Below are 247,211 nucleotides of genomic sequence, written 5' to 3'. Positions count from 1 at the left end.
GGGCCCACTGCACATGCGCCCGTGGCACCCCCGCAAAAATTCCGTCCGGATCGTGATTTGCAATCCAACCTGAATTAGCCCCTATAGCATTATATGTCCCATGTATTTCTGCTGTGCATCTCATTATAAAACTTTGTTCAAAATTAATAATTTGATGCAAGTGGGAGGTATCAAATTATTAGGTACCCACAGACACAGACAGACATAATTATTATTTGAATGTAATTGGTGTCTTGTTGCCATACTTATCTATATTTTGTCTGTGCTCTCTGAGAAAGTTTACGGAGGGGAGACAGGTTACCGCTGGAGGATTGGATACAGGATTAATATATCAAAAGCGGCATCCCAGCGCTTAAGATCCTGACAGCTACTATTAAGTAAGGTAACCCTGATTCCTTAACCCCCTTACCCACCTTTCCTGCAACCTAACCTCCCCATCCCGCAACCTAAACCTAAGTCTCACTCCCCCGCAACATAATCCTAACCCTCCACAGAGGTGCCTATCCCTAACCCCCCTCCCCGTAGCTTAACCCTAGTCTTTCCCACCCACAGTCTAAACCTACCCCCCCCCCCCCTTGTGCGGCTTGCCAGTGCGGTGTCTCAGCAGTCCTCGATCGGGATTCTGGTGGTCGGGATCCCGGCGCCGGCATTTAAAATAATGTCACGTTACCGGCGTCGGCATTCTGAGCTGTGTCGGGATTCCAGCATCAATATTTTGACTGCCGCGATCCCGACCACCGTCGAATCACAGTATTATGGTCTTACCACTCATGGCAATGCTGCAGAATATGACATCACACAGCGTGGGGAGGCCATGATGATGCAGTAAATTGAGTTATCATGCCCTATTATGCCTCACTTCCAGAGGCAGAACTCTGGGAGGCAACGGAGTCAGCTGCCGCCGGGCTCCTGCTGTGAAGGGGGGCACCTCTCCTCCTGTTACATGTGTTCAGTGACATTAATCAATTAAGTTAAATGACAGCAGCCGGTATCTCTTCCCCACTAGTCACTACACCTTACAAATCACACCTTCTTTATTATAGATACACTGGAAGCAGACACCTTACTGATGAAGCTATTTGCCCCTATAAAGGAAATATGTATAGGGGGGCACCAATATTTTTCTCGCCTCCGGGCAACTGGGACAAACTTACGCCACTGCTCACCTCTGTGTCCCACCAATTACACAAGGAACTGGGCAGGATGTGGTAAGGTTGCCTGGTCTCCCCAGAGTACAGATGGCTACCAATAATTGTTGACTCTACAAAAGTTCCAGGACAGTTCCAAGTTTTCCAGCACATGTAAGCATAACTCCCAATGTTTGACCCTACTGACCCGGGACCTGCCGCGCCGGAACGTGGCCACGGGAGGAGTGGGCGGGGCATTGAGTGCAGCGCTGCAACCCCCATTTTCGTCATTGTGGCGGGGGGGGGGGGGGGGGGGGGGAGTGCCCAGCACTCCCTGAGCGGCTGGACAGCCCCCGGGCTCCACTCACTGCAGAGCAGCGGTGATCTCTGGCTCTCCCAAACTGACCCCCCCCCCCGGCTGCCGGACACTGCGACACGCAGCAGGGACAGCGGAGCAGTGCCCAATTAGTGGGACTGTCCCGCTGTATTCAGGACAGTGGTGAGGTATGATGTAAGTAGTGTATGGGCTACTACTGTAAATACACTGCACCTGCCACTATTTTAGTTTTCTCTAACGTCCTAGTGGATGCTGGGGACTCCGTCAGGACCATGGGGATTAGCGGCTCCGCAGGAGACAGGGCACAAAAATAAAGCTTTAGGATCAGGTGGTGTGCACTGGCTCCTCCCCCTATGACCCTCCTCCAAGCCTCAGTTAGGTTTTTGTGCCCGTCCGAGCAGGGTGCAATCTAGGTGGCTCTCCTAAAGAGCTGCTTAGAAAAAGTTTTTAGGTTTTTTATTTTCAGTGAGTCCTGCTGGCAACAGGCTCACTGCATCGAGGGACTTAGGGGAGAGAAGTCAACTCACCTGCGTGCAGGATGGATTGGCTTCTTAGGCTACTGGACACCATTAGCTCCAGAGGGATCGAACACAGGCCCAGCCATGGAGTCCGGTCCCGGAGCCGCGCCGCCGACCCCCCTTGCAGATGCCGAAGATGGAAGAGGTCCAGAAGCAGGCGGCAGAAGACTTTTCAGTCTTCCTGAGGTAGCGCACAGCACTGCAGCTGTGCGCCATTGTTGTCAGCACACTTCACACAGCGGTCACGGAGGGTGCAGGGCGCTGGGGGGGCGCCCTGGGCAGCAATGTATAATACCTTTTTATGGCTAAAAATACATCACATATAGCCCTTGAGGCTATATGGATGTATTTAACCCCTGCCAGATCTCACAAACTCCGGAGAAGAGCCCGCCGAAATAGGGGGCGGGGCTTATTCTCCTCAGCACACAGCGCCATTTTCCTGCTCAGCTCCGCTGTGAGGAAGGCTCCCAGGACTCTCCCCTGCACTGCACTACAGAAACAGGGTAAAACAGAGAGGGGGGGGCACTTTTTTTGGCGATATTACTATATTTAAGCTGCTATAAGGATACAACACTTATATAGGGTTGTTCCCATATATATTATAGCGCTTGGGTGTGTGCTGGCAAACTCTCCCTCTGTCTCCCCAAAGGGCTAGTGGGGTCCTGTCTTCAATAGAGCATTCCCTGTGTGTCTGCTGTGTGTCGGTACGTGTGTGTCGACATGTATGAGGACGATGTTGGTGTGGAGGCAGAGCAATTGCCGGTAATGGTGATGTCACCCCCCAGGGAGTCGACACCGGAATGGATGGCTTTGTTTATGGAATTACGTGATAATGTCAGCACATTACAAAAATCAGTTGACGACATGAGACGGCCGGCAAACCAGTTAGTACCTGCCCAGGCGTCTCAGACACCGTCAGGGGCTGTAAAACGCCCTTTACCTCAGTCGGTCGACACAGACCCAGACACGGACACTGAATCTAGTGTCGACGGTGAAGAAACAAACGTATTTTCCAGTAGGGCCACACGTTATATGATCACGGCAATGAAGGAGGCTTTGCATATCTCTGATACTACAAGTACCACAAAAAGGGGTATTATGTGGGGGGTGAAAAAACTACCTGTAGTTTTTCCTGAATCAGAGGAATTGAATGATGTATGTGATGAAGCGTGGGTTAACCCAGATAGAAAAGTGCTAATTTCAAAAAAGTTATTGGCATTATACCCTTTCCCGCCAGAGGTTAGGGCGCGCTGGGAAACACCCCCTAAGGTGGATAAGGCGCTCACACGCTTATCAAAACAAGTGGCGTTACCGTCTCCTGATACGGCCGCCCTCAAGGATCCAGCTGATAGGAGGCTGGAAACTACCCTAAAAAGTATATACACACATACTGGTGTTATACTGCGACCAGCCATCGCCTCAGCCTGGATGTGCAGTGCTGGGGTGGTCTGGTCGGATTCCCTGACTGAAAATATTGATACCCTGGATAGGGACAGTATTTTACAGACTTTAGAGCAATTAAAGGATGCTTTTCTTTATATGCGAGATGCTCAGAGGGATATTTGCACTCTGGCATCGAGAGTAAGTGCGATGTCCATATCTGCCAGAAGAAGTTTATGGACACGACAGTGGTCAGGTGATGCGGATTCCAAACGGCATATGGAAGTATTGCCGTATAAAGGGGAGGAATTATTTGGCGTCGGTCTATCGGATTTGGTGGCCACGGCAACTGCCGGGAAATCCACCTTTTTACCTCAGACCCCCTCCCAACAGAAAAAGACACCGTCTTTTCAGCCGCAGTCCTTTCGGTCCTATAAGAACAAGCGGGCAAAAGGACAGTCATATCTGCCCCGAGGCAGAGGAAAGGGTAAGAGAGGGCAGCAAGCAGCTCCTTCCCAGGAGCAGAAGCCCTCCGCGGGTTCTACAAAGCCCTCAGCATGACGCTGGGGCTTTACAAGCGGACTCAGGAACGGTGGGGGGTCGACTCAAGAATTTCAGCGCGCAGTGGGCTTGCTCACAGGTGGACCCCTGGATCCTGCAGGTAGTATCTCAGGGTTACAGTTTGGAATTCGAGAAGTCTCCCCCTCGCCGGTTCCTAAAGTCTGCTTTGCCAACGTCTCCCTCAGACAGGGCGACGGTATTGGAAGCCATTCACAAGCTGTTTTCTCAGCAGGTGATAGTCAAGGTACCCCTCCTACAACAGGGAAAGGGGTATTACTCCACGCTATTTGTGGTACCGAAGCCGGACGGCTCGGTAAGACCTATTCTAAATCTGAAATCTTTGAACCTGTACATACAAAAATGCAAGTTCAAGATGGAATCACTCAGAGCAGTGATAGCGAATCTGGAAGAAGGGGACTTTATGGTGTCCCTGGACATAAAAGATGCTTACCTGCATGTCCCAATTTGTCCTTCACATCAAGGGTACCTCAGGTTCGTGGTGCAAAACTGTCATTATCAGTTTCAGACGCTGCCGTTTGGATTGTCCACGGCACCTCGGGTCTTTACCAAGGTAATGGCCGAAATGATGATTCTTCTGCGAAGAAGAGGCGTATTAATTATCCCTTACTTGGACGATCTCCTGATAAGGGCAAGGTCCAGAGAACAGCTGGAGGACGGAGTAGCACTAACCCAAGTAGTGCTGCAACAACACGGGTGGATTCTGAATTTTCCAAAATCTCAGTTGACCCCGACAACACGTCTGCTGTTCCTGGGAATGATTCTGGACACGGTTCAGAAAAAGGTGTTTCTTCCGGAGGAGAAAGCCAAGGAGTTATCCGAACTTGTCAGGAACCTCCTAAAACCAGGAAAAGTGTCTGTGCATCAATGCACAAGAGTCCTGGGAAAGATGGTGGCTTCTTACGAAGCAATCCCATTCGGCAGATTCCACGCACGAACTTTTCAGTGGGATCTGCTGGACAAATGGTCCGGATCGCATCTGCAGATGCATCAGCGGATAACCTTATCGCCACGGACAAGGGTGTCTCTTCTGTGGTGGTTGCAGAGTGCTCATCTGTTAGAAGGCCGCAGATTCGGCATACAGGACTGGGTCCTGGTGACCACGGATGCCAGTCTGAGAGGCTGGGGAGCGGTCACACAGGGAAGAAACTTCCAGGGAGTATGGTCAAGCCTGGAGATGTCTCTTCACATAAATATACTGGAGCTAAGAGCGATTTACAATGCTCTAAGCCTGGCAAAACCCCTGCTTCAGGGTCAGCCGGTGTTGATCCAGTCGGACAACATCACGGCAGTCGCCCACGTAAACAGACAGGGCGGCACAAGAAGCAGGAGAGCAATGGCAGAAGCTGCAAGGATTCTTCGCTGGGCGGAAGATCATGTGATAGCACTGTCAGCAGTGTTCATTCCGGGAGTGGACAACTGGGAAGCAGACTTCCTCAGCAGACACGATCTACACCCGGGAGAGTGGGGACTTCATCCAGAAGTCTTCCACATGATTGTGAACCGTTGGGAAAAACCAAAGGTGGATATGATGGCGTCTCGCCTCAACAAAAAACTGGACAGGTATTGCGCCAGGTCAAGAGACCCTCAGGCAATAGCTGTGGACGCTCTGGTAACACCGTGGGTGTTCCAGTCAGTGTATGTGTTTCCTCCTCTGCCTCTCATACCCAAAGTACTGAGAATTATACGGCAAAGGGGAGTAAGAACGATACTCGTGGCTCCGGATTGGCCAAGAAGAACTTGGTACCCGGAACTTCAGGAGATGCTCACGGAAAATCCGTGGCCTCTACCTCTAAGACGGGACCTGATTCAGCAGGGACCGTGTCTATTCCAAGACTTACCGCGGCTGCGTTTGACGGCATGGCGGTTGAACGCCGAATTCTAAGGGAAAAAGGCATTCCAGAAGAGGTCATTCCTACACTGGTTAAAGCCAGGAAGGAGGTGACTGCACAACATTATCACCGCATTTGGAGAAAATATGTTGCGTGGTGTGAGGCCAGGAAGGCCCCCACGGAGGAATTTCAATTGGGTCGATTCCTACATTTCCTGCAAACAGGATTGTCTATGGGCCTCAAGTTGGGGTCCATTAAGGTTCAAATTTCGGCCCTGTCGATTTTCTTCCAGAAAGAATTGGCTTCAGTTCCTGAAGTCCAGACTTTTGTAAAAGGAGTACTACATATACAGCCCCCGGTTGTGCCCCCAGTGGCTCCGTGGGACCTTAATGTAGTTTTGGATTTTCTCAAATCCCATTGGTTTGAGCCACTCAAATCGGCGGATTTGAAATATCTTACATGGAAAGTAACCATGCTACTGGCCCTGGCTTCAGCCAGGAGAGTGTCAGAATTGGCGGCTTTATCGTATAAAAGCCCATATCTGATTTTCCATTCGGACAGGGCAGAACTGCGGACGCGTCCTCATTTTCTGCCTAAGGTGGTGTCAGCGTTTCACCTGAACCAGCCTATTGTGGTGCCTGCGGCTACTAGCGATTTGGAGGATTCCAAGTTGCTGGACGTTGTCAGGGCATTGAAAATATATATTTCAAGGACGGCTGGAGTCAGAAAATCTGACTCGCTGTTTATACTGTATGCACCCAACAAGCTGGGTGCTCCTGCTTCTAAGCAGACGATTGCTCGTTGGATTTGTAGCACAATTCAACTTGCACATTCTGTGGCAGGCCTGCCACAGCCTAAATCTGTCAAGGCCCATTCCACAAGGAAGGTGGGCTCATCCTGGGCGGCTGCCCGAGGGGTCTCGGCATTACAACTCTGCCGAGCAGCTACGTGGTCGGGGGAGAACACGTTTGTAAAATTCTACAAATTTAATACCCTGGCTAAAGAGGACCTGGAGTTCTCTCATTCGGTGCTGCAGAGTCATCCGCACTCTCCCGCCCGTTTGGGAGCTTTGGTATAATCCCCATGGTCCTGACGGAGTCCCCAGCATCCACTAGGACGTTAGAGAAAATAAGATTTTACTTACCGATAAATCTATTTCTCGTAGTCCGTAGTGGATGCTGGGCGCCCATCCCAAGTGCGGATTGTCTGCATTACTTGTACATAGTTATTGTTACAAAAAAATCGGGTTGTTCTTGTTGTGAGCCGTCTGTTCAGAGGCTCCTACGTTATCATACTGTTAACTGGGTTCAGATCACAAGTTGTACGGTGTGATTGGTGTGGCTGGTATGAGTCTTACCCGGGATTCAAAATCCTTCCTTATTGTGTACGCTCGTCCGGGCACAGTATCCTAACTGAGGCTTGGAGGAGGGTCATAGGGGGAGGAGCCAGTGCACACCACCTGATCCTAAAGCTTTATTTTTGTGCCCTGTCTCCTGCGGAGCCGCTAATCCCCATGGTCCTGACGGAGTCCCCAGCATCCACTACGGACTACGAGAAATAGATTTATCGGTAAGTAAAATCTTATTATCTTATACACGTTTCAGTGATAGAATAATATTTACAGAGTAGGGGCGACAGTTCTGCTCTCATTGGTGCAGTGAAGGACCATATTTCCATAGCGTGCTTAGTAAAGGTGAATATATGTTTTTACTCTTCTAAAATTGCTAACCACATTTTATTTGTAGTGAGAAGACAGAAGCAGCTGCAGTACAATAAATGTACTTGTAATAGGAAACTTTTGTTATTCTCTGAAGTATCTTGTTTCTGTGCCTCAGTAGTATTAAACATATGAAATCATACTGCTATTGTGTTTACAGTATGTATATATATATAAATGATACACACAAACACAGCTAGATTAACAATGGTACAGCTCTCCAGGCCCTCCATTTAATTTAGATTCATAAAATTTCATTGGTTATGTTTGGTGGTATGGGCTAGTACGCCGTATCACACTACCTACTGGCCTGACCGTACATGACCAGTACCTGCCACCCGAATGACAAGTGCCGTCAGGGTAAGCCGTTACTTTTCCTCCCAAAGTCCCCAAGAAGTGCGGCCTGGCGGCTGGTCAACCCCGTCGCTGCCCCGGAAATGTCATCAGAGTGTCAATCAATGACACTCTGAGAACTGGGCCCACACGAACTTTGCAATCCGAGTCCGGATCCCAGTATGGCTCGGGACTTCGCTCCTTACTCAGGTCCCAAATCAAGGCTGAACGTCATCTTCCCGCTGACGGATTCTCATGGGTTTTGGATTCTATAAAGGTCCCCGGTGATTGGCGTCATCTTCACTCCGGCTGTGGAGAGTGTACTGGACGGACGTGTCCGTCTCAGTACTGTGTTGTCTGGTGTGGGGCGGGTGCTCTGTCTGCTGTATCTGAAAGGGGTGCTCTGTCGGGATCAGTAAGATCTCCTGATGGACGGGATGCCGGTCGTCAAAATACTGACAGCCACATCCCGACCATCAGAATCCCTGTAAAGTACCCTAACTCTCCCCTGCCCCCTACCCTAACCCTAACCTTTCCTTGTGGGTGCCTAACCATAACCTTCCTGGGTGGTTCCTAAACCTAACCCTCCCTCCCCAGTACCTAACCCTAACCTTCCCGTCCCTGCACCCTAACCCCCCTTCTCCTGCCTAAACCTAAGCCCCACCCCCCCGCGGCAAGACGCCAGCGTACCACTGGAAGAATGATCGGGATTCCGGCTGTCGGTATTTTGATGCCGGAATCCCAAGCAGCATCGGTATTCCAATGCTGGGCTTGCGGTGTCACTCGGGATTCCAGTGTCGGTATATCGACCGACGGGATCCAGTCCTTCGGAATTCTAATTGCATCTTGCCCTGTCTGCTGTATCAGTCCAGGGGTGTTCTGTCTGCTGTATCTGAATGGGGTGCTCTGCTGTATCAGTCCAGACGGGGTACTCTTTCTGCTGTATCTGAAAGGGGTGTTCTGTCTCTGTATCTGAAAGGGGTGCTCTGCTGTATGAGTTCAGGTGGGGTGCTCTGTCTGCTGTATCTGAAAGGGGTGATCTGAGCGTCCATCCCGGGGCTCGGCTGCATATAAAATTAAAATAATAAAAGCTAAAAACAAAAAGCCTAAAAATATAATTATAAAAGAAAACATTTTTTGTTTGTGCTGGTCAGACAGCAGTATACCTGTATCATCATTTCGTACTCATACACATATTGTGCAACACTGTTGGTGAAATTAAACCGTAGTGTTAGATTATCTCTATTGTGAGACACTGTTGGTAAAGGTCAACCGCAGTGTTCGATTGCTATTTCTGACTCATACACGTATTGTGTGACGATGTGGGTGAAGGTGATACCACAATAATATATTTTATTTCCTACTTTTACACAGGGGCAGATTGGGTCAGTGGGAACCCAGGCGAGTTCCTGCTAGGCCAGCAGTAAGCTTCCCTCTGTGGCTTGCCACTGGGCTGACTCGCACTGCTATGAGGCCGGCTGCTGCAATTGGAGTTCCAATTGGGCGGCGTTCGCCAGTGGGTCTTCAGGGGGAGGGGTGTAGCTGAACTCAGTATCTCCCTGTCTGTTTACTTGCAGCAGGTAGACAGACAGCGCTGATAGCCAATCACATATTAGTGTTGCTTTTCTGGTTGCCAAGGGGGAAAACCAGTCACAAAACTGTCAGTCACCAGACCACCCATAAGCGCCAGAATCACTAATTAAATATAATTAGCATCCGCCGTTGCCGCCCAACCAGGCAGAAGCAGGAGGGCACTAGCTGCTCAGGCTCCTGTCCCGAGTTCCGCCTCCCCCTGTTGGCAGCTTAAATCAACTGGATTTCCTCTGGTTACACACCACGTACACTCTCATGTGAGCTGTAAAGACAAGCCTAGTAGGAGCTACACTGCAGTACGCAATCACAAAAGTAGGAGGCATCTAATCATTTGACTAAAGGTGCCAATACACCTAAAGATTTATCTTCCAATTTGGCTGGTTGGAACGTAAATCTGGTAATGGATGGGAGCAAATGACATGGATGGGAGCAAATGACAGTTGACCATTTCAAATGGTCAACTGTCATTTGCTCCCATCCATTACCAGATTTTCGTTCCAACCAGCCAGATTGGAAGATAAATCTTTAGGTGTATGGGCACCTTCAGCATTACACAGCCTCAGCCACAGAAAGAGAGACCCACGTGTGAGAGCTACCTGTCCCAGAAGAAGACTGAGGTGACTGTGATGAAGGCTCTCTTTATAGCATATATAATGGTATACAGATGAAACAGAATTGTCAGGAAATCCACCCTTACATTTAGAACATTAGTTTATTCTAATAAAGTTTTTTTTTAAATATTACACAAACACACATACATATGATAAAGTCCTCACAATAGGACCAAACGCGTTGGGACAGGGACTTGCTGCTCACCCAGAACTTCCCATAGTGGACAGATAAGCCGTTTTTATATTTTTATCTTGTACGTTTGTTACCTGCATTTGCTACTGGATTGTGTATATTAAAACTGTTTACTTTTTTATCTAAGCTTGTCTTTCACTAGGTTATTGGGACCAGCAGTGTTCCTAATTAAGAGCACACATGCAAACAGTTTGAAAACAGTACACACTATGTTCATTTCTCTTTAATTTACATGCTCCAAAGAGTCATCAGACTGAAGGCATGTTAAAGAAGCTAAGTTGTTGCTTTTTATTTTTACTGTGTCCACATGATCCACGGGGTGAATGGTCACACTAAAACTGTATATGTCAGACACTAGTAGGCGCTCTCTTCATTTGTTCTATAATATACCTATTCACTGGCCACCCATTGATGGAAGGGGAGTGTCGTATGTTTGTAAATAAGGAAACAGATTATTTCTAAACTCACCAATTATGTGTGTCTAAGAAAGGATATTCCTAGGCGCTACTCTCTATTTCTTGTGAGATATATATATATATATATATATATATATATATATATATATATATACACTGCTCAAAAAAATAAAGGGAACACTTAAACAACACAATGTAACTCCAAGTCAATCATACTTCTGTGAAATCAAACTGTCCACTTAGGAAGCAACACTGATTGACAATCAATTTCACATGCTGTTGTGCAAATGGAATAGACAACAGGTGGATATTATAGGCAATTAGCAAGACACCCCCAATAAAGGAGTTGTTCTGCAGGTGGTGACCACAGACCACTTCTCAGCTCCTATGCTTTCTGGCTGATGTTTTGGTCACTTTTGAAAGCTGGCGGTGCTTTCACTCTAGTGGTAGCATGAGACGGAGTCTACAACCCACACAAGTGGCTCAGATAGTGCAGCTCATCCAGGATGGAACATCAATGCGAGCTGTGGCAAGACGGTTTGCTGTGTCTGTCAGCGTAGTGTCCAGAGCATGGAGGCGCTACCAGGAGACAGGCCAGTACATCAGGAGATGTGGAGGAGGCCGTAGGAGGGCAACAACCCAGCAGCAGGACCGCTACCTCCGCCTTTGTGCAAGGAGGAACAGGAGGAGCACTGCCAGAGCCCTGCAAAATAACCTCCAGAAAGCCACAAATGTGCATGTGTCTACTCAAACGATCAGAAACAGACTCCATGAGGGTGATATGAGGGCCCCGACGTCCACAGGTGGGGGTTGTGCTTACAGCCCAACACCGTGCAGGACGTTTGGCATTTGCCAGAGAACACCAAGATTGGCAAATTCACCACTGGCGCCCTGTGCTCTTCACAGATGAAAGCAGGTTCTCACTGAGCACATGTGACAGACGTGACAGAGTCTGGAGGCACCATGGAGAACGTTCTGCTGCCTGCAACATCCTCCAGCATGACCGGTTTGGCAGTGGGTTAGTAATGGTGTGGGGTGGCATTTCTTTGGGGGGCCGCACAGCCCTCCATGTGCTCGCCAGAGGTAGCCTGACTGCCATTAGGTACCGAGATGAGATCCTCAGACCCCTTGTGAGACCATATGCTGGTGGGGTTGGCCCTGGGTTCCTCCTAATGCAAGACAATGCTAGACCTCATGTGGCTGGAGTGTGTCAGCAGTTCCTGCAAGACGAAGGCATTGATGCTATGGACTGGCCCGCCCGTTCCCCAGACCTGAATCCAATTTAGCACATCTGGGACATCATGTCTCGCTCCATCCACCAACGCCACGTTGCACCACAGACTGTCCAGGAGTTGGCGGATGCTTTAGTCTAGGTCTGGGAGGAGATCCCTTAGGAGACCATCCGCCACCTCATCAGGAGCATGCCCAGGCATTGTAGGGAGGTCATACAGGCACGTGGAGGCCACACACACTACTGAGCCTCATTTTGACTTGTTTTAAGGACATTACATCAAAGTTGGATGAGCCTGTAGTGTGTTTTTCCACTTTAATTTTGAGTGTGACTCCAAATCCAGACCTCCATGGGTTAATAAATTTGATTTCCATTGATCATTTTTGTGTGATTTTGTTGTCAGCACATTCAACTATGTAAAGAACAAAGTATTTAATAAGAATATTTCATTCATTCAGATCTAGGATGTGTTATTTTAGTGTTCCCTTTATTTTTTTGAGCAGTGTGTATATATATATATATATATATATATATATATATACAGGGCTGGATCCAACTAGGGGTGACAGGGGAGGTCGTCCTGGGGCCCCCACACTCTCCCTCTTCATTGTGCCGCCGCCGCTCCCCCTGCATTGCGCTCACCGCCGCTCCTCCTGTATAGCACTAGCCGCCGCATGATTCAGCTGTGTCTCCGATTTCCCATGTTGTACACGGCCGCGGCTGACAGCCGGCTCTGCCCGCCGAGCTGCTTCTGCGACATCACATCAGAGTGACTCTCGTGTAATTTGGCTGGCGGCGCTGGGATGTCTATGACATGTCCAGGAGCTGAGAGTAAGGCTGCACCATTTTACTCTCAGCTCCTTCCTCAGCGGCGCCGGGTATCTGATTAGGTGTCTGGTTCTGGAGCTGTTTTGTTTGTTTTGTGTGGCACCAGCCCCCCCTTCCCCCCACACCGCTACCCCTGTGGTGTTGCACTGCAGCAATAAGGTGCTTGTGCTGCACTTGTGTATTATTCACTTGACTTCCACATTATTAAATATTATATATACTATATAGTATACAAAATGTGTGTGTGTATATATATATGTATATATATATATATATATATAAAAATAGACACTGTAGTACAATCAGCGGCACTCAGAGACTGACACAGCTGGAAACAGGTAAATAAAGTGCTGGTGCTTTTAATCCATAATAATGGCTATATATAAGGAAAAAACAGAGAAAGCACTGAGCTTGGGATATAGGCCCTCATTCCGAGTTGTTCGCTCGGAGTTTTTCATCGCATCGCAGTGAGAATTCTCTTAGTGCGCATGCGCAATGTTCGCACTGCGACTGCGCCAAGTAACTTTACTATGAAGAAAGTAAGTTTACTCACGGCATTTTCATCGCTCCGACGTTCGCATTGTGATTGACAGGAAATGGGTGTTACTGGGCGGAAGCACGGCGTTTTAGGGGCGTGTGGCTGGAAACGCTACCGTTTCCGGAAAAAACGCAGGAGTGGCCGGAGAAACGGTGGGAGTGCCTGGGCGAACGCTGGGTGTGTTTATGACGTCAGCCAGGAACGAAAAGCACTGAACTGATCGCACAGGCAGAGTAAGTCTGAAGCTACTCAGAAACTGCTAACTCGTTTGTAATCGCAATATTGCGCGTACGTCGGTCGCAATTTTAAGAAGCTAAGATTCACTCCCAGTAGGCGGCGGCTTAGCGTGTGTAACTCTGATACATTCGCCTTGCGAGCGATCAACTCGGAATGAGGGCCATAGTTACGTAGTTAAAATACGGGTGTAGTAGGGTATGCCAGTGGCCGGGCTCCCGGCAACCAGCATACCGGCACCGGCAGCCCAACCGCCGGCATGCCGACAGCGTGGCGGGCGCAAATGAGCCCCTTGCGGGCACGGTGGCGAGCTACGCGCGCCACGCTATTTGTTCTCCCTCCAGGGGGGTCGTGGACCCCCATGAGGGAGAATACCTGTCGGTATGCTGGCTGTCGGGATTCCAGCGCCGGTATACTGTGTGCCGGGATCCCGACAGTCGGCAACCTGAAGACCACCCCATTGGGCGGTAAAAGATTCCTCTGGGTACAGTTCGTAACCTCCCCATTTGTAGCGTATTATCCTCCTCACTCCAAATACCGCTTACACTGGCGTCTCACCCGCTAGTAGCGGCGGTGATGAGTGGGCACTCCTTAATTACCCCTTGCTCCTCCGGTGGTGAGGACGTCACCGCTCCGGGTCGGGATGGCACACCTGTTAGAGGGGATGGTGGTGATAATTGATGCTGCTGCTGCAAATCTAATTTCACGGTCACCGTAGCAATACCAGGTAGCAATATAAAGTATGTAGCTCACGGCACACTTATTCAGGTGATACAGGTAACAGGCTGTCAACGCGTTTCGTCCCACAATGCACCGGGACTTCCTCAATATATATAGGTGTGTGTGTGCATATATATATATATATATATATATATAGATATATATAGATATATATATAGATATGTGTGTGTGTCTGTGTGGTTTTAAAAAACAATAGTTTATCTTCTTATTTAAGGAATTGAACACAATCACAATGCTGATTAATAAATTATACTTTATTTGTATAACATCGCTGTGAGGATACTGGGTTCCAAATCACTCAGTCATGATGGTAGATGAAAAACCAACAGTGGTTTATTGAACAGAATGGGTTATAAACAGCTCAGCACACTTCTGTGATCCAATTCTACACGACAATTCCTCCTGGAACTCCTGACAGAACATTACTTCTTAGCCAGTCTCCTGTCATTCTCTGACCTTCTCTCTCAGATCTCTCCCCCCCAGCAGAGCTCACTATTCTTGTTATACCCTCCCCTGTCTATTCATCACACAAGCTGGTCAGTCAGGAGTGGAGACGAGGTGTCTGGACTCTTGTACACAATGGAGTGCACAGGATCAGATTACCTGCATCTCCATACAGAACCTGTTTACTACATAACCTACTCATCCTAATCACATCAGCTAGGGGACTTACATTACAATGACCTGATTTAACTATGTTACTAACACTCTGGCCTAGACTTATTCAGTTAACAATTACATTGAATATATAATAACCAAATAAACTACATATACCAAATATAACAGATAAAATATAACTGTACAATATAATAACCACACAATACAATACAATATTGCCTAACATATAACTAATAACATATTGGCAATTGGTGAAGTCCATGTGTAGGACCAGGGCTAGGAAAGTAACCACGTGTATTTTACCACTGTGCGACACGACGCGCCGGCTGTGTCATCATGTGTCGTCACATTACCTCCCCCTACTTTCTAGGCCTGTGTCCTAAGTAGCTGAAGCTTGCTGAGCGCAGTGATGCTCTCCTACATCAGACAGTCTGTGCCCCGTCATAACAATGACTGGCTGGTTTCTCTAGTGGGTCTGGTGGTTTAATGAATAGCATTGTACAGCTTGTAGGGAGCCCACCAGCGTCCCATGTCCAAAGTCTGTGGTAATTGTCATGAGGCTTGTGTGGGAATTTCTTTCCCCGGTCTGGTGGGTGTGTGGCCCACAGCACATGAATCAATACAGTCTTACCAGGGTCCGGTGGAAACGTGATCAGCAGCCCATAGTTCTTGTATTTCCCCCCGGTGTCCCATCCAAATACATTAATCAAAGTCCCCTTTGTAGACAGCCGCTGGGTTGGGGTAACAGCATGTGCAACAGTGTAATTCAGTAAGTCTAATAACTGCCAACTGGGTAACCTCAAATTTCAGATAGTCACAGTTTTCCTCCATAAACAAAATCTGATATCTGGGGCCCTCACTCTCCCTCCCCAACAATGTATTCCCTGGGAACCCCACTTCCATAAACTCTGGTGCATCAGGACAGTGGCTTTCCTCCCTCAAACATGAATCACGGGTATGGTTATTGTCAGGGCACAATGGTGATTCCTCCATGCCAGAAGTTTCTTCTGTGCTATCCTGGGTAAATGCCTCCTCCAGCCTGGCTGGCTGGGTAACTTGTGGGATCCTACTCTGAGTCTTGTATGCTTTGGCCTGGAGTACAATCTGCTCAGCTTCCTTGTGTGTACCTACCAACTTGACCATGGTTGTACTGGAACATGGATGTAGGTTCACAGGGACAGTGGCATTACCTTCTCCATTCACTGCTACATGTCCTGGCTGAACACCATTGTCCTGGTTAGAGTCAGTCATTTCACCTTGCACACAATGCCAGCCCAAAACACATTCAGGTGCCCTAGGGTAGAGCAACATGTTCCCTTCCAGTTCCTGAGCTGATGCTATTTTCACCATGTCTGATACCTGGATTTTCTCTGAGTCACAGGGAAGATTCTGGCATTCAGACTGCAGCTCCTTACCATCAAGTTCACTGAATGGGAACAGACCTCCAGAATCTTCTGGGAGACATACAGTAGCTAGGGATACACTGGGCCCTTCCTGACCATCATTTTCTGATAAAATAACTGGGGCAGCCATGAACATAGCTTCATAATAGGCCTCCCTCAGCCGAATATGCTGATCAGCCTGAAGTGAGACACTGTCTGCACTAGCCATGCTTATAGTTGGGACATTACCACCTACTGCTGCCCTCGTAGAGATCTCCTCTTCCACCTCTGCAAATGGGAAGGCATAGTGCATCTTCTCCTGGGGTGTTTGAATGACAGACCCCAATTCTTCTCACTTTCAGTAGCCTCCCCCAAACACAACACTGTAAATGGCTCAGTAGCCAGGACTGGTTGGTGCTCACCTGAAGGATTCCCTTGGAGGCTCTGTTGCTCAAGTGGTGGTCGGGTGATAGTGGCAACTTCTTCCTCAATATCTTGCTGGCACTCTGGGATGGTTTCTATATCCTCCAAGCCTGCAAATGGCCAGTTGTAACACAGCTCAGGCCGGTCACTGAGTGTTTCACTGTGACATTCCCCCAGAGAGAAGAGAATGGGTTGCAGACAGTGCTTCCTTGCATCCACCTGGTCAAGGTCGTTCTTTTCTAGTGTAACATACTGGGCAGACAGTTCTTGACTCTCTCTCACTAAGTCCTCATCCTCCATCTCAGCAAAAGGGAAGTTGTAGTGCAGTTCCTCCTGGGGTGCCTGGATTGTGCTCACTGCTGTCTTCACTTTGTGTGCTTCCTTCCATATAGACCACTGGGCAACTTCTTCCCATGGGTATGAGAGAAGCTGTTGCAGGTGGTGCCTTTCTGCATCCACCCTGTATCACTGGTCTCACCAGCAGGGCCGGATTAAGCCTTCGGGGGGCCCGGGGCACCTAAGAGAGGGGGCCCTCATATCAGCACCGCCCCCCTGGTGTTGCGACACCCGCTGTATGTGTGCCTCCTCTTCCTGCACCTCCATGAATGGCAGCAGTGTAGGTTGGATAGATAGATAGATAGATAGATAGATAGATAGATAGATAGATATCTGTGTGTATAGATATCTATCTATATGGATGGATCTATCTAGGCATATCAATATACCACTCTATTATATGTAGTAAAAGATTCTGTCCCAACTCCTTCCCTCTTTCCCCTCTCTCAGCAGCAACTCATCACCTCTGCTTCTTATATATTTGAAGATCCCCTTCACCCATTATGTATTTTAATGATCTTTCCCCCCTTAAATATGAAATATATCAAGCGATACAGACTCCTGCTGATTGGAGTTGGCTGCGTTCTGTTTAGTCCTCTAGATCCCAGCATAGTCAGTCAGTCCAGCCTCCCTCTCCCTGTCACCGACCTTCAGAAGCACAGCACCGGTGTCTGCTTGTCATCGGTGCCGCTGGAGTAGGGGAGTGAGAGCAGGTACAGGCAGGTGCAGGTGTCTGGGACGATATTACTTCTCTCATGGGCTCCTCCGCCGCTGCAGCTCCCTGCGCTGCTGTGGACAACTGCTGCACTGCTGCTGTGGGTTGCTGATTGCAGCAGAGCTTGGAGAAGCGGAGCTCGTTCCCGTTCAGCAGCTCCAATGGGGGGGCCCCATGACACAGAGGACCCGGGATGACTGACCCCCTAGGCCCCCCACTTCCGGCTCAATGTGTGAAGGAAATTAAGGGCAGGGGAGAGACAGCGGAGAGGCAGAGGGTGAGATATTGAAAGAATAAACATTGAAATGAAACTGCTAAGGAAAACTGAAGGGCTAAATTTAACGCTAGATGTGAGTTGCATAGATAAAGAATTAGTTGTTCATTAAACAGATGGTGAAGAGCACCCTAGCATCCTATAAGTGTATTCTCAAATGAATCATCAGCTTCACTAGGATATTAATATGTAAATAATAGGTGTGTATATATAAGATTTCCCGAAACCTCCACTACCCCCCGGGTCGGCTCCTCCCTTCAAGACGCGCGGCCAGTCAGAGAGCCGGTGGAAGCACAGCAGCACATAACAGGTGCGGCGCTGTTGCGGCACTGCAGATCGTATTTAAGGTCTGATCTGTGGTGTGTGGCAGGGGGCCCTCTTAGATTGGGCGGCCCCGGGGTACTTACCCCCTGTGACCCCCCTTAATCCGGCTCTGCTCACCATGCTGGGGTATCCAGGGGCCCCCGATCCAATGCCACTTCCTCTGGCTCTGTTCGGGAAGACAATTTACTCTGCACTTGCCCTTCCGTCTCTGTATATTGTATCCTTTGTGTCATTTGGGCCACTGTGGCGATCACTTCCTCCCTGAATTCCTCAAACTCTGGCTCCCCTAGCAGATTCCATGTGGCTGCTTCACTTCTGCAGTGCATGAACGCATTCCCCAGATGACACAACTTGTCCTGTATGCTGGAAACTCTGAACCTGCTGATTACCCGCTGAGCTTCATTCCAGTACTCCCAAATGTACTGCATTTTGGTAACTATAAATAACAGATCCGGCTTCCCAGCCTGCCGATATGCTGATGAACTTCCAACCACAAGCTCCACTGCCCTGGTTCCATTACTGGTCTCCTCCGCTGAAGCCTGGACCGTATCCTCCTCTTCCTCCTTATCACAAGGGTGCTCAAAGTCCCATTGAGCCAGTTTTCCAATTAGGGATTCCTTGGTATCCACTGTATTGATTACAATTTTGTTTCCATGACACAGTCCTTGCAGGACTCCCTTCTTGATGTCTTTGTAATATTGTGCTGCTGCCTCCAATCTGCTGTAATATCTTGCATCCATGCTTGTAACCTGAGTGATCCCTCTGCTTGCCACCAAATGTGAGGATACTGGGTTCCAAATCACTCAGTCATGATGGTAGATGAAAAACCAACAGTGGTTTATTGAACAGAATGGGTTATAAACAGATCAGCACACTTCTGTGATCCAATTCTACACGACAATCCCTCCTGGAACTCCTGACAGAACATTACTTCTTAGCCAGTCTCCTGTCACTCTCTGACCTTCTCTCTCAGATCTCTCCCCCCCAGCAGAGCTCACTATTCTTGTTATACCCTCCCCTGTCTATTCATCACACAAGCTGGTCAGTCAGGAGTGGAGACGAAGTGTCTGGACTCTTGTACACAATGGAGTGCACAGGATCAGATTACCTGCATCTCCATACAGAACCTGTTTACTACATAACCTACTCATCCTAATCACATCTGAGTGTACAGCTAGGGGACTTACATTACAATGACCTGATTTAACTATGTTACTAACACTCTGGCCTAGACTTATTTAGTTAACAATTACATTGAATATATAATAACCAAATAAACTACATATACCAAATATAACAGATAAAATATAACTGTACAATATAATAACCACACAATACAATACAATATTGCCTAACATATAACTAATAACATATTGGCAATTGGTGAAGTCCATGTGTAGGACCAGGGCTAGGAAAGTAACCACGTGTATTTTACCACTGTGCGACACGACGCGCCGGCTGTGTCATCATGTGTCGTCACAATCGCCATTATCTAAATTTTATTGATAAGGGCCCCCACAAGTTTGTTGTCCAGGGCCCCCATAGACCTTAATCCGGCCCTGTATATATATATATATATATATATATATATATATGTATATATGTATATATATATATATATATATATATATACATACACGTATATAAGACAAAAAGTAAGGGGCGCACAAAGTGAGTAATTAGCATCAATTATTTAATAAAAAGTAAAAGCTCACATACATCTTAAATAGTACTGATCAGCCTCACGCTAGTCCTGCAATTGCCTCCAGATGGCTCGAAATTGCCAAGCTGCCACAGTTGTTATACGTGGCTCCTGCTCCGGCTCATTGTCTCCTGCTGATTAGGATTCACAAGCGTCTATAGCCAGTATAAGCGGTCGCGGCTTTCACATCTCCAGCCCTCCAGGGGACACAGATTGTGATGTGTATATGTCTCTGACGCCCAATGCGTTTCATCGTTAGACATCGTCAGGGGGTGTGGCCTAATCATAAGTCTCTAAACATCAAATTATTAATTAATCAATTTATTCCAGAGGTTCCCAAAAGGTAGATCGCAATCTACCGGTAGCTCACTGCGCATTTACCTGTAGATTGCGACAGACTTAACAAAATAACTGTAAGTAGCCTGCCACCGCTGCTTCTCTTCACAGTTCCCAGGGATGCAGTGTGCGAGTGCGCGGGTGACATAATGATGTCAGCCGCGATGTGAGGAGCCTGGGTGCTAGTTGGATCCAGTTTGATCCAGCCAGCAGTGGCAACGAAAGGAGAAGCAGCCAGCGGGAGGCCATGCAGCGTGAAAACTGTAGCCGTGACTTCAGGGAGAGGGAGGACTGAAGCTAGGCAGCGTGACAACTTGTCAGGTAAGTTATGCAAAGGGGAGTTTTTTCACAAGGGGAGGGACGATCTGCAAGGTGGGGAGCTGCACAGAGTGTGGTATCTTCACAAAGGTTTTTTTTTACACATGGGGGATCTGCAATGGGTGGAGGATCTGCACAGAGGGTATTATTGTACAGGGGGCTATTATGCAGGGGAGTGGAAGGGGGTATCTGCACAATGGGGGGGGGATCTGCAATGGGGGGGATTTGGACAGAGGGGGGTTATTTTATGGTGTCATTTCTAAAAATATTCTTAAATGTGAGCGTTATTATTGGTATTATTTGATGTCAGTAGATTACCAGTAAGTAAGTATACAAAAAGTAGATCCCAGGTCCCAAAAGTCCGGCCACCCCTGATCTATACCTTTTCAGACCTTAGCACTGTTAGACATACAAACACTGTTGAAAATACACACAAACATTTTTCAATTACCAACAGGAGCGGTATCACATGTCACAGTCCTCAATGTGGTTTTTAACAACAATCCGTTTTTAAGTAACATTGTACGATTCAGCAGGTACGTAGATGATATTCTACTAATATGAAGAGGTACTGTAGTAAAGCTGAATTTGATGAATGTATGGTTTATTTACATAATAACGAATATAGTTTACGATTTACATCTAACTATCAGAAAAAACAAATCGAATTTCTAGATTTGGTTATAGACACCGGTATGTGGAGTTTTGGTAATAATAATATCAACACATATACATATTTAAAAGGTAGATAGCAATATTCCATATTCTCAATTTATACGGTTAAAAAGAATTGTGGTAATATATCTATGTATGAGAGGCAAGTCGATCTATATAGAGAGCATTTTTATGACAAGAAATACCACAAAGAACAGATAGATAGATAGATAGATAGATAGATAGATAGATAGATAGATAGATCGATAATATTGAGTCTGTATCCTGTTCTAAAAGGATTTTTATCAGAAACACAGCAGGTAGATCTTTTAAAAAAATGCCCTTGCCCCTAGTAATCTACCTCTTGTTAATGAAGTAAAATGGTTGAGTAATATCAGAATCAGAATCAGAATCAGCTTTATTGGCCAGGTATACTTACGTATACTAGGAATTTGTCTTCGGTTTGCTATACAACAGCCAAGTAGGTAACAGGTAAGCAGGTGTGTGTGTGTGTGTGGGGGGGGGGGGGGGGGGCAAGTAAAGTTACACAGATAGGTATACCGTAGGGACACAAGTGAGTCACATGTACGTCTAGTCAGTCAATGTTCAGGAGTTCAGCAGGCGGACAGCTTGGGGAAAGAAACTTTTGAGGCTTCTGGTGGATCTGGCGGGGACAGCCCTGTAGCGCCTGCCTGAAGGAAGCAAGTTAAACATGCTGTGGCCGGGGTGTAGCTGGTCTTTTACTATCTTCATTGCCCGCTTTTTAGCTCTGGACAAGTACAGGTCCTGGACTGAGGGAAGGTCGGCCCCGATGATCTTCTCTGCGGTTCTGACCACCTTTTGGGAGCCTGCATATGTCCCTCGCACTGGCGGAGCTGTACCATACGAGTATCGAGGAGCACAGTACCGACTCCACAATCGCGGAGTAGAAGAGGAGCAGGAGCTTCTGTGGGATGTTGAACTTCCTTAGTTGCCTGAGGAAGAACAACCTCTGCTGCGCTTTCCCAATAGTGGCGTCAGTGTTGGACCCCCATTTAAGGTCCCTGGAGATTGTGGTCCCTAGAAACTTGAAGGAGTCCACTAGCGATACCACACTGTCAGCAATCGTTAGCGGAGGTGCACTAGATGACTTCTTCCTGAAGTCCACTATCATCTCGACAGTTTTGAGGGGGTTGAGGTCAAGGTTGTTGTGGATGCACAACTGGGCCAGCCGGTCTACTTCCCGTCTATAGGCCGATTCGTCCCCATCCTTGATGAGACCGATGACGGTGGTGTCATCAGCGAATTTGATTATCCTTACTGATTGCGCCTCTGAGGTACAGTCATTTGTGTACAGGGAGAAGAGCAGGGGTGAGAGGACACAGCCCTGAGGGGCCCCTGTACTGATGGACCGCGCTTGAGAGGTGAATTCCCCCACTTTCACCACCTGTGTCCTATCTGTCAGGAAGTCTATTATCCAGGAACAGGTAGCTTCTGGGACCCCTAGGCGAAGTAATTTGGGGTGGAGGATGCTGGGGACGATTGTATTGAAGGCCGAGCCCATTGCGCAACCACGGAGTTGTAAAAAGTACTGGCTATCATGTAGAAAATAATTATTCAACAATGTCAGCTCAAGAAGGCGCAAAAACAAATCATGGTTGAACACAGAGACATCTAGATAATTAGCCAAAAATTGCTTCATAGACGCCAACCCCCCATTGTGGGGAATTGACGTGTATAAGCTAGTCACATCAAGGCAACACATCAACGTCCCGTCAGGTACTGTATCAATCCCCATCAATAACTTGATAAAACCAGTAGTATCCTTAAGGAAGGATTTTTTTAGGGGTAACAGCGGTTGTAATATAGAGTCCAATAGTTGGGCAGTAGTTTGAAAAAGTGAATCACGAGCAGAAATTATTGGTCGACCCGGCGGATCGACATTGTTCTTATGTAACTTCGGCAGCGTGTACAGAACCGGTACCTTAGGAAACTCTTTACATAAGACTTTCTGAAGAGCTGGAGAAATAAGTCCACTTTGGACTGCCTCGTTCAGTAGTGACCGCAGTTGTAGCTGAAATTCTTTAGTAGGATCACCAGAGAGTTTTTTGTATACCTCTGTGTCTGCCAGTTGTCTCTCAATTTCATGTCGATATTCTTTAATTCCTTGAATAACTATGGCTCCGCCTTTATCGGCGGGCCGAATAGTTATATCTTCATATTTGGCAAGATTTTGTAATGCCGTAGTTTCTGCTCTTGAAAGATTCTTCTGGACTTTACCTGCTGCTGATGTGTTTCTGGTCACAGAATCGTCCAGGAGTCTGTTAAATGTCTTTAACGAGGGATTAGCTGAAGGTGGGTCATATGTAGATCTTGCAGCCGATTGGATGAATTTCTCCACCGGTGTTCCCTCTGTAATAGAGGATTTATGCTGGAAATGTTCTTTTAAGCGTAGTTTCCGTGCGAATTTATGGTGTTCTCCCCTCCATTCAAAGTCATCGTGAAGATTAGTCGGCACAAATGAAAGGCCTTTTTGTAATACCCCGATTTCTATTTCTGTCAGCACCCTCGATGAAAGATTCACTATGGCTGTTTGTTCTTTGCTGCTTTCCTGCTGGTGGCCCCTTTTGTTTTGTCCACCCCTGCGGGTGGTCGTTCTTTTACAGCTTTTGAAGATTCTGGTGGATTCCCCAAAGGGACACCAGCTGATGTACTGGGATCATCCGATTCTGATATACCAAAATCACTATCACTATGGCTCGCAGAGGTATCAGTTTGGTTCCGGGTTCGTGATGGATCTTTTTGCCATGGTCTGCGTCTGCGTCCTTTATCATTACCGCGAATCACAGTTTCACCTCCAGACAACCAGCGGTAGACTTTATTATCCTCGTAATCGTTGTCTACTGCATATTTCTTATTCCTCTTGAACTTGAGTAGATCACGTTTATACTGTTCACATTTTTGATCTAACTTAGTGATCCAACTTGCATTTATTGGATCCTCAAGTAATATTTTGGCATCTTGTTGAAGTTTGACAATCTTTAATCGGGTCAGGTCTAGTTCACGACGTGACTCCTCAATTACTAGGACCATCAAGTCCAATGCGCATCTATTTAAGATGCCAACCCATTTGCGGACAAATTCAGGATTGTTACGGCCAATAGTAGGAATATTTCTGGAACGGAAACCTCACGGAATTTTTCTCTCCCTATAGTACTCCGTGAGAGAAGAAGCGTGTAATAGGTAGTCTGTTTCGCGTCGTCTAAGCTTAAAGAGTTGAAAATAAATGTCCTACATAATTAATGTGGTTTCTTTACCACCTGTGGTTTCCTGCAGCAGGATTCCTTCAATTTGCTCTGGAGTAAATCCAAATGTCTCACAAGGTGGAAAAATAAAATTAAGACATCCCGTTGCCTCCTGAGAGGCCAGCGTTCCCCTGGGTGCCTCCATGTTAAAAGATTTCTGGTATGCAATACTGTCCTGACTTATAGACAGCATAAAGCAATTGGGCACAGAAACGCACTCTGGGATGTCCAAAGAAGTTAAGAGACTGGTAATGATTTAAAAAGTCTTAGGTGCCATACCACAAGCTGCTTGCATAAATATCTGAAACTGTCTGGTGTCTGGAGGTGAAACTGTGATTCGCGGTAATGATAAAGGACGCAGACGCAGACCATGGCAAAAAGATCCATCACGAACCCGGAACCAAACTGATACCTCTGCGAGCCATAGTGATAGTGATTTTGGTATATCAGAATCGGATGATCCCAGTACATCAGCTGGTGTCCTTTTGGGGAATCCACCAGAATCTTCAAAAGCTGTAAAAGAACGACCACCCGCAGGGGTGGACAAAACAAAAGGGGCCACCAGCAGGAAAGCAGCAAAGAACAAACAGCCATAGTGAATCTTTCATCGAGGGTGCTGACAGAAATAGAAATCGGGGTATTACAAAAAGGCCTTTAATTTGTGCCGACTAATCTTCACGATGACTTTGAATGGAGGAGAGAACACCATAAATTTGCACGGAAACTACGCTTAAAAGAACATTTCCAGCATAAATCCTCTATTACAGAGGAAACACGAGTGGAGAAATTCATCCAATCGGCTGCAAGATCTACATATGACCCACCTTCAGCTAATCCCTCGTTAAAGACATTTAACAGACTCCTGGACGATTCTGTGACCAGATACACATCAGCAGCAGGTAAAGTCCAGAAGAATCTTTCAAGAGCAGAAACTACGGCATTACAAAATCTTGCCAAATATGAAGATATAACTATTTGGCCCGCCGATAAAGGCGGAGCCATAGTTATTCAAGGAATTAAAGAATATCGACATGAAATTGAGAGACAACTGGCAGACACAGAGGTATACAAAAAACTCTCTGGTGATCCTACTAAAGAATTTCAGCTACAACTGCGGTCACTACTGAACGAGGCAGTCCAAAGTGGACTTATTTCTCCAGCTCTTCAGAAAGTCTTATGTAAAGAGTTTCCTAAGGTACCGGTTCTGTACACGCTGCCGAAGTTACATAAGAACAATGTCGATCCGCCGGGTCGACCAATAATTTCTGCTCGTGATTCACTTTTTCAAACTACTGCCCAACTATTGGACTCTATATTACAACCGCTGTTACCCCTAAAAAAATCCTTCCTTAAGGATACTACTGGTTTTATCAAGTTATTGATGGGGATTGATACAGTACCTGACGGGACATTGATGTGTTGCCTTGATGTGACTAGCTTATACACGTCAATTCCCCACAATGGGGGTTGGCGTCTATGAAGCAATTTTTGGCTAATTATCTAGATGTCTCTGTGTTCAACCATGATTTGTTTTTGCGCCTTCTTGAGCTGACATTGTTGAATAATTATTTTCTACATGATAGCCAGTACTTCTTACAACTCCGTGGTTGCGCAATGGGGTCAGCAGTGGCCCCAGCGTATGCAAACATTTATATGTTTGATATAGAAGAACAAATGTTCCTTAACAGACCTGAAGTCAATTGTAACATACTTACATATACCCGCTATATAGATGATATTTTTATGTTGTGGACCGGGGGTGTCAATGCTTTTGAACAGTTAATGCTGGAGGTAAACCAGATGGACACTACGATCAAATTCACCCATTCATCGAGTGAAAATGAGATTCATTTTCTGGATGTGAACATTCGTGTCAGTGAGGGCAGGATTGTGACCAATGTCCATTTCAAGGATGTTGAGCGCAATTCATTCCTCCTGGCCAGAAATCATCATCCATCTTCATTAAAACAGGGACTACCATTGTCCCAGATGATGAGGGTGGCTAGGGTTACGAGTGATAGATCCACGACTCCACAGCAGTTGGATTTGCTAATTGACAAGTTCAAAGCTCGGGGGTATGATCAGGAATTACTCCAGCATCAAAAAAGACAGGTATTAGCGATGCCGAGGGCTCAACTGCTTGAACCATCAAATCGCAGAGCTAAAAAGGTAATCCCGTGGGTCAGTACCTTTACGGTAGCAAGCCCAGTAATTAATCAAGCCACTAAAGCGCTTTGGCCAATTGTAAAAACGGATGAAGACCTGGGCTGCTTTAAAGAATACAGACCCATGGCCGCATTCAAACGGGGCCGTAACCTCAGGGACAGACTAGTGAAAACAGACATCTCTGGTAGAGGGATCCCTAGACCCCCTAATGTATCCTTTAAGAAACCTGGCTGCTACAGCTGTTATAGTTGTGTTACCTGTAAATACATGTTCCCCTGTAAAAGCTTTAAGCATCCTCACAATGATAAGATATTTGATATTCGTCACGTGTTGACATGTAAAAGCACACATGTGGTGTATGTAATATATTGCCCTTGTGGCTTATATTACGTGGGGCAAACAACCCGTAGCTTTAGAGAACGCATGGCCCTGCATAGGTCCAACATCGATCTATCATTGGCGGGGAGAAGTGTTGATCAACCTGTAGCCAGGCACTTCAAGAATAAGGGACATTCATTATCTCAGTTGCGCTATTTTATCATTGATCATGTTCCGGAATCACCACGTGGGGGGGACCGGAATAGAACACTATTGTTGTCTGAAGCCAGGTGGATGTTCAGGTTAAACACCATGACTCCACTTGGCTTAAATGAGAAGATCAACTGGAATAGTATCATGTAATCTACCACTGTGTTAATGTATTTTTTCCTCTATTTGAGTAATTAACTATGCATTAATGCCGGTTATACTTCAATAATCCTGGAGTATTTATTCATTATGTCTATTTAGGTATTTATAGTTCTTGTGTTTCAGATATTTATGTCTGTTTATTAAATTTTTCTATTTTTTGTTATCTCAGCGCCGCCTGCCTGCATGAACAGGGAGCCTGTGGTCGTGTCTCCATGGTGACCACCGAGGCTGGAGCGCAAGCCGGCTGTTGCCATAGCAGCGGCCGGAAGCCGCGGCCAGGAAGTATGTCATCGTCAGGAACCGATCTGCAAGTGAGCCCAGGTGCAGGTGAGCGGCGGTGATTCGGGTGAGTTAAGAGGGGGTAAGTGCTGTCTTTGTGTTTATTCTGTCTGGTGTCTGGAAGAAGGAGCAGCAGCTCCGAAACGTTACATCAATAAATGTACCAGCTTTTTTCATACATTTAACCCCGTGAGTGCCGTTTATGCCGCGTTTGGAGAATTATATATATATATATATATATATATATATTGCATATGGAACTCGGCACTCTGTGCTTTAGAAGTCAACTCGCCCGGTGCCCTCTTAAACAGCTCTGCGACTGTAAAATAGCCAAACAATCATAAGCGGCACTCACGGGACTCCTCAAATGAACGGGTCCGACACCCCGATATTCAGCAACGTTTCGGTTTTATTTCAAACCTTCGTCAGGCATATATAACTATTAAAACATATCTTAACTTTATAACTTCTACATCACCATGTGCAAACACAATCCCTGAGAACCCGGCCTGTCCGATTTCCACTGACATCACCAGGGTCAGACTGATTACCAATCACCCTTCACCATACAAAGAAAACAGCACTGAAGCACAGATCAAAGCTATACATAGCATACTGCACATTAAATAGCAAATGTCATAATGCAACTGCTGTTCATATATTATAAATCATATCACCTAGGAGGGAATCAAAAATACTAAATAACTGTATCAGAGTAAACTAAATCAGTATATTTCAGGCCAATTTGCCATAGAATCATATGAAGCTATTAAAAGAAAGTGCCTCATTCAGACCCCTTGGAGCAATAGTGTTGAGCCTATTGATCCAGCGTGCTTCACACTGTAACAATCAAGTGGACCTATCTCCTCTCCTCCTGCTCTCTGGTATCATGTCAATCATTTTATATCTTAATGATGATAATGTGTGGGAACAGAGTTTGAAGTGTTTAGCTACTGGCTGTTCTGTCTGCTTGCCCTCAAGTGCTGATTTTATAGCACTTCTATGCTGGGCCATCCGAACCCTAAATGTACAAGTTGTCTTCCCGATGTAATAGAGTCCGCATGGACATATGATACAATAAACTACAAAACGAGATGTACAAGTGAAGCAATGCCGTAACTGTATTCTTTTGCCTGAATGTGGATGCAATAATGTATCACCGGTCTCAAGGTACATACATGTAGTGCACTCAAGACATTTATAATTGCCAGGTTTTTTACTCAAAAAGTGCTCCGATGCTGGCTTGGTATAATCAGAAATATCACTGTGTACCAGCATATCTTTAATATTGGGGCCTCTCTTATAACAGGGCATTAGCCGCTTTTCAGACAGTGACCCTAAATCCGGGTCAGATTGGACCATAGGCCAAATCCCTTTTGCTTTGTTCATTAACCCCTTGCTAGCCGTGCTGTACTGACTCACATATATCATAGCATCATCCAATTTACTACTGCTGCCTGTGTTGCAGATTTTAACTTTTGGTTCCGACATGGCTTTCATTCTGGCCTTGGTAAGGTCCTGATTAGAGTACCCCCTCTCCAGAAACTTTTTGGTCATTTTATCCATCTGTACTAACTCATCCCTCTCATTGCTACAAATGCGGTGTACCCTTAAGTACTGTGAATACGGTAAACCCCTTTTCAGAGGTGTCGGGTGGTGACTAGATGCTAATAGGATATTATTGCAGTCCGTAGGTTTAGAATAAAGTGTTGTCCCAAACCCCAATTCATCGTGACTGACACAAACGTCTATGAAATTGATAGCTTTCTCCTGGACATCAAATGTAAATTTAATATTATCATCCTGACCATTAACTACTGTCATCATATCCACAAACTCCTGTTTGGTACCGCCCCACAACATGAACACATCATCTATGTAACGTGTGAAGAAGATGATGTTCTTGCTAAACTCCTTGTTACTGAAAAACAACTTCTGTTCAACTATAAACATGAACGCATTGGCGTACGCCGGTGCCACCGGCGACCCCATAGCACACCCGAGGGTCTGTAAATAATATTCTTTGTTAAACATAAAGTAATTGTGAGAAAGAACAAGCCTTAATAGATCCAAAAACACAGAGATAGGAGGACCAGTGTATATTGAATGTTTCAAAATCAAGTCATGTACCGCCTGGATGCCCCTGTCGTGTGGTATATTCGTGTACAGACTGGTAACATCAGCCATGCACAACAATACACCAGCAGACAAGGGGCACATTGCACGTAACTTAGACAAAAAAGAAGATGTATCTTTCAAATATGTGCTTTCATGCTGAACAAGAGGCTGCAAATAATGGTCTAAATAACGGGCCACCTAGTAAAACAATGAGTCCCTAGCCGAGACGATAGGACGTCCCGGCGGTTTATACCTGTCCTTGTGCAACTTCGGTATAGTGTACAGAACAGGAATCAAAGGCTCAGATACAATTAATGCTTCCATAGTAGATTTACTTATATGCCCAGCCTGCACAGCTAACTTCAAACAACCTGTCAGTTCTAACGTATACCCATCTGTAGGATCAGAGGATAATTTCAGATAAACCAACAATATCAGATAATTGATTATAAACTTCATCCAGATAGTCCTGAAAGTCCTGTATCACTATACCGCCGCCCTTGTCCGCAGGGCGGATAGTGATATCAGTTCTCTTAGATAACGACTTAAGGGCTTGTCGTTCTGCTATCGTCATATTATATACATGCTTGTTCTGATTAGGACCCAAAGCTTCTATTTCTCAGGATAAAGTCCGTGAAAAAGATCGTATTGTTGCATTCGTTGACACTGGATCAAACTTTGATTTGAATTTAACTGGGCAGTCAGAGGTAGTAGGAGCTGTCAGATCAGATGTTGATTCTTTTTTGCTGAAACATTCTTTGAGGCAAAAAAAATCAACATCTGATCTGACAGCTCCTACTACCTCTGACTGCCCAGTTAAATTCAAATCAAAGTTTGATCCAGTGTCAACGAATGCAACAATACGATCTTTTTCTTTGATTCCTTTGATTCCTGTTCTGTACACTATACCGAAGTTGCACAAGGACAAATATAAACCGCCGGGACGTCCTATCGTCTCGGCTAGGGACTCATTGTTTTACCAGGTGGCCCGTTATTTAGACCATTATTTGCAGCCTCTTGTTCAGCATGAAAGCACATATTTGAAAGATACATCTTCTTTTTTGTCTAAGTTATGTACAATGTGCCCCTTGTCTGCTGGTGTATTGTTGTGCACGGCTGATGTTACCAGTCTGTACACGAATATACCACACGACAGGGGCATCCAGGCGGTACAGGACTTGGTTTTGAAACATTCAATATACACTGGTCCTCCTATCTCTGTGTTTTTGGATCTATTAAGGCTTGTTCTTTCTCACAATTACTTTATGTTTAACAAAGAATATTATTTACAAACCCTCGGGTGTGCTATGGGGTCGCCGGTGGCACCGGCGTACGCCAATGCGTTCATTTTTATAGTTGAACAGAAGTTATTTTTCAGTAACAAGGACTTTAGCAAGAACATCATCTTCTTCACACGTTACATAGATGATGTGTTTATGTTGTGGGGCGGTACCAAACAGGAGTTTGTGGATATGATGACAGTAGTTAATGGTCAGGATGATAATATTAAATTTACATTTGTTGTCCAGGAGAAAGCTATCAATTTCTTAGACGTTTGTGTCAGTCACGATGAATTGGGGTTTCGGACAAGACTTTATTCTAAACCTACGGACTGCAATAATATCCTATTAGCATCTAGTCACCACCCGACACCTCTGAAAGGGTGGTCTTCAGTATGCCGGCAGTCGGGCTCCCGGCGATCAGCATACCGGCGCCGGGAGCCCAACACCCGGCATACCGACACTTATTCTCCCTCGTGGGGGTCCACGACCCCCCTGGAGGGAGAATAAAATAGTGTGGCGCACGTAGCGTGGCGAGCGCAGCAAGCCCGCAAGGGGCTCATTTGCGCTCGCCACACTGTCGGTAAGCCGGCGGCCGGCCTCCCGGCGCCGGTATGCTGGTCGCCGGGAGGCCGGCCGCCGGCAGATCGTAGTGAACCCCTCTGAAAAGGGGTTTACCGTATTCACAGTACTTAAGGGTACACCGCATTTGTAGCAATGAGAGGGATGAGTTAGTACAGATGGATAAAATGACCAAAAAGTTTCTGGAGAGGGGGTACTCTAATCGGGACCTTACCAAGGCCAGAATGAAAGCCATGTCGGAACCAAAAGTTAAAATCTGCAACACAGGCAGCAGTAGTAAATTGGATGATGCTATGATATATGTGAGTCAGTACAGCACGGCTAGCAAGGGGTTAATGAACAAAGCAAAAGGGATTTGGCCTATGGTCCAATCTGACCCGGATTTAGGGTCACTGTCTGAAAAGCGGCTAATGCCCTGTTATAAGAGAGGCCCCAATATTAAAGATATGCTGGTACACAGTGATATTTCTGATTATACCAAGCCAGCATCGGAGCACTTTTTGAGTAAAAAACCTGGCAATTATAAATGTCTTGGGTGCACTACATGTATGTACCTTGAGACCGGTGACACATTATTGCATCCACATTCAGGCAAAAGAATACAGTTACGGCATTGCTTCACTTGTACATCTCGTTTTGTAGTTTATTGTATCATATGTCCATGCGGACTCTATTACATCGGGAAGACAACTTGTACATTTAGGGTTCGGATGGCCCAGCATAGAAGTGCTATAAAATCAGTACTTGAGGGCAAGCAGACAGAACAGCCAGTAGCTAAACACTTCAAACTCTGTTCCCACACATTATCATCATTAAGATATAAAATGATTGACATGATACCAGAGAGCAGGAGGAGAGGAGATAGGTCCACTCGATTGTTACAGTGTGAAGCACGCTGGATCAATAGGCTCAACACTATTGCTCCAAAGGGTCTGAATGAGGCACTTTCTTTTAATAGCTTCATATGATTCTATGGCAAATTGGCCTGAAATATACTGATTTAGTTTACTCTGATACAGTTATTTAGTATTTTTGATTCCCTCCTAGGTGATATGATTTATAATATATGAACAGCAGTTGCATTATGACATTTGCTATTTAATGTGCAGTATGCTATGTATAGCTTGGATCTGTGCATCAGTGCTGTTTTCTTTGAATGGTGAAGGGTTAATGCACACCTGATTGGTAATCAGTCTGACCCTGGTGATGTCAGTGGAAATCGGACAGGCCGGGCTCTCAGGGATTGTATTTGCACATGGTGATGTAGAAGTTATAAAGGTAAGATATGTTTTAATGTTTATATATGCCTGATGAAGGTTTGAAATAAAACCGAAACGTTGCTGAATATCGGGGTGTCGGACCCGTTCATTTGAGGAATCCCGTGAGTGCCGCTTATGATTGTTTGGCTATATATATATTAGATCTACTTAATATTCTATAGAATCTAGGGATAGCTTTATTGATACTTTCTCTTCCCTAGTAAAAAAGGATTTAAAGCAATTATGTAGGTCTGAAAATAGGACCAGAGACAACTTGTCTCAGGGGGAAAGAGCAGCTTTAAAGTCTCTGGAAGAGAACCCTGAACTAGTCATTAAGATGGCTGACAAAGGGGGTGGTGTTGTATTATTAAATAAGAAAGATTACCTGGAGGAATGCTATAGACTCCTTGATGATAGTGTTACTTATAAAAAGCTTAAAGAAGACCCGACGGATAGAATAGTTGAAGAAATCAGATTGTTGTTATTAAAAGGCATTAATGATTCCAGTATAACTCAAGAGGAATATACCTTTTTATTTAACTCACAACCACGAATTCCTATTTTTTATAGTTTACCCAAGGTGCATAAAAAGTTACAAAACCCCCCAGGCCGCCCCATTATTTCGGGGATAGGCTCAGTGAGTTCAAAGATCTCTGAATTTGTGGATGCACATATTAAAGAATATGTCACCTCATTGAAATCCTATACAAAGGATTCTACACATATTCTAAATGAATTGGATGGCTTTCAATGGGATAGTACATTCTCGTGGGTTACTATTGATATAGAAGCACTTTATACAAGTATACCTCATGTGGAGGGTCTTGAAGCGGTGAAATCATTTTTAGATTCGGATGAAAATATTACTAGTAATAGAAAATCATTTATTCTGGATTGCATTAAATATATCTTAGAGAATAATTATTTCAAATTTCAGGAAACATTCTTTAATCAGGAGTGCGGGGTAGCAATGGGTACGCCGAATGCACCAAGTCTGGCTAATCTTTATTTGGGCAAATGGGAGGAACAAGTACTAGAGAACAATAATCCTTTCATATCATCTATATGTCTATATAAAAGATTTATAGATGATATTCTGATGGTATGGTCTGGCAGTGAGATGATGTTTGACAAATTTATGGCTTATCTGAATGAAAATACATTTAATTTACGATTCACCTCCAATTTTCAAAAAACTAAGATAGAATTTTTAGATCTGGTATTGGATAGTACGGATTGTATGGATGGTGGAAGGGTTAATACGTACACACACATTAAGAAGAGAGATCGTAATAGTTACATACATTATCATAGCTGTCACTATAAGAAATGGGTAGACAATATACCCTATTCACAATTTATCAGACTCCGACGGAACTGTTCAGAATTATCTAAGTTTGAAGAACAGGCCGATATATACAAGCAACGGTTCAAAAATAAAAAATATCCTGAACAAGTCATTGAGGAATCTTTTAATAGAGCCAAAGAAAGAAATAGATCTGAACTAGTGGTGTACAGACAAAAAGAACAAGACCTTGATAGATTTTCCATTCCCTTTGTGACTAAGTATAATACTAAAGGGGGTGCTATCAAAAAGATCCTACAGAAGCATTGGGATATTTTGCATCTAGATCCGGTGTTACAGAAAGTAATTACAACATATCCACAGGTAGTTTTTAGAAGATCCCGTTCTTTGAAGAGTAAACTTGCTCCTAGTAATCTGTAGAGTGTTATTATACCACGAGTAGATAGATTGGAGGGATTTTATGCATGTACAAAATGTAAGGTGTGTCAGTATGTGAATAAGGATCATAAACATTTTTTTAATTCCAATAATGCTAAATCATGGAAAATCAAGGGGAAATTAAGTAGTCTCAGTTCACATGTTATTTACCTTTTGGAGTGCAAGTGTGGGAAACGCTATGTAGGTAAAACTAAGCGAGTGCTTAAATTAAGGATTTTGGAGCATACACGAAACATCATCCACGGAGTTGAGAATCATAGTGTGCCACGACATTTTGCAAGCTGCTGTGACTCACAACTTCGTGGTTTTTCCTTTAAAGCTATTGAGCGAGTAGGACTTGATGCAAGGAAAGGTGACATTCTCAATTTGCTTTCAAAGCGAGGAACCTTCTGGATCTACACATTAAATACACTTGCTCCAGATGGTTTAAATGAAGGTTGTGATATTGTGCCGTTCTTGGAAGGCTGATTCTGTATGCATGTATTTCAGAGTACACCAGCGGCAGTGGCTACGTCCCGGCTGGTAATCTCGGAATGCATATGCACGGCGGAAGGCTGGAGGAATAGGCACAATAGTTCTAAGAGATCTGAATTGTCCCCAATCCATTGTGTTGAGGTCTTTTATTAAGTACACAGTGTCTAAAATGGTTGAATACGGGGACTGAGTAATACTAATGCTTGAGTGGATTGTATAAATTAACCTGGAATCATGTTTGTGGGAGACGTGTTTCAGCTGACACATCTATTAAGGAGATTATTAACTAAAGGTGTTTTTTAGGTTTATTTTTAAAATTCCCTGTTAATTGTGAAATGAAATGTGGATAATCTGAGCTTATTTTTTATATATATGATTGTGAGATGTCAATGATGTATAAGTTATATGAATTGTTTATATTTTTATGTGAAATTACTTTTTAATTGATAAATTGAGAACAACACCCAGAATGGGTATATAGAGAGATCGAGTAGTTGGCTAACCACACTCCCTGACGAAGTACCTGACGTACGAAACGCGTTGGGCGTGGATGAGTGATGTAGGCGATGTGACGTCATCCTCCGGAATCAGAGCCGGTGGTGGGACAAGCCGTGGATCAGAAGACGTTATCGGCTAAGTCGCGGTGGAAACACCTTGCTGTTGAATTTTAACCTTAATGTATGTAATCAAATGCTACAAGTAAAAGTTGTTACTTTCCATATAATCAAGAGTGCGCTCTCCATTTTTGACAGTCTTTACCATTACTCCAGTGGCTTGGAGGGGATTTGAAGCTGCACTCAATTTGGAATTAAAACTCTGAATAATAACAGATCTTGTTGCGCTATACTGAACATTCTGGAGGATCGATTTGCCATTCAGGTGCTGCATTTGGACTGTTGTTAGCTAATCAAGAGACTTTTCTTTTATTAATTTTGTTTATTGTATGTGGATTTATACGTCATATCAGCTTGTGGTTTTACCAACTAATTATTATGGCTTATATGAGACCAGAAAGATGGTGTAGAAAGAATGAGGAGTGCCATAAGATTTTCAATGATCATTTAGACATTTCACTAAAACGGAAAACAGGTGATGTTGAAGGGAGAGATATAGATTCCCTTTGTGAAAAATTAGAGAAATTACTCACTAAAGAAATGAAATTAAATTGGGAAATTACTACTTTAGAGAAATATGTGGATGCCAAGTTGATACCGCGAGGGTTGAGGTTAAACAAAAAACCAACCTTTGGTAATGATAGATCTTCATTTATAATGGAATGGGATAGGATTTTAGAAAATAGCTCATTTGAATTAATGCGATTACTTATACAAGAAAGGAAAAAAGAGCTCAGTGATGTGGAAAGGGAACTGACCGAACTTGAGAAAGAGATAGAACCTATTAAAGATTTGGAGGAAGTATTAGAATTGAGAACAGCCGGTGATAAGAGAATTAAAAAATTGGAAGGTGACATCATTAATACTAAAGTTACCAAATTCAAACGGGATACTTTGGATTATAGGAATGGGAATATTAAGAGCTGGCCGAGGCAGAAACAGGAATGGAGACAGAGAGATCAGTCCAGAGATACTAAATGGCAAAAGGTAGAAAATAAGAGACCATTTAGAGCCAATGAAAAAATAAATAATAATATTCCCCTAAGAAATCGTTATGAAACATTAGCATCTCCTCGGTATAATGGACAAACGAGACATTTTTTTCCCAGGAACCAGACTTGGGGGAAAAGAAAGAGTTGGGAGAAACAGAAGTAGAATTCAGTCCGGGGACCAGTGTCAAAAGAAAGAAAGAAGATTTAAAAGAGGGAAGAGAGGAGGAAAAAGGAATAAAAATGAGACGACAGAATCCCCGGTAGGATTAGATATATTCAATCTATCGGATCATGTTTTAAGTGAAATGGAATTAAGATTGCTATCTAGAGGTTTATCTTTTGCCCCAAATATGGCACCAAATGGGTTTGAATTATTTATTGATATAAATAAGTTTATAAGAACACTAACATTGAAGCGCCATTTTGCCAAAAATAAGAAGCCAGATATAGAAGCTAACAATGTAAAAGAAAAGGTTTTCAAGAAACGATCTACTTATTATCCTATAGAATCCAGGGGGAGTTTTATTGATACTTTCTCTTCCCTAGTAAAAAAGGATTTAGAGCAATTATGCAGGTCTGAAAATAGGACCAGAGACAACTTGTCTCAGGGGGAAAGAGCAGCTTTAAAGTCTCTGGAAGAGAACCCTGAACTAGTCATTAAGATGGCTGACAAAGGGGGTGGTGTTGTATTATTAAATAAGAAAGATTACCTGGAGGAATGCTATAGACTCCTTGATGATAGTGTTACTTATAAAAAGCTTAAAGAAGACCCGACGGATAGAATAGTTGAAGAAATCAGATTGTTGTTATTAAAAGGCATTAATGATTCCAGTATAACTCAAGAGGAATATACCTTTTTATTTAACTCACAACCACGAATTCCTATTTTTTTTTTTTTTTAAATCTGTTTATTGGTAAAGAGAAAAATACAAGTGTAACACACATATTGCACACGACAGCTGTATAGCGACAATATCAAATCTCAGGTTGTATAGGAATGTATAACATTATTTCCACACAAGAGCAATCACGTACACTAGTAGAGGAAGTGATAATAAAAGTAGGTTACGGATATTGCTAAATACATTGCAAGGATCTGTCATCTCCCGGTGCCATGCCATTACCGTGTGTATATTCTAGTCTAAAACAGTGTTCCTGGAAACAGTAAAGTTGGGGTTAGAAGGGTGGTGATCCCCTCGTAAGCATTTCTATATTGTACCATGTAGTATATTTAACTACTTTTCGCATGCTATCACGAATTGGTTGTGGCAAGGTTATCACGTAGGGTAGCCATATTGTAAAAAACTTGGAAGAGTTGGATTCCGCTCTATGAGAGCATTCAATCCAGTCCATTTGGTATAGATGCATCAGTCTAGGGAATAAAAGGGTTATGGGTATAGGGGTTCCGTGTATCCATTGGGATAGTATGGTCTTTTTCGAAGCTGCCGCTATCCTAGCTAATAACAGTTTATTGCCTGTAGGTAATGAGCAACTATCAGAGTCATATTGGTTCCAGAAAGCCCAGAGTAAAGTTGGTTTGATAGGGATGTTTAGAGTCGTTGTAATGTAATTACAGACGTCTTTCCAAAATAGCTGTATTATAGGACATGACCAAAGGCAGTGGATGATGTCAGCATCATGTGTGGAGCACTTGAAGCAATTGGAGTTATCAGAGATGCCCGTGAGGTATCTGAGACGGGGAGTATAATACGCCCTGTGCAATATTTTTAAATGCATTTCTGCATAGGAGGAGGATACTAAATATTTATTAAGTAACAAGTGCCAATGTATTGTGGTCTGTAGAGGGATGTCTGGTAGAGTGGTCGACCATTTAGCTAGGCCTGTGGTTTGACAATCTAGGTCAAGTTGGCGTCTGGTGTGTGCGTAAATAAAGGATGTTGGATAGGAAGACTGGGGGTTTAAACGCAGTTGGGTGTCCAGGGGAAAGTTATAGTCTGCTGGCCGTAAGCGTGTTATCAATTGTGTTGTAAAGCTGCGTACTTGAAAATATGCGAATAGTGGTATATGTAAGTTCGGGAATTTAATCTTTAATTGTGACAAGGTAAGTACTTCGGTGCAGGTGACATTTAAGAATTGATACACTAAACGTAAGCCTTGGGAGTACCAAGTCTTGATAATAGCATCTGTGTCTCCGCCTTGAAAGTCTGGGTTATGCAGGAGCGGTTGGAATAGGGAGCAGGTAGTTGTCAGCCCTTTGCGTTTTCGAAGATGTTGCCACGCTTTGTATGGAGCGAGTAGCAGCGGGTTCGAGCGGATGGACGTCAGTGTGAAGGGGTCTGGAAAATGTAATATGGTAGACAAAGTACCATGGGATAGCATACTCTGTTCCAAAGATATATTAGTGTAGTTAGAGGAACCTCTCACCCAGTCAAGGGCATATCTGTAATTAGCAGCTAAAGAATAGTCTTCTGGGCATGGTATATTCATGCCACCCAGCGTTGTCTGTTGTTTCAGTTTAAAAAGGGCTATACGTGGACGTTTGTTTGTCCATATGAAAGTATTAAGGGCCTTGTTAATTGTTTGTATATCTCGTTTGGTCAGAAGATATGGGAGCATTTGGATCGGGTATAGTAGACGGGGGAAGGAGATCATTTTATATAAGTGGCATCTACCTATATATGAGATTGGTAAGGTTTGCCAGCGTGTAAAATCTTCAATCATTTTGTTAATGGCACGGGAAAAGTTCAGAGGGTACAGTTCGGCTAGGGTAGGTGAGAAGCGTAAGCCCAGGTAGGTTATGAAACCAGACGCCCATTTAAAGGGAAATCTGGAGCCCCAATTTCGTGCGGCCTTGGGTCCAAGAGCCAAAGCTTCTGTTTTCTCGAAATTGATTAAGAAGCCCGAGATCAAGTGGAAATCATGTAGCGTGGTCAGTAATGAAGGGAACGCCTTTATGGGATCACTAAAATATAATAAAAGGTCATCCGCAAAGGCCGAGACCTTCACTGGTTGCGTGCCAATTTTTATTCCTTCCCAGGCATCATTTTGCACGCAGGTGCGTATCAGTGGGTCTAGAGCTAGGTTAAAAAGTAAGGGAGATAGGGGGCATCCCTGGCGCGTACCTCTATGTAAAGAAAAGGCCGGTGTGTTCAATCCATTAATGGTTAGGTGATCTTGTGGATTAGAGTAAAGCATACTGAAGACTTTAGTGAATCCCTCTCCGAATTGTTGAGTGTGGAAAATTCGAAGTAGATGTACCCATGATACACGGTCAAACGCTTTGTCAGCATCACAGCTGACCACAAGTGCCTTGGATGTTGTGGAGTCTTTGACACTATGTATTGCTGCTATCAGGGTTCGTACATTATGTACTGATGTTCTAGTTTTAACAAACCCCGTTTGGGCAGGATGTAAAATACGCATTAGTATCGGTTGGAGACGAGTGGCCAATAGTTTGGTGAATAGTTTTAGATCTTGGTTAAGAAGAGATATGGGTCGGTAGGACTGGACATATGATGGGCCTTTACCCGGTTTAGGGAATACTACTATTCTAGCTTCTGTGAATCTCGGGGGTGGTGGGGACCCTTTCAGCAGTGAATTAAACAACGTCAATAAATATGGTGTTATGTGGGGAGCTAGCATTTTGTAATATACTGCTCCAAACCCATCCGGGCCTGGTGATTTTCCATTGTGAAGTGACTTAATCAAGAACAACAGCTCTGTGTCTGTTATAGGGCACGTTAGTGATTCTCGTTCTTCCTCTGTCAATGTAGGTAAGTTAGCTTCGTCCAAAAACTTCATACCCTCTGTGGGGCTATCTAAAGGTGCCGCGTATAAGTTTGAATAGTATTGTAGGAAGGTGTTTGACATAATTTGTGTGTCCATAGTTGAGGAAGTCGGGTCGGTATGTAAGCTAGTTATACGGGAGGGGGCAGTAGATGATCTCACTAAGTTGGCCAATAATTTACCCGACTTATTACCCCCTCGGAAGAATTTATTCCTCTGTACGTCATAGGAGAAACTGGCTCTCGGTGCAAAGTGCATCATAGAGATGTTTTCGCATCGATATAATTTTGTCTGTTGACTGGAGAATCATTTAATGTCAGAGTATTATACGCTGCGGTCAAAGCCTTGCTCAGGTCACTCAACTGGGTATTCAGATGTTTACGTTTCCTGGAAACGTATTCTAATAATTGTCCTCGGACAACTGGTTTGGAAGCCGACCAGAACAAATTAATGTAGTTCTCATGAACCTTATTATCCTCAGTGTAGTTAAGGAAGGCTCTGGTGAGAAATTGTTTAAAGTCCTCAGAAGTTTCTAGATAAGCGGGGAAGCGCCAATTATAGGACCTAGGTAAGGGAGTATCTAGGTTGATTGATTACCAAATCGGAGCATGGTCCGAGAGTGAGATTGGTTCAATTTTAGTATCCACTACATGATGTAAAAGAGAATCAGTGATTAACCAATAGTCTAATCTGGAGGAGGAATGATGTGGGTGGGAGTAGAAGGTATATTCGCGAGCGTCAGGGTTACGAATTCTCCAGGGGTCGGACAGTCGTAGAGAAGTGGTGAGTAAGGTGAGTGAGGGTGGAGTGGTGATCGTATGAGTACCGGATATAGCTGTTTTGTCAATACCAGCTGACTGTACACAATTAAAGTCTCCTCCCATGATAATTTCTCCCTCTGCCCAATCTTGCAAATTTTTGTAGATATCAGAAAAGAATGATGCGTTAGGGCCATTAGGGGCATATATGTTGGCTATCGTATAGAGCGTATTTAGTATTTTTATTTTCAAAAACAGGAATCTACCCTCTTGGTCGACCAAGCTATCTAAGATAGTGGCAGGGAGTGATCTATTGAGAATAGTTAGTACGCCTCTACGTTTGGATGTGAAGGAAGCTGTTCTATACTCTCCAACCCACGTATCCCGTAATACATTCGGATCTGACATCCGCCAATGAGTTTCCTGCAATAATACTATATCTGGTTTCAGTCGTTTCAAACAGGCCAGGACCTTTTTCCGTTTAATGGGAGTATTAAGCCCATCTACGTTCCTGGACACTAATCGAAATCGTGACTGCATTATTGTGGAAGGATCATGAGTCGACGGCATTCAGCCGATACCAACCCTAGGCCATCCACGGGGAATAATATATCATAACTGTCGATCCCAGTCCGTCCCAGCGAGCGGACCGATGTGGATCGTTGATGATAAATAATAAGTGTAAAACATCAGGTACATTCCTATCATTATACGTAAACCATGTGTGTGCACAGTGTCAATATTATGAACTAAGTTATAAAACCATTTTAACTTTTTGCGAACCCAAATGGGCGCCCTGTTAAACAATAGCGATCTCCAAATGGAGAGCAGTAAAAAATGTGGGGAGGATATTCTCCAACCTGGTAACCATGGGCACCATATTCTAAAACAATATGACAAAAGATGAGAAAAGAGGGTGGGGGGAAAGGGAGGAAACAAACAGAACAATGTCAGAGACAATTGTATGGGGGAAAAGTTATACAGAGAGAAAAGTAGTAGAACACAACCAATATGGTACTGTCGCACCGTAGCCTTCTTCAAGCTCCGGTCGCTACAGTAAGCCTTCTTCACAGTGTAGAAATACCTTCTATTCAGCTTATCAAACAAAAAGGCGTTATTTGACTGAAACATAAATGAGTCAAGTAATGGTGGCGATTAACCCACTTGAGAAGGATATATTAAGTCAGTCAGCATCATCTGTACCCGATAGAAGAGCTGCATCCAAGGAGTTCACAAAATTTCTAGCCTCTTGCGCTGTTTCAAAAAAGTGGATTTTTCCACCATAGGTGATTCTCAGCTTGGCTGGATACAACAACGCAAACCTGTGGCCCATCTCGAAGAGGCGTTTGCAAATAGGTGAGAATTCTCGTCGTCTTGCAGCAACCAGATATGAGAAGTCTTGGAATAATAGAATTCTGGAGTCTTGGTATCGGAGATCTGTGTGTCTTCTATAGGCCTCCAGCAACCGAACCTTATCGGCGTAGTTGAGGATTCTCATGATGACCGGCCTGGGTCTATCTCTGCCGGACTGACGATCAGGACCAATTCGATGGACACGTTCCACTAGGATGGAACCTGTGGCAGATACGCATCCTAGCTCTCTGGGTAACCACTGGGAGACCAGAGCCATGAGTTCGGAGAATTTCACAGATTCTGGTAAGCCCACCAGACGTACATTATTTCTTCTATTCCGATTTTCCAAATCTTCTAATTTGTCTTGCAGAGATGCCATCAGCTTATCGTGTTCCACCTGGGTTGTTTTAGCTGCTGATAGATCATCCTCTAAATCCGAGATTCGTTGCTCTGCCTCCGAGATACGTTGATCATGGGCTGTAAGTTGTGCGAGCGCTGAATCCAGAGAGGTTTTCAAAGGTGCCAGTTTTTGATCTAGCAGGGATGATAGTATGTTTGTGATTTCATTCGTGGTGAAAGATTTAGATGGATCCATAATTGGTGCGGGTTGTCCCCGGGGGCTAGAGCCCTGACTATACGTCGGGGAAACAGGGGCACTACTGGCGGGATTTTCACGATTTTTGCCTTTACCCGACTGAGCACCCCGTGGGTTACGTAATGATTTAGACATGAATTTGTCCATAGCAATTATAGACTCACTCTAATGTGCACTTCTAGCCTGCAATCTGCAGGGGGCGTCAGGCTTATGTTTCTTCTATGTGTTTCCACGTTACTCCTCTCCTTTTCTCCCTTTCCCTCTCCTTCCCTCTCCTTATTGAAGTTTGAAGGTATGAAAATTTATAATATCAGGGGGGGAGGGGGTGTCAGGTGAGGGAGGTTTTATTCAGTTGCTGGTGCTTCAGTATCTGGCTAACCGGCATAAAAATAGATAATGTCTCAATATGAGTATGAAAAATGCAAGGCCCTCCGGTGGATGAACTGCAGGTCGTAATTGAGGGTCCATTCACCACTGTCCAGTACACCCCTTTGCAAAATCACTGCACTACTACCTCCTTGCTCCGCTGGGGTCCCTCAGATAAGTGTAGTGAAGTGTAAATGTACTTACAGGGCCCAGCAGGAGTGGAGTAGCAGAGATGTGGCAGCTGGGAGCCGTGAGCGTGTAGCTGGGGCCGTCTCCGGTCGTCCTGCGGCCTCGTCCCTCGTTGGGATGTTCAGCGGCTCTTGTGCAGTGAGGGTGTGCGGCGGGTGGCGAGGAAGGTCCCTCAGCCACGGCTAGCGGCAGTGCGGGTGTCCGGCGTCCGGGAGCTGTTCACGGCCGGATCTGAGGGTCTCCGTAGCCACCTCCGGTGTGAGGTGATAATCGAGGCCCCGGCTTGTGGGCTTCTCCTAGGCCGCAATCCGCGGGAGTAGTAAAAACTACTCCCCGATTCCGCGGCTCGTTCAGGGGTGCTGCAGGGGGAATAAGGGGGACAGGAGGGGCACTAAGTGTCAGTATGAAGCCCTGGAGTGGGCTATTTGATGAGTTAGGAGCCCCGTTTTGCAGGAGCTCCTGTGATGCACCTCTGTCTCCTTCTGCAGCCAGGCCACGCCTCCGAATTCCTATTTTTTATAGTTTTCCCAAGGTGCATAAAAAGTTACAAAAACCCCCAGGCCGCCCCATTATTTCGGGGATAGGCTCAGTGAGTTCAAAGATCTCTGAATTTGTGGATGCACATATTAAAGAATATGTCACCTCATTGAAATCCTATACAAAGGATTCTACACATATTCTAAATGAATTAGATGGCTTTCAATAGGATAGTACATTCTCGTGGGTTACTATTGATATAGAAGCACTTTATACAAGTATACCTCATGTGGGGGGTCTTGAAGCGGTGAAATCATTTTTAGATTCGGATGAAAATATTACTAGTAATAGAAAATCATTTATACTGGATTGCATTAAATATATCTTAGAGAATAATTATTTCAAATTTCAGGAAACATTCTTTAATCAGGAGTGCGGGGTAGCAATGGGTACGCCGTACGCACCGAGTCTGGCTAATCTTTATTTGGGCAAATGGGAGGAACAAGTACTAGAGAACAATAATCCTTTCATATCATCTATATGTCTATATAAAAGATTTATAGATGATATTCTGATGGTATGGTCTGGCAGTGAGATGATGTTTGACAAATTTATGGCTTATCTGAATGAAAATACATTTAATTTACGATTCACCTCCAATTTTCAAAAAACTAAGATAGAATTTTTAGATCTGGTATTGGATAGTACGGATTGTATGGATGGTGGAAGGGTTAATACGTACACACACATTAAGAAGACAGATCGTAATAGTTACATACATTATCATAGCTGTCACTATAAGAAATGGGTAGATAACATACTCTATTCACAATTTATCAGACTCCGATGGAACTGTTCAGAATTATCTAAGTTTGAAGAACAGGCCGATATATACAAGCAACGGTTCAAAAATAAAAAATATCCTGAACAAGTCATTGAGGAATCTTTTAATAGAGCCAAAGAAAGAAATAGATCTGAACTAGTGGTGTACAGACAAAAAGAACAAGACCTTGATAGATTTTCCATTCCCTTTGTGACTAAGTGTAATACTAAAGGGGGTGCTATCAAAAAGATCCTACAGAAACATTGGGATATTTTGCATCTAGATCCGGTGTTACAGAAAGTAATTCCAACATATCCACAGGTAGTTTTTAGAAGATCCCGTTCTTTGAAGAGTAAACTTGCTTCTAGTAATCTGAAGAGTGTTATTATACCACGAGTAGATAGATTGGAGGGATTTTAAGCGTGTACAAAATGTAAGGTGTGTCAGTATGTGAATAAGGATCATAAACATTTTTTTAATTCCAATAATGCTAAATCATGGAAAATCAAGGGGAAATTAAGTTGTCTCAGTTCACATGTTATTTACCTTTTGGAGTGCAAGTGTGGGAAACGCTATGTAGGTAAAACTAAGCGAGTGCTTAAATTAAGGATTTTGGAGCATACACGAAACATCATCCACGGAGTTGAGAATCATAGTGTGCCACGACATTTTGCAAGCTGCTGTGACTCACAACTTCGTGGTTTTTCCTTTAAAGCTATTGAGCGAGTAGAACTTGATGAAAGGAAAGGTGACATTCTCAATTTGCTTTCAAAGCGAGGAACCTTCTGGATCTACACATTAAATACACTTGCTCCAGATGGTTTAAATGAAGGTTGTGATATTGTGCCGTTCTTTGAAGGCTGATTCCGTATGCATGTATTTCAGAGTACACCAGCGGCAGTGGCTACGTCCCGGCTGGTAATCTCGGAATGCATATGCACGGCGGAAGGCTGGAGGAATAGGTACAATAGTTCTAAGAGATCTGAATTGTCCCCAATCCATTGTGTTGAGGTCTTTTATTAAGTACACAGTGTCTAAAATGGTTGAATACGGGGACTGAGTAATACTAATGCTTGAGTGGATTGTATAAGTTAACCTGGAATCATGTTTGTGGGAGACGTGTTCCAGGTGACACGTCTATTAAGGAGATTATTAACTAAAGGTGTTTTTTAGGTTTATTTTTAAAATTCCCTGTTAATCGTGAAATGAAATGTGGATAATCTGAGCTTATTTTTTATATATATGATTGTGAGATGTCAATGATGTATAAGTTATATGAATTGTTTATATTTTTATGTGAAATTACTTTTTAATTGATAAATTGAGAACAACACCCAGAATGGGTATATAGAGAGAAAGAGTAGTTGGCTAACCACACCCCCTGACGAAGTACCTGACGTACGAAACGCGTTGGGCGTGGCTGAGTGACGTAGACGCTGTGACGTCATACTCCGGAATCAGAGCCGGTGGTGGGACAAGCCGTGGATCAGAAGACGTAATCGGCTAAGTCGCTGTGGAAACACCTTGCTGTTGAATTTTAACCTTAATGTATGTAATCAAATGCTACAAGTAAAAGTTGTTAATTTCCATATAATCAAGAGTGCGCTCTCCATTTTTTGACAGTCTTTACCATTACTCCAGTGGCTTGGAGGGGATTTGAAGCTGCACTCAATTTGGAATTAAAACTCTGAATAATAACAGATCCTGTTGCGCTATACTGAACATTCTGGAGGATCGATTTGCCATTCAGGTGCTGCATTTGGACTGTTGTTAGCTAATCAAGAGACTTTTCTTTTATTAATTTTGTTTATTGTATGTGGATTTATACGTCATATCAGCTTGTGTTTTTACCAACTAATTATTATGGCTTATATGAGACCAGAAAGATGGTGTAGAAAGAATGAGGAGTGCCATAAGATTTTTAATGATCATTTAGACATTTCACTAAAATAGAAAACAGGTGATGTTGAAGGGAGAGATATAGATTCCCTTTGTGAAAAATTAGAGAAATTACTCACTAAAGAAATGAAATTAAATTGGGAAATTACTACTTTATAGAAATATGTGGATGCCAAGTTGATACCGCGAGGGTTGAGGTTAAACAAAAAACCAACCTTTGGTAATGATAGATCTTCATTTATAATGGAATGGGATAGGATTTTAGAAAATAGCTCATTTGAATTAATGCGATTACTTATACAAGAAAGGAAAATAGAGCTCAGTGATGTGGATAGGGAACTGACCGAACTTGAGAAAGAGATAGAACCTATTAAAGATTTGGAGGAAGTATTAGAATTGAGAACAGCCGGTGATAGAGAATTAAAAAATTGGAAGGTGACATCATTAATACTAAAGTTACCAAATTCAAACGGGATACTTTGGATTATAGGAATGGGAATATTAAGAGCTGGCCGAGGCAGAAACAGGAATGGAGACAGAGAGATCAGTCCAGAGATACTAAATGGCAAAAGGTAGAAAATAAGAGACCATTTAGAGCCAATGAAAAAAGAAATAATAATATTCCCCTAAGAAATCGTTATGAAACATTAGCTTCTCCTCGGTATAATGGACAAACTAGACATTTTTTTCCCAGGAACCAGACTTGGGGGAAAAGAAAGAGTTGGGAGAAACAGAAGTAGAATTCAGTCCGGGGACCAGTGTCAAAAGAAAGAAAGAAGATTTAAAAGAGGGAAGAGAGGAGGAAAAAGGAATAAAAATGAGACGACAGAATCCCCGGTAGGATTAGATATATTCAATCTATCAGATCATGTTTTAAGTGAAATGGAATTAAGATTGCTATCTAGAGGTTTATCTTTTGCCCCAAATATGGCACCGAATGGGTTTGAATTATTTATTGATATAAATAAGTTTATAAGAACACTAACATTGAAGCGCCATTTTGCCAAAAATAAGAAGCCAGATATAGAAGCTAACAATGTAAAAGAAAAGGTTTTCAAGAAAAGATCTACTTATTATCCTATAGAATCCAGGGGTAGCTTTATTGATACTTTCTCTTCCCTAGTAAAAAAAGGATTTAGAGCAATTATGCAGGTCTGAAAATAGGACCAGAGACAACTTGTCTCAGGGGGAAAGAGCAGCTTTAAAGTCTCTGGAAGAGAACCCTGAACTAGTCATTAAGATGGCTGACAAAGGGGGTGGTGTTGTATTATTAAATAAGAAAGATTACCTGGAGGAATGCTATAGACTCCTTGATGATAGTGTTACTTATAAAAAGCTTAAAGAAGACCCGACGGATAGAATAGTTGAAGAAATCAGATTGTTGTTATTAAAAGGCATCAATGATTCCAGTATAACTCGAGCAATATACCTTTTTATTTAACTCACAACCACGAATTCCTATTTTTTATAGTTTACCCAAGGTGCATAAAAAGTTACAAAAACCCCCAGGCCGCCCCATTATTTCGGGGATAGGCTCAGTGAGTTCAAAGATCTCTGAATTTGTGGATGCACATATTAAAGAATATGTCACCTCATTGAAATCCTATACAAAGGATTCTACACATATTCTAAATGAATTGGATGGCTTTCAATGGGATAGTACATTCTCGTGGGTTACTATTGATATAGAAGCACTTTATACAAGTATACCTCATGTGGGGGGTCTTGAAGCGGTGAAATCATTTTTAGATTTGGATGAAAATATTACTAGTAATAGAAAATCGTTTATTCTGGATTGCATTAAATATATCTTAGAGAATAATTATTTCAAATTTCAGAAAACATTCTTTAATCAGGAGTGCGGGGTAGCAATAGGTACGCCGTACGCACCGAGTCTGGCTAATCTTTATTTGGGCAAATGGGAGGAACAAGTACTAGAGAACAATAATCCTTTCATATCATCTATATGTCTATATAAAAGATTTATAGATGGTATTCTGATGGTATGGTCTGGCAGTGAGATGATGTTTGACAAATTTATGGCTTATCTGAATGAAAATACATTTAATTTACGATTCACCTCCAATTTTCAAAAAACTAAGATAGAATTTTTAGATCTGGTATTGGATAGTACGGATTGTATGGATGGTGGAAGGGTTAATACGTACACACACATTAAGAAGACAGATCGTAATAGTTACATACATTATCATTGTCACAACTGAGGGTTTAGGCTGACGGGAGGAAGCCTCAGTTGTAGGGGCTGAGATGAAATTAAACCTGGGAGGTTTAATCAGACCCCTGGACATGTAAGGTGTGACCATGACAACCAGTTTAAAATTCAAAATAAAAGTTTATTAACAGACTCCGTGTGATAACAAGCAGTATTCAAGGTTTAGCAAAGACAGTGGCAAATAACACAGTTCCTGGAACACATAACCATAGAAGGTTTCTCAGAGCACTGGTAGGTTTAGAACAGATGTAAAAGTCCTTTGATGGAATCACCTTACCAGGCCTGGTTGTAGTAGTAGAAATAGCCGAGGAACATGCCAGTAGTTGTAGCAGGTGAATCTGTAACTTGAGTATGCTGCTGTATCAGCTGAATGGAACCAGCCAGGTGGTAAGACACGGAGTGGATGCTGAGTGGAATCAGCCAGGTGATAAAACACAGGGTGGATGCTGAATGGAATCAGCCAGGTACTAAAGTCACGGAATGGATGCTGGATGGAACCAGCCAGGTGATGAACACAGAGTGAATGATGTGAGATGCTAGTGAGCATAGAAACAGAATAGCTGATAGATGATTACCGGTGGTAGTGGATACTGCTGGTAAGATAGGATCCGCTGGATCAGCACCGGTGTTTGGTAGAAGCTGGAATCAGTTGAAAGCTGGCTGCTTGGAAGCAGATAGTAGATAGCTGGAAACTGGACAGCCACGGAAGGCTGTAGAGTCAAGCTGCACCTGCAGGATGGAAAGCAGGTGCGGGTCTCTTTGTGGATGCTGGAGACAGGAACTGAGAGAGAGACTGGAACAGACAGGAGAGAGAGACTGGAACAAGGTATGACATTCAAAGCACTGACCTCTATCTGGCCCAGACACAGGATACTTATACCTGCTGCTATGCAGGCATTGGCTGGGCAATTATGCAGATTCCAGAGACGGTGGATTGGAGGAATTGGAGTATGTGATCAAATCCAACATGGCTGCGCCCATGCTGGAACCTGGAGGGAAAACTGGTTTGAAATGAAATGTGCAAACATAATGATAATGGCGGCGCTGGCCGCGGAGGACAGGAGACGCCAGATGACAGTTATATGCTGAGACACTTGGAGGGCAGCAGAGGCCGCGGCAGGCATGATACACGATTCTGAGAACCTGCAACAATAACACAGTAACGGCGGCGGAGGCCGCGGAGGACGGGAGACGCCATGTTGGATTCAAACATGGCGCCGCTGTGGTAGTGTCTCAGAATGACAGGAGGGATGTGCAGAGTGTTGACACAGATGAGATCCGGACTTGGAACGCTGGGCCAGTCTCAGAAGACACCTAAACGGCAGATAATGGCGTCCAGATACCCGGATCGTGACAATCATAGCTGTCACTATAAGAAATTGGTAGACAATATACCCTATTCACAATTTATCAGACTCCGACGGAACTGTTCAGAATTATCTAAGTTTGAAGAACAGGCCGATATATACAAGCAACGGTTCAAAAATAAAAAATATCCTGAACAAGTCATTGAGGAATCTTTTAATAGAGCCAAAGAAAGAAATAGATCTGAACTAGTGGTGTACAGACAGAAAGAACAAGACCTTGATAGATTTTCCATTCCCTTTGTGACTAAGTATAATACTAAAGGGGGTGCTATCAAAAAGATCCTACAGAAACATTGGGATATTTTGCATCTAGATCCAGTGTTACAGAAAGTAATTCCAACATATCCACAGGTAGTTTTTAGAAGATCCCGTTCTTTGAAGAGTAAATTTGCTCCTAGTAATCTGTAGAGTGTTATTATACCACAAGTAGATAGATTGGAGGGATTTTATGCATGTACAAAATGTAAGGTGTGTCAGTATGTGAATAAGGATCATAAACATTTTTTTAATTCCAATAATGCTAAATCATGGAAAATCAAGGGGAAATTAAGTAGTCTCAGTTCACATGCTATTTACCTTTTGGAGTGCAAGTGTGGGAAACGCTATGTAGGTAAAACTAAGCGAGTGCTTAAATTAAGGATTTTGGAGCATACACGAAACATCATCCACGGAGTTGAGAATCATAGTGTGCCACGACATTTTGCAAGCTGCTGTGACTCACAACTTCGTGGTTTTTTCTTTAAAGCTATTGAGCGAGTAGAACTTGATGAAAGGAAAGGTGACATTCTCAATTTGCTTTCAAAGCGAGGAACCTTCTGGATCTACACATTAAATACACTTGCTCCAGATGGTTTAAATGAAGGTTGTGATATTGTGCCGTTCTTGGAAGGCTGATTCCGTATGCATGTATTTCAGAGTACACCAGCGTCAGTGGCTACGTCCCGGCTGGTAATCTCGGAATGCATATGCACGGCGGAAGGCTGGAGGAATAGGCACAATAGTTCTAAGAGATCTGAATTGTCCCCAATCCATTGTGTTGAGGTCTTTTATTAAGTACACAGTGTCTAAAATGGTTGAATACGGGGACTGAGTAATACTAATGCTTGAGTGGATTGTATAAGTTAACCTGGAATCATGTTTGTGGGAGACGTGTTCCAGCTGACACATCTATTAAGGAGATTATTAACTAAAGGTGTTTTTTAGGTTTATTTTTAAAATTCCCTGTTAACCGTGAAATGAAATGTGGATAATCTGAGCTTATTTTTTATATATATGATTGTGAGATGTCAATGATGTATAAGTTATATGAATTGTTTATATTTTTATGTGAAATTACTTTTTAATTGATAAATTGAGAACAACACCCAGAATGGGTATACAGAGAGATCGAGTAGTTGGCTAACCACACCCCCTGACGAAGTACCTGACGTACGAAACGCGTTGGGCGTGGCTGAGTGACGTAGACGCTGTGACGTCATACTCCGGAATCAGAGCCGGTGGTGGGACAAGCCGTGGATCAGAAGACGTTATCGGCTAAGTCGCGGTGGAAACACCTTGCTGTTGAATTTTAACCTTGATGTATGTAATCAAATGCTACAAGTAAAAGTTGTTAATTTCCATATAATCAAGAGTGCGCTCTCCATTTTTTGACAGTCTTTACCATTACTCCAGTGGCTTGGAGGGGATTTGAAGCTGCACTCAATTTGGAATTAAAACTCTGAATAATAACAGATCCTGTTGCGCTATACTGAACATTCTGGAGGATATATATATATATATATATATAGCAATATACCCGGCACTCCACAGATATGTAAAGCTTGGTTTGGTGCCCTCGCAAGATAGTATCTATATATACAAACATAATTTTAAATACAAATCTATGGAAAGCATATGTCTGGAGAAGTATGTCTGATACACACATGCACTCACTCCCCCTCCGCGTCTCTGCCCACACCTACCCTGTGATTCCCCCTCAGCGTCCTTCCCGCACCCTCCCTGTGAGCCCTGTCAGCGTCCCTGCCCACACCCTCCCTGTGACTCCCTGTCAGCGTCCCTGCCCACACCCTCCCTGTGACTCCCTGTCAGCGTCCCTGCCCACACCCTCCCTGTGACTCCCTGTCAGCGTCCCTGCCCACACCCTCCCTGTGACTCCCTGTCAGCGTCCCTGCCCACACCCTCCCTGTGACTCCCTGTCAGCGTCCCTGCCCACACCCTCCCTGTGATTCCCTGTCAGCGTCCCTGCCCACACCCTCCCTGTGACTCCCTGTCAGCGTCCCTGCCCGCTCCCTTGCTGTGACTCCCCGTCAGCGTCCCATCCCTTAGCCTTCCTGTAGCTCCCTGTCAGCGTCCCATCCTGTATCTCCCCGTCAGCATCCCTGCCTGTAACTGCCCATCAGAGTACCTGCCCTTACCCCTTTTTCACTACAAATTGTTGGACTTTGATGACCATTGGATATTCCATGTGAAAGGTGTATTTTTTTCTACTTCTGATTTTATTGACACTTTTCATTCTACAAGTGATCATTTTATTCAAACCTTATTTTTTCAACCCTAAATGTTTTCTTTGAACCTTATATGTTTGCTTTGTCACAGCAAGTGTTTCTTATTGGGGCCAATGTGTTTTTTTTTGTTTTGTTTTACTGTTAAGGGCCATTTTGTTTTGTTTTCTACTTGAGGCCAATGTATTTTTGTTTTCTTCATGTGGGGGCTGATCTGATTTATTGTTTTCTGTAGAGCCAATGTGTTTGTTTGTTTGTTTGTTTGTTTTCCTGTAAGAGAAGAAGTGTTTTTTTTTTCTTGTGCAATGTTTTTAGTCTGCACATGCATCAAAGTTGTACTGTGCATGCGTCCCCTTTGTGTTCGTACAGAATTGCAGTACACCTTCAGACGGCTGCACCAAGAAGTGTATTAGAAATATGTTAGGTATTCCTAGGTGGTTACAGGAGGTTGGCTAATCAGATGCAAATGTAACGTAGTAGTGTTGCTGAAAGTGGTCGTGTACTTAGGTGCTGAATTACTCACATTGGAGGCCATACTCATTCAGATGATCTGCACCTAGCATAAGGATCCTGAAAGTTTCAATGATGTGACCATTGGTTACGTATATACACGCAGAAAACATGATTGCAGCGCCTGTAGACGCTGAAAGCTGGCATCTCAGTCCCTGCGTATTCGGACGCATGGATGTACACCAGAGAAGGGCATTGTAGCGACATTAGCATACTGTTACAGATGAAACTACAGCACAAGATGCAAAGAAGGCTGCACCTTCATCAAACTAAGAATCCGGACCTCTGAGTGATACCACCCTCTTGAGAGACCCAACCTCCCCCTCGACAGACCCCTCCCCCATTAGGGCTGCTTCTATAAATTTCCCGGGCTGGCTTTCGATCCCAATCTGCCCCTGAGTGTGTTCAAACTGAATTCTAAATAACAGTGTAAAAATAAAGCAGCCAGTAATTACCTTGCACAGAAACAATATAACCCACCCAAATCTAAAGGACTAGCTTGCTTAGAATTTAAGCACGGATCTCTCCGTGTGTATGCCCATAGCGATAGCGATGCGCGGCCCTGCGCTTCGCTATCTCTGACTCTAGATTTGGCAAATCTAGTTAGATCGCTCATTTAACTGCTGTGTGAAATAAGCGGCGCCCCGTCCCTCCTCCTCGCTCAGCACACATTGCGCTGTGTGCTGAGCGGGGGGAGAGATGTGTGCTGAACGGTCTGTGCTAGATCGCTCAACACACATCTCCCCCGTGTATATGGGGCTTTACTCTCTCTACACATGTAATATCTGCACCCCCCCCCCTCCCTGCAGTGCACATGGTTTTGCCCATTAGAGAAAGATTTTGCGTTTGAGATCAACCCTGAATTAGGCCCAATATCACTTTGCAAATAGCTGCTCTGTGCTTCAAATGTGTTCATTGCAAACATCTCTTATGATATTACTGTGTGATTTTCCATTTCTCTGAGTATAACTATTTATTCTAAGCTACTTTACAAATCTTTGAACAACGGGGCTTTAGCCTTTTTCCGTGACTCTCTTTGAAGCTTATTTATAGCACTGACTAATCGATAAGCCAAATATATAAGTATATCAATTAGTGAAAGTACATATATTTGCAATTGCACTAATCTGACAAATGTACACAGTAGATAAAGGCTCCCAAACATTGGACCAGATGCACTGTAAGCAGATCCCAAGGGAACATACAGGTGTCTGGAGAAGAGCCATGTCAACGAACAGACTGCTGGCTCTGTGCTGATAAGGTTTCTATAAAGAGCCCTACAACTGACCATGTGTCTTTCAGGACTTCCAAAGAGATTGGAAAAGCAGAGGTAACATCAGCTCAATATGCTCCAACTCTGGGTATGGATGTTCCTGGGGGTTGCAGGTAACTTTTGTAAACATGAATTTCGGGGTAAATGTAATAGGGTGCAAGAAGTTTGTGCGAGAAGGCCTGTATATTTAAAGAGGCAATTATTTGCAATGCAAAACCAGGTTGGTTTTACCTTGTAAAATGATAGCCACTTTAAAAATATGGGACTTCCCAAACAAACTCCAGCACCTCCGGCTTCTTACACCCTATTACATTTACCCCGAATACTCACATTACTGCTTTATCTTTATGCTCATAAAAATGTGTCTGGACTATTAAGCTCAGATTATAAAATATTTATGACAAAGCTGTAGACATCTTTAAATGCTCAGTAGACTTTCTGTCTGCCACAGTGCTCAAGTTGGCGGTCATCAAACGCCGGGTGAATCACTTAACCTCAACTGAACAGAAGCACAAACCAAGCAGTTTGAAGATTACAGTATACCAGTGACGTGCAGACAGAGTAGGCAGGGGAGGTAGAGCCATACTCCCTGTCAGACGCCAGAGGTTTGACTATAAAAATTATTACAATAATCCAAAAATGAGATTTAGAATTTATAAATATCTTTTTTTGTATAATTAATTTAATCTTTGTTTTATTTTAGTAATTTTTATGGGTGTGGATCATTAGTGTCTAGGTCTACAATGTTTAGGTCGGCCACTATAGGTCGACAGTCACTAGGTCGACAGGGTTTGAAGGTCGACAGGGTTTCTAGGTCGACATGTTCTAGGTCGACAGGTCAAAAGGTCGACATGAGTTTTTCCTTTTTTTGGTGTTGTTTTCTCCGTACAGCTTGCTTCACTTGCCATGCTTCGGGCAAAGTGCCTCGCTGCGCTCGGCGCAGATTACCGTTCCAATCGTAGTCCATGTCGATCGTTAACTATAAAAAAGTTCAAAAAAAGAAAAAAGTGAAAAACACATGTCGACCTAGAAACCATGTCGACCATGAAAACATGACGACCTAGTGACTGTCGACCTATAGTGGTCGACCTAAACATTGTCGACCTAGACACTGTCGATCTTCAGACCTGATCCCCAATTTTATAGTCAAAACTCATCACCAAATCATATATGCGTGTGTGTAAATGTGGCTCTCATACTAGCCAGAGTCTCCCCAACCATTGACCTCACTGCACCTCACTGGGGTATATCCAACTAAAATAAAGCTTATTAAATCTGAAACAGTGGCAGGAAGCAACAGGGCCAAACATAGGGATGTGTGAGCTGTGAGGAACCACCGTCACGGACCCTTGATTCTTGCATCTGGCTAACAAGGTGCCTGGAACAGTACCCTGCAGTCTATACAGCTGCTTGGAGCATCCTTAGGAAGCTGCAGTCAGTGCCTCGCAGCTCTGGTCATGGCCTACTCACCCCCTGGGGCTCAGCTTTATGATGGCATGTACTCAGGGGGAGGGGATGGAATTGGCACAGGGCACACTGACGCCCTGTTACGTTGCTACTAGTGATCTGGGCAGTAATAATACTATGACTGCTCTGGAAGGAGTGAGTGTGGTCTGCAATATTTAGATAAATAGGGGGAGATGTATCAAAACGTCTAAAGAGAAGTTGCCCATAGCATATAATCAGCTTCTAGATATTATATAACGCACTTGATAAATACTAGCTTGAAGTTGATTGGTGTACTATATATGGGCAAATTCTAAGCTTTTCACTTCTCTCTTTAGAAGGTTTACAACATATCCCCCTCTAAAGAGAAGGGCTCACCATTCGGCCTCACCCTGCCTGGGATCAGCATCTTGGTGCATTCATGTCCTATTCCATGGTTCAATAGGTTAGCTATGGATATTTGTCTACTGGTTACTATATGATTGCCATTTATAATGGAGGTTGATTCATTTGCAGCTGCCGCTCCTCTGGGTGATGATGATGATAAGATTATTGGGGGCTATGAGTGTCCCCGCAACTCACAGCCCTGGCAGGTCTACTTCACCTACAATGGACAACGTTGGTGTGGAGGGTCCCTAGTTACTGCAAGGTGGATCATCTCAGCGGCTCACTGCTACAAGCAGTAAGTATGGTACATGATACCTCAGCACAATAATACTCTTCTGTGATGTTCTATACATTGAAAAATAGACCAGAATAGTAGATCAAAGCATTCGGAATTATTGTCTAAAATCGTTATTGTTTCAGTCTTTTTAAAAAACAAAACAAAAAAAAACTAATGTACAGGTAGGGCCTCCCATGGAACAAATTATATGTTCTGAGGTCTGGTGTAGCCTCCAGTTGAGTTTCTCCTTCCTTTCTAATTTATTTTGTAACACAGTGTTAGTCATCGATAATAAGTACAACCATCAGGATGATTTATTATGCTTTGCAAAATCAGCAGTTACGTTTTCCTGCAGTTTTTTTTTTATTTCTATAATGTGGGTTATATATTGTCTCTGCCTATACCCACATTTTGCTAATTAAAAATGGATTCAGTATCAAGCCGTTTTACTCTTTCAGGCCTTTATCTCTCGATCTGACCGAGCTTCCTTTGAAACAAATTATAACATCCTCACTTCGTCTTTCACATATCATTCAGCAACCCAACCATGGTAGATTGTAATCATTGTACGCAGTGACTGCACCTGTTTCTATGTTTGCTTAAGGCAAGAGTAAAACACATAAAAGTCGATTTATTACAGCATTATATTTAGCATTTTATATTTATTAAAAAACACTGAAAACAGATTTGAAAAAAAAAAAGTAACTCAAAAACAGACAAAAACAGTCCCAGGGACACTAAAGATATGTAGGGGCAGAGGTATAGCTAGTTGCTATGGTGCCCGGAGCAAGTGTATGTTTTGGCGCCCCCCTCCCCTGTACTGAATCGGGGGCCTAGCCAACATGTGGTGGCTTGTTACATTTGAAAAGAAACAATATTTAAAAATCCTAAATTGGTGACAGTGCCGGTTCTAAACCGTGTGGAGCTCAGGGCGAAAGTTTCCTTTGGGTGCCCCCCATGTTTAAAATAGGGTCAATGCGTGCCGAAGGCTTGCAACAACAATATGGAATGGCAGTACGGATGATGTAATGGATAGCATTACTGCCTCACAGCACTAAGATCATGGGTTCAATTCCCACCATGGCTCTAACTGTGTGGAGTTTGTATAGTCTCCCCGTGCTTGCTTGGGTTTGCTCCGGGTACTCCGGTTTCCTCCCACAATACAAAAATTTACTAATAGGTTAATTGGCTACCAACAAAAATTAACCCTAGCATGTGTTGATGTGTGGTAAGGAATATAGATTGTAAGCTCCCATAGGCCGGGAATGATGTGAATGGAAAAATATTCTCTGTAAAGCGCTGCAGAATATGTGTGCGCTATATAAATAACTGGTAATAATAAATAAATAATGGCTTATTTGGGAAGGTGAGTGGTCACAGAATAGTACCAATTCACATTACACCGCACAGTAGCGCCTGTTATTCACATTATATCACACAGTAGTACCCCTTATACACATTATGCCATACAGTAGCGCCCCTTATACACGTTACGCCACACAGAAAAGCCCCTTATACATGTTACACTATGGTTGAGTCCCTTATACACATTACACCATGGTAGAACCACTATGTAAGTGGCTGTATTTAACTATTTACTTGTTTAATTCAAATAAATTAAAAAGGGAAGGTAGGGGGGTGGTGGGCGGCATTGCACCCTCTAACTTTTTTGGTGCCCTGAGCTTGCACTCCACTGGAGCTACCCTCGCTACACCCCTTTAATTAGCAAAGATGGCGATAAGGTGCCTGTGACCTAACCACTTTTCGCAACCAGCAATGTCGCCGATGTTTCTTCACACTCAATAAAGGTGCACAAGTAAATGTATGAAGGGCCTTATTCAGAATTGGACGCAGCAGCTGTGTTTGCATGCAGCCGCGCATCCATAGGGTGTGCTCACGTGCACTGGCCATAGTGCATGTGTGCAACCCTTCACCATGCGCATCCCGGATGGATGCGTCCACATGGTGATTAACAGGCAACTGTTAGGAAACGGGTATCTGGAACTCTGGAGACTGGATGGCTACTAGGGAGTTCCAGAACTAACGTATGGAGCTGCAGCTGGGAATGAGTAGTCGCAGCTACACCTACTCTACCCCTGACTATGTTACTCCTCCCAGTGGTCGGATGGTGCCTGCAGAGCTAGTCTTCAGCCATTAGCAGCCGCGTTTGAATGGGCGAATTAGGTCCGCCCAGACTCTGATGCCCCCAGGTCTTATTAGGTAACAAGGCACCAACCGAGACTGCGAGTGAATAAGGGGAATATCTAGCTAAGGCTATCGTGACGAGTAACAGGGGAGAATACAGAGAAAACAATAAACAGATTATGTGCGGCTCAGCCGCCAAAACCCCAACACAGGAACGAAGGCAAGCGGTCGAACCGCAGATGGCGACACCGTCGCTACTCAGAGAAAACAACAAAAGTATTGCGACCTAGCCGCATAATGCTACACCTTTACAAATAAACAACTAAGGCTGTGTGGAAGCCACCACAGAAATACACAACTGTGATAGAAACGGAAGATACAACCTCTGTCGCCAAATACGGCAGAGCCGCTGGACTCACGAGAAGTGTATGAAGAAACCACCGGAGTTCCAAGGTGCTCTAGAACCATACTAAATCCACTGGAAGAAGAACAGGAGACGAGCTGAAAACAACCCATTAGACTGGATTCTGGGAACAGGACACCTGGAACCATAAACTGGAACTAGAGCCTTAGTCAGAGTCAGGCTGATTCACAGGAAGCTGGAACTCACGTGATGGGTATGCACTCAGGACTCTGTCAGGACAGCATACACGGATACCACAAGGAACACAATAGCACCAATACAAGATTTCACCATCGGACAGGGCCTGGACAAAGGTACAAACTGGACATGAAGCTAGAATCTTCTATCACTGGCTCCAGGTGCAGGGCAGGCTGGGTAATAAAGGAAACACACCCAAATCAGGATGGCTGGAAGCCAGGCACAAGGTAATGGCTTAATTAACTGACAGGTGAGACAGCACAGGCCAAATACAATAGACAGACTGCAGTTACACAGACTCACCACATAATGACCTAATAATCTGACAGGTGAGGCTGCACAGGCCACACACATAGGAAACAGGCTGCAATTACACAGACTCACCACATAATGACCTACAACAGCACTCTCAACAAGTACATGAGAAAATCTGGTATGCAACAGAAATATAACATAAAATACATCAACAGGATGCAAACAGGAATGAGCCACTGCTGTGGCTCATGACAACAACAGATATCCTGGGGTGATGACATGGCATTGGGGGGAGGAGATCGGGAAATGCAGGCATGTCATGGCCATTTTCAGGGCTGGCCTACGGCATCTCATGCGTTTCCTGTGTACAGAAACATGGCGGTGGTACCCCTGGTATGCAGCCAGTCTGCGCAGCAGGGGGTCAACCTCTATTCTATGAATTCGCAATTAAATTGCGAATGCATCACAGGGCTGTGACACACATGCTGGGCAGGCCTCAGCATGTGAGTATATGGATGCAGATTTTGCTGTGGGACCAAAATCTGCATCCATCTCTGAATAAGCCCTGATGATGCTTTACCATAATTATTGCTCCTCACCTATAATTGAATACTCCCCATGTAATGTATGTAAAAATGCAGTTTGGTTACATAATCTAGCTACAGTAGCTCCAATCACCGGACAGCTGCCAAATTAATTATATGGATGGCCACTGTTAATTAAAAAGTGATTTCGATTATGCTGAACTGCTCAATATTAAAGCCATATGCTATGCTAGTTTGATTTTTGTAAATTATAACCCTTGTCTTGTTTGTATAGACCCAAGACCCTTATTGCTCACTTAGGAGAACATGATACCACCAAAGAAGAGGGGACAGAGCAGCACATCCAGGTGGAGAATGCTTATCAGTACTTCTACTACAGTCAGTATTATCTAGACCATGATTTCATGATGGTTAAACTAGCTGAGCCTGCCCAGTTTAATCAGTATGTCCAGCCTATCCATATTGCCGGGAGTTGTCCGATGGATGGGAACCAGTGCCTAGTGTCAGGCTGGGGAAATTTGAAGACATCTGGTGGTAAGTCCTAGTCATTCTTATACAAAGGTTGGGCTTATAATAATTAAATTTTTTTTTTATGCCAGTGTAATTATACTGTACATTTTTAAAAAAAAAATAGAGATGTGCTGTGCCAATTTTGCCTGGTTTGGTTCTGGATTTGCTTTTGTATTTTGGCGGAGACTGGTTTGGGATTTGGATTTTTTTTTTTAAATTCAAAAAAGCTAAAATAGGATAATTTGGGTCTTTTTTGATCCTAGAGCATTATTAACCTCAATATCCTTCATTTCCCTTTATTTCCATTCTATTGTGACCACCTCACAGTTGACAATATTGTTTTAATCCAATTTAGGCCAAAGAATGCAGTGAGTTGGCTGGTTACTAAGCAACAGAGAAGCAGCACAAACACATGGCAGTTTACAGCACATCTAAGAAACATTGATACACAGCAGTGGCAGAAATGAAAAGTGGTGCAAGATGAAATTGTCCTTGAACAAAGTCACATTGGGGTAAAGCGTACCAAACAGTACAAACATTAGAACTTAAATATATATATATATATATATATATATATATATAAATAATTTTTAAAGTTGCAGTTTAATTCAAACTATGTGAAGTCACAGGGCTTATAGATGCACATTAACAGAGAGCACTAGGGTAAAGCACACCAAACAGAACAAACAATAGAACTTAACTATATATTTGTTTTCCTTTTCTAAAGTCGCAGCCTGATTCAAACTGCATGGGGTTACAGGGCTTAAAGATGCACATAGACAAAGTACACTAGGGTAAAGCACACCAAATAGTGCAAACAATAGAACGTAACTACATATATTTTTTTCTTTTATAACATTGCAGCTCAAGTCAAACTGCATGGAGTCACAGATCTTATACATGCATGTGAACAAAGCGCACTAGGGTAAAGCACACCAAACAGTCAAAAACAATAGAAGAATATCTATTTTTTCACTTTGCAGCTTAACTCTCACAGTGGCAATTCAAAGTGGTTCTATTCTATTATGTACGGTAATAATAACCACACAGCTGTAGTGCACACACAGATTGTGCAAACTCAAAATAATAACTTATATTTTTACTTTTATTACATTTTTATTACTTTTTTTTTCCACACCAGACAATGATAATACACAATGTAGTGCTGCTTGTGAACAACCACTTTAGACGGACACAGCACAGCATTCAGCAATATGCCCCTAAATGCAGACTATAAAGCACAGCTTGTAAGTCTGAACACAGCACAGCCAATACAGCAGAGTACAGCACAGCCAATACAGCAATGTGCCCCAATACACACTGACTATAGAGTACAGCTTGTGAGTCTGGACACAGTATAGCTAATACAGCAAGGTACAGTACAGCATACAGCAGCGTGACCCTTTACACACTGATTATAGAGCACATCTTGTGACTCTGGACACAGCACAGCTAATACAGCAGAGTACAGTGCAGCAAACAGCAGCATGCCTGAGAGTGAAATGTTGTTGAATTCCAGCCATGGCACGCTGATTTAGAATCCAAAGCCTGCGAGAATCAGTCGCCGGGAGGATGACATTCATCCTTGATTTCAAATTCAAGCCTGGCTCATCTCTATAAAAATGTGACCATGGCAAAATTATTACAAAAACAACATGTGTGTGTGTGTATGTATGTATGTATGTATATATATATATATATATATATATACATATACCTCATAATGTTTTTCTCTTTACATTAAAGACAACTAGGTATATATATAATAATATTATCTAGATTATGGTTGAAATGTGCTCCTCATTTGGTTTGTGGGAAAAAAAAGTCACTAAACACTTATTCATTTAATCAGTCTCCGCCCCATCCCACCTTCTTTTCTGTCAGGCTCCAGTCCCTCTTTTTCTTTCCTGAACCTTGCTCCATCCTGCCCCTTAACTCAGTCCCACCCAAAGCCGTTTCTTCCCTTAGCGGCTCCATCCCAGTTCCACCCCTGGTTTTCACACTTACCACATTCTTGGTGGCCGGTTTCCTTTTTTAGTTCTGTCTCGTGTCCCTTGCAGTGGGAGCCATCAGGGCGCACCCACAATGGAAGCATTGAGGAGATGGGACAGACATTGTATCACTATATTATATAGATTAATATTAGCAATTAGTTCCCCAGTATCAATGTCGTGTACATATTTAAAAATAAATAAAAATAATCTCATTACGTATTTAGTTGAATTAGAAAAATGAAGACTGGAATCCTCCCTATCTGAGTCTCCAGTCTCAGCACTTGTCACACACAGTATTCAACTATTTGGTTTCTAATAAATAAAATACTTTGACACAGGAAGTACAGATAGAGATCTGATTTCTTATGCTTCACGTACAAGTCAAAAGGTTTGTGACATTAGATAGGTTTTATTAGGCACAGACCAGGTGGAAAACCACAAGGTATTTCCCATATTTACCATGTCATCTTTGGTCTACCGTTTATACTGTTTGACACACTTGTATAAATATCAAATGCGTTTCATGTCTGCGAAACTGGACCCCCATGACAAACAAAGGAGTTAAAAGATAAATATACATTAATGAATTATAATTATAGTAAATTGGTTTATTTTGCAGTGCAGTATCCTGATTCTCTGCAATGTCTGAATGTTCCTATTCTGCCAGAAGCCAGATGTAAGACTTCTTATCCAAACAAGATCACTTCAAGTATGTTCTGTGCTGGTTACTTAGAGGGAGGAAAGGACTCTTGTCAGGCAAGTATAGACAATGGCAAAAATAGAAATTGGAAATGCTTAATGGACTGACAGACATAACGAACTGAGTATCTGGTGAAGATTTTTATGTGTTATGTTGAGAAGATCAAAATTAGAAGAGCTGAAATGTTAGAATACAGAATATATTACATAGCAAATGTGATCTAAGGTTACCTATAGAACACATTTATTATATAAGGCAGAGGTTCCCAAACGCGACCCTCAAGACACCCCAACAGTCCAGGTTTTAGGTGTGTCCATGGCTCAGCACAGATGGTTAAATCAATTTGACTAAGATGCTAATTAATTTGGGAACCTCTGATATAAGGGCAGATGTACTAAGCCTTGGAGAGAGATAAAGTGCAGTGAGACAGTGCAGAGAGAGACCAGCTCCTATCCAACCTGTAACATGGCAGTTAGGAGCTGATTGTCTGGTGCTTTATCACTCTTCACTTTATCAGTCTCTAAGGCTTAGTACATGTGAAGATATGGGTTTCCAGATCACTCAGGCATGGTGGTAGATTGAACAGAAGGGGTAATAAACAGCTCAACACTCTTCAGTACTACAATCCAAAACAATAGTTCCCACAATAAATCCCTGGCAGGCCATCATCTCTTAGCCTAGGGACTGTGACTCAACTCTACAGCAATACAGGGACCCAGATAAATATCCTGGTTTGGGTACAGCTCTACCACTTAGCCTAGGGTTAAAGAATCTTGTGAATGTGCCACCAGAGCACCACAGAGTGATGTCACACAAGACCTAGGCTGTAAGAGGCAGTGTGGTTAGACAATCAGAGCACACCAATTGGATGTATTATTACCCTCACTTCTGGAACACTTGGGCAGTGGGTACCTTCCACCTCTCCCCCTCATTCAACTAACAGGTGCCCAAGGGTATGTAAATGTTGGGGATCTGTACACAGGACTTCCGCAGCTGTGTCCATTACCTCCTCCCCCAAATACCAACTAGGGCCTGACAAATTTCAGTGCAACATAAAGTGTCAACAGTGCCTGGGACCGAGAATGAACGCTCTATCAGGAACAATGCAGTTGGTTGCTGCAAGAGAGTCAACAGGACAGGCTGGTTCTGTCCCCGGCCTCCCCCCTTAAAAGCCAGTATCTCACTTGGAGCTCCTTCTATGCTGTACTCCTCCTTGATAACCCCCTCCACTACCCCCGTTGGCTGGATAACTGGTGGGGTACCACTCAGGGTTTTAACCGCTGAAACTTTCAGGATTATCTCTACAAATGCGGGCGGCAGTGAGCTGGGTTGCACTGTGCCTTCCTTCTTTCTGGAAAGGGAGAAGGGGTTGCTTGGATTCAGCTAGGGCCGTCAAAGCCCCTGGCACATAGTTACAGTTCACAACACTTTCAGGGTTATTACAGTGTAGTAACATATCCCTTTCTAGTTTATGCTCTGATATTATGAGTCAAAGTCCATAGGCTAAGAGGTGATGGTCTGCCAGGGATTTATTGTGAGGGGTGTAGTAGTGTATGCCGGCGGCCGGGCTCCCGGCGACCAGCATACCGGCGCCGGAATCCCGACCGCCGGCATACCGACAGCTGGGCGAGCGCAAATGAGCCCCTTGCGGGCTCGCTGCGCTTGCAACGCTGCGGGCACGGTGGCGCACTTCGCGCGCCATGCTATTTATTCTCCCTCCAGGGGGGTCGTGGACCCCCAAGAACGAGAATAAATGTCGGTATGCCGACGGTCGGGATTCCGGCGCCGGGATGCTGGACGTCGGGAGGCCGGCCGCCGGCATAAAGAAGACAACCCATTGTGAGAACTGTTGTTTGGACTGTATTACTAAAGAGTGCTGAGCTGTTTATCACCATTCTGTTCATTAAACCACTTTTGGTTTTTCACCACTGCCATGCCTGAGTGTTCTGGAACCCCGTATTCTTCACAGTACATATCCCCCATAATCTCCTATGGTGTCAGTCTAGCACATGCTTGGTAGAAAGCCTCCCCTCCCCATAAAACTCTAATTGGCTGCCTCACTCCCACACAGGCCCTCCTCTCCTCACAACTAAATTTGGATTTTAGAAATGTCCTCACTCCACCACACCCCTTAACCTTCCGTATACCCCCCCACCCATAAACTCTTCACCCCCCTACCCATAAACTCTTCACCTTCAATGTGAAAGGACAGAGATTATAAATAAGGAAAGGGGAGGACAAACATGACTGAGAGAGAGGGACATGGCAGGGGGTCATGGGTGACAGAGATCAGAGAGAGGGACACGGGGTGAGGGAAGAGATGAGAAAGTCGAAGGGGGAAGAAAAATATGAAACGTGTGTGTGTGTGTGTGTGGGGGGGGGGGGGGGGGGGGGGGGGTAAGCAAAGAGAAACCCTGCAATGGCACAATAGTTAGCGGCCCAGCATATGACAGTTCTGAAATAGCTGTATTAGAATGTACTATCAGTAACTGTTAGATATGCTTATAAGTAAATTGCTTAGTTATTCTCAATAATAATAAAACATACCAGGTCTTAGGATATAGAGAAAATAGGAAAAACCTATAACAAGTAATGGTAAGCCTTATTATCATGTTCAAATGTAAGCTAGTAATCAGGGCCCTATCAATGTGTGTGAGATGTAGCAGTGTGGAAAGACATGCATGTGTACTGGGGGTTTGGAGGGGATATCTTGTCATAATGTAAACTCCTGCCTCCTGCTTCCCTCATTGTGTCGCTGGGCTTGCCAATGTTCAGTGAAGTGGAGCTACCTTAATTTGTAATATGCAGAGCCATACAGTACCTGGTGCCATGGGCACAGCAATATAATGATCCAAAACTAATGTGTAGAGCCATATCTATCGCCATGGCTAATACGCAGAGCCCTGTCTGGTGCCAAGGTTAATATGCAGAGCTATACCTGGTGCTAATAATGGGGGTTTATTCATGAAGCAGGGGAAAGAGTATAGAAGTGAGCCAATGGAGAAGTTGCCCATGGCAACCATTCAGCTGCTACATATAATTTTATAGAATGCACTTGATAAATGTTACTTAAATGCTGATTGGTTGCCATGCGCAACTCCACTCTTTTCACTGCTTCATGAATAGACCCCAATGTCTGGCTTTTTTCCCCCAATTAATGAAAACTTTATTTACATTTTTTTTCCATTGCATTCAATCCCTTCAATATGTAAGTGGGGGTGTATGTTCCCATATTCCTAACCTTGTTGGTAGAACCTACTGCTGATCTATGGGCTTTGTGTGGCAGGATCATTCTTGTCACCACCTACTGTAGCACCTGCAGTTTAATGCACTATAAGGCCCTTTGCTGAAAAAGAGCTGGACTAAGCACTCATGAGGCCCTAGGCAAGATAACATTATAAGGACTCCCCCCACCCACCCCACCCACAATAAAAATAATATTCCAACTCCATATAACGTTAATACCACACACACAAAAGCACCTTCACCAGGGGCATTACTAGTTATTTGTGAGCAATGCACACAGCAATAAATTGCAATATGTAATAAAATAATATTGTTTTCTTGGTAGATATTACACTCCAGGGGTGGTCTTCAGGATGCCGGCTGTCGGGATCCCGGCGCACAGTATACGGGTGCCGGAATCCCGACAGCCGGCATACTAACACTTTTTCTCCCTCGTGGGGGTCCACGACCCCCCTGGAGGGAGAATAAATAGCGTGGTGCGTGTAGCGCGCCACTGTGCCCGCAGCGTGGCGAACGCAGTGAGCCCGCAAGGGGCTCATTTGCGCTCACCACGCTGTCGTTATGCCGGCGATTGGGCTTCCGGCGCTGTTATGCTGGTCGCCAGGAGCCCGGCCGCCGGCATACCATACTACACCCCACTCCAGACCTGCAAAACTTCAAAGTCTAAATTTTACTAATGTATTAAATATTTCTTTCTTTTAAATCTCCTTTCCAAATTGCCACCTTACTAATTGTATCTAATTCACTTGAAAGCCATAACATCACTGAAGGAGCAAATTGTGCATTTAAGGGCTTAGGGTAGCGTGTCTTTTTGTGCCTTATTGGGAAACAAGTAGTTGTGATAACTATACAATACTGTAGCACCTTGAACTGTAGCGAGACAATGAAGTTAATCACAGTGGGAAACATTTTGTGTGCCAGACATATGTAACGTAGTATCAGACAGCACTCATATCAGCGTATGGGAAGGTGTATGTGTATACAGTACATGTGAGACTGTGACAAGTGGCTTTTTCACATTGAATCATATTTCATTTGAAATAATGTGGGAAAGTTGTTTTGCAATACAGAGCTCTTGACAATGCAAATTGATAATGAAACCCCACGTTTATATATGCAGCGTACAATGATTTATCTATATTTGTGCAGGGTGACTCCGGCGGACCACTGGTGTGCAATGGAGAACTATATGGAGTGGTGTCATGGGGTCAAGGGTGTGCCGAAACTGGATACCCCGGTGTCTACACCAAAGTCTGCATCTATAGTGACTGGATACAGCACGTTATTGATAATTATTAACGATGAACATGAAGCGTACAAACACATTTGCATTAAAGCATCATATATAAATAGTTGACAGTGTTTATGAGTGTGTGTTATCGTCAACTGCCTGTGGTTGCTGAGACTGTAATAATAATAATGAAACACCTGAAGGTATCAACCACATGTCTTTAAAAAAACGTGTTTTCTTAGATTGTTTTTCTTACCACAGACCAGGAACAATTCGGTAGTGATAGAGCATAAAACTGAGATGTGGAGACACCTGTTCAGAGAAATCTAACTATTCAACAACATTCTATGGCAGTTGAAACATTTTTTTCTTTTGTTTTGTTTTTAGTATTATCATTTGACTTTATGTTTATAGCATCATTTTATTAGACGTTTTTAGAAACATAAAACTGCATTTATATATCAGGACATGTAATATAATAGATCCAGGAATGTCCCTCAAGAAATGACAGATAAGTGACAGATGACTGTTTAGTTCTGCATGTCACTTATACCCAGTGGGTGGAACTAGATGGGCTTTTAGGTGCTGCAACGAGCTCTTCTAAATATTATCATCTTTGTATCGTTAACTCATTTCATTAATCTTTGCTTCGTGAGCAAAATAAACGTTGTACAGAGCAGCCCCTCTCCGTCTCACACCTCCCAGTAGCTGAAGTACACTTCTGCTCAGGGCCAGACTAAGGTTTGTTGGGGCCCAAGAGCAGGTAACTAGTGGTGGTCCTACACATATAATTGTTTAAAAGATTTACTGGCGATGTTATTAAAAAGTTAAATGTGTAAATACTAGAGATGTGCACTTGAAATTTTTCGGGTTTTGTGTTTTGGTTTTGGGTTCGGTTCCGCGGCCGTGTTTTGGGTTCGACCGCGTTTTGGCAAAACCTCACCGAATTTTTTTTGTCGGATTCGGGTGTGTTTTGGATTCGGGTGTTTTTTTCAAAAAACACTAAAAAACAGCTTAAATCATAGAATTTGGAGGTCATTTTGATCCCAAAGTATTATTAACCTCAAAAACCATAATTTCCACTCATTTTCAGTCTATTCTGAACACCTCACACCTCACAATATTATTTTTAGTCCTAAAATTTGCACCGAGGTCGCTGGATGACTAAGCTAAGCGACCCTAGTGGCCGACACAAACACCTGGCCCATCTAGGAGTGGCACTGCCAAAAAACACTCCCCAAACAGCACATGACGCAAAGAAAAAAAGAGGCGCAATGAGGTAGCTGTGTGAGTAAGCTAAGCGACCCTAGTGGCCGACACAAACACCTGGCCCATCTAGGAGTGTCACTGCAGTGTCACGCAGGAAGGCCCTTCCAAAAAACACTCCCCAAACAGCACATGACGCAAAGAAAAAAAGAGGCGCAATGAGGTAGCTGTGTGAGTAAGATAAGCGACCCTAGTGGCCGACACAAACACCTGGCCCATCTAGGAGTGGCACTGCAGTGTCACGCAGGATGGCCCTTCCAAAAAACACTCCCCAAACAGCACATGACGCAAAGAAAAAAAGAGGCGCAATGAGGTAGCTGTGTGAGTAAGATAAGCGACCCTAGTGGCCGACACAAACACCTGGCCCATCTAGGAGTGGCACTGCAGTGTCACGCAGGATGGCCCTTCAAAAAAATACTCCCCAAACAGCACATGAAGCAAAGAAAAATGAAAGAAAAAAGAGGTGCAAGATGGAATTGTCCTTGGGCCCTCCCACCCACCCTTATGTTGTATAAACAGGACATGCACACTTTAACCAACCCATCATTTCAGTGACAGGGTCTGCCACACGACTGTGACTGAAATGACGGGTTGGTTTGGACCCCCACCAAAAAAGAAGCAATTAATCTCTCCTTGCACAAACTGGCTCTACAGAGGCAAGATGTCCACCTCATCATCATCCTCCGATATATCACCGTGTACATCCCCCTCCTCACAGATTATCAATTCGTCCCCACTGGAATCCACCATCTCAGCTCCCTGTGTACTTTGTGGAGGCAATTGCTGCTGGTCAATGTCTCCACGGAGGAATTGATTATAATTCATTTTAATGAACATCATCTTCTCCACATTTTCTGGAAGTAACCTCGTACGCCGATTGCTGACAAGGTGAGCGGCGGCACTAAACACTCTTCCGGAGTACACACTTGTGGGAGGGCAACTTAGGTAGAATAAAGCCAGTTTGTGCAAGGGCCTCCAAATTGCCTCTTTTTCCTGCCAGTATAAGTACGGACTGTCTGACGTGCCTACTTGGATGCGGTCACTCATATAATCCTCCACCATTCTTTCAATGGGGAGAGAATCATATGCAGTGCCAGTAGACGACATGTCCGTAATCGTTGGCAGGTCCTTCAGTCCGGACCAGATGTCAGCATCAGCAGTCGCTCCAGACTGCCCTGCATCACCGCCAGCGAGGGGGCTCGGAATTCTGAGCCTTTTCCTCGCACCCCCAGTTGCGGGAGAATGTGAAGGAGGAGATGTTGACAGGTCGCGTTCCGCTTGACTTGACAATTTTCTCACCAGCAGGTCTTTGAACCCCAGCAGACTTGTGTGTGCCGGAAAGAGAGATCCAAGGTAGGTTTTAAATCTAGGATCGAGCACGGTGGCCAAAATGTAGTGCTCTGATTTAAACAGATTGACCACCCGTGAATCCTTGTTAAGCGAATTAAGGGCTCCATCCACAAGTCCCACATGCCTAGCGGAATCGCTCTGTGTTAGCTCCTCCTTCAATGTCTCTAGCTTCTTCTGCAAAAGCCTGATGAGGGGAATGACCTGACTCAGGCTGGCAGTGTCTGAACTGACTTCACGTGTGGCAAGTTCAGAGGGCAGCAGAACCTTGCACAACGTTGAAATCATTCTCCACTGCGCTTGAGACAGGTGCATTCCACCTCCTATATCATGCTCAATTGTATAGGCTTGAATGGCCTTTTGCTGCTCCTCCAACCTCTGAAGCATATATAGGGTTGAATTTCACCTCGTTACCACTTCTTGCTTCAGATGATGGCAGGGCAGGTTCAGGCGTTTTTGGTGGTGCTCCAGTCTTCTGTACGTGGTGCCTGTACGCCGAAAGTGTCCCGCAATTCTTCTGGCCACTGACAGCATCTCTTGCACGCCCCTCTCGTTTTTTAAATAATTCTGCACCACCAAATTCAAGGTATGTGCAAAACATGGGACGTGCTAGAATTTGCCCATATTTAATGCACACACAATATTGCTGGCGTTGTCCGATGACACAAATCCACAGGAGAGTCCAATTGGGGTAAGCCATTCCGCGATGATCTTCCTCAGTTGCCGTAAGAGGTTTTCAGCTGTGTGCGTATTCTGGAAACCGGTGATACAAAGCGTAGCCTGCCTAGGAAAGAGTTGGCGTTTGCGAGATGCTGCTAGTGGTGCCGCCGCTGCTGTTCTTGCGGCGGGAGTCCATACATCTACCCAGTGGGCTGTCACAGTCATATAGTCCTGACCCTGCCCTGCTCCACTTGTCCACATGTCCGTGGTTAAGTGGACATTGGGTACAACTGCATTTTTTAGGACACTGGTGAGTCTTTTTCTGACGTCCGTGTACATTCTCGGTATCGCCTGCCTAGAGAAGTGGAACCTAGATGGTATTTGGTAACGGGGGCACACTACCTCAAGAAATTGTCTAGTTCCCTGTGAACTAACGGCGGATACCGGACGCACGTCTAACACTAACATAGTTGTCAAGGCCTCAGTTATCCGCTTTGCAACAGGATGACTGCTGTGATATTTCATCTTCCTCGCAAAGGACTGTTGGACAGTCAATTGCTTGGTGGAAGTAGTAAAAGTGGTCTTACGACTTCCCCCTCTGGGATGACCATCGACTCCCAGCAGCAACAACAGCAGCGCCAGCAGCAGTAGGCGTTACACGCAAGGATGCATCGGAGGAATCCCAGGCAGGAGAGGACTCGTCAGAATTGCCAGTGACATGGCCTGCAGGACTATTGGCATTCCTGGGGAAGGAGGAAATTGACACTGAGGGAGTTGGTGGGGTGGTTTGCGTGAGCTTGGTTACAAGAGGAAGGGATTTACTGGTCAGTGGACTGCTTCCGCTGTCGCCCAAAGTTTTTGAACTTGTCACTGACTTATTATGAATGCACTGCAGGTGACGTATAAGGGAGGATGTTCCGAGGTGGTTAACGTCCTTACCCCTACTTATTACAGCTTGACAAAGGCAACACACGGCTTGACAAATGTTGTCCGCATTTCTGTTGAAATACTTCCACACCGAAGAGCTGATTTTTTTGGTATTTTCACCAGGCATGTCAATGGCCATATTCCTCCCATGGACAACAGGTGTCTCCCCGGGTGCCTGACTTAAACAAACCACCTCACCATCAGAATCCTCCTTGTCAATTTCCTCCCCAGCGCCAGCAACACCCATATCCTCCTCATCCTGGTGTACTTCAACACTGACATCTTCAATCTGACTATCAGGAACTGTACTGCGGGTGCTCCTTCCAGCACTTGCAGGGGGCGTGCAAATGGTGGAAGGCGCATGCTCTTCACGTCCAGTGTTGGGAAGGTCAGGCATCGCAACCGACACAATTGGACTCTCCTTGTGGATTTGGGATTTTGAAGAACGCACAGTTCTTTGCTGTGCTTTTGCCAGCTTGAGTCTTTTCATTTTTCTAGCGAGAGGCTGAGTGCTTCCATCCTCATGTGAAGCTGAACCACTAGCCATGAACATAGGCCAGGGCCTCAGCCGTTCCTTGCCACTCCGTGTGGTAAATGGCATATTGGCAAGTTTACGCTTCTCCTCCGACAATTTTATTTTAGATTTTTGAGTCCTTTTTTTACTGATATTTGGTGTTTTGGATTTTACATGCTCTGTACTATGACATTGGGCATCGGCCTTGGCAGACGACGTTGCTGGCATTTCATCGTCTCGGCCATGACTAGTGGCAGCAGCTTCAGCACGAGGTGGAAGTCGATCTTGATCTTTCCCTATTTTTGGAACCTCAACATTTTTGTTCTCCATATTTTAATAGGCACAACTAAAAGGCACCTCAGGTAAACAATGGAGATGGATGGATACTAGTATACTTATGGATGACGAGCGACTGCCGACACAGAGGTAGCTACAGCCGTGGACTACCGTACTGTGTCTGCTGCTAATATAGACTGGATGATAATGAGATAAAACTAAAATATATATATATATCACACTAGTACTGCAGCCGGACAGGTATATATTATGTAATGACGGACCTGCTGGACACTGTCTGTCAGACTCAGCACTGCAGACTCCTAAAGTAAGCTACTAGTATCAAGAAGATAGAAAAAAAAAAAAAACACGGGTAGGTGGTATACAATTATGGATGGACGAGCGACTGCCGACACAGAGGTAGCTACAGCCGTGGACTACCGTACTGTGTCTGCTGCTAATATAGACTGGATGATAATGAGATAAAATTAAAATATATATATATATCACACTAGTACTGCAGCCGGACAGGTATATATTATGTAATGACGGACCTGCTGGACACTGTCTGTCAGCACTGCAGACTCCTAAAGTAAGCTACTAGTATCAAGAAGATAGAAAAAAAAAACCATGGGTAGGTGGTATACAATTATGGATGGACGAGCGACTGCCGACACAGAGGTAGCTACAGCCGTGGACTACCGTACTGTGTCTGCTGCTAATATAGACTGGATGATAATGAGATAAAATTAAAAAATATATATATCACACTAGTACTGCAGCCGGACAGGTATATATTATGTAATGACGGACCTGCTGGACACTGTCTGTCAGCACTGCAGACTCCTAAAGTAAGCTACTAGTATCAAGAAGATAGAAAAAAAAAAAAAACCACGGGTAGGTGGTATACAATTATGGATGGACGAGCGACTGCCGACACAGAGGTAGCTACAGCCGTGGACTACCGTACTGTGTCTGCTGCTAATATAGACTGGATGATAATGAGATAAAATTAAAAAATATATATATATATATATCACACTAGTACTGCAGCCGGACAGGTATATATTATGTAATGACGGACCTGCTGGACACTGTCTGTCAGACTCAGCACTGCAGACTCCTAAAGTAAGCTACTAGTATCAAGAAGATAGAAAAAAAAAAAACCACGGGTAGGTGGTATACAATTATGGATGGACGAGCGACTGCCGACACAGAGGTAGCTACAGCTGTGGACTACCGTACTGTGTCTGCTGCTAATATAGACTGGATGATAATGAGATAAAATTAAAATATATATATATCACACTAGTACTGCAGCCGGACAGGTATATATTATGTAATGACGGACCTGCTGGACACTGTCTGCAGAATGCGTTTATAAAAACACCACACGACGAGTGTTTAACTTTTTCAGGCAGACAATCACAATATACTGGTGGTCAGCAGACAATCACAATACTGGTGGTCAGTGGTCACTGGTCAGTCACACTGGCAGTGGCACTCTGGCAGAAAAAGTGTGCACTGTACTTAAAATATGTACTCCTGCTATAACTGCTCCCCAGTCTCCCCCACAATTAAGCTGTGTGAGCAGTGAGCACTCAGCACAGTCAGATAATGATATACAGTATTACATATGATGCAGCACACTGGGCTGAGCACAGATATGGTATGTGACTGTGTCACACTGTGTATCGTTTTTTATCAGGCAGAGAACGGATTAATTAAACTGGTGGTCACTGGTCACACTATCAGCAGCAAGTAGTACTCCTCCTAATAATATGCTCCCCAAAATTTGTGTCTCTCTCTAGTACTCTAGTCTAAACGGAGAGGACGCCAGCCACGTCCTCTCCCTATCAATCTCAATGCACGTGTGAAAATGGCGGCGACGCGCGGCTCCTTATATAGAATCCGAGTCTCGCGATAGAATACGAGCCTCGCGAGAATCCGACAGCGGGATGATGACGTTCGGGCGCGCTCGGGTTAACCGAGCAAGGCGGGAAGATCCGAGTCGCTCGGCCCCGTGTAAAAAAACCTGAAGTTCGGGCGGGTTCGGATTCCGAGGAACCGAACCCGCTCATCTCTAGTAAATACTGTACTCCTAGCATCACATATGTATTGATTACACTGTAGTGCCCCCAGTTCACATTATACCACAGGGCCCACATGTCGGTAATATAGCTAAGAGTGGGGGTCCCTGGACAACCACCCTAGTTAATTTGGCACTGCTTCTGCTCCTTTGTAAACACCACCATCCTAGGGGCTTCGGTGGAAATCTGAGTCACTAGTCATGTTACTAGTTGACTAATGACCCGTAACATCTGGGAGACTCACAAATTGTGTTGAGCTTTCTTGACTCCCGGGAAAACAAGTCCCCCTCCCTCATTCAGCCCCACTCCTAGTCAAAAGCACAGTTAAAGTGTAATGACACAATTCTCAGTGAATCATATCAAATCATGCCCCAGCTCTCTCTGTGTTATGCCAAGATTCATGGCATTGTACCCAAGTCGGCGGGACAATGATGACACAATCTGGGGAGTCATTATTGGGGGCAATATTTGCTCTGCTTTCTATGATTTCATAGGTTTGTTTTACATCCTGCACTAGAAGACTGACTTTCAGTTATAATATAAACAGATCCTACATCACACTTTAGATCACCGGTAGTGCTCTCCTGTTTCAATTGCAGCCAGTCATTGTTTAACCTTTCTGTGCCATCCTGGCAACTTCCTCATTCACTTTCAGTTTTACACATATTGAACTTTTCACCTCATATAATATAGAATATGATGACTATCACCTCTCTTACCTACAATGTTTTGTATATAAATAGTAAACATGTTTCTCATGCAGTTGTTGATATAATGTTTACTTTCATTTCGGAGGTCATTGGAGGTCACCTTACCTGGCTTCCACAAATTGTTTCTTGCAGTAAATGCAGCTGTATAGATCAAGCATCATTAAGGGAAACCTGAAAAGGGTCTGATAATGCGCCTGAGTAATGTTGCAAGATGTACTAAACGATTAGGATCAGTGTTTATAACTCATAAAACAAAACAAAAAACTTTACTGTCGATAAAAGCTGATGACATGTGAAATACATTCAAAACATATACACATTCAGGGGAAAGGATAGAATATAGGGTATGTTGGTTATATAATGCACTTCAAGGAAGTACACACTGATTATATTGAATATTGTCCACTACAGAGTGTGGCGTCCCACCACTCTGTATTGTGATGTCAGTCTTAACTGGGTACACTGGAGTCCAGAGCTTAAACAAATGAGTATCTCATGAGAATACGGATATGGTCTTTATAGACAGGCTGACTGTTGCCTGACAGGCTGCCTGTCTCACTGTTGGTAAAAGGGGTACCCCTGGTAGGCTGGCGGGGGGAACAGGCAGTGATGACAAGTGTACGAACTCCGGACCGACTTTCCTCACAGTCACAGGCCCAGATTTATTAAGCCTTGGAGAGTGATAAATGGCATTACAAAAGAATAACATATAGTTTATGCAAAGTCAGAGATAAGTTGAACAGGTTTTGAAAATGTCTTAGTTTGTACTGTAAAACTATCCTTTATAAATCTTTACGTTGCTGCTGTTGCTTCAAGTACTGTCAGTGACCACCTGTCTTAAGCAGGATTATAAACTTATTTTCCTCTAAAATGATTCTTATTTAGGGAATCACTCAGTTGTAATTAGTAGAAACTTTATAAATGCCCTATTGTTTGACGTTAGCCTACTCATGTGTGCAAGTAACGAACATAACAATAACCCTAAACTTATAAAATAACGATGCTTTGACGTATTTTTGTGCCAGCTTTATCTATAATTAAATACGGGAAGAGGGAACTGAAGATAAAGTATGGTGGCAAAGAAAGAATGGCCCACTAGCCCCAATAGTGCTCACCAACTCCACTTAGGCCTAGATGGAGGCCAAGTACCACGCCACATGCTCAAGGTATCCATTTCCCATCCCACTGGCACAACAGGACCACCTGGCCTGGCAGTGCCACTGACCCCAGTAGGTAAGAATCAATCTAACCCCTGTATTGGAGCTGAGAGCACGTTAAGATCTAAAAATCCTTGGCAGGAAGAGACTCCCATACTAAATCACACCTCCATCACCCTTACAACTCAGACTAGGGTTTTAATTTCCATAAATGCAAATAAATTGCATTCTGTCTCCCAATTATGCTTTTATTTTTTATTTTTTTGGTTTGAATATTTGCACCCGTCAATGCTGCCGAGTGATCTACATACAGATGTGTCCTCATACATCATTACTTCAGTCGTGTCAAAGAGCCCTTATTGGTGCACTAGTTCCCATGAGAATCTGCCAGCATCAGGCGTCTTTTTTTGCAAAATGCATTTTAATTGCATCAGAAGACTGTGCTGATTAATTTGATATGCGACACTTGTATGCGACTGAGTTTCTGAATCTGTATTTGAAGAGATGTGCTCCACACCATTTTTGCTGGATTTGGATTTGGCTCTGATTCGTCGTCTGGTTTTGAATTTGGATTAGGATTTGCCAAACTACAGTGACTGGTTTTGTATTTGAATTTTTTTCAAAAATTGTCAAATAAAAGCTAATTTGGGCCTTTTTTTTTGTTCCTAGAGTATTATTGACCTCAATAACATTAATTTCCAATAATTTCCACTTAATTTTGACCACCTCAAAGCTCACAACATTGTTTTCACCAATATTAGGCAAAAGCTGCAGTGAGCTGGGTGGTTACTAAGCGACAGAGCAACGGCACAAACACATGGCAGCTTATAGCACATCTATGAAACATTGCCACAGCGTAGTAGGGTACAGTGTATTCTGTTTTTTTTTTTAAACTCACAGATTGGCTCTAACTGTGTGTAGTCAAAGGGCTTTAAACATAGGGCACTAGGGTAAAGCGCACAAAACAGTACAAACACTACATATATATTTTGTTTTATATCAGTTTTTTTTTTACTTGCACCTCGGTTCAAACTGCGTAGATCACAGGGCTTATAGATTCATAGATTCACGTGAACAAAGCACACTAGGATAAAGTGCACCAAACAGTACAAACTATATATATTTTATTTTTCAATTGTTTAGCTTGCAGGTCAGTTCAAACTGCGAGAATCACAGGGCTTATAAATACACATGAACAAAGCACACCAAACCCGGTGTCTAACCCATGTTAACCTGCTAAACAGGTTGGATACCTGGGACCTGGGTCACTCAACGCAGGTTTTTTGTCCGGGACCCTTTCACACCAAGCCACGACAGGTTAACCCAACAATAACCAATAGTGGCGATGTGAAAGGAGTATCATTCAAACAGCTGTGTAGTATTTAGTGCACCGCCTTCTTCATAATGAGGGACATTAATATCCACTGCCTGTTTGAAAGAAATCCAGCTAAGGGGGAGATTTATCAACCCGTGGAGAGAGATAACGTGGAGAAAGATAAAGTGCAAACAAATCAGCTTCTACTGTAACTGTTATTTTAAAGGCTATGTTTGAATAATGGCAGCTAGGAGCTGATTGGTTTGGGTGGTGTAATCCTGTATCACTGGTGTCACATAGCGGTTTAACAGCATCATATCTTTTAGCTTTAAAACAAGTTTTTCTGACTGCACGGTTGTGAATATTAACACACAGGGGGGAATTCAATTGGGCCAGAGGTTTAGTGAGGAAAAAAAACATGCGTACCTTGCAACCAATTCTGGATTACTGTGGGTATGCGCACTCCTGCTACCCGCAGTATCCAATTTAAAAAACGTGTGCTGGGTTTTCAGCGCTGAAAACCCTGCAATGGGAGTAAAAAATAATGTAATACCTGTCCGGTGGTCTCCGTGGCTCCTGGTGGTCTCCCCTCCATATTTCCATTAGGGAGGGTGATGCGAGGAGTGTTATGGGCTGCTGGGACGCTCAAGGGCCATCAGCCAGCTCTGGTGGGATGACATTACACAGGGGGGAGGGGGTCACACACACAACAGGGGTCTCACAAACACACACACTCACACTAGGCACACATCGGGGGGGACTGTGGGGACTGGTGTCCCGGGCCCTTACAGAGAAGAGGGTCCACCCCTGGCTCCTACCACCAATACCTGTATAGCTGCTCCAGTCTGTGAATCAACAGCAGGCTGATACGCAGGGAGGATTTCTTAAAACAAGCTGTGCATTAGATCTCTGTTAACCTTTCCTGTAGGTCCGCAACACTCATGTAACATCACAATGTATGACATCACATATGGGTGGAGCAGTGCGTGAGAATTTTTTTTGGGGGAAGGGAGTGGCCCTGTCTATTTTGTCAGTCCCGGGCCCCACAATTTCTGATGGCAGCCCTGCACTCACCCACACCTCACTTACTTACCGCCGCTGCAGAGGACCGGATCCCGTCTCCAATGGAAAAGACACCGCTTCAGAAGGTGAGTAATTACAGACTAATTAAGCTAACTGGAAATTTCCAATTGCTTAATTAATCCCCAGTACTGCTGGGGTGCCAGGGCAAGTCCCAGTGATTTTTTTCCTAAAATTAATGATTTTTAGAAAAATCAGAATTGCTCTGGGGGTGCATAAATTGCTACCATAAAAACGTAATAGCATTATTTAAAATTACATTTATATTTAAATTTAAAATACCCGTGATTGATGCAGAATGAGAACCATATAAGAGAGGACACACCACTCACAACACAATTCAATAACATAGTGAAAAAGCATGATACATGAAATTTTATAATATACAGTACTTACATGCACTATGACAGCTGTAAATGAACTGTGCAGTAATATAGGTCTTGCTATTGTTGATAGATAAGGACAATTAGCATACAAATATATCACTTACTGCTGTGATAATCAGATTACACGATCTTGGAATAGGAATTATCAGACCCAGTGAAGAGGTTCCCTTTCCTTGTGACACTTATGCTAGAATTAAGAGCATGATTAGAAAATCTCTTGAAAACTTTGTAAATTTCTTTCCTGAACTTAACTCCAACAAAAGCATATATAATTGGGTTTATGCACACGTGCGACAGACCAAGTGCTAGAGTGGCAGTGATTCCAATGTCTAATTTCTTCTCTAGGTTGCAGTTTCGCCCAATGTAATCCAACCTTTGAAGGCTGTCGATGAGTTGCAGGGATTTGTATGGTGCCCAGCAGAAGACAAACACAAGAAGAAGGACAACAATTACCATCTGAGATCTTCGTGAATGATTCAGCCTGGACCTTTGAAGCGTGCACAGTATCTGAGAGTAGAAGAACAACATGAAAATCAGTGGAAAGATGAAGGCAAATGTAAGATCTATGAGCTGTAGCGCAATCCTCCACGAGTCAGGTTGATCCGGGTGGAAATTGTAAAAGCAAACTGGCTTCTCGGTCACTGGGTTAACTCCGGTCTCTCGAAAGTAAAACTCATGCCAGGAGAGAATGAAGGAGATTCCCCAGATGAAAATACAGATCAGTATCGTGTGGATGGGTCTTTGCTTTTTATGAACCTCTACCGCATGGACAATTGAGAAGTAGCGATTTACACTGATGGAAACCAAGAAGAAAATACTGCTGTACATATTTATAGTAAACAAGGCTCCCAACAGCTTACAAGAGACATAGCCAAACATCCAACCATAAACATACTGGACGGCCCAGAAGGGAAGAGTGAGTCCAAGCAGAAGGTCAGATAAAGCCAGCTGGAACAGATAGTGATCTGCCAAATGCCAGGGAGAGCGCCGGCTTATGAGTACCTTCAGCACCAGTCCATTTCCCACTAGATCCAACATGAACACCACTGTAATTGCCGCTGGGATGACGTATTTTATAAACGCACTGGTTGACACAACATCACAAGGCGAGGTGTCCACGAAAGGTGAATATTCATAGGTTGCTTCCTGGAGACATAATTACATAAGTTATTAGCAGGGTCGAAGCCAGAACTTTGTGGACCCCATAGCAATATTTTGAAGGGGCCCCCATCCCAATGCTTCTATAGAGACACTTCTCTGCAGCACTTGTTGATTTTATGCCCTATAATAATAGTGCCCTAGTTCATTTTCTGAGCCATAGTAGAGCCTTATATAATGTTAAGCCCCATAGTAGTGCCCTAGTTTCTTTTATGAATCGCAGTAGTGCTCAAGTTCACCCTGTGTCAAATTGCAGAGCTGCCAGTACACATTATGCAGCACAGTACCCCCAATTCACATTATGATATCTAGTGCTCCCCATTCATATTGTGCCTCAATACAGTGCCCCGGTTCATATTATATAACAATAAAATGCCCTCCAGTTCATTTTATACCACACTACAATGAGCAGGTGTGGGGCATACCTAGATATATTGAAGGCCCCAAGAAAAAAAGTTTGAAAGGACCCCAATGTACCACCCAATGGCGAAAAATGTATATAACACATATAACTGTGATAGGGAAGGTGGGCCCCTCTCAGCTCTGGGCCCCATAGCAGATGCACTCACTGCACCTATGGTAGCTACGCCCTTGGTTATTAGTATTCAGAGAGTTGGCTGCATAATTGAACTGTTGCTGAGCAAATGAAATGTAACAGGTTTGGCGAAGAGATCATTTCATCATACAAATTAGTTGAACATCTTAAGCTGGATACACACTGGCAGATATATCTTAAGTTCAATCAATCTACAGATATATCTGCCGATGGTGGTTGTTAATACAGACAGAGAGATGCACCAATATATCTGCAGATATATTGGCCATCTGCTGTGCTGTACAGCAGATCGCCAATATATCTATAGCTAGGTTCACACTGGCCAGTGTGTACCAACGATATGTCTGTGAAGCCGTCGTTCACAGACATATTGCATCGCCCCTACAGCACACATGATGACCAATATATCTACACATATGTTGGCGAATCGTGCAGTGTGTACTGGCATTCAGCCAACCGCCCGTACACTTCCTGCAACAGCCGGCAGTGATTGACAGCCCAACTGGGCGGTTACATGTAACTGCCTGCCCAGTTCGTGATGACAGTCAAGACGGATCGGGCAACATGTATGCACAGCACACTGCCTGATCCGTCTGTAGATATAGCTGCAGATCAATTGAGTACCCAGTTTAAAGGTGCATACACACGGATAGATTTAACAAATGATATGGGCATTCCCGATTAATGGGAACCACCAATTGTTCAAATCGTTCCGTGTGTATGAACAATGCCAATGCGCGCACCCGAGGGTTGCTAGCGACAGTCTCAGATCTTGTGTACATGCAAAAAGATCTGAGGCTATCGCTAGCAATGCCATGCTGCGTGGCCCCTTCTCCACCCCCGGCGCCCTTCGTCACTGTGTGTATGCACTTGCCGATGCTGCCCCCCGACTGCCGGGCACGATGTGCGTTCAGTGACCCACCTTAAGAAAGACATCGTTCACAGACATATTGCTTGTACCTACTGGCTGATCAGCAAAAGATATATTGGCCGATCATTTGATTGGCCAATATATCTGCCAGTGTTGCTGAATACTACATCATGAACTGTAATGGCCCCATACACTAGAGCGATATCAACGCCTCGGGCTGACGTATTGTGAGAAAGTGAACCACATTGTGTGTGATGCACTTGCGATTATGATCTGAGGCGCGCTCCTGGGGGTCATAAGAAGGGCTTTCATATCTAGCCTGCACTAGGTAAGATCTGGCCCTGTCGCTTGCGATGAGAGTGCTTAACGTTAGCACATCATGAGTGAAGGTGCCCTGTACTCACTATCGTGAGTCCAGGAGCTGCCGGCAGCTGGCGGGGAGTTGAAGGGGTGTCGCATTGTGCCGGGTTAGTGCAGCAGCGGGCAGCGCAGCCATGCGGGAGCTGCCGGTGGTTCTGCGCCCACACTGCATATGCAATACATATGCGCTGTATGCCAGGCACCACTGGCACACTGCTAGTTACGGCTATGCATCACAGTACACACATGGCAGCAGGGAGCACATGCTACATACAAAAACAGTAAACATGACAGAAGGGAGCACACATGGCATACAACACAGTACACAGATGGCAGCAGGAAGCACACCACATACAGAACAGTACACACATGACTGGAGTTAGCACACACTACATACAACACAGTACACACATCGCAACAGGAAGCACACACTACATACAGCACAGTACACAAATGGCAGGAGCAAGCACACACTACATACAAAACAGTTCACACATGGCAGCAGTGAGCACAAATTACATAGAGCACAGTACATACATGACAACACGGAGCACACACTACATGCAGCACAGTACACACATGGCAGCAGGAAGCACACACTACATACAGCACAGTACATACATGGCAGCAGTGAGCACAAATTACATAGAGCACAGTACACACATGACAACAGGGAGCACACACTACATGCAGCACAGTACACACTTGGCAGCAGGGAGCATACACTACACACAGGACAGTACACACATGGCAGCAAGGAGCATACATACAACATACAACACAGTACACACATGGCAGCAGCAAGCACAAACCACATACAATACAGTTTGGCAGCAATAAGCACACACTACATACAGCACAGTACATACATGGCAGCAGTGAGCACAAATTACATAGAGCACAGTACACACATGACAACAGGGAGCACACACTACATGCAGCACAGTGCACACTTGGCAGCAGGGAGCATACACTACACACAGGACAGTACACACATGGCAGCAAGGAGCATACATACAACATACAACACAGTACACACATGGCAGCAGCAAGCACAAACCACATACAATACAGTTTGGCAGCAATAAGCACACACTACATACAGCACAGTACATACATGGCAGCAGGAAGCACACATACAACATTTGCACGGTACACACATAGCAGCAGGGAGCACAAATACAACATACAGCACAGGATACACATGGCATAAGGGAGCACACACTACATACAACACAGTACACACAGGCTCACACATACAACACAGTACATACATGGCAGCAGTAATCACAAACATCATACAACACAGTGCACACATCGCAGCAGTAAGCACACTCTACGTATAGCACAGTACACACATGGCAGCAGTAAGCACAAATCACATACAGCACAGTACACACATGGCAGCAGTAAGCACAAATCACATACAGCACAGTACACACATGGCAGCAGTAAGCACAAATCACATACAGCACAGTACACACATGGCAGCAGTAAGCACACACTACATAAAGCACAGTCAGGGCCATATACCAGAAGGGCCAATGGACCGGGCCGGTCCCACAGATACCTGGAAAGGCCGTGTATGGCGCAGCCTCTGGCTCTCTAGTTTGTGCAATTGTGTTCAGAAGCGCTGCTCAAATAACTTCTACTACTTCTCAATTTTAATTTCTTTTTAATGGCCTTTCATAAAAAACACACAAATAATGAATAAATAATTCATTAAAAAATCACAAATAATCAGACTTAGGGAGGTAGTTATTAAAGCTCGGAGAGAGATAAAATTGTGAGAGATAAAGTACCAGCCAGTCAGCTACTGCCTTACATTTAATAGGATCTGTTTGAAAAATGACAGTTAGGATCTCATTGGTAGGTATATCTCTCACAATTTTATCTCTCTCCAAGCTTTGATAACTACCCCCCCCCCAATCTCTTAGCTCCAACCAGTAATTTAAAAACCAGTCCAAATTTATTAGCTGTAATTCAGTAAGAATAAAAATACTTGATCTAGCCTTAGTTTAACATAAACCAGTCCAGTCCACACATTTGGTCTGAGTCAACCGCAAAAATTACTAAAATTATGCGGGCACAATCAGGCAAAGGCATTTGAGGGGCGGGGGGGGTGTGTGTGTGTGTGGCAATGCTCCGTTTCCTAGGTGTGACGGAGCATTGCAGGGCGGAGGCAGGGAAACGGGCATCACACGCAGCCACCGCGATCAAGCACCGGCAGGAGGTAACCCTGCTGCTTTCTGTGATCAAGCAGAAAATTAGGTGCAATCGCAATTTTAGCTGGGTCAAGGGGGGAAGGGGGGTGAGGCGGTCAGCATGCTGGGTGGCCTTGCCTTGCGAAGGGCGGCCCCCAACTTAGCAGAATTTGCAATCCTTTCTGTATCGGGCCCAATGTGAGCGTAATTATAGTAGCCAATTGCTCCTTTGAGGTGCTTTACTGTAGTTAGCACATTTATAAAGATGCACACAATGTTGTTTTTATATGTCCTCCAGCTTAAATGAAGTGGTTACCTTTGGACACTACCTCCCTCTTTGTTGCTAGGATACCCACAATGTGGTCCCGCTTGGAGGTATGCTTAGATGGAGTCTCTATTTCTAAGGTCCACAATTTCAAAGACAGTGCCACGGAGCTCACTGATAATATAGTGGTCCTCCGGTCTCTGCTATGTCTATGGTGGTATTCACGGAGCATGCAGCTGAATGGTGGACATCTGATTTCTAGTGCTTGTTGTGACGCGTTTAGCAGATATTGGCAGCTTCCTCAGAGCATGTGCCGCCGATTTTCTCTGGTTTAGCCGCCCCCCCCCCCCCCCCCCGCCGGTCTCCATCTCCATGGAAATGGGGGCGTGCCGTACATACCGTGACTCCCATTATAATATACACATAAGCAGACACCTTTGACCCCATATAATATACATTAAAGCAGTTGTCTTTGACCCCAATATAACATCCATGTAAGTAGACACCTGTGACCCACATATAACATACATATAATTAGACACATGTGACTGGTGTATTTGATGTATACAACAATGCTTTGTTTAAGAGCTGATTGAGAGCTACCTGTGGGGAGGACAGGAGGTATCCGTATTGGACCTTCAGTAAATTATATATTAGCCTGTTTGTGCAACTGAAAAGCATTTGACATCTTAAGGATGCTGCAGTACTGACTATGGAGATGATGTTAATAATAATATTGTGGATTTTATGAAATAAGTACAGGTTGAGTATCCCTTATCCAAAATGCTTGGGACCAGAGGTATTTTGGATATCGGATTTTTCCGTATTTTGGAATAATTGCATTCCATAATGAGATATCATGGTGATGGGACCTAAGTCTAAGCACAGAATACATTTATGTTTCATATACACCTTATACACACAGCCTGAAGGTCATTTTAGCCAATATTTTTTATAACTTTGTGCATTAAACAAAGTGTGTGTATATTCACACAATTCATTTATATTTCATATACACCTTATACACACAGCCTGAAGGTCATTTAATACAATATTTTAATAACTTTGTGTATTAAACAAAGTTTGTGTACATTGAACCATCAAAAAACAAAGGTTTCACTATCTCACTCTCACTCAAAAAAGTCAGTTTTTCGGAATATTCCGTATTTCGGAATATTTGGATATGGGATACTCAACCTGTATTTCTATTAACAACCCTAGGCTTTATATATACTGTATGCATCTACACTGCAGTCTTTTTATACGTTTCCCTCACTTACTTCTTCTAAACTACTGGCACATCGTACGCCTTCTACTATTTAAAAAATATATATTAATACAATGTAGCTTAGATATACTTACTTCATAGTCAGCAGTGCTGTCTATAGTGCTGAACTTCATCCTTCTGTAATGATATGTGGCACTGTCCTGGCAGCAGACAGGAGCTGCTTATACAGAGGGAGGATTCCTGTTCCCCTGCAGACAGAGCAGAAGACTGAGAGATGTGATGACGGAGGGGGAGCCTACAAGAGGGAAGTGGCTTCTGCCAGACATAGATGTGGAACCAAAACAACTGTTACTCTGCTGGGGTGATAGACACACGTGTGTCCCTTTAAATTGGACACCCATGGATTACACAGGTTCTGTGACTGTTTAAAATCAAGTGAAATGCAGGCTTGAAGTCAGCCGACCACAGAACCTGTGTAAATCATTAGTGCCCTGGTTTATAGGTATGGTAAGTTGTTCACACATCAAAAATGCTGTCCAACAACTATACTATAATGAACTGATGTTTACTGCTCTTGTACTTCTGCACTTTGATTAAATGATATGAAAGCTTAAGAGGTGGTGTGCTGGCTCCTGCAGGGCCTGCAACAGAAATTATAGGGCCCTGTACACTGATATCTCTGGAGCCCCACCCCTTGACCCCCACTTAGGGGAGCACAGTCATATGAGGAGGCAGTCCACTGTCATTTAAAAGGTGCACTGTCCTATATGGGGGAAGCAGCAATACAGTGAATGCCCTGCTCCCCACACATATTTGGTAAGAGTATACATTATGCCGAACACTCACTGGGTATAATCAGGGTAATTGGGTCGCAGAACCCCCTGATCCCAGCATAGACATATCTCCAGGAATAGCCCCCTATATGCCCCCTATATTAGTTATCCGGGCCAGTCAGAAATCTCCTTGCAATACAACCAGTCCCAGTGATACCTATAGTGCGCACAGCCTACATATGCCCCCGCAGTGCTGCCATCGTGTAATAATCACTGTAATGGGCATTAGGAGGAACATGAGGGAATCAAGGACCAGTAGGACAAGGAATGCCCCTGATCCACCCAGGGCTGTCATCGTAGAGCCTGGACACACACATAGAGGACATTTGTTGCTGTGATCAGTGTTGCCATGGTATATGACCTGTGACATGAAAATGTGTTCCACAACCTCACCTTTGTAGCAGAGTTTGGCTGTTCCTCACCCAGTTTTAAGCTGTTTCTGTTTCAGTTAATGACTGTTTTACAACCTACATATGAAAATGATGATCATTATCACCTGTTTGGTGTGACTGGTTAATCAAACACCTGACTATAATCCTACAAAATTCTTGGCTTTGCGGAATTGATGCTGTTTTGAAGGCAAGGTGTGGTCACACCAAATATTCTCTTCTGTTTATTCACTTTGCATTTTGTTAATTGATAAAAAAAAGAGCGATAGACTGTATAGGATAGAGAGAATATAAGCACCCTGTTTGTTTTGAAGCTAAACTGGCTGGAACTGGTTTGTGTGTTGAAAATAGATAATAGGGGGTTAAGGTTGTCAATCAATCAGTTAGCCAATGAGAGGTTGTCTGGTAGGCGGCCAATGCGAGGTTGTCTGGTAGGCGGGTTATGTTAGGTTATATAGGTTAGGGCTGAGGAATTCAAATTCTGTGCCATTTTGTGATCCCTGGACTGGTAAAGTATTTGGTATCACTCTGCAAGTGTTTAAATTTGTCCTATATTTTTCTATTTTATTCCTTTCTAATACATTTCATATTCTGCATTATTCATTTAGATATCATATTCCTTAGTTTGTTTCATTGGTTATTATTAATTAATTTACCATTGATATGTTCATTTCAGTTGTGCTGGGTTTAAATTTACCTCAGCCTGTCAGCATGCCCCGTCCCTGTCGTAGTGCCCCCATCCTCGCCGCTAGGTGGAGGCTGCTAGGCCACTTTCGGCCACTCTTGCCTCTCTGGCGGTGAGGGAAGCCCGGAGCTGGTCAGTGCGTGGAGCCAGTCATACGATCCCCGGTGCGGTCTCTGCTTCAGCCACGGCTGCGGCGAAAAGACCTACGCCTCCTTCTCCCTCAGTGCTGTGGGCCTGGCTTACAAGCGCAGCCGCCAGCCCTGCAAGCACCCCCCGCTGGCCATCCTCAGCACAAGGCAGTGATTCGGGGTCTGTGCTCCCGCTGCGCTAAGCCTTGCCCCGAATGCCATTTTAGACGGGGTGATGATTGTGAGTGGCAGGGACATGCAGTCTCCAGCTGGGATACAAGGGAGAGGCAGCTTGTTAGCCTCTCCCACCCCAGGGGGTGGGCTGCAGCGATAAGCAACAGATAGTGGTGTTGCCTAGGGGTTTTAATCCACCAAGGTCGGTGGTACCAGGGGTGGATTCGCCACGGGCATTATACAGAATGCCTGCTCCGGTTCAAACTCAATCATTAGGCAACGCGCAGCCCCCACAGGTGGCTTGGTTGCCGTATTTTAACCAAGGAGCTCAGCAGCATTTAATTCACTTGCCTTTAGCTGGACAGCAGCAGTTTTTTAACCCTCAGTTTCCTCAGCATTTAGGGCAGTATTATCAGCCACATATTTTCCCGCAATTTGCCCTGTTTACGTCAGCTCCACAAGTATACAATCAATATGGGCAATTATTGCAGCCGGTGCCGAATCAAATTATAAGCTCGCGGCAGGTGGGGCTGCCACCTTTGCCACAGGCTTCTCTCCCGGTCAGGCCTCCGTCTCTGCTGCAGTCGACAGCGGTTCTTCCTCCCATTTCCTCTCAAGTGCAGACGCCATTGGTTGCACCTGGGGTGCTGGATTTTTCTGGTCAGGCAGGGATTAATGCAGTTTTGTTAAACCCGCAGGTTGTATCTTCTCATACAGTTTCTGTGGACATGTTGGTGGCAGGTGCGATTCCAGTTGATCCGCAAGCAACGAGTCAAGATGCGGCGTGCGTGCTGTGCAATGAGGGACAAGCGGTTGCAGGAGATTTGGACGCGGGTCCTTCCACATAAGGAACTGGTGAGAGAAATTTAGATGTTCAGCTTAGCGCAAATTTATCTCATTTTGAAGATTCATCGGATTCGTCTAGTTCGTTAGAGAATCCGCGCAAATTTATGCAGACATTCATTCAGCATCTAAGAAGGAAGCGTAAGGGTTCAAGGGAGTGCGTAGTGTAGCGGGCAGCTCGGTTCCTGATGCAATGGGAGAAAGTGTCCATTGCACTAATACGGCGTTATTGAGAGGAGTTAGGTCTAAGGTGAGGGAGATAATCAAGAAGGGCCATTTTGTAGACATGTTTGTGATTACGCATGATGCTAAGAAAGCTTTAGATACGGCAAAGGCTGGGGTCTGAGCCGCTGAGGAAGCGAGGAGGAGTTATTGTAACTGGCTTTCAGGAATGTATATATTTGCGGCCTGCTATATAGAGTCTCGTCCACCAGAATTATTGAATGTTCTTAAATACTTGCATTTGGTACATAAAATGTATCTGACAGCTAGGCATAACGTTTGGCGTCAGTATGATGAGTTATTTAGAAAGAAACAAGATGGTCAGATAATTTTGAGTTTAGATTTCAAAGACGTTGAAGTCTGGTTAGAGGTCACTCAAAGCAACAGGCCTTCCGCGGAATTGGCGGGATGTAGGCAGCCCTTTCAGGCCAGAACGTGGTTAAACACAGTAGGAAGAGGGAAATGTTATGCATTTAATAACGCACAATTGTCGTTATAGGCACGTCTGTATGTTGTGTGGAGGAGGCCACACAGCAAAGGACTGCAATAGGCCCACAGATCAGTCAGCTGGTAGAGGGGAACAGAGAGACGTTCCTAGGTAAGGTGGCGTCACCCGTAAATATAGAAGTTTTAGAGTGGTGGTTGGGTCGCTATCCTCTTAGGGAGGAGGCGGCATTCTTATTGCAAGGTTCTAAGGTTGGTTTTAGTTTGCCAGTGGTTAAGCCGGTTTTAGTTTCAGCCAGGAGAAATCTTAAATCAGCCAGAGATTACCCACAGATTGTGAGAGCTAAGATTGCTGCTGAGGTTGGGTTAGGGCGTATGTGTGGTCCTTTCAGGAGTCCGCTGCTGGCTGATTTTTGTGTTTCACCTTTGGGTGTAGTTCCAAAGAAAGAGCCGGGAAAATTTCGGATTATTCAGCACCTTTCCTACCCTGAAGGTGGCTCAATAAATGAAGCACTGGACCCTTCTTTTTGTAGTGTGCAGTACTAGTCGTTTGAAGATGCTATTACTCTGGTGCAAATTTTTGGTTTGGGAGCTTTATTGGCGAAGGTAGATAAAGAATCGGCTTTTAGATTGTTGCCGCTGCATCCTCACTCATTTAAGTATATGGGTTTCAGACTGGACGGTCAGTTTTTTTTTGTGGATAGGTGTTTGCCTATGGGTTGTTCAGTTTCATGTTCTTATTTTGAGTGTATTAGTTCATTTCTGCAGTGGAGCATACAAGTTGGCACTAAGCAATCGGGAGTCGCTCATTACTTGGATGACTTCTTATTGGTTGGTCCTGCAGATAGTTCATTGTGTCAAGAGTTGCTTTTTTTGGTGCAAGCACTTTTTTCAGTTATGGGCGTACCTATAGCGATGGATAAAACGGAAGGGCCTGTGACACACATGCCTTACCTGGGTATACAAACTGATACTGAAGCAGGACTTTGTAGATTGCCAGCGGAAAAAGTGAATCGTTTAAAGAGTTTGTTAGAGAATTTTATTTCAGCAAAAAAGCGGACCGTGAAGCAGGTGCAGTCACTATTGGGGTTATTGACTTATTCTTGTAGGGTCATGCCGATTGGAAGGGTTTTCAGTCGTAGGTTAGAGAGAACTACTGTAGGGGTTAAGAACTCACACCATTTGATTCGTATCTCATTGGAATTGAAGGAGGATTGTAAGGTCTGGCTTCTTTTCTTGCAAGATTTTAACTGGGTTCGCATTTGGTTGCATGAGGAGGTGAATAACCATGAGCTGCAATTTCTTACAGATGCTTCTGGGTCATTAGGTTTTGGGGCCTACTTTGAAGGTGAGTGGTGTGCTGAGGCTTGCCAGAGGAGTGGCGTGCAAAGGGACTTACTTACTAGTAGTATGCTTTTGCTTGAGCTTGTTCCAATTATTGTCGCAGTGGAGATCTGGGGCTGTAGGCTTAGTAATCAAAGAATTGTGTTCTGGTGCACAAATTTGGGCGTAGTTCAAGCAATTAATAACCAAAAGACTTCGTGTTCGCTGAGGTTGCTGTGGCCTTTAACTTTAAGGTGTCTGCAGCAAAATATTGATTTGAATGCTAAGCATGTGCCTGGGGTTGAGAACGAGATAGCAGATGCTTTGTCTCATTTTCAATGGGACAGATTTAGAAGATTAGCTCCAGCACCTAAGGTAGATGGTTTGTCATGTCCTGATTTTGTATGGCAGATCATCAAGCTGGCATGAAAGCCTTATCATTGAAAGCATTGGCCCCTGGAACTTTGAGAACATATTCTGTGGCTTGGGATGATCGTCAGGCGTACATGGCTTCCAGTGGTAGGGGTAAGAGTTTGTTGGATGCTATTTTGGAGTTTGTTTGGTTATGGCACGAGAGAGGTTGTTCTAATGTGGCTATGTCAGGTGCGTTAGCAGAAATATCTTACTTTTCGCACTTAGGTGGTCATTCCGAGTTGATCGCAGCCAGCAACTTTTTGCTGCTGCTGCGATCAACTAGCCCACACCTATGGGGGAGTGTATTTTAGCGTAGCAGGGCTGCGATCGCTTGTGCAGCCCTGCTAAGCTAAAAAAATTTCACACAAAACAAGACTAGGCCAGGACATACTTACCCTGTGCGATGGATCCAGCGATGATGGGCCCGGCTTTGACGTCACTCTTCCGCCCTCTGTTCTCCTGGGCATGCCTGCGTTTCACTCACCACTCCCCAAAAACGACTCCAAATGGTCCGGATCCGCCCTGCACTGCTCTCTTCCTGTCAATCTTCTTTGCAGTCCGTCCTGCGATCGCTTTCTTCTTAAGCCGCGACATAACCCGGTGACAGGTTCGTGCACGTGCACTGCGGCCACCGCGCATGCGCATTCTGCACCCGTTCGCACCGCAGCGATAAACCGATGCATGCGAACGGGTCGGAATGACCCCCTTAGAGGGGTTAGTCGATCCCACTTAATTCTTAATTCTATCAAAGGCATTGAGAGGATGGCCTAGGGGGCAGGTAAATTTTGGTGATGATCGTAGGCCAATTGATATTGGGCTGTTGGAGGATTTAATAACGGCTGTTTCGGGTATTGCGTTAGGAAATTATGAAATTAGCCTTTTTAGCTTGGCATTTGCAATAGCTTTCGTCTGAGCTTTAAGGGTGGGAGAATTAGTTGTAAGGAATAAAAGATCAGTTGAGACGGGTATTATGGTAAGTAATGTAGTGGTTAAGAGTGATAAGCTGCTTATTAAAATACAACGTTCTAAAATGGATCAGCTTGGGAAAGGTAAATTGATTTCTGTTCCTGCACATTCGGTGCCGAGCATTTGCCCAGTAAGATTAGCGGAGATTTATTGCCAGAATCGTCCAAGTGGGGGGAAGCAATGGTTGGTGCATAGGGATCTTATTCCTTTATCTAGATTTCAGTCTACCAGCGTGTTTAATAAGTGTCTGATAGCGTTGGATCTTCCATTGGAGCAGTATGGGACACATTCTTTTAGGATAGGAGCAGCGACTTGTGCGGCATCGGCAGGTTCTTCCAGCGAAGAGATTAAGCCAGAGGTTCCCAAACTGTGTGCCGTGGCTCCCTGGGGTGCCCCGGGACACTTGCAGGGGTGCCCTGGGTTGGTGGTCCAGGACCAATTCAAATTATTCATGGTCAATATAATAGGTAAAACCAGTCCAAGAAATTTTTGGCCTAGGGGTGCCGTGAAAAAAATTCTGATATTCTAGGGCGCCGTGATTCAAAAAAGTTTGGAAACCACTGGATTAAGCAGTTAGGTCGATGGAAGTCAGATGCTTAGAAGGGTTATATTAGGGGCGATAAGTTGCATACATAGAGGTTTCCAGCGAGTTTGTTGTTTGTGAATCCCAAGGCCTTAAGCTACCCGCCGTTAAAGGGGGATTGGAGTTCTTTTCACTTTTTTCCTCGTAAAATGTTGAGGTTTGGCGTTGTTCACCTCCATCTGGGTCGCCTAAACAATTAAGTTTTTTCCTTTCCCTGCAAGCATTTAATTGTATTTGTAATACTATGAAATAAATTATTTTTGTTTTTTGCTGTTTTTCTACAGGTTTTTTGACATTATCAAGCAGGGTGTGGATTGTGGGTCACTCTTATGTCTATTATGCCGGTAGGCATCCGGCGGCTAAGTCGTTCCCCTTTGATGTTAGGTGGATAGGAGTAAGCGGTATGAGATGGCGTAATTTATTGAGCTTGCTCTTGGACATGGAAGAGAAGTGGGGTGCTCCAGATTGTTTAATTGTTCATTTAGGGGGTAAAGATTTAGGTACTTGTAAGGGTATTGAACTTATTAATGACATAAAGAGGGATTTTCAGTTAATTATGGAGCACTGGCAGTTGGTTAAGGTTTTGTTGTCGGAGGTTGTACCGCATAGATTTTGGAGGGGCACTCAAGGGGGCGCAGCTTTGGATAGAGTGAGGAGAAAGCTTAATGCTACGACATACAGGTATGTCCTTAGTTTGGGAGAGCAGGATGTAAAGCACCCACATTTGCGTTATGAGAAGGTGAATTTGTATAGGCTAGACGGTGTGCATTTGTCTGAGATTGGTATGGAGTTATTCGTCAGTTATTGAATGTTTAAAGTAGTGATGTGCACCGGACATTTTTCGGGTTTTGTGTTTTGGTTTTGGATTCGGTTCCGCTGCCGTGTTTTGGATTCGGACGCGTTTTGGCAAAACCTCCCTGAAAATTTTTTGTCGGATTCGGGTGTGTTTTGGATTTGGGTGTTTTTTTTTACAAAAACCCCTCAAAAACAGCTTAAATCATAGAATTTGGGGGTCATTTTGATCCCATAGTATTATTAACCTCAATAACCATAAGTTACACTCATTTCCAGTCTATTCTGAACACCTCACACCTCACAATATTATTTTTAGTCCTAAAATTTGCACCGAGGTCGCTGGATGACTAAGCTAAGTGACCCAAGTGGCCGACACAAACACCTGGCCCATCTAGGAGTGGCACTGCAGTGTCAGACAGGATGGCAGATTTAAAAAATAGTCCCAAAACAGCACATGATGAAAAGAAAAAAAGAGGTGCACCAAGGTCGCTGGATGGCTAAGCTAAGCGACCCAAGTGGCCGACACAAACACCTGGCCCATCTAGGAGTGGCACTGCAGTGTCAGACAGGATGGCAGATTTAAAAAATAGTCCCCAAACAGCACATGATGCAAAGAAACAAAGAGGTGCACCAAGGTCGCTGGATGGCTAAGCTAAGCATCACAAGTGGCCGATACAAACACCTGGCCCATCTAGGAGTGGCACTGCAGTGTCAGGCAGGATGGCACTTCAAAAAAAAAGTCCCCAAACAGCACATGATGCAAAGAAAAATGAAAGAAAAAAGAGGTGCAAGATGGAATTGTCCTTGGGCCCTCCCACCCACCCTTATGTTGGATAAACAGGACATGCACACTTTAACGAACCCATCATTTCAGCGACAGGGTCTGCCACACGACTGTGACTGAAATGACTGGTTGGTTTGGGCCCCCACCAAAAAGAAGCAATCAATCTCTCCTTGCACAAACTGGCTCTTCAGAGGCAAGATGTCCACCTCCTCCTCATCATCCGATTCCTCACCCCTTTCACTGTGTACATCCCCCTCCTCACAGATTATTAATTCGTCCCCACTGGAATCCACCATCTCATGTCCCTGTGTACTTTCTGGAGGCAATTGCTGCTGGTGAATGTCTCCACGGAGGAATTGATTATAATTTATTTTGATGAACATCATCTTCTCCACATTTTCTGGAAGTAACCTCGTACGCCGATTGCTGACAAGGTGAGCGGCTGCACTAAACACTCTTTCGGAGTACACACTGGAGGGGGGGCAACTTAGGTAAAATAAAACCAGTTTATGCAAGGGCCTCCAAATTGCCTCTTTTTCCTGCCAGTATACGTACGGACTGTCTGACATGCCTACTTGGATGCGGTCACTCATATAATCCTCCACCATTCTTTCAATGGTGACAGAATCATATGCAGTGACAGTAGACGACATGTCAGTAATCGTTGGCAGGTCCTTCAGTCCGGACCAGATGCCAGACTGCCCTGCATCACCGCCAGCGGGTGGGCTCGGAATTCTTAGCCTTTTCCTCGCAGCCCCAGTTGCGGGAGAATGTGAAGGAGGAGCTGTTGACGGGTCACGTTCCGCTTGACTTGACAATTTTCTCACCAGCAGGTCTTTGAACCTCTGCAGACTTGTGTCTGCCGGAAAGAGAGATACAACGTAGGTTTTAAATCTAGGATCGAGCACGGTGGCCAAAATGTAGTGCTCTGATTTCAACAGATTGACCATCCGTGAATCCTGGTTAAGCGCATTAAGGGCTCCATCCACAAGTCCCACATGCCTAGCGGAATCGCTCTGTTTTAGCTCCTCCTTCAATGTCTCCAGCTTCTTCTGCAAAAGCCTGATGAGGGGAATGACCTGACTCAGGCTGGCAGTGTCTGAACTGACTTCACGTGTGGCAAGTTCAAAGGGTTGCAGAACCTTGCACAATGTTGAAATCATTCTCCACTGCGCTTGAGTCAGGTGCATTCCCCCTCCTTTGCCTATATCGTAGGCAGATGTATAGGCTTGAATGGCCTTTTGCTGCTTCTCCATCCTCTGAAGCATATAGATGGTTGAATTCCACCTCGTTACCACCTCTTGCTTCAGATGATGGCAGGGCAGGTTCAGGACTGTTTGCTGGTGCTCCAGCCTTCGGCACGCGGTGGCTGAATGCCGAAAGTGGCCCGCAATTCTTCGGGCCACCGACAGCATCTCTTGCACGCCCCTGTCGTTTTTTAAATAATTCTGCACCACCAAATTCAATGTATGTGCAAAACATGGGACGTGCTGGAATTTGCCCAGATGTAATGCATGCACAATATTGGTGGCATTGTCCGATGTCACAAATCTCCAGGAGAGTCCAATTGGGGTAAGCCATTCTGCGATGATGTTCCTCAGTTTCCGTAAGAGGTTGTCAGCTGTGTGCCTCTTATGGAAAGCGGTGATACAAAGCGTAGCCTGCCTAGGAACGAGTTGGCGTTTGCGAGATGCTGCTACTGGTGCCGCCGCTGCTGTTCTTGCTGCGGGAGGCAATACATCTACCCAGTGGGCTGTCACAGTCATATAATCCTGAGTCTGCCCTGCTCCACTTGTCCACATGTCCGTGGTTAAGTGGACATTGGGTACAACTGAATTTTTTAGGACACTGGTGACTCTTTTTCTGACGTCTGTGTACATTCTCGGTATCGCCTGCCTAGAGAAATGGAACCTAGATGGTATTTGGTACCGGGGACACAGTACCTCAATCAAGTCTCTAGTTGCCTGTGAATTAACGGTGGATACCGGAAACACGTTTTTCACCACCCAGGCTGCCAAGGCCTGAGTTATCCACTTTGCAGCAGGATGACTGCTGTGATATTTCATCTTCCTCGCAAAGGACTGTTGGACAGTCAATTGCTTACTGGAAGTAGTACAAGTGGTCTTCCGACTTCCCCTCTGGGATGACGATCGACTCCCAGCAGCAGTAGGCGTTACATTCAAGGATGCATCGGAGGAATCCCAGGCAGGAGAGGACTCGTCAGACTTGACAGTGACATGGCCTGCAGGACTATTGGCTTTCCTGTGTAAGGAGGAAATTGACACTGAGGGAGTTGGTGGTGTGGTTTGCAGGAGCTTGGTTACAAGAAGAAGGGATTTAGTGGTCAGTGGACTGCTTCCGCTGTCATCCAAAGTTTTTGAACTTGTCACTGACTTCTGATGAATGCGGTCCAGGTGACGTATAAGGGACGCTGTTCCTAGGTGGTTAACGTCCTTACCCCTACTTATTACAGCTTGACAAAGGCAACACACGGCTTGACACCAGTTGTCCGCATTTCTGTTGAAATAATTCCACACCGAAGAGGTGATTTTTTTTGTATTTTGACCAGGCATGTCAATGGCCATTGTCAAAGTCAGAAAAATATCACGCTGCACGTTGCCATATATTCACCTCATGCGCGTACCTGCTGCACGTGCACATTCTCTCCCGTGCGTGCGGATACTCGCAGCCGCGTGATGGCGCCTCGGCCATGCACTCGAGCGTGTGGTATGTGCATTTACGGTAGAGTTTGTGTGCGTCTAGCGGGCGACTCAATCGTTAGATAATAAATCCATATAGCATGTTTTATAGATAATGTTCCCCTTAGTAATAACTGTAAGTTTGTTTAATGTGACTTGTTCACGGACTTGGGAATCCCTCTTTGTATGGTACGAAGGGTCAGACAGGGTTTGAACAGCTGTGTCTGGTACCTAACTGAAGAGTATTTTAATAGCAACAATCCAGTGCTGGTTAGGTAAAGATTAATCGCTCCTGCGTATAGTTATGGCCATTAGTAGATTCTGGACATTTCATATATTTGCGATTCATTATCCATGCGGCGGGAATCCGGAGATTCCCACCCACCTGAGCTGTTTGAAATAGTCACAGCCCACCTGTTCAAACTAACCTATGACCTTTTGATATGATGCGAGGAGACATTCCTGTGTCCAATGAACAATGAGATTGTAGGTCCCTTTGTAGTATACTGTACTCAGTGTATATAAGATCAGCCAGCCTGAACAGCTCCCCCACTCTCCACAAATGGTTTTCATATTGATTAACTCGGAGCTGGTACCAGGCTGCGCTGCGATCGTTCCCAGTGTGTGTAAGTAATTCTCTGTGATTATCTCGCTCTTTGTTTGTATTGGCCACATTCTCTCTCTCTCTCTGTTTAGTTTAAGATTGTAACGTTATTGTATATTTCTGTCTAGATATTCTGTTAGAATTATATGTTAGTATGCAGTGTATGACTTGTAACTGTTTTACCCCTTTTCAATATAACTAAAAGCTTGTTAGTAAAGGTGTTGGATCCTTAGCACGGTATTGTGTGTTCATTACATTGCAGAGGGTAATAGGAGCATCTCGATCGCTCAAACAGCTTTAGTGTTAACAAGGTTAAGCAGCGTTATATCGCTACAGTGTTTCAGTACAAGGTTTACAGTATAAGAATATCCTTTCTGTGTGTTACATTCAAGGTTTACTGATTGTCATCTTGTGAGCGTCTGCGCCGCTCGTGATCTCCTCGTGGTCTCGAGCGTCCGCTACGCTGATAGCGTAGCATTACGGTAGTCACTCGCCTATAGCGTGCTCGACTCCACGCATTAAGCTGTGAGCGAGCGTGCCGCATGTGCGTCTCGATCACGGCCTAGCGTATGCTACGCTAAATACGTACCCTTACGGTACCCCATACGCCAATTGCGTACTGTGTCTCTTACCCATTATTGTGAAGTTATAAGGTAATCTAAATCAGCATTATCAATTGGCTGCTCGTCCGTCCTCCACATATCCGCACTAGCAAAAACAAACGTTATCCGTCAGCAAGGGCGGGAAGGCAGTATCGCTTCGTATCGGGATACAAGAGTGCTGACTAGATAAGCGTCTGTTTCGCTAGATTGAAGGAGTGCTGGTGGGATCCGGAACCAGAGGTAAGAACAATACGCTATTGTTTTTTTTAAAACTGCTTATTTCTGTTTTGCGTACACACGCACGCACACACAACTTTATCTCTTTTCATTTGTGTATTTTCACATATCACCTTCCTGTTTGCCATTTCACAATTGATAACGTGCTGAGAAAGATTTGTTGCTATTGGTAGTTAAAAGTTAATATTAATACGTAAGGAAGTAATTTGTAAAACACGCACACGGCTTGCCTAAAAATACAAGGAAGTTCTGTGTGGTGTTCAGTAGATGATTACAATTAAAGGTCATTTACATTGATAAACGTGTTAGTTGTGTTACTGTGGACATACCTGGCTTGCGTACACGTGTCTCTAACAAGGGGCAGAACGAGTGTACGCGACGCAAGGGTCGACGCACGGAGCGTATGGGTATGCCCACATAATGCAAATCACACGATAGTATTATTTTAAATAGGCGAAAAGGAGGTAACGCGATAATAGCGCAAGTCAATTTCAGTGTCCAAAATTTTAAGCTAATAGATCCTTCTCTAATTTGCAACTCATCTGGACTGAACTGTGTTACTGAATGAAAGGGATTTCTGCGCAGAAACGAAAGTAAAGTGTATATGAGGTGAAAGAGTGTGTATACATATATATATATAAGTTTCTAAAAAATTTTGGGGTTGAACCAAAGGAAATCGAGTTCTCGTGAAGGTACATACGTGTAAGTGACTGCATGGTGGCTTGGGAGGCATCCCTTGTTAAACATTAAAAAAGAGCATTAGAGTATAGCAGACCAGGAGGTCTACTGTAGCACAGACCAGGAGGTCCAGACAGACCAGGAGGTCCAGGTACAGCAGACTAAGAAGTCCGCTATAGATAAAGAGTAGCACAACACCAGAAAGGGTTGGTGCGATACCCATATAGGCCATTAAGCTCAGGCTGAAGGAATTCACAGCCACAATTTTCGATTCCACTGGTCGCTCCGCACATAAGATTAGTTGCTTATGTGCAGAACGATTGTACCGCACGTAATTGTGTGCATTAGTTAGTAACTTGACCCAGTACCATTTGCGTATGCTAGAGGGGTCATAAACGCTATTTGTACATTCTAACGTGATTTGTGTAATATTTTTTTTATTTTAAGGGAAGTTCGCTAGTCACTTGGGAACTATCCAACAACCAATAGTTACTGGGAAGGGTTAAGTGCTCTTCGGATCACACATGTTCCAGTAAATAGAGGTTCAGGTCGCAGGGGCCCTAGGTTGAGTACGCCAGCGCTATGGCAGTGTGTGGGCGTATTGGTCGACGTGGGCGAGTGAGTGGAGTACTCGGTAAACTTCGCCGCCGGCCTGCCCAGGACATCTTGGTTTTGTAAGGGTTCGCTGAAGACCCTGATTTGAAGGTCAGAGGTAGTGAAAGCAACACCTGCAAGGATGGGGGCCAGTTGTTCAGGTAGGGGGCGATCAACCTCGGTTCGGGTTGACTTAGTAAACCGACCAATCGGGTCGGCAAGGTATGTAATGTGTGAGAAATACGGATCACACACAGAGGTTTTGTGCGATGAATGGGAAAGAATGACTGTGCACGATGGGGAAAAGTTCCCACGGGTAGGCAGTTTTAGCCCAGATGTGTTGCAAAATCTAAGGAGAAGGATATGTCTCATTAAATCTGCAAAGAGACGAATCAAACACTATGACTATTTACAGTTATGGCAGCAGGAGGGTGAAATACAGAGAGGATTGGCTCAGGCGGCTGGATCTAACCCTATCAAGAAACTGATAGCCACGGCGCCACCGCCACCATACATAACGGGAGAGCAGGTGGTCACAGAGAATGGCACACTGGTGAATGATAAACATGCACTTAGTAACTGTATAAATGTTAAGAATAATGTGACTAAGATTATTGATGCAAATACTAACCCGTGCAAGCTGTACCCTGTTTTAAACTTTCCCCAGGAGTGTGATCAAGAGGATGAGCCAACAACAATATCGGCACTCTCTCTAGCAGCCACCATAGCAGAAACAACAGTGGGCACGGCCCAGCCCGTAAGATTAGCGTCAAAGCCCCCTAGCGGAGGGACAGGTGAGGTCGTATCATCTGGTAAGTACGGCACCATACACTATGCTGAAACCATTTCACCACATATTGTAGAATCTACTCAGAAGGATGTTATTGGACTTAATCCCGTTAGGATAATAGCAGTGCCAAATGGGAAAACTGACACTTCAGGAATCACTCCTGTCAGAAACATCGCCATGCACTGCCCCTTTTCCCGAATGGAATTAAGAACAATGGTGTCTGAATTCCCTGATCCTAGGAAAGATCTAGCTGCTAGCCAGAAATACATTAGAGATCTAGGAAATACTGTGGAGCCCAATAACAAAGACTGGCAGATATTGCTGAGGGCATGTTTACCCTCCAATGTCGACTCAGCAAGATTTTTAGCTGACTGTAAATTAGATGAAGATGTACCCCTTACGGATGTGTACAACCAAGATAATGTAAAGAGAATAAATTTACAGTTAAAAGAGTATTTTCCAGCTGTTGCCAAATGGAATAAATTTTTTTCCATCAAACAAAAAGAGGGAGAAACAGCTGCTGATTATTTTCATCGGGCACTACAGGAAATGGCTAAGTATACAGGCATAGAAGACATTTCGACAAATGTAAATCATAGAGCAGTAGCAGTATCTGTGTTAATGGAAGGTTTAAAAGAAGTATTAAGGACAAGGGTACAGACCACCCAACCATGTTGGCGAGGTCTGTCGGTGGCTACTTTGAGAGAAGCCGCTATTGATCATGAACGGAATATCACCAGACACAGGGAGTCACAAAGTGATAAGTTAATGGCCGTAAGTATACAGGCCCTGACCACAAGGCCATCTCTGTATAAATCTCCGACCCCTGTGGGTAAGTCAAATGTGGTAACTTGTTATTACTGTCATAAAGAGGGACATTTTGCATGAGACTGTAAATCAAAGAATGCACAAAGATCATACCAACCCCCTAGACAACGACATGACACACGAAATTGGGAGCAAGGACCGCAGAGACGGAGTTATGAGCCACACGCAGGGGAAACAAAAAGGTATCCCCCAAAAAGAGACTGGCAAGTCACTGATAGATCCCATTTACCCCCTTCACAGGTAATAGCTGCCAGCGCAATACAGGGAGGCCACCACGCACCATAGGGGCGAGGCCACACCTGTAATCTGCAGCCAGTGAAATTAATTGCGAACCTTGGAAGTGAACCCGAGGTCACAATTGATGTAGCTGGTAAATCTCTAAATTTCCTTGTAGATACGGGGGCGGCCAAGTCAGTGATAAATTCGACCGTGGGCATGAGAACCACTGGTAAAACAATTCCAGCCATGGGAGTAACAGGAGTAGTACAGCACTACCCTTTAAGCAAACCCGCAGAGATTACGATAGGGCCTTTGCATACCAAGCATTCTTTCCTGCTGGCTGCATCGGCTCTGACTAATCTCTTAGGGAGAGATTTACTGTGCAAAATAAGATGCGTCATATACTGTACTCCTGAAGGTGTGTTCTTGGACATACCCGAAAACCACGCTCAGGAAGCGCAAGATATGCTAGACTCCCCAACAAGATTAATGTCACACACCGTTACTATAAATAGGTGTCCGTCCAAGGTAGAAGAAATGATTTCCCAGATACCGGAGTCACTTTGGACCAAAGATGGACAAGACACTGGATTGATGGCAAATGTAGCCCCAGTAGTTGTGCAAGTAAAAGATGGTAGGATAGCTCCAAAAATCCCACAATATCCTCTGAAGCCAGAGGTGGAGTTAGGAGTTTACCCTGTAATAGAGCACTTGCTACAACAGGGCATTCTGGTAAGGACGTCCAGCACTGCAAATAGTCCCATCTTCCCTGTTAAAAAGAGTGGGGGGAGGGGTTACCGATTAGTGCAGGATCTAAGAGGGATCAACAAAATAGTTGAGAGTCAATTCCCCGTAGTGCCAAATCCAGCTGTCATCCTAATGCAAATCCCTCCCACTGCCAAATTTTTTCACTGTGATTGACCTCTGCTCCGCTTTCTTCTCGATACCTCTGCACCCTGACAGCCAATACTTATTTGCATTTACATACAGAGGAGTTCAATATACATGGACTCGCTTACCCCAAGGTTTCATAGACAGTCCAAGTATTTTCTCACAAGCTCTGCATGATTGTTTACAGTCTTTCCAACCAGTGAGTGGATCAGTATTGATACAGTACGTGGACGATTTACTACTGTGTTCAGATTCATTGGAAGCGTCCCTGAGAGATACGAAACAGCTCCTGTCTCATCTTTCAGACACAGGACACAAGGTTTCCAAAGACAAGTTACAATTATGCCAGACTCGTGTGAAGTATTTGGGACACTGTCTAACACAAGGACTGAGACACCTTACCGCTGATAGAATTCAAGCAATTCGTGACATGACCCTGCCACAAACCCAGCAACAGATTAGAACGTTTTTAGGAATGTGTGGGTATTGCCGTAACTGGATCCCAGGTTTTCCATACTAGCCCTACCTTTGCAGGAGATGGTCTCATCAAGTAAACCTGATCGGATCTCGCACACAGACGAATCTGAGATGGCATTTAAAAGACTAAAACAGTGCCTAACACAGGCACCGGCATTAGGTATGCCTGACTATGGGAAACCCTTTGAGCTGTACGGAACAGAGAGTGCTGGTTGCGCAGCAGGTCTCCTAACCCAGAAGCATGGTGATGCCAGCAGGCCGGTAGCTTACTACAGCGCCCAGCTTGACACGGTAGCGCGATCCCTCCCCACATGCTTGCGAAGCGTTGCAGCAATAGCATTGCTAGTTACAAAAAGCGAAGATGTAGTGCTAGGATACAACCTCACAATTCATACACCACATGCAGTGTCAGCCTTACTAAATTCTGCCCAAACCAGACACGTCTCATCAGCGCGGTTTACAAGATGGGAATTGGCATTGATGGCCCCCGTAAACATTACCATAAGGAGATGCAGCGCATTAAATCCTGCAACGTATCTCCCAGGTGTGCCTGGACAGGCACAAAGGGTGGAGGATGAGAGTAATGGTGAAGGAGGATTTAATACAGAGGATGACACACATGATTGTATGGAATATTTGACCCAAAATTTCACGGCAAGGCCTGACATCAGTGACAACCCACTGAAAGATGTAGATTTTACTTTCTACACTGACGGTAGTTGTCACAGACAGACGGACTCGGGAGACTTGTGTACTGGATACGCAGTCGTAGATGACCAAGGTACCATAGAAGCAGAACCGCTAGGCCCACCTCACTCAGCACAAGTTGCTGAACTGGTTGCCCTAACCAGAGCATGTGAATTGGCTAAGGGCAAGTCAGCCAATATCTACACAGATTCTAGGTACGCATTCGGAGTAGTCCATGATTTCGGAGCCCTATGGCGCCTCAGAAATTTCATGACGGCAGCTGGCACACCCGTAGCGCATGCAGCCCACATCAAAAGACTTCTAACAGCGATACAGGAACCCAACAGAGTGGCTGTTATCAAGTGTAAAGCTCACACTTATAGCCAAGACCCGGTATCACTTGGTAACAGCCGAGCAGACGAAGCTGCTAAATTAGCAGCTGGTACCCCCAGACAGACAGGCATCACACAACTGATGGTATTTAATACTGTAAACACACAGAAATTGTGTGAAATGCAAAATTTGTGTTCCCCACAGGAAAAGGCAGTTTGGAAGTCAAAAGGATATGACCAGGAGTCCTCAGGACTCTGGACAGATGGACATAGTAAACCAGTGGCACCCAGAGCATACCTTCCAAGTCTAGTGGAAGCAGCACACGGGCTGACTCATCTGGGCAAAGAAGGGATGTGTAAGCTAGTAAGAGCTTATTGGTGCGCCCCAGGATTTTCTTCCCATGCGGGTAAAAGAGCGATGACATGCCTTACCTGCTTGAGGAAGAATATCGGAAAGGCAATACCGACAGAGCCATCTCATATCCCTCCAACAGATGGCCCTTTCCAGGTGATACAAATTGATTTCATACAATTGCCACCTTGTAGAAATTTAAAGTATGTTTTGGTCTGTATTGATGTATTCTCAAATTGGGTTGAAGCATTTCCTGCGGCCACAAATACCGCTGTATTCACTGCAAAGAAAATTGTGCAGGAATTTGTGTGTAGGTACGGTATCCCTAGAATAATTGAAAGTGATAGGGGTACCCATTTCACAGGTGAAGTCTTTCAAACAATGTGTAAGTTGATGGGAATTAATAGTAAGCTGCATACTCCGTACCACCCCCAGGCGAGCGCGAAGGTGGAAAGAGTAAACAGCACTATTAAAAATAAATTGAGCAAGGTAATGACTGAAACAGGACTGTTATGGCCTGAAGCTTTGCCAATCGTATTATACAGCATCAGAACCACTCCCAGGTCCCCTCTTAATCTGTCTCCTTTTGAAATTCTGTTTGGTCGACAACCCCATGTTATGATTAACCCCCAGGATGATTTGAAATGTAACAATAAAGTAACCGTAAAGTACTTGGTTAAGATGAGTAAGCAATTGAGGAATCAGAATGATAATCTAAAGTTGGTGATTCCTGATTTGCCAGACAGTAATTGTCATGACATTGAACCTGGGGATTATGTAATGATACAGAATTTTCTACGCTCAGGTTGCCTTATTGACAGATGGGAAGGACCATATCAAGTCTTATTAACCAGCACAACTGCTTTGAAGGTTGCCGAGAGAGAGACTTGGGTCCATTCGTCTCATTGTAAAAAGGTCACTGACCCAGAGAGGTCCCGCGATAAAGAACAGACGGTAGAGGTTGTATCACTAGAGTGTCTGTTCAGGGAGGATTGAGACGACACCTGAGCGCTGAGAATAACAAGACCGGAAGCTTGTCGAGCCAGATTTCTTTTTCCCATTTGTTATTTTCTCCTGTTCCCACTTCCCTCCTATTTCCTTTCCCCCTTCTTATTTTTCTCCTCTACTCCTCAAAGATGGACTTGCCCCAAGAGACTGTGATCCGGATTTTCCTGTTGACCATGATGTTGACCAGAGCAGTCTGTTTCGGTGAGAGTACCATGGAGGTCGAGAAAGGATCAGGAATGGGTTCTGATGACCAGGATGCAGGCGTAGATTTCCAAGAACAACATAATCTCAGAGTGAAGGCGAGTATCAGAAAACGATCTGGTAGCATTGACAATAGAAGGAATTGTGAAGGATTGTTAGCTGAAGAGAACTGCATCTGTAGGCATTGTGACAATATAGTTGAGGATGGGTGCATAAAGAAATGTCAGTCCAGTTTTAATGTCCACATGGACCGGCATCCATTGAGTGACTATCACTCCTTAGTGGGTAAAGTGTTAAATCAGACAGACTGTTGGGTATGCTCTCAAGTACCTCAAGGCCATAGCAAATCAGGACTAGTACCATTCCCTTTAACGGTAGGAGAGGTACTTGAGCTAAGTGGTGGGAGGCCGGTGGACAAGAGGTTTAATATCTCTAGTCCTCCTAGTTTGAAGCTCCACCAATATCATGTGGACAGGTCCTTAGTGTGCTTTAACATTTCCAATCCCCGAAAGCCGGGAAATTGGGAAGTGTCATGGAGTAATCAAACCATGACATTCTCACATAGAGCTGACAGATTGCCCATAGACACAGAACTTATACGCCAGATAGCCGACCATAGGAAATTCTTTCGGTATAGGTACACCTTAGGAAGTAGGATCATGCGAGTTGGAGAAGTATCACCAGGATACTGTGCACAGATCGTACAAACTGATACGTGTACTAAACAGATGGAAGAATTAGGGTTAGGAGAGTTCACATGGAAAATCTGTAATATGGTTATGTCACACTCCGTCCCATATGTTCTCCCCGATGATGCATATTTCATATGCGGGAGGAAGGCGTATAAGTGGCTTGCCCCAAACTCAGAAGGGTTATGTTATATTGGAAAAGTACTGCCTGAGGTAATGACTGTATCCCACACTAAAATGAAAGATATTCACCGCAGTGCCCAAGCTCCTTATACTCACACTCATTACGAGCACATCGTTAAACGGCACCTGATAGAAAGAACAGAGCATTCAGCCTCTGACCTGATCCATGAATCCACCGGGATTCAATTCCTACTCGCGTTAGATATCACTCGTACCGCTAGAGGAGTGATAAATTATAAATATATATCTGCGCTTGCAAATTTATTAGACAATATCACCGAAATGTATGACGACACCTTCAGGTACACTGGGAAAGAGTTACAAGCCTACAAAACGGAACTGGTTCAGCATAGGATGATTCTCAATTACCTCACAGCTGTGACAGGCGGGTATTGTGTAACCCTGGCAACTCAATATGGAATCAAGTGCTGCACGTACATTACAAACAGCACGGAGGACCCAGCCGAGGTCATAGACCAAAAGATGGATGACATTTTACAATTAAAATGGGAGTTCCGAAGGAAACACAATCTCACCCTTGCTGCTGTGGGTAATGAGCTGACCAGTTGGGTGTCATGGTTGAACCCACGAAATTGGTTCTCTGGTTTAGGAGAATGGGCCCAAGGTATTATCATGGATGTAGGGAAATTTCTTTTGTGTATTCTGGGAGTCGCCATATTGGTTGGTCTGATATTTAGATGCGTTCGGGTTTTAACGAAGTGTAAACGTAGTGCCCGAGTGATGAGTTTAAGAAGCGAGGACACTGTATTAACAACGACTAATTTGATGTATGACCCAACAATAGAGACAATGTTGTGATGAAAATGTGATTCCACGGTCCGTTTCTTTCACCCGTTTCTCCTTTGTTTTCCTCCAAGGTACAAAGACATCCGCTTGGAAGAAGAATTTGACAACCTTTTACACAGACCATTGATGGACAATGCCATAGACCCCCATTTTCCCTAGTGACTCTAAAATTTTACGATAGCCCAACACTTCAAAGATTGTAAGTCTATGGACATTGAGAAAGCTTTTTGCTCAAGCAATTATAGCAAAAGCATCGGGAGACTACAGTCAACATGTACATCGAGACAAGACACAAGACAAGACCTCAAGCAACAAATGTATATTAAACTCACATAGTTTATGACTGCATTTACCATAATTGCTTCTTATCTTCATCTCTACAACCTTCAGGTAATGACACACATAGTCGATAGGGAATAGAGGCACAGATATCAGCACTCACATATCCTCCCCATTCATGTATCATCAACTAAAATGTGCTCCCCCATTTTGTTGCAACCAAAAGCCGAAAAGAGCTCGGTAAAGTTTGACAGCCCATCCACAGACCCGTACTACGGGATAAGAAGGAATTCAAATGTATACTTCGCAATACCTCGAAGCTTGATTTAAAACACGTACGGCACGATGATACATGACCCCTCAAACATGGACTCATACATACATGCTTCTACTATCTCACTAGGTCATACCTTTTTCCCACCTTCTTCTCTTCCCCCTTACCCAATCATAGAAATGTATTTTTATATGACATATATTTTTCTCTTTTTGAACTGTTTTTAGGAAGTGGCAGTTATTGATGACTGCCAAAGGGTGGACTGTCAAAGTCAGAAAAATATCACGCTGCACGTTGCCATATATTCACCTCATGCGCGTGCCTGCTGCACGTGCACATTCTCTCCCGTGCGTGCGGATACTAGCAGCCGCGTGATGGCGCCTCGGCCATGCGCTCGAGCGCGTGGTATGTGCATTTACGGTAGAGTTTGTGTGCGTCTAGCGGGCGACTCAATCGTTAGATAATAAATCCATATAGCATGTTTTATAGATAATGTTCCCCTTAGTAATAACTGTAAGTTTGTTTAATGTGACTTGTTCACGGACTTGGGAATCCCTCTTTGTATGGTACGAAGGGTCAGACAGGGTTTGAACAGCTGTGTCTGGTACCTAACTGAAGAGTATTTTAATAGCAACAATCCGGTGCTGGTTAGGTAAAGATTAATCGCTCCTGCGTATAGTTATGGCCATTAGTAGATTCTGGACATTTCATATATTTGCGATTCATTATCCATGCGGCGGGAATCCGGAGATTCCCACCCACCTGAGCTGTTTGAAATAGTCACAGCCCACCTGTTCAAACTAACCTATGACCTTTTGATATGATGCGAGGAGACATTCCTGTGTCCAATGAACAATGAGATTGTAGGTCCCTTTGTAGTATATTGTACTCAGTGTATATAAGATCAGCCAGCCTGAACAGCTCCCCCACTCTCCACAAACGGTTTTCATATTGATTAACTCGGAGCTGGTACCAGGCTGCGCTGCGATCGTTCCCAGTGTGTGTAAGTAATTCTCTGTGATTATCTCGCTCTTTGTTTGTATTGGCCACATTCTCTCTCTCTCTCTGTTTAGTTTAAGATTGTAACGTTATTGTATATTTCTGTCTAGATATTCTGTTAGAATTATATGTTAGTATGTAGTGTATGACTTGTAACTGTTTTACCCCTTTTCAATATAACTAAAAGCTTGCTAGTAAAGGTGTTGGATCCTTAGCACGGTATTGTGTGTTCATTACATTGCAGAGGGTAATAGGAGCATCTCGATCGCTCAAACAGCTTTAGTGTTAACAATGTTAAGCAGCGTTATATCGCTACAGTGTTTCAGTACAAGGTTTACAGTATAAGAATATCCTTTCTGTGTGTTACATTCAAGGTTTACTGATTGTCATCTTGTGAGCGTCTGCGCCGCTCGTGATCTCATCGTGGTCTCGAGCGTCCGCTACGCTGATAGCGTAGCATTACGGTAGTCGCTCGCCTATAGCGTGCTCGACTCCACGCATTAAGCTGTGAGCGAGCGTGCCGCATGTGCGTCTCGATCACGGCCTAGCGTATGCTACGCTAAATACGTACCCTTACGGTACCCCATACGCCAATTGCGTACTGTGTCTCTTACCCATTATTGTGAAGTTCTAAGGTAATCTAAATCAGCATTATCACCATATTCATCCCACGGACAACAGGTGTCTCCCCGGGTGCCTGACTTAAACAAACCACCTCTCCAGCAGAATCCTCCTTGTCAATTTCCTCACCAGCGCCAGCAACACCCATATCCTCATCCTGGTGTACTTCAACAGTGACATCTTCAATTTGACTATCAGGAACTGGACTGCGAGTGCTCCTTCCAGCACTTGCAGGGGGCGTGCAAATGGTGGAAGGCGTAACCTCTTTCCGTCCAGTGTTGGGAAGGTCAGGCATCGAAACCGACACAATTGGACTCTCCTTGGGGATTTGTGATTTAGAAGAACGCATAGTTCTTTGCTGTGCTTTTGCCATCTTAACTCTTTTAAGTTTTCTACCAGGAGGATGAGTGCTTCCATCCTCAGGTGAAGCTGAACCACTAGCCTTGAACATAGGCCAGGGCCTCAGCTGTTCCTTGCCACTCCGTGTCGTAAATGGCACATTGGCAAGTTTACGCTTCTCCTCAGACGATTTTGATTTAGATTTTTGGGTCATTTTACTGAGCTTTATTTTTTTGGATTTTACATGCTCTCTACTATGACATTGGGCATCAGCCTTGGCAGACGACGTTGATGGCATTTCATCGTCTCGGCCATGACTAGTGGCAGCAGCTTCAGCACGAGGTGGAAGAGGATCTTGATCTTTCCCTATTTTACCCTCCACATTTTTGTTCTCCATTTTTTAATGTGTGGAATTATATGCCAGTATCAATAGCAATGGCCTACTACTATATATACTGCGCACAACTGAAATGCACCACAGGTATGGATGGATAGTATACTTGACAACACAGAGGTAGGTAGAGTAGTGGCCTTCTGTACCGTACTGCTATATATTATATACTGGTGGTCAGTAAACTGTGCAAAACTGAAATGCACCACAGGTATGGATGGATAGTATACTTGACGACACAGAGGTAGGTAGAGCAGTGGCCTACTGTACCGTACTGCTATATATTATATACTGGTGGTCAGCAAACTGTGCAAAACTGAAATGCACCACAGGTATGGATGGATAGTATACTTGACGACACAGAGGTAGGTAGAGCAGTGGCCTACTGTACCGTACTGCTATATATTATATACTGGTGGTCAGCAAACTGTGCAAAACTGAAATGCACCACAGGTATGGATGGATAGTATACTTGACGACACAGAGGTAGGTAGAGCAGTGGCCTTCTGTACCGCACTGCTATATATTATATACTGGTGGTCAGCAAACTGTGCAAAACTGAAATGCACCACAGGTATGGGTGGATAGTATACTTGACGACACAGAGGTAGGTAGAGCAGTGGCCTACTGTACCGTACTGCTATATATTATATACTGGTGGTCAGCAAACTGTGCAAAACTGAAATGCACCACAGGTATGGATGGATAGTATACTTGACGACACAGAGGTAGGTAGAGCAGTGGCCTACTGTACCGTACTGCTATATATTATATACTGGTGGTCAGCAAACTGTGCAAAACTGAAATGCACCACAGGTATGGATGGATAGTATAATTGACGACACAGAGGTAGGTAGAGCAGTGGCCTTCTGTACCGCACTGCTATATATTATATACTGGTGGTCAGCAAAATTATGCACTGTACTCCTACTATATAATACAATGCAGCACAGATATGGAGCGTTTTTAAGGCAGAGAACGTATAATACTGGTGGTCACTGGTCAGCAAAACTCTGCACTGTACTCCTCCTATATAATACTGGTGGTCCCCAGTCCCCACAATAAAGCAGTGTGAGCACAGATATATGCAGCACACTGAGCACAGATATGGAGCATTTTTCAGGCAGAGAACGTATAATACTGGTGGTCACTGGTCAGCAAAACTCTGCACTGTACTCCTCCTATATAATACTGGTGGTCCCCAGTCCCCACAATAAAGCAGTGTGAGCACAGATATATGCAGCACACTGAGCACAGATATGGAGCGTTTTTCAGGCAGAGAACGTATAATACTGGTGGTCACTGGTCAGCAAAACTCTGCACTGTACTCCTCCTATATAATACTGGTGGTCCCCAGTCCACACAATAAAGCAGTGTGAGCACAGATATATGCAGCACACTGAGCACAGATATGGAGTGTTTTTCAGGCAGAGAACGTATAATACTGGTGGTCACTGGTCAGCAAAACTCTGCACTGTACTCCTCCTATATAATACGGGTGGTCTCCAGTCCCCACAATAAAGCAGTGTGAGCACAGATATATGCAGCACACTGAGCACAGATATGGAGCGTTTTTCAGGCAGAGAACGTATAATACTGGTGGTCACTGGTCAGCAAAACTCTGCACTGTACTCCTCCTATATAATACGGGTGGTCCCCAGTCCCCACAATAAAGCAGTGTGAGCACAGATATATGCAGCACACTGAGCACAGATATGGAGCGTTTTTCAGGCAGAGAACGTATAATACTGGTATTCACTGGTCAGCAAAACTCTGCACTATACTCCTCCTATATAATACTGGTGGTCCCCAGTCCCCACAATAAAACAGTGTGAGCACAGATATATGCAGCACACTGAGCACAGATATGGAGCATTTTTCAGGCAGAGAACGTATAATACTGGTGGTCACTGGTCAGCAAAACTCTACACTGTACTCCTCCTATATAATACTGCTGGTCCCCAGTCCCCACAATAAAGCATTGAGCACAGATATTTGCAGCCACCTGAATAAAACTGAGAGGATGCCAGCCACGTCCTGTCACTATCATTTACAATGCACGAGTGAAAAATGGCGGCGACGTGCGGCTCCTTATATAGAATACGGATCTCGCGAGAATCCGACCGCGGGATGATGACGTTCGGGCGCGCTCGGGTTAACCGAGCAAGGCGGGAGGATCCGAGTCTGCCTCGGACCCGTGTAAAAAGGGTGAAGTTCGGGGGGGTTCGGATTCCGACGAACCAAACCCGCTCATCACTATTTAAAGGAGGTTTGAGGCATTGGGTTGTGGTGGCGGTTTCGTAGTCTTGAGCCTTCGAATTTGGCGTAAAGCAGTGCTCGTCAGCGGCTCAATTTAGCGCAGCAGAGCTTGGCTAGCATTTCCCCTTTGAGAAAAGGCGAGTCGGTCACTACCTCAAGGGAGGACCAGGTCACCATCTTAAGGAGGGACCAGCACTGTGCTAGTAAAGGGGAGATGGTTCTACCCAAGACGGATTGCGCAAGGGGTGGAAACTCCGCCCCATTTGTTTAATGATTCAAAAATATTAAGCCATGGCTGAGTTGGCACTGCTTTTTTCACCATCAGTGATTAATATTTCCAATTCTGATTTGAATTTAATAAATTTGGCTGTGACCTCCTTTTTTCCAATCTATAAAGTGGTCCGTGTCTTTATTTATTATTTAATTGGTTAAATGTTGCTTAATAATAATACATATGGGTGACTTATAAACTAGTAATACTTCTTTTTTTTAAAGCATTCTTACTTTGCAGCATATTATTTTCCACACCTGCCTAAAACTTTTGCATAGTACTGTGTATATGTTAGAGATGAGCACACCAGATTCCAAGCAATCTAGACCACTCTGAATTTTGGTGTTCCCGCCAGACTTGGATACCTTGTTGAGGCTGAACGTCATCCTCCCGGAATCACATTCTCACAGGACATGGATTCTATATAAAGCGCCATGGCCAGGACTCGGTGCTATTTCACGCTAAAGGACACTGCCATTTGTTACACTGTACTCTACTGCAATATCTATGCTATGTCCACAAGTGTCCGTGCTCTTGTGACTATATATAGGGGTACACTGACTGGACACTGCTGTATGCTGCACAATACTCTGCTGTATTAGCTGTGCTGTGTCAACAAGTGGCTGTGCTCTGTAGTGACTATATATAGTGGCACATTGCACACTGCTGTATGATGCACTGTACTCTAAATTGTACTGTTTGGTGTGCTTTCCCCTAGTGTGCTTCGATCACATGCATCTATAGCCCTGTGAGCCATGCAGTTAAAATATTTCTATTGTTTGTACTGTTTGGTGCTTTTTGCCCTAATGTGCTTTGTACATGTGCATCTATAAGCCCTGTGATCCACGTAATTGATCCAATCTGCAAGTTAAAAAACAGAAATATAATAAATATATATATGTAATTGCAAAGAATGCCGCACCACTTGTGAGATCAATAATCCCCAAAATATATAAAAAAAACACTCCCAGTTATTTGGGCATCAGCTAACCCCTAAATAAGCAGCAATGGTATGTTGCTGCAAAAAAGAAAATGGGAATACCGGATAGGGGTTCTTTAGCGACCTAAGGTGTATATATAACTGAATTTATCACAATAAATATGTATAAAAAGATATATATTTATTTCACAATACTAGGAATAAAAAATACAGATGAATAAAATATATATATATATATATAATAAAAAGTCCTTTACATAAATGTGCAAAAACAGCTTCTCTAAAAACAGCTAGTTTTTAAAAATGGGTACATACTTTATGCTACATATGGTCCTCAATTAAAGTGCATATTGCTTGTGCAAAGAAAAAAAGGAGGTTTAAAAAATGGAAGGTATAGCATAAATAATATCAAGAATCTTAACTGATATTAGCAGGAGGTCTCTGGGGAAAGGCCTTTGCACATTTATGTAAAGGAGTTTTTATTATATATATTTCTCTAACATCCTAGTGGATGCTGGGGACTCCGTAAGGACCATGGGGATAGACGGGCTCCGCAGGAGACATGGGCACTTTAAGAAAGAATTTAGGTTCTGGTGTGCTCTGGCTCCTCCCTCTATGCCCCTCCTCCAGACCTCAGTTTGATACTGTGCCCAGACGAGCTGGGTGCTTTTCAGTGAGCTCTCCTGAGTTTGCTGAGAGAAAGTATTTTGTTAGGTTTTTTATTTTCAGGGAGCTCTGCTGGCAACAGACTCCCTGCATCGTGGGACTGAGGGGAGAGAAGCAGCCCTACTCTCTGAAGCTAGGTCCTGCTTCTTAGGCTACTGGACACCATTAGCTCCAGAGGGATCGTACGCAGGATCTCACCCTCGCCGTCCGCTCCCAGAGCCGCGCCGCCGTCCCCCTCGCAGAGCCGGAAGACAGAAGCCGAGTGAGTATGAGAAGCAAAGAAGACTTCAGAGGTGGCAGAAGACTCTGTGTTCTTCACAGAGGTAACGCACAGCACTGCAGCTGTGCGCCATTGCTCACACACACCTCACATACTCCGGTCACTGTAGGGGTGCAGGGCGCAGGGGGGGGGGGGGGGGCGCCCTGGGCAGCAATTGGGACCTCTTTTGGCAAAAGTTTAACATATATGCAGTTGGGCACTGTATATATGTATGAGCCCCCGCCAAAAATTGCATATTTAAGCGGGACAGAAGCCCGCCGCTGAGGGTGCGGGGCTTCTTCCTCAGCACTCACCAGCGCCATTTTTTCTCCACAGCTCCGCTGAGAGGAAGCTCCCCAGGCTCTCCCCTGCAGATACACGGTAGAAGAGGGTAAAAAGAGAGGGGGGGGGGGGCACATAATTAGGCGCAAAAACAATATAAACAGCAGCTACTGGGTTAACATTAAGTTACTGTGTTATTCCTGGGTTTATAGCGCTGGGGTGTGTGCTGGCATACTCTCTCTCTGTCTCTCCTAAGGGCCTTGTGGGGGAACTGTCTTCAAAAAGGGCATTCCCTGTGTGTGTGGTGTGTCAGTACGCTTGTGTCGACATGTTTGACGAGGAAGGCTATGTGGAAGGAGAGCGGGAGCACATAAATGTGGTGTCTCCGCCGACGGCGCCGACACCTGATTGGATGGATATGTGGAAGGTTTTAAATGATAATGTTAATTCCTTGCATAAAAGGTTAGAAAAAGCTGAAACCTCAGGACAGTCAGGGTCCCAGCCCGTGCCTGATCCTATGTCGCAGAGGCCGTCAGGGTCTCAGAAGCGCCCACTATCCCAAATTGTTGACACAGATACCGACATGGATTCTGACTCCAGTGTCGATTACGATGATGCAAAGTTACAGCCAAAATTGGCTAAATCCATCCGTTATATGATTATTAGAGATGAGCGGGTTCGGTTCCTCGGAATCCGAACCCCCCCGAACTTCACGCTTTTTACACGGGTCCGAGGCAGACTCGGATCTTCCCGCCTTGCTCGGCTAACCCGAGCGCGCCCGAACGTCATCATCCCGCTGCCGGATTCTCGCGAGGCTCGTATTCTATCGCGAGACTCGGATTCTATATAAGGAGCCGCGCGTCGCCGCCATTTTCACACGTGCATTGAGATTGATAGGGAGAGGACGTGGCTGGCGTCCTCTCCGTTTAGATAGAGAGTGAGACACTTGATTTACTGGAGCATTAGGAGTACTCAGAGAGTGCAGAGTTTTGCTGATAGTTATACTAGTGGTGACCACCAGTTTTATTTATTATTTAATATAATCCGTTCTCTGCCTGAAAAAAAACGATACACAGTCACATACCATATCTGTGCTCAGCCTCAGTGTGCTGCATGATAATATCATCTATGTATATCTGACTGTGCTGAGTAGTGCTCACTGCTCACACAGCTTAATTGTGGGGGAGACTGGGGAGCAGTTATAGCAGGAGTACATATTTAACAGTGCACACTTTTGCTGCCAGAGTGCCAGTGTGACTGACCAGCAGTGACCACCAGTATATTGTCTGCCTGAAAAAGTTAAACACTCGTGTGGTGTTTTTTTTTTTTTTATTCTATAAACACATTCTGCTGACAGTGTCCAGCAGGTCCGTCATTCATTATATTTCTATCTTCTTCATACTAGTAGTTTAGGAGTCTGCAGTGCTGACAGTGTCCAGCAGGTCCGTCATTATACAATATATACCTGTCCTGCAGTAGTGATATATATATATTTTTTATATCATTATCATCCAGTCTATACTAGCAGACGCGCAGTACGGTAGTCCACGGCTGTAGCTACCTCTGTGTCGGCAGTCGCTCGTCCATAATTGTATACCTACCTGTGGTTGGTTTTTTTTTTTCTATCTTCTTCATACTAGTAGTTTAGGAGTCTGCAGTGCTGACAGTGTCCAGCAGGTCCGTCATTATACAATATATACCTGTCCTGCAGTAGTGATATATATATATATTTTTTATATCATTATCATCCAGTCTATACTAGCAGACGCGCAGTACGGTAGTCCACGGCTGTAGCTACCTCTGTGTCGGCAGTCGCTCGTCCATAATTGTATACCTACCTGTGGTGGTTTTTTTTTTTCTATCTTCTTCATACTAGTAGTTTAGGAGTCTGCAGTGCTGACAGTGTCCAGCAGGTCCGTCATTATACAATATATACCTGTCCTGCAGTAGTGATATATATATATTTTTTATATCATTATCATCCAGTCTATACTAGCAGACGCGCAGTACGGTAGTCCACGGCTGTAGCTACCTCTGTGTCGGCAGTCGCTCGTCATCCATAAGTATACTAGTATCCATCCATCTCCATTGTTTACCTGAGGTGCCTTTTAGTTGTGCCTATTAAAATATGGAGAACAAAAATGTTGAGGTTCCAAAAATAGGGAAAGATCAAGATCCACTTCCACCTCGTGCTGAAGCTGCTGCCACTAGTCATGGCCGAGACGATGAAATGCCATCAACGTCGTCTGCCAAGGCCGATGCCCAATGTCATAGTACAGAGCATGTAAAATCCAAAACACAAAATATCAGTAAAAAAAGGACTCAAAAATCTAAAATAAAATCGTCGGAGGAGAAGTGTAAACTTGCCAATATGCCATTTACCACACGGAGTGGCAAGGAACGGCTGAGGCCCTGGCCTATGTTCATGGCTAGTGGTTCAGCTTCACATGAGGATGGAAGCACTCAGCCTCTCGCTAGAAAAATGAAAAGACTTAAGCTGGCAAAAGCACAGCAAAGAACTGTGCGTTCTTCGAAATCACAAATCCATAAGGAGAGTCCAATTGTGTCGGTTGCGATGCCTGACCTTCCCAACACTGGACGTGAAGAGCATGCGCCTTCCACCATTTGCACGCCCCCTGCAAGTGCTGGAAGGAGCACCCGCAGTCCAGTTCCTGATAGTCAGATTGAAGATGTCAGTGTTGAAGTACACCAGGATGAGGAGGATATGGGTGTTGCTGGCGCTGGGGAGGAAATTGACCAGGAGGATTCTGATGGTGAGGTGGTTTGTTTAAGTCAGGCACCCGGGGAGACACCTGTTGTCCGTGGGAGGAATATGGCCATTGACATGCCTGGTGAAAATACCAAAAAAATCAGCTCTTCGGTGTGGAAGACGGAAGTATTTCAACAGAAATGCGGACAACATTTGTCAAGCCGTGTGTTGCCTTTGTCAAGCTGTAATAAGTAGGGGTAAGGACGTTAACCACCTCGGAACATCCTCCCTTATACGTCACCTGCAGCGCATTCATCATAAGTCAGTGACAAGTTCAAAAACTTTGGGCGACAGCGGAAGAAGTCCACTGACCAGTAAATCCCTTCCTCTTGTAACCAAGCTCACGCAAACCACCCCACCAACTCCCTCAGTGTCAATTTCCTCCTTCCCCAGGAATGCCAATAGTCCTGCAGGCCATGTCACTGGCAATTCTGACGAGTCCTCTCCTGCCTGGGATTCCTCCGATGCATCCTTGCGTGTAACGCCTACTGCTGCTGGCGCTGCTGCTGTTGCTGCTGCTGGGAGTCGATGGTCATCCCAGAGGGGAAGTCGTAAGACCACTTTTACTACTTCCACCAAGCAATTGACTGTCCAACAGTCCTTTGCGAGGAAGATGAAATATCACAGCAGTCATCCTGCTGCAAAGCGGATAACTGAGGCCTTGGCATCCTGGGCGGTGAGAAACGTGTTTCCGGTATCCATCATTACTGCAGAGGCAACTAGAGACTTGTTGGAGGTACTGTGTCCCCGGTACCAAATACCATCTAGGTTCCATTTCTCTAGGCAGGCGATACCGAAAATGTACACAGACCTCAGAAAAAGACTCACCAGTGTCCTAAAAAATGCAGTTGTACCCAATGTCCACTTAACCACGGACATGTGGACAAGTGGAGCAGGGCAGACTCAGGACTATATGACTGTGACAGCCCACTGGGTAGATGTATGGACTCCCGCCGCAAGAACAGCAGCGACGGCACCAGTAGCAGCATCTCGCAAACGCCAACTCTTTCCTAGGCAGGCTACGCTTTGTATCACCGCTTTCCAGAATACGCACACAGCTAAAAACCTCTTACGGCAACTGAGGAAGATCATCGCAGAATGGCTTACCCCAATTGGACTCTCCTGTGGATTTGTGGCATCGGACAACGCCAGCAATATTGTGTGTGCATTAAATATGGGCAAATTCCAGCACGTCCCATGTTTTGCACATACCTTGAATTTGGTGGTGCAGAATTATTTAAAAAACGAGAGGGGCGTGCAAGAGATGCTGTCGGTGGCCAGAAGAATTGCGGGACACTTTCGGCGTACAGGCACCACGTACAGAAGACTGGAGCAACACCAAAAACGCCTGAACCTGCCCTGCCATCATCTGAAGCAAGAAGTGGTAACGAGGTGGAATTCAACCCTCTATATGCTTCAGAGGTTGGAGGAGCAGCAAAAGGCCATTCAAGCCTATACAATTCAGCACGATATAGGAGGTGGAATGCACCTGTCTCAAGTGCAGTGGAGAATGATTTCAACATTGTGCAAGGTTCTGCTGCCCTTTGAACTTGCCACACGTGAAGTCAGTTCAGACACTGCCAGCCTGAGTCAGGTCATTCCCCTCATCAGGCTTTTGCAGAAGAAGCTGGAGACATTGAAGGAGGAGCTAACACAGAGCGATTCCGCTAGGCATGTGGGACTTGTGGATGGAGCCCTTAATTCGCTTAACAAGGATTCACGGGTGGTCAATCTGTTGAAATCAGAGCACTACATTTTGGCCACCGTGCTCGATCCTAGATTTAAAACCTACCTTGGATCTCTCTTTCCGGCAGACACAAGTCTGCAGGGGTTCAAAGAACTGCTGGTGAGAAAATTGTCAAGTCAAGCGGAACGCGACCTGTCAACATCTCCTCCTTCACATTCTCCCGCAACTGGGGGTGCGAGGAAAAGGCTCAGAATTCCGAGCCCACCCGCTGGCGGTGATGCAGGGCAGTCTGGAGCGACTGCTGATGCTGACATCTGGTCCGGACTGAAGGACCTGCCAACGATTACGGACATGTCGTCTACTGTCACTGCATATGATTCTCTCCCCATTGAAAGAATGGTGGAGGATTATATGAGTGACCGCATCCAAGTAGGCACGTCAGACAGTCCGTACGTATACTGGCAGGAAAAAGAGGCAATTTGGAGGCCCTTGCACAAACTGGCTTTATTCTACCTAAGTTGCCCTCCCACAAGTGTGTACTCCGAAAGAGTGTTTAGTGCCGCCGCTCACCTTGTCAGCAATCGGCGTACGAGGTTACTTCCAGAAAATGTGGAGAAGATGATGTTCATTAAAATGAATTATAATCAATTCCTCCATGGAGACATTCACCAGCAGCAATTGCCTCCACAAAGTACACAGGGAGCTGTGATGGTGGATTCCAGTGGGGACGAATTGATAATCTGTGAGGAGGGGGATGTACACGGTGATGAATCGGAGGATGATGATGAGGTGGACATCTTGCCTCTGTAGAGCCAGTTTGTGCAAGGAGAGATTAATTGCTTCTTTTTTGGTGGGGGTCCAAACCAACCCGTCATTTCAGTCACAGTCGTGTGGCAGACCCTGTCACTGAAATGATGGGTTGGTTAAAGTGTGCATGTCCTGTTTATACAACATAAGGGTGGGTGGGAGGGCCCAAGGACAATTCCATCTTGCACCTCTTTTTTCTTTCATTTTTCTTTGCGTCATGTGCTGTTTAGGGAGTGTTTTTTGGAAGGGCCATCCTGCCTGACACTGCAGTGCCACTCCTAGATGGGCCAGGTGTTTGTGTCGGCCACTTGGGTCGCTGAGCTTAGTCATCCAGCGACCTCGGTGCAAATTTTAGGACTAAAAATAATATTGTGAGGTGTGAGGTGTTCAGAATAGACTGAAAATGAGTGGAAATTATGGTTATTGAGGTTAATAATACTTTGGGATCAAAATGACCCCCAAATTCTATGATTTAAGCTGTTTTTTAGGGTTTTTTGAAAAAAACACCAGAATCCAAAACACACCCGAATCCGACAAAAAAAATTCGGTGAGGTTTTGCCAAAACGCGTTCGAACCCAAAACACGGCCGCGGAACCGAACCCAAAACCAAAACACAAAACCCGAAAAATTTCCGGTGCACATCTCTAATGATTATAGCAATTAAGGATGTGTTGCACATCACAGAGGAAACCCCAGTCCCTGACAAGAGGGTACATATGTATGGGGAAAAGAAGCCGGAGGTAACCTGTCCCCCCTCACACAAGCTAAATGAGTTATGTGAAAAGGCTTGGGAATCTCCAGATAAAAAACTGCAGATCTTCAAAAGGATTCTTATGGCGTATCCTTTTTTTTTTCATCTGAAGAAATTTTATTAGAGAAAATTTTCAATACAGAACATACACAACGTTATGAAAACAGAAAGGCCAATAACATAGTAACAGCATGTCTGTAAACCATAGTACATGGTAGTAAAGTAATAAAGTAATAATACTAAAAGGCTTAAAAGTTAGAAATAAAGAGAGAATAGGGGAGATAAGAAAGAGAGGGGATAGAGAAAGAGTGGAACACAGAATAGAGGAGATGCTGACCATCAGTCTTTCAGGGAGACTGTAGAGAACCTGCGCATACTTCTGTACATTTTTAACTAAACCATATGAAGACATATATAACAAGGAACTAAACATTCACACATTGTCAGGTAGGGCATTCCGGGAGGTAGTGCAAGAGGAATAGTAATCAAGCCACGGTAGCCATTTCAATAGAGGGGATTGGGGGGCTAAGGAATATTTAATGCTCATAGTTTCCATTTCAAAATTGCGCTGTATTGACGTTATAATTTTGGATAGGCGTGGTGGATCTGTCCTTTTCCAATATTGAGCAATTGCGGCCCTGGTGGCTATGAGAATATGGCCTATAACATAAGAGTATTCAGAGGGTACATAGGGAGTAAAGTAGTGTAAAAGAACAATCTCAGGGCGGTGGGGGAGGATCACCCTTGTGACCTTTTCAATTAGTCTAAAAACTTCCGTCCACAGTGGCCTAATGACTGGGCATGTCCAAAATGTATGTATTAAAGTACCTTCCAATCCACATTGCCTCCAACAAAATTTAGAGGAGTCTGGCCAGATCCTATGGAGTTTATCAGGTGTGTGATAGAGGCCGTGGATTAGTTTGAACATCATTTCAGTATGGTTGATGCACCGTGACATTTTAAAAATATTCATAAAAATATTTTCTCATTCCTGATCTGTCAGAGGAATATTAAATTCTGATTCCCACCTTGTTTGAATATGTAATTTCACATCATTGAGCGGAGAGAGGAGCGTGACATACCACTGGGATATACCACCTTTGTGGTGTATGGAGGAAAAGTTACTCAAGATATATGGAGGGGGAGTAGGGGAGGAGAGAGGATCAGGCATGTTCGCCCTAATCCAATGTCGGATACGTAGGTATTTATAAAAGTCCTTTGACGGTATCAAGTATTGGGTTTGTAGCTGTTGGAAGGTTTTAAGCTCTGATTTATCATACAAGTCCTTGACCAGCTGAACCCCAAGCTCCCGCCAGTTCCGCAAAGAAAGGTCTGGGAGCAGCTTGGTAATCGCCAATATGGATAGGTGCGTGGAAGGCAGTGGGCAGTCGCCCAGATTAGTGACCAATCTGTCCCAGACCTTAAGAGAATTAATTATACTTCTCATAAGTTTGGTAGAGGGGGGTCTATGTGCAGGTTTCACCCAGATTAAATCTGGAAGAGGAAATTCAGTGCACATATGTCTTTCAATATCTACCCAGGGTTTTACGGGCTCCGTCCGGAGCCAGTCCTTCAACTGATCAAGGAGACATGCATGCTGGTAGAGTTCTAGGTTAGGGAATGCGAGACCCCCGCTACCCTTGGATCTAAACAAGCGGGTTCTAGCTATCCTGGGTCTTTTACCCTTCCAAATGAAAGTAGACATGACAGAATAGAACTTGTTAAGGAGAGCTAGCGGAACTAAGTAAGGTATGGCTCTAAACAGGTAGAGAATTTTAGGGAGGAGCATCATTTTAATTGATGAAAGTCGCCCCAACCAAGAAATTTCATAGTTCGTCCACTGTTTGGTGAGTGTTTTGAAGTGACCCAATAAAGGAAGGTAGTTACAATCCACCGCGGAGTGAGAACCGGAAGGGATCTTGATCCCAAGGTATTGGAGGGAAGAGTCCTGCCATGCGTAGGGATAAATAGATTGTAGGGATTGGAGTGGGATCGGCTCAATGTCAAATGCCAAAGCCTCAGTTTTTGCCGTATTCATTTTATAGTAGGAGATTTTAGAGTAGTCCTGCAGAATATCGTGGATAGCTGGGAGAGAGGATTCAGGTTTAGTTATAAACAGCAGGACGTCATCTGCAAACAGGCAAATCTTATGTTGCGTGGGACCTATGTAAACTCCGCTCACTAGGGAAGATGCCCTGATTTTCTCTGCCAGAGGTTCTATTGCTAAAATGAATATTAATGGCGACAGTGGGCATCCCTGTCGGGTGCCGTTGGTGATGGGGAAAAAATCGGATAAAAACCCATTACTAAAAACGCGCGCTGAGGGGTGCGTATATAGACGTAGGATATTCTGTAAAAATTGTCCCGTGAACCCAAACCTGGCTAGAACTTCTGACATGTATAGCCAATGATGGCGTATCCTTTCCTGCCAACGGACAGGTTACGCTGGGAATCCTCCCCTAAGGTGGACAAATCTTTAACACGCTTATCCAAGAAGGTAGCCCTGCCGTCACAGGATACGGCTACCCTCAAAGATGCTGCGGATCGCAAACAGGAGGTTACCCTGAAGTCCATTTAAACACATTCGGGTACCTTGCTGAGGCCGGCGATCGCTTCGGCCTGGGTGTGTAGTGCTCTAGCAGCATGGACGGATACCTTATCTGAGGAAATTGATACCTTAGACAAGTGATAAAGCTAAATATTTATCGTGTATATAACCTTATATGAGGTCTTAGAACACTGTACGCTATCTACGTAAGAAGTACCGTAAGGGTACGCAAGTTGCGTATCGATCGCTTAGCCGTGATCGAGACGCTCAGGCGTCACGTTCACTCACGGCCAAGTGATCACAGGCAGGCAGACTATTGGCTGTTGACTATCGTAATGATTCGCTATAGCGTAGCGGCGCTCGGGACCACGAGGAGATCACCAGCGATGCAGACGCTCACAACGTTAAACCTTTATATCTATACCTTTAGCAATGAAATACACAGCAAACCTTAATGTAGAGACAAAGTGTAAGTGCAACCTTGTGTAACCTGATTAACTACAAAGCTGCTTGAGTGTCACCGATGCTCAGGGAGTACTTAACACTATAAAGAATACACAGATACCTGGGCTTAGGGTCCGAAACCTATTATGTGTATTATGACTATTATACTTGCAAAAGGAATCACAGTACAAAGCATACACTACAATATAACATAAACCAACTAACCAGATAACTACACAGGAAATACAATACAATACAATTCAAGTCTAATCAAGGAAAAATACGAGAGAAAGAGAAGAGAGGGAGAGAGAGAAATGGCTCACAGTAAGACAATATGATTACGGAGAGAACTTACGCACAAGGGGAACGATCGCATGCGCCTCGATATCCAGCTCCCGATTATCAGCAATGAGAACCGTTGAAGAGAGTGAAGTTGGATATGGTCGGCCTGCTATTTATGCCCCACACACAATACAATTCAATGGTCCCTACAATCTCATTGTTCATTGGACACAGGAATTCGGCTTCGCATTATAACAAAAGGTCATAGGTTGATTCATACAGGTGGGCTGTGACTATTTCCAACTGCTCAGGTGGGAGGGAAACTGGGTTTCCCGCCGCATGGGTAATAAAGTGCAAATAAAGTAAATGTTCATAAACTTCTTATGTCCATAACTATTCGCACAAGCGATTGATCTGCTTCAAACCAACACCGGAATATTTCTAAGTAAATATTCTTCCGATGGATACTAAACACCACTGTATTACTCCTATCTGACCCTTCGTATCAAACAAAGAGGGATTCCTCTGTTCATAAACATTCTATATTAACCAAACTTTCAGAATCTATCAAAGGGACCATGATCTACAAAATACATTATTAGTGAAAATATGTAATGATTGAGTCGCACGCTACAACCACATAAACTCTACCGTAAATACGCATACCATGCGCCTGCGGGTGCCCGCGACTGTGAGTATGCGCACGTACGGGAGAGCGTACGCATGCGCAGCACGGACCTGTGTGAGGTGCAAATATGGTAGTGTGCATAGAGATATTTTTCTGACTTTGACACAAGGATACTATATTGTTGACCTTGGGGCATATTAAAGACGCTGTCCTATATATGAGAGATGCTCAAAGAGACATTAGTCTACTGGGTTCTAGAATAAATGCTATGTCAATTTCTGCCAGAAGGGTCCTGGGACTCGGCAATGGACAGGTGATGCCGACTCAAAAAGGCATATGGAGGTTTTACCTTACAAGGGTGAGGAATTGTTTGGGGAGGGTCTCTCGGACCTGGTCTCCACAGCTACTGCTGGAAAGTCAAATTTTTTGCCATATGTTTCCTCACAGCCTAAGAGAGCACCGTATTATCAAATGCAGTCCTTTCGATCACAGAAAAACAAGAAAGTCCGAGGTGCGTCCTTTCTTGCCAGAGGCAGGGGCAGAGGAAAGAAGCTGCACAACACTGCTAGTTCCCAGGAACAGAAGTCATCCCCGGCCTCTACAAAATCCACCGCATGACGCTGGGGCTCCACAGGCGGAGCTAGGCCCGGTGGGGGCACGTCTTCGAAATTTCAGCCACAAGTGGGTTCACTCCCAGTTGGATCCCTGGGCAATAGATATTGTGTCTCAGGGATACAAGCTGGAATTCGAGGAGATGCCCCCTCACCGATACCTCAAATCGGCCCTGCCAGCTTCCCCCCACGTGAGGGAAATAGTGTTAACTGCAATTCACAAATTTTATCTTCAACAAGTGGTGGTCAAGGTTCCCCTCCTTCAACAAGGAAGGGGTTATTATTCGACCATGTTTGTAGTCCCGAAACCGGACGGTTCGGTCAGACCCATATTGAATTTAAAATCCCTGAACATGTACCTGAAAAGGTTCAAGTTCAAGATGGAATCGCTGAGAGCGGTCATCGCAAGCCTGGAAGGGGGGGATTTTATGGTGTCTCTGGACATAAAGGATGCATACCTTCATGTCCCCATTTATCCACCTCATCAGGCGTACCTCAGATTTGTGGTAGAGGATTGTCATTACCAATTTCAGATGTTGCCGTTTGGTCTCTCCACGGCTCCGAGAATATTTACCAAGGTAATGGCGGAAATGATGGTGCTCCTGCGGAAGCAAGGGGTCACAATTATCCCATACTTGGACGATCTCCTCATAAAAGCGAGATCAAGAGAGCAGTTGCTGATCAGCGTAGCACTTTCTCTGGAAGTGTTACGGCAACGCGGCTGGATTCTAAATATTACAAAGTCGCAGTTGGTTCCTACGACTCATCTGCCTTTCCTAGGCATGATTCTAGACACAGACCAGAAAAGGGTTTATCTCCCGATAGAGAAAGCTCAGAAACTCATGACACTGGTCAGGAACCTATTAAAACCAAAACAGGTGTCAGGGCATCACTGCACTCGAGTCCTGGGAAAGATGGTGGCATCATACGAGGCCATTCCCTTCGGCAGGTTCCATGCGAGGACCTTTCAATGGGACTTACTGGACAAGTGGTCCGGATCACATCTTCAGATGCATCGGTTAATCACCCTATCCCCCAGGGCCAGGGTGTCTCTCCTGTGGTGGCTGCAGAGTGCTCACCTTCTCGAGGGCCGCAGATTCGGCATTCAGGACTGAGTCCTGGTGACCACGGATGCAAGCCTCGGAGGGTGGGGAGCAGTCACACAGGGAAGAAATTTCCAAGGTTTGTGGTCAAGTCAGGAGACTTGCCTTCACATCAACATCCTGAAACTAAGGGCCATATACAACGCCCTACGTCAACGCCCTACGTAACCCTGCTTCGTGACCAACCGGTTCTGATTCAGTCAGACAACATCACCGCAGTGGCTCATGTAAACCGACAAGGTGGCACAAGGAGCAGGGTGGCTATGGCGGAAGCCACCAGAATTCTTCGCTGGGCGGAAAATCATGTAAGCGCACTGTCAGCAGTGTTCATCCCGGGAGTGGACAACTGGGAAGCAGACTTCCTCAGCAGATACGACCTCCACCCGGGAGAGTGGGGACTTCATCAGGAAGTCTTCGCACAGATTACAAGTCTGTGGGAACTGCCACAGGTGGACATGATGGCATCCCGCCTCAAAAAAAAAGCTACAGAGGTGTTGCGCCAGGTCAAGAGACCCTCAGGTGATAGCTGTAGACGCCCTGGTGACACCGTGGGTGTTCCAGTCGGTCTATGTATTTCCTCCTCTTCCTCTCATACCCAAGGTGCTGAGGATAATAAGAAAAAGAGGAGTGAGAACAATCCTCATTGTTCCAGATTGGCCACGAAGGACTTGGTATCCAGATCTGCAAGAAATGCTCACAGGGGACCCGTGTCCTCTTCCTCTAAGACAGGACTTGTTGCAACAGGGGCCCTGTCTGTTCCAAGACTTACCGCGGCTGCGTTTGACGGCATGGCGGTTGAACGCCGGATCCTAGCAGAGAAAGGCATTCCGCATGAGGTCATTCCTACGCTGATAAAGGCTAGGAAGGACGTGACAGCTCAACATTATCACCGTATATGGCGAAAGTATGTTGCTTGGTGTGAGGCCAGGAATGCCCCTACGGAGGAATTCCAGCTGGGCCGTTTCCTTCACTTCCTACAGTCAGGAGTGAATTTGGGCCTAAAATTGGGTTCCATTAAGGTCCAGATTTCAGACCTATCCATTTTCTTTCAAAAGGAGTTGACTTCTCTACCTGATGTTCAGACGTTTGTAAAGGGAGTGCTGCATATTTAGCCCCCTTTTTGTGCCTCCAGTGGCACCTTGGGATCTTAACGTGGTGTTGAGTTTCCTGAAATCCCACTGGTTTGAACCACTCAAAACGGTGGAGTTGAAATATCTCACGTGGAAGGTGGTCATGCTATTAGCCTTGGCTTCACTAGGCGTGTGTCAGAGTTGGCGGCTTTGTCACATAAAAGCCCCTATCTGGTTTTCCATGCGGATAGAGCAGAATTGCGGACCCGTCTACAATTTCTGCCGAAAGTGGTTTCATCCTTTCATATAAACCAACCTATTGTGGTGCCTGTGGCTACTACTGACTTGGAGGATTCCGAGTTGCTTGATGTGGTCATGGCATTGAAGGTTTATGTAGCCAGAACGGCTAGGGTCAGGAAAACAGAGTCTTTGTTTATCCTGTATGCTTCCAACAAGCTTGGTGCTCCTGCTTCAAAGCAAACTATTGCTCGCTGGATCTGTAACACGATTCAGCAGGCTCATTCTACGGCTGGATTGCCGCTGCCAAAATCAGTTAAGACCCATTCCACTAGGAAGGTGGGCTCTTCTTGGGCGGCTGCCCGAGGTGTTTCGGCATTACAGCTTTGCCGAGCGGCTACTTGGTCAGGTTCAAACACTTTTGCAAAGTTCTACAAGTTTGATACCCTGGCTGAGGAGGACCTCTTGTTTGCTCAATCGGTGCTGCAGAGTCATCCGCACTCTCCCGCCCGTTTGGGAGCTTTGGTATAATCCCCATGGTCCTTACGGAGTCCCCAGCATCCACTAGGATGTTAGAGAAAATAAGATTTTACTTACCGGTAAATCTATTTCTCGTAGTCCGTAGTGGATGCTGGGCGCCCGTCCCAAGTGCGGAATTCTTCTGCAATACTTGTATATAGTTATTGCTTCAATAAGGGTTATGTTATGGTTGCATCAGGGTTGACCTGATGCTCTGTTGTTTATCATACTGTTAAGTGGTTGTTTTCACATGTTATACGGTGTGATTGGTGTGTCTGGTATGAATCTTGCCCTGGATTACCATATTGAACCGTTTGATGTGCTTTGTTCAATGTCATCTATAAGCCCTGTGATCCATGCAGTTTGAACTTACTGTAGTTGCGAGTTCAAAAAACAAAAATAAAAATATACAGATCTATTGTTTGTACTGTTTGTACAGTTTCATAGATGTGCTATAAACTGCCATGTGTTTGTGCCGCTGCTCTGTCACTTAGTAACCAATCAGCTTGCTGCAGCCTTTGGCCAATATTGGTGAAAACAATATAGTGAGCTGTGGGGTGCTCAAAATTGACTACAAATGACTGGAAATGAATGTTATTGAGGTTAATAATACTCTAGTAACAAAAAAGACCCCAAAACAGATACAAATCCTGCATCTATTTACAAATATAAGTTTGGTGACTTATTTTTTGTAATATCTTTGCTTCTTTGGAGTGCAGTACCATAGGTATTTTTTGTTGTCTATAGTCTTACATATAATCTAGTAAAGTATAACTGAGTCCAAACTATCACCCTTTTCCTGTGATCCAAGAGTGTTCTGCACACTCTATTTAAGAGTACCTTTTTCTATGTAAGTGATATTGTGGGGGATTAGTCTACCTACAGTTAAAGAAAGGGTGACGTATACTTAGGTTATAGTTATTTATGTATCTGAAGAGAAGAAACTACATTGCAAAGTAATATATTGATCTGAGTGGGTGTTATACTGCTTAATAAATATACTGTTTCACATTGTTGCTGTGTTTGGTAACATGTTTTCGCACAGCAGCCGATCAGGTCTGAACTGAGCATGCGCTGGCGCCGCAGTGCGCCGGCACATGCCAGACAACCGACGGCCATCTCAGCCCTGCGATTGCCTCTACCTGATTGACATGCAGAGGCGTCCACTGGGCGGGAGTGGGCGTGCTGGCAGCGTTTGGCCGCCGTTTATGGGGCGCGGTCCCGGCAACGCAGGCATGCCAGGACCATGCGGGTTGCGGCAGCTGCATGATGTCACACGCAACCGCTGTGACCCTCACAGCGATGAGTAACTCCCTGCCAGGAGCTGCATTGGTAGGGAGCTACTCTTCAAGTACAAAAGCATCGCCACTGTGCAATGCTTCTGTACTCGTGCGGGGGAAGGGCTCGGGTCCGGCCTGACATGCGGGGCGGACTAGCCCTGTGCTGGGCTTCCCCCTGCATGTCTGTGTGACTGATTGTAGATGTGCTAAATTGGGCACATCTACGATCAGGTCTGAATTAGGCTCCAAATTCACAGCTTCTGTTGCACAGTAGTTTGTTTCTATTATGTTAATTGTATGTTGTTTCTATAAAAGCACCATTAAATAATTCTGAGTAGAATAGAAACCACTGTGAAATTCAACACACCAAGGCGGATTGTCAGTTAGAAACCGGGGGCTGACTGCGGATTCAATTTAGACACCAAAACTGCTGCTTAGTAAATGCTATCAATTATATATAGAAACTGCTCTCAATTGAGGGTGATTTCTGATGGTTACTAAATGACACCAAAACGGCTTCTTAGTAAATTTGGCCACAAACTCTCTTTTAAGCATAGTGCTTCCTTGGCTGTTTTTGTAAGTGCCATGTACTCCGCCTCAGTGGTGGATAGGGCTAAAGTGGGTTGATTTCTACTTGCCCAGATGACATCTGCGTCTGTCAACACAAATAGATCTCTCATGTATAAACGACTGTCATGCTTATATGATCCCCAGTCAGCATCACAGCAAGATTTTAGGGAAGAATTCAATTAGCTGCAGTAATTTACCACAGGCTAATTGTTCCCCTGTGGCTATTCAATTAGCCCCTACCAGCAGAATTTATCTGGAATTTTTTTCTCTTACATCCTAGAGGATACTGGGGATCCATTTAGTACCATGGGGGAATAGACAGGTCCACTAGGAGCCATGGGCACTTTAAGAAATTGATAGTGTGGGCTGGCTCCTCCCTCTATGCCCCTCCTACCAGACTCAGTTTAGAAAATGTGCCCGGAGGAGCCGGTCACGCTTATGGAAGCTCCTGAAGAGTTTTCTGCATTTATTTTTTATGTTTGTTATTTTCAGGCAGGGCTGGATGGCACCAGCCTGCCTGTTTCGTGGGACTTAGGGAGGGAACGGCCCAACCTCTTAAAGGGTTAATGGTCACGTTCACCGCTGACAGAACACTAGCTCCTGAGGGAACTATTCGCAGGCCCCATCATGGCGAGCGTACATTCGCACAGCACGCCGCCACCCCTAACAGAGCCAGAAGAATGAATAGTGGTGAGTACTAAGCCGGTGTCCCGGTTAGTGGGTCGCCGGCCATTATGGCGGCATGAGGGTACAGAGATGCACGACTTCTAACCGGGGTGAAATGCGTCCCCAGACTCAGTACACAACTGTGTCTCAGTACACTGTACACAGTACCCACACTGGCAAACACAGCCTTAAAACGGTTCTCACTCCATTTTAAGCATTAAATTACCTCAGCCAGTATAAAAAAGCAGGAAGACCGCGTGCCATTGAAGGGGCGGGGCTTCACTATGAGAGGATCTAGCAGGTCACCAGCGCCATTTTCCCTCTGCAGTGGACACAGATGTTGACTGACAGGGAAGCGCAGCTCCTCCGGAGTGACTCCAGATTACCTCAGTGGTACCAGGGGGTCATAGCAGGGGGAAAGCGATTATTAGTGTACTAAATCCCCAATCTGGGTACTTAGTCTGGCAAAGCTTGGCATTAGCGATAGGGGTGCTGTGTGCTGGCTCCATTATACCTCTGTGTCTCCATAGAAGGGCTCTTGTGGGTTAATTGTGCTTTTAACCTTTCCTGTGTGTGTTCTGTCACATTTACAATATGTCAGGCAAAGAGTGTGTTTCATGTATGGCAGAGTGTTCCTCTTCCCCAGGGAGCTCACTAATATGTACTCAGTGTAATGCACCCTCCCAAGCTAGCGGGGCTGAACCAGCATGGCTGGATCCCATTAAAGGAATGATTTCACATATTTCTAATAAATTGTCCCACAATGAGAAAGAGATGCAATACTTTAGACTGTGGATGAGTTTATGAACAGACACTCAGTCCCCAAACCAGTGTCTTAGTCCACTGCCATTTGTCCACAAAAGTGAACTTTGGCCCATGTCCTGCAGTCTGACTCTGATGCTGAAGGGTCAGACATGGAGGAAGGAGAGGTGGATACAGAAGGGGGGGATGCTGCTCTGTCACAGGGAATAGAGGCTCTTATAGAAGCTATCAGAGATGTTCTGCAAATTACTGATAAGGTGACAGAGGAGTGTGATGAATCTTATTTTAATGTAAAAAGAAGTCCTCAGTCACTTTTCCTGTGTCAAAGGAATTGAATACCCTGTTTGAAGAACCGTGGGTTAATCCTGATAGGAAATTTCAAATCCCTAAAAGGTTACTCTCATCTTTTCCTTTTCCTCCTGAGGATAGGAAAAAATGGGAATGTCCACCGATAGTGGATGCATCAGTATCCAGGTTGTCACGGAAAATAGTACTGCCTGTCCCTGGTGCAGCCTCCCTAAAAGATACAGCTGATCGTAAAATTGAGACTATATTCAAATTCTTGTACACAGCTGCTGGGGTGGCCCAGAGACCCACTCTTGCATGTGCATGGATTACAGGAGCCATTGCTAAATGGTCAGGTAACCTAATTGAGCGGTTAGATTCTTTCCCTAGGGGGGTGATTGTTTTACTCCTGCAATATATACAGGACTCTGTAAACTTTATGGTGGAAGCCATGAAAGAGATAGGCTTGATTAATGCACGTACCACTGCTATGGCATTGTCAGCACGCAGGGGCTTGTGGTTACGCCAGTGGGCTACTAATGCGGACTCCAGGAAAGGCGTGGAAGGTCTACCATTCACAGGAGAGGCCTTATTTGGAGACGAACTTGACAAATGGATCTCCAAAGCTACTGTGGGTAAGTCTACTTATCTTCCTTCCGCAGCTCTCCCGGCCAGGAAAGCTTACTCAGCTTCAAGTTTGTAGTCCTTTTGGATGGCCAAGTTTAAGAGCAAATCCAGAGGTGCTTCTACAGCCACCAGAGGTGCAAGAGGTAAACCACGCAAACCTGCCGGTTCTAAGGAACAGAGCTCAGGTGGACCTTCAGCATCGTAGGTTCGGAATTCAGAATTGGATTCTGTTCACCACAGACGCAAGCCTCAGAGGTTGGGGAGCAGTCACCCATGGGGTGCAGTTTCAAGGAAGATGGTCAAGTCAGGAAGTCATCCCTCCAATCAACGTTCTGCAACTCAGGGCCATATACAACGCCCTTCTGCAGGCCTCATATCTTCTTCAAGATCAGGCCATTCAGGTCCAGTCGGAAAATGTGACGGCAGTAACGTACATAAACCGACATGGCGGAACGAAAAGCAGAGCAACAATGTCAGAGGTGTCAAGAATTCTCCTCTGGGCAGAAAAATATTCTGTGGCATTGTCAGCGGTCTTCATTCCGGGAGTAGACCACTGGGAAGCAGACTTCCTCAGCAGACAAGACCTTCACCCGGAGAAGTTCAGGTGCTTGACATGTCGGTGGAGATATCCACAAATCGACATGATGGCCTCTCGTCTCAACAAGAAGCTTAAGCGGTATTGTTCCAGGTTGAGAGACCCACAGGCAGTGGCGGTAGACGCTCTGATGACTCCATGGGTCTATCAGATGGTGTACGTGTTTCCTCCACTTCCTCTGATCCCAAGGATTATAAAAATAATAAAAAGGGAAAAGGTTCAAGCAATACTCATTACTCTGGACTGGCCAAGAAGGGCCCGGTACGTGAACCTTCTGGAGATGCTCCTTAAAGATCCGTGGCCTCTACCTCTTCGCATGGATCTTCTGCAACAGGGCCCGTTCGTCTATCAAGACTTACCATGGCTACGTTTGATGGCATGGAAGTTGAACGGCTAAAAGGGATACCTGACAAAGCCGACAGAGACAGGAGACCAGACTGAGCGGTAGGAGAGGCATGTGCTGGCCTCTCCTCCCCTCAGACACAGCAACAGCCGCAGAGCCCAGCAGTGGCAACAGCAGAGCCCAACAGCGGCAACAGCAGAGCCCAGCAGCAGTGTTGGTGAGCAGCTCTATGGGGGGCATCTGTGTATCAGGCACTATTGGAGGCATCTGTATATCTGGCAGTACTGGGGGCATATGTGTATCTGGCAATATAGGGTCGCATAAGTGTATCTTGCACTATTGGGGTTATTCTGTGTATCTGGCACTAGGGAGGCCAATCCCGGGCTTTTTTTTCAAACCCAGGTGTCTAAATTGAAAAAAGGTCAATCCCGGGATTCCCAGGATACCTGGGATTGGGTTGAAGACCTGCGCATTCCAGACCAACCCACACAAATACTCACTATCATGGGTGGGAACTGGGCTTGCGGGCTGCTGGCGGTGATGTACGGTCCAGGCGGCGTGGGCGGCTGGCTTCAGATTCACCATTGTGGGTGGGAGGGATCATGGGCGGCTGGGTGCGGGCGGCAAGGTGTGGTCTGGGCGGCGTGGGCGGCTGGCTTCACACTGCCCAGTGTGACCTCTGACATTATGTCACACTGTGCAGTATGCACTATGGGGGCAGGGGGAGCCAGGCAGCATCTGAGCATCCTGAGGATGCTCAACACTGCCTGGCATTAAAAATAACAATGGGCAAGTAAATCCCGCGATACCCGGGATTGGAGCTTCCAATCCCGGGACTGAGTCCCGGACACTTTCTGGCCTAAATCCCCTGATCATGCCGATCCTGATACCAGGATTGGCTCCCCTATCTGGCACTATTGGGGGCATTATGTGTATCTGACACTATTGGTGGCAGTATGTGTATCTGGCATTATAGTAACATAGTACCAAAGTAATTGAGGTTGAAAAGTGGCAAAATGCCCATTGTGTTCAACCTGTATTCTGTATTAAGTTGAGTTGATTTTACTGTACCTGCTGAAGAATGTTTTCATGACTAGTTAACAACTATAAGTGATGTTACACCCGGATTAACAACATCAATATTTTAAATGTTGTAACCTTGGATATCCTTTTCAATCAGAAATTCATCCAATCATTTTTTAAATGCATTTACAGAGTCCGCCATTACCACTTTCTCTGGCAAGGAATTCCAAATCCTGATTGCCCTAACAGTAAATAACCCTTTCCTCCATTGTGTATGGATTTTTTTTCTTTCCAGCCTCAACAAGTGCCCATGTGTCCTAAACAGAGTTCTTTTAATAAATAATTCCTCTGATAACTCTTTGTAGTGCCCCTTTACATATTTGAAGACGTTAATAATGTCTCCTCTTAGACGCCTCTTTTCCAGTGTATACATATTCAGCCTAGTAAGCCTTTCCTCGTAATCCAGCCCCTCTAGCCCTTTAATCAATTTAGTAGCTAGCCTTTGAACCCTTTCAAGTTACCCAATATCTTTTTTATACAGTGGTGCCCAAAACTGAACACAATATTCCAGGTGCAGACGTACCAATGATTTGTATAATGTTAGAATTACATCCTCGTCCCTTGTCTCAATTCCCCGTTTCATGCATGCTAGCACTTTACTTGCCTTCTTTACTGCGCTTTGACATTGTATATGGTTATTAAGCTTATTATTTAACCTCATTCCCCATTTAAACGCCCAGATTTCAAGTTTAGATAAGTCATTCTGCAGAGACTCCACATCTATTTCTGAATTAATTATCCTACACAGTTTAGTATCATCTGCAATGATTGAAACTGTGCTTTCCAGGCCTATTTCTAGGTCATTGATAAATATGTTGAACAGTAGTGGCCCGAGTACGGACCCCTGTGATATTCCGCTGACTACCGGAGTCCAGCTTGAAGACTTTCCATTGACCACTACTCGCTGTACCCTGTTGTCCAGCCAGTTACTTATCCATGTACAAACAGTTTTTCCTAGGCCAAGCTCCTTTAATTTGATGATTAGTCTCCTGTGAGGCACTGTATCGAAGGCTTTTGCAAAATCTAAGTAGACCACATCCACTGCTCTTCCTTGGTCAAGATTGTCGTAGAAGTTAGCTAAGTTAGTTTGACATGATCTGTCCCTCACAAACCCATGCTGGTTCTTGCTAATAATCTTAGTAGTCTGCAGATACTCCTGTATGCCATCCCTTATAATTCCTACTAATATTTTGCCCACTATAGATGTCAAACTAACCAGTCTGTAGTTACCAGGATGATTTTTGGATCCTTTTTAAATACTGTGGTCGGTGAGCAGCTCTACGGGGGGCATCTGTGTTTCTGGCACTATTGGGGGCAGTATGTGTATATGGCATTACTGTGGGCATATGTGTATCTGGCACTATTGGGGGCATTATGTGTATCTAGCACTATTGGGGCAGTATGTGTATCTGGCATTATACTGGGGGTATTATGTCTATCTGCCACTATTGGGGGCAGTATGTGTATCTGCCACTATTGGGGGGAGCATGTGAATCTGCCACTATTGGGGGCTGTATGTGTATCTGCCACTATTGGGAGCAGTATATGTAACTGGTACTACTGAGGGCAGTATGCGTAACTGGCACTATACTGGGGACATTATGTGTTTCTGGCACTACACTGGGGCATTATGTGTATCTGGCTCTATACTGGGGACATATATGTATCTGGCACTCTACTGGAGGCATTATGTGTTTCTGGCACTAAACTGGGGGACATTTTGTGTATCTAGCACTATACTGGGGACATTATGTGGGTGAATTCAATTGTTTGAAAAGTCAGTTGGGTGTCTTTTTTCCTGTCTATTAGATAGGAAAAAACAGACACCCAACTGACTTTTCAAACAATTGAATTCCCTCCTATGTGTATCTGTCACTATACTGGGGCATTATGTGTATCTGGCACTATAGTGGAATGTTATATGTATCTGGCACTATACTGGAGACATTATGTGTATTTGGCAGTTACCTGGGGAAATTATGTGTTTCTGGCACTATATTAGGGACATTGTGTGTATCTGGCACTATACTGGGGGACATTATGTGTAACTGGCACTATACTGGGGACATTATGTGTATCTAGCACTGTACTGGGGACATTATGGGGGGAATTCAAATGTTTGAAAAGTTGGTTGGGTGTCTGTTTTTTCCTGACTTTTCAAACATTTGAATACCTCCCTATGTGTATCTGGCACTATACTGGGGGCATTATGTGTATCTGGCACTACTGGTGGATATAATGTGTATCTGGCACTATACTAAGGACATTATGTGTAACTGGCACTCTACTCGGGACATTATGTGTATCTGGCACTCTACTGGGGGCATTATATGTATCTGGCACTATACTGGGGCAGTATGTGTATCTGGCTCTATACCGGGTGCATATATGTATCTGGCACTCTACTGGGGGCATTATGTGTATCTGGCACTCTACTGGGGACATAATGTGTATCTGGCACTATACTGGGGACATTATGTGTAACTGGCACTCTACTGGGGACATTATGTGACACTATACTGGGAACATTACGTGTAAAGAGCACTACTGTGGGCATTATGTATAAGGCTGCTAAGTGTGTGTATGTGTGTGTGTGTGTGTGTGTGTGTGTGTATGTGTGTGTGTGTGTGTGTGTGTGCGCGCGTGCATACAGGGGTGTGTGGTAAAAAAAAAAAATATGGTTTGATATCATAATATAAAGTTGCAAGGCCATGCCCATTGGAGGAGTCACTTCAATATTTCTCTCTCAGGGTACTAGCAGGCATGGAGCTGACCCTCTGCTTGCATATCCAATGTGACAAACATGTTTTGAAATTCTTACTCCAGATTTATTTTAAGTGGTGCTGTATAATTGAATATAACATCTCTTGACTTCATAAGCTTTTGTGTGTAGTGTCCAAGAGTCTGTGGGGGTAATTCAGACTGCATTGCTGCAGCGGCAGCAATTGCAGTCTGAATAACTTTTTGGAGTGCACAAAGTTATTGCGCATCTCACTGGTGCGATCGCCTCTGCCTGATTTACAAGCAGAGGCGGTCGCGGGGTTGGAGGGGGCGTGCCAACGGCATTAGAACGCAGTTGGCGGGGCGCGGTCCGGACAACGGAGGCCAGACCGTTGGGGGCGGACCGCAGTGGCTGCCTGATATCACAGGCTGCTGCTGTGAACCGGGATGCGACGAGTAGCGGCCTGCCAGCGCATAGGAGCTGCGCTGGCAGGGAGCTACTCGCCAGTTACAAAAGCATCGCCGCTGTGTACCAGTGCGGAGGGGGAGGGGGATAGGGGGGTAAATTTACTAAGGTGGGAGATTTTTAGAACTGGTGATGTTGCCCATGGCAACCAATCAGATTCTACTTACCATTTATCTAGCTGCTTCTAGCAGATAATAGATATAATCTGATTGGTTGCTATGGGCAACATCACTAGTTCTAAAAATCTCCCACCTTAGTAAATTTCCCCCTGGGTCAGGATTGGATGGGAAAACTTGAGAACAATGACAGGATCCGGGTACAGGATACAGGAGTGGCAGAAACTGGGATCAGAACACAGGTTTCACAGGAATTGGGGGGAAAATACAGAAATGATAGGGAACATGCACAGAAGAAAAAGGATTCAGGAATGTAATCCACTAGAAACGCACTAGGAAGTCCAAAATCTTGGAGCTGGAGTATGTTACTGAGCCTGCATTCTGGCAGACTGCCTTTTATAGGGAGGAGTGTTTGAAACTGGTGTCAATCAATGTGACTTCATATTTGGTGCCCCTTTCTCCTAAAATCTGGAACAGAGCGGTGCATGCATCCCTTTGGGGGCTGTGGCCGTCTGTCCATGTCCAGAAGCAGGAAGAAGCCAACAGCCAACAAACCCTGCCAGCCGAGACTACTGTTGCAGGTGCCGTGACTGTTGGGACCTTGTCTTCAATCCCTATGACTGTTATGTGGTTATACATGCTTAGTGATGTAAACCATTCTTAATTGCAACTGAAGTGCCTAGTGTCTCCTGAGTCCATCCACCAGCAATCTCTCTTGTGAGTCTGTGACACTTAAGGCTGACTCATTTTTCCTGTCATGCTTATTTTGCTGCGCAGCATTTGTTTCTCTGGGTTGGCTATGAAATCCCAGGAGTTGGGAGACCAAAAGCGGGATCCCAATGGCCAGAATCCTGACATATCAAGCTAAGTATTTTCTCCCTAACCCACCCCTACTGCAATCAAACCATAACCTCCCCCTCCTGCAGCCTAACCCTAATCTCCCCCTCTGCCAGCCTAACCTAACCCCCCCTCCTGAAGCCTAATCTTAACTCTCCCCTCCCACAGCCTAACCCTAAACCCTCCCTCCAACCTAACACTAACCTTACCCACCACAGCAGCCCAACCCTAACCCTCCCCCTAGTCCATAACCCTAACCCCAACCTCTGTACTTAACCTCCGGTCAGTGGCGCACGCAGGGGGGGTTTCCGAGTACCTGGAAACCCCCCTGATGAGCCAAGTTTTCTTTTTGAGACGGAGACAGCTGTGTCTCCGTCTCAGCAAAATAGCCGCGACCGCGATCGCGGGTGCGGAGCTGCAGCAAACACAGAGAGCTAAGTATGCAGCTCTCTGCTAACAGTCACGGGGGCCGGGGGCTCCTTCCGTCCTCACACGTCCGCCCCTCTGCTCCCAGCCCACTGTGTACTGTATACAGTATGTAAGTTTTAAATCTTTGTTACTGTGTGTATTTGTATGGTGTGTACAGTATGTATGTGGGTTTGTTTGTGCTTGTGTATGTACTGTATGTATGTATGTATGTATGTATGTATGTGTGTTTCATTATATGTTTGTGTATGTATATATGTGTGTTATAGATATATATGTATATATATATATATATATATATATATATATATATATTTCTCTTACGTCCTAGAGGATGCTGGGGACTCCGTAAGGACCATGGGGTATAGACGGGCTCCGCAGGAGATAGGGCACCTAAAAAGAACTTTGACTATGGGTGTGCACTGGCTCCTCCCTCTATGCCCCTCCTCCAGACCTCAGTTAGATCTTGTGCCCAGAGGAGAATGGGTGCACTGCAGAGAGCTCTCCAGAGTTTTCTGTGGAAAAATAATTTTGTTAGGTTTTTTATTTTCAGGGAGTCCTGTTGGCAACAGGCTCCCTGCATCGTGGGACCGAGGAGAGAGAAGCAGAGCTGGCTTGTCAAGTTGGGCACTGCTTCTAAGGCTACTGGACACCATTAGCTCCAGAGGGTGTCGGAACACAGGTCTCACCTGGGGTTCGTCCCGGAGTCGCGCCGCCGTCCTCCTCACAGATGCCGAAGATAGAAGCCGGATAGAGAAGGCAGAAGACATCTTAGGCGTCAGAAGACATCAGATCTTCATGAGGTAAGGCGTGCGCGCCATTGCCCCCAGTCACACACACAGAGCAGCACTGAAGGGTGCAGGGCGCAGGATGGGGGGCGCCCTGGGCAGCAATAAACCTCACATTTTGGCACAAATACACTTGGATTAGACTGCGGAGGCAGTAAATCTATGATCCCCCGCCATTTTATAAAAAAATCACTGGGACCGAAGCCCACCGTCGGGTGGGCGGGGCTTGATCCTCAGCACTAACCAGCGCCATTTTCTCCACAGAAGCTGCATGAGGAAAACGCTGGCTCCCTGGTCTCTCCCCTGCTGAACTCACAGGCTGGAAAAAAGAGGAGGGGGGCACATTAGCGACGCAGTGAGTGGGAATTGGCATATTATATATAAAAAAGCGCTATCTGGACATATTTTTTCCAGTGTTTTTAAGCGCAGGTGTGTGCTGGCATACTCTTTCTCTGTCTCTCCTTAGGACCTGGTTGGGGTTTTGTCCCCTTATAGGTTAATCCCTGTGTGTGGGGGGTGTCGGTACATGTGTGTCGACATATCTGAGGCGGAAGGCTTCTCCAAGGAGGGGGTGGAGCAAATGAGTGGTGTGTCCCCGTCGGTTGTGCCGACTCCAGATTGGATGGACATGTGGCATATGTTGAATGCAAGTGTGGCATCTTTACATAAAAGGCTTGATAAGGCTGATTTAGGGGGGACATCAGGGGGTCAATCCTCAGATTGGACCGACTCACAGGGCCCGTCGGGGTCTCAAAAGCGTCCCTTAACACAAGACACTACTACCGACACAGATTCTGATTCCAGTGTCGACTATGACGAAGTAAAATTGCACCCTAGGGTGACTAAAACCATTCAGTGTATGATTGTGGCAATAAGGGATGTGTTGCATATTGTGGATGAACCCTCTGTCCCCGACACAAGGGTACACATGTTTAAGGAAAAGAAACAGATTATTAACTTTCCCACATCTCATGAATTAAATGAATTCTTTGGAAAAGCTTGGGAGACTCCGGATAAGAGACCGCAGATCCCCAAAAGAATTTATATGGCATACCCAGTGGCGTAACTACTGCCCCCGCAGTCCTTGCGGTGGCTTGGGGGCGAGGGGCTGCGGGGGCGCCACTGACTTAGAACAGATTGACATGCGGACGAGCGTCCGCATGTCAATCTGCGGTCTCCTCTCCCTCCCTGCTGTGTTGGAGGGACACGGAGCGCACATCGCGCGTCTCTCCTGTGTCCCTCCCTGGCTCTCCCCCGGCCGGTCTAAGGAAGTGCCGTTCGTGAGCTCTGATTGGCTCACGAACCGGCACTTCCTTTATTAGACCAGCGGGGGAGAGCCAGGGAGGGACACAGGAGAGACGCGCGATGTGCGCTCCGTGTCCCTCCAACACATGGGATGGGGGGGGCGGGGGAGCAGGCACTGGGGGCATATACCTGGCACTGTGGGGGGAAGGTCTGGCACTGGGGGCATATACCTGGCACCGTGGGGGCAGATCTGACACTGGGGGCATATACCTGGCACTGTGGGGGCAGATCTGGCACTGGGGGCATATACCTGGCACTGTGGGGGCAGATCTGGCACTGGGGGCATATACCTGGCACTGTGGGGGGCAGATCTGGCACTGGGGGTATATACCTGGCACTGTGGGGGGAAGATCTGGCACTGGGGGCATATACCTTGCACTGTGGGGGCAGATCTGGCACTGGGGGCATATACCTGGCACTGTGGGGGCAGATCTGGCACTGGGGGCATATACCTGGCACTGTGGGGGCAGATCTGGCACTGGGGGCATATACCTGGCACTGTGGGGGGCAGATCTGGCACTGGGGGCATATACCTGGCACTGTGGGGGGAAGATCTGGCACTGGGGGCATATACCTTGCACTGTGGGGGGAAGATCTGGCACTGGGGGCATATACCTGGCACTGTGGGGGAATATCTGGCACTGGGGGCATATACCTGGCACTGTGGGGGAATATTTGGCACTGGGGGGAGCAGGCACTGAGGGGGCATATGTGGCACTGTGGGGGAATATTTGGCACTGGGGGGAGCAGGCACTGAGGGGGCATATGTGGCACTGGGGGGGGTATATGTGGCACTGGGGGCATGTACCTGGCACTGTGGGGGAATATCTGGCACTAGGGGCATATACCTGGCACTGTGGGGGAATATCTGGCACTGGGGGCATATGTGGCACTGGGAGCATGGCCCTAGCAACAAGCACTACCCCCTAGCAACGAGCATGACACCCAGTGCATGAAACCCCTGGCAACGAGCATGACAACCTGAGCATGAAAACCCCTGGCACCGTGCATGGAACCAAGAGCATGAAACCCCTGGCAACGAGCAGGTAATTTAAAAGTAATTAGAAGCCTTACTGTAGAACTTAATGTGTAATGGGCATTACGGTGTGTGGCATAATGTATCACGGACATTGCGGTGTGTGTCATAATGTATCAGGCATTACGGTGTGTTGTATACTATATCACGGGCATTGTGGTATGTGGTATAATGTCTCAGGATCATTGTGGTGTGTGTCATACTGTGTCACAGACATTGTATGTGCTATAATGTATCAGGGGCATTGCAGTGTGTAGCATAATGTATAATGGGCATTGCGATTCCTGTCATAATGTGTCACAGGCATTACGGTGTGTGGCATAATGTGTCTGGGGCATTACAGTGTGTGCATATTGTGTCATGTGCATTATTGTGTGTGGAATAATGTCTAAGGGCCATTGCAGTATGTGGAATAATGTATACTGGGCATTACTATAAGGAGGAAAAATGACAAATAATGTAAGGGGCATGAATCAGGATTAGTTTTCTTTCCTGTGGTGGCCAACGTCTGGGCGTGCAGGTTGCAAAACTGGGGTATAAGGTAGTCTTTTCCTGCAATGCCACGCCCTCCACGCAAAGCCACGCCCATTTCGACAAAGCCACACACCCTTTTTTGCCGGCGCGCGCTTGCGGCGCGCGCATTTTTCTACCTTTGCTAGTGCCAATGGTATGGGGGGGGGGGGGGGGGGGGGGGGCGCCGAAGGATTTTTTGGCTTGGGGGAGAAAAATTTCTTGTTACGCCACTGGGCATACCCTTTCCCTAAGCAGGACAGGGAGATTTGGGAATCACCCCCCACTGTGGACAAAGCCCCGACGCGCTTGTCCAAGAAAGTGGCGCTACCGTCTCCTGACACAGCAGCCCTTAAGGACCCTGCAGATCGCAGGCAAGAAACTACCTTAAAGTGTATTTATTCTCATACGGGTGCTGTGCTAAGACCGACAATTGCGTCGGCATGGGTGTGTAGCGCAATTGCAGCTTGGACAGATGAGCTGACAGATCAATTTGATAATATGGATAAGGATACTATATTCCTAACTCTAGCCCATATGAAAGACACAGTCTTATTTATGAGGGATGCTCAAAGGGACATTGGATTGCTAGCTTCTAGGGCCAATGCCATGTCTGTCTCAGCAAGAAGATCCTTATGGACTCGCCAATGGACGGGTGATGCGGATTCCAAGAAACATATGGAAGTACTACCCTACTAGGGTGATGTATTGTTTGGGGATGGGCTGACGGACCTGGTTTCCACAGCCACAGCAGGTAAATCAAATTTTTTACCATATATTCCCCAACAGCAAAAGAAAGTAACACCCTATCAGATGCAGTCCTTTCGGTCGCACAAGTCCAAAAGAGGTCGGGGATCCTCTTTCCTCGCCAGAGGTAAGGGCAGAGGCAAGAGAGCACCTGCTTCGGCAGGTGCCCAGGAACCAAAGTCCTCCCCGGCTGCTCCAAAACCCACAGCATGATGCTGGGGCTCCCCTGAGGGAGTCCGCACCGGTGGGGGCACGTCTTCGACTTTTCAGTCAGGCCTGGGTCAGTTCGGACCTGAATCCCTGGGTGTGAGAAATAGTTTCCCAGGGTTACAAATTGGAATTCGAGGAGGTGCCCCCGCGCCAATTTTTCAAATCGGCCCTACCAGCTTCCACATCGGAAAGGGATGTAGTGTTAGCTGCAATTCAAACGCTGTGTATACAGCAAGTGATAATCAAGGTTCCCCTGCACCTGCAGGGAAGAGGTTACTATTCAACCCTATTTGTGGTCCCGAAACCGGACGGTTCGGTCAGACCTATTTTGAATCTGAAATCCCTAAACCTGTACATAAGAAGATTCAAATTCAAAATGGAATCTCTCAGAGCGATAATAGCCAACATGGAGGAGGGGGAGTTTATGGTGTCTATGGACATAAAGGATGCGTACCTTCATGTCCCCATATATGCCCCCCATCAGGAATACCTGAGATTCGCTGTACAGGATTGTCATTACCAATTTCAGACGTTGCCGTTTGGACTCTCCACGGCCCCGAGGATTTTCACCAAGATAATGGCGGAAATGATGGTGGTCCTGCGCAAGCATGGAGTCACAATTATCCCATACTTGGACGATCTCCTGATAAAAGCGAGATCAAGGGAGAAATTGCTGAACAGTGTGGCGCTCTCGTTGAGAGTGCTCCAGCAACATGGTTGGATTCTAAATCTACCGAAGTCACAGTTGATTCCGACAACTCGACTACCGTTCCTAGGTATGATACTGGATACGTAACAAATGAAGGTCTTCCTCCCAATAGAGAAAGCCCAGGACATCCAGAACATGGTCAGAGACCTGCTAAAACTGAAAAGGGTGTCAGTTCACCAATGCACTCGAGTTCTGGGGGAAATGGTGGCGGCCTACGAGGCCATTCCCTTCGGCAGGTTCCATGCAAGGACTTTTCAATGGGACCTTCTGGATAAGTGGTCCGGGTCCCATCTGCACTTACATCGGAAAATAACTCTGTCCCCAGGGACCAGAGTGTCCATCCTGTGGTGGTTGCAAAGTGCTCACCTCCTGGAGGGTCGCAGGTTCGGAATTCAGGATTGGATCCTGGTTACCACGGACGCGAGCCTCCGAGGATGGGGAGCGGTCACACAGGGAAAACATTTTCAGGGTCTTTGGTCAGACCAGGAGTCCTGTCTACACATCAATGTGTTGGAACTCAGGGCCATTTACAACGGCCTTCGACAAGCGGAGAGTTTTCTTCGAAACCTACCGGTTCTGATTCAATCAGACAATGTCACAGCAGTGGCTCATGTGAACCGCCAAGGCGGGACAAGAAGCAGAGTCGCGATGGCGGAAGCCACAAGGATCCTTCGCTGGGCGGAAAATCATGTAAGCGCTCTGTCAGCTGTCTTCATTCCGGGAGTGGACAACTGGGAAGCAGACTTCCTCAGCAGACACGATCTCCATCCAGGAGAGTGGGGACTTCATCAAGAAGTCTTTGCAGACGTAACACGTCTTTGGGGAACTCCTCAAATAGACATGATGGCGTCACGCCTCAACAAAAAACTTCAGAGGTACTGCGCCAGGTCTCGGGGCTCTCAGGCAATAGCAATGGACGCTCTGGTAACAACGTGGGTGTTCAAATCTGTCTGTGTGTTTCCTCCTCTTCCTCTCATCACAAAAGTGTTGAGGATCATCAGATGAAGAAGAGTACGAACGATACTCTTTGTCCCAGACTGGCCTCGAAGGGCCTGGTACTCGGATCTACAAGAGATGCTCACAGGAGATCCCTGGCCTCTTCCTCTCAGGGAAGACCTGTTGCAGCAGGGGCGCTGTGTATTTCAAGACTTACCGCGGTTACGTTTGACGGCATGGCGGTTGAACGCCGAATCCTAGCGAAAAAGGGGATTCCGGAAGAGGTCATCCCTACTTTAATAAAGGCTAGGAAGGAGGTGACGATAAAACATTATCACCGTATCTGGCGAAAGTATGTGTCTTGGTGTGAGACCAAGAATGCACCTACGGAAGATTTTCATCTGGGTCGTCTTCTCCACTTCCTACAGACAGGAGTGGATATGGGCCTGAAATTAGGCTTTGTTAAGGTACAGATTTCGGCTCTCTCGATTTTCTTTCAGAAGGAATTGGCTTCTCTTCCAGAAGTCCAGACGTTTGTAAAGGGAGTGCTGCACATCCAGCCCCCTTTTGTGCCTCCAGTGGCACCATGGGACCTGAACGTGGTGTTGCAGTTCCTAAAATCACACTGGTTTTAACCGCTTAACAAGGTTGAGTTGAAATTTCTTACCTGGAAGGTGGTCATGTTGTTGGCCTTAGCATCAGCAAGGCGAGTGTCAGAATTGGCGGCCTTGTCACACAAGAGCCCCTTCTTGATTTTTCATGTGGATCGAGCTGAATTGAGGACACGTCCGCAATTTTTGCCTAAAGTGGTTTCTTCGTTCCATATGAATCAACCTTTTGTGGTGCCTGTGGCTACAAGTGACCTGGAGGATTCCAGATCCCTGGACGTAGTCAGGGCCTTAAAAATGTATGTAGCTAGGACGGCTAGAATTAGGAAAACAGAGGCTCTGTTTGTCCTGTATGGGGCCAATAAGATTGGCGCTCCTGCTTCGAAGCAGACTATTGCTCGCTGGATCTGTAATACGATTCAGCAGGCTCACTCTACGGCTGGATTGCCGGTACCAAATTCGATTAAGGCCCATTCCACTAGGAAGGTGGGCTCTTCTTGGGCGGCTGCCCGAGGCGTCTCGGCTTTACAACTTTGCCGAGCGGCGACTTGGTCGGGGTCAAACACTTTTGCTAAATTCTACAAGTTTGATACCCTGGCTGTTGAGGACCTAGCGTTTGCTCAGTCAGTGCTGCAGAGTCATACGCACTCTCCCGCCCGATTAGATGCTTTGGTATAAACCCCATGGTCCTTACGGAGTCCCCAGCATCCTCTAGGACGTAAGAGAATATAAGATTTTAAACCTACCGGTAAATCTATTTCTCCTAGTCCGTAGAGGATGCTGGGCGCCCGTCCCAGTGCGGAAACTCTGCAAGACTTGTATATAGTTGTTGCTTACATAAGGGTTATGTTACAGTTGACATCGGTCTTGGACCGTTACTGTCGTTTGTTCATACTGTTAACTGGTTATGTATGTTCCAGGTTACATGGTATGTTTGGTGTGGGCTGGTATGAATCTTGCCCTTAGATTGCTAAATCCTGCCTTGTATTGTCCATCTCCTCCTGGCACAGTTCTCTAACTGAGGTCTGGAGGAGGGGCATAGAGGGATGAGCCAGTGCACACCCATAGTCAAAGTTCTTTTTAGGTGCCCTATCTCCTGCGGAGCCCGTCTATTCCCCACGGTCCTTACGGAGTCCCCAGCATCCTCTACGGACTAGGAGAAATAGATTTACCGGTAGGTTTAAAATCTTATTATATGTATATATATATGTATATGTATATATATATGTATATGTATACATACACACACACACACACACACACACACACACACACACACACACACACACACACACATACAGTTCAGATATGCGAGTGGCACTATTGGGACTTAATCTGCAGCAAAATAGATCCAGTAGACGGGGGTGCTTACTATTTTCAAACTGTTTTCAAAGATACAAAAAAACAACCATACATGTTCTTACCTCTCTAGGATAACATCACGTGATCTTTATGCCGCTGTCCCAGCAAACGCCGTCCACTCTCGATGACGTCAGAGATCACTGGGTGTTATCCTATAAAGGTAAGAACATGTATGGTTGTTTTTTTGTATGAAAACGGTTTGAAAATAAACTGAAACGTTGGAGTAAGCACCGCCGTCTACTGGATTTATTTTGCTGTAAATTACGTCCCGAGAGTGCCACCCACATATCTGAACTGTATTCTAGCCGACACCTGGGTATTTATTTATGTATGGATGGAGTGCAGATTGTCCGGGACTAACTAACTATATATATATATATATATATATATATATATATATATATATATATATATATGATGAATGGCACTCCTGACTAATACCGCAGAATCAGATAATATGTATGGAGACAGGACGGCACTCATAGAGACTGGTAAACCATAGAAAATCGGCACAGGACACTGTAGCTGTTTGACAACGTTTCAGAGTTACTGTAGACTCTGAAATGTCGACAAACAGCTACAGCGTCCTGTGCCAATTTTCTATGGTTTACCAGTCTCTATGAGTGCCGTTCTGTCTCCATATATATGTATATGTGTGTGTGTGTGTGTGTGTGTGTGTGTGTGTGTGTGTGTATATACATATATATATATATATATATATATATTACACATACATGCACATATACATACATACATACACACCCACCCACGGAAACCCCCCTTGCTAGATCCTGCGTTTGCCCCTGCCGGTATGTGCCGGGATTCTGGCCATCGGGATCCCACTGTTGGTCTTCTGACAGGATCCCGACTGCCGTTATTTTGACTGCATTCCATATCTTTCAGTTTGAATACAGAGATCTTGTGTCCAACTTTGTGACTACAAAACACCTGTACTTGGTCCTATATTGGTATTCCTTGTGTGTAATGCAGTACTCTCAGCACTAGTTTCAACGGGTTTGGTATTTAATATCAGCGGTCAGGATGCGGGGCGTTCACATGACCGACACCGGCATCACGTCACTGAAGATTCGGATTGCGGATGGGAAAAGTATTTTTACTCTCCCCTACCCTAACCCTCTAGGGCTGGTGCCTATGGCTAACACTCTGGGGTTGACGGCTATGGCTAACCAACGGGTGTTGGCGGCTATTGCAAACCACTCCCCTAGTTCCTAAGCTTAACCCCCCCAGTGCCTAACCCTAACCCTCCCCCCGGGCCCTAACCCATACCCCGATACTCACCTTCGGCATCCTGGCTGTCAGTGTTCCGGCGTCGGTATCCCGAGTGGTGTCAGGATTCTGGCGTTGATCACATGACCACTGGCATCCTTACCACCGGGATGCCAAACGCATTCCCTTTTCAACTAGAAATGCATTCCTTAAATTGCAACAGTTTAGTCCTCACGATCTCTGTAGATAGCTTAGCTGTGTTGGATTCTAAAGCTACTACTAGGAAATCAGTTAGATTTTTATACTGTGGTTAAGAATATTAACTGAAATGTTTTAATTATAGCCATCTTGCCGACCGTTAACTGGCCCCCTCTGGGACAATCCCAGAGGGGTCATCAATGATCAATGTGCAGGGGAGGCATGGTGCCGATATTGTATTATAATGACCCTGCCCCCCACTGTTCAAAGACATGACTTTAAGTACTACACATAGTACACAACTTGGGGTGGGGTAATGATGAAACAATTCAATGCAAATCGCATTATCCAACTCCTGGTTTGCCCACTTCACTCGTGAAGTGGACAGCAAGTGGGTGACTTGCCAACTTTGTTGGGACTCTGGGATAGACCCCAAGAATGTAGACTCACCCAGAAATCCCGGGAGAGTCCATAAATATGATTATAGCACCTTTTGTTACAGGTATGTGCGCCAGTTATCATCATCCATGAGTTGTAGATAATTAAAATGCTGAATCTTTATATTGAAATAAACCTAATAGTTAAATTGTACAAAAAATACCCTAATATTTTGATGATACTTTCTCTTCAGCCTAGCTGATCTCAGATGAGAATATAAAAACAGTTGACATGTTACACATACACACTCATCTTATTTTAAGAATGTAGCAATGGCATATTCAGGGTGTAGCAACAGCAACATATTTCGCAAAATAAACCACATCTCCTTCACTTTACCATGTTACTTACTCAGAAACAGGCTGCTTTAAACTGATTTATCACAAATATAACTTCTAACAGTCAGCATGCCGACGCCAGGATCCTGAATGCTAAAAATGCCGGCAGTTGGAATGACTCACAGGGTCTATTACCACTCGTGGATGTCCACGACACCCATAGATTGGAAATAGAACCTGCGGCGAGGAGGTTATGACGGCCGGGAGGGCCGCTTCGTTACATCAGCGACTCCTGATTTCAATATAGGGCAGAGCTGCGTCTTCCGTTGTCAAGGCAGCGGAATTCCCCTGTCAGCGCCGGCGTCATTATCTCAATACGATTGGCTTGTGGGGCCGCTTTGTTCCTGTTATCATGGTAGCCAGTCAACCTAACCAGTCATAGTTTATATGTGAAATGTGTGTTTGCCTGCAAGTGAGTCCATACATAAAAGTTAAGTTTTAGCAATATTATTGAAGAGTGCCTCATAAAAGAGTTTTCTTTTGTTCTTATTTGTTGGTATATATTGTTCTAACTCTTAGGGAGCACCACCGTCATCTATATGAGGACTCTTTTACTATTTTGAGACTTTCATGATATTTACATCTGGATATGATTTCAAAATAATAGATTTATTCTGTTGTATTCCGGTTTTCTATTAACCTTTCACCTACTAACTGGGTGACTATACCAGTGCGCCTACCTACTCCCCATTTTTCTCCCATGGTAGAATATAGTGAGTTGCAGTACACTATGATAGACAATATTAGAGTAGTGTAGGGTTGATCAGAGTAGGGAAGAGTAGAGTAGATTAGACCGTTGTAAACCAAGATGATGAAATCAGAGGCTAGTTTGTACAATTTTCCTGGTTCAAAGCACTCCATAAACCACATGGGTAAGTTGCCATCTGTCCTATCTGATTGCTTTATGGTAGATAATGATCAATGATTAGTTATGTATTATGAACCCCTGGTGTTGACTTCGAGTTGTGCACCTATTTGTTAGTGTAAAATATGCAAACTTGTACAATGTGTATGACTACATCTGTATTTATATCCAAATCTTGTGAAGAAGAACAGGGAATGTCCAGTCAGTGGCAGACCTACATTTTTGGGACCCTGAAGCTTGAACTGTTATGGGGGCCCCTGCACAACCAACAAGAATAGGGCAACATCTAACAAGGTCCAAAGAGCCTTGCTACCATTGCAAAGACCTTGAGACATAAATGGCGGAGAACAGGGTGGTGGGGTAGAGTCCTTGAAAATGGGCCATACAGTGAGCCCCTTCCTTGGTTACAGTAAGCCCCCCCCCCCCCCCACCAACCCAGGCCCATCTACAATAAAAACCCGACAGCACACACCACTCAGAACCAGCAAAATTCCCTTATTAGCAAAATGATCTTTTTGTCTAAGACTCCTTCTCACCTTTCATTGCTCCCAGCCTCCTTCCTAGGACGGGGCTTCTCAGGATACGACATTCCTGGGAATGTCACAAAGAGAAGTTCTATAGCTGTTGGGAATAGTTTAATGCTATTTACAGAGCGCCAATCACAGAGATAGACTACAATTCCTAGCGGCTACCCTCAGGGGCGGATTGGGATCGAACACCAGCCCGGGAAATTTATGTAAGCATCCATAATGGGGGTGGAGTCTGTTGAGGAGGAGGGGCCTGTCAAGAGAGCGGGGTCACTTATCGGAGGTCCTGATTCTGAGATAAACACAGTTGGGGACTCCTTTGCTTTACGTTATGCTAATGTTTACCTGCAACTTTATGCATATGCTGCTACAATGCCCTTCCCTGATACAGCACAGTACAGGGAGGGAGCACACACTACATACAGCACAATACAGGGAGGGAGCACACACTACATACAGCATAGTACAGGGAGGGAGCACAGACTACATACAGCACAGTACAGGGAGGGAGCACACACTACATACAGCACAGTACAGGGAGGGAGCACAGACTACATACAGCACAGTACAGGGAGGAGGAGCACACACTACATACAGCACAGTACAGGGAGGGAGCACACACTACATACAGCACAGTACAGGGAGGGAGCACACACTACATACAGCACAGCACAGGGAGGAAGCACACACTACATACAGCACAGCACAGGGAGGAAGCACACACTACATACAGCACAGTACAGGGAGGGAGCACACACTACATACAGCACAGTACAGGGAGGGAGCACACACTACATACAGCACAGTACAGGGAGGGAGCACACACTACATACAGCACAGTATAGGGAGGGAGCACACACTACATACAGCACAGTACAGGGAGGGAGCACACACTACATACAGCACAGTACAGGGAGGGGGAGCACACACTACATACAGCACAGTACAGGGAGGGAGCACACACTACATACAGCACAGTATAGAGAGGGGGAGCACACACTACTACATACAGCACAGTACAGGGAGGGGGAGCACACACTACATACAGCACAGTACGGGGGGAGCCCACACTACATACAGCACAGTACAGGGAGGGAGCACACACTACATACAGCACAGTACAGGGAGGGAGCACACACTACATACAGCACAGCACAGGGAGGGAGCACATACTACATACAGCACAGCACAGGGAGGGAGCATACACTACATATAGCACAGTACAGGGAGGGGGAGCACACACTACATACAGCACAGTACAGGGAGGGAGCACACACTACATACAGCACAGTACAGGGAGGGAGCACACACTACATACAGCACAGTACAGGGAGGGGGAGCACACACTACATACAGCACAGCACAGGGAAGGAGCACACACTACATACAGCACAGTACAGGGAGGGAGCACACACTACATACAGCACAGTACAGGGAGGGAGCACACACTACATACAGCACAGCACAGGGAGGAAGCACACACTACATACAGCACAGCACAGGGAGGGAGCACACACTACATACAGCACAGCACAGGGAGGGAGCACACACTACATACAGCACAGTACAGGGAGGGAGCACACACTACATACAGCACAGTACAGGGAGGGGGAGCACACACTACATACAGCACAGTACAGGGAGGGAGCACACACTACATACAGCACAGTACAGGGAGGGAGCACACACTACATACAGCACAGTACAGGGAGGGAGCACACACTACATACAGTATAGGGAGGGAGCACACACTACATACAGCACAGTACAGGGAGGGGGAGCACACACTACAAACAGCACAGTACAGGGAGGGAGCACACACTACATACAGTACAGTACAGGGAGGGAGCACACACTGCATACAGCATAGTACAGGGAGGGAGCACAGACTACATACAGCACAGTACAGGGAGGGAGCACACACTACATACAGCACAGTACAGGGAGGGAGCACACACTACATACAGCACAGTACAGTGAGGGGGAGCACACACTACATACAGCACAGTACAAGGAGGGAGCACACACTACATACAGCACAGTACAGGGAGGGAGCACACACTACATACAGCACAGCACAGGGAGGGAGCACATACTACATACAGCACAGCACCGGGAGGGAGCACACACTACATATAGCACAGTACAGGGAGGGGGAGCACACACACTACATACAGCACAGTACAGGGAGGGAGCACACACTACATACAGCACAGTACAGGGAGGGAGCACACACTACATACAGCACACTACAGGGAGGGAGCACACACTACATACAGCACAGTACAGGGAGGGAGCACACACTACATACAGCACAGTACAGGGAGGGAGCACCCACTACATACAGCACAGTACATGGAGGGAGCACACACTACATACAGCACAGTACAGGGAGCGAGCACACACTACATACAGCACAGTACAGGAAGGGAGCACACACTACATACAGCACAGTACAGGGAGGGAGCACACACTACATACAGCACAGTACAGGGAGGGAGCACACACTACATACAGCACAGTACAGGGAGGGGGAGCACACACTACATACAGCACAGTACAGGGAGGAAGCACACACTACATACAGCACAGTACAGGGAGGGAGCACACACTACATACAGCACAGTACAGGGAGGGGGAGCACACATTACATACAGCACAGTACAGGGAGGTAGCACACACAAGTAGTGAAACAGACACAGGGGACCAACGCAGTGGAATCTGTCCCAGTGGCCAATCTGCCCCTGATTACATACATAGTCACCACATTATTACATGAATGGCACCGCATTACATGTATAGCAGCGCACTACACATATAGCACCGCATTACATACGTAGCCACTGCATTACATACATATCCACCGCATTACATACGTAGCCACCGCATTGCATAAATAGGCCCATCATCATGGGCAGACATTGGGCAGCTACTGTATAGGGCTGAAGGACTTTGCATAAGAGATTGTCCCAGGGCTGGCTGTGAGTGCAGCCTGATCAGCTGGCATCCTAAGAACAAGGTACATCCTGCTCCTGTCCAGTCCCCAAACAATACACTGTGACCAGGGACGTCCTAACCCTTACACCATCATGATAATGCAAATAATGTAACTAGAAATAAACCTCTCTGCCGGGTCTACTTCAGTGCTCAGTTGCCGCCCTAGGCCAGTTCAGTGAGAGTGCGGGAGCTAGGGTGGTGGCGGGTGTATGCTGTTGCTCCCGGGCTCGTTGAAGAGACCTTTGGCCGGAGCACATTAAAACAAGAGGTAAAAATCAGATTTTTGGTGTTAAAATGCACAAGCAGGACGAGTGATGATTCTCTCAGTAAAACAACCTTATTTTAATAAAACACACTTAAAAAAAACTCCATCGATTTTTTTTTTTTTTTTGACAAATTCACTCATTTAAAAAAGGTTGTTTTAAGGGCCCTGAAGCTTAAGCTTCATTAGTTTCATAGTAGATCCATTCCTGTGTGCAGTAAGTGAGAATCTTGCACAGTTGAAGCATGGTGTAGGCATGTTCGCATACTATAACACTAACTGGGGTATACCCCCACGGAGATGCAAATGCGCCTCTTAGTAGCGATATGACCAGAGCTGGTGTAAGGTTTCTCTGCACCCTATGCAAAGTTTCTGCCTAGTGTCCCCTAATCTGCAACCACCACCTTCCTCCCCTCCCCTCCCCTTCTCCCAGAGGTATCATTATACATAGACAGAGAAAAGGGATGACACTCAAGGACAATTAAAATGAAAAGATATATTGTAATATGTATAAATGTTATAAATGTTAGCTGGCCTGTTAGGGATAGAATAGGACACTGAGGCCAGTTTCACTGTTATGCTGAGTGATATACATCTGGTGGGGTTATTTAATATTATGTATATACATACATACCTACATATATTTTTATGTTCCTCAGTCTTCTCAAATGTGCTTTGCAAACCCCCCCCACCCCTCCCCCCCCCCACCCTCTGTGGTCCCGCAGAAACCGCCATGGGTTACTTGCCTTATGTTGTTTTCCCTCATCATTGTCAGGGTTCCTCTCACAGGCGGCAGCAGCATTACAGCGACACTGTGGGTGCAGACATGTAGTCATGGTCTGCATGCTGCTGGAGATCCTAGATCCAGGGGCCTGGAGGAGGTGCATCAGGGCTGTGACGAGCGATCGGGGGTGGGGGTGCCCCTTGGGAGCCATAGTTACATATACCTCCTATGTGCCTTCACATGACTTGATCATACACGTGTTGGCATGGAGGAAGCGCTGAGGCACTATGCAACGCAGCCTGATAGCGGCAGCTGTACCTTATTAGACCTGCAGTCACTGCCAGTGCAGTGTAAAAGGAGGATGTCCCATACAGAGACATCCTTCAATTTATTGCTTGATGAATTCCGTGGTGCCCTCCAAGGGCCGGCACCCCTAGGCAGCTGCCTAAAGCTGCCTAATGGAAGAGCCGGCCCTGGGTATGACTTACAAGGGCATGAGGGCTGGTGTAAAGAAAACCCTGATGATGATGATGATGATGATGATGATGATGATGATGATTATGGTGACAATAACAACACTGAGTTACTAAAACCGGTCGAAGCAATTGTGGGTGCCAAACTGCTAGTGCCTTTGGGGAAGCAGAAAAATCGCCCTAGTAAGACTCCATGAAACATCCAAGAAGTAGGACCCTCTGCAGTGAAAGGAAAATAAGGTGAGTGCATGTAAATTTATTGGTCAGGTTAAATAGTTTAAAAAGACTACTAGTCACATAAGCCATCTCTCCTCCTTACCCAAACAGTAAAACAGAATCCCATCAGTCAAACAGAATTTAAAGAAGAGGAGATCACAAGGTCTGGTTAAATGGCCGTAATGCAGAGATATCTTCCATACATGAAATTCCTGTAAAAACAATCTATATCTACAGTATATACTGTATACCAGGGGCATTTTAAGAGAGGAGGAGACCCGTGTTCAGCCTACGTCCACAATAGGAGCACAGGCTCTAATGCACAAAACACTGAGAAAATGACCAGCACTCCATTTTCCCAGTGATTTGTGCTCTGTTTGGTGCCACTGACAGGGACTCTGGAAAAGTGAGTATTAAAGAAATGCGTGCAGCATGTGCGGTGGGGATCCCTGTACTCAGGGGCCCATGTGCACTGCACACACTGCACCCAATTTCCTAGGGGTGCGGTATAGAAGATCTACATTCAGTAGGTCTACAGTCATAAGGTTGACCCTATATGGTCGACAGGCACAAGGTCAACATGGACAAAAGGTTGACATGGACAAAATGTTGGCATATGAAAGGTCGACACTGGAAAGGTTGACAGGTTCAAAAGGTTAACATGACAATGGTCGACACAAAAATGGTCAATACTGTACTTTATTTTTGCATTTTTGGGGTTAGTGTGGCTAGTTGTTTCATCTTGGACCACCAATTGCAGAAACACGTCCCCTCGCGTGCTGACTTTGCTCGCCACATTTCGGGCATGTTGTCTTGCCCCACTCTGCTTCCCTCACCACAAGGTTACTAAAGGTTATGATTTGTGACATGGATAGTCAAGGAAGGAAAAAGTCCAAAAACATGAAAAAAAACCAAAAGCATGTCGACCATATGTGTGTCGACCATTGTCAAGTGAACCACATGAACCTGTCAACCTTTTCCAGTGTCGACCTTTCATATGTCTACATTTTTTCCATGTTAACCATTTGTCCATATCGACCTAATAAATGTCGACCTATAGTTGAAGGACCCCCTTCCTAGAAGGTTGCATTTGAGACAACATTGCACCTATAACAAAGAAGAAAGCATTTACTTTTAAGAAGAATTGCAGAGAAGAATATGGTTAATTGAGACTAGTTGGTGAAAGGAAGGTCTTAAAATGATAAAATACTCACACTACCTCTATGGGCAGGGTATTGATTGGAGCTACTAAGGTGGCGTGACATTTGATAAATTGCCATTTGATAGATTGCCTAAAATAATTTCAGAGCCTAATAAATGCTGGGTAGTCTTGAAGCCGGTTGGTTGGGGCCAGATCTCAATCACCTTCAATTTCTTGAGATCCATTTGAAGTCCTGTGCTGAGAAGAATTTGAGCCAGGAATGGAGCAGGAACTTGTCCAAGCATTCTTCAAATTTACAGAAATGGTACTCCAAAATGTAGTTTTGTAGCTGCTTGACATAATCACATGTGTCAAAGTCGAAAAATATCGTGCTTCACATTGCCATATACTAACCCCATGCACATGCCCACTGCTCGTGCATTTAGTCTGCTGTACGTGCACATGTCCGCAAATTGCGTACGCTCGCTCCGGCGATTACGCGCGGTATATGCGTATTTACGGTAGAGTTTATGAGCTTGTAGCGGGCGACTCGTTTATAGCATAGTTAACCTTTATAGTGTGTTTTGTAGATATTAATCCCCTTAATAATGTCTGCAAGTATGTTTAGTGTAAATGGTTCGTGGACATAGGGATTCCTCTTTGCATGATATGAAGGGTCTGACAAAGGTTGAACAGTGGTGTCTAGTACCTAACTGAAGAGTATTTTATTAGAAACAATCCGGTGTTGGTTAGGAAGAGATTAGTCGCTCCTGCGTATAGTTATGTTTAAAAGAAGTTTATGGACATTTACAGTATTTGCAGTTCATTATCCATGCGGCGGGAATCTTGAGGATTCCTCCCACCTGAGCAGTTTGAAATAGTCACAGCCCACCTGTTCGAATCCACCTATGACCTTTGGTTATAATGCAGAGGGACATTCCTGTGTCCAATGAACAATGAGATTGTAGGGCCCTTTGTAGTGTACAGTATGCTGTGTATTTAAAGATCCCCATAGCCAGACCAGCTCTCACTTCTCTCCACAAGGTTTTCCCCGTGATGACTGAGAGCTGGTTTCCAGATAGCGCATGCGATTCATCCCCACGTGTCTAAGTTTTCTCTGTGGCCATTTCATTACTCTGTGTGTATGCAATTCGTTCTCATCTTGTTATCCTTTATGTGTTTGCCATTTTATTCTCTTTGTGTTTATTATATGTATCTGTGTTACGATCGTTCGCTATTGTGTATATTTCTATTTAGTTATTCCGTTTAGTTATTAATGTTAGGTTTGTAGTGTATAAGCTGTAATCTGTATTCTTTTCCCTTTTACTTACTAAAAATCATCTGGTAAGGTGTTGGAACCTTAACAAGTGTTTGTGTGATTCACCATATAAGTGCTAAGTGTTTCAGAGCATCTCAATTGCTCAAACAGCTTACATACTCACAAAGGTTCAGTGTTACACCATTATAGTACCACGGTATTAATGTTTACAGTGTAAGCATATTCTGTGTTAAAACATTATAAAGGTTACTGTCTGTGTGTACGCTCGCTGTGTGTATTCCGTACACCCAGCACAGCGTGTGTACGTAACTTGCGTACCACGTGTGAGGTCTTTGTACGCAAATAGCGTACGAAGTGCGTAGCACGTGCACGTGGTTTAGCGGCCATTACGGCTACACGGTATTAGTAAATAGCTTATGTTAAAAGGTAAATAATTAGCTTTATCAATTGGGGGCAAGTCCGGTCCACCTCATATCCGCAGTCAGGCGAAAACACGCAGACTTTATCGATCAGCAAAGGGCGGATAGGTAGATAGGTAGTATCTTGTAGTGCTGATCGGATGTGCGTCTGTGTCTGCTTCTCTTGGTTTGCAGGGATGCTGGTGGAATCCGAGGAAGGTAAGAACATACAGCTATTGTTTTAAATCTGTTTTTTCTCTCTCTCTCTCTCTCTCTCTCTCTGTTTGGCGCCAATTGCGCATACAATACACGCACACACACCTGCATTCTCATTTTGTGTATTTTACGCATATCTCACCATCCTGTTTGCCATTTGCATTTGATAACGTACTGAGAAAATTTGCTGCTATTTTAGTTAAAAGTAAACAGTAATATTTAAGGGTGTAATTATAAAAAGCACGCACGCAGCATAGCAGATACTGTGTGGTGGTCGGTAAGCGATTATAGCTAAATATCGTTTACATTTATAGAAGTGTGTTATTTGTGTCACTGCGGGCGTATCCAAGCTGTGTACACGTGTCTCTCACCGAGTGCGAGTCAAGCGTACGCGACGCAAAAGCGTACACAAGGAGCGTATATTACGCAACTTGCGTACAGATACGCCCACTAGATACAAATCACACGATAACATTGTTTTAGTGTGGGCGGTATAGAAGCCACGAAGATAATAGCACACATTTGGTCAGTTTCCAAAATTTAGTTTAAATACCTTACTTTACTGTAATACCTCTGGGGAGAGCTATCAGATTACGGGAAATTATTATTTTTTCTGATCAGAAAATTATAGAATGATAGTGTGGGCAAAAAGAAAAAAGGTATGAGTGTATTGAACTCCTCTTGATGGTCTTGGTGAAGTCTTGGTGAAGTCTTGGTGAAACTTGGTGAAGCACGGTCTAGGTGAAGACGTGCGACGAAGTGTGGTATTACTGCACAATGGGAATACACTTGCGTCGATTCCTATTGGTCATTCAACAAAACTTAACAGTATGAAAATATCAAGTTAGTCGTAGAAGAAAATTATTATTCTCAGCATCAGTGGTCTGTTTTGTGTCAATTTAAAAATGGCAGACTTTCTTCTTGAGCAGCAAAGGGGATATACTAAGTATCCTTGTCACATATGCTTATGGGATAGTTGTGTAAAACAAAAGCAAACCGTATGGCCTCCAAGAGAAGTTATTTCAGATTGGATTAGAAATAACTGACCTAAAAATAAACCCAGTCATCTGGTCAGACCACCACTCCCTTTGGTTCTCAGTTGCAACCCCTCAAATAAGATCTCTGCCCGTGGAGTTGACCAGGTATCGTCCAAGGAGGGGTATGACTCCCCAGGCTCTAGCAGCAAATCTGGATCTCTCTGCTATACTTGGTACCTGTGAAGATTCCTGTTCCCTAATCCGTTATTATAATAGGGATGTTATGGCTGCAATTGTTATTATCGCCCCTGTGCGTATAAGACCTCATAAACCACAACGCCGAGCTCCCTGGTTCGACAACAGTGTTAGTGAGCTCAAGAAAAGGGGGCGTAGACTGAAAAGATGATGGAGGAAGACTAACCTAGTGGATGACTAATAAAGCATAATGAAGAATATCAATCGACAATCACCCGTAAGAAATCAGTTGCTGATAAATGAGGTCGCGGCAGCAAACAATAGGCCAGCTCAACTTTTCCGCACAGTGGAGATGCTTTGCAAGCCTGCAGACTGACGAAACCCTCTCCCAGGCAAGATGCAACGAGTTTGCAAACTTCTTTGCAGATAAAATGTCCACCATCCGGCCTGGAATCTCCACAGTGCCATCAAAGGAGTGCCAAACTACAAAGCCTGCCAATATAAGCCACCTGCCTTCATGGACCAGCTTTAACCCAGTGAATGTTAAGGACATTGCTGAAATTGCTCGGATTTTGGCCCTCAGTTGATCGCTCCCTAGCTGTTTTAAGCAGCCGTGCAAACGTATAGTCGCCGCCCATGGGGGAGTGTATTTTCGCTTTGCAAGTGTGCGAACGCCTGTGCAGCCGAGCTGTGCAGAAACATTTTGTGCAGTTTCAGAGTAGGTCTGAACTTACTCAGCCCTTGTGATCACTTCAGTCTTTCTGGTGCCGGAATTGACGTCACACACCCGCCCTCCAAACGCCTGGACACGCCTGCGTTTTCCCTACCACTCCCAGAAAATGGTCAGTTGACACCCATAAACACCCTCTTTCTGTTAATCTTCTTGCGATCGGCTGTGCGTATGGATTCTTCGTTAAATGCATAGCTCAGCAACGATCTGCATTTACCCAAACGATGCGCGTGCGCATTGCGGTGCATACGCATGCGCAGTAGAGACCTAATCGCAGTGCAGCAAAATTCGGCAGCATGCAATCAACTCGGAATGACCCCCTTTGTGTCCCACCACCTGTGATCTGGACCCTGCCTCAACCAAGCTTCTAATAGGTTGTATGGATATAATTGGTCCTGTCTTTCAAAAATTGTTCAATGCTTTTTGCAGACAGGCATTTTTCCTGGACCCCTTAAGGAAGCAATTGTTAGACCTCTTCTTAAAAAACCTAATTTAGATCCCGACTGCATGCCCAACTACAGATCGATATCAAACCTTCCTTTTCTAGGAAAGGTTATTGATAAAGTGGTTGCAAATCAACTGGAAACCCGCCTGACAACCCATGATATTTATGATCCATTCCAATCAGGATTCAGGAGAAGACATAGCACTGAAACAGCCCTGGTGTGTGTGTGTGTGTGTGTGTGTGTGTGTGTGTGTGTGTGTGTGTGTGTGTGTGTGTGTGTGTTAAATGATCTTCTGATGGCAAGAGACAGAGGTGACTGTTCAATATTAATCCTAATGGATCTCTCTGCAGCATTAGAGAGTATTGTCTGGAGTATACTCATCACCACCAGTGCCATTGCCATGCGGTGTCCCACAAGGTTCTATACTATCCCCCATGCTTTTTGCAGTATACATGCTCCCACTGGGTGAAATAATCAGGCGCCATGGGCTAGTCTACCACTGCTATGCAGATGATACACAACTGTACTTGTCCTTTGCTCCGGGCACTGATAACCAAATAGCAACCCTAAATGGCTGTCTAGCTGAGCTCCAGGAGTGGATGAGTGCCAGCTGCCTGCGACTGAACCCGGATAAAACAGAGGTCCTTGTGATAGGACCGCAACATAAAAGGACAAGACTGCAGCATAGCCAACTAACTAGACTTACACTCGGGGATTCAGAATTACAAACCACTGATCGTGTGCTGAATCTTGGCATTGTCCTGGATGGTGGCTTGACACTTAAACATCAGATATCAGCCACAATCAAATCCTCATTCTTTCACCTGAGGAACATAGCCAGAATCAAGCACTTAATTCCCTCAGATAATCTGCCAAAAGTCATCCATGCATTTGTATCATCTTGATTAGACTACTGTAATGCCCTCTACCTTAGTCTCCCAGCAAAAGAATTGCACCACTTACAGCTGGTGCAAAACACAGCTGCCAGGCTGTTAACCGACCAGCCCCATTTTAGCTACATAACACCCATACTCTACTCCCTTCACTGGCTGCCTGTAAGATGGCGAATCATCTTCAAGATTGGCTTACTGAGTTTCAAAGCACTACATGACCAGGGTCAAAGGTACCTGAAGCAGCTTCTGACCCCATACTGCCCCACTCGATTACTGCGATCTGTAGATGAAGGACTTTTAGCAGTACCTAGAATCTCCTGTAATTCATCTGGGGGTCGAGCTTTTAGTCATGCGGCTCCGACTCTATGGAACTCACTTCCCCGCACAGTGCGAGAGGCCCCAACTATAGAATCCTTCAAAAGTAGACTCAAGACTTTCCTGTTTACTCAAGCATTTCCATAATGTCCCTTTAGTATCTACATGCTTCTGTATTTTATGAAAAGCTGTTCTGTACTTCATTATTTTCTGTACTATGGTGGTCACTCTGAGTTGATCGCTAGCTGCCGTTGTTCGCAGCACAGCGATCAGGCTAAAAATCAGCATTTCTGCGCATGCGAACGGGCCACAGTGCGCACGCGCGACGTACTGTCACAAAAAAACTATGCAGTTTCACACAAGGTCGAGAGACTCTATTCCGTCGCTCTGTTGATCGGTGACTGATTGACAGGAATGGGGCTTTTCTGGTAGGTAACTGACCGTTTTCCGGGAGTGTGCTAAATAACGCAGGTGTGTCAGGTAAAAACGCAGGCGTGCTGGGGGAAACGGGGGAGTGGCTGGCCGAACGCAGGACGTGTTTGTGACGTCAAAACAGGAACTAAACAGACTGAAGTGATCGCAAGGAAGGAGTAGGTCTGCAGCTACTCTGAAACTGCTTGAAAAAGAATTTACCCCGTTCTGCGATCCTTTCGGTCGCACTTCTGTTAAGCTAAGATACACTCCCAGAGGGCGGCGGCTTAGCGTTTGCACTGCTGCTAAAAGCAGCTGGCGAGCGATCAACTCGGAATGAGGGCCAATATTATGCTATGTATCTGTTAAGCGCCTTGAGTCCTATTGGGGAAAGAGTACTATATAAATAAAATTATTATTATTATTATTATTATTATTATAACTGTAAGAGAAGCCAACATCATTCATAAGCCCTTAATCGACAGGAAAAGAATCATATTGCCGCTTCTCCATATCAAACTGGGTTTAATGAAACAATTTGTAAAAGCAATAGACAAGTCAGGCAATTGTTTCACGTATATTTGTTGAACATTTCCATTTCTTAGTACTGAAAAATTAAAGGCAGGAATTTTTGACAGTCTACAGATACGAAAACTTGTGAAGGATCCAAATTTTACCACATCTATGAATGAAACTGAATCTGAAGCATGGCTGAGTTATGTGTCTGTCATTCAAAAATTTGTAGGCAATCACAAGGCAGACAACTATCAGGAATTAGTCCACAACATGCTAAAATGTTTCGATAAAGTACTGTAGGTGCCAACATGAGTATTAAACTACTTTTTTTGTAAAGCCATTTAGATCATTTCCCGTCCAATCTAGGAAATTTAAGCGAAGAACAGGGTGAACAGTTCCACCAGGATATTCAGGTCATGGAAGAAAGTTATCAAGGAAGGTGGGATCATCACATGATGGCCAATTACTGTTGGAGTCTGCGGAGTGACTGCCCTCAACAAGAATACAAAAGAAAATCCTACAAAAAATGATTCTCATAGCTTCCTAACACTTATGTATGTAATTAATATTTTTATAACATTTTCCGAATCAAATTGAATCAGAATAAAAAAAAATATTTTTAACTATTTTTAACATTGTTTAATTACATTTTTCATAATTATTAAAGACATATGCCTAGCTCAAAAACTAGAGCCAATTGAAAAATAAGCATGGCATATTCATGATCAGGAACACAAAATTAATCAAAATCGACTCTTAAATCTCTGGCAACAGATTGACTGTTCCTCAGTGTAATAAATGCCTTCTCTGGCTTCTCTGATACAAAAATCCCAGGGAGCAATTCAAAGTGTATAGTACAATGGTTGAGGAAGCCTCTCCATGCTTTAGGCAGCCATCATTTTTTTGAGAATACAGAATCCTGTGCTGAGAGGAATAACGAGATATTGGAGGCTGCAATGGGGGCAAAGCAGCTTGTGCTCCTGGGTTTCCAAGAGTTGAAAGAGCATTGAGATGTAATGCTACTCCCTGAAGACATTGCATTAGCTGCTGCTGAGTCTATTCTTGCTTATCTAATCAGGTTAAATGTTGTAGTAGATTTTTAGGGGACATACTCCCAGCAAATTCATATTTTTCAATAACGCATGCAGTTTCTGGTACGCTATGATCAAACCATTGACCTAAAAATACAGCCATTTTCCACTATAACAGCCCGATGTTAAGATACTGTAGTCGTCACATTCCAACCCATAGGTACTGTAGATGTGTATCCTGCTAGGATGGGACCCTACCTGGGGCTATGCATGATGGGAAGGAGTTTACTGTTTGTCAGTCAGTTCAGTTCCTGACGTGAAACCAAGTAAATGTGTTATTCAGCACTCCAGAGTCCATGAGTCTTATCTGATTTACAGCACATCTACATGGTGACAGAAGTGGAATACCATGGCTCAAGGACTTTGGCGCATTGACCCCCTCATGTTTGATGAAAAGATCGCTGACAGATGGGTGCAGTTCAGGAGAGAATGGGCTGTGTACCGCATTGCTGGACTGACTGACAAATCACATAAGGTACAAGCCTATACACTGCTAAACTTCGTGGGGGCAGAAGCAGTTATTAAAGCAGACACATTTACATATGCACAGGGGGAAGACAAGGAAGACCAAGATACAGTATATTGCTTGCAAAGTGTGAAGAGATTTGTATGCCTGTTAAAAACGTAATACTGTAATGGACAGACACACATTCAATTCTATGAATCAGAAAACTGGTGGAAAATATACAATCATATTTGTCCACTCTGAGACTGTTAGCAAAAAAATGCAATTTTGGAGCCATAACCAATGAGCTGATCATAGACCGCATTGTATGTGGCACCCATAGTGACTCAGTCCATGCACACTTACTACGGGAAAAGGATCTGACCTTAGACTCTGCTATTCACATATGCATGCTGCACGAGCAATCAGAACAGGGCACAAAGAAGTTACGGAGGGAAGCTGAAATATGCAGTCCGAAGCGCACACACATGCAGCACAGGCCATGTTATAACTGTGGGGTATTCCATGAATTTGCACGGGTGATCTGCCCTGCTTTTAACAAATGCTGCAACCACTGCAACATGCTCAACCACTTTGCAAGGTGTTGCAGATCTAGGCATACCATGACACACAGTGAGCCACATGTGACGCAGGGAGAAAGACAAATGTGTAAAGTCAATCACGTGGGCATGGAGTCCACACCACACACCGCCGAGACCATATATTGTGAAAGCATAGAGCTAATTGCAAAACAACGACAGATTTTCACTGACCTGTGTGATAAAATAGTGGCAATACCTTGAAGATTAAAATTGACACTGGTGCCAAATGCAACAAAGTGTCCAGGACCCTGCTGCACCAAACTAGCCCTCAGGCAACAATAGACCACACAGACACTGTAAATTTAGTGGCATATGGAGGTCAAATTATCAAACCCGTAGGCACTGCCACTATCGAATACATGTGTGCACCGTTGCTTTTCCACATAGTAGATAGTGATGTTAGACCACTGCTCAGACTGCCTGACAGTGTCCATCTTGGGTTGATACATCTGGGGCCGGAAGTGCGCCTGATACATGAAGATATCCCAGAGTTCCGTGACTTTAAGGACTTATATACTTGTGACACCATTGGCAAGCTACCTGTCATCTACCACATGCACTTGGATGAATCTGTTATCCCTACAGTGTGTGCACCTCGGCGGGTTTCAATCGCTATGAAAGACAAAGTCCTAGCTGAGCTGGAGCGCATGACCGTACTTGGCATCATAACCCCTATTGAATAAGCAATCCAGTGGGTATCTGCAATGGTAGCTGCTGTAAAAAAAAGATGGGACTGTAAGGATCTGCATAGACCCCGTGCACCTCAATAAAGCATTACTAAGATCCCATCACCCATTGAGAGCTGTAGAACAAGTCATTGCTGTCATGCCAGAAGCCAAGGTCTTCAGCACATTAGATGCCAAATGTGGGTTTTGGCAAATCCCGTTGGACAAAGAATCCTCACTTCTCACTGCTTTTATGACACCAGCTGTGAGATATGACTTCTTACGCATGCCATACGGCCTGACTACTGGACTACTGCCAGTGAGGTGTTTCAAAGGTGTATGGAACAATTGTTGGCAGGATACCCCTGTGAGATTATAGTCTACGTCATCCTCATCTGGGGCCGTAATATGCAAGAGCATGATGAGCGTCTCTGCCAGGTATTGGAAAGAATACGAGCAATCAACTTAAAGCTCAACCCAGATAAGTACAGATTCAGAGTGGCTGAAGTTCCGTACGTGGGTCACCTCCTCACAGACCAAGGTGTTAAACCCAACCCTGACAAAACGGTAGCCATCCAGCATATGCCTCTGCCGGTGGACAATCTCAGTCTCCAACGTTTCTTAGGAATGACTAATTACCTATCCAAATTCATCCCCAATTATAGTGAGATCACTGCACCCCTACGACAACTTCTACACCAAGATACAGAGTGGTGTTGGTTGGAACCACACCATGCTGCGGTGTTGAGTTTGAAGAGCATGCTCACCAGCACTACTGCACTGCAGTACTTCAATGTACATTTGCCAGTGGTTATCTCAGCTGACACCTCACAGCACTGATTGAGTGCTGTCTGCCTTCAAAAAAATAGACCAATTGCTTTTCATTCCAGGGCACTGACAGAAACAGAATCCCATTATGCGCAGATCAAAAAAGAGCTACTAGCGCTGGTTTTTGCTCGCCACAAATTCCATGACTTCATCTACGGCCGGCCAGTCGCTGTCGAAACTGATCAACCGCTCATCACCATCATCAGGCTCAGCACAATGCATCTGCTCAAATCCAGAAATTACAGAGGTACCACCTACATATCATCTACAAGCGTGGCAAAGAAAGTTTGTGGCTGATGCCCTCTCCAGAGCATTCCTTACCCATTCTGCTCCTCTACAAGTTGATGATGACTATGATGTTATGTCTGTGCAAACCCGCCTGGAGGAGCTGTGAAGACAATTTCTGGCAGATGATTTGTGTCAATGTTTATCTCAGGTTGTCCTGAAAGGCTGGCCTCAGTCCTCCAAAGAACTTCCCCAAGACTTACGCCCATTCTTTGCCATGCAAGATGAGTTACCTCTGTCAGACGGGATCATCTTGAGAAGTCAGCGATTTGTTATACCCTACACCTTACAAAAGTACTACACCAAGCAATTGCATCAAGGACACCCCAGCCTGGAGGCCACCAAGCGCAGGGCCAGGGAACTGCTCTATTGGTCCACCATGTTCAATGACCTTGAGAGGGAGGTCTCTGTTTGTGGCCCATGTGCGGCTCTTCATGTACACCAACCACATGAGCCTCTGCGTCCACATGATATCCCAGATCTTATGTGGTCCATCACTGCAGCTGATGTTTTTGTATGGAGGGGTAAGGAGTACCTAGTTCTTGTAGACTCTTACTCAGGGTGGATCGAGATAGATCATTTGCCCACTCTTACAAGCACCACTATTATTACCAAGCTCAAAGGACACTTTACTACACATGGAATACCTCAGAAACTTATCACAGACAATGCCACACAGTTCACGAGCAATGACTTTAAGATGTTTGCTCGCACTTGGGATTTCACACACATCTCCAGCAGTCCACTATAGCCACAATGAAATGGGCTTGCAGAGAGAGCTGTCCACTCAGCCAAACATCTATTGGAGAAATGCACACAAGACCAGACTGACTTTTTTTTTAGCACTCTTAAATCTACGCAACACACCACGGGATGGAATACAATCCCCTGCCCAGCGGTTATTATTACGTCGCACCTGAACCCAAATTCCAATTACTAAACATCAATTACAACCTCAATTACAAGGCAATTGCAGATGGAGCTTGCCTCTAAGTGCATGTCTAATAAAAGAAATTATGACTGTACAGCGCACGCCTTCCCTCAGCTGCTTCCAGTACAAGCTGTTCGAATACAGACCACTCGAGGATATTGCAAGCCTGCTACCATCTTAAAGGAAGCCAGCTGGCCCAACAGTTATGTTTTTGAGGCAGATGGAACTGTGTATGATTGTGATCATCGCCACCTGTTGAGTCTACCTGAGGAGATTATTGTTAGGTGCCGCGGTCCGCGGCGCCGCTCGGTCTGCTTCCGAGCGACGCTCACGGCCGCCGCACCTCTCTCCCTGCCCGCCCGGCGCCTAGCAACGCCAGGACGCCGTGCGTACTGTAGCCGCCGGGTCCCTGGCAACGCTAGGACGCCGGGCGTCCACAGCCGCTGGGTCCATAGCAACGGGGACGCCATTGGCGGACCGCGTTCCCCGTTGCCAGATAAAGATTGATTAGTTGCTCATGCAGCAGGGCAGCTGCACGGCAACTAGTAATTAGGGTCTGGGGGCTGGTCTTGCTGGCCCTCCTGTCATTGGCCAGCAGGGCCTTTTTATGGGAGCCAGCACACTACAGCCTCGCCGGTGATAGCTTCCTGTATGCTGTTCCTGCCTTGCAACGTCTGTTCCTGGTCAGCTGTATCTGGTCGATCCTGCTCCCTGCGCTACTGAGTCCTGGAGTTCTGAAGCCGGTCCTGGGAATCCTTCCTGTCCAAGTGAACCTGTTGCAGTTATCTGGGGGTTCTCGCTTGTTGGGGTTCTCTTCCGGTTTCGTGAGTAGCGGCTTCTGCGTTAATTTTGTATTGGTGGTTTTTGCGGAGGTTTCCGCTTTTCACTATCCTCCCCGGTACACGGCGGTGCCGTGTGGGGGTGTGGACAGCGGTGTCTTTTGTTGTTCTTTTCCTTTGGCGGCGTGCCGCACATATATTTAGTTTTAGGGCAGTTAGTAGCCCCTAGCTTTCTGTTTGCTTTAGTTAGAGGTCCCCTTGTTATTATCCTGTCTCGGCTCACGCCTTGTCTCACGCTAAGACCTGGGGGCATCGGAGTTGGGCAGACCTAATCCGCCCTTCAAACGCGGCTGCCGTGGGCCCAAGAAACCATAGTCACTCAGGCATGAACTGACCACACGGGTAAAACAATGGAGGTAGGGTGCTAGGGGCTATTCCCGTACCATCCCTTATTTCAGCGTCACGTCCTGGTGCTCTGGACTTACTACGCAACATCTCTCTAGTTCTGAGCATCAGGAACGTAACAATTATTACTGCACCAAGTGTAACAGTGGATGTCAGAGACCCTCCTCACACCACACCACATTCTGGGTTGTCAACTATGTCTTCCTCAGTCGATAGTGAAACACCGTCTGACTCCAGCCATTACTCTCAATGAACAGCCACCCATGATGCACCTGTATACCACCAAGTCAGGACGTTTATGCAAACTTAATTCCCGATTCCAGGACTATGTTACATAAATTCCCCTTACCCATTCTCTTCCTCTTCGTTATTCTCCTTACACTTTGTTATCCTTTTACTATGTTCTTGAAGGGAGGGATGTAGATGTGTATCCTGCTAGGACCCTGCAGGATGGTACTCTACCTGGGGCTATGAATGATGGAAGGGAGCTTCCTGTTTGTTAGTCAGTTCAGTTCCTGATGTGAAACCAAGTAAATGTGTTATTCAGCACTATAGAGTCTATGAGTCTTACCTGATTTACAGCACATCTACAAGTACAGTACAGTATTTAAACTCATGAACCATATAAGCTAAAAGCCCCATAATTACAATACACAACCTATATAAACACAACAGTCTCAGGACTACTGTAAACGGTGCCCACATAATAGTTCAAACTTATTTATTATTAAATCTTCTGCATATAGCAATAAAAACCACCCCAAACTGAGGGGGTGATTCAGGCTATTGGAAGTGGTTACTTGGTATCTGCTTAGGATGCCATACAGAGTCAGATGAAGTACCACATGGGCCTGGAGCTGAAAATGTGTTACTGGTCTATACTAAGGCGGAGTAGCAATGACTTCAGCTGTGTGGGTGTGGTCAGTGACATGTGGGTGTGTACACCCCTACACTATCAGACCCACCGGTAGGGATGTAATGAAGTCCGAATTCGGTGGCCTGGCAGGATGCCGGCCAAACTCGGAGGTTTTTTTTACAGGCAAAACCATGCCCTTGTACATGATTGCCCCTTTAAAACAACATCTGAGTTCGCAGGCATCATGCACAGCCGCCGAACTCGGACTTCATTGCATCCCGCACACTGTCTCACAAAATACATAAAAATAGAAAAGTTGCAGAATTTTGTGAGAATAGAAATACAATTTTAATACTTGGGATTTATGGCCGAACGTGTGGCCTCGTGTCTCGTGGGCGGAGGCAGGCAGTTGGGGAAGCCTGTGATTACCGCTGCTCTGCTCTGCAAAGCAGCCGGTGATCTAACAGTGCTGGGTGGTGAGCCGGGGGCTGCCCAGCTACTCACGGAGTGCTGGGCATGCCCCCAAAATGATGATAACGGGGATCATGCAGTAAGACCACACCCCCTCCACCAGAGGCCCCATCCATTCAGCCAAGGCCTCACCCCCTTTTTGGACATGGGCGCATCAGAGGTCCTTCATTCATACTTTATAAAGTTGGGAGGTATGCTCTCATGATAATGGGCCTATTGTTTTGTGGAGGCCTGGAGCTGGAGCTCCAGCCATCCAATTGTTAATCTGGTCCTGACACCATATGTTCTGTACCTAAAGTCTCAGGAAATGTAAATGGTGCCTATGTTTCTTTATGTGTTTTTGTTTTTTAATTACACTAAAGTGGTCCTAGGTGATAGTAATGCATGTTCCATTTAAGTGTAAACTTCTGTTCAGCTGGAACTCAACAGTGGTTTACAAGTATTGAGCCCTCATGACATCCTTATTCTAGCAAGGGGTATTTGAATGAGGAAGTAAAAAAACAGATAACCAATCTTTGTGGAATTTCACACTAAGTTCCTGTGGTTTACCATGTTCTCACATCATACGCTGCATCTCATTTATCTATCTTTATCATTTATTTTTAAAGCACAAATATATTTGAACTGCTGAAGTTTAATATAGTATGTATGTGTATATATATATATATATATATATATATATATATATATCTTGATTATACACAGATGCTGCGCTGAAACCTAGCACATCAAAGTTACTAATAATAATTAATAACACAGTGTAACAACATTTCTTTTTCTTTGTATCAAATAGCCCAGGCACCAGAGTCCTCAGTTAATTTTAAATGGACCGCAGCTCCCCTCCCAAAAATTTCAAAGTCTAGCAGGCACCAAAATCTGTCAATATAAAATACAGAGGGGGCACTCCACACACAGTGCATGAAATGTTTATTATAAAATATATAAGGTATTGATTGACACACATAAGGCGATATACTGCATAGCTGCCCTTACTCTTAAAACAACAGTGTGTGCTGGTTACCACATGGTTCAACAACAATTATACTCCACTGGACACACTTCGTCTCTCCTCCTCACGCTCAGCTAGGTTCTCAACCCTCGCCTCTGGTCACCTTCCAGAAGCTGCCTCATGTTGGACCATGTCAGTTGTCAATCGGGAGCCGGCAGCACCAGGCATGATGTCATGAGAATATGCCCTAATGCATTTCATCATAGACTTCGTCAGACCGGTGCTGGAGGAGTGTCTTGCCCAGACACATCAGAACCGGTTATCTGACGGTCATCAAGATTTATTGTACCAAGTTGCACAGCCATAACTAGAGGCACAGGACCACTGGCAACACCTGGCCGCTTCGTCGCAGTCGCCGCCGCCACCTGCTGGTGCGCTGCCTGGCCACCTCTCACATAGGTAGCCAAGCAAAGCTGCAGCTCCCCCTCCCCTCCCCTCCCCTCCCTACCTGTGTGCTGGGAGAGAGGACATCTCTCCCAACCCGCTCCAGCACACCCACAATGCCCTGCGCTGTAAAGTGCACAGCGTAAGGCGCGTAGAGGACAGAGGAGACGTATGCCGGCTCGTTGCAGTTGAGTATAACTCACTCTCTCTCTTTCTCTCTCTCTCTCTCTCTCTCTTCCATAATGTGTAAAAATAAGAATTTACTCACCGGTAATTCTATTTCTCGTAGTCCGTAGTGGATGCTGGGAACTCCGTAAGGACCATGGGGAATAGACGGGCTCCGCAGGAGACTGGGCACTCTAAAAGAAAGATTAGGTACTATCTGGTGTGCACTGGCTCCTCCCTCTATGCCCCTCCTCCAGACCTCAGTTAAGGAATCTGTGCCCGGAAGAGCTGACACAACAAGGAAAGGATTTGGAATCCAGGGTAAGACTCATACCAGCCACACCAATCACACTGTACAACTTGTGATAACCATACCCAGTTAACAGTATGAACAACAACTGAGCCTCAGTAACAGATGGCTCATAACAATAACCCTTTAGTTAAGCAATAACTATATACATGTATTGCAGAGAGTCCGCACTTGGGACGGGCGCCCAGCATCCACTACGGACTACGAGAAATAGAATTACCGGTGAGTAAATTCTTATTTTCTCTGACGTCCTAGTGGATGCTGGGAACTCCGTAAGGACCATGGGGATTATACCAAAGCTCCCAAACGGGCGGGAGAGTGCGGATGACTCAGCAGCACCGAATGAACAAAGGCAAGGTCCTCCTCAGCCAGGGTATCAAACTTGTAGAACTTAGCAAATGTGTTTGAACCCGACCAAGTAGCAGCTCGGCAAACCTGTAAAGCCGAGACCCCTCGGGCAGCCGCCCAAGAAGAGCCCACCTTCCTTGTGGAATGGGCTTTTACCGATTTAGGATGCGGTAACCCTGCCGCAGAATGAGCTTGCTGAATCGTGTTACAGATCCAGCGCGCAATAGTTTGCTTTGAAGCCGGAGCACCCAGTTTGTTGGGTGCATGCAGGATAAACAGTGAGTCAGTTTTCCTGACTCCAGCCGTCCTGGCTACATAGATTTTCAAAGCCCTGACTACGTCCAGCAACTTGGAAGCCTCCAAGTCCCGAGTAGCCGCAGGCACCACAATAGGTTGGTTCAAATGAAACGCTGATACCACCTTTGGGAGAAATTGGGGACAAGTCCTCAATTCTGCCCTGTCCATATGGAAGATCAGATATGGGCTTTTACATGACAAAGCCGCCAATTCTGACACACGCCTAGCTGAAGTCAAGGCCAACAGCATGACCACCTTCCACGTGAGATACTTTAGCTCCACGGTCTGAAGTGGCTCAAACCAGTGTGATTTCAGGAAATCCAACACAACGTTAAGATCCCAAGGTGCCACTGGAGGCACAAAAGGGGGCTGAATATGCAGCACTCCCTTAACAAACGTCTGAACTTCAGGCAGTGAAGCCAGTTCTTTTTGAAAGAAAATAGATAGGGCCGAAATCTGGACCTTTATGGATCCTAATTTTAGGCCCATAGTCACTCCTGACTGTAGGAAGTGCAGGAATCGAACTAGCTGGAATTCCTCTGTAGGGGCCTTCCTGGCCTCACACCAAGCAACATATTTTCGCCATATACGGTGATAATGTTTTGCTGTCACGTCTTTCCTAGCCTTTATCAGCGTAGGAATAACTTCATCCGGAATGCCCTTTTCCGCTAGGATCCGGCGTTCAACCGCCATGCCGTCAAACGCAGCCGCGGTAAGTCTTGGAACAGACAGGGCCCCTGCTGTAACAGGTCCTGTCTGAGAGGCAGAGGCCATGGGTCCTCTGAGATAATTTCTTGTAGTTCTGGGTACCAAGTTCTTCTTGGCCAATCCGAAACGATGAGTATAGTTCTTACTCCTCTCTTTCTTACTATCCTCAGTACCTTGGGTATGAGAGGAAGAGGAGGGAACACATAAACCGACTGGTACACCCACGGTGTCACTAGTGCGTCCACAGCTATCGCCTGAGAGTCCCGTGACCTGGCGCAATATTTTTTTGAGCTTTTTGTTGAGACGGGACGCCATCATGTCCACCTGTGGCAGTTCCCAACGGTTTACAATCTGTGCGAAGACTTCTTGATGAAGTCCCCACTCTCCCGGGTGGAGGTCGTGCCTGCTGAGGAAGTCTGCTTCCCAGTTGTCCACTCCCGGAATGAACACTGCTGACAGTGCTAGCACGTGATTCTCCGCCCATCGAAGAATCCTTGTGGCTTCTGCCATTGCCATCCTGCTTCTTGTGCCGCCCTGGCGGTTTACATGGGCGACCGCCGTGATGTTGTCTGACTGAATCAGTACAGATTGGTTTTGAAGCAGGGGCTCTGCTTGACTCAGGGCGTTGTAGATGGCCCTTAGTTCCAATATATTTATGTGTAGAGAAGTCTCCAGACTTGACCACTGTCCTTGGAAGTTTCTTCCCTGAGTGACTGCCCCCCATCCTCGGAGGCTTGCATCCGTGGTCACCAGGATCCAGTCCTGTATGCCGAACCTGCGTCCCTCGAGAAGATGAGCACTCTGCAACCACCACAGCAGAGACACCCTGGCCCTTGGGGACAGGGTGATCAACCGATGCATCTGAAGATGCGATCCGGACCATTTGTCCAACAGATCCCACTGAAAGATCCTTGCATGGAACCTGCCGAAGGGAATTGCTTCGTAAGAAGCCACCATCTTTCCCAGGACTCGCGTGCAGTGATGCACCGACACCTGTTTTGGTTTCAGGAGGTCCCTGACCAGAGATGACAATTCCTGGGCCTTCTCCTCTGTGAGAAACACCTTCTTCTGTTCTGTGTCCAGAATCATTCCGAGGAAAAGCAGACGCGTCGTAGGGATCAGCTGCGACTTTGGGATATTCAGAATCCAGCCGTGCTGTTGCAACACTTCCTGAGAGAGTGCTACGCTGACCAACAACTACTCTTTGGACCTCGCCTTTATGAGGAGATCGTCCAAGTACGGGATAATTATAACTCCCTTTCTTCGAAGGAGTATCATCATTTCGGCCATTACCTTGGTAAATATTCTCGGAGCCGTGGAGAGACCAAACGGCAACGTCTGGAATTGGTAATGACAGTTCTGTACCACAAACCTGAGGTACTCCTGGTGAGGTGGGAAAATGGGGACATGCAAGTAAGCATCCTTGATGTCCAGCGACACCATAAAATCCCCCTCTTCCAGGCTTGCAATAACCGCCCTGAGCGATTCCATTTTGAACTTGAACTTCTTTATATAAGTGTTCAAGGATTTTAAATTCAGGATGGGTCTCACCGAACCGTCCGGTTTCGGTACCACAAACATTGTGGAATAGTAACCCCTGCCCTGTTGAAGGAGGGGGACCTTGATTATCACCTGCTGGAGGTACAGCTTGTGAATTGCCGCCAGTACTACCTCCCTTTCCCTGGGAGCAGCTGGCAAGGCTGATTTGAGGTAACGGCGAGGGGGAGTCGCCTCGAACTCCAGCTTGCATCCCTGAGACACAATTTGTACAGCCCATAGATCCACTTGTGAGCGAACCCACTGGTTGCTGAAGTTTCGGAGACGCGCCCCCACCGCACCTGGCTCCGCCTGTGGAGCCCCAACGTCATGCGGTGGACTTAGTGGAAGCAGGGGAGGATTTTTGTTCCTGGGAACTGGCTGCCTGGTGCAGCTTCTTTCCTCTACCCTTGCCTCTGGCCAGAAAGGATACTCCTCTGACCCGCTTGCCTTTCTGAGGCCGAAAGGACTGCATTTGATAATATGGTGCTTTCTTAGGCTGTGAGGGAACCTGAGGCAAAAAAGTCGACTTCCCAGCAGTTGCTGTGGATACGAGGTCCGAGAGACCATCCCCAAATAGTTCCTCACCCTTATAAGGCAAAACCTCCATGTGTTTTTTAGAATCAGCATCACCTGTCCACTGCCGAGTCCATAATACTCTCCTGGCAGAAATGGACATTGCATTAATTCTAGATGCCAGCAGGCAAATGTCCCTCTGTGCATCCCGCATATATAAGACAACGTCTTTTATATGTTCTATGGTTAGCAAAATAGTATCCCTGTCGAGGGAATCAATGTTGTCTGACAGGGTATCAGTCCATGCTGCTGCAGCACTGCACATCCAGGCTGAAGCAATAGCAGGTCTCAGTAGAGACTCAGGTCTCAGACTTCAGGATAGCTTCCTGCTTTCTATCCGCAGGATCCTTTAGGGCGGCCGTATCCTGAGACGGCAGTGCCACCCTTTTAGATAAGCGTGTTAGCGCCTTGTCCACCCTAGGGGATGTTTCCCAACGTAACCTATCCGTTGGCGGGAAAGGGTACGCCATCAGTAACCTCTTAGAAATCACTAGTTTCTTATCAGGGGAACTCCACGCTTCTTCACACAAATCATTTAATTTATCAGATGGGGGAAAAGTCACTGGCTGCTTTTTCTCCCCAAACATAATACCCCTTTTGGTGGTAACCGGGTTAATATCAGAAATGTGCAATACATCTTTCATTGCAGTAATCATGCATCGGATGGCTTTTGTAGACTGTACATTTGTCTCATCCTCATCTACACTGGAGTCAGACTCCGTGTCGACATCTGTGTCTACCATCAGAGCTAGCGGGCGTTTATGAGCCCCTGACGGCTTCTGAGTCACCTGGGCAGGCGCGGGCTGAGACCCCGGCTGTCCCAAGGCTGCTGCGTCATCAAACCTTTTATGTAAGGAGTTGACACTGTCGGTTAAGACCTTCCACATATCCATCCAATCAGGTGTCGGCCCCGTCGGGGGCGACACCACATGTATCTGCCCCTGCTCCGCCTCCACGTAACCCTCCTCATCAAACAAGTCGACACAGCCATACCGACACACCGCACACACTCAGGGAATGCTTAGACTGAGGACAGGACCCCACAAAGTCCTTTGGGGAGACAGAGAGAGAGTATGCCAGCACACACCACAGCGCTATATAACACAGGGATTTACACTGCTAATAAGTGATTTTCCCAATAGCTGCTTGTTTGTATCGATTTTGCTCCTAATTTATGTGCCCCCCCTCTCTTTTTAACCCGTCTTGTACCTGGATACTGCAGGGGAGAGCCTGGGGAGCCTGCTTCCAGCGGAGCTGTGAAGGAAAATGGCGCTGGTGTCTGAGGAAGAAGGCCCCGCCCCCTCAGTGGCGGGCTTCTGTCCCGCGTTTTGTGTGACTTAATGGCGGGGGTTTGCACACATATACAGTGCTAGACTGCATTATGTGTGTAATTTGTGCCAAAAGGTATTATAATTGCTGCCCAGGGCGCCCCCCCAGCGCCCTGCACCCTACAGTGACCGGAGTGTGTGGTGTGCGTGGGAGCAACGGCGCACAGCTGCAGTGCTGTGCGCTACCTTAATGAAGACAGGAGTCTTCTGCCGCCGATTTCAACTGTTCTTCTGTCTTCTGGCTCTGCAAGGGGACGGCGGCGCGGCTCCGGGAACGGACGATCGAGGTCAGGCCCTGTGTTCGAACCCTCTGGAGCTAATGGTGTCCAGTAGCCTAAGAAGCACAAGCTAGCTGCAAGTAGGTAGGTTTGCTTCTCTCCCCTCAGTCCCACGTAGCAGTGAGTCTGTTGCCAGCAGATCTCACTGAAAATAAAAAACCTAACAAATACTTTCTTTCTAGCAAGCTCAGGAGAGCCCACTAGGAGCACCCAGCTCTGGCCGGGCACAGATTCTAACTGAGGTCTGGAGGAGGGGCATAGAGGGAGGAGCCAGTGCACACCAGATAGTACCTAATCTTTCTTTTAGAGTGCCCAGTCTCCTGCGGAGCCCGTCTATTCCCCATGGTCCTTACGGAGTTCCCAGCATCCACTAGGACGTCAGAGAAAGAGGGACTGCCTGCCATAATGTGGTAAAAAAGGACTGCCTGTCATAATGTGTAAAAAAGGGGGACTATCTGTCACAATGTGTAAAAAAGGGGGACTGCCTGTCATAATGTGTAAAAGGGAGCTATGTCTGCCGTAATGTGTAAAAGAGAGGTCTGTGACCACGTCCCTTCACCGTGTAGCCATGCCCCTATATTTTTGGCCTGATTTGTATATGGGGGGGGGGGGGGGGGGAGGGATTTTGCCGATGCTGTTTCTTGCATGCAGACCTAAAATGTCTCGTTACGGCACTGTGCTACGGTATATAGGAGGATGGTGTTAGACCTGGCTTATAGACACATACTATATAAAAGAATTAAAATTCAAACAACAGCACAAACTATGAATAATGCAGCCTACTGGTAAACAATATGGAATCATCACAATAATTCCACAAAAACTATACACAAGAAGTGTTACCACTATGGCGCATAAAGATACAAATGATAATGGCAATAAAAAAAACCTTACAAATGATTTTTTATCTGTGAGTCCCCGATTCTTTTTGTCTGTGTCCTTTTTCCACTTATTTTCCATCCACAGGAAAAATTCTTATCTCGGAGCAAGAGAAAAGATCATGGTGCGTTATTGTAGCACAGAAAAAGAAGGGTTTATTTATACAAAGCACTCACAATTAAACAGAAATTAAAAGCATGTAACCACACAACAGTGGATAGGGCTTTCAAACTTAGGGATAGGGATGTAGGGATACTCTCTTTCCTGTCTCAGAACTAAGTGGTCTACTTACTAAGCCTTGGGTGGAGCTAAAGTGGCCGGAGATAAAGTACAAGCCAATCAGCTCCTAACTGTCATTTTTCAAACACAGCCTGTGACATGGCAGTTAGGAAGTGATTGGCTGATACTTTATCCACTTTATCTCTATCCAGGGCTTAGTAAATAGACCCCAAAGATGGGTAAGTGCATCCTCTTATTTATTTGAATAGAAAACTGAATGTACATGAGAAAAACTATGCCACTCTTAAAAAAGAAGCATTGGCGATTAAGTGGGCATTAGAAACTCTCATATGCTGTCTCTTGGATAGAAAGTTCACATGAATTACTGACTATGCTCCATTAAAATGGATGTCTGAAAATAAAGATAGTAATGGAAGAATAACAACATGGTTCGTGACATTACAAAGTTTCAAATTTTCAGTTGAACATAGGCCTGGTACATAAATAGCTAATGTAGCTGCACTGCCAAGTATCTGCTATGTAGGAGTTACAAGTGTTCCTCCCCAAGAGGCAGATATATAACCCCAAGCTTTCTCTCCTATGGGTTTAAAACCCCAAGAATGTGTTTGAAAATGGCTTGGTAAGAGCTATATCAGCTTCTGTAAAGGGCTCCTGGGGTTATAGATGGCGAGTAAGGGAGGGCTACATCCATTAGGCCCAGTCTGAGTCTTTAGGGCAGGGCTGGCCAAACCGGTCCTCGAGATCTACCAACAGTTCATGTTTTCCAGGCCTCCTGGAGATCTGTAGAATTGTCAGTTAGGAATGAATGCAGCACATCTTAATTAGTAATGACTACACCTGTGCACCAGCTAGGTGGTCTGGAAAATGTGTACTGTTGGTAGATCTCGAGGACTGGTTTGGCCAGGTCTGCTTTAGGGCCTGTGCCTCAGAGAAAACTAATCAGTGCTTACACCTGCATGGGTGTGGTAAAAGCTTGTCAGCCTGGATAGAAAGTCTCTCATTGCATGGGTAGCAAGCTGTCTTACAGAGAGAGACACCACTACTGCCTGAAGTGAGTCATTTATTGATACTGTATGTTGTTTTGGTGAGTTGGACAGTAAGTCCTTCTCATATATAAAGAGGGAAACTTTATGTATAGTTAGAGCCGGAGAGACTAGGATTTATGTTTATGTATTATTTTTACGTTAGCTGCAAATAAATATTATTGAGGCTATTTGCAGTTTGCGTCATATACCCTGGACTGGCGTTTTGCTATATGGGCTGCTGTAAGAAAGTACCTGTCTATCCCAGTAGACAACATCCTCACCCCGATCCGCTCACAATACAAGTGTGTGTGTGTGTATTTATATATATATATATATATATATATTAGTGATGAGCGGGTTCGGTTTCTCGGAAACCGAACCCCCCCGAACTTCACCCTTTTTACATGGGTCCGAGCCATACTCGGATTCTCCCGTATGACTCGGTTAACCCGAGCGCGCCCGAACGTCATCATCCCGCTGTCGGATTCTCGCGAGATTCGGATTCTATATAAGTAGCCGCACGTCGCCGCCATTTTCACTCGTGCATTGGAAATGTTAGGGAGAGGACGTGGCTGGCGTCCTCTCCGTTATTGTTGTACTTGATTGTGCACTATTGCTTAATTGTGGGGAGGGCTGGGGAGCAGCTGTATAATATAGGAGGAGTACAGTGCAGAGTTTTGCTGATCAGTGACCACCAGTTATCCGTTCTCTGCCTGAAAAAAACGCTCCATATCTGTGCTCAGTGTGCTGCATATATCTGTGCTCACACTGCTTAATTGTGGGGACTGGGGAGCAGCTGTATTATATAGCAGGAGTACAGTGCAGAGTTTTGCTGACAGTGACCACCAGTATACGTTGTCTGCCTGAAAAACACTCCATATCTGTGCTCAGTGTGCTGCTTTATTGTGGGGACTGGGGACCACCAGTATAATATTATACAGGAGGAGTACAGTGCAGAGTTTTGCTGACCAGTGACCACCAGTATATAATATATAGCATTACGGTACAGTAGGCCACTGCTGTACCTACCTCTGTGTCGTCATTAAGTATACTATCCATCTAGATTCTATACCTGTGGTGCATTTCAGTTGTGCAGTTTGCTGACACAGTGACCACCAGTATACTAGATATAGCAGTACGGTACGGAAGGCCACTGCTGTACCTACCTCTGTGTCGTCATTAAGTATACTATCCATCTACATTCTATACCTGTGGTGCATTTTAGTTTTGCAGTTTGCTGACACAGTGACCACCAGTATACTAGATATAGCAGTACGGTACGGAAGGCCACTGCTGTACCTACCTCTGTGTCGTCATTAAGTATACTATCCATCTACATTCTATACCTGTGGTGCATTTTAGTTTTGCAGTTTGCTGACACAGTGACCACCAGTATACTATATATAACAGTACGGTACGGAAGGCCACTGCTGTACCTACCTCTGTGTCGTCATTAAGTATACTATCCATCTACATTCTATACCTGTGGTGCATTTTAGTTTTGCAGTTTGCTGACACAGTGATCACCAGTATACTAGATATAGCAGTACGGTACGGAAGGCCACTGCTGTACCTACCTCTGTGTCGTCATTAAGTATACTATCCATCTACATTCTGTACCTGTGGTGCATTTTAGTTTTGCAGTTTGCTGACACAGTGACCACCAGTATACTATATATAGCAGTACGGTACGGAAGGCCACTGCTGTACCTACCTCTGTGTCGTCATTAAGTATACTATCCATCTACATTCTATACCTGTGGTGCATTTTAGTTTTGCAGTTTGCTGACACAGTGACCACCAGTATACTATATATAGCAGTACGGTACGGAAGGCCACTGATGTACCTACCTCTGTGTCGTCATTAAGTATACTATCCATCTACATTCTATACCTGTGGTGCATTTTAGTTTTGCAGTTTGCTGACACAGTGACCACCAGTATACTATATATAGCAGTACGGTATGGAAGGCCACTGCTGTACCTACCTCTGTGTCGTCATTAAGTATACTATCCATCTACATTCTATACCTGTGGTGCATTTTAGTTTTGCAGTTTGCTGACACAGTGACCACCAGTATACTATATATAGCAGTACGGTACAGAAGGCCACTGCTCTACCTACCTCTGTGTCGTCAAGTATACTATCCATCCATACCTGTGGTGCATTTCAGTTGTGCGCAGTATATATAGTAGTAGGCCATTGCTAATGATAGTTACTGGCATATAATTCCACACATTAAAAAATGGAGAACAAAAATGTGGAGGTTAAAATAGGGAAAGATCAAGATCCTCTTCCACCTCGTGCTGAAGCTGCTGCCACTAGTCATGGCCGAGACGATGAAATGCCATCAACGTCGTCTGCCAAGGCCGATGCCCAATGTCATAGTAGAGAGCATGTAAAATCCAAAAAACAAAAGTTCAGTAAAATTACCTAAAAATCAAAATTAAAAGCGTCTGAGGAGAAGCGTAAACTTGCCAATATGCCATTTACGACACGGAGTGGCAAGGAACGGCTGAGGCCCTGGCCTATGTTCATGGCTAGTGGTTCAGCTTCACATGAGGATGGAAGCACTCATCCTCTCGCTAGAAAAATGAAAAGACTTAAGCTGGCAAAAGCACAGCAAAGAACTGTGCGTTCGTCTAAATCACAAATACCCAAGGAGAGTCCAATTGTGTCGGTTGCGATGCCTGACCTTCCCAACACTGGACGGGAAGAGCTTGCGCCTTCCACCATTTGCACGCCCCCTGCAAGTGCTGGAAGGAGCACCCGCAGTCCAGTTCCTGATAGTCAAATTGAAGATGTCACTGTTGAAGTACACCAGGATGAGGATATGGGTGTTGCTGGCGCTGGGGAGGAAATTGACAAGGAGGATTCTGATGGTGAGGTGGTTTGTTTAAGTCAGGCACCCGGGGAGACACCTGTTGTCCGTGGGACGAATATGGCCATTAACATGCCTGGGCAAAATACAAAAAAAAATCAGCTCTTCGGTGTGGAATTATTTCAACACAAATGCGGACAACAGGTGTCAAGCCGTGTGTTGCTTTTGTCAAGCTGTAATAAGTAGGGGTAAGGACGTTAACCACCTCGGAACATCCTCCCTTATACGTCACCTGCAGCGCATTCATCATAAGTCAGTGACAAGTTCAAAAACTTTGGGTGACAGCGGAAGCAGTCCACTGACCACTAAATCCCTTCCTCTTGTAACCAAGCTCCTACAAACCACACCACCAACTCCCTCAGTGTCAATTTCCTCCTTACCCAGGAAAGCCAATAGTCCTGCAGGCCATGTCACTGGCAAGTCTGACGAGTCCTCTCCTGCCTGGGATTCCTCCGATGCATCCTTGAGTGTAACGCCTACTGCTGCTGGCGCTGCTGTTGTAGCTGCTGGGAGTCGATCGTCATCCCAGAGGGGAAGTCGGAAGACCACTTGTACTACTTCCAGTAAGCAATTGACTGTCCAACAGTCCTTTGCGAGGAAGATGAAATATCACAGCAGTCATCCTGCTGCAAAGCAGATAACTCAGGCCTTGGCAGCCTGGGCAGTGAGAAACGTGGTTCCGGTATCCACCGTTAATTCAGAGGCAACTAGAGACTTGATTGAGGTACTGTGTCCCCGGTACCAAATACCATCTAGGTTCCATTTCTCTAGGCAGGCGATACCGAAAATGTACACAGACCTCAGAAAAAGACTCACCAGTGTCCTAAAAAATGCAGTTGTACCCAATGTCCACTTAACCACGGACATGTGGACAAGTGGAGCAGGGCAGACTCAGTACTATATGACTGTGACAGCCCACTGGGTAGATGTATTGCCTCCCGCAGCAAGAACAGCAGCGGCGGCACCAGTAGCAGCATCTCGCAAACGCCAACTCGTTCCTAGGCAGGCTACGCTTTGTATCACCGCTTTCCAGAAGAGGCACACAGCTGACAATCTCTTACAGAAACTGAGGAAGATCATCGCAGAATGGCTTACCCCAGTTGGACTCTCCTGGGGATTTGTGACATCGGACAACGCCAGCAATATTGTGCGTGCATTACATCTGGGCAAATTCCAGCACGTCCCATGTTTTGCACATACATTGAATTTGGTGGTGCAGAATTATTTAAAAAACGACATGGGCGTGCAAGACATGCTGTCGGTGGCCTGAAGGATTGCGGGCCACTTTCGGCATTAAGCCACCGTGTACAGAAGACTGGAGCACCACCAAACATTCCTGAACCTGCCCTGCCATCATCTGAAGCAAGAGGTGGTAACGAGGTGGAATTCAACCCTCTATATGCTTCAGAGGATGGAGGAGCAGCAAAAGGCCATTCAAGCCTATACATCTGCCCACGATATAGGCAAAGGAGGGGGAATGCACCTGACTCAAGCGCAGTGGAGAATGATTTCAACGTTGTGCAAGGTTCTGCAACTCTTTGAACTTGCCACACGTGAAGTCAGTTCAGACACTGCCAGCCTGAGTCAGGTCATTCCCCTCATCAGGCTTTTGCAGAAGAAGCTGGAGACATTGAAGGAGGAGCTAAAACAGAGCGATTCCGCTAGGCATGTGGGACTTGTGGATGGAGCCCTTAATTCGCTTAACCAGGATTCACGGGTGGTCAATCTGTTGAAATCAGAGCACTACATTTTGGCCACCGTGCTCGATCCTAGATTTAAAACATACGTTGTATCTCTCTTTCCGGCAGACACAAGTCTGCAGAGGTTCAAAGACCTGCTGGTGACAAAATTGTCAAGTCAAGCGGAACGTGACCCGTCAACATCTCCTCCTTCACATTCTCCCGCAACTGGGGGTGCGAGGAAAAGGCTAAGAATTAAGAGCCCACCCGCTGGCGGTGATGCAGCGCAGTCTGAAGCGAGTGCTGACATCTGGTCCGGACTGAAGGACCTGCCAACGATTACTGACATGTCGTCTACTGTCACTTCATATGATTCTCTCACCATTGAAAGAATGGTGGAGGATTATATGAGTGACCGCATCCAAGTAGGCACATCAGACAGTCCGTACGTATACTGGCAGGAAAAAGAGGCAATTTGGAGGCCCTTGCACAAACTGGCTTTATTCTACCTAAATTGCCCTCCCTCCAGTGTGTACTCCGAAAGAGTGTTTAGTGCAGCCGCTCACCTTGTCAGCAATCAGCGTACGAGGTTACTTCCAGAAAATGTGGAGAAGATGATGTTCATCAAAATTAATTATAATCAATTCCTCCGTGGAGACATTCACCAGCAGCAATTGCCTCCACAAAGTACACAGGGACCTGAGATGGTGGATTCCAGTGGGGACGAATTAATAATCTGTGAGGAGGGGGATGTACACAGTGAAAGGGGTGAGGAATCGGAGGATGATGATGAGGTGGACATCTTGCCTCTGTAGAGCCAGTTTGTGCAAGGAGAGATTGATTGCTTCTTTTTTTTGGTGGGGGCCCAAACCAACCAGTCATTTCAGTCACAGTCATGTGGCAGACCCTGTCGCTGAAATGATGGGTTCGTTAAAGTGTGCATGTCTTGTTTATATAACATAAGGGTGGGTGGGAGGGCCCAAGGACAATTCCATCTTGCACCTCTTTTTTCTTTAATTTTTCTTTGCATCATGTGCTGTTTGGGGACAATTTTTTTGAAGTGCCATCCTGCCTGACACTGCAGTGCCACTCCTAGATGGGCCAGGTGTTTGTGTCGGCCACTTGTGTCGCTTAGCTTAGTCACACAGCGACCTTGGTGCGCCTCTTTTTTTCTTTGCATCATGTGCTGTTTGGGGACTATTTTTTTGAAGTGCCATCCTGCCTGACACTGCAGTGCCACTCCTAGATGAGCCAGGTGTTTGTGTCGGCCACTTGTGTCGCTTAGCTTAGCCATCCAGCGACCTCGGTGCAAATTTTAGGACTAAAAATAATATTGTGAGGTGTGAGGTGTTCAGAATAGACTGGAAATGAGTGGAAATTATGGTTATTGAGGTTAATAAAACTATGGGATCAAAATGACCCCAAAATTCTATGATTTAAGCTGTTTTTTAGGGTTTTTTGTAAAAAACACTCGAATCCAAAACACACCCGAATCCGACAAAAAATTTTCGGTGAGGTTTTGCCAAAACGCCTCCAAATCCAAAACACGGCCGCGGAACCGAATCCAAAACCAAAACACAAAACCCGAAAAATGTCCGGTGCACATCACTAATGTATATATATATATATATACACAGTGGTCGAAGTGGAAATTTTGAAGTGGGGGTATGCAAAAGTCAAGGATGTAATTATGCGCGTGCTCCAGAAAAGGGGACGTGGTTACCCAAAAGGAGGCATGGTCATCCAAAAGGGAGCATGTCCCGTGTAGTAGAACCCCTTATACTATCTACTACTGGTGCCCCTTTCACTTTATAGCACACGGTACGAGCTGAAATTCACATTATAGCACACGGTACGAGCCAAAATTCACATTGTAGCACACTGAATGAGCCGAAATTCACATTGTAGCACACTGAATGAGCCGAAATTCACATTATAGCACACTGAATGAGCCAAAATTTACATTGTAGCACACTGAATGAGCCGAAACTCACCTTGTAGCACACTGAATGAGCCGAAATTCACATTGTAGCACACTGAATGAGCTGAAATTGTGACAGCAGGCCAGCCAGAGTGACGACAGGGAGAGAGACAGTGACGACAGGGAGAGAGACAGTGACGACAGGGAGAGAGAGTGATGACAGGGAAAGAGAGAGAGTGACGACAGGGAGAGAGAGAGTGACGACAGGGAGAGAGAGTGACGACAGGGAGAGTGACGACTGGGAGAGAGAGTGATGACAGGGACGACAGGGAGAGAGAGTGACGACAGGAACGACAGGGAGAGAGAGTGACGACAGGGAGAGAGAGTGACGACAGTGACCAGGGCCGGATTAAGCCCTCGGGGGGCCCGGGGCACCAAAGACAGCAGGGCCCCCCCAGTGGACCACCAGCCCCCACAGTTACCCCCCCCCCCTCCACCCCGCTGCTCACCTCCCGCGGTCACAGGCAATGGGAGCCGCGCTGCAGCAGGGGGAGAAGAGAAGACACCAGGCTGCCGGGGTATGAGGGATCCACGCTGCCGGGGGAGGAGTGCGGCTGTGCATGCGGCTTCCTCCCCCCTCCTCTCGGGCAGCATGGTCGGGGACGGAGTCAAGCAATCTCCAGCCTCTGCCGCCAGCAGCATCTCTCCTGGCAGCAGCGAAGGCTGGAGATTGCTTGACTCAGTCCCCGACCGTGCTGCCCGAGAGGAGGGGGGAGGAAGCCGCATGCACAGCGTGGATCCCTCCTGCCCCGGCAACCTGTAGATCGGTGCAGAGCTTCGGCCGGGGGGCCCCTTAAAACAGGGGGGCCTGGGGTACTGACCCCCGGGGCACCCCCCTTAATCCGGCTCTGACAGTGACGACAGGGAGAGAGAGTGACGACAGGAGAGAGACAGTGACGACAGGGAGAGAGACAGGGAGAGAGACAGTGATGACAGGGAGAGAGACAGTGACGACAGGGAGAGAGACAGGGAGAGAGAGTGACGACAGGGAGAGAGACAGGGAGAGAGACAGTGACGACAGGGAGAGACAGTGACGACAAGGAGAGAGACGACAGTGACGACAGGGAGAGTGACGACAGTGACGACAGGGAGAGTGACGACAGGGAGAGACAGTGACAACAGGGAGAGTGAGGACAGGGAGAATGACGACAGGGAGAGTGACGACAGGGAGAGTGACAACAGTGACGACAGGAAGAGTGACGACAGGGAGGACAGTGACAGCAGGGAGAGAGGTTACAGCAGGGGAACATTACCTCATTTGTTGCTGGCAGCGGTGAGCGATGGACTGCTGGCGGCGTCGGGCGGCTAGTGGCTGGCGCCAGACGGCTGGTTGCGGGCGGCTGGTGGTGGGTGGCGGGCGGCTGGTGAGCGGCGTGCATTGGCGGGGAGCACTATGTGCAGCAGGATGGCCACTTCCCTCGCCTCCTGCTGCACTTTCATGTGCTCATTTCTGGGTCAGTGGAAGAAGTGGCGGTATACCATGCCGCCGTATACTGCCCCACTTCGACCACTGTATATATATATATATATATATATATATACACAATACTTCCAACATAGGCTGCACTTGGAGACTTGTGGCTTTGTGAAAACTTTAATCTACATTTCAGTGATCAAATCCCCTTTATCAGGATACAATCGACATAGTGCAGTGGTAAAAAACAATTTATAAGGCTTATACCTGCAGTCCCCTCAGCTGTCCACCTGGGCATGCCGCGATAATCACCGGATCGTCCACTTCCAGTTACGCCTGTACGTCGATTACCGGAAGTGATATCAGGATGCAGTTAAGTTCCCGACAGACGGGATCCCGGCAATCGATATACTGATGCCGGAATCCCGATGGACACCAGAAGCAGGGGCGTATCTACCCATTGGCCAGGATGGCACGCGCCAAGCGAGGAGGGGCACCACCCGGCGGTGCCACCTGCGGCCAGGGGGTAATCTCACATTTAGAGGCAAAACCATTCCTCCCTTCCCCGTGCAGTTCCTCACCCGCAGTGACGCCCGGCAACAACTACAGCAGCAGTAGCGGCAGCCAGTGTTATTTGCCCTGGTGTCTGGCAGCTCAGCACAGCACTACAGTAAAGAAATTGCATAAACTACAGCTACCAGCAGCCCTTGCTGCAGTGAGCTTTAGTTTATGAAGAGTTTCTTTACTGTAGTGCTGTGCGGAGCTGCCAGACACCAGGGCAAATAACACTGGCTGCAGCTGGTGCCTGGTGAAGTTGTTGCTGGGCGTCACTGCGGGCGAGGAACTGCATGCCTATATATACACATATATTGTATAGTTCATGTGGTGGATGCAGCTCTTACAGGTCTTGCTGACATCAGATCATCACAGGCATCTCCTGGCTGTCAACATTTCATTTGTTTACATAAATTTTGTCAGGACGTGCCTGTGATGATTTTATGTGAGTGCCGCATCCGCCACACGAACTGTATATGATTTACTGATGGCACCCGGGCATAGTACTGCAAAGTGGATTGTGAGTGCCAGCTCTATTTAATATATATAGATAGATAGATAGATAGATAGATAGATAGATAGATAGATGTGCTCAACAAGGCTTGATGGTGGCATAACAGTATGCTAAATGTCATAAACGCAGTCAAATAATAGGCTTCATGATAGTCACCCAGCCATCATGAACAGCATCCAATGGTACAGTGTCGGTGTATGAACACCTTCCTCATGGCCTGCATGGTACCGTTTATGACATTTAGCTGTTATGCCACCATCAAGGATTGATGTATGTCTTTTAATGATTTTTATTATGATTAAATCACTTTTTTTAGCATTAATGTGCTGGTCCCCATGTTTACAGAGAAGGACATCGGGTGGCAGCCCTAACCCAACCTGGTGGTGCATAAACCGAACCCCTCTCTCCATAGCCTAACCCCCCCGCAGTCTAACCCTCCATGGTGGTGTCTAACCCTAACGTCCCCGCAACCTAACCCTAGGAAACCCCCTTCGCCCGGCAGCCTACTCTAGCCTCCCCAGTGTTGCCTAAACCTACCCCCTTCCAATAACCCCCCGCCCCCGCGGCCTAACCCTAGGAGTCCCCGGCAGGAGCGGTTCTTGGTGTGGGTAAGCAGTGCCTGCGGCCTGGGGTCACGGCCACAGTCACCCCGCAGGCACCACCGCCTACCCGCACCCCGGCGGCAGCAGACGCCATTGGCTGTGTGGGCGTCTGCTGCAGCCGGCTCCAGTGACAGACACTAGAGGTCATTATTGACCTCTAGTGTCTGTACAGCACTGCTATGGGATAGACGTCATGACGTCTCTCCCATAGAGAGTAGCGGCGGGAGGCCAGACGGAGCAGCAGCAGCAGCAGCGGTTGGGAAGCAGGAGCGGGGCAGTGGTAAGTATTGTTTTTTATTTTTGTGTGTGTTTGTAAGCGGCTATTAAGGGGCACAGCGACAGGGGGCACAACTACTGGGGGCAAAGCAACAGGGGGCACAGCAACAGAGGGCACAACTACTGGGGGCAAAGCAACAGGGGGCACAACCACTGGGGCAAATCTACTGGGGGCATAGCTACAGGGGGCACAACTACTGGGGGCACAGCGACAGGGGGCAAACTACTGGTGGCAAAACAACAGGGAGCACAGCGACGGGGCACAACTACTGGGGCAAATCTACTGGGGGCATAGCTATAGGGGGCACAACTACTGGGGCAAATCTACTGGGGGCATAGCTACAGGGGGCACAGCTACTGGGGGCACAGCTACAAGGGGCAAATCTACTGGGGGCACAACTACTAGGGGCAAATCTGGGGGCACAGATACTGGGGGCATAACTGTGGCCACGCTGCTCCCCTATGAAGCCACGCCCCTATTTTTGCGACGCACTAATTGTTTTGCCGCGGGGGGGGGGGGGGGGGGGCGGTGGAAACTTTTGCACTGGGCGCCACAAGGTGTAGAACTGGCCCTGGTCCCCGGCATAGTGTGGTGTATTGTGAGTAAGGGATACTACTGTGTGGTGTAATTTGAATTGGGGGTACTATTGTGTGGCCATGCCCTTTATTTGGCATACGCGCCTCCCCCATTTCATATATGGGTGGGGGGTGCCAGTCCGTTACTTTGCCAGGGCTGCTCAGACCCCTAGATAAACCCCTGGCCAGAAGCAGGGCATCTACATACCGACGCCGCTCAGGATACCGGCGTCAAATCGGGAAATCATACTGAACCTGTAACGTCACCCTTCTCCGGCCGGCGGCTTCGTCAAAGCTGTTGGCATATACATTGCAAACATAAGTCCACATCAAATATCAGGTATAATAATGACAAGATATACCAGTGTGAAAATATCAGAAAACATGAAATATTTCAAGCTATAAAAAATATATATTAAAAATATCTCATACAGAAGGCAACAGATGATCTGGAATAGACATTACCTAGGACTAGGTAATGTCTGTTACAGATCATCTGCTGCCTATGGAGTCTATTCATGAAGCAATGAAAAGAGTGGAGAAGTGAGCCCGTGGAGAAGTTGCCCATGGCAACCAATCAGCTGCTCCGTACAATTGTATAGTATGCAAATTATAAATGTTACTTCAATGCTGATTGAATAGACCCCATAGGCAAGAGATGACCTGGAACAGACATTACCTAGTCCTATCACTAGATGGCCTCATAATTCACAAAACTAAGATCAATCATTCACCATACTAGTATACCTGGTGATTATCAAAAGCTATTCAGTCCCATAGATTTATTTAACCCTCTGGGATACATTTACCAAGATGAGAGTTCTATTTAAGATGGAATGTTGCCCATATCAACCAATCAGATTGCAGGTATTATCTTCTAGAAGGTGCTAGATAAATGAGAAGTAGAATCTGTTTGGTTGCTATGGGCAACAAACCATCTTAAATAGAACTCCCATCTTAATAAATTTACCCCAGAGTATCAAGTTTGTATATCCATTCTGATTCTAATTTTAATAATTTTAGCACGACTGCCTCCCCTCAGTGACATTGTCAATCGTGCTAAAAAAATTATTACAATTAGAATCGGAATGGATATACAAACATGATACTCTGTATCCCAGAGGGTTAAATAAATAAATAAATAAATATTTAATATGATGAATGATTGATCTTAGTTTTGTGTATTGTGAAGCCATCTAGTGACAGGACTAGGTAATGCCTATTCCAGATCATCTGTTGCCTACTGTATATGAGATATTTTGAATATATTTTTTTATAGCTTGAAATATTCAAAGTTTTCTGATATTTTTACACTGATATATCTTACACGTAGGCTGACCATACTATCCCTTTAAACTGGGACACTAATGAATTACAGAGGTTCTGTGTCTGGCTGACTTCAAATCTGTATGTCCCCTGGTTTTAATCAGCCCCAGAACCTGTGTAATTTTTGAGTGTCCCAGTTTAAAGGGATATTATGGTCAGCCTACCAGTGTTTTATTGTCATTATTATACCTGATATTTGATGTGCATTTATGTTTGCAATGTTTATGCCAACAGCATCGCCGTAGCCGCTGGGCTGAACCGGGGGACGTCACTTCCGGTAATTGACGGACAGCCGCAACCAGAAGTGGACGGTCGGGGGATCGGCGTGGCATCCCCAGGTGGACAGCTGAGGGGACTGGAGGGGTAAACCTTATAAATAGGTTTTGACTTCCGGTTCCGGTTTCATGCTGTGAAGACTCATCACAGCTGAGCTCCGGTGTTTCCCGACCTCGGCACCATTATAACGACTGTCTTTACAGTCTCCAAGAGCCACAAACCACACTGACACCTCGGTGATCCTGCCCTATGAGACTCCCCCGGCTGAAACCTCTCCTCGACGAGCCGCGCTCATATCGTGTACAGCTCCCGCCAGCCGGCGCGTCACCGCGGCTGTTCTTATGGAGCTCCCAGTGAGACAGACCGAGCTCTACGGTCTATAACAGCTCTTCTAGCCGCGTGAGCCGCCTCCGGCCGGACCCGCTGTCTGAGACCACAGTATTCGGCCCTCACAAGATCAGGAGCGGTTACTATAGCGACCGCAGCGGGGCCATTTCGTGTGATCCCTCTGGCGCATACCTCCACACTGTCCCTCCTGTCACTCCTTGCTGCCGCAGATATCTCCGGCCAGACCCCAGAACAACTGCACTTATAGAGCTGTTAATCACCCCGTCTGCACGCCCTGCTCCGGATTTTCTTTGCCGCACGCATTTGTCACGACTCGGCCGCTCTCACTTCAGATCCCTGCTGAGGAAGTCTAAGGTGAGCCACCGCTGACTAACCAGATACGATATATACAATCAATAACTGCACCTCAGACCGATTACCAATTATTTCCACTGATTATATAAGATAAAAGGCACAAATCCTGCTGCTCCCAGACGCCACCCTATTGTCTCTACCAATAGGCCCTCTCCACATGTCACCTGGCTTTTCCCCACTACACTGAACCAGCGTATTATTAACAGTGCTCAAGTCTCCACACTTCTATTTACGGATGGACCGATTTTTATCCCCCAATCCTGCTGCCAAAATTCTACCTTCCTCCCTCCCTGTTCTACAGGAAAAAAGAAGAGCCAATTCAACCATGGCTCCTGGCATTACTACCCCACCTTCCTCTCCAGCTCCTAAAAAATTGATTGCGTCACAATCTCTCTCATGCTCCCCACCAACTGGCCGCTCTCCTGATTCTCCTATTACTTATGCAGATCTGACGGAGGCCATAACACAAGCTATTTCTCCGTTACTGTCGAAAGCAGTTTCAGATATTTCACTCCAACTGCAACATCTCTCACATAAAGTCTCAGTTAATGAAAATAGAATTGGAGGTCTCTGCCATGATATGGCCGATGTCCAGGGCTGTGTTAAACGCCTTGAAAAAGAAAATTACCAGTTGTGGATGAAGCTAGACGATGCAGAAAATAGGTCCAGAAGAAATAATATACGGCTGGTAGGCTTTCCGGAATCGGTAAAAGGAGAAGGTCTCTCTCAGTTCGTCCAAGTGACGCTCCCTACCCTCTTAGGCATCGCAGACACCTGCAAAGATCTGGTAATTGAACGTGTGCATCGTGTTGGGCCTCCGCCCCGCTCCTCTGAGGGTTGTCCCCGGGTCACCTTGTTCAGATGCCTCAACTATTTGCACAAGGTTGCCATTTGGTCTGCCTCCAGAAAGGTCCGATCTATTCAATGGGAGAACAATAAACTGCTCATATTCCAAGACTTTTCGGCAGAGCTATCGAGAGCTAGGAAGGCCTTTAACCCCATTTGTTCAAAGTTGGTGTCCGCCAAACGAAAATTCTCCCTACTTTATCCAGCTAAACTTCGAATCTACGATGGAGACAAACACCTAGATTTCTCTACTCCAGAAGACGCAGCGTCCTACCTCCAAGAAGGGTCAGCAGATGACCAAATCGACATCGCTGATGCTGTTCCTATCCCTAATACTTGACTCTCAGGTTCAATTCATAATGCCTTAATAATGAAGATTTTCCCCTTCTTCATGTTCATTTCTAGAATAAGTTAAGTTTCAATGTGCTTTAAATCTTGTGATAATCATCAACATAGTGGACTAAGTCCCACATGGTTTCATATTAGTTTTATGCTCCTACACAACTTCTGTACAGGAAGTTTTAGTTAAACTTGATTTTCGTTTTCAGGTTATCTTATATCTCATTTATGATTGTCACAACCATTTAAGCTTAATGATGTTCTTAATTAATATCAATATGTTGTTTATTATATCCTGTGCCTATTGTTGCATTCTTTGGTTTGGCTATACACTACTTTAGAATGTAAGTATTCCCAGATGCCGTTGTCGGGAATATACCTGGAGCATTGCTCCGGAATAGAAGTTTATGTTTAGTATAATCTCAGTTCTCATAATGATTTTTTGGCCCGGAAGTTCGTTTGCTTGTCAAACATTTACCACATGTTCTTGTATGTACTTTCCTTCTCCCCATGCCCCTCCCCCCCTATCCCCATATCCCGCTCCCTCTATCTGATCTGTTCATCTGATATAAGGTTGATCTTCTTACTTCGCTACCCTACTTGGCCATTCAAATGATCGACCTAAAAATAGGTACACTGAATGTTGGAGGAATTAATTCCCCAGCCAAACGTCGCAAAATCCTCTCATATTTATCCAAGTCGAATATCAATATCGCATTTCTACAGGAAACTCATTTAACTCAACAAGAGTCCTTGAAATTGCAGATGTCACATTGGTCCCTCATAGTGGCAGCTCCATTTAACTCTAAATCTAGGGGAGTAGTCCTCTTAGCAAAACGTAACCTAAACATTAAAATAATATCCTCTGACATAGACCCTAACGGCCGATTCTTAATCACTAAACTCTCTATTGATTCACGTACAATAGTCCTCTGCAATGTTTACGTTCCTACTACTTATAAAAAATCTTTCTTTCAGATGTTACTAGTTAAATTAATCCCATTCTCTAATGATAATCTTATTGTGTGCGGTAATTTCAATCTAATTTCTTCTAATTATTTAGAACGCTCTAATACTTCTAGAGCCCCTCAACACCTCCCTAAACTTGGCATACCTTCCCTTTCTGAATCCTTACAACTGATAGATATATGGCGTGCACTTAACCCGATTGAAAGGGAGTTTTCTTGTCATTCCTCTGCACACGATACATTTTCCAGAATCGATTATGTACTTATATCCCACCACCTCTTCCCATCAGTTATAGACTCAGCCATTGAACCCATTGTGATCTCTGACCACGCTTTAATTTGGTTTACTTTTACTCTTCACCCTACCCATACTCAGATCCCTCAATGGAAATTTCCCTCTCACCTTTCTAATTCCAAAAAATTTTGCGACTTTTTGCAGGCGACCTGGGACTCCTTCTACTTTTCAAATGAACAGCATTCAGAATTAGATCCCTCTTTATTTTGGCAAACAGCCAAATCAGTACTTAGGGGTAACATTATTTCATACTCTACGGCCTTGCATAAAAAATATGCTCAATCCTACTTAGAGATACAACGTGCCCTTACCTCAGCCTTTCAAGCCTTCAAAACACACCCCTCTCCATCTAACAAATCTTCTTACCTAACATTAAAACTCCAGTTTAACGAATTTCTCTCCTCAATGGGAGACAAATATAAATTTAAAGTCGATTTTCGGTTCCACAAATTCGGGAATAAGATAGGTAAGCTTCTAACAAATATTCTGAAAGGTACCTCACCCCCTATATTAGTGCATCCACTAAAACTCCCTGACGGTTCTTTGACTAATGACCCCCAAAATATCGCATCTATAATGAAATCATTTTATGAAACATTATATTCCGGCCAGTCTCCCCCCTCTGATGAGAATCGCCAATCTTGGTCCTTTCCCCTATTACCCCAAATCCCTTCCGACTTTATTGAATCCCTAGATAACCCCATTACTTTAGAAGAAGTTCGTTCAGCTATCAGTCATTTGAAACCTAATAAAGCTCCAGGACCCGATGGCTTTTCTAATGAGTTTTACAAACTATTAATTGATAAAATAGATAAACATCTTTTAGCTCTGTTTAACTCAATAATCATTTCAAAATCTCTTCCCCTATATTTTAATAGTGCCACAATTAAAGTCATCTTGAAACCAGGACGAGACCCCTCCCTCCCAAGTTCCTACCGCCCAATTTCTCTATTGAATTCAGATTATAAAATTCTTGCAAAAATTTTAGCGGATCGACTAAAATTTTCCCTTCCTCACATAATTCATCCAGACCAAACTGGGTTTATTTGGGGCCGACATTCTGTGACCAATGTACGCAAAGTTCTTTCTGTAATCCAGCACCTGAAATTACATCCCACTTCTTCACATAATATTGTCCTTGCCTTAGACGCAGAGAAGGCTTTTGACCTTCTGGAATGGCCACACCTTTTTAGTTCCATGCAACATTTTGGCTATCCCTCGTCCTTCATCTCTATTATCCAGACCCTTTATGCTTCCCCGACCTCTCAGCTCTATTGTAATGGATATGTATCCACTCCTTTCGCAGTCTCTCGAGGTACACGTCAGGGATGCCCCCTTTCTCCATTACTCTTCGCCATCGCTATTGAACCACTGGCAATCTCCATAAGGAATTCCCCTTCCATTCACGGTATCTTAGTGGGAAACGTCCCATTAAAACTCGCTCTATATGCAGATGACCTATTATTATTTCTGTCTGACCCTTCTACTTCCCTACCCTCTTTGTTTTCCTTGATATCTAATTTTGGCACTCAATCAGGATTTAAAATAAACATGTCCAAATCAGAAATCCTAACGTTAGAAGGTCCCAATTCTCTCCCACAAATTCCCTCAGTCCCTATCTCCCTATCCATACTCAAATCAGAAATTAAGTACCTAGGCTTACATATTCCCTCGGATATTTCCTCTTTATATAAACTTAATTATACACCGTCTCTTGCCAAAATATCTTCACTCTACGATTCATGGCTTAACCTACCATTATCTATTATTGGAAGAATAGCGGTTGTTAAATGTATTATATTTCCTAAAATTTTCTATCTACTTCAAATGCTACCAATTAGTCTTTCTATTTCTGACTTGAAACGGTTTGACCAGATCACCTCAAGATTTTTATGGCAAAATAAACGCCCCCGAATTGCTTTCCACAAACTACAGACTCACAAATTTCACGGAGGCATGTCCCTTCCAAATCTAAAATTATATACTCTAGCCACCCATTTCAGATATATTTCAGATTGGCTTCTTTCTAAATCCACATTCACCTCAATTTCTCTAGACACAGCTCTTTTCAGTCCATATTCTCCCAGTGCCCTCCTTCACTCCAAAAAATCAGATATTCCCTCGAATATTTTACACCATACTTTGTTCCATGACACTTTTTCAGCTTGGATTAATATCAATACAAAAATGACAAGAAATCCATCTTCTTCTCCATACATTACTCTTTGGGGTAACCCCTCCTTTTATCCTTTGCTATCTAATCCAATTTTCCACACATGGAAAGACAAAGGTCTTTCACTCACTTCACAAGTCTTTGACCCTGGAGGACAAATATTGTCGTTTTCTACTCTTCAAACACAGTTCTCTCTTCACACCTCTAACTTCTTCATGTATTTACAAACACGGCACTTTGTCTTTTCATTAGACCCTAAAACTAGACATCAAAACTCAATTGACCCCATTAATTCCCTTCTACGCCTATTAATTACTATCCCCTACAGGATAAAACTTCTCTATACTATTCTTTTACCGACATCTAATACAAAATCATGGCATTCACTGGCATCTACTTGGCAAAATGATATCCCCGACATTAACTCCCCTCTAATTCTCACTGAACATTGCTCTAAAACTTTAAAGTTTTTGAAATCCTCCTATCTTCAGGAAGTACACTGGAGAACTCTACATAGAGCCTACATATCCCCAGCTCAAAGAAGACATATGATTCCAGACACCTCAGGCTCCTGTTTTAAATGCCATTGCCTTCACGCTAATTTTTTCCACTGTTTTTGGGACTGTGGGAAAATAAAACGTTTCTGAAATAAGGTAATTGTATACATTAACTTTTTATTTTCCACACATGTTCTCCCTGATCCTTTAGCTTGCTTATGTGCGAATTTTAAAAATTGGCTCCCCAACAGAGAACTTTCTCCCCATATTCCGTTGTTGGTTACCATTGTGACAATTGCAAAGAAAATAATTCTCACCCATTGGATTTCCTCTTCCTCTCCTTCCTTGCAGGAATTAAAGTTAAAGCTTTTACAGCTCCTTTATTTTGATAGAAATAGTACTTTTCCCGATTTGGATAAACATGTTGACCGATTCTACGCCAAATGGTCCCCATTCATACATTCTCTAGATTCGAATACTCAAGACAGAATTATGAAAGTATTTGAAAATACGGATTGGCATCATTTACGTATAATTGCTAATTCCTAACGCTACTTTACATTGGCTCACTTATTGATTCTTTCTAGATGGTCGTAAAACATCTCAGACTCCTTTCGATAACAGATCAGATCCCCCCTTCCCTTCTCTTCTCCCTCCCCCCTTCCCTCCCCCTCTGTCATCTTCGTCTCTTCTCTTTTCTATAAGTTCTTCTTTTTCTTTTATCTTGTATCCTTTATATTACTATTTTTCTTTTTCTTTTATATACTCGTCATAGTATAGCTTGGATAAACACTACAGAATCCTCAATTTATAATTCAATTTGCATTGTTATAGCCGAGGTTTCTCTCCGTTTCAATACGCTATTTTTGGAATTATTTGTTATTATACCTTTGGATTACTGTTATTCCTACATTTGACGATGCATCTTCTATGTTCATCCACCTATACTTTTAAACAATAAAAATTGTATTTAAAAAAAAAAAAAAAAAAATTTTTTCCACTGCAATTTGTTGATTGTATCCTGATGAAGGGGACTTGATCCCTGAAATGTAGATTAAAGTTTTCCCCGGAGCAAGTAACCCTGGTATTGGTGAGCTGGGTGCTGGATCTCAAGATTGCTATATATATATATATATATATATATATATAAAGTAAACAAGAGAGGCGGCACTCACGGCTGGTAGAATCAAGAGTCAATAATACCACACAGGGCTTTCTTCTATATATATATATATAACTAAAAAGATTAAGACCTTTCTCGTGCTAATAGTATAGAGTAGCTGCACATTAGGGAAAATACCACCTGTTAGATGGGGTACAGTGTTAGGAAAATGAAGGAAAGATTTCCCCAGGGAGCTGTGTGTTGTTGTTTGGTATGTAACAGTTTGGTTGCACAATAAATCAATCATTAAAATAAAACTTTTTTATTTTGTAAAATACAGTAGATAAAATTGTTCAGAGTTTGCCAGAATAACAATAAATGATGTTTCGTACAAACAATGGTTGTGTTGACATTAATCCATTTTAGTCGAACAACATCATGATAATTATTCTTCCTTGAAGAAATGACAAAATCGCTGTCTTAGGCCAACGCGTTTCGTCCTACAGACTTCATCAGGGTTTTTTACAATCACTAAATACTAAAATGATATCGGACCAGATTTCACCACATGGGATATCAATTAAATGTTTGTTAGATATGGCCCATTAAGTGATTTTCCACTGAGCAGAGCCCAAAACCATGTTCAAAAAATTACATAGGTAACTGTAATCAAACCAATTAAAATCTGATTAAATATAGCCCATAAAGTAGCTTTTCACAGGACAAAGCCCAGGCGTGGATTTATAAAAAGTGGGTAACTGTAATCGTGCCTCTCCACAGTCTAACAAACATTTAATTGATATCCCATGTGGTGAAATCTGGTCCGATATCATTTTAGTATTTTACCTGCCTTTTGAAGACACGTTAAGATGTATGTCTATATTGCGATTCCTTGATTGTAAAAAAAACCCTGATGAAGTCTGTAGGACGAAACACATTGGCCTAAGACAGCGATTTTGTCATTTCTTCAAGGAAGAATAATTATCATGATGTTGTTCGACTAAAATGGATTAATGTCAACACAACCATTGTTTGTACGAAACATCATTTATTGTTATTCTGGCAAACTCTGAACAGTTTTATCTACTGTATTTTACAAAATAAAAAAGTTTTATTTTAACGATTGATTTATTGTGCAACCAAACTGTTACATACCAAAGAACCACACACAGCTCCCTGGGGAAATCTTTCCTTTATATATATATAAATGCAAAGGCCCTCATTCACTCACTGACTACCTGACTCATCACTAAGTTTTTTTGTAAAAATAATGTTAATAAATAGGCCTCTAATTCTCTTACTTCACGGTACTGTATGTTAGGAAGCTGAATTTTAACATAGGTATTCTTCAGGTGGGAAATAGGAAAAATTATGTAATTAGAATTTTAATAAATCTCCTCTAAGGGGATGAAAAGGAGGATGATGCTGAAACGGACAATCGGATCAAAATGGAAGGAACTGCTGCACTCCAAGTTGAAAAAAGATGGCGGTCTACACCTATTTAGGTAAGTTATTGTCCACCGTTCATTGTCTGCTGTTTACATTTCTGTAAGGCTTTGAGGATGGTGCCTATGTGGCCAGTGCCAGATTAAGATCCACATTGGCCTGGAGCTGAAATTTATGAAGGGCCTATTGTTACCGCGCAATGGTTGTGATTAGCGCAACAGAGAATTTTTCCCTGTGTGGGCACTTACTACATCACTGCACTTCCTCCCCTTCACTATATCACTATTACACTACATCTCCACACGATGGAGCATATTTATCAGAATCCGCATCTGAGATGCGTATGTGATACATTTGACCTAAATCACGTTATGATAATTTAATACATCACAATGATGTATGAATTATCGCATACAGGGACAGAGCTTGCGAGAAAGCTCTATCCCTGCTAATCCAGTTGCCACAATTCTCACAATTTTCACAATTTTTTGTGAAAAATACCCTGAGATTGTACAGTGCATGTGCTGCCACCGGCAATTAAGACTCTGGACCTGATTCAGTAAGGATTGCAAATTCTGCTAAGAATCCTTTTGATCACATGATTATGGCCGCCCAGCATGCTGACCGCCGCTCCCACCCCCCTTGACCCGACTGAAATCGCTAAAATTAAGGAAGCCTTCTGCCAGCGCAGCCTGTCTGCGACTGCAGGAGGCCGCTGCCATCATATGACATCACGCAGCCACTTGATCACACCCACACCACACATCCCATTCGCGTTGCCATGCCTCTGTTGCTCAGATACCGCCCCCGCAGTGTTCCATCTCCGCCTTGGAAAAGGAGTGTTGCCGACCACCTCCCGCCCTGCGAACGCTTCTGCCTGATTGACAGGCAGAGGCGTTTGCATTTTCTGCAGGGCGCCCGCAGAAAGTACGGGCGCATACGCAGGATGGGCCCTGCGCATGTACCTGCCGGGCAAATGCAATAATTCTGGTTGGATTGCAATTTGCAATCCAACCTGAATTAGGCCCTCTATGCGGACAAAACACGAGTGTCAGTATAAATGAGAATGAAAAATATATAAATATGAATGATACAATATATATTAAACAAAGCCAGAGTGCATGGCTCTCAGCAAACACAGCCAGCTGAAAAAGTGCAGGAATGCAGATACTGCACATGCTTATATCTCCTTCAGGTATTAAGACCACACCGCTGCCAGTATAGTATCCATTTTCCCTACCTGTCCCTGCTGACAATGCTGCACAGTCACTCCAGCAGCGTAACGTGGTGGGAAGACTTCCTTACTGAAGCTGGCGATCTCGTTTAGCCACTAATTGATGCTCCATATAGCGCTGCGTCAGTTGGTATTGGTGGATGGTTTGGCGGCTTTCCTGCTGACAAAGCTGCACACTCTCTCCTGCATCCTGACGTGGGAGCACTTCTTTCATTATAGCCAGCAATCTCCTTAAGCGGCTACTTCATTTTCCAGATGCTCCTTATAGCACTGTGTCAGGCTTTATGGGTAGGTAGGCAGGAGGCTGGCAATCGTTGAATGATTTAATCAATGTGGCATATTATGATCAGTTAATGCTGGACTTATCTGTGGGGAGCAGTCTTCCGTGCCACCCCCAGCATGAGGCCGCCCATAGGCACGTGCCTATTGGGAAATCCACCACTGGAGGGCCGAGACACAGGCAGAAAGGCTGGCAGAAGGGTGAAGGGGGCAGAGATACAGGTGGGGAGGGTGCAGGGATACAGGTGGGAGGGGCAGAGACACAGGTGGGGATGGTGCAGAGATATGAGTGGGGAGGGGGCAGAGACATGGGTAGGGAGGGGGCAGAGACACCGGTGGGGAGGGGGCAGAGATACAGGTGGGAAGGAGGCAGAGACATGGGTAGGGAGGGGGCAGAGACACAGGTGGGGAGGGGGCAGAGACACGGATAGGGAGGGGGCAGAGACACCAGTGGGAAAGAGGCAGAGACACAGGTGGGGAAGGTGCAGAGATACGAGTGGGGAGGGGGCAAAGACACCGGTGCGGAGGAGGAAGATACATGGGTGGGGAGGAGGCAGAGACATGGGTAGGGAGGGGGCAGAGACACAGGTGGGGAGGGGGCAGAGATACGGGTGTGGAGGGGTCAGAGACATGGATAGGGAGAGGCAGAGACACGGTTGGGGAGGAGGCAGAGACACGGGTAGAGAGGAGGCAGAGACACGGGTAGAGAGGAGGCAGAGACACGGGTGGGGAGGGGGCAGAGATATGGGTGGGGAGGGGACAGAGACACGGGTAGGGAGAGGGCAGAGACACCAGTGGGGAGGGGGCAGAGATACAGGTGGAGAGGGGGTAGAGATACAGGTGGAGAGGGGGCAGAGGCACAAGTGAGGAGGGAGGCGGAGACACAGATGGCAAAAGAAGCAGTGGCACAGGTGTGAAGAGGCAGAAACATAGGGGGGAGGGGTAAAATGATTGGTACCCAGGAACAGGTTCGGACTGGCCCACAGGGGTATAGGGGAAACCACCGGTAGGCCCCACTGCCTGGGGGCCCCTTCTCCTCTAGGGATCAGGTTCTACACTGTGCACTTGAATTGTATATTATACATATGTTACCTTATACTGCACAGGATTATGATGTATTCTCTGCAGTGCATTGCTGTAATTAATCTGGCACATTATCATGCATGCACTAGCATTAATTACTATATAAATTATCAAGGAGTCCAGACCAAATACTCTATAATGGTTAGCCAAACCTCTGTGGTGGCTGGCCACACCCCCTTTGGAGGCTGGCCACACCTCTAATCATGGGCCCCTACCACTGCATACCCCCGGTGGGCCCTTCATGCTCCAGTCCGACATTGCCCAGGAAAGGTAGCATCGGGCGGGAAGAAGAGCAGCAGGGGATATGGGAGGAGCAGAAATGGGGTCAGGGGCGCACGACTAAAGTTATGGCCCCTGTGCTAACTGCTGCATAACGTTCTATTACTCAACCCCCCACCCCCACACCGGCGTCCCCACTGGCCAACAGCTCTAAGCCCCTGTTGCTGAAACAGCTGCTGGGAGAGAAGCAGTGCCCTGTAAAAGTACTAACAGCATGCGGGTGCAACTTCGGACGGGTCTGGGTAGGCGGAGCTTTGGTCAGGAGGCAGGGCTTCAATCTGGAGGCAGGGCTTCAGATGGGTCTGTGAAGCTGAGCTTCAGACTGGTCTGGGAGACGGAGCTTCCAACTGGTACGGGGGCCGGAGCTTCGGATGGGTCAGGGAGCTGGAGTTTCCTTGACAGCACGGGGACAGAGCATCAGGTTATTGAGCTGGGCTAGCTGGGGTCAGAGTTGTTATTTCGGGTGGCTGGGAGCGAGTGAGCTGGGCTGGTGGTGACAGGATTTTTTTTTCCTGTCAACACTGGCTGCGCTGCAGGGGATCCTGTGGGCCTATTTTCAATGGGGGGCCTGGAGCTGCAGCTCCATCTGCCCCATTGTTACTCCGGCCCTGTATGTGGCACCGAAACATCTGCCCTGAATGTATATGCAACACAGCGTTGTATTAACATGATTCTTTATTACTAAAAAGCATATTTTTTCAACTTGGAGTGCCGCAGTTCCTTCCAGTCATTATCCTTATTCCTTACTGAGGGCACCCTCCTATCTCCAAACCTTTTAGTGATGAGTGCTGATTCTACACATGTTTTGTTTTGGATGAGTTCTACAACTCCACACGGAACCCAGCACAAACAGCACTATTTCTGAACTTTTAACACACAGGACCCGGATTGGGGAACTCAGTCGCACAATATGGAGTCTGACACTAATGTAACCACCGGACAAACCACAGGATGTCAAGGTATGCCGGGGACTAAAGGCCTCCTCCATAGCTTTACGGATGAAGAGGCAGAAAACATTCTCTTTAAGGAGCCCTGGCCTGCTACAGACATGAATCTTCAGCAGAGGATATTTACCAGCAAATAATTAAACTGAAAAAGCCTGAAATGCATGGAATTTCACTCACAAAATACTTCCGGGAAAAGATGATTCCATGTGGCTTTCGTTGTCGCAACGCACCGGCGATTGGTCGATACAATCCAGAGTTTTTCCAACAGTGGATTGGAATCGTCATCAACAGTGGACTTGATTTGATGCTGCTTGTCATCAAGGAATCTGAAAAAGAACTGATGCTATCTAGAGAAAAGATTTCTAAATTCGAAGCCGTGAACAACATCACCCTTATAGAAGATAGAAACACAGATTGGTTTTATGAAAATTAAACAAACTATGGAGTCTTACCAGAATGAATTATCTAAATTCAAATTAAAAAAATATTAAACAGTTCTCCAGGACTACGAATCTAACCGGGTTTACCACTGGTTGATGGGAGGTGAACAAAAAACTGCAAGAAATAACTTAGAGGGATCAAGACAAGGATGGCGGCGATGTCGTAAGAATAGGGGGCGTGATATTCAAACTTCAAACAGTGACAGTGAGTTTGCTGTTAGAAATTCGGATGACCCTTTAGAAGGAACATCTATCCCTTTGGGAACCAATACTCTGAAAACAGGAGACCCCAATGTAAGCTCAAAGCCACCCACCGCGGGGGTCAAAATGCGCTGAAGAAGAGGCGAGACCTCCCAAAAGAAAAATTGATTTATAACTTGTCTTCCCGGGTTTTAACAGAACTGGAAGAACGGGTCTTAAACAAAGGACTCTCGTTTGTGCCCACGAACAAACAACGATTTGAAATGGAACATCGAGCTTCACGGCTTCTCCAGAAAGCTCCGGCTGCAAGAGCATTTACAGCACTCCATGCCGATGACTGTTCTACACCCACTCAACAATTCCTTGTTAAAAGGAGCCAATCCAATTTCGATCCGGCATTGGAAAACAACTTAATTAAAACCTTCACTAGAATGATGGATGATTCAGTCCATAAATTTGTACAAGCAAAACCAATACAGCACCGCAATTTAAACCGACAGGAATACGTAACGTTGAAGAACCTGTCGGGGTACAGAAACATTGTGGTCCGACCGTCGGACAAAGGGGGCACCATTGTAGTTCAGGACCTCATGGACTAAATGGCTGAGATCGATCGTCAACTTGCGGACACCAGTGTATACCAGAAACTGGGATGTGACCCAACCCTTCAATACCAACGGGAATTAACAGAAATTCTACAACAAGCTAAATCAGAGGGTACACTGGCTGATAAATTATGGGTGGCTCTACAACAACCATATCCTGTGAGCCCCATATTATACACCATTCCAAAGATACACAAAAACCTGACGTGCCCTCCTGGACGCCCCATTATATCAGCACGTGACTCACTGTACCAGCCTGTCGCCATGTACCTTGATAGCATTCTACAACCACACACCATTAAGCATCCAAGATTTATCAAGGACACCACCAGTTTTTTAACTCGCCTTTCAGCTATAAATGATACTTCCGAAGACACCATCCTGTGCATGCTCGATATTAATAGCTTCTATACTTCAATACCACATCAACAAGGTTTAATGGCCGTTAGAGCCTTTTATATTATCCAACAGGGGATTACGGATCTTGAAATAGAGCTATTTATGAAATGACTGGAACTGACATTAACTCTGAACTATTTTATTTACAATGGTGAGTTCTACAAACAACTGGCAGGATGTGCGATGGGAAGTAACGTTGCGCCCAGCTACGCGAAAATTTTTATGTTCATGGAAGAAGAAACAATGTTCTTTGAGTCCCCTGAATATACACGGTTTATTAAAATCTACATGCGCTATATAGATGACCTTTTCCTGTTGTGGAAGGGGGATGAAGCTGCTTTACTTCAAATGATTGAGTACATCAACACTAGAGTGTCGACTATCAGAGTGACATTTCAATACAGCAAAACATCCATACATTATTTGGATGTCCTGGTGTCAAAAGAAGCACAAACCTTGAAGACAGAAGTGTTTTCAAAATCTACGGATAGAAACACATTACTGCTAGCATCGAACCATCACTTGAAACCTCTGAATAGGGGTTTACGCAAGTCTCAAATGATGCGGGTAGCTAGAATTTATAGCAGCCACGACATTGCAGCAACAAGCATTGACAAGGTAATTGACAAATTTGTAGCAAGAGGCTATAATTTAAAACTACTCAAACAACAGAAAATTGAAGTGTTGGCGATTGGCAGGGATCAACTATTTAAGTCAAAAATGAAAAATCAGGATTCAGTAATCCCGTGGATGATGGAGTTCACTTCATCCAGCCAGGTGGTCCAACGTGCTAGCAGGGCCCTTTGGCCCATAGTTTCATTAGATAATGACCTACAATGCTTTAAACATAAAGGGCCTACGGCCTGCTACACCAGGGGACAAAATATCAAAGATATGGTCGTACACACTGACATTACTGGATTCAATAAATCCATCCTGCCTACCCACTTCTTAACCAAACCCTATGGTTGCTGCAAATGCCCATGTTGAACAACCTGTTCACATATGATCACAGGATCCACTTTCAAACACCCTCATTCATCCAAAGTGCTTTTCCATCAACCATACCTTGTCCTGCTTGTCCACACATGTCGTGTATATCATCATCTGTCCATGCCAGCGCTACTATGTGGGAAAAACCATCAGAACGGCAAGAGAACGCATGGCATTACACCACTCCTCCATCAGCAAAGCCATTGCCAGTAGCAACACAGATCAACCGGTGGCTCGATACTTCATGCAAGCAAATCATCCTTTGTCATCACTCAAACACATGCTAATTGATCATGTTTCACTATCACTGCGTGGGGGCAACCGGAATGGAAAACTTCTACGCTGTGAGACCAAGTGGATACACCTTTTCAACACGGTCCATGCATTAGGTTTAAATGAGCTCCACAATTGGAACACATTCCTATGAATGATTTTGTGAAATTGGAATCTGACTCCTGTAGTGTTAGTATTAGTAGTATTAGTAACACATCTCAAATACATCCTAACACCTTTTTTATGCTTATTGAGTCTGCAGTGGCCAGTACCTTATGGTAACTATCAGTTTTGACAGGAATTGTGGTGGTTTACTATAGTCATGACTCCTGCAGATTGTGCCATCAGCTTTGTGGGCATTACCTGCAGTGGTGCAAGTGGGCGGGTACGGGTGGGTACGGCGTACCCGTAAGAATTTAGCCGTGGGTACGCCGTACCCTCACCAACGGGCCGCCGCTCCTCGCACCACCGCTGATGTGAGGGAAGGAGAACGCAGCCTGTGCCTCTCCTTCCCCTCAGTCTCCGGCGGGTGTCATAGTTTAATTCAGCGCCGATCCGTGAGCCAATCAGAGCTCGCGGTGCGAGCTCTGATTGGCTCACGGATCGGCGCTGAATTAAACTGTGAGACACCCGCCGGAGACTGAGGGGAAGGAGAGGCACAGGCTGCGCTCTCCTTCCCTCACACAGGACGGCAGCGGCCAGCGGCAGCGGTGAGCAGGGAAGGGGGGGGGGCATGTTATACCTGGCACTGGGGGATATCTGGCACTGGGGGGGCATTTCTATCTGGCACTGGGGGATATCTGGCACTGGGGGGGCATTTCTATCTGGCACTGGGGGATATCTGGCACTGGGGGGCATATATACCTGGCACTGGGGGATATCTGGCACTGGGGGGCATATATACCTGGCACTGGGGGATATCTGGCAGAGGGGGGCATGTATACCTGGCACTGGGGGATATCTGGCACTGGGGGGGCATTTCTATCTGGCACTGGGGGATATCTGGCACTGGGGGATATCTGGCACTGGGGGGCATATATACCTGGCACTGGGGGATATCTGGCACTGGGGGGCATATATACCTGGCACTGGGGGATATCTGGCACAGGGGGGCATGTATACCTGGCACTGGGGGATATCTGGCACTGGGGGGGGGCATTTCTATCTGGCACTGGGGGATATCTGGCACTGGGGGGGTATTTCTATCTGGCACTGGGGATATCTGGCACTGGGGGGCATATATACCTGGCACTGGGGGATATCTGGCACAGGGGGGCATGTATACCTGGCACTGGGGGATATCTGGCACTGGGGGGGCATGTATACCTGGCACTGGGGGATATCTGGCACTGGGGGCATATCTGGCACTGTAGGGGCATTTCTGTATCTGGCACGGGGGGCAATGTATATCTGACACAGTGGGAGCATTTGTGTATCTGGCACTGTGGGGCAATGTGTATCTGGCACTGTGGGGCAATGTATATCTGGCACTGTGGGGCAACGTGTATCTGACACTGCGAGGCAATGTATATCTGGCACTCTGGGGGCATTTCTGTATCTGGCACTGTGGGGCAATGTGTATCTGGCACTGTTAGTCAATGTGTATCTGGCACTGTGGGGCAATGTATATCTGGCACTGTGGGGCAACGTGTATCTGGCACTATTGGGGTCATACGTGTATCTGACCCTCCTCCATATGTGTATCACGCCCCCATTTTCATTGGCCACGCCGCATGTGGCATTTGGCCACACCCATTTTTTTGCGAAGGCCCGCGCACACAGTACCCGTAAGACATTTTTTCTACTTGCACCACTGATTACCAGATACTACATATGACATTGGATTTGTTCATTGTTAACTAATTATTACTTTATGCATTATGGTTTATGAATCAGTGTCTATATTTGCCCCCTTTGTTATTTTTTGTGTTCCCCGGGCATCCGGAGGGAGCCGGTCAGGCGAATCAGCAGTTTGTATCCGGTCACCAGGCAACGCAGGACGCGTTGCCATGGAGGGGACGCAACCAGAGAGCCGATGCTGGTGGATCGGCTTTCGGAGCTTCGTCACCAGGCAATGCTGATGTCACCTGATGTCACCGGAAGTGAAGCCCGTGAACGGAAGTTGCGGGGGCCGCTGACCGGACCCAGCTCTCTCCTACATTTCTGTAAGGCTTTGAGGACGGTGCCTACGTGGCACCGAAACGTCAGCCCTGATGTATATGCAACACAGCCTTGTATTGACATGATTCTTTATTACTAAAAAGCATCTTTTTTTTCAACTTGGAGTGCAGCAGTTCCTTCCAGTCACTATATATATATATATATATATATACACACACCGCCGGCACTCGGACTGCCCGTAGGGCTGGCTTGCTCCGGTGCCCTCCACTAGGGTAGATCCCCCATATCCATAAGGCAACAAATGAGGCGGCACTCGGAGTCTTTGAAAACCAAAAAGTGACTTTAGTGCATAAAGTGCTGGTTCAACGTTTCGGGGTGCTAAAGAATCCTGAAGAAGTCACTTTTTGATTTTCAAAGACTCCGAGTGCCACCTCATTTGTTGCCTTATATATATAAGGATCCAGGCCTGGATACTGATTATAATCTTCTGTATATACGGCTAATTTTAAGCTCATGTCCAACGTTCCCACATTATTATTACAATCACACCACCCTGGGGACGCCCAATACCGTCTGATCTTGGAAGCTAAGCAAAGCTGGTCCTGGCCAGTATAAGGATGGGAGACCTCCTTAGAAGATCGGGTGTTGTAAATTTGCAGATGTTGGAACAAATTGGAGGAATGCTCTAACAATTATGTGTATATACATATCGGTATACAGGATTCCGCCTTGTTCTAGCATTAATTGTTTTTATATTTTTCTCTTTTTATTCTTCTAATAACTTCCCTTGGGGTCCTCCCACTCCCATAAAAGATTTCATATTATGTACACATTCCTGGGACCTATATCCCAAATGAAGATTATGTACCGTGGTTTTACCTTTTCCTCTCGTTCCCTTCTTTGCTGTAACTACTTTTACATAAAAATGGCACTAGCAAATAGGTTCACATAATGCATGCATGTTTCTTCATGTGCATACTGATAATTGTGCTATCTCTATCTAAGGCCTTGTTTCATCATATACCAGTATTAATAATATTAAAAAGTCAAGGTATCTGTGTATGGTGCACTTGTATATATATTTTTTTATTATTTTTTATTTTTATTTATATCTATATTTAAGCTGCGCTAATATAATTCCTGACCCCTTTTTTTTACTATTATCTTTTACATATCTATAACTGGCTATGGAGCTGTATAAAGTCTTTGGGTAAATGATCAAATCCAAATGAAAAACTGAACTCGGGGAACCTCCCCAGGTGATCTATTTTGACTCCAAAAACATGGCCGCTGCAAACACGGAACACTAAGGAACTGCCTTAACAGGAAATGGCCGCCGGAGGACTCTGTTTTCCTCCACACACACAGGAACTGGTCCACCGCACTAAAGATCCCTACTAACAGCGCAGACGCGTCCCGATACAAGGAGCCGGCGCATGCGCACTTTGTAAAGAAGGATGTGGGGCGGATATGAGGTCACACAATACCCGGACAGGAAGTCCACGGCTTTGTGCTATTTTTCATGTTTTACACATGTTGGGGTATATTTACTAAGGTCCCGATTTTGACCGAGATGCCGTTTTTTCTTCAAAGTGTCATCTCGTTAATTTACTAAGCAAAAATCACGGCAGTGATGAGGGCATTCGTAATATTTTGGAAGTCCTAGGAAAAAATCACGAATCAATACACCATCGGTCAAATACGCCTGCAATTTGGTAGAAATCGGGAATTTACTAAAAAGTGCAAATCACAAACACTGCCGTCAATAGCCAAACACTGCCGTGCCGAAATACAAATCGTAAAAAAGTGCTAAAAAAAAAACAGACCTGCTTTTTTATCCCGTGTTTGGATAGGCATGCAGGGATCCATGAGATCCGTGCATGTTTATCAGTGGGAAGGGGATGGGAAAGTGTTAATTTTTTGAAAAAAAAATGCGTGGGGTCCCCCCTCCTAAGCCAAACCAGCCTCGGGCTCTTTGAGCCGGTCCTGGTTGCAAAAATATGGGAAAAAAATTGACAGGGGTTCCCCCATATTTAAACAATCAGCACCGGGCTCTGCGCCTGGTCCTGGTTCCAAAAATACGGGGGACAAAAAGCGTAGGGGTCCCCCGTATTTTTGAAACCAGCACCGGGCTCCACTAGCTGGACAGATAATGCCACAGCCGGGGGTCACTTTTATACAGCGCCCTGCGGCCGTGGCATTAAATACCCAACTAGTCACCCCTGGCCGGGGTACCCTGGAGGAGTGGGAATCCCTTCAATCAAGGGGTCCCCCCCTCCAGCCACCCAAGGGCCAGGGGTGAAGCCCGATCCCCCCATCCAATGGGCTGCGGATGGGAGGCTGATAGCCTTTGTTGTAAGTTATGAATATTGTTTTTAGTAGCAGTACTACCAGTCCCAGCAAGCCTCCCCCGCAAGCTTGTACTTGGAGAACCACAAGTACCAGCATGCGGCGGAAAACCGGGCCCGCTGGTACCTGTAGTACTACTACTAAAAAAATACCCCAATAAAGACATAACACACACACCTTGAAAGTATAACTTTAATGCATACATACACACCACCATATACACATACTTACCTTATGTTCACACGAGGGTCGGTCCTCTTCTCCATGTAGAATCCATGGTGTACCTGTTAAAAAAATTCTACTCACCAAATCCAGTGTAGAGGGCTCCTCGGGTAATCCATTTGTAATCCACGTACTTGTAAAAATAAAAAAACGGACACCCGACCACGAACTGAAAGGGGCCCCATGTTTTCACATGGGTGACTTCTCCAGGGTACCCCGGCCAGGGGTGACTAGTTGGGTATTTAATGCCACGGCCGCAGGGCGCTGTATAAAAGTGACCCCCGGCTGTGGCATTATCTGTCCAGCTAGTGGAGCCCGGTGCTGGTTTCAAAAATACGGGGGACCCCTACGCTTTTTGTCCCCCGTATTTTTGGAACCAGGACCAGGCGCAGAGCCCCTGTCAATTTTTTTCCCATATTTTTGCAACCAGGTCCGGCTCAAAGAGCCCGAGGCTGGTTTGGCTTAGGAGGGGGGACCCCACGCAATTTTTTTTTTAAGTTTAAACATTTTTTTTTTTTTTACAAGGTGCACAATGAAGCCCAGCACGGATCTCTCAGATCCGGCCGAGATTCATTGTATTAAAGTCGGCAGTGTTTTACAAGTCACTCACGTAAAACACTGCCTAAAAAAACGAATGACATCGACATCGGAAAAACCGAAAATGCAGAATACGGCAGCTTAGTAAATTAGTCGTGATCAATTCAAAAAGTTGCATATTTCCACTTTCGATGTCATTCGTGATTGAACTTTGACCTCAAACGGGAAAATACGATTCTTAGTACATTTACCCCGCTGTATTACACTTTTCTCTAATGTCCTAGAAGATGCTGGGGACTCCGTAAGGACCATGGGGATAGACGGGCTCCGCAGGAGACATGGGCACTTTAAGAAAGACTTTGACTCTGGGTGTGCACTGGCTCCTCCCTCTATGCCCCTCCTCCAGACCTCAGTTTTGATACTGTGCCCAGTGGAGACTGGGTGCATTTCAGGAGCTCTCCTGAGTTTCCTGTAAAGAAAGCATTTTAGTTAGGTTTTTTATGTTCAGGGAGCCTGCTGGCAACAGACTCCCTGCATCGAGGGACTGAGGAGAGAGAAACAGACCTACTTTTCTGAGTTTCAGGGCTCTGTTTCTTAGGCTAATGGACACCATTAGCTCCAGAGGGATCGGCACGCAGGTCTCACCCTAGCCGTCCGTCCCAGAGCCGCGCCGCCGTCCTCCTCGCAGAGCCGGAAGATAGAAGCCGGGTGAGTATTGAGGAAAAGACATCAGAGGCGGCAGAAGACACCTTGATCTTCATAGAGGTAACGCACAGCACTGCAGCTGTGCGCCATTGCTCCCATTCACCTCACACACCTCGGTCACTGTAAGGGTGCAGGGAGCAGGGGGGGGGGCGCCCTGGGCAGCAATATAAACCTCTCCTGTGGCATATGTATATATATTGATAATGTCGATATTATCTTAAACAATAAAGCTATACCTTTAAACACACTTTTACCATGGAGCCGCTACGGCCGCTAAACTTAATATGCACTCTACGTACCTTTTACGCTATTTGCGTAATGAGTCCCATACCATGTACGGACTCTGCGTACAAACGCCGCGCTGGGGGTACAAAGTACACGCAGCGCGTACACACTCAATTAATACACTTTTAAACCTTATACAGTTAGGCATACACTTTAAACCCTAGCAGGGAAAAGAGGACACAACACCGATTTGTAGTTAATCACTGGGTTCCGACACCACAGAGTAATATTTCTGAAAGGGGGTTAACAATACAAATTATCCACTACAATACAACAGAGTAAATGGCTACAGTCAATGTACATACGTGAGAATATTCGCATGCGCTTCCCGGTCCGGTCCTCCGCTATCAGGTAGATAGCGTTGAGAGTCTTGTGTGTCCGGCCAGGCAGCAACAGGCTTTTTATGCAATACTTCCAAAAGCAATACAATGAATACTGTAATCCCTTTGTCCATTGGACACAGGGATGCATCTTTACAGTACTGGAGAGGTCATAGGTTGATTTGAAAAGGTGGGCGATGGCTTTCTCAACTGTTCTTGTGGGTGGTCTCCTCTGGATTCCCGCCGCATACATAATATACAGTAAATACAGTTTATATCTATATTCTGCTTCTGCACATAACTATTCACAGGAACATGCGATCTTCCTCAAACCAACACCGGAATGTTACCCTTAAAATACCCTACAGCTGGATACCAGACACCACCTTATAACCTTAGTCTGTCCCCTCCTATCATGCAAAGGTGAATCCCTTTGTTCTGGAATCATTTAAACTGTTGATACTTGCTGATGTGGTGCAGGGGGACTATGTGTACAATGTGTGCTATTTGGATTAAATATGTAATGTTTTGATAGCCCTCTATGCATTCACAAACTCCGCCGTAAATACCCATACCACGCGCAGGACCGCGGGAGCGACCATACGCAAATTGCGGATATGTGCACGCACGGCGGAACAAGTGCACGCGCAGTGGGCATGTGTGTGTATTTTATACGTGCTGTGTGTTCTGTAATATTTTTCGACTTTGACAGTCCACCCTTTGGCAGAACAATAACTGCCACTATCTAATCACTAAACAGAAAAATATCAATACAATATCTACAGACGATTGGATGGTAGGAGGAGAGTTGTAGGCGGGAAATGTATGACCTAGTGGGATAGTAAAAAGCATGTATGTATGAATCCATGTCTGAGGGGCATGTATCATCGTGCCGTATATGTTCTAGATAAGCTTAGAGGTATTGCGAAGTATACATTAAATCCTTCTTATCCCATATTAAGGGTCTGTAAGTGGGCCAACAAACACTACCGAGCTCTTTTTGGCTTCTTGTTCCAACAAATGGGGTGCACATTTAGTTGATGATACATGGAGGGCAAACATATGTGAGTGCTAGTATATGTGGATATCACCTGTCGACTATGTGTGTCATTAACTGGAGGTTGTAGAGATGAAGATAAGACACATCTAAAATACATTCACATAACATTTTCATAATCATTCTTGGGTATGGTCGATGTCTTTTCCGGATGGATGTATCTGGGCAGAGGGGGAGACAAAGGAAAAACGGGTGAAAGAAACAGGCCATGGAATTCATTTGCAATCCTTATCATAACACTGTCTCTATGGATGGGTCGTAAATTAAATCTGCTGCTGTAACAGCGCCCCCGCTCCTTAAACTCATGCTTGCGCCGCGATAGAAGTCGAACACACCTAAATATCAAACCAATAATTATGACGACTCCCAGGATACAAAGGAGAAACTTTCCTACACTCATAATAACATTTTGAGCCCACTCTCCTAATCCTGAGAACCAATTTCGTGGGTTCAACCATGAGACCCAGCCGGTCAGCTCATTACCCACAGCGGTCAGGGTAAGATTGTGTCTCCTCCGGAACTCCCACTTCAACTGCAATATATCATCCATCTTTTGATCGATAATCTCTGTGGGGTCGTCAGTGCTGTTTGTAATATACGTGCAGCACTTCACACCATATTGAGTTGCCAAAGTGACACAGTACCCACCCGTCACGGCTGTGATATAATTGGGGACCATCCTGTGCTGGATCTGTTCTGTCTTGTAAGCTTGCAACTCCCTACCCGTATACCTGAAGGTGTCGTCATACATCTCAGTGATATTATCTATCAAGTTCGCTAGCGCATGGATATACCTATAATTTATAATTCCTCTGGCAGTACGGGTGATGTCTAATGCGAGAAGGAATTGAATCCCGGTGGATTCGTGGATCAAATCAGAGGCTACGTGCTCTGTCCTCTCTATGAGGTGTCTCTTGACGATGTGTTCATAGTGAGTATGAGTATAAGGAGCCTGAGCACTGCGGTCAACATCTTTAATCTTATCATTGGTTATGGTCATGACCTCTGGCAACACTCTTCCAACATAACACAATCCCTCTGAGTTCGGGGCAAGCCACTTATACGCCTTCCTCCCACATATGAAATAGGCATCATCGGGGAGAACATATGGGACAGAATATGACATTACCATATTACAAACTTTCCAAGTGAAAAACCCAATCCCTAGTTCTCTCATCTGCTCAGTACAAGTATCAGGCTGGATGGTATGAGCACAGTACCCTGGTGATACTTCTCCAACCAACATGGTCTTGCTTCCTCGAGTATACCTATACCAAAAATACCTTCCACTGTTGGTTATTTGGCGTACAAGTTCAGAGTCTATGGGTATCCTATCAGCTCTGTGCGAAAAGGCCATGGTCTGGTTATTCCATGTCACCTCCCATTTTCCTGGTTTTCGGTAATTCAGTATCTACATGATACTGGTGGAGCTTCAAACTAGGGGGCCTAGAAATATTGAATTTCTTGTCCACTGGTCTCCCACCCCATAATTCGAGTACCTCATCTATTGCTAAAGGGTATGGTACTAATCCTGACTTGCTCTGACCTTGAGGTACTTGTGAGCACACCCAGCATTCTGTCTGGTTTAAGACCTTACCCACTAGTGAGTGGTAAACCCACTAGTGAGTGGTAATCACTCAATGGATGACGGTCCATGTTGATATTAAGGCTGGACTGACATCTCTGGATGCACCCATCCTCGACTATTTTCTCACAATTCCTACAAATGCAATTTTCCTCAGCCAATAACCCTTCACAGTGCCTCCGAGCTCCCTGACTACCAGATCGCTTTCTGATACTCGCCTTTGCTCGAGTGATGTGTTGCTCTTGAGTTTCTACAAATCCATCCTCGCCATCAGACCCCATTCCAGATCCTTTCTCGACCTCTCTGGGACCCTCACCGAAACAGACTGTCCTGGTCAACAACAGGATTAACAGGAAAACCCGGAACGCAGTCTCTTGGGGTAAGTCCATCTTGTTAAGGGAAGAGAAGGGAAACAAGAAGGGGGAGAAAGGGAAGGAGAGAAGAAGGGTAGTGGGAGATGGAGAAAATAATAAAAAAAAGAAAAACTGGTGCGACAACTGCCTCGGGTCTTGTTGTTCTCCGCGCTCAGGTGCCGTCTCAACCTTCCCAGAACAGACACTCCAGTGATACAATGTTCTCTACACTCTGCTCTTTGTCACTGGTTCTCTCTGGGTCAGCGACCTTCTTACAGTGGGACGAGTTGACCCAAGTCTCTCTTTCGGCAACCTTTAATGCTGTCGTGCTGGTTAGTAAGACTTGGTACGGTCCTTCCCACCTGTCAATGAGGCAACCTGAACGTAGAAAATTTCGAATCATTACATAATCCCCAGGTTCAATGTCATGACAATTACTGTTCTGTAGGTCAGGAATCACCAGCTTTAGATTTCTATTTTGATTCCTCAGCTGCTGGCTCATCTTAACCAAATATTTTACAGTCACTTCGTTATTGCATTTCAAATCATCCTGGGGGTCTATCATTACATGGGGTTGTCGGCCAAAATGAATCTCAAAGGGTGATAGGTTAACGGGGGACCTGGGAGTGGTTCTGATGCTGTACAATACTAGTGGCAAAGCTTCTGGCCACAACAATCCAGTTTAAGCCATCACTTTGCTCAGCTTGTTCTTAATAGTGCTGTTTACTCTCTCCACCTTCGCACTTGCCTGTGGTCGGTATGGAGTATGCAGCTTGCTATTAATTCCCATCAGTTTGCACATAACCTGAAAGACTTCACCTGTAGAATGGGTACCCCTATCGCTTTCAATTATCCTAGGGTTACCATATCAACACACAAATTCCTGCACAATTTTCTTTGCAGTGAACGTAGCTGTATTTGTGGCAGCAGGGAACGCTTCTACCCAATTGGAAAACACATCAATACAGACTAACACATATTTTAAATTCCTACAGGGTGGTAACTGTATGAAATCAATTTGTATTACCTGAAAAGGGCCGTCTGTCGGAGGGATATGGGATGGTTCTGTTGGTATTGACTTTCCAATATTCTTCCTCAAGCAAGTAAGACATGTCATTGCTCTCTTGCCCGCATGAGAAGAGAATCCTGGCGCACACCAGTAGGCTCTCACCAGCTTACACATACCCTCTTTACCCAGATGAGTCAGACCATGTGCCGCCTCAGCTAAGCTTGAAAGATATGCTCTGGGGGCCACTGGCTTACCCTGTCCACCTGTCCAGAGTCCTGAGGACTCCTGGCCATACCCCTTTGACCTCCAGACTGCCTTTTCCTGTGGAGAACACAAATTTTGCATTTCAATTAATTTTTGTGTGTTGATTGTGTTGAATGTCATCAGTGATGTGATATCTGTTTGTATGGGGGTGCTGGCTGCTGATTTAGCAGCTTCGTCTGCCCGGCTGTTACCAAGTGAGATTGGATCTTGGTTGTAAGTGTGTGCTTTGCACTTGATAACAGCCACTCTGTCTGGTTCTTGTATCGCTGTTAGAAGCCTTTTTATGTGGGACGCATGCGCTACAGGTGTGCCAGCTGCCGTCATAAAATTTCTGAGGCGCCATAGGGCCCCAAAATCATGCACTACTCCAAAGGCATACCTAGAATCTGTGTATATATTGGCTGACTTACCCTTGGCCAATTCACACGCTCTGGTTAGGGCGACCCGCTCAGCAACTTGTGCTGAGTGCGGTGGGCCCAGGGGTTCAGCTTCTATGATACCTCTGTCATTTACGACTGCGTATCCAGTACACAGGTCTCCCAAGTCCGTCTGTCTGTGGCAACTACCGTCAGTGTAAAAAGTAAAATCTACGCCTTCCAGTGGGTTGTCACTAATGTCAGGTCTTGCAGTGAAAGTCTGATTCAGATATTCCATACAATCATGCATATCAGTGTCTGCACTAAATCCTCCTTCACCATCATTCTCATCCTCCACCCTTTGTGCTTGTCCAGGCATACTTGGCAGATAAGTTGCAGGATTTAGTGCACTGCATCTCTTTATGGTGATGTTTACAGGGGCCATTAGTGCTAATTACCACTTTGTAAACCGTGCCGATGAGACATGTCTGGTTTGGGCGGAGTTCAGTAAGGCTGATACTGCATGAGGTGTATGGATTGTCAGGTTGTGTCCTAACACTACGTCTTCGCTTTTACTTACTAGCAAAGCTATCGCTGCAACACTTCGCAAGCATGTGGGGAGAGACCGCGCTACGGTGTCCAACTGTGCACTGTAGTAAGCTACCGGCCTGCTGGCATCACCATGTCTCTGGGTTAGGACACCTGCCGCACACCCAGCACTTTCCGTACCGTACAATTCAAAGGGTTTCCCATAATCTGGCATGCCTAATGCAGGTGCCTGTGATAGGCACTGTTTGAGTCTCTCAAATGCCAGTTCGGACTCATCTGTGTGCGAGATCCGATCTGGTTTGTTCGAAGAGACCATTTCTTGCAAAGGTAAAGCCAGTATGGAGAACCCTGGGATCCAGTTTCAGCAGTACCCACACATTCCAAGAAAAGTGCGGATCTGTTGCTGGGTTTGTGGCAGAGTCATGTCGCGAATCGCCTGTATTCTATCAGCGGTGAGGTGTCTAAGTCCTTGCGTCAAGCAATGTCCCAAATATTTTACCCTGGTCTGGCACAGCTGCAACTTATCCTTTGAAACCTTGTGTCCCGTATTAGAAAGGTGAAACAGAAGCTGTTTCGTGTCTTTCAAGGACGATTCGAGTGAATCAGAACACAGCAGTAAGTCATCTACATACTGTATTAATACTGATCCGCTCTCAGGTTGAAAGGATTGTAAACAGTCATCCAAAGCCTGGGAGAAAATACTTGGGCTGTCAATGAAACCTTGGGGTAGGCGAGTCCAAGTGTACTGTATTCCCCTGTATGTGAATGCAAACAGGTATTGGCTGTCAGGGTGGACCGAAAAGAAGGCAGAACAGAGGTCAATGACAGTGAAAAATGTTGCAGTAGGGGGAATTTGCATGAGGATGACAGCTGGATTTGGCACTACGGGGAATTGGCTCTCAACTATCTTGTTTATCCCCCTTAGATCCTGCACTAGCTTGTAACCCCTCCCCCCACTCTTTTTCACAGGGAAGATGGGACTATTGGCAGTACTGGACGTCCTAACTAGGATGCCCTGTTGTAGCAAGCGCTCTATGACTGGGTACACTCCTAATTCCATCTCTGGCTTCAGAGGATACTGAGGGATTTTTGGAGCTATCCTACCATCTTTTATTTGCACTACTACTGGAGCTACATTCGCCATCAATCCAGTGTCTTGTCCATCTTTGGTCCAGAGGGATCCCGGTATTCGTGAGATCATTTCCTCTACCTTTGATTGACACCTGTCTATAACAGCAGAGTGTGACATTAGCCCTTGTGGGGTGTCTAACATATCCTGCACTTCCTGAACGTGATTCTCGGGTATATCCAAGAAGACACCCTCAGGAGTACAATATGTGACACACCTCATTTTACACAATAAATCTCTCCCAAGTAGATTAGTCGGAGCCGATGCAGCTAGCAAAAAGGAATGCTTGGTCTGCAAAGGCCCTATCGTAATCTCCGTAGGTCTACTCAAAGGGTAGTGTTGCACTACTCCTGTTACTCCCATTGCCGAAATTGTTTTACCCGTGGTTTTCATACCTACCGTCGAATTTAACACTGACCTGACCGCCCCTGTATCTACAAGAAAAGGTAATGATCTACCAGCTACATCAACTGTGACCTCGGGTTCACTACCAAGGCTAGCAATCAACTTCACTGGCTGCAGACTACAGGTGTGGCCCAACCCCTATTGTATATTGTGACCCTCCCGCAGCACACTGGCAGCTACAATATGTGAGGGGGGTAACTGAGAATTTTCAGAGGTCTGCCAGTCCCTCCTAGGTGGGTACCTCCTGGTTTCCCCTGCATGTGGCTCATAACTTCTCCTATGCGAGCCCTGATCCCAATTATGTGTATTATAGTGTGGTTCATATCCTGGTCTAGGGGGTCGGTATACCTTATGTGTGTTTTTATACCTACAATACTGTGCAAAATGTCCTTCCTTCTGACAGTTATAGCATACTACTACACGTGACTTACCATCAGGGGTCTGGGGTTTTGGCTGATGCGGTTTTGTTGTAAGAGCATTTATACTTACTGTCATCAGCTTGTCCCCCTGAGACTCCCTGTGCTTAATGATGTTCCGGTCGTGCTCGATAGCGGACTCTCTTAATGCAGCCACCGAGATACCTCTCCAGTTAGGTAGAGTGGTTTGTACCCTTGTTCTTAACGTCTCTTTTAACCCGTCCATTAATACTGACACAGCTACCTCCCTGTGAGGTACATTGTCCTTAATGTCCTCGATCCCAGTGTATCTAGCCATTTCCTGCAGTGCTCGGTGGAAATATTCAGATGCCATTTCACCTTCTTTTTGTCTTATGGAAAATATTTTATTCCATTTGACAACAGTAGGGAAATATACTCCTAATTGCAGATTGATTTGTCGTACATTCTCCTGAGTGTACTCATCAGTGAGAGGTACTTCTGCATCTAATTTACAATCAGTAATGAATTTAGCGGGGTCAATATTGGAAGGTAAACATACTCGTAGCACTGTTCGCCAATCTTTGTTTGTGGGTTCGGTGGCGTTACCTAACTCTTTAATGAACCTCTGGCATGCGACTAGATCCTTTCTGGGATCGGGAAATTCTGACATAATTGCCCTCAATTCTGTCCGGGACCAGGGACAATGCATAGCAATGTTCCTGATGGGAGTTACTCCCTGAGCGTCAGTCTTTCCATTGGGGACTGCGATCACCCTGACAGGATTTAATTAAATTACGTCATTCTGAGTTGACTCCACAATCTGAGGTGCTATTGTTTCTGCATAATGTATGGTACCGTACTTACCTGTGGACACGACCTCACTTATCCCTCCGCTAGGGGGCCTTACTACTGCTCTTGTTGGTTGGGCCGTGCCCACCTGAGTATTCTGTATGGTGGCTGCTAGAGAGAGTGCCGATATCGTGCTGGGCTCATCTTCTTGCTCACAGTCCTGAGGAAAGTTTAAAATGGGATACAACTTGCAAGGGTTAGCGTTAGTACATTTATCAACTATACTCTTATCGGATACCAATATGCCATTGTCTGTAGCCACTTTCTCCCCCACAATATATACGGTGGTAGTGGTGCGGTTGCCATCATTTTCCTGCTAGGTTTGGAACCTGCTGCGTGAGCTAATTCTCTTTGCATATCGCCCTCTTGCTGCCATAAGTTTAAACAATCTGTGTGTCTGACCCTTTGTTTTCGGGATTTTATCAGACATATCCTAATCCTTAAATTCTGCAATACCTCTGGTTCAAAACTGCCTACCTTAGGGAATGGTTCCCTATCTCCCGCAGTCATACGTTCCCATTTATTGCACAAAACTTCTGTGTGTGGTCCATACTTCTCACACATTATGAACCTCGCTGACCCCCTGGGCCGCGGTATGTCAACCTGAACCCTGGTTGAACGTCCCTTACTTAAGCAACTGGCCCCCATATTTTGCAGGTATTGTCCTTTCGGCTAATCCCACAAAAACCCCTAAAATACTCAATATAAGGCAACGGTGAAAGTTCTCCGAGCGCTCTTCACCCGCTCACCACCCACGTTGGCCAGTACTACCATACACTGTCTATAGCGAAGGCATTGTACCCAACTTAGGGCCCTATGTAACCTCTATTTACTGGAAGTTTCTGGGAATAACTGACCCTTTCCCGTAAATATAAGCTGTTGGAGATTTCCTGAGAGAGACCAGCGAAAACTCCCTAAACCTTTATTATACACAAATCACGCTTGCGTATGCTATATACAGCGCTAATGATACCGCGATATTACGCAAAGCTCATAAAAAGGGTATCAGTTTGCGCTAAATATTGCACCCACGAATGCGCGGTCCAATCGCACAGCGTATAGGTACTTGTTACTTATCCGCCGTACGACCACTGGAATCGATTTTCAGGCTGCGAAACCTCAGCCGAAGCGTATAAAAAAAAACTAAATTAGTTAACCTTCACTAACCCCCTGGGCCGCGGTACTCTAACACAATTGGCTACCTTGCTCCTTTGTACTTAAATCTATATTAACATGAGTCAGCTGCCTCACGCCACCAAGTCTTCACTCACTTGATGTACCACTCGATGGGATCCCGAATTCCCTGGGTCCACTACGTTCTCTGTTACGTTTGCTCACTCACGTTCGCTCATTCAAATACACTTTGGTTTTTCTGTACAGAAAATTATCTTTCATTCAGATAAAACAGCTTTAGTACCAGAGGCAATACAGTAAAAAAGGTTTTATTTAAACTAAATCTTGGAAACCGAGCAATTTGTGCTAATGTAGCGTGGCTACTGTCCCGCCCCTAAACTAAACAATGCTATTGTGTAATTTGTACTTAGCGGTCGTACCCTTACGCACGTTGCGTAAACACGCGACCGTGTGTATGTCTTTACGTTGCGTACGCAGTCCCGTCCTTTGTCCGAGACACGTGTACAGAAACCGTACGTCCGCAATAGTACAAATCCCACACTTCTATAAATGTAAGCGATATTACCTATAATCGCTCACTGAACACAACACAGTTTCTTTCTGTATAAACCTTTTTAACTAGGCCAGACTGTGTTTGTGTTTTACGTTTACTTCCTTAATATTTATTCTATGTTTTCACTAAATAGCAACAAATTTCTCCGCACAGGTCTAAATGAATCTAGTAATCAGTACTTATGGCAACAATGTGAGCAGGTATACAGAGTACAGGTGTACGCTTGTGTTGTATGCACATTTGGCGCCAAACAGAAATTCACAGACTTTTTAAATAGCTTTGCGTATTCACTCTACGGGTCCCACCAGCATCCCTACAAACCATGCAGAGCAGACACCATCTAATCAGCAATAAAATAGGGTTTCCAGTGTATCCTGCGGCCAGAAAAAGGTTTACGTAGGATACCTGTCCGCCCTTTGCTGATAGATAAAGTCTGCTTTAACCTGCTAGGCTGCGGGTATGTGGAAAAACCGGACGATGCCCCCAATTGATAATGTCGATATTATCTTAAACCATAAAGCTATACCTTTAAACACACTTTTACCATGGACCCGCTATGGAGCTAAACTTAATATGCACTCTACGTACCTTTTACGCTATTTGCGTAATGAGTCCCGTACCATGTACGGACTCTGCGTACAAACGCCGCGCTGGGGGTACAAAGTACACGCAGCGCATACACACTCAATTAATACACTTTTAAACCTTATACAGTTAGGCAATGTAATACACTTTAAACCCTAGCAGGGAAAAGAGGACACAACACCGATTTGTAGTTAATCACTGGGTTCCGACACCACAGAGTAATATTTCTGAAAGGGGGTTAACAATACAAATTATGCACTACAATACAACAGAGTAAATGGCTACAGTCAATGTACATACGTGAGAATATTCGCATGCGCTTCCCGGTCCGGTCCTCCGCTATCAGGTAGATAGCGTTGAGAGTCTTGTGTTTCCGGCCAGGCAGCAACAGGCTTTTTATATAATACTTCCAAAAGCAATACAATGAATACTGTAATCCCTTTGTCCATTGGACACAGGGATGCATCTTTACAGTACTGGAGAGGTCATAGGTTGATTTTAAAAGGTGGGCGATGGCTTTCTCAACTGTTCTTGTGGGTGGTCTCCTCTGGATTCCCGCCGCATACATAATATACAGTAAATACAGTTTATATCTATATTCTGCTTCTGCACATAACTATCCACAGGAACATGCGATCTTCCTCACGCCAACACCGGAATGTTACCCTTAAAATACCCTACAGCTGGATACCAGACACCACCTTATAACCTTAGTCTGTCCCCTCCTATCATGCAAAGGTGAATCCCTTTGTTCTGGAATCATTTAAACTGTTGATACTTGCTGATGTGGTGCAGGGGGACTATGTGTACAATGTGCGCTATTTGGATTAAATATGTAATGTTTTGATAGCCCTCCATGCGTTCACAAACTCCGCCGTAAATACCCATACCACGCGCAGGACCGCAGGAGCGACCATACGCAAATTGCGGATATGTGCACGCACGGCGGAACAAGCGCACGCGCAGTGGGCATGTGTGTGTATTTTATACGTGCTGTGTGTTCTGTAATATTTTTCGACTTTGACAATATACATGTACAGCTGGGCACTGTACATGTATGTAAAGAGCCCCCGCCATGTTATTGAGAAATTTGAGCGGGACAGAAGCCCGCCACCGAGGGGGCGGGGCTTCTCCCTCAGCACTCACCAGCGCCATTTTTCTCCACAGCACCGCTGAGAGGAAGCTCCCCAGACTCTCCCCTGCTTAACACACGGTGAAAGAAGGGTTTTAAAGTAGAGGGGGGGCACATAATTGGCGCATATACATAACAAAAGCGCTACTGGGTAAACATACTGTGTTTTTTCCTGGGTCATATAGCGCTGGGGTATGTGCTGGCATACTCTCTCTCTGTCTCTCCAAAGGGCCTGGTGGGGAACATGTCTTCAGAAAAGAGCTTCCCTGTGTGTGTGTGGTGTGTCGGTACACGTGTGTCGACATGTCTGAGATTGAAGGCTCACCTAAGGAGGAGGGGGAGTGTATGAATGTTAGGTCTCCGTCGGCAGTGCCGACACCTGACTGGATGGATACGTGGAATGTTTTAAGTGCTAATGTTTATTTATTGCACAAAAGATTAGACAAAGCTGAAGCTGGGGTACAGTCAGGGAGTCAACCCATGCCTGTCCCAATGTCGCCTGGACCTTCGGGGTCTCAGAAGCGCCCACTATCCCAAATAGTTGACAAAGATACCGACACGGATTCAGACTCCAGTATCGACTACGATGATGCAAAATTACAGCCAAAGGTGGCTAAATGTATTCGATATATGATTATCGCAAAAAAAGATGTTTTGCATATCACTGAGGAACCCCCTATCCCTGACACGAGGGTACACATGTATAAGGGGAAGAAACCTGAGGTCACCTTTCCCTCCTCACATGAGCTGAACGAATTATGCGAAAAAGCGTGGGAAACTCCACACAAAAAACTGCAGATTCCCAAAAGGATTCTAATAGCGTATCCTTTCCCGTCGCAGGACAGAATACGGTGGGAATCCTCCCCTAGGGTAGACAAAGCTTTGACGCGCTTATCAAAAAAGATAGCGCTGCCATCCCACGATACGGCTACCCTCAAGGATCCTGCTGACCGCAAGCAGGAGGTTACCTTGAAGTCCATTTACACACATTCTGGTACGTTACTCAGACCGGCTATTGCGTCGGCCTGGGTTTGTAGTGCTGTAGCAGCATGGACGGATTCCTTATCAGCGGATATTGAGACCCTTAATAAGGATACCATTTTAATGACCCTGGGGCATATAAAAGATGCTGTCTTATATATATGAGGGATGCTCAAAGAGACATTAGTTTACTGGATTCCAGGATAAACGCTATGTCTATTTCTGCTAGGCGTGTCTTATGGACCCGACAGTGGACAGGTGATGCCGACTCCAAGAGGCATATGGAGTTGTTGCCTTACAAGGGTGAGGAATTGTTTGGAGAGGGCCTCTCGGACATCGTCTCCACGGCTACGGCAGGTAAATCAAATTTTTTGCCATATATTCCCTCACAATCTAAGAAAGCGCCTCATTATCAAATGCAGTCCTTTCGTTCCAATAAAAGCAAGAGAGTACGTGGATCGTCATTTCTTGCCAGAGGTAAGGGCAGAGGGAAAAAGCTGCACAACACAGCTAGTTCCCAGGAAAAGAAGTCCTCCCAGGCCTCTGCAAAATCCACTGCATGACGCTGGGGCTCCCCTGAGGGAGTCCGCTCCAGTGGGGGCACGTCTTCGACTGTTCAGCCACATCTGGGTTCACTCACAGGTGGATCCCTGGGCAATAGAAATTGTTTCCCAGGGTTACAAGCTGGAATTCGAAGAGGTGCCTCCTCGCCGGTTTTTCAAATCGGCCCTACCGACTTCCCCCCTGGAAAGGGAGATAGTGCTACATGTGATTCGCAAATTGTGTCTTCAACAAGTGGGGGTAGAGGTTCCCCTGCTTCAAAGAGGGAAGGAGTACTACTTAACTCTGTTTGTGGTCCCGAAACCGGACGGTTCGGTCAGACCCATTTTGAATTTAAAATCCCTGAACCTTTACTTAAAATGGTTCAAGTTCAAGATGGAATCGCTCAGAGCGGTCATCGCCAGCCTGGAAGGGGGAGATTTTTTGGTATCTCTGGACATAAAGGATGCATACCTGCATGTTCCCATATATCCTCCTCATCAGGCGTACCTGAGATTTGCGGTACAGGATTGTCATTACCAATTTCAGATGTTGCCGTTTGGGCTTTCCACGGCCCCGAGAATTTTCACCAAGGTAATGGCAGAAATGATGGTGCTCCTGCGCAAGCAGGGTGTCACAATTATCCCGTACTTGGACAATCTCCTCATAAAAGCGAGATCACGGGAGAAGTTGCTGAACAGCGTATCACTTTCACTGAATGTGTTACAGCGACACGGCTGGATTATCAATATTCCAAAGTCGCAGCTGACTCCTACAACTCGTCTGACCTTCTTGGGCATGATTCTGGACACAGACCAGAAGAGGGTTTTACTTCCGACAGAAAAAGCGCAGAAACTCTTGACTCTAGTCATGAACCTGTTGAAGCCAAAACAAGTGTCAATACGTCATTGCACTTAAGGACCTTCCAATGGGACCTATTGGACAAATGGTCCGGGTCACATCTGCAAATGTATCAGCGGATCACCCTGTCCCCCAGGGCCAGAGTATCTCTCCTGTGGTGGCTGAGAAGTGCTCACCTTCTAGAGGGCCGCAGGTTCAGCATTCAGGACTGGATCCTGGTGACCACGGACGCGAGCCTCCGAGGTTGGGGAGCAGTCACACAGGGAAGAAATTTCCAAGGCCTTTGGTCAAGTCAAGAGACTTGCCTTCACATCAACATCCTGGAACTAAGGGCCATATACAACGCCCTACGTCAAGCGGAGATCTTACTTCGTGATCGACCAGTTCTGATCCAGTCAGATAACGTCACCGCAGTAGCTCATGTAAACCGCCAAGGCGGCACAAGGAGCAGAGTAGCAATGGCGGAAGCCACCAGAATTCTTCGCTGGGCGGAGAATCATGTAAGCGCTCTGTCAGCAGTGTTCATTCCGGGAGTGGACAACTGGGAAGCAGACTTCCTCAGTAGACACGACCTGCATCCGGGAGAGTGGGGACTTCATCAGGAAGTCTTCGCGCAGATTGCAAGTCGGTGGGGACTGCCCCAAATAGACATGATGGCGTCCCGTCTCAACAAAAAGCTACAAAGGTATTGCGCCAGGTCAAGAGACCCTCAGGCGGTAGCTGTGGACGCCCTAGTGACACCGTGGGTGTTCCAGTCGGTCTATGTGTTTCCTCTTCTTCCTCTCATACGCAAGGTGTTGAGGATAATAAGAAAAAGAGGAGTGAGAACAATACTCATTGTTCCGGATTGGCCACAAAGGACCTGGTATCTGGATCTGCAGGAAATGCTCACAGAAGATCCGTGGCCTCTTCCTCTAAGGCAGGACCTGTTACAACAAGGTCCCTGTCTGTTCCAAGACTTACCGCGGCTGCGTTTGACGGCATGGCGGTTGGACGCCGGATCCTAGCGGAAAAAGGTATTCCGGATGAGGTTATTCCTACGCTAATAAAGGCTAGGAAGAACGTGACATCTAAACATTATCACCGAATATGGTGAAAATATGTTTCTTGGTGTGAGGCCAGGAATGCTCCTACGGAAGAATTCCATCTAGGCAGTTTTCTTCACTTCCTACAAACTGGAGTGAATTTGGGCCTAAAATTAGGCTCCATTAAAGTTCAGATTTCGGTCTTATCCATTTTCTTTCAAAAGGAATTGGCCTCTTTACCTGAAGTACAGACTTTTGTGAAGGGAGTACTACATATTCAGCCTCCTTTTGTACCTCCGGTGGCGCCTTGGGACCTTAACGTGGTGTTAAGTTTCCTTAAGTCACATTGGTTTGAACCACTTAAAACAGTGGAGTTGAAATATCTCACTTGGAAGGTGGTCATGTTGATAGCCTTGGCTTCGGCTAGGCGAGTTTCGGAATTGGCGGCTTTATCACATAAAAGCCTCTATCTGGTTTTCCATATGGATAGAGCGGAATTGCGGACCAGTCCTCAATTCCTACCTAAGGTGGTCTCATCCTTTCATATGAACCAACCTATTGTCGTGCCTGTGGCTACACGTGACTTAGAGGATTCCGAGTCCCTTGATGTGGTCAGGGCTTTGAAAATTTACGTGGCCAGAACGGCTAGGATCAGAAAAACAGAAGCACTGTTTGTCCTGTATGCAGCCAACAAGGTTGGCGGCCCTGCTTCAAAGCAGACTATTACTCGCTGGATCTGTAACACGATTCAGCAGGCGCATTCTATGGCCGGATTGCCGTTACCGAAATCGATTAAGGCCCATTCCACTAGGAAGGTGGGCTCGTCTTGGGCGGCTGCCCGAGGGGTCTCGGCACTACAGCTGTGCCGAGCTGCTACTTGGTCGGGTCAAATACCTTTGCAAAGTTCTATAAGTTTGATACCCTGGCTGAGGAGGACCTCCTGTTTGCTCAATCGGTGCTGCAGAGTCATCCGCACTCTCCCGCCCGTTTGGGAGCTTTGGTATAATCCCCATGGTCCTTACGGAGTCCCCAGCATCCTCTAGGACATTAGAGAAAATAAGATTTTAAACCTACCGGTAAATCTTTTTCTCGTAGTCTGTAGAGGATGCTGGGCGCCCGTCCCAAGTGCGGACTACTTCTGCAAGACTTGTATATAGTTTTGCTTACATAAGGGTTATGTTTTAGTTGTCATCGGTCTCCGACTGATGCTATGTTGTTTTTTCATACTGTTAACTGGTTAGTTTATCACAAGTTATACGGTGTGATTTGTGTGGCTGGTATGAATCTTGCCCTTGGATTAACAAAAATCCTTTCCTCGTACTGTCCGTCTCCTCTGGGCACAGTTTCTCTAACTGAGGTTGGGAGGAGGCGCATAGAGGGAGGAGCCAGTTCACACCCAGAGTCAAAGTCTTTCTTAAAGTGCCCATGTCTCCTGCGGAGACCGTCTATCCCCATGGTCCTTACGGATTACCCAGCATCCTCTACGGACTACGAGAAAAAGATTTACCGGTAGGTTTAAAATCTTATTTTCAGACTACATTCTTAATATTTGATGTTTTGACTTATATAAGTGTATTCTACTTGTGGTATATTTGGCTTTTTGGTCGTTTTTGATTCTCCTAACTAATTAATCACAGGAACTGATGTAAGCACCACTTCCCTCACAGGATGAGTATATATAGATGATCTGTCTCTAGTCTCAAATCTCCCCTTGATGAAGTCCACACAGGACGAAACGCGTTGGGTGCTGCCTTGATCTAACCTCAATTACTAAGTTAAGATATTTTACTCCTCTCTCTTTTGAACTTTTGACTTTTTTACTCCTGTATATTTTATGTCCTATGTACCTTTTTTATGTTTTTTGTAGTTTTTTATGCGTTTTATTCACCCCCTTGTGCATGTTATTTTAACTGTATTAATTTCCACCTTTAAATACTCGGGTTTGTTTCACAGTTTAATAAATATTCTCTATTTTTTACATAACTGCCTAGTTTTTCAATTGTCTGGCACCAGCGGTCGCCTTTACTACCTCATTCTTTGTCCACACACATATATATATATATATATATATATATATATATATATATATATATAAAGAAAGGGTACCCTATGGTGCTATGTGAGAGAATGGGTGCAGTACCTCGAGAAGTCCCTCCTGTTAGTCGAGGCTCAAAAATAACAATAAGCATAAAGATCTGAGGGCGCTAATCTACAGTACTGTTCATCACATTAAAACACATTAACTGACATAAAAATAACTGTGATAAAAATCTATTTGTGTTTTTATTTTAAACAAAAATGTACAATAAAATACATATGGCATCTGTACAATTTCACAGAGGTATAATTCAGGGTTTTGTCCGAATTACATTCAGTTTTCAAAGCATTTCTTTGTCAGCATAAATCCAACATTCAGCATAGATTAAAGCAGAATGGCTGGAATACCCAACGCGTTTTGTCCCTTATGGGACTTCCTCAAGGGTACAGAATCAGATGCCCAATAAATTAAAGGAATCCTGAAGAAACATATACACCACTGTATATATCGATTAGAGTAGGTATAAAACCAGATTATTTATAACAGGTAACAACCTGACAATGTTCCATGTTTAAAGGGAGTCCAAAAATAATGTCTCAGACTATGGTCTATAGGTTGACCGGTCCTAAGTAGACAAGTGTTTAACCCTGATTCTACAGATGGATTATACACAATGTCCTGCGTTAGCAGTGGAACAGGTAAATTGCAATAGGGTTAGTGTGATCCTCTCAGAGTTCAAGGTAATAATATATATATATATATATATATACATATATATATTATATATATATATATGTATATATACACAGTAAAGTCACCAGCGCCTATAAAGTGCTTATGGTGATACTCGTGCCCTTAGTGCTAAAAGCGGTGACATAAAAGGACATAGAAATACAATGCTAATCTTTAAGAACTTTGTCTTCAGACCATTCTCAGGCCCATTAGCAATGAGCAAATAGTATATCCAAACAGCGGGATAAGGGGAAAACACAAAAATTCATAAATCATTGTGCATTTTTCTTTAAAAACCAATAGCTTTCTTACATATAGATTTCTTGGTTTTATAATTAGGGCATTGATCCCCAATATAGCATTAGCACCAAAAAGCACAGATACTTTAGGTTTAAATGATTTAACTAGTGATGAGCGGGTTTGGTTCCTCGATATCCGAATCCCCCCGAACTTCACCCATTTTACACGGTTCCGAGGCAGACTCGGATCTTCCCGCCTTGCTCGGTTAATCCGAGCGCGCCCGAACGTCATCATCCCTCTGTCGGATTCTCGCGAGATTCGTATTCTATATAAGGAGCCGCGTGTCGCCGCCATTTTCACTCGTGCTTTAGAGATGATAGCGAGAGGACGTGGCTGCGTTCTCTCAGTTTCTGTGTTCAGTGTGCTGCAAATATCTGTGCTCAGTGTGCTGCAAATATCTGTGCTCAGTGTGCTTGCAAATATCTGTGCTCAGTGTGCTGAAAATATCTACGTTCTCTGCCTGAAAAACATTCCATATCTGTGCTGCATTGTAGTATATAGTAGGAGGACAGTGCAGAATTTTGCTGTGACCACCAGTATATATATAGCAGTATGGTACAGTAGTCCACTGCTCTACCTCTGTGTCGTCAAGTATACTATCCATCCATACCTGTACTGCATTTTAGTTGTGCGCAGTATATAGTAGGAGGACAGTGCAGAATTGTGCTGACCAAAAGTATATATATATATATAGCAGTACGGTACAATAGTCCACTGCTCTACCTCTGTGTCATCAAGTATACTATCAATCCATACCTGTGCTGCATTTTAGTTGTGCGCAGTATATAGTAGGAGGACAGTGCAGAATTGTGCTGACCACCAGTATATATATATATATATAGCAGTACGGTACAGTAGTCCACTGCTCTACCTCTGTGTCGTCAAGTATACTATCCATCCATACCTGTGCTGCATTTTAGTTGTGCGCAGTATATAGTAGGAGGACAGTGCAGAATTTTGCTGACCACCAGTATATATATAGCAGTACGGTACAGTAGTCCACTGCTCTACCTCTGTGTCGTCAAGTATACTATCCATCCATACCTGTGCTGCATTTTAGTTGTGCGCAGTATATAGTAGGAGGACAGTGCAGAATTTTGCTGACCACCAGTATATATATATATAGCAGTACGGTACAGTAGTCCACTGCTCTACCTCTGTGTCGTCAAGTATACTATCCATCCATACCTGTGCTGCATTTTAGTTGTGCGCAGTATATAGTAGGAGGACAGTGCAGAATTTTGCTGACCACCAGTATATATATATATAGCAGTACGGTACAGTAGGCCATTGCTATTGATATATTACTGGCATATAATTCCACACATTAAAAAATGGAGAACAAAAATGTGGAGGGTAAAATAGGGAAAGATCAAGATCCACTTCCACCTCGTGCTGAAGCTGCTGCTACTAGTCATGGCCGAGACGATGAAATGCCATCAACGTCGTCTGCCAAGGCCGATGCCCAATGTCATAGTAGAGAGCATGTAAAATCCAAAAAACAAAAGTTCAGTAAAATGACCCAAAAATCAAAATTGAAAGCGTCTGATGAGAAGCGTAAACTTGTCAATATGCCATTTACGACACGGAGTGGCAAGGAACGGCTGAGGCCCTGGCCTATGTTCATGGCTAGTGGTTCAGATTCACATGAGGATGGAAACACTCATCCTCTCGCTAGAAAAATGAAAAGACTTAAGCTGGCAAAAGCACAGCAAAGAACTGTGCGTTCTTCTAAATCACAAATCCCCAAGGAGAGACCAATTGTGTCGGTTGCGATGCCTGACCTTCCCAACACTGGACGGGAAGAGGTGGCGCCTTCCACCATTTGCACGCCCCCTGCAAGTGCTGGAAGGAGCACCCGCTGTCCAGTTCCTGATAGTCAAATTGAAGATGTCACTGTTGAAGTACACCAGGATGAGGATATGGGTGTTGCTGGCGCTGAGGAGGAAATTGACAAGGAGGATTCTGATGGTGAGGTGGTTTGTTTAAGTCAGGCACCTGGGGAGACACCTGTTGTCCGTGGGACGAATATGGCCATTGACATGCCTGGTCAAATTACAAAAAAAATCACCTCGTCGGTGCGGAATTATTTTAACAGAAATGCGGACAACATTTGTCAAGCCGTGTGTTGCCTTTGTCAAGCTGTAATAAGTAGGGGTAAGGACGTTAACCACCTAGGAACATCCTCCCTTATACGTCACCTGGAGCGCATTCATCATGTCAGGAATTGACTTACCACAGCTGCATCTGTCCGTCGGTGCGGTCCCCGTCTGGGGTCTCTACGTCTTGCTGTCACTGGTCGCCTTGTCGCCGGACGTCATCTTGGGCCTAGGAGCACTCCTGTTGTCAGCGGGCGTGCATGCACGCCGCGTTCCGGCCGGGCCGCGGCATGGGCGCTGCCATGACAGCTTACATCAGACTGCTGCATCGGCCAATCCGGAGCTTGGCCGCACCTCCTCATTCACTTCCCACCAATACCTACAGACCGGGGGGTATATCAGGAGCAGCAGGGTGAGTCAGTCCTTGTCCTGGACTTTGTGTCACTCCTATGACCTGTGTCTCTGGCTCCGTTCTCCAGTTCCTCCGTTTACCTGCTTTGCCTTCCAGTTTGTTCCTGTACTACCGTGGAACCACAAGCACCAGCAACCCTTGCGCTTGAGTTCTAGCTTCACACCTTTACCAGCTACAGTGTGCTCCAGCCCTCTGCAGTAGAGACTCTCCCCCAGGTGCATCTCGTCATCTACACCTGTTCATCAGCCTGCAAGCTGCCAGTGTTATTCAAACTGCACTGAGAACTTTAACACTTGTCTCCTGCAATTGCTACCAGGTTTGCTATTCCCACCAACATCTCTGCTGGCTCCACGGCCCAACAACTACCGGTTTCCATACCGACACATCGATCCCCTGATCGATTGAACTTACCATGCAGACTTTGCCATAGACTCTCAGCTTCCACGCTGCATATTCACAATTGCATTTGTTTCTGTTGTTATCAAGTATTCCTGCTGCCATATTGTTTAAAGCCTATTGTTTAATAAACAACATTGCGCACATGCGCAGGAATCCAATCCGGCCTCCTCACTTCTTCCATCCTACCTCCACTGACCCACTAGCGCCCCCTCCGGGGACACAAACTAAACAGAACCTGACAGTAAGTCCAGGACCGATGGACTCGGATAGTGGTCAGAATGTGGGGTCAGGGGCCTTACAAAATCTGGTCTCCCGCTTGGATGGTCAAGAGGCTGCGCAGCAGCAAATGTTCCAGTTCCTGCAAGGAATGTCCTCCCCTCTCGATACACTACAACAATCTCTGCCCAGTGCTCTTGTTTCTTCAGCTCCAGTCACCCCTGCGCCTGCAAGTGCAGCGGGTTTTCCTTCACCGGCTGCATCAACTCCAGTGTCACGCTTGCACCTGCCCGTGCCCAGCAAATATGATGGCAGCCCCAAGCTATGTCGCGGGTTTCTTAACCAATGTGAAATCCAGTTTGAGTTGTTGTCACACAATATCCCCACGCCAAGATCCAAGGTTGCCTACATCATATCACTGCTCTCTGGATCAGCTTTGATTTGGGTGTCTCCTCTGTGGGAACGTGCCGACCCTCTTATGAATAACTATACCAAATTTGTGTCAACCTTCAGACGCATCTTTGATGAACCAGGTCGCGCAACATCAGCTTCTGCAGATCTTATCCAACTTCGTCAAGGTACCCGTAGCATGGGTCAATACGTCATCCAGTTCCAGACGTTAGCCGCAGAGATTCAATGGAATAACCAAGCACTGGTAGCAGCCTTCTGGCATTGACTCTCTGATCGGATTAAAGATGAACTAGCCACCCGTGACATTCCTGAGCAATTATCAGAGTTAATTTCTTTGTGTATCAAGTTGGACTCTCGCATTCGTGAACGCAACAGTGAGCATGCTCGTAGTGAGCCTCGCAAGCCAAGAATGGTACCTCCGACACAATTTCAGCCTCCACCTTCTGATGAGCCTATGCAAATTAATAGGTCCCTCTTAACCCCTGAGGAGCGGTCAAGAAGACTTCGAGAGAGACTGTGTCTTTATTGTGCGGCTACAGGTCACCAAATTAATTCTTGTACAGCGCGTTCGGGAAACGCCATATCCTGACTTGTAAAGGAGGAGTCAAGTCGGGATCTTCTAGACAAGCTGCTTCAAGCCAAGACCTTATCCTTCCTGTGACTTTAGAGACTAGGGCTGGACTCCAGTCTGTAACTGCATTAGTGGACTGCGGAGCTGCTGGAAGCTTCATTACTCAAGCTGCAGTTGATAAGTTCCATCTGCCTGTCTGCGAACTCACATATCCAGCCTACATCACTGCAGTGGATGGTAGCCGAATTTCCAAGGGTAACATCTCTCATCAAACTAAGCCAGTGGTGCTGGGAGTCGGGTTCCTGCATTCTGAATTAATTGAGTTCCTAGTCATCCCTCAGGCAACCCAGGAGGTCATTTTGGGTATGCCCTGGCTCCAGCTACATAATCCGCAGATTGACTGGTCCACATTACAACTGACTTCTTGGGGTTCACACTGCCATCAGTCCTGCCTAGCCCAAGTTCGTCCTGTGAGGTCTTCAGAAGTTAAAGTTCAGTCAAGTCTTCCTGTGGCCTACCAAGATTTCTCTGACGTCTTCAGCGAAAAGGCCGCCGATGTTCTGCCGCCCCATAGGGAGTGGGATTGTCCCATCGATCTCATCCTTGGCAAGAAGCCACCTAGAGGACGTTCTTATCCGTTATCTGTACCTGAAACCGAGGCAATGAGTGAATACATCAGGGAGAATCTACAGAAAGGATTCATCCGCCCTTCATCTTCGCCTGCCGGAGCGGGTTTTTTCTTTGTTAAAAAAAAAGATGGAGGATTACGTCCGTGCATCGATTACCGGGGGCTCAATGATATTACCGTCAAAAACAGCTATCCACTACCGCTCATTACTGAATTATTTGACAGAGTCAAGGGAGCCCGCATTTTCACTAAGTTAGATCTCCGCGGTGCCTACAATCTCATCAGGATTCTAAGTGGTGATGAATGGAAAACGGCTTTTAATACACGGGATGGTCATTATGAGTACCTAGTAATGCCTTTCGGGTTGAGTAATGCCCCAGCAGTGTTCCAGCACTTCGTTAACGAAATTTCCGTGATGTTCTGTATAAATATCTTGTAGTCTATCTGGATGATATCCTCATCTTCTCTCAAGATCTCTCCTCGCATCGCTTACAAGTTCGTGAGGTCCTCCGACGTCTTCGTGAGAACCGTCTCTACGGCAAGTTGTCTAAATGTACCTTCGAAGTTCCTTCCATACCCTTCCTAGGGTATGTAATTTCTGGATCGGATCTCCAGATGGACCCGACAAAATTGGAAGCTATTGCCAATTGGTCTATTCCGAGTACTCTCAAATCCATTCAGCGATTCCTGGGGTTCGCTAACTATTATAGGAAGTTCATCAGAGGATTCTCAACTCTCATTGCTCCTATTACCAGCTTAACGCGAAAAAGGGCAGATCATTCCAACTGGTCAGAAGATGCCTTGGCTGCGTTTCAGAAAATCAAGCAGGCTTTTATGACCGCCCCAGTTCTGTCACAACCAGATGTTAACAAGCCATTCGAGTTGGAGGTAGATGCGTCTACAGTGGGAGTCGGAGCTGTTCTCTCCCAAGTGGGGGTTGATGGGAAGATTCACCCTTGTGGGTTCATCTCTCGCAAATTCCTTCCCGCGGAAGCTAATTACTCCATCGGTGACCAAGAATTACTGGCGATCAAGCTGGCTCTTGAGGAGTGGAGGTATCTCCTGGAAGGAGCAAAGTTTCCATTTAACATCTACACGGATCACAAGAACCTCCTCTACCTAAAGGCAGCCCAGTGTCTTAATCCTCGCCAGGCCCGGTGGGCAATGTTCTTCTCTCGTTTCAACTTTAAGCTTAATTTCCGTCCAGGTTCTCAGAATACCAAAGCTGATGCTCTGTCTCATTCTATGGAATCCGAAGAGGAGATTTCCGATCCAGTTCCGCATTCTATTTTGAATCCAGTTGTGTTTGCCTCGTCTCAAGTTACTCCTGGTCCGCCTCCTTGCAAGATTTTTGTTTCCCCTGAGCTTCGTTCTAAATTGTTGTCTTGGGCTCATCAGTCCAAGTTCACAGGGCATCCTGGTGTCCTAAAGACTTTCAAGTTCCTGTCTGAAACTTACTGGTGGCCGAAAATGAAGGTCGACATCAAGGACTTCGTGGCATCCTGCCCCAAGTGTGCCCAGCAAAAGACTCCCCACAGTCTCCGGCAGGTCAGTTACAACCATTATCCGTACCCAGCCATCCCTGGTCTCACCTGTCCATGGACTTCATCTCCGATCTACCCTCCTCTCAAAGATTCAATACCATCTGGGTAGTTGTCGACAGGTTTACCAAAATGGCCCATTTTGTTCCACTCCAAGGTCTCCCTTCCGCCCCAAAACTTGCTCAAGTCTTCCTACGGGAGATTTTCCGCTTACATGGACTGCCTACTGAAATCATATCTGACCGTGGAGTTCAGTTTGTAGCAAGGTTTTGGAGAGCCCTCTGTTCTGCCCTACAAGTTAAGCTTAAATTTTCGTCAGCCTACCACCCTCAGACAAATGGACAGACGGAAAGGGTGAATCAAGAACTGGAGACCTTCTTGAGACTCTACGTTTCCTCTTCTCAAGATGACTGGGTAGACCTGCTCCCGTGGGCTGAATTTGCTCATAACTTTCGCTATCATACTGCCACGGAGACCACCCCGTTCTTCGCTGTATATGGGCAACATCCTCGTGTCCCAGATTTCCAAGATCTACCAAACATCGATGTTCCTGCAGCCACTTCTGTTCTAAGTCAGTTTTCAGCTACTTGGAGGAAAATTCATGTTTCCCTTAAAAAGGCCTCAAGTCGATACAAGTTCTTTGCCGACCGCAAAAGGCGTGCGGTTCCCAGCCTAAAACCCAATGATAGGGTTTGGCTTTCCACCCGGAACCTTCGTCTCAGAGTGCCATCGATGAAGTTTGCACCACGCTTCATTGGTCCTTTTTCCATTGACAAAGTCATCAGTCCTGTAGCGTACAAGCTCAGATTGCCTCCTTACTTACGAATACCTAATGCCTTTCATGTCTCTCTCCTTAAACCCTTGATCCTGAATCGGTTCCAAAGAGCTCTCCCAGTTGGCCCCAAAGTACGAACCCAACGGGGCATTGAGTTCGAAATAGAGAAGATTCTGGATTCCCGTTGCCGGTATGGTCGTCTGCAATATCTCATTCACTGGTCCGGTTATGGTCCTGAGGAGAGGAGTTGGGTAAATGCTACAGATGTTCATGCTCCAAGGTTGGTCCATGTTTTCCACAGAACTCATCCTTCCAAGCCACGTGGGTGTTCGGTGCCCACCAGTAAAGGGGGGGGGGGGTACTGTCAGGCATCGACTTACCACAGCTGCATCTGTCCGTCGGTGCGGTCCCCGTCCGGGGTCTCTACGTCTCGCTGTCACTGGCCGCGTTCCCGCCGGGCCGCGGCATGGGCGCCGCCATGACAGCTTACATCAGACTGCCGCATCGGCCAATCCGGAGCTTGGCTGCACCTCCTCATTCACTTCTCACCAATACCTACAGACCGGGGGGTATATCAGGAGCAGCAGGGTAAGTCAGTCCTTGTCCTGGACTTCGTGTCACTCCTATGACCTGTGTCTCTGGCTCCATTCTCCAGTTCCTCCATTTACCTGCTTTGCCTTCCAGTTTGTTCCTGTACTACCGTGGAACCACAAGCATCAGCAACCCTTGCGCTTGAGTTCTAGCTTCACACCTTTACCAGCTACAGTGTGCTCCAGCCCTCTGCAGTAGAGACTCTCCTCCAGGTGCATCTCGTCATCTACACCTGTTCATCAGCCTGCAAGCTGCCAGTGTTATTCAAACTGCACAGACTTTGCCATAGACTCTCAGCTTCCACGCTGCATATTCACAATTGCATTTGTTTCTGTTGTTATCAAGTATTCCTGCTGCCATATTGTTTAAAGCCTATTGTTTAATAAACAACATTGCGCACATGCGCAGGAATCCAATCCGGCCTCCTCACTTCTTCCATCCTACCTCCACTGACCCACTAGCGCACCCTCCGGGGACACAAACTAAACAGAACCTGACACATCAGAAGTCATTGACAAGTTCAAAAACTTTGGGTGACAGCGGAAGCAGTCCACTGACAACTAAATCCCTTCCTCTTGTAACCAAGCTCCTGCAAACCACACCACCAACTCCCTCCTTAGACAGGAAAGCCAATAGTCCTGCAGGCCATGTCACTGTCAAGTCTGATGAGTCCTCTCCTGCCTGGGATTCCTCCGATGCATCCTTGAGTGTAACGCCTACTGCTGTTGGCGCTGCTGTTGTTGCTGCTGGGAGTCGATCGTCATCCCAGAGGGGAAGTCGGAAGACCACTTGTACTACTTCCAGTAAGCAATTGACTGTCCAACAGTCCTTTGCGAGGAAGATGAAATATCACAGCAGTCATCCTGCTGCAAAGCAGATAACTCAGGCCTTGACAGCCTGGGTGGGGTTAAACGTGTGTCCGGTATCCACCGTTAATTCACAGGGAATTAGACAATTTATTGAGTTAGTGTGTCCCCGGTACCAAATACCATCTAGGTTCCACTTCTCTAGGCAGGCGATACCGAGAATGTACACAGACCTCAGAAAAAGAGTCACCAGTGTCCTAAAAAATGCAGTTGTACCCAATGTCCACTTAACCACGGACATGTGGACAAGTGGAGCAGGGCAGACTCAGGACTATATGACTGTGACAGCCCACTGGGTAGATGTATTGCCTCCCGCAGCAAGAACAGCAGCGGCGGCACCAGTAGCAGCATCTCGCAAACGCCAACTCGTTCCTAGGCAGGCTACGCTTTGTATCACCGCTTTCCATAAGAGGCACACAGCTGACAACCTCTTACGGAAACTGAGGAACATCATCGCACAATGGCTTACCCCAATTGGACTCTCTCCTGGGGATTTGTGACATCGGACAACGCCACCAATATTGTGCGTGCATTACATCTGGGCAAATTCCAGCACGTCCCATGTTTTGCACATACATTGAATTTGGTGGTGCAGAATTATTTAAAAAACGACAGGGGCGTGCAAGAGATGCTGTCGGTGGCCAGAAGAATTGCGGGCCACTTTCGGCATTCAGCCACCGCGTGCCGAAGACTGGAGCACCAGCAAACAGTCCTGAACCTGACCTGCCATCATCTGAAGCAAGAGGTGGTAACGAGGTGGAATTAAACCCTCTATATGCTTCAGAGGATGGAGGAGCAGCAAAAGGCCATTCAAGCCTATACATCTGCCTACGATATAGGCAAAGGAGGGGGAATGCACCTGACTCAAGTGCAGTGGAGAATGATTTCAACGTTGTACAAGGTTCTGCAACCCTTTGAACTTGCCACACGTGAAGTCAGTTCAGGCACTGCCAGCCTGAGTCAGGTCATTCCCCTCATCAGGCTTTTGCAGAAGAAGCTGGAGAGATTGAAGGAGGAGCTAAAACGGAGCGAGGCATGTGGGACTTGTGGATGGAGCCCTTAATTCGCTTAACCAGGATTCACGGGTGGTCAATCTGTGGAAATCAGAGCACTACATTTTGGCCACCGTGCTCGATCCTAGGTTTAAAGCCTACGTTGTATCTCTCTTTCCGGCAGACACAAGTCTGCAGAGGTGCAAAGACCTGCTGGTGAGACACTTGTCAAGTCAAGCGGAACGTGACCCGTCAACAGCTCCTCCTTCACATTCTCCCACAACTGGGGCTGCGAGGAAAAGGCTAAGAATTCCGAGCCCACCCGCTGGCGGTGATGCAGGGCAGTCTGGAGCGACTGCTGATGCTGACATCTGGTCCGGACTGAAGGACTTGCCAACGATTACTGACATGTCGTCTACTGTCACTTCATAAGATTCTGTCACCATTGAAAGAATGGTGGAGGATTATATGAGTGACCGCATCCAAGTAGGCATGTCAGACGTATACTGGCAGGAAAAAGAGGCAATTTGGAGGCCCTTGCACAAACTGGCTTTATTTTACCTAAGTTTCCCCCCCCCCCCTCCAGTGTGTACTTCGAAAGAGTGTTTAGTGCAGCCGCTCACCTTGTCAGCTATCGGCGTACGAGGTTACTTCCAGAAAATGTGAAGAAGATGATGTTCATCAAAATGAATTATAATCAATTCCTCCGTGGAGACATTCACCAGCAATTGCCTCCAGAAAGTACACAGGGACCTGTGATGGTGGATTCCAGTGGGGACAAATTAATACTCTGTGAGGAGGGGGATGTACACAGTGAAAGGGGTGAGGAATCGGAGGATGAGGAGGAGGTGGACATCTTGCTTCTGTAGAGCCAGTTTGTGCAAGGAGAGATTGGCCCTCATTCCGAGTTGTTCGCTCGCAAGCTGCTTTTAGCAGCTTTACACACGCTAAGCCGCCGCCTACTGGGAGTGAATCTTAGCTTCTTAAAATTGCGAACGAAAGATTCGCAATATAGCGAAAAGACATCTCTGTGCAGTTTCTGAGTAGCTCGAGACTTACTCGGCATCTGCGATCAGTTCAGTGCTTGTCGTTCCTGGTTTGACGTCATAAACACACCCAGCGTTCGCCCAGACACTCCTCCGTTTCTCCAGCCACTCCCGCGTTTTTCCCAGAAACGGTAGCGTTTTTTCGCACACACCCATAAAACGGCCAGTTTCCGCCCAGAAACACCCACTTCCTGTCAATCACATTACGATCACCAGAACGAAGAAAAAACCGTGAGTAAAAAACCTAACTGCATAGCAAATTTACTTTGCGCAGTCGCACTGCGGACATTGCGCATGCGCACTAAGCGGAAAATCGCTGCGATGCGAAAAAATTTACCGAGCGAACAACTCGGAATGACCCCCATTGATTGCTTCTTTTTTGGTGGGGGCCCAAACCAACCAGTCATTTCAGTCACAGTCGTGTGGCAGACCCTGTCGCTGAAATGATGGGTTTGTTAAAGTGTGCATGTCCTGTTTATACAACATAAGAGTGGGTGGGAGGGCCCAAGGACAATTCCATCCTGCACCTCTTTTTTCTTTAATTTATCTTTGCATCATGTGCTGTTTGGGGACTATTTTTTGAAGTGCCATCCTGTCTGACACTGCAGTGCCACTCCTAGATGGGCCAGGTGTTTGTGTCGGCCACTTGGGTCGCTTAGCTTAGCCATCCAGCGACCTTGGTGCACCTCTTTTTTTCTTTGCATCATGTGCTGTTTGGGGACTATTTTTTAAATCTGCCATCCTGTCTGACACTGCAGTGGCACTCCTAGATGGGCCAGGTGTTTGTGTCGGCCACTTGGGTCACTTAGCTTAGCCATCCAGCGACCTTGGTGCCCCTCCTTTTTTCTTTGCATCATGTGCTGTTTGGGGACTATTTTTTATATCTGCCATCCTGTCTGACACTGCAGTGCCACTCCTAGATGGGCCAGGTGTTTGTGTCGGCCACTTGGGTCGCTTAGCTTAGTCATTCAGCGACCTCGGTGCAAATTGTAGGACTAAAAATAATATTGTGAGGTGTGAGGTGAGGTGTGAGGCTGGAAATGAGTGGAAATTATGGTTATTGAGGTTAATAATACTATGGGATCAAAATGACCCCCAAATTCTATGATTTAAGCTGTTTTTAAGGGGTTTTTGTAAAAAAACACCCGAATACAAAACACACCCGAATCCGCCAAAAAAATTTCAGGGAGGTTTTGCCAAAACGCGTCCGAATCCAAAACACGGCTGCGGAACCGAATCCAAAACCAAAACACAAAACCCGAAAAATTTCCGGTGCACATCATTAGTTTTAACGTTATTAATGCACAAAATAATAAGATAAGAAAAGATTTAAAATCAGCAGGCAATAGTCAGTATCAAAAGTGCAAAGAGTAAAACATAAATGAGCTTATCTGTCCAGTCATCTGGGTACAGGCTCTTAGGATCTTCTGCTCTGTGCTGCCACGTCGCCATGGCAACCGGGAGGCAAGTGTTAGCGAAGTAACCTGAGCGCAGCTGATACTCCGGTCCGGGTTTTTACTGTGTAGTGGTTACAGGCTCTGTGCACGGCAGGGAATCCGGCGCTGGTTTTGTGCTCACAGTCTGTGAGGTCTGAGTGGGGCGTGGACAGCACCTGCTATATAAACCATCCTCTCAGGCTAGGCAAATGCTGATGAATCTTTGTTTGTTAGTCAGTTCCAGAGAGTTAGCTAGTACTGTGTGACTTTGTATTTACTTGTTGCTTACTGCGAATAGGCCTTGGGATTCGGTACTTCATTCTGCCAATCCGGACCTAGCAGTAAGACTGGAGTCAGTTGTTTGACCTGCTGGGGTTCTTTTGCTATTCTGTGAACCCAGCAGGTTTGCGGCTGTACTCTCAGACCTGCTTGCTTAATCCTCCCTCACTGTGCAGGGCGTCCAGGTGTCAGTTTAGTGGCAGTAAGCTGAACCTGTGCCCTGCAAGTGGGGGTTAGGATTGTGGATACTCTCCTTGTGTCTATATTTCTATCTCTGACCAAGGAGTTTATTCCCACACCCGTTGGTAACCCTTTGGGGTTTTTTCTGTTGCTCTTAGCAACATCATTTCAGGTGCTCCACATGTTAAATCACTACACATCGCTTCATTGTCCGCTCTATTCCATCTGAGCATTCCTGACACTAGGGAGACACCCAATTCCTGAGCCTTTGGGCTTCTCCGTTCACTTTGTGTTTATTAGTTATTCCATCACCTCCTGTGTATGTTATGTTATACTGTCTGTGAGTTTGTTTGCTACGCTTCCCTCTCTGTTCATACACCGGTATACTCCTGTTAGCACTGGTGTGCGTAACATATTCAGCAGCCCTACTCCTGTTGAAATTTTGTGGCAATATGGAGCATACCCCTCAAAATACTTTGCAACAGGTGGTCGATCAGGTGCAGGTCCTGACTCGACAATTTAATGAGATGTCCATTAAAATGAACACCCCGCAGGCCGCTAGGGAAGCTCCCGCAGCAGCAGCGGCAAGTTCAGGGGTTAAGGAGCCGAAAGTAAATCTCCCGAATCGTTTTTCTGGAGATCGCTCGCAGTTCTTTTGTTTCAAGGAGAGCTGTAAGCTATATTTTAGGCTTAGGCCCCAGTCTTCTGGGTCGGAGATTCAGCGGGTGGGCATGGTGATTTCCTTGCTACAAGGAGACCCACAGGTCTGGGCATATGGGTTTCAGCCTGACTGTCCGTCGCTTAAAAGTGTTGATGCTTTTTTTACGGCACTGGGCATTTTGTATGATGACCCTGACAAGATGGCTTCAGCCGAGGCTCAGATTACGGTTCTTAAGCAAGGGCGACGGCCAGCTGAGGTTTATAGTACGGAGTTTCGGAGGTTGGCTCATGATACCCAGTGGAATGACCCAGCCCTGAGAAACCAGTACCGAAGGGGCCTTTCTGACCAGATAAAGGACCAACTGGTACAATATCCCTCGCCTGATAGCTTAGATCAGCTCATGCAGTTATCCATCCGGGTGGATAGACGGCTGAGAGAGCGTAGGCTTGAAAGGGAGACCGCAGTTTCCTTTTTTCCCAAGGGAACCTCAGACTCTGAGGAATATTCCGAGGAGCCTATGCAGATTGGGGCTACCCGCCTCTCCTCGCATGAGAAGACGCGGAGGAGACAGCAGGGTTTGTGTTTGTACTGTGGGAATAAAGGTCATGTTGTAGTATCATGCCCAGAAAAACCGGAAAACTTCAGGGCCTGAGGGTGATGGGAAATATCCTGTCAGGCCAGAAGTCAGAATTTCCTAAAAAGACTTTTCTCATTCCGGTGACTTTGGAGATCCTTGGTCAAACTGTCAAGACTGAGGCCTTTGTTGACAGTGGGGCCGATGGGGTTTTCATGGACCGTCAATTCGCCCTGGAACACTCTGTTCCCTCAGTACCTTTGGCATCAGAGATTGAGATCTGTGGGTTAAACGGGGAACCATTGTCCCAGGGTAAAATTACCTCCTGCACCAGCCAAATTCCTTTGTTTATTGGAGCCACACACTCTGAAAAATTGTCTTTTTATGTGACTGTCTGTTCTTTTGCCCCATTGGCTTTGGGGTTACCCTGGTTAAGGGCCCATAACCCTCAATTTGACTGGGTCTCTGGGGAGATTCTTAGTTGGGGTAGTGATTGTTTCAGGAGTTGCTTGAGCCTTCCAGTCAGGCTCTCGCAGCTAAGTTTGCCAGGATTGCCAGGATGTTATGCAGATTTTGCGGATGTGTTCTCCAAAAAAGTTGCGGAGGTACTACCTCCCCATCGCCCCTTTGACTGTGCCATTGATTTGTTGCCGGATGCTAAGCTTCCCAAGAGCAGGTTGTACTCCCTGTCACGTCCTGAGACTCAGGCTATGGCAGAGTACATTCAGGAGAACTTGGCTAAGGGATTTATCAGACCCTCACAGTCCCCAGTTGGGTCGGGGTTCTTTTTCGTGGGTAAAAAGGACGGTTCGTTGCGACCCTGCATCGACTTCAGGGAATTGAACCGTATCACGATTAAAAACTCGTACCCACTGCCTCTCATTTCGGTTTTGTTTGACCAGCTTCGTACTGCCACCATTTTTTCTAAGATTGACCTACGCGGTGCTTACAATCTAATCCGAATAAGAGAGGGGGATGAATGGAAGACTGCCTTTAATACCCACTCAGGGCATTATGAATATTTGGTGATGCCTTTTGGGCTCTCTAATGCCCTGGCAGTCTTCCAGGAATTCATGAACGATGTGCTCAGGGAATATTTGGATAGATTCTAAGTTGTTTATCTAGATGACATCCTAATCTTCTCTCATTCCCTGGAGGAACATCGGAAGCATGTACGCTTAGTCCTCCAGAAACTCAGAGACCACCAGCTTGGGGCGAAGCTGGAGAAGTGCGAGTTTGAAGTCCAGCAAATCGCATTTCTAGGGTATATTATCTCCTCAGAAGGTTTCCAAATGGAGGATTCTAAGGTACAGGCAGTCCTGGATTGGGTGCAGCCCACTAGTTTGAAGGCGCTTCAGCGTTTTCTGGGCTTTGCGAATTTTTATAGACGGTTTATCGCTGGATTTTCGTCTATAGTGGACCCCTTGGTGGCACTCACTAAGAAAGGGGCGGATGTTGCTCACTGGTCTTGTGAGGCCAAAGCGGCCTTTGCCCGTCTCAAAAGGGCATTTGTCTCGGCCAAGGTGCTGCGACACCCAGATCCATAGCGTCCTTTTGTGGTAGAAGTGGATGCCTCTGAGATAGGTATTGGGGCAGTGCTCTCCCAGAAGGGGGTGTCTGATAATCGCCTTCATCCCTGTGCTTACTTTTCCCGTAAATTTTCGCCTGCCGAGATGAATTATGATGTGGGTAACCGGGAATTGTTGGCTATAAAGGATGC

General features: G+C 45.5%; 2 protein-coding genes across 2 annotated transcripts; one reads left to right on the top strand and one right to left on the bottom strand.

The window, feature by feature from the left end:
• The first annotated feature begins 56,803 nt into the window (after window positions 1–56,803).
• LOC134965212 (trypsin-3-like) lies at window positions 56,804–68,300 on the top strand. The gene is made up of 4 exons (XM_063941720.1): window positions 56,804–56,991; window positions 60,794–61,053; window positions 63,643–63,779; window positions 68,119–68,300. Exons 1-4 carry the CDS (start codon window positions 56,804–56,806, stop codon window positions 68,266–68,268), a joined length of 735 nt encoding a protein of 244 aa, XP_063797790.1. The 3' UTR covers window positions 68,269–68,300.
• A 9,937-nt stretch (window positions 68,301–78,237) lies between these two features.
• LOC134966109 (C-X-C chemokine receptor type 3-2-like) lies at window positions 78,238–188,785 on the bottom strand. Its single transcript, XM_063942595.1, has 4 exons — window positions 188,503–188,785; window positions 179,030–179,109; window positions 86,705–86,810; window positions 78,238–81,074 (listed from the first exon to the last, which is right to left on the bottom strand). The coding sequence occupies exons 3-4, from the start codon at window positions 86,741–86,743 to the stop codon at window positions 80,049–80,051; spliced, it is 1,065 nt and encodes a 354-aa protein (XP_063798665.1). The 5' UTR covers window positions 86,744–86,810; window positions 179,030–179,109; window positions 188,503–188,785; the 3' UTR covers window positions 78,238–80,048.
• Between the last annotated feature and the right edge of the window lie 58,426 nt (window positions 188,786–247,211).

Source organism: Pseudophryne corroboree, chromosome 10 (assembly GCF_028390025.1).
Source record: "Pseudophryne corroboree isolate aPseCor3 chromosome 10, aPseCor3.hap2, whole genome shotgun sequence".
NCBI classification, from domain to species: domain Eukaryota; kingdom Metazoa; phylum Chordata; class Amphibia; order Anura; family Myobatrachidae; genus Pseudophryne; species Pseudophryne corroboree.
Note: the sequence above shows the minus strand (reverse complement) of the source record. Positions and strands in the feature narration are given on the sequence as shown.

Excerpts from the sequence above, each read along its gene's own strand:
- LOC134965212 (XM_063941720.1), top strand. The coding sequence starts at position 56,804 with ATGGAGGTTGATTCATTTGCAGCTGCCGCTCCTCTGGGTGATGATGAT. Across the intron at positions 61,054-63,642 it reads AAATTTGAAGACATCTGGTG|TGCAGTATCCTGATTCTCTG; the intron begins GTAAGTCCTAGT and ends TTTATTTTGCAG. Across the intron at positions 63,780-68,118 it reads GAGGAAAGGACTCTTGTCAG|GGTGACTCCGGCGGACCACT; the intron begins GCAAGTATAGAC and ends ATATTTGTGCAG.
- LOC134966109 (XM_063942595.1), bottom strand. The coding sequence starts at position 86,743 with ATGAAGTTCAGCACTATAGACAGCACTGCTGACTATGAA. Across the intron at positions 81,075-86,704 it reads ACAGCACTGCTGACTATGAA|GAAGCAACCTATGAATATTC; the intron begins GTAAGTATATCT and ends TTATGTCTCCAG.